General features: G+C 36.9%; 1 protein-coding gene and 1 pseudogene across 3 annotated transcripts; both read right to left on the reverse strand.

Moving 5' to 3' along the window:
- Positions 1 to 6,649: 6,649 nt before the first annotated feature.
- Positions 6,650 to 206,265, reverse strand: PTCHD4 (patched domain containing 4). 3 transcript variants are annotated; one of them, XM_055263626.2, is made up of 4 exons: positions 206,131 to 206,265; positions 205,223 to 205,808; positions 144,573 to 145,053; positions 6,650 to 12,410 (listed from the first exon to the last, which is right to left on the reverse strand). In XM_055263626.2, the coding sequence occupies exons 1-4, from the start codon at positions 206,133 to 206,135 to the stop codon at positions 10,777 to 10,779; spliced, it is 2,706 nt and encodes a 901-aa protein (XP_055119601.1). In that variant the 5' UTR covers positions 206,136 to 206,265; the 3' UTR covers positions 6,650 to 10,776. The 3 variants fall into 3 exon arrangements, with proteins under 3 accessions (XP_055119601.1, XP_055119602.1, XP_055119600.1); XM_055263627.2 differs by lacking the exon at positions 206,131 to 206,265 and having other exon boundaries at positions 205,397 to 205,830; XM_055263625.2 differs by lacking the exon at positions 206,131 to 206,265 and having other exon boundaries at positions 205,223 to 205,830.
- A 73,158-nt stretch (positions 206,266 to 279,423) lies between these two features.
- The window catches only part of LOC129473101 (heterogeneous nuclear ribonucleoprotein A3-like), an 11,090-nt pseudogene continuing 2,155 nt past the window's right edge, over positions 279,424 to 288,358 (reverse strand).

A 288,358-nucleotide genomic window follows, 5' to 3' on the forward strand; every position in this document is an offset into this window, starting at 1 on the left:
ATGGGGAAATAGCAAGGGCATACCAATTCAGCCATAAATATGTTTTGGGTCAATGTCATAAAATTGTCACAAAATTTTGGTAATTGAGAAAGAGCTAAAACCTTTTTTGTTTGTTTGTTTGTTTGTTTTTAAAGGGAAGAAAAGTGCTTCTGAGGCTCTTTTGGAATAAGTAACAGTTTTCAGATTCACTTTTGCAAAGATTGCCAATATCATTCACAGACCCCAACAAACCAGACTGAACAGAAAGATCCCTGTGGTAGGATGCTGAGCAAATCGTTGACTTCTCCAATCTCTAAGAGACAATATCTAAATGCCAGTCTCATGGCATTGTATTTTCTGCTTCACCAAAAGATTAGCAAACACAAGACATAAAATTATGTTTATTTACTAACCAATACAGAATATGCTAGGCCCTTTGCCTGGAAGCCAGATTTCACTTCTGAGATTTTCCAAAGTCCATTCTAGAAGAGGTGGCTCTTACTGATTTCCAGGGAAGGCAATTCTTAAATTGCTTACCTGGGCATGGAACTTTTGTGGACTTCAGGCCCTTAAGACCAAAAGCCATGAGGCATTTATGAATAGGTGATATAAGAAATTTTAATAAAAGTTGCAATAACCCTGAAAATAGTGTCTTTAATAACCTATGTACTATTAATAACAATGCATGCATAGTGCCGTGCATTCATAACTATTTGGTCATAAAAATATGTGACTGTAATTATGATTTTACAGTCAACTTATAAAAATACATGTAATTCTTTTTTTTAAAGTAAATATAACGAGAATTTATTTATTTATTTATTTATTTTCTTCTTCTTCTTATTATTATTATACTTTAAGTTTTAGGGTACATGTGCACAATGTGCAGGTTTGTTACATATGTATCCGTATGCCATGTTGATTTCCTGCACCCATTAACTTGTCATTTAGCATTAGGTATATCTCCTAATGCTGTCCCTCCCCCCTCCCCCCACCCCACAACAGTCCCCAGAGTGTGATGTTCCCCTTCCTGCATCCATGTGTTCTCATTGTTCAGTTCCCACCTATGAGTGAGAACATGCGGTGTTTGGTTTTTTATCCTTGTGATAGTTTACTGAGAATGATGGTTTCCAGTTTCATCCATGTCCCTACAAAGGACATGAACTCATCATTTTTTATGGCTGCATAGTATTCCATGGTGTATATGTGCCACATTTTCTTAATCCAGTCTATCGTTGTTGGACATTTGGGTTGGTTCCAACTCTTTGCTATTGTGAATAGTGCTGCAATAAACATACCTGTGCATGTGTCTTTATAGCAGCATGATTTATAGTCCTTGGGTATATACCCAGTAATGGGATGGCTGGGTCAAATGGTATTTCTAGTTCTAGATCCCTGAGGAATCACCACACTGACTTCCACAATGGCTGAACTAGTTTACAGTCCCACCAACAGTGTAAAAGTGTTTCTATTTCTCCACATCCTCTCCAGCACCTGTTGTTTCCTGACTTTTTAATGATGGCCATTCTAACTGGTGTGAGATGGTATCTCATTGTGGTTTTGATTTGCATTTCTCTGATGGCCAGTGATGATGAGCAGTTTTTCATGTGTCTTTTGGCTGCATAAATGTCTTCTTTTGAGAAGTGTCTGTTCATGTCCTTTGCCCACTTTTTGATGGGGTTGTTTGTTTTTTTTCTTGTAAATTTGTTTGTGTTCATTGTAGATTCTGGATATTAGTCCTTTGTCAGGTGAGTAGGTTGCAAAAATTTTCTCCCATTTTGTAGGTTGCCTGTTCACTCTGATGGTAGTTTCTTTTGCTGTGCAGAAGCTCTTTAGTTTAATTAGATCCCATTTGTCAATTTTGGCTTTTGTTGCCATTGCTTTTGATGTTTTAGACACGAAGTCCTTGCCCATGCCTACGTCCTGAATGGTATTGCCTAGGTTTTCTTCTAGGGTTTTTATGGTTTTAGGTCTAACATGTAAGTCTTTAATCATCTTGAATTAATTTTTGTATAACGTGTAAGGAAGGGATCCATTTTCGGCTTTCTACATATGGCTAGCCAGTTTTCCCAGCATCATTTATTAAATAGGGAAGCCTTTCCCCATTGCTTGTTTTTGTCAGGTTTGTCAAAGATCAGATAGTTGTAGATACGTGGCATTCTTTCTGAGGTCTCTGCTCTGTTCCATTGATCTATGTCTCTGTTGTGGTACCAGTACCATGCTGTTTTGGTTACTGTAGCCTTGTAGTATAGTTTGAAGTCAGGTAGCGTGATGCCTCCAGCTTTGTTCTTTTGGCTTAGGATTGACTTGGTGATGCGGGCTCTTTTTTGGTTCCATATGAACTCTAAAGTAGTTTTTTCCAATTCTGTGAAGAAAGTCATTGGTAGCTTGATGGGGATGGCATTGAATCTATAAATTACCTTGGGCAGTATGGCCATTTTCACGATATTGATTCTTCCAACCCATGAGCATGGAATGTTCTTCCATTAGTTTGTATCCTCTTTTATTTCATTGAGCAGTGGTTTATAGTTCTCCTTGAAGAGGTCCTTCAAGTCCCTTGTAAGTTGGATTCCTAGGTATTTTATTCTCTTTGAATCAATTGTGAATGGGAGTTCACTCAAGATTTGGCTCTCTGTTTGTCTGTTATTGGTGTACAAGAATCCTTGTGATTTTTGTACATTGATTTTGTATCCTGAGACTTTGCTGAAGTTGCTTATCAGCTTGAGGAGATTTTGGGCTGAGACAATGTGGTTTTCTAGATATGCAATCATGTCATCTGCAAACAGGGACAGTTTGACTTCCTCTTTTCCTAATTGAATACCCTTTATTTCCTTCTCCTGCCTGATTGCCCTGGCCAGAACTTCCAATGTTGAATAGGAGTTGTGAGAGAGGGCATCCCTGTCTTGTGCCAGTTTTCAAAGGGAATGCTTCCAGTTTTTGCCCATTCAGTATGATATTGGCTGTGGGTTTGTCATAGATAGCTCTTATTATTTTGAGATATGTCCCATCAATACCTAATTTATTGAGAGTTTTTAGCATGAAGGATTGTTGAATTTTGTCAAAGGCCTTTTCTGCATCTATTGAGATAATCATGTGGTTTTTGTCTTTGGTTCTGTTTATATGCTGGATTACATTTATTGATTTGCGTATGTTGAACCAGCCTTGCATCCCAGGGATGAAGCCCACTTGATCATGGTGGATAAGCTTTTTGATGTGCTGCTGGATTCGATTTGCCAGTATTTTATTGAGGATTTTTGCATCAATGTTCATCAAGGATATTGGTCTGAAATTCTCTTTTTTGGTTGTGTCTCTGCCAGGCTTTGGTATCAGGATGATGCTGGCCTCATAAAATGTGTTAGGGAGGATTCCCTCTTTTTCTATTGATTGGAATAGTTTCAGAAGGAATGGTACCAGTTCCTCCTTGTACCTCTGGTAGAATTCGGCTGTGAATCCATCAGGTCCTGGACTCTTTTTGGTTGGTAAGCTATTGATTATTGCCACAATTTCAGAGCCTGTTATTGGTCTATTCAGAGATTCAACTTCTTCCTCGTTTAGTCTTGGGAGGGTGTATTTGTCGAGAAATTTATCCATTTCTTCGAGATTTTCTAGTTTATTTGCGTAGAGGTGTTTGTAGTATTCTCTGATGGTAGTTTGTATTTCTGTGGGATCGGTGGTGATATCCCCTTTATCATTTTTTATTGCGTCTATTTGATTCTTCTCTCTTTTCTTCATTAGTCTTGCTAGCAGTCTATCAATTTTGTTGATCTTTTCAAAAAACCAGCTCCTGGATTCATTAATTTTTTGAAGGGTTTTTTGTGTCTCTATTTCCTTCAGTTCTGCTCTGATTTTAGTTATTTCTTGCCTTCTGCTAGCTTTTGAATGTGTTTGCTCTTGCTTTTCTAGTTCTTTTAATAGTGATGTTAGGGTGTCAATTTTGGATCTTTCCTGCTTTCTCTTGTGGGCATTTAGTGCTATAAATTTCCCTCTAGACACTGCTTTGAATGTGTCCCAGAGATTCTGGTATGTTGTGTCTTTGTTCTCATTGGTTTCAAAGAACATCTTTATTTCTGCCTTCATTTCATTATGTACCCAGTGGTCATTCAGGAGCAGGTTGTTCAGTTTCCATGTAGTTGAGCAGTTTTGAGTGAGTTTCTTAAACCTGAGTTCTAGTTTGATTGCACTGGGTCAGAGAGACAGTTTGTTATAATTTCTGTTCTTTTACATTTGCTGAGGAGTGCTTTACTTCCAACTATGTGGTCAATTTTGAAAAAAATGTATATTCTGTTGATTTGGGGTGGGGCGTTCTGTAGATGTCTATTAGGTCTGCTTGGTGCAGAGCTGAGTTCAATTCCTGGGTATCCTTGTTAACTTTCTGTCTCGTTGATCTGTCTAAGGTTGACAGTGGGGTGTTAAAATCTCCCATTATTATTGTGTGGGAGTCTAAGTCTCTTTGTAGGTCACTCAGGACTTGCTTTATGAATCTGGGTGCTCCTGTATTGGGTGCCTATATATTTAGGATAGTTAGCTCTTCTTGTTGAATTGATCCCTTTACCATTATGTAATGGCCTTCTTTGTCTCTTTTGATCTTTGTTGGTTTAAAGTCTATTTTAACAGGGACTAGGATTGCAACCCCTGCCTTTTTTTGTTTTCCATTTGCTTGGTAGATCTTCCTCCATCCCTTTATTTTGAGTCTATGTGTGTCTCTGCACGTGAGATGGGTTTCCTGAATACAGCACAATAATGGGTCTTGACTCCTTATCCAATTTGCCAGTCTGCGTCTTTTAATTGGAGCGTTTAGCCCATTTACATTTAAAGTTAATATTGTTATGTGTGAATTTGATCCTGTCATTATGACGTTAGCTGGTTATTTTGCTCGTTAGTTGATGCAGTTTCTTCCTAGCCTCGACGGTCTTTACAATTTGGCATGTTTTTGCAGTGGATGGTACGGGTTGTTCCTTTCCATGTTTAGTGCTTCCTTCAGGAGCTCTTTTAGGGCAGGCCTGGTGGTGACAAAATCATTCAGCATTTGCTTGTCTGTAAAGTATTTTATTACTCCTTCAGTTATGAAGCTTAGTTTGGCTGGATATGAAATTCTGGTTTGAAAATTCTTTTCTTTAAGAATGTTGAATATTGGCCCCCACTCTCTTCTGGCTTATAGAGTTTCTTCCAAGAGATCAGCTGTTAGTCCGATGGGCTTCCCTTTGTGGGTAACCCAACCTTTCTCTCTGGCTGCCCTTAACATTTTTTCCTTCATTTCAACTTTGGTGAATCGGACAATTATATGTCTAGAAGTTGCTCTTCTCGAGGAGTATCTTTGTGGTGTTCTCTGTATTTCCTGAATCTGAATGTTGGCCTGCCTTGCTAGATTGGGGAAATTCTCCTGGATAATACCTTGCAGAGTGTTTTCCAGCTTGGTTCCATTCTCCTCGTCACTTTCAGGTACACCAATCAGACGTAGGTTTGGTCTTTTCACATAGTCCCAAATTTCTTGGAGGCTTAGTTCATTTCTTTTTATTCTTTTTTCTCTAAACTTCCCTTCTCACTTCATTTCATTCATTTCATCTTCCATCATGGATACCCTTTCTTCCAGTTGATCGCATCAGCTACTGAGGCTTCTGCAGTCTTCATGTAGGTCTCAAAACTTGGCTTTCAGCTCCATCAGCTCCTTTAAGCACTTCTCTACATTGGTTATTTTAGTTAAACATTTGTCTAATTTTTTTTCAAAGTTTTTAACTTCTTTGCCATTGGTTTGAATTTCCTCCTGTAGCTCGGAGTAGTTTGATCGTCTGAAGCCTTTTTCTCTCAACTTGTCAAAGTCATTCTCCGTCCAGCTTTGCTCCGTTGCTGGTGAGGAACTGCGTTCCTTTGGAGGAGGAGAGGCACTCTGCTTTATAGAGGTTCCAGTTTTTCTGCTCTGTTTTCTCCCCATCTTTGTAGTTTTTTCTACTTTTGGTTTTTGATGATGGTAATGTACAGATGGGATTTTGGTGTGGGTGTCCTTTCTGTTTGTTAGTTTTCCTTCTAACAGACAGGACCCTCAGCTGCAGGTCTGTTGGAGTTTGCTAGAGGTCCACTCCAGACCCTGCTTGGCTGAGTGTCAGCAGCGGTGGCTACAGAACAGCGGATTTTCGTGAACCGTAAATTCAGTTGTCTGTTCGTTTTCGTTCCTCTGGAAGTTTTGTCTCAGAGGAGTACCTGGCCGAGTCAGGTGTCAGTCTGTCCCTACTGGGGGGTGCCTCCCAGTTAGGCTGCTCAGGGGTCAGGGTCACACTTTAGGAGGCAGTCTGCCTGTTCTCAGATCTCCAGCTGCGTGCTGGGAGAACCACTACTCTCTTCAAAGCTGTCAAACAGGGACATTTAAGTCTGCAGAGGTTACTGCTGACATTTTGTTTGTCTGTGCCCTGCCTCCAGAGGTGGAGCCTACAGAGAAGCAGCCAGGCCTCCTTGAGCTGTGGTGGGCTCCACCCAGTTCAAGCTTCCTGGCTGCTTTGTTTACCTAAGCAAGCCTGGGCAATGGAGGGCGCCCCTCCCCCAGCCTCGCTGCCGCCTTGCAGTTTGATCTCAGACTGCTGTGCTAGCAATCAGCGAGACTCGGTGGGCATAGGACCCTCCGAGCCAGGTGCGGGACACAATCTCCTGGTGTGCCCTTTTCCAAGCCCGTTGGAAAAGCGCAGTATTAGGGTGGGAGTGACCCGATTTTCCAGGTGCCGTCTGCCATCCCTTTCTTTGACTAGGAAAGGGAACTCCCTGACCCTTTGCACTTCCCGAGTGAGGCAATGCCTCACCCTGCTTTGGCTCAAGCACGGCGCACTGCACCGACTGTCCTGCACCCACTGTTTGGCACTCCCTAGTGAGATGAACCCGGTACCTCAGATGGAAATGCAGAAATCACCCGTCTTCTGCATCGTTCACGCTGGGAGCTGTAGACCGGAGCTGTGCCTATTCGGCCATCATGGCTCCACCCCAAAAATACAGGTAATTCTTAATGGCAATAGTTAATCCTTAGCTCTAACCACAAGCCTAGAAGGATTAGCTTATTATGGGAAAATGCGATAAATAATTACAAAATGGACAAAGCTTTTACTGTCTTGAATTCAACATTCAAGAATAACTATAATAGCATCATAAAACATTTGTCATCATTATTCTTCTCACCTCACAAGGTAAAAACCTAAATTCTGTGGAAATAAATGGGAATCAAATAGGAAAGAGCCACTTACATGATACGACAACAGAGGAGAATAGTTCTTGCATAGAATACTCATGCAGGACCTTCAAAGAGGTTCACAGTCACTGCCAGAATTCCTGGGAAGACATCTAAACATGACTTTCATTAAAAAGAATTAAGGCGGGTCTACAGAATCAAATCTCTAAGGTATGATTACCTTTAGCCATAAGCAGTAAAAAATCTAACTTTTAGCTGATCTCTCTGTAATTTAGGTGAGTACCTCTTTGAACTTTATTAATATCAAAGAGAGTGGAGCTCACATGGCACTTTCTAATTCAAATTTAAATTCTGATGGAAGGAAATAAATCCACATTCCAGTTTAAATACAGAAAAGGAGTAGTTTTTTCAAACTTTATAACCTCTTACTTTAAGGGCATACATGTTTCAATTAAATAAAATATTACACAAAGCTGACATATTTCCCACAAATTTCTTCTCTTTTAGGAGTTGACTGGTCATCTGCTGACATAGATAAGTTCCTAATTTGAACGGCATTAGTAGTTCATAAATGAACAAAACAATGAATGTAAACTTGAAAAACTAGGGAGAGTGCACACAAGCTACCAAAAAGGTTGGGATTGGGGATGACCTGCAAATCATGATCTCATATCTTAGGATGTATCTTAGTATTCAGGAAATGGAATTCTTGGAAACATCTGTTTCACAGTGAGGTTGGGAGGTCGGATGATGCTCTGTTAGATTCTTCTTAGGATTAAATTACTTCCTAGGACTGCGTTAAGCCATTTTAGATGGTATATTAACTCTTCCAGAACAAATAATTCCATTTCAGTAAATTATTGCTACAGTTCTCTAAAGAGTACTATGGTGTCCTGAAAAAGATAATGTTCCCTCCAAAATGCCCTCTAGTCACTCGAACAATGAGAAATTCATATTTATCTTAGACACTTTGATTCTTGAAGATATAAACTAAAAAAGAAGAACTGTTCTTCCCTATCCAAACAGAGACTATCTGGATGGAGACATAATATTAGATCTGCCCTGGTCATTTGGCAGTATATGCCATTTCCTCCATGTGCTTTTGACAACTGGCATGCTTGATTCTTTCTCTGTAAATCAGCCTGCCATTCTTCTTTGCATGCAGAATGGTCTATGGGAACCAAGAAAAAAGCCAACCCCAATAGCCAATCTTTTAAAAAATAGGTGAATGAGTGTAGCATGGCACACAATGGGAAGAAAAGGAGTGATAGTTAATTAACTTTGTCAGTGATTATCTCCCATATTTTGAAAGGGATGCCAAAAAACTAAAAATCTTTACAAATGATGGGTAATCTGTAAGAGGAATTCTCCTCCTCCCTGCACCCCCACTACAAAACCCCCACCCAAACAAAAAATCAAAACCCAAACCAAAAACCTCCTCTGAAACTTCTACTTCAGATATGAGATCATAGTCTGAAGGCTACTCGTACCAAATACCAGTTCATTCTAGCACAGCAGTTCATGAGACAAAAGGCTAGGAGTATTTGTGACATGACTTTACAAATAATGTAAAAACAGTAACCCTATGGTTATGGGTAATAATTTTCCACACTCAAATCTATAGATATTGCACTGAAACTGACACAATGGAGAAGACATAGATCATTTCCTGTTGAAACCCAATTACTTCAAGGTAAAACCAAACAAACTCCATTTAATAAATGAAATACTACTTAAAGGTTTTCATTTTAGGGTCTGTTCCCTTTCCCCTTTATATTCTGGAAAGTTATATGTCTAAGTATACTTGTTTTGTTATTTCATTAGTCTATCAACTTCACTTCCAGAGACTGTAACAAGAATGGAATGGTTTGTATCTTTTTTCTGAATTTAATTGAGTCAAGGAGTTTTGTTATTTTAGATATTATTATTAATTTGATTAAAATATAGAACCAAAGTTGATGGGAAATAGTAGCTTTCTTCTAGGTAAAAGAGCTTACTAGCAGATTTTATAATCATTGGACATTTATTCTGTCCTACCTGGAAATAAATTACGTTACTGCTTGGCATGGAAAAAGGCATTTTCTAGTAATTTCCTGTGACAGGAAGCACAGCATTAGTCCAAGTAAGCACCCAACAGGTGCTTGGGAGTAGTTCTATACTTTAACTTAATGAAAACATTTTACCTCAGTACTTTTGTTTGAGAAAGAATTCAGCAGCGGTTATAGTTAATATCCCACCTGTGGAGAGCTGCCATCACCCTAGGAGGTGGGCCAACTGAGGAGCACTTTCCAGGTAACAAGACCAACACTATTGCAAGAAGCTACAAATGATACTGCAATAGGTATAGTGACCACTACTATAGTAATCATGGCCTGGGTTATGTTCCAAATACTAATGCAAGGAATGCACTAGAGTTTATAGGATTAGAATAGTTTCCTTACACTAAGAACCAGTAGATGGCACGTGATGAGTGGGTATGGTCCATTTTATTCTATTTCACTCTACGAGTTTCCTAGTTATGTCTCCTTTCTCCTGTGTTAATTATCTATATTCCATGGCAGTTATTTTCCCTATCTAAAATAAGAACGGTATAACTATGGAGTACCCCAACTCACATACACATCCTTGTGCACCCTTAGAAACATGTATGGATAATCTGTGTAAAGTGCTCATTTGCAGTTGGGTGAGCTCACTGAAAGCAGCCATATCAGCCTTCCAAATACAGTAAAAGCCAATGAAAATCCATATCAACTGTTTATTTCTAATATGAAACTGTAAACCTTGTCCATGTGGTAATTAACTCAAATGCCTTTTGTGTTTTTTTTTTTTTTTTGTGAAGTCATCCAAAGCAAAAGTCTAGATGACTGCTGACATGATATGCATAATCTAATGAACTCACATCTCTGTTTATTTTGCTCATCCCACAGTTGAATGACACTCTTACTGCTGAGACACTTGGGTTGATTTAGAATGGCTATTAATGAATCTATAAATTTGGCTAAGGTTGATTTGACTTTCTAGGAAAAGGCCAGTCTATCTTCAAATGGACACCACCCTCCACATAAACGTCAATGTACACTAAAGACAAAACTGAGTATATGTATATATGGGATATATACATATATATGTACACATAAAATGGATTGGGAAGTCCTTTGGTTTAGACAGTATTAAATATGTACTTCCCAAGTGCATAGGCTTCCTTTGACCAACCTGTTCAAAAAACAAGCATGAAAAGTGCCATGGCACATTTCCTACGTCTTTCCCCCTATCTGAAGGACACCTTTCCTTGCTTCTCCATCACTCTTAAGCATTTTATTTTTAAAAGCAGCTGGTTCTTTGGGCCTTCTATCTTAACACTCCATTGATTCATCCATTCCTTGGAAGAGCTCTCAGATTACATCCAGAAACTTGTTTTTAAAGGAGAACAAGGTTGCAAATAACTTTCTCCTCTTTTTTTATTCCCTCTTCCCCCCAAGAAGCAGACACCTTGAAGTGTCATGAATAATGCACTCTTGATCTGACTTGCCTTGTTACCCCTGGCCAGCCCAAGCCGCTGAGGTCTGAGCTTTACTTGCCCTGCGTCATTGTGCAATACTGGAAAAGAAAGATAATCCACTGGTCTATACCCCTCATACTGTGGTGACGTGATCCGGGTTTTCTTGAATTTCTATGCATTCAATTTCCTCTCTCTCCTTTCGCTTGGCACGTTTCTTTTTCTTGTGGTGCTTTTTGGAAGGGGGGAAAAACGTTAGGAACACAGGTAAAATAACAAAACAGTGCAGAAGTGTGCAACCCCCAGTGAGCAGCAAGCATTTGAACAGTGTGAAGGTCAGGTTCGAAGGCACAAATAGAAGGGGGACTAACCCAATAAGAAAAGAAGTAACATTTTGCAAAATGGCTGTCCCATGCTCTTGCAAGGAGCTTTTTATACATTGCGTTCGGGTGTGCTCAGTTGCTAATACAAATGTGAAAAGCAGTGGTGCACAGTGGTCAATGGCAAAATTTAAGGTGTAGATAAGGCACAAGATAGAAATGCAATCCATGTCGACGTTCCATAATGTCATTAAGCCCAGAACGCCCAGCTCAATTGAGGTGACGCTAAGAATTAGCCAGAAGTTTCCCAGAGGGTGGATCACTAGGAAAAAAGTCAGGATTAACACCAGGAGAACACCAAAGCCTGCAATCAGAACAGGCACTGTGACAGACAAGCTGTAATGGTCCATGAAGACAAAGGAGGGGTTGAACACGATGAATCGGATGCTCTTTGAGAGGGATAGGGGCCTCAGCTTTTCCAACACTTCTATGACTTCTTTCTGCTTGTCTCTGCTAGTCCTGGCCACCAGATACAAGCGAGAAGCAATGATATTGCTTTCATCCCCTGCCTTGGAGAAGATGATATCATTTCGAAAATGCTGGAATTCCGGCTTTTTTAAAAATGAGCTTTGCAGGACACTGATGAAGTCACTTTTGTTATTGGCACTGATGTTGCTGACTTTCAGGAACTGGTAGTACTGCTCCACCCAGGACACTGCAGTGAATCCACTACAGAGTCTTCTTAGGTCATCCTGGACGCTGCTGTTCCAGTACTCTAGAGGCTCATAGACATAGAATCCTATCACAGGGCTATAGTTGCTGAAATATTTCTGCTGAACCATGGCATAGGAAACACTTGGCGAATCACTGGCTAGTAGCTTGATGATGTTGGCTCCGTCACTGATCTGTAAGCACCCCATGAAGGAGAAGGAGGCATAAATGAGATAGAGGATGACGACAAATGGCTTCACATATATATTGGTAATCCATTCATTATAATGTTCACGGAGGAAGTGCTGAATGAAGTGGTGCTGGTAGGGGTTCGTCTCATGATGGGACGTCTGTTGATGCCCATCACTCATCACTGTCTGGAACCACACAGGTTTGCGATCCAGGTATTCTGCAGAAGGGATCTTACAGCAAAAGATGCTGTGGTAGCGGTTTTGCTCTAGTTGGCCAGCAAAGACCAGACAGGAGCCAAAGAAGGAGAAAATGTAGAAGTAGTTCAACAGAATGGAGACACACATGTTTTGACAGAAGACCTTCACAGCCTCTATGTTTGTGAAAGGGCTGGCACCCATGCCAAAAGCGATGAAGTACAGGGAGCTGGTCATGGTATAGGTGACCATCACATCAGAATAGGCATCTGCTATCCTGTCTTTGAAGGGCAAGTTCTCTTTGGTTCTGCGCCATCCAGACAGAAGCTCAAACACTCCTTTAGTTCCATGACCTAATGTTTTAAAAAAAGAAAATAATAATTATTTTTATTTCCTCCTATGGCTCAAGTGAATTCCTTATAGTTTATCTATGCTAAACGGCACTTTATACTCTAATCTTCAAAGGGCTGTGATCCTCCTATCAGGGCCTCAAAAGTTGAGTTATGGACAGCATACATTTGTTACCTGTTTCACTTTAGCAAAGCCCAAATTTATTGATATTCTGGGAAAAATGAAACATGTATTGTCTGTTCTATTAATGTGACAAGTTGTAAATATAATGTTACATTATTACATGATTTTTTCCCCCTGAACACATATCATCTTCCTAAATAGATAGTAAGTTGTCAACAGCAGGGGCTGTTATTTGTGCGCCTTCAAATGACCCTTAACATCATGTCAAGTGCTTGGTTAACTGACTCATTGACTGACAGTTCCTAACTTTTGTTTCAAGCTGATTTATATGCTGATTTAGGAAATTATAAAAGTATGTTAAACACTTAAAAATGGCTCTAAACTGATTTTATAATGTTGATAATCTCCTTGGTAGCCAAATGGCTTAGAAAGCAATTTCCAAAGACTTGATTAATTAGCTCCAGATCGCGCCACTGCACTCCAGCCTGGGCGACAGAGCGAGACTCCGTCTCAAAAAAAAAAAAAAAAAAAAAAAAAAATCTGCCATGTCACATAAAAGACAGGGCAAGACCTTCAGGGTGAAAAATCTTAGCAAGCACTTCCTTTGGGCTCCTCATTGAACTCTGATTCACGTAAGATGGATGCTGACTAAATGCTTTTGACTGCTTCATTAAAGTGAATGAAGAATGCTTGTTTTAAACCAATGTTTCTGTACCTTTTGATAAGAGTAAGTAGGCAAAAGGCTTGGTCAAAAAATATTACTTTAACACCCAGTGTATGCCAGACTGGTAGCTACTGAGCTGTAATTTTGAGGAATTTCACAGCTCTTAAGATACTACCACTTTCTTACTAGCAAAAGAAGAAAGCAGCTGAGTAAACAAAGGTATTATACTATATCCGCAATTTCCCCTTTTTTCATTTCCCTGAATTGGACCTGTTAATGACCATCCATAATATATCAATTGGTAGCTTTCTGAGTGAGTGGAAATCTTCATAGATCACTCTTGCCCTTGTGGGCATAGCAATACTACATAGGAACCTTTTCTGTGAATGGATACAAGCTGTGCTTGGACTGTTCTCCAAGAAATCCATTAGACAAAGACATAGCTGAAAGGCACAAAATCAACTAGTTTATGAAAACCTGGAAAATGGACTTAAATGTGGCACTTAGATATTGGAGTTAGATGTTACAAACTTAATTTACTTAGTAGTGCTTTAATAAAGATGTGATAGCTGGGGTCTTACTGCAATCACTCTGAATTTGCATTGCCGATAGCTTTTGCTAACTGACCTATATAATTCTTCCCTTTCTTTTATTTGAGACTACAATGTACATACTTAAAAATATTATTTCCCAGCCTAGTTTTCAACTAGAGGTGGTTCATGTGACATAGTTCTGGACAATGCAATGTAACTGAAGGTCATCTAAGGATGCTTGTTAGAAAACCAGAGGGCATTTTGATTGAAATAGTATAATGAAGCCACTAGGAAGAGTTCTTGTCTGCCTCCTTTTGGAATTCTAAGAAAACCAAATCTTGGCTAAGCCATTGTAGGTAAGGCTGTTACTTGCAGCTGAATCCATTCCTAACCAACAACGTTTGGTAGGTCAGTCAACATTTACCAAAACCTCTTTTAAATGATCTAAGGATTCTTGCTTCATAGTTAATTTGACTATAGTATTTACAGACTTAAATGTATATAATGCAAATATTTGATTTTTAAAGACACATTGGCCAAACTTTTGGTAGTTTTTATTAATTATTAATAGTTACTAAAGGAAGCTAGGCATTGGAATTCTTTTTACCTCAATATAAAGCCTATTTATTCTTCAAAGCTGTCTCTTATGGGTCTCCAATCAGGAAAGGTAAGTTTATCATAACAAGTAGGAAGGTTCGTGTAAACTGCATTTAGGAAAAGGCATGTTTTTTTCATTTGGAGGTAATGAACTGTTCCTTCTTGCATTTTATCATGAGTTCAACATATGTGTATTACATTTAATGTAATGATTCTTAACAATGTTAATTGTTCATTCCTATCTTCGGCAAAACTCCTTGAAGAGACAGAATACAGCACTTGCTCTATTATTCCCTTGACTAAAATACAATGTTAGAATAAGGGCTAAGGTAATTAAAATAATTCTTTAATGAGAGCACCTCTCTTCAGAAATGAGGACTCCTGCTATCTTTGTAGTCGCAAGGTGGGGAAAGGCTACATAGAGCTACAGCTAAATTTGGCTTGCCTTTGATAGTGTTCGTTTTTATGGAACATTAGGTACACTATGTAGGCCAGATTTTTGCTTTATGTAGTACAAAGGCCTGTAGGTGTAGGAAGATGATACTAAACCATACTAGATTAGGTAATCACTTTAAATGTGGTCGAGACTGAAAATACAATTTCCAAACTTTGTTTGGAGATGGCATGTTTTATCCCACTCATATGTTTAGATATTTTATAGGATTTTCCTACTGATATTCACTCATTTGACTGTCACAATAATCTGCCCATTTGCTAGCAGTTCAAATGTATTGCCTGCTCCAGCCAAGGTAATTGTCTTTCACTGCCCTGTGTGCATGTTCCTGATTAGTCTTATCTTCTTAGCTTTGTTTATGTTATTTTCTGTCCCTTAAAATACTTTCCTCAATTCTGGTCATATTAAAATTCTATTCATTGGCCTGTTAAGGGTCAGTTCAAGTCTCCTATTTGCTATGAATCCATTTCTAATGATTCCAGTCATATATATATATATGTTCCTTAAATACATATATATATTCCTTAAATTTTTATTGCACTAACTAGTTACTCATTTTGGCCCTCAACCATGTGCTGTTTTGCTCATGGAATTAAATGGTTTTCTCAAGATATGTTCTATCTCTTGGTTGGACTGCAAATTCTTCATGGCTAGGGAATGCATTTTATCTTACTTTTATACTCTGCAGGACATCTGGTACAGTGATAGATGTCCAAAAGATGCCCATTAACTTCTTTTTGAATTAAATAAACTATAATTCTTGATTCTAGATGGGTCCAAAATGGATCTTTTTATTACTTATTCTAAAATTTATTATAAATCTTTATACCTATATAAATATCGATTGTATCCAGAAAAGCTATACACTATTTACTTTCTAATATATATTTATTTAGAGTTTGTTATATAAGAACTTTTGCTAGCCGATATATATGACATAAAGGTAAACAAGAAACACAGTCTTTTTCAACAACTGTCCAGAAAGTCATTTTCACTTAAGTAATTCTGAGACCAAGCTTCTAATGCAACTGCTTTAAAAATAGGGATATATACCTAAAAAATTATATTGGCACTTGTAACAAAGCCATCAATACTTCTCTAAAAATAAAGAAGCAAGAGCATGAGTAAAGAAGAGAATATGTCAGAGTGATTTTTCTTTTTGTAGATGTTACTTCTATTGTCATATAATGAGAAAATATACTACTGTGAAAACAGCTTAATTATTTATTTTAAGCTCCTGCTAATGCATATAGACTGTCTATATTTATTAAAATGCTAGATATTATTAGGATTTTAGATTTAAAAATAACTTTAATTAATTAATATGAAATAACTGTGTATAGTATCAATGGAATTAATTGTATGGAGAGACAAAAGTTTAATAAAAATTTTATTTGTTTAATTCAGGGTTTCCCAACCAGGCACTATTGACACATTGGGCTGGATAATTCCTTATTGTCGGGGACTGCCACGAGCTTTGGAGGATGTTTAGCACCATTTCACCACCCACTAGATGCCAGTTGCACACCCCACAGTTGTAACAACCAAATATTTCTTCAGACATTGTCAAATGTTGCCTGAGGGGCAAATTTGGCTTCAATTGAAAATTACTGGTTTAGTCAAAAGAAAAAGAAATAGTATACTCACTCATACACACACATACTTAATTATCTGTTTCTGATTATAAAATTGGGATATATTTCCATGTAAAATTTGGGAAAGATGAAAAATAGTGGTGAAACAAATTATTCCATAACCCCGCAACACAGAAAACTGCTGTTAACAACTTCAAGTATTTATTCCAGTCATTTGTTTATTTATCTTCCAAGCTTACGTACGTATGTGTGTGTGTGTGTGTGTGTATATGTATGTATATATTTATCTATGTATCTATCTAGCCATCTATTCAGATAGGTAACTACCTATATAACTAATTCAAAGAACTGGATTGCTACCAACCAAAAATTAGGATTTAGGATTACTCTTGCCACTCTGACCAGATGCCAATCAACCATGGAGTCTGTTTTCCAATTTCTGTAGTGTTTTCTGTCTTGGTTTCTTACTTTTCACTTTGGTTTCCATTCTGAGGCTGGAACCATTTTTTGAACATCTGCTCTCTTGAAAGAAGCCCCAATTTTCTCTTTAGCTTTTTCTAATAGTATTTTATTCCCTGCAGTTCCACCCTTACTCAGAGATTCTTAATCCAATTCAAGTAATCCACCTCAAACTGACACACCAGTGTCCACCCCAAAGACACTGGTGGCCCACCAATTCAGGTGATGCATGGATCAAATATAAATATAACATGCCCCACTGAATGATGATTGGAACTACATTATATTATTTCCAAGCACCCAGTCCTAACTGTTCTTTGAGTCTGTCCCATTTTCCCACCAAAATCTTTAATTCTCACCTGAGGCCACTGCTTGTTTTAAGAACAACTCCATTCAAGTTCTGGACTCATTTTACATGCAGTTAGCTAATATATAAAGAGAAATTTTGTTCTTACTAAGTAGGGCTGTATGCTGTGTACTGTGAAAATGCAGCTGATTCTTCCTGAGGGATCAGAGAAATCTTCAAAAGGCTTAGGCAGAGGATGATGTTAATGACAGTCTAGGCTGATGGGATAACATGAATAGAGACACAAACCCCTATAAACTATGAAGAGGTAGTTGTGTATTTAAAGTTTATAACTGTTATTTTTTTTCTTCAGTAGAGATTAGCTTGCTGGTATAGCGAGCTGGTATACTATTGTCCAAAGTACATTTTTGATTTAGTGTTCCAAAATCTGACTGCCACATTTTGGTCATGATTTCCCTGAGTTACATTAGTATATATTTGCACACTGCATTAGATTAATATAATAAGTAACTCACTCGGGACATTATTAGATGACTAATATTTCCTTTAGCACAGTTTTTTGAAATAAAAGAGAGAGAGTTCTTAAGGGTAAAAAAGAGTTGGACAGAGGAAAAACTGGGAGAAAAATTCAAGGAGGGAGATGAATAGAAATAATAGGGGTGTGTGTGTGTGTGTATTGAGTACTCCACAAGTCTGATGGGATGCTGATGGGGAGCTCTCTTTCCAAATGAAAGCAATTGGAATCATGGTGTAACAATAAGGAAAACATACATGGCAGCTTGCTAACATGCCCCCATTTGACAATGATTTGGTAAGTTCTGCTATTTGCAATTGAGCCATATGAAAAAGATAAAGATCATGAAGGTTCTTCATCATCATGGTAGTGCAGGTCTGCCAGAGTGAATATTTAAGTGTTTTAAATTAAAAAAAAATTATTGTTACCAAACAAAACTGATATCAGTCCTCAGTGAGGTGGGGAGCACTCAGAACTGGCTATAATTCCATTTCAGCCTCTAGTAATCATTCTCCAACAAATAAAGATGACTTCTAAAATAAGATGGATCTTCACTGAGAACCAGCTCCAGCCTACCTTTAAGAACATTTTTCCAAACTCCCACTCTTCTAATCTAAGCTTCCATATTGTAATTGCATCTAACATTGCTGTAGAAAAACTCTCTGGTGACATAGGCCTAACGAGAAGTTTTTCTTTTTTCTTTTTTTTGAGATGGAGTCTCACTCTTTCACTCAGGCCATAGTGCGGTGGCGAGATCTCAGCTCCCTGCAACCTCCAACTCCTGGGTTCAAGCAATTCTCCTGCCTCAGCCTCCTGAGTAACTGAGATTCCAGGCACCTGCCACCACACCTGGCTGATTTTTGTATTTTCAGTAGAGATGGGTTTTGCCACGTTGGCCAGGCTGGTCTCAAACTCCTGACCTCAAGTAATCTGCCTGCCTTGGCCTCCCAAAGTGCTGGGATTATAGGCGTGAGCCACGGTGCTGGCAAGATTTTTTTTTTTTTTTTTTTTTCCAGAGCAATGTTGTTCTATAAATCCAATATATTTTTTTACAGTTGCCATTTTAATCCTACACTCAATCTCTCCAAAACCTACAATTCCAAAGAAAATACTTTTAACAAGGATGAAATTCAACTGGAACTAGTTGTAACTGACTCAATTAATGCTCTCTACTGAGTTTTTCTTTGCTATATTGCTTTAATATTTGCATTTCTCTGATGGCCAGTGATGATGAGCATTTCTTCATGTGTTTTTTGGCTGCATAAATGTCTTCTTTTGAGAAGTGTCTGTTCATGTCCTCTGCCCACTTTTTGATGGGGTTGTTTGTTTTTTTCTTGTAAATTTGTTTGAGTTCATTGTAGATTCTGGATATTAGCCCTTTGTCAGATGAGTAGGTTGCAAAAATTTTCTCCCATTCTGTAGGTTGTCTGTTCACTCTGATGATAGTTTCTTTTGCTGTGCAGAAGCTCCTTAGTTTAATGAGATCCCATTTGTCGATTTTGGCTTTTGTTGCCATTGCTTTTGGTGTTTTAGACATGAAGTCCTTGCCCACGCCTATGTCCTGAATGGTATTGCCTAGGTTTTCTTGTAGGATTTTAATGGTTTTAGGTCTAACATATAAGTCTTTAATCCATCTTGAATTAATTTTTGTATAAGGTGTAAGGAAGGGATCCAGTTTCAGCTTTCTACATATGGCTAGCCAGTTTTCCCAGCACCATTTATTAAATAGGGAATCCTTTCCCCATTTCTTGTTTTTGTCAGGTTTGTCAAAGATCAGATAGTTGTAGCTATGCAGCATCATTTCTGAGGGCTCTGTTCTGTTCCATTGATCTATGTCTCTGTTGTGGTACCAGTACCATGCTGTTTTGGCTACTGTAGCCTTGTAGTATAGTTTAAAGTCAGGTAGCGTGATGCCTCCAGCTTTGTTCTTTTGGCTTAGGATTGACTTGGCGATGCGGGCTCTTTTTTGGTTCCATATGAACTTTAAAGTAGTTTTTTCCAATTCTGTGAAGAAAGTCACTGGTAGCTTGATGGGGATGGCATTGAATCTATAAATTACCTTGGGCAGTATGGCTTTAATAAGCATGATCTGTGAGTTTCTAGTTTATTTTAATCAGCAGAACTAGAATTCTCATTTGCCTTCAGAAGACATACTGGTGGGTTTTCCTTTTCACTTGAACATGTTAATCAAGACGTAAAAGCTTGACACCGATATCAGAAACGTAAGAAATAGAGGTTAAAAAAAAAAATACTCCTTTTTATGACCTGTTCCAAAGAAAGCTTACTACTTTCCCTTAGCAGTTATTTCTGCATTTGGTTAGCTACACTTTCAATAATTGTGTTTGTGAAAATCACTCCTGATTGTGACATCCCAATGCCAACTAAATGAATGAATAATGAATGAAAAAAATAAAATCACAGTCAACTGAAAACTCAGTCCAGCAAAGCAGCTGAAAAAAAGTCTGGATAATGCATCAGTATTTTAAGTTATTGTTCACTTCCTTTGCATTATGTGGGATCATTTATCCATTGTTCCCTCTCTTTAGCTGGCTGATTCCTACTTAGCGTGATCTCAAGCATAACCTCACCACTCGAACAGGCGTGATCTCTAACACTTTCCGCTTGCCCTACTCACCCCCATTCCACCAGCTTAGACGTCTCTCCTTTGTATTCCAACCCAAATCACAGTACTTACTATACACTAGACTGAGATTGCCCATTGGTGGGCCCATCTTTTAGCCAGTCCAGAAACTCTTCACTGGCCAGGTTAGGCATTTGCCTTTTTCACTTTTGTATATTAATTATTGGCTTATGGTAAATGCTCAATAAATGTTTTTAAAATTGAATTGGCCATGATCTACATGTAGACATTTTAAAGATATTTGAACACATTCTTCTTGTAATAGTTATTATTGTAATGATACTTACTAGCTTAACAATAATAGGTATAATTGATATAAATATATTTATATTTATTATATTTTATGTAATTTACTCTATATATTTTAATAGAATTATATATTTTATATAACTTATAAAATTTATTGAGTAATTAAATATGAATTATATCTTTAAAAATAATAAATGCTACTATTTATCATTAGTTCTTACAATAATTATTATTAACAGCCCTATATTCAGCAATGGGTTTTGTGAAATAGGTATTATTTGCCTCATTTTACTGAGAAGGAAACCTGCTGAGTGTCACTCAATGATTCTGAATTTTTCTCCCATTTCCTCCCCTGTTCAGTTCACACTGGCAGAGGTGGCAATAGATATCAATTATGCCTAATTGGGAAATTAGCATATTATTCATTAATTTGGCTGGTTGAGGACTATGGATGTCTTAACAGAGAATGGAATATGAAATGAAATTACTTGTTCTATGTTGTTCTTTGACAGGGTAGAAACCGGTTCATAAGACACTCCTTTTGCCTGAGAGATGATGAACTCTTTAGATATTTTCTAATCCCCGTAATCCCTAGTCTTGAGGTGATTATCAGGGTGTATTTGTATACTGACTGCTTCTAATTTAGTATCATCTAAAGTAAATAGATGATTATCAAGCCCCAATGTTTGCTCAATTCATACAATGGCCAAAGCTTCTACCTCTTAGTTCTTATATAGCCCACAAAGTGTAGAGGGTGTTCAACAGGAATTCTCTAAGCTGCTACTGCCAGGGACATGTATGATGGTTTTACCTGGAAACCTTTGATAATGTTGTTCAATGAGGGAGGGCCTCGCTTCATCTTGTCCTTAAGCAAGAAGTGACTTCTCTTGAAATATTCCCATCCCAGTACAGAATGAGTCAGAGTAAAGAATAGAGAGTAGGGCCGGGCGCGGTGGCTCACGCCTGTAATCCCAGCACTTTGGGAGGCCAAGGCAGGTGGATCACAAGGTCAGGAGATCGAGACCATCCTGGCTAACACGGTGAAACCCCATCTCTACTAAAAATACAAAAAATTATCCGGGTGTGGTGGTGGGTGCCTATAGTCCCAGCTACTCGGGAGGCTAAGGTAGGAGAATGGGGTGAACCCGAGAGGCAGAGCTTGCAGTGAGCCAAGATAGCACCACTGCACTCCAGCCTGGGTGACAGAGCGAGACTCAGTCTCAAAAAAAAAAAAAGAAAAAAAAAGAGTAGATGGGAAAAGGAGCAGAATATTGCAAAGGAAAGAGGAAATAATTATGAGCATGAACAGACACTCAGTCCTTAGCACTCAGGAGGTTACAGGATTTTATTAGGTCTCTAACAAGAAAAAATAAAACTTGGTAGCAGATTCTCATTGTATAATTTTCAGAGCAGTTGTATATTATATATATATATGTATCTTAGTGTATAGATAAAAGACATGTAGTCTCATCCAGAGTTTGCATTCAGTCATTTTGACAGTTTATTTTGTAGTTCTATGTAGTATAAAAAACTTAAAGATCCAGTGTATGTGTGTGTATATATATATATATATGTGTGTGTGTGTGTGTGTGTTTGTGCATATATACAGATATACACACATATTACGTATGTATACACACATATATGCATATATAGTGTGTGTGTATGTATGTGTGTGTGTCTGTGTGTGTATATATGTATATTTGTCAATACACCTAAATTTGTATTTTTTTATATATATATATATATGGAGAGAAAAAGCGAGAAGAGAAATAGCAATAGAGATGGGAGATGGGGATGTCCTAAAACTTGCTGACAATTGCAGTCAAGATTTTCATACTCAAAGTGGGCAAAACTTGGTAATTAACACTATTTGATATTGTAGTTAATAGCACATTCCCCCAGAACAGACTGCTTGAGTTTAAATCTCATATCTCCTGCTTCCTAGATCTGTGACCTCAGGCAGTTTTTGTAAGCCTCCACGGATCTGTTTCCTCATCTGTAAAACAGGGTGACAAGAAGATGTACCTCATGGGATTGTTAGGCATTTTAGATAAGTTAGTACATGTGCTTGGAACACAGTACGTGCTACACTGAATGGAAAAGCACAGTGCTGGCAACTGCAGGACGACTGCCACGGAGAATGTTCCAAATTGTTGGGCTTGGAATGCCAGCTTCTGAATGCAGCTTGGTTACTGATGTCTTTACTGCCCCAGCTGAGTTGGCTTTGTAGTGGGGGGATTCCCGGAGCTCTCTTTTCAGCTTTCCTTGCTGCAGGGCCTTGGTGCTGCCAAAAGATGAAGCGCCACTGCGGAGCCAGCACACACAGGACGGCTTGCTTTCCTGCTCAATCCCCTTCCCTGCTAAACAGCCACTATCAGGAAGTTTTTAATTGTTTTTTCTGTACCTTCCATGCTTTTCAAGTTTTAGAAAATGAATATGGGCTGGTCGCAGTGGCTCACACTTGTAATCCCAGCACTTTGGGAGGCTGAGGCTGGTGGATCACTTGAGGTCAGGAGTTTGAGACCAGCCTGGCCAACATGGTGAGATCTTGTCTCAACTAAAAAAAAAAAAAAAAAAAGTATAAAAAGTTAACTGGGTGTGGTGGCGCATGCCTGTAATCCCAGCTACTTGGGAGGCTGAAGTGGGAGGATTGCTTGAACCTGGGAGGTGGAGTTTGCAGTGAACTGAAATCATGCCACTGCACTCTAGTCTGGGTGACAGAGCGAGACTGTGTCTCAAAAAAAAAAAAAAAGATTGAGGGAGGAAACGCAGCCTCTGAGGGCTGGGTGCTGTCAAGTAGGCCATGGTGCTGCCAGGAGTTGTTCTGGCACTCCCAGCTGTGTTGTGTGTTACCTTCTTGACCACATACAATCTCACAAAACAGCATCAGACAAAGCCATTCTGTGACCGGCATGAACCGAGACAAAACAAGACCCCTCCATAGTCAGAACCAAGTCTGAACAAAACACAAACGTTGCCCAAAACATAAAATGGACTAAATCTCTTCCTGTCAAAAGTGGTAGTGGTAATTGGCGCTTCTTACCAATCACGGCTTACCCTTACTCTAGTATTCTCTCCATCTAGGTATAATAATTACTAAGATAACTATTATTAAGATAACCAGTCATAGAACTACCCTCTCTTCTTGACAATAAACAACCATGCTCCCTTGAATTCTTTTCCAAATCATCTAACATTTGCAACAATCATATAAGTTCATTTTAATACCTTCTTCCTAAATTACTCCATGGTCCCCGATGGTGTGGGTTTTTCCTCATTGTAATTAGTCAATAAACCTAAATGTGTTCAATGATAGTAGTATTCTTGGTGGTCTGGCTGGAGGACGCTGGTATTTTATAACAAATATTTTTGGAAAATAAAATGCACTAAAGCTTTTGTTATCATTGCTGTTTTATAAGTAAGTTTCATTTGAGTATAGGAGTTATAACAGGAACACTGGGTGAGAGTTAAGCCCAGAAGGATTTGAATATCCAAACCAGGCCACCACTAAAAGGGATGGCTTCCTGGTAATATATGTTAGTTGTGTTATCACTGAAAAGAGAATGCCAGTTGGGCATATGAGAAGTGTGAAGTTATTTTAAGAAGATGATAACATGAATATTAACATAGGAGGAGGGAGGAGGAGCCATGTGGAACTAAAAATTCATTGCTTTAGGCAGAGAAGAGCAATGAATGGAATAATCTGGAGCGGGGCTGAAAAACGGTCAAGAGGAAGGAATTGGTAGTTTAAAAACTAAATACAAGCATATACTTTAAAAATTAGAATAAAAAAGAAAATAATAAATACAAGAACTTGTGGAAATAACAATTACGACAATCTTAGCATTTGTTGAGCTACACACATTTAGGGAATAAAAATTAATTCTTTCATTTGAAGGACATTTCCTGAATGCTGCCCAGTAAGATATGGTAAAATGTCATCACTTTGAAGTTTAATAACTTCTTTTTGTCCCATTTGAAAACCATATCACATCCATATGCCTGAATTTAACAGTTCATTAATTGCAAGCTCTGGAGATCTTTTATCCTATAAAGAGTAAAACGGATGCTTAGGATTTTTACAATAGCAAAAGCTGGAGAATGTTTTTAAAATGTCTGATTCAATCATTAGGATGTATTTATGAAATGGAAGGACTCTTACTTAGCAAACTTAGATTATGCACAGTTTTGATTTCTACTAAATATGATTCAAGAGAGAAATCTTCAAAGTTGTAGCACAGATGCTTGATAAAAGAATAATGCTTCAAAGGACAGGTTTTTTAGGGGCATCTCTGAATGTTTTGTGGCCTTTCTTCCCAATGAAGATGAAATAAAAACATTCCACAGCTGGATTTTTTTCTGAACAGAATTCCCTGAAGCCAATGGAAAACCAGTTAACCCAAAAGTTCAGGAATGGGATGATTCTGATCATTGGAATAGTCATTAAATTAATCAACCAGAACTTCCTTTTTGATTTAACTCTGATTGGTTGATTAACTTTATTAGAGATCTTTTTATTTTTTTTGAGATGGAGTCTCGCTCTGTCACCAGGGTGGAGTGCAGTGGTGCAATCTTGGCTCACTGCAACCTCCGCCTCCCGGGTTCAAGCGATTTTCCTGCCTCAGCCTCCCGAGTAGCTGGGACTACAGGTGTGAGCCACCATGCCCAGCTAATTTTTGTATTTTTAGTAGAGACGGGGTTTCACCATGTTGACCAGGATGGTTTCTATCTCTTGACCTCATGATCTGCCCACCTCAGCCTCCCAAAGTACTGGGATTACAGGCGTGAGCCACCACCACCGGGCTGTAGAGATTTTTCTAAAATGTGTTAGACTTTTGTTCCTCTTCTGTATCTAGTCCTGACAAAAAGAAAAAGGTTGCATGTGTAGCAATTAAAAGGATGCACTGTGGAGTCAGGCATTTTGGTCCCAGTTCTGGCTCCACATATTGAGTAATATACTTTGGAGTCATCATTTTATCATGCATTAATAATCAAGAGGCAATATGGTATATGGGTCAAGGCATCAGGCTATGTGGGTTTATGTTTCTTCCCTACCATCTATTAGATTGGCAAATGAACTACTCCATGGCTCGATTTGCTAACCTGCAAAATGGAGAGAATAACAGTATCTGCTTCAAAGACTTGCTGTGTTAAATGAAACACAGATACATGAGTCCCTTAGTACAAATATCTGGTACACAATTACTGTGCTCCCTTAAATATTAACTATTACTCAGTAATATTACATAGTTGTAGCAGCATAGGAATTTAAGTTGAATGTGTATCAGGCCTAGAGAGAGTTTTAAAGTTTTCTTCTCTGATTATTTTGAAATTTGTCTTTTTTGTCTTTAGAAGTTAATTGTGGAAAAATACTGATTAACAAAGGGTTTAGTTAACTGGATTAAACTAATTGAGGCATTCCTTATATGTATGTTCTTATTCAGAATAAGCTAATAGAGTTGGTTTCATTTAGTAGGGAGAAGCTGAAAAAGAGCTTTCTTGTCTCTAATTTATTCTGCAAATAACAGCAAACCACTCACACTCAGGAGGAGAACACAGTTGAGTTGCTGGGCAGCCAGCTGAATTCTATCAGCCCATGGGGCAGAAAGACCCTTGCCAGAGGACTCTCTCAGAAGTGACAGGAGCAGGAGTCAATTGAACTTATTCTGATGAGTACAGTACAGGCTTCCTTTCAAATGAAAAAGGCCCTCTTGTCACCATAGTTTGCTGCAATCAGTCCCCTTTCAGCAGTTCACAGCTTAGCCTTGGCCTTATTACAACATAAATTTATAAACAGAAGTTCTTTCAAAAAATATTTGGTGTTAATTCTTGAAGTCAGGGAATTGAGGATAGCAGGTGGGGAAGATACCAGCATGGCAGAGGGGTCTGGAGCACCAGCTCTGGTTTTTATGCCTGGTTCAGTCCCCATCTGCATTACTTCCCAACTAGATAAACTTCAACAAGAAACTGCTCCATGTAGTCTTCCTCATATGCAAGACAAAGAATGCAAACTCCTATCTTACTGTGTTGCTGAGAATAGTAAATGAGATAATCTGTATAAAGTGCCCTTGGCACTTACTAAACATTCAATAAATGTTAGCCATCATTTTTATTTATGGATGAACATTCATTTGGGGTCTTAGCTATATACTCACAGTATATCAAAATACATTTCTAAGATTCATTCTTGAAGCTATCAGTAGAAATGAAGTCAATCATGATAACATGCCAGAACATTTATTGCTCTCTTGTGATAAATTTTATTCTTTCTTTCCATCTTGATAATGTCCATGGACCTTGTCCTGCTCATTTGCCTTAGGCAAAGATTCATCAAGAAACAATAATAAGGGCTGGGTGTGGTGGCTCACGCCTGTAATCCCAGCACTTTGGGAGGCTGAGGCAGGTGGATCATCTGAGGTCAGGAGTTTAAGACCAGCCTGGCCAACATGGTGAAACCTCATCTCCACTAAAAATACAAAAAAATTAGCTGGGCATGGTGGTGCATGCCTGTAATCCCAGCTACTGGGGGAGGCTGAGGCAGAGAATCGCTTGAACCCGTGAGATGGAGGTTGCAGTGAGCTGAGATTGTGTCACTCCACTCCAGCCTCGGCGACAGAGTGAGATTCTGTCTCAAAAAAGAAAAAACGATAATGAAAACAGTCAAATGAAGACCCATGCAGACAGCTATGACTGTAAAATAGCTAACTGGACCCTAGGGAAAGATGAGCTTGGCCACATGACTATCAGAAAGTTTAGACAAATGATCTGAAGGTTTCTAAACCTATATAAAAACTCTAGGGTTTTTTCAGTAGTTACAGAACAAAACGAAATAGGTCCACATTGTTTCTTTTCAGACCATATTCACTTACAATTGACTGACAACAATCTAGGTTTCAGAAATGTTAAATAATGAGCTGATAAAAGCATGTTAGCAGCTTGTAAAATTTATCTCTTTGATACTCCCTGAGATTTCTCAAGAGGTAGATTATTTAACATTGACATGGGAATCTTCAGTAAGATAGGCTGCCTTTCAAGGAAATCAAACAACTAATCAGCAGATATTAATTAAACACCTAAGTAGGATAGGTACAAAGGAAGGACCCACTAAATGGGGAGATGTACACAAAGGGACCATGGAGAACACCGCTGTATCTGAATCCCATTAACTCCCTGTGAGGCAGGCATATTACGCTCTCCTCTCATTTAATGGTTAAGAAATGGAGGCTTGGAAGAATCAGAGACATGCAAATGTACAGAGTTCTTTTGGTAGACAGGACCAAAACCCAAATCATCAGACTCTTACTCCTGTATAAGGAGACTGATCTCCTTGAGGATCAGTCTTGAGGGCAATGACTGTGTCTTGCCATCATTCCTGTATCATCTTTTCCTATGTCAGTACTTGGCACTCAGTAAATATTAATTTTTTCTTGTAAAATTGAGGAATGAATGCGTGCCTCTGAGCTCCCATGTTTTCTGGTGTTCTAGTATTTTGAGGTGGAGATGGTCGTTCCCTACTTCTTATGTTTCCATGAACTGGGGACCCCTACTCCACTTTCATTTGGGTAGCTCTAAAGAGTACATTTCTACTCCTTCTTTTCACTCTTTAACTATTCTTCTCCAAGCACTGGGAACTGCTGACCTGATGATGAGAGTCTCATAACACTTGCTGCAATTTATCAATAGGTTGGCTGCTATTCCTCTACAACAATAAGTAAGTGGAATCTCATTTATCTCTCCTGCACTACTTGTATAACAGACAAGTAAGAAGTGGCAAGGCTTGCTCTCAGCTTTCTCATTCCATGCATGAGGCAGTCCTGGCCCTATTCTGTAAAAGGATGCCAGTCACCCATCTCTTAACATTGGTCTCTGGCATTCTGTCTCCAACAGCAACTGAATTTATGAGGCAAACCACAGTCCTCCATGTACTTGGCTGCTAAGTAAATCCTGGGGAGGGAGATGTCATTAAGACCTAATTCTCCCTTCAGGTGAGGGAAGAAAATCCAGATTTTGGGTTTGTTAGGTGGAGATTCCTACATTGGCTTCTGGTCCCAGATAAGGTCTCTATTCCAGCTTTACCAAGGACTTTGGGAAACACTGTGCTTTTATTTATAAGGATGACAGCTTAACTCTTATTTAGCCTCTTTGGTGTATTCTCTACTACAAAAAGCCCAGAAAGGAGGAGAGTTGATTGATTGAGATGATGGATTGCCAGACAATATCTATGTGATGACTAGTGAGAGTACATCTCTAACATAATAGACATGCCATAAATATACCACATTGAAGCTGCGGTTTTTTATTCTATATCTGTTATCATTTCATCCTTTCTTTTTTTTTTTTTTTTTTTTTTTGAGACATAGTCTCGCTTTGTTGCCCAGGCTGGAGTGCAGTGGCACGATCTTGGCTCACTGCACCCTTTGCCTCTCAGGTTCAAGCGATTCTCCTGCTGCAGCCTCCCGAGTAGCTGGGACTACAGGCGCGTGCCACCACACCCAGCTAATTTTTTGTGTTTTTGGTAGAGATGGAGTTTACCATGTTAGCCAGGATGGTCTTGATCTCCTGACCTCATGATCCACCCGCCTCAGCCTCCCAAAGTGCTGGGATTACAGGCGTGAGCCACTGCACACAGCCATCATTTCATCCTTTCAAAACATCATTCTATATTCTAAAAACTGCATTTTAAACTATTATAATCCCATATCTAAAATTTTAGGTAACCTCCAGTGACTTGTTGTGTAATATTAATTTTTAAATTTCTGCATAAAAAGCACCACTTCCATTAGACCCAATCCTGTGCTTCTCAGTGATTTCCCATACACAGTAATTAGTCAAAACTGTAAAACACATACTGTGTTTAGGAACTTTACTCATTGAACAAGAATGAAAGCATGGGGCCAGCAAAAGACAATCTTATGAATAATGCTGGAAATTCAGCAACAATTTAATGTTTACATGCTACCACTCACATTTTTTCAAGGATTCTTTTAAATAAAGTAAACACAAAGACCTGAGCTAAGCAGCAATGAATTGATCAGTTTGCTTGTGGTAAACTAGATAGGAGGATACTTTTACCTCCCAACTTTATGTAGATGACTTCTATTTAAAGGCAAAGTCACTTTAGAGAGACACGAATCCCTTGCGAGAGGAGAGAGGTCATGCCACCCGTGAGAAAATGAAGAGGTGTAAGAACAAAGGAAAGAGAGAGAAGGGGAAAGAAGAAAAGAGAGAGGAGGAAGAGAAGCAAGTGTCCTTCCTTTTTAGGTCCCTGCTGGTTCTGGGGACATTGGATGTCAGATTCTCTCTGTTTCTCCAATGAGAGGGGTCATGCTCTCCCTGGAGAAAAATCCAGTAATTGGTTTTCATGAAGAAATGGAAGGCTTTCCTCTTACACTCTTCCTTCAGGGAGAAGACTAGAAGTATCCATAAGTGGAAAAGTATTTGCTCCTACAAGAGGCAAGGGATAGACACTAAAGCAGATACAGGTCTAGGAGAAACTCTTCTTTCAATAGCAAGCCTATAAAATATCACATCCGCCACAACTCCTGGGATTCTCACAGGAATTTTCCCATGTAATGCATAGTTAGATATTTCTTAGTTGCTCCTGTCTTGGTCTTGCCCTTTCACTTATTTTGCCAACTCCATGAAATAACATCTGATGTCTCTTTTTGCCCAAACACCTGAGCTTTCACTGTCCTATGATTATCACAGGTGCTTAGGACATGTTTTGGACATATGGAATACAAATATTTCCCCTGACGGACACCAAATGAGACAGTATTTGTGAGATGGCTGTGGGAACAGTAATCCTTTATTGTGCTCCATAATGTAGGTGGAATGTTGTACAGCTGTTGAAGATTCTTGAGTTTGAATTCATTTTACTGGGGACAGAAAATGAGTGTAGCGAGCAAGTATTTGCTGAAATAACTTTGCATGTTGTCCTAATAAGGTTTGCAAATGAAGTAGAAAAAAAAATGGAAGGTGAACCCCTTCCTTTTTTTTTAACAGCTTTATTGTGATATAATGCCAAGCAATTCATCCATTAAAAGTGTACAATTTAAAAGTTTCTAGTGTACTACAAAGTTGTGCAATGATTGCCATAATCAATTTCAGAACACTTCATCATCCTGAAATAACTTCTGTAACATTAGCAGTGACTCCATTCCCTGGCTTCATCCCCTAACCCACCAGTACTCAGCAACTACTCATCTACTTCCTGTCTATATATTTGCCTACTCTTAACATTTCATATATTTAGAATCATGCAACTATGTACACTTTCATGACTTCTTTCACTTATCAAAATCTTTTCAATGCTCATCCATGTTGGGGCATGTATCAGTACTTCTTTGCTTTTTAATGGCTGAATAATATTCCATTGTATGCATATACCACTTTTTATGTTTCCATTCATCAGTTGATGGACATTTGGATTGTGTCTACCTTTTGCCATTATGAATAATGTTGCTATGAACATTTGTATAGTTTTGTGTGGATAAATATTTTCATTTCTCTTGAGTATATACCTAGCAGTGGAATTACTGAATCAAAATGGTAACACTAAGTTTAGCATTTTTAGGAACTGTCAGACTATTTTCCAAAAGAGCTGCATCATTTACATTTTCATCAGCAATGTGTAAAGGGTTCCTATCCTACCTCATCAATACTTGTTATTGCCTTACTTCTTGGTTTTAGTCATCCTAATGGATATGATGTGCTCAATGTGGTTTTGATTTGCATTTCTCTAATAAATAATTATTTTGAGCATTTTTAATATACTTTTGGCCACTTGTTTATCTTCTTAGAATAAATGTCTATTCAAATCTTCTGTCCACTTTGAAATTGGGTTGTCTTTTTATTATTAAGCTGTAATAGTTCTTTAAATATTCTGTATACAAGTCTCTTATCAGATAGATAATTTGAAAATTTTTTCTCCCATTCTGTGAGTTGTTTTTTCACTTTCTTGATGGCATTCATTGAAGTACAAGTTTTAAATTCATTCTTTCTCCATTAAATATGATATTAGCTTTGGGTTTTTATGGATATCTGTATCAGATTAAGCAAGTTCCCTTCTATTACTAGTTTGTTGAGAGTTATTTTGTTGTCAGAAAATGTTAGAGTTTGTCAAATGCCCTTTCTTTGTCTATTGAGATAACCATGTGGTTTTTGACCTTAATTCTATCGATGGTATATTATATTAATGATTTTCAAATGTTAAACCACTCTTGCATTTATAAAATAAACCTCATTTGTTCATTGAATTTGGCTTGCTAGTATTTTATTGAGAATTTTTACACTCAAGTTCATAAAGATATTAACCTGTAGTTTTCCTTCCTTGTGATGTTTTTGTCTGGTTTTAGTATCAGGGTAATATTTATCTCACAGAATTATTTGGGAAGTGTTCCTTACTCTTTCCTTTAAATCTCAAATACGATAATTGCTCCTCCCTCTCACATCTTGCCAGGTAACCTCCTTCATTTTATTTATCAATTACAGCACATCTAAACTTCCTCATCAGTCAGTATTTAGGAAAGTACCTATATGATTGGAATCAGTTTATTCTCATCACTAAACAGTACTTATAATGCTTCCATATGATTTAAACCAATTTAGCTTCCCATGAGAGGAGTCAGGTGGGAGATAGAAAAGACAGTATGGGTTACAGACACACAGCTGTTAAGCACAGGGAGGAAAGAAATACCTGGAGCATACTTAACCTCCAAAAAACAGAGAGCTAGGTTCTTAGACTAGAATGAACTCTCAGATTGCTCTGATGGTATTGATGGTGGTAATGATGATGATGATGACGACGATGATGATGATTTTATTGTATCCTAGGAGTCTTCACATATAATCTTCCAAATGTGACATTTTTCTCCTCTCCAGTTTTTTCTCTCCCTCCTTCTTTCTTTCTTCCAAACTAAATTTGTTTCTAGCTTGAGGTAAATTCAGTGGAGAAAACCCACTGATGCCTTAAAAATAGTATGAGCAAGTCAGTAACAAGAGTTATGTTATATTTCTAGCCTAACTCATATTTCCCACTTAGTATAGTAAAAATACGGGGGAACTGAAGAGTTATCATCATCATCAACAACAACAGCAACCACATAATAACCTATCTGATTCCGGGTGAATCAACATCTTCATGTCCGTCTCACAATACTAGACTTTATGGATGTACTCCATTTTAAATACTATAAAATGACATTATTTTAATTCTTAAATGTTTGATACACATCAATATTTCTTTTTAAAAAATCAAGTTAAACAGGTATTTATTCAGCACTCATATGCTCTGCGTTTTGAGGAATTATAGAGAGGGAGGTTCACATACATTCTATTTTGAGGAGCTTACAGTCTCACTGGGTGAAGGCATATATTCAAGAAATACTTAAATAAGAATTCAAGATACTTTGAAGGCACTTTAAAATAGGAAATTTGGTATCTGTTGTCCTTACCCACTATGTTTAAGGTACTGCATAAAATTCAGGGGGAAAACTATCAGAGCTCAGGGAAATGCATAAATGGGAAAGTCTGCATGAAGGAAATGATTCTAGAACCCAGAATGATGAAGAGGATTTAAATTGATAATGAAATGAGAGACATTTAGTGAAAAGTTCAACTAGAAGATTAATTAGCAATAGTTTTCACTTCCATTTCAAACAAAGCAACCAATTTTAAAAACTTCAACTAATTTTTCTTACTGTGGTCTCCTTTTAATTACATATAAATGAATTCACGTTCTAATCTTTCTTTTTCTATGGAGGGGTCATTGTAAAATACATCTTACCTTGAGCCAATTTTGTATGTCCATAAATAGCCCATGTACACTTTTGAATATGAAAAATTTTGATGTTTTTCTTTGTTCCAAAGTGTAAACATACATTCATATAATAGTTTCCATTTAAAGTTATGAAATAAATTGTCTTGGAGCTCTCTAAAAAGAGAGCTTTTGGCATTATGATGACCCAAGACTGAAGGTCTGGTTAGCACAGATAAGCAAAACTTCTCAATATCAAATTTTTGTGCGTGCATTTAATTGAGGGAAAAAGTTATATGTCGTCTTTGTTTTGTAACTTAATTTCCTTTCCTTCAAATCTATCCTGTCAATGGAGAGAGATAGTTTAGAAGGAAAGAAGTGGCCAAAATGCACCTCTGAAGTATTCTTAATTTGAGCACAAAGATGAGTACAATGTGTACAAACTTTTTTTCAGCTTGACTAGTTTCTTGAATATTAAAAGAGAAAGAAAAGAAAAAACTACTTGTGATAGTATCTTGGTTCAGGTACAGAGGTGTCTATAGGGGGAGATGATCATTCATTCATTCATTCATTCATTTTTTTCTTTCTGTTTTTTGAGACAGGATCTCCCTCTGTCACCCAGGCTGGAGTGCAGTGGCAAAATCTCAGTTCACTGCAGCCTCAACCTCCCTGGCTCAAGTGATCCTCTCACCTCAGCCTCCCAAGTAGCTGGGACTCTAGGCATGCACAACCATGCCAGACATTTTTGTATTTTTTGTAGAGATGGAATTTTGCCATATTGCCAAGGCTGGTCTCAAACTCTTGGGACCAAGCGATCTGGCTGCCTTGGCCTCCCAAGGTGCTGAGATTACAGGTATAAGCAACCATGCCTGGACCACTAATTCATTATTTCATTCAATATATATTTATTGAGTGTACACTATGTGTCAGGCACAGTTCTAGGCATTAACAATACAGCAATAATCAAGGCAGAGCAAGTCCCTTCCCTCATGGGACTTACATTCTAGTGAAAAAGACAAACAATAAATAAGATAAATAAGCACATTATTTAATGTTTTATATATTGATGAATTTTGAAACTGAAGCAGAACAGAGGGGTTAGAAGCATCTGGGGTGTGAGTGGTGGATTTTTGATAGGGCAGCCAAGAAAGGTCTCACCATGAAGATCACTTTTGGAAGATGGCCTGAAAGAAGGGAGGAAGCTGGCTGTAATGTCTTCAGGAGAAGCATATTCCAGATAGAGAAAACCTCAAGGGCAAAGGCACTGAGGCAGGAGACTGCCTGAAATGTTCAAGGAGTGGCCCAAAGCCCGTGTGGCTGGAGTGGACTGAAAGAAGGGAGGATTGATAGGAGATGAGCTCAGAGAGATAATGATGAGGGGCAGATGGAGCTTTGTAAATCACAGCAAGGACCTTGGATTTTGCATGGAGTAAGATGGGAGGCCATTAGATAAGATCACCTTGGTTGCTATCATGAGAATAGAAGACAGGGATAAAAGTGATGAAGGGTCAGTGCCAGTTAGGATAACCCAGGCATTACAGATGTATTATCTAAAGCTGTATTTCTAGGCATTTAGAGCAGAGGTTGGCAAACTAGAGCCTGTGGGCCAAAACCAGCCTGTGTCCTGTTTTGGAAATAAATTTTATTGGAACACAGTCACACTTATTTATTTACATATTGCCTATGGCTGCTTTCTCCCTACAGTAGCAGAGTTGAGTAGTTGTGACACAGACCATATGCCTAGCAAAGTGGAAAATATTTAGTATCTGGCTCTTCACAGAAAAAGTTTGCCCACCTCTGACTTAGAATCTCCTGGAAAGAGGATTATAGCAGTAAAGCTATTTCTTATATGCAAAACAGCACAGGAGCAAACCATTACAATTGTGTACAAACTTTGCAGAAGGTAGAGAGGACTATTTCTGGGTTCTAGTGAATGGTACAGTATGAAAATATGATTACTCTTTTAATAACAGATAATGAATATCATTCATACACTCACAAGAAATATGCTTTGAAAACATTTAGCAATCAAAGTTTAATGTGCTAGAGAGATATCAAATACATAAATCCTTAGTAAGTATAAATTACAAAAGCTCTAAATGCAATGAAGAAAAGGCTTAGAGTTCAATGGTGAGAAAACAAGGAAAATAATTTACATTAGGGGAGGCCAATGGAAATGCCATTTGAGTTAAGACATGAAGTGGTGAAAAGATGGGGAAGAAGTATTTCATGCACAAGAAATGATGTGCGAAGGTGGTAAAATAGAGAACTAGAAGTAGAAGAACTAGGAAGAAAATACAGCCATCACACACACACACACACACACATAAATGAATGGATAGACTTTTAACAGCAACGTGGAAACAGTCATAGAATGTGGCTGGAGATGATGAGTTGTTTGAAAAATACTGGGCTTTGTAGATCATGTGAAGTTGTTTTAATTTTATTGTAAGTCAAAGTCATTGAAGGATATAGGCAAAAACATGGTAGATTTTACCTTTTATATACCACTCTGGCTGCAATAAAGAATGTGAATTGAAACGGGCCACTAATTGAAGTCCAGGGACTGAGCAGTCAGGAGCTGGTTTGCAGTGGCTTAGTAGAGAGATGATGATGGTGGCTTAGACTAAGTTGGTGTCTATGGTTTAATTCAGCAAACATTTATTATATTGTTACTATGAACTAAATATTATTCTGGGTTCTATATTGGGAGTAGCAAAGAGAAATGAAAGCTGCCTGTGCTTTCAATAAACTATAGCTCCGAAGAGTAAGAAAAGTGTGCAAATAATTGTTACATGTAGCCTACTATGATAAATTATAAATTCCATGTGACTACTTGGACAAGAGCACTAGTGGAGCCCAGAGGAAGGTAAATTTATATTAGCTTGATTGGTGAGGAAATGTAGTTATTGCTGTATCCCCAATGTGCACAATACATCAACACATCTCACATAGTAGAGGCTTGGGAAATACTGGGAGAACGCCCTCAATCATGTCACTATACTCTTGTCTAATTATTTCCAAACACAGTAATTTCTGTAACTGCATCTCTCAACCTCAGCTCCTTTCTACACATTTTCTTGTTGCTACCAGTCGGCCTATGGCTTGCCACCAGCTCCTCCTGAGGCTGTGATCAGACAGCCTGCCAGTACAACTGTGTCCCCCACTGAGCTAGCAGCTTGCTGGACTCTATTGCTTGTTGCTTGTTGTCTGTTGGGCCCCTGGGGGCCCATCAGTTTTCCTTCTATCTGTCAATCTGCGCCTGGCTTCACAGTGTAAAAAGAAGCCAAGAATAAGAAATGAAGATTCCAAATAAAGTTGAAATACTTCACAGAAGTCCAGGATCTCACAAATGTACCCTGTCTTGTGGCCAAGACTTATTCAATTCAGGTTGGATCTCTATGAGAGCTGTGGAGTCCCAGCCATTCCAAGAGTGCCTACATACACTAAAAGTTTAATGAATATTAGTTAAATCAAAAAATAAAAAGCAAGCTGTGGTGAAGTTTCAGTTAGGCCAGTTCACAGCTGTCATTGCACACAGTGAAGACTATCAAGGATATTTTCCTGCTGCTAGAGAGTCTGCCAAGCCTCAGTCTTTTCCTTGCCCTCCAAGCTGGAATCACTTCCACTTGTCGGATCAGTCTCACTCAGCATAAGCCATATTGCAAACTTTACTCGCATTCAAGAGATGGAGTCTGGTATTAGGCCATGAGCCATATACTCTTGTTCTTTTGAGAGGTGGGGCAGGATAGAGTACTGATTAAAGCCAAGTGTTTGGAAGCTAGATCTTCTCATTTTCTCTTTTTGCACCTCCATATTCAGACTACATGATGTGGGCAGATTTCTTGCTTCCCTAAAACCCAATTTCTTCATTTATAGAAAGCGAATAGCAAAATCTTCTACCCAGGATAAAATCCTTAGTGTATATCTTGACAAAATATCAGTGTTAGATAAGTGGTAGTTATGGTGAAATCTTTGGTGACATTTCTGTATTTTGCACATTTTGGATATAAGGGGATTGGCAGTTTCCCACAGAAGGCTCACTCTCATCATTTCACTAACTTTACAGTAGTGAGACCTTCACTTTTTGGGATCCCACTTACAGAGTTATTTTGAATTTACTGTATTACTATTTATTGAGATATAATTATTACTCATGCAGAAACTTAATCATAAGTCAGTTTAGGAAAGAGACAGGAAATGTCAACTCTGACATGCTTCCTCCCATCTTTGTTTTCCAAAGTAGGACCATTTTAAATGGTATATATCAGCATAATGCCTGCATTTTGTTTTTTCCACATAGAACACCATCTGAAACGAACAGGTTTTCAAATCTTGGATGGAGCTACATGTCTCTAGTAGCCAAGTGGAATTGGTGGGAAGGGATTTTGGAAATGACTGTACCTTAGAACAGAGAAAACTTTTCTCAGTAGAAGACTGTTTGCCTCCTCATGAGGCTAGTAAAATTTCCTGAGATTCTGCAGCCAAATGGTCTTGGTATTATTTTACATTAGTCCAGGGTCCCAGAAGCACAACCACTGTGTAGAATGGGCTTTGTTAATGATTATAACAAATAATGTGAGACTTCTGATTTTGTGCAAGATGGAAAAGACTCATTTCATTGTCTATCTCCCACTAAATATAAGTATAAAACCCTGGCCATAATACAAGAGACAAGAAGAAGAAAACTGTGAAAGGAGGAATGAAGAGAGTAGATAGACTAACTAAGGAGCTAGGGGTTTTAATAGCGTGGGATGAATGCCCTATGTTTTCTTTTTGCCTTCCATACACCCTAGGCTTGGTGCTGGAGAAGCCCATGACTTGGAAATGCCAAAAGGCGCAGCCAAAAAGTCCATTAAAAGTCTGCTCTCTATCACCAAAGGACCAGAAAATAGCTGGTCCAGCAGGATGCCAATATTTTTGAAGATAGTCACCCCATTCCAGCCAAACATCATGAAAAAAACCATGCCTACCTCTATTCCCATGTGCTGCTGGCAAAGGTTGAGCAGGGAGCCTGGACTTCCAATTCCACCTGTGGCAAGGTAGCACACAGCTTTCAGAATCCCCTGTAGCCAGGATGACGTCAGCAGACTGTAGGGGAAACCTGGACTCCCCTACTTCCACCTCAAGCTGTGTTTCTCCCTCTACCAATTAGTTAGAAGGGGGGGGGGGATTTTGGAGAGGAGGAAGCTGGAGAAAGGGTTTCTTTAAACTTTTATATGGGCAGATGCTTAGTAACCCTTACATGAAATTGATTAGAATTAACACTGTAAAAGATTTGAGAAGAGTTACAGTATAGAATACTGCCCAAGCTATGGTATGGATTGGCCTCTGAGTAGCCCCCACACAAAGCAGACCCAAAAAGCACTGCAAAGGCTGTGAAAACTGAGTTGTCATTGGAACCATAGCCCCAAAAGGCAGACCAGAACCTCCATGATGAGACTAAAGAGGGACTCAGCTGAAAGAAAACTAGGATCTATAACATGGTCTTATAACATGGTGCTCCAAATGTCCAGTTACTATTATTATTGGGGTGAGCACTGAACTTTCTAATGGCCATCAATCAATTCTCAGTCTGCCCCTCACCCTCCAGCTCTTGCCCATGAATTGGGATTTTGTCTCCTTTTCCCTGCCTAGAACTCAAAGTCATGATTCCAACTCAAGCGTCATGTGCATTGACTAATGCCTCCAGGAGAGAGAGCTGATTCTGCTCCACGTGGCTTCTGCAATGAATGGACTCTAGTGAATGGATCAGCTGATATAAATATGATATTACCCCATTGTGGGGGTCCTTTTGAACATAATGCCCAAAGGAGTCTGAGAGCTAAGTCAGTTTCCCTCATGCCACTCTTCGTCAATCTATTCTGGGCTGGAAGTCACCACCTCTCAGTAACGCATCTTACTGAGATATCATCATGGTTTCTACCAATGTTTTCTTAAGGAATGTCATGGTTTTTAGCAGAAATGACAAACGTAACTCACCAAATCTTTTGGTTGTATCTAATTATGCCATGACTATAAGTTCAGCTGCCTAGGACCCATATCTTTCCTACTATTATGAAATATTCACTTTAATAAAATTCTTCCTTGAGAGTAAATGTAAAACTGTAGGTGGCTAATGATTCATTTGAAGAGATTACAATATGGAATAATGATGCAAATAGAAAAGACACAATGGTTTGCTCATTTAAAAAGCCTCTCTCTCAGGAATACTGCATAAATGAAACATCTAACTACTTAGCAAGTTGCCAGGTATACAGTGGGCAATAATATATATTTACTAAAATTCAAACCAGGCTTAGTGCTACTTTAGTCAGGATGGTCAAAAGAAATCTAGAAGTGAACTGTAATCCTGAGATAAAAATTGTTATTGTAGTTTGAGGTAGTTTAAATACCAGAGAGAATAAACATCAAACACCTAGAGACTATAGATTCTGCAAAGTCATGCCAGTTCTCCAATCTCTGAGAAATGTTAAATCTTTTCTTCATATGATATGATGTAGATTAGTATATAAGTACAAAATGCTAACCTAAAATGGAGAAATTGAAAGGTTTTGCTCACATGATATTACCATAAACCACTAAGCATGCAATGCATATTTTCTTAATATATTTAAATTAGAGACAAAAGTTATATGCTCAAAACCTTATTAATATTGAATAAAAATTTAAAGATTTTAATATTTTCCAGTGTTAAGATGCAGTACTTTCTTTGATTTGGATGTCAGGGTTTTAAAACTAAGAAAATAATTACTATAAGACATATGACAAATATTTTTGTTACCCTCAATTGTCTAATGATGATTCATTAGCTTATAGTTCAAACTCAATTATTATGCCATTTTCATTCTTTATTATTTCCTTGAAGTGAGCCAGTGATACTATCTCCCCCCTTTTTTACAGATGAATAAACAAGCACTAACAATGAACTGACTGGGCCAAGAGGTTAACACTGGCAATATAGATGAGTAACTGGACTCCATAAACCTTAACCCTACTAGGTTCTGGTGTCTGCTGCCTTGTAGCACTGGCAGGCATTGCATTTATCACATCAGAACCAAAAATGCACACTATTGCTCAGAATATAAGGAGTAGGCCATCTCTCCACATGGGAAACATAGCTATTGTAATGGGAGAATCTGGCTCAATATCTCCTCTATGAAAAAATTATCTACTTCCTTCTGGCCAAATGGGAAAGAAGCAGTTACTTAACTTTTTTGACCTTCAATTTTCATATCTAGAATTTTACATTAAATGGTTTGTAAGATCTTACCTAGTATTAACATCTCTGATCTAACACCAGAAAATAACAGCTTTCTTTGTTTTGAGGATTTCTTTGAGTAGAAGGACTACTGAGATCTTGGCAGTGAGGCTACAGGAGTAGCTAAAAAGTCAGGGTGAGGTCAAGTGAATTGCACAGACACGCACGGGCATGTATTGCACAGGCTTGGATGCACATACACAGGCCACGTGGAGACATACAGACTCATTTTAGTCAGGCGCTTATAACTTGGTTGGGACGTGGAAATATACACTCTTTTTCATTTCAAGGAGCAATTCTTCTGTGTTAATCAAGTTTTTATTTATTTTTCAGCTACCTCTTTATCTTTCTCTCAAAACATGTTTTCAGTTTGAAACTAAGTCCTGGAAGCTAAGTAGAACAAAGGAAACTGAATAGCACCTGATTTTCTGATCCCAAATATTTGTAACATCTTTTCTTTAGGAAAGGCTATTCCATGATCACCTCAGAAAACAACAAACAAATAAAAACAGAGGCATGGGATTCATTCCTGGCATCCTTTGGATTAGAAACAACTGGATTGTCAGTGACAAGCTCATTCTGCCACATCAACAATCACTGTGCTTAAAGACTTCAGTGGAAGAGGAACAACCCTAGCCATTTTCTTCTCCCACTCTAAATCCCACACCATCAAACAACTGCAGATAGAACTCAGACATCTCAATCTCATTCATTTCTTTCTTCGTTGATCTGATTTCCTTCTGCAATCCATTTCATTCTTCTATCTCTTCCCAATTTTGTTTTTGTTTTCTTTCTTTCAGTCTTTCTTTTTTTTTCTTTCTGTGAGACAGGGTCTTGCTCTGTTGCCCAGGCTGGAGTGCAGTGGTGTGATCATAGCTCACTGTAACCTTGACCGCCTGGGCTCAAGTGATCCTTCTATCTTGGCCTCTTGAGTAACTAGGACTACCACACCCTGGATAATTGTTTTTATTTTTATTTTTGTAGAGACAGGGTATCACTATATTGCCTAGGCTGGCCTCAGACTTCTGGCTTCAAGTGATCCTTCTGCCTTGGCCTCCAAAGTGTTGGGATTACAGGTATGAGCCACCATGCCTGGACTTTTTTTTTCTATGTTTTGACTTCTTTTAGATTTTCTTGGCAAAGTCCATCCTTCCTTTTTCCCTTTCTTCCTCACTCCCTTCTGTCCTTCTCTTCTAATTAATGACATTATAATATTATACATCATAGCCCTAGCCATGGTTTGGCATGAGAAATGTCAGGTTCAGTCTAAAGTTTATCTCTCCAATGTTTTTGGGAAAACTTCATAATAACTTGCTATTAAATTTATATAAATATGTTTGTTTTAGCTGCTTTTAGGAGGTCATTAATAACTGATTAATATTTACAAAATCTGACCAAAAGCAGTGAGTTTAGTAGGAGATAATTAAGATCTTGGCACCATTGCCATTGCTCTTCACTGGATGTGTAAAGCACTTCTGTCCCCTCTAGGGCTTTGTCCATTGTAGACACTGATACAATGTCATCTTCCTTAATTAGTTAATATTTTGGTGTTTTGTTTTTATCATTTATTCACTTTATGATATGATGGATCAGCAGAAGAGACACTGTTTACCTCTTGCCTCATCTATTCAAGATGTCCATTGCCATATGGAGCTACTCAAAACACCTCCACAAGACGGAGAATCCATTAGTTCAAACCTGTGTCTGTTAGCCCTCTGTAACTTGAACAACCACAGCACAGAGGGAGGGCATATTACGTTGTATATTTCTGCTCATAAAATCAGAGCCTTATTTCTCATTGTGTGTTTATTTTTTTCCTGTCTTCCCCTAATAACGGAATCACCTTGATAAAACCCTTTAGAAACAGTTTTCCAGTCTAAGCTACACATTTCCATATAAATAATAAAGAGAATGTGTTAGAAAAATACATTCTTTTAGCTCTGCTAGAAACTCTTTTGGTTCTTTAAATCAAGATAGCCCTTGTAAGCTACTGACTCCTTGTGAGTCTACATTTTTTTTTACTCTCTGGTATGGCATCATTCATAGCCTTCCCTCCTGAATCTTAGTATCCACTCCCTAAATATCCATCGTTCCAAGAGATGTGTAGTCTCTTCTCTTGGTAAGAGATAAGCATATGATTTGAAGATGTTAAGGGGTTTTGAAAAGCAATAACACCCTTGTTGAGACTTTGGATAGAAGAATATGTTCTAAACATTTTTAGTTAAAATCTACCCCTTCTCCTCCTTCTCCTCATGTATAAATATTTATTCACAGTGCAGTGCGTTGGCCACTGTTTTAGGCACCAGACATATAGGAGAGAACAAAACTGGCAAAGCGCATCTTCTTAGTGAAGCTCATGACCTAATAGAGAAGACAAATATTCAACATCATCAACAGCAACAGCAAGTAGCTGTATGTAAAAATAAAGCCAAAGAATGATTAGTGCTTGTGGTGGTCACTTGCTTACTGTTCTTGGATCCATTCTCAGTTTTTCTCCTGGAAAATATATTCCCAAAGGTTCCTTGCACTCTGGTCTTCAGCTAGCTTTGGTCAAAGGGAAGCAATAGCAGGAGACTGGAGAGCAAGGGGATAAAAAAAATCCAGAGTATTTCTTTTCCCTTCTTTTTCAGGCAGTGCATCCTACAATGGCTGCATCTCCTCTAGATAAGCCACCTGTCTTCTGTATGTAAGCCACTATGTAAATCTATCACTCCCCACCCAAGGGCACCTCTTGGGCTCTGCTGACACTGTCTCACTTTCTCCCTCAGGCACTAAAGTTTTAGCAATTTCCTGTTTGTTTCTAATCTCTATGCAGCTTTTTCCAACTCCTTTATTACTATTTCTTTACATCACAAGTCTTCTTTTGAGTCACCTACTGTGGATTCTTTTTCCATATAGGACCTTGTGTAACACAGTGCAATGAAGTTGGAGGAAAGGAGTAAAGAATGATGTCCAGGTTTTCAGCCTTGGCAACCCCATGGGCAGTGATGACATTGACTGAGTTGGTAAAGACTTAATGAGGAATAGTCATGGAAAGGGCTCTGAGGACGGCAGGAACCAATAATTTTATTTTGCACATGTTAAAGTTGAGATGCCCAGTAGAGTAGACATCTAAATTCTGATGTCAAGTAGCCATTTAAACATGTGGGTCCAGAGTCCAAGGGAGAAGACTGGGCTAGAGATGAATTCTAGGAATCATTCATGTATAGATAGCCAGGAGACTGGATGAGATCCAGGGAATAAATGCTGAGAAATGTCAAAGAGACCCTTGGACTAAACCTTGGAGCAATTCAATATTTAGAAGGTGGATAGTGGAGGAGGATTCAATGAAATAGATTGAGAAGCAGCATCCAGGGAAGTAGAAAAATAATTGGAAGAATATGGCAACAAGAAGTCAAGTGACACAAGTGTTTCAAGTGGAGGGCATGATCAATTGTGTCAAATGTTGCTCTGGGGCTGATAAAGAAGAAAATAGAGAATTGACCATTTGATTAGAGTTATTAGCCACTGCCCTGCAGCACCTGTGATGATGGTAGCGGGGTTTTGCTCAAGGGACAAAAGGCAGCAGATCTGGAAACCCAAAGGAAAAAATATATCCTTCACGCAACTGGACAATAGACACCTTCTTGATCCAGAAAAGGAAGCAATTCCCACCCCCATCCCATCCCCCACCAAACCCCATCTCAGTGGAGGATAAGTTTCTGAAATTAGAAAAACCTACAATGTCTTGTCCTGTAATTCTGGGCCAGAAGTTCTCAGTTGGACAGGTTATGACATTTTGAGTAGGAGAATTCTGTAAAACCGGCCTTCGACAATGCATTACAAGACTTTCGGTATCCTTGACCATTGCGTCCCCCAACACTAAATGCCAAAATAGTTACACTTGCTTTTTAATGCTCTCCTCTCTACATGCTTTTCATTGTTACCAACTGTATTTCCATTTCCTCAGTCTCACTATTACCTTCCTTCATACCTTCTCTGAAAGTTTTCTTTTTCAGACATTTAATAATTCAAATGAATAAGAATTAGTGGCATTATTATTGGGATCAATAACTGATGAACTGTAACAACAGTAGGGAGATAATTTGAGGTAAAATAAACCCTTCATCTTGTCAAATAATATAATTCATTGAACTATACATTAAAAAATATTATCTGCAAGGCTTTGTTCCAAGAGCAGCACAGAGTGCAAAGTGGGAAATTTTGGTGACTTGAATTTCAGTGGAAATGCTGAGCAACTCCTGTTTCTCCCTCCTCTTCCTCTGAATAATCTTTAAAATGATCCTTTTCTATCTTTTCTATCTTTTCTAGCTTTTCTATCTTTCGCCTTGCTTCCCCATGTGATTGCTCAAGATGAGAGTGAGAATCTGTCTTAAAAGTCATCTTAGACACTCCAGTTCTGAGTGACCAGCACTGCTAAAAGCTAATTTATCCCCAATTTTACAGTTTGTATTTGTTAAAAACTTGAGTTTCTGTCATTCTGTTTGGATCCTGGGTCCAGTCCTGGCCCTACCTCTTATTGGTTGTGTCACTTTGTGCCAGGCACTTAGCTTTCTATGCTTCAGTTTTCCTCATCTGTAAAATGGGAATTCAGTAGTAGTACTAATCTCATAGGGTTTTTATGAGGATTAAATAATATTCTGTTTATAATGACAGTGTCCCAGTGGGGAGCACTATAAAATGAGGTTCACGAAATATCACTTTGCACACCAAGAAAAGGTCATATTTATTTCCTCTAATGAGGACAAGTATCTCACACTATTTAGCTTCTTTTGATTTGGGTGACTTGCAATCCCAATAGTCATTTCCAGAAACTGAAGCAATGTGTTTCTCTTTTATGTCATAATCTATTTTTTCACTCTGGTAAAAAATCAGAGAAAGAAAATGATTGAATTTTGAGTAAAGGTAAACTAGTGCTTGATAAGATAAAGTCATTGATTCACAATGGGGAAAATATTATATATTCTGGGTTAGATTGGTGTAGATAAAAGTAGAAGTTGAAACCCCTTTGAAAAGGACTGTCACTGTAAGCAGTGGGGCCAGTGCACAAAGACAAAGAGAACCCAAATTATTTTCTAACCACTTCTCATTTCAAGGCTCCAGTTATTTCAAAGAAAAAGTCTATGAGCAGAGATGCTGAAACTGAAGAATGCTGGAGGAGGCTGATGCTGCAGAGGTTGTTAACATGTAGATTCTAATGCCCCTTCTCTAGACATGTTTCTGTAGATTGAATTGGAGTTCAGAAACTTGCTCTTTTAACAAGAATCTAGGCAATTCTGATGCAGGTTATCTCTGAGGTAGACATTGACACACTCTGTATCCAGAGTGCCAGACTCTATTTCTGAATATATGTGATGCACAAATGTTAACACAATAGTGATTCTTTTTCTCTCATGTTTGTTATTGTTCAATGATATGGCTACGCCATACCAAAAATACGAATAACAGTGGGAAAATTCAGTTAATTTACAAAATACATTCAAATATCCTTATGTTTGGTATTATGTACACAAAATATCTGTATGGATGATAGAATCTTTTGTTTTCTTTACCAGTATGTTTTGTGTTTGTTTTAGCAGCCATTTAAGTGTTTTCTTACTGTCATTGTGACAACTTCATGTGTCAACTTGACTAGGCTGCAGGATGTGCAGGTGTTTGGTTAAATGTTATTCTGGGCATGTCTGTGTGGGTGATTCTGGATGAGATTCGCATTTGAATTAGTACATTGAGTAAAGCCAATTGCTCTCCTCAATGTGGATGGGCCTTATCCAACCCAGTGTAGGTAAGAGTAGAACAAAAGGCAAGGGAAGGGAGAATTTGCTCTCTCTGACTGAAAGTTTTTGAGCTGGGACATCAATTTGGACTTGAACTTACACCATTGTCTCTCCTAGGTATTCATCTTCCAGAAGACATATTATGGGAGCCTCAGTCTCCGGGATCATGTGACAAGTTCTTTTTAGTTAATCTTTCTCTCTCTAATTAGTTTTAATGTAATATTATGATAATTGAAATATATACAAATATTTTTATATATAATAGAATCTATCTATCTAGCTAGCTAGCTAGCTACGTGTCTACCTATATTTGTACCATCTCCTATTGGTTCTTTTCTTCTGGAGAACCCTGATTAGTACAGTCAAGTAAATCAATAAACAAAGAAGAAATAAAAGAGTGAGTACTGTGCAAATCAGTCAAAAGGGAGCATGAAAGTGATATATTATTTATCATAATGTTCTTTCTTTTCTCTTCTTTCATCAACTTTTTCAAATTTCTCCAAAGCTACTTCCTGAACCTTTATTAGAATTCATTTCAAATTTGGGGCAATAAAATATGTCTGCCTGAGGTAGTGATTAACCATCCATGTTGAAAGGTCTACAGTGGTAATTCCATGGAAAAGAAACCTAATAAAATGTCACAGGCTTTTTACTACTTCTCTGCTTTAAAAAGTAAAGCCATAAAAAAGGTTGCCTCAGGCTCTCCAAAATGCTTGTCAATATGGATTGTAAAAGCTGATGTTAAATCTTAAAGCACTTATTTATTTAATAAAATGACATATTTATTTTGTCAGCATTTCTTTACATTGCTAGGTATGTTGATTTATGTATTAGGTTTATATTGTAATATTAACATTACTGAGGCATAGTCAGAATTCAAGTTTATGACAAAGTATAAGAAAATTCTTTATGGAGATCACTTCAAGATGCTGACAATTCCTGGGTAGAGAGGAAAATTATTGGTTGGCACTGAAAGTCCTAAGCATCTTTCACAGATTAATGGTGGTTACATCAGCTCTGAAGAGAATGGAGGAAAGTTCCAAAAGGCTCTCAGTTGGTAGAAAAGACTCATAGAAAATAGAAGACAGATTTTTTTTTTTTTGCATATAAGAAAACTGAAGCTGAAAAAGAGTGAAAACTAAAAGGCACACCTAGAAGTTAGTTTCTTCGTAATGCTATTTTATTTGTAATACATTTGATAATAAATTACAGTGCTTGACATTTATAATTACCATCTTTATTAGAAACATAGACTAGGACTTTTTGCATTGCAGCATTGCCCCGTACTGGGACAAAGAAGCACAAAGTACCTGAGAACACCCCTAACTTCACAAAATCAGTAACAAAGGCTGAAAGATACCATTGACTGTCTCAGTGCAAAAGAGAAAGTGAGGAATTTCGGGGGAGTGAGGGTGGACTGGGTGGTGATACTGTAAGAATCCTTTGTACACACTGCTGAAAGATTTCCGAGCTGCAGAATCTGAATCCTGTTTCAGTGTTATCATCCAGTGCATGGTGAGAGGTTTCTTGAGAGACTATGATGTGTGTACATGCCCTGAAGCTGTGAGTGTGAACAAAGACCGGTGGCTGCTTCTGCTCTGCCAAACCCACAAAGTGCTGAAGGCTGCTGGAGGACCTGACAACAGCCGAGTGAGAAGGGACTGTGTAGTGTGGCTCAGGATAAGAGGATGCTGATATTCTCCTCTGGGTCCCTGTGGCTCTCTCAGTAGATGGGAAAGGACTTTAGCAGTCCCTCTAGTTTCACTGAAGGAGCAGAAATGTTAATGGAAGAGGCAGGACACAAATTGCCTAGGTGGAAACTGGCCAAATGAGGTTACAGCCTACCCCAGAATCCAAGCATTGGTACTGCTGACCCTCTTTGAGGGAATCCTCAGCAAACCACCCCCATCATCCAGGCGAAGACTACCACAACTATTGAGGCTTCCAGCAGCAGGATGGACCATTTTGAGCCAGAGCAAGAAAAGGCTCTCTCCCCACCACCTGCAAATAATCAGTCCATTAGGAAGATCTGCCCCTCTTATCTTATCTCCATTCCCAATTATGAAAGAGCTAGACCTAGAAGAGGGGGCAGAGCAGGCAGCCTTGAACCAAACTTTCTTACCCACCCCCAGTTCACACACACACACACACACACACACACACTCTAAGGTGTTAGAACTGGAAGAATATACCATGCCTCCTCCTACAAGGCTAGTTGATAATGGCTAATGGGCCACAAAATTGAAGACTTATCGTGAAACAGGCTAAATTGTAATAACTAAAATGTTTTTTACCTAAAGTTATAGACTCTGTCCAAAACGTTAAAGCTTGAGTTGGAGACAATAATTAGAGAAAAATAAAACAACTTTGTATTTACATCTTCCTGGAGTGGTACTCCTCAGTTAATCTTTTAAAGAAATTCCCTGGTTTAATAAAGATCTTCATTTAAATAAAATCGAGTTGCTTATTTGTCTTATAGAGATTCATTCTCTAAACAACAACTATAATATAAAGTAACATATAGTGGACAACTTTGTATGTAAAACATGATTATATTTTTCAAAATTTAATTTGTTTCTTTTTTCCAATACTACTACTTTTGGGCAAAGCAAAATATGATTATATTTTTGTATCTAAAACATAATTATATTTTTCAAAATTTAATTTATATATTTTTTTCAATAACGCTATTTTTGGGCAAAACGACTACTATGTTTTAAAAGAATCAGAGTAAAAGAATTAAAATTCCCATGCCTCCCTTTGAAAACGGGCACAAGACAGGGATGACCTCTGTCACCACTCCTGTTCAACTTAGTGTTGGAAGTTCTGGCCAGGGCAATTAGGCAGGAGAAGGAAATAAAGGGTATTCAATTAGGAAAAGAGGAAGTCAAATTGTCCCTGTTTGCAGATGACATGATTGCATATCTAGAAAACGCCATTGTCTCAGCCCAAAATTTCCTTAAGCTGATAAGCAACTTCAGCAAAGTCTCAGGATACAAAATCAATGTACAAAAATCACAAGGATTCTTATACAACAATAACAGACAAACAGAGAGCCAAATCATGAGTGAACTCCCATTCACAATTGCTTCAAAGAGAATAAAATACCTAGGAATCCAACTTACAAGGGATGTGAAGGACCTCTTCAAGGAGAACTATAAACCACTGCTCAATGAAATAAAAGAGGATACAAACAAATGGAAGAACATTCCATGCTCATGGGTTGGAAGAATCAATATCATGAAAATGGCCATACTGCCCAAGGTAATTTATAGATTCAATGCCATTCCCATCAAGCTGCCAATGACTTTCTTTACAGAATTGGAAAAAGCTACTTTAAAGCTCATATGGAACCAAAAAAGATCCCGCATCGCCAAGTCAATCCTAAGCCAAAAGAACAAAGCTGGAGGCATCACGCTACCTGACTTCAAACTATACTACAAGGCTACAGTAACCAAAACAGAATGGTACTTGTACCAAAACAGAGACATAGATCAATGGAACAGAACAGAGCCCTCAGAAATAATGCCACATATCTACAACTATCTGATCTTTGACAAACCTGACAAAAACAAACAATGGGGAAAGGATTCCCTATTTAATAAATGGTGCTGGGAAAACTGGCTAGCCATATGTAGAAAGCTGAAACTGGATCCCTTCCTTACACCTTATACAAAAATTAATTCAAGATGGATTAAAGACTTACATGTTAGACCTAAAACCATAAAAACCCTAGAAGAAAACCTAGGCATTACCATTCAGGACATAGGCATGGGCAAGGACTTCATGTCTAAAACACCAAAAGCAATGGCAACAAAAGCCAAAATTGACAGATGGGATCTAATTAAACTAAAGAGCTTCTGCACAGCAAAAGAAACTACCATCAGAGTGAACAGGCAACCTACAAAATGGGAGAAAATTTTCACAACCTACTCATCTGACAAAGGGCTAATATCCAGAATTTACAATGAACTCAAACAAATTTACAAGAAAAAAACAAACAACCCCATCAAAAAGTGGGGCAAAGGACATGAACAGACACTTCTCAAAAGAAGACATTTATGCAGCCAAAAAACACATGCAAAAATACTCATCATCACTGGCCATCAGAGAAATGCAAATCAAAACCACAATGAGATACCATCTCACACCAGTTAGAATGGCCATCATTAAAAAGTCAGGAAACAACAGGTGCTGGAGAGGATGTGGAGAAATAGAAACACTTTTACACTGTTGGTGGGACTGTAAACTAGTTCAACCATTGTGGAAGTCAGTGTTGCAATTCCTTAGGGATCTAGAACTAGAAATACCATTTGACCCAGCCATCCCATTACTGGGTATATACCCAAAGGATTATAAATCATGCTGCTATAAAGACACATGCACACGTATGTTTATTGGGGCACTATTCACAATAGCAAAGACTTGGAACCAACCCAAATGTCCAACAACGATAGACTGGATTAAGAAAATGTGGCACATATACACCATGGAATACTATGCAGCCATAAAAAATGATGAGTTCATGTCCTTTGTAGGGACATGGATGAAACTGGAAATCATCATTCTCAGTAAACTATCCCAAGGACAAAAAACCAGACACCATATGTTCTCACTCATAGGTGGGAATTGAACAATGAGAACACATGGACACAGGAAGGGGAACATCACACTCCAGGGACTGTTGTGGGGTGGGGGGAGGGGGGAGGGATAGCATTAGGAGATATACCTAATGCTAAATGATGAGTTAATGGGTGCCGCACACCAACATGGCACATGTATACATATGTAACAAACCTGCACATTGTGCACATGTACCCTAAAACTTAAAGTATATTAATAAAAACAAACAAACAAACAAAAAACAAAATTCCCATGCCACAAAGAAGGTAAATAAATTGCTCAAGGTCATGTTTTAAACTGGTTTAGAATTGAAAGCATCGTCAGTCACCCTACACAGTCTAAATAACAATAGTCAGATTGATGAACATGCATAATCAGCGAAATGGACAATGGCTCTCACATATACAAATCATGTGTATTACTAAGTAGGTAGATACTCAAAAACACAAGGACACTATAAACTACCTCACGCTGGTCTTGAAATATTTTCTTTACTATCCCTTCTTTAAGTATCCCATAACCCTTTTAGTTCATCAACCATCTTGAAGAAAACACTTAATTCTACTATGCATATACTTTTATAAATTTCCTCAAACTCAAATACGTTGAGACATTCGCTGGAGAAAAAAGTTTTTAAATCTCACAATTGCCAAATGAACGTACAGTATAAATGTCTCTTATGTGGAGTTATTGGAAGTTTGAAATATTTCTGGGGATTTCATCATACTTTCTTGAAGATAAGACACACCTGCAATTCATTTCTATCCTGACAGTGCTAAAGACCCTCACAGAAAAGAAAAATCCAAGTGGTAAGATGATGAATAATATAGTGGTGACCATGAGAAAGTGTACAAGAAATACAAGAAATAGAAAAATTAAAACTGGAATTTCATCTCCAGGCATAACATCAAACTTAAGTTGCTGAAGCAGTAGAGCCTAGAGGTGGTTGGGGGATGGATGGGTCTAGGAAGGTGATTTACCAAGAGCAGAAGGGAAAAATCAGTAGAGGAAAGAGCTTCTAAGTACATGTTTTCTATCTTAGACTCAACACAGATGTTATCTTTTCCACACACAATCCTAGGAATTTTTTTAACCCTCCAATAGCAGCTGCAGAGGGCATTGAAAGACATTTGGTCCTAAAAAATTTCATGTTTGCACCAGAAAACCACCCTTTTTGAATTTTCATTTTGTGCATATTAGTGTATTTCTAAGGAGAACAAGAACAGCTAAATCAAAGAAATGCTATTGGTAAAGTTAATGTAGTAAAGACAGAATGCTTTTGCCTTTTAAAGATCCAACCTGAAATTGAGTTCTTTGCAATTAGTCTATTAACTCTAAACTAGAAAAAAAAATCCAGATCAACCTGGGGAAATACAATGGTGTGGGATCTTGGAGTAAGAGACAAGAACCAGGACAACCAAGTACCAAAAAAGTTGAATAAGCAATAAGTCAGAAATTGCCCTTTGCCATTTTTGCTAAGATATTATGGATAATTAAAAGAAAGGGATTGGTAATGTTAGAATATTTGCACAATATTTGTAGTTGGCTAGCTATAGACATATTTAACTGTTCCAAATGCTATAGTGGTCATTCAGTATTGTGGATTCAATTATTTTCAATGGACTTTTTCCCTTATAAAATTTTAAGCGGAAAAAAAATCACTTCAAATACTGTGGAAGAGACTGTTCGTTTTCTCCCAGTATATCTTTCCTTCTTCTACAATAACAGAACTCCAGTTTTTATCCTGGTACAATGTTAAAATGGTTACATAGATTAACTTTGAAATTTTCATGTACTCTTACTGTTAGATGTAATCATATGACCAAGTTCTGGGCAATGAGATGTAAGAGAAAATGATGTGTTCAACTTCTGAGTCCTGGATAAAGAAGGTTGGGTCCTATTTTCTCCCACCTGCTGGCTGGAATACGGATGAGGTGTGAGCCATAGTGAACTAGTTAGATTAGACCAAACCCCTAGTGATAGCCAAGCAATGAGGTTGAAGGGATCTGGGAGTTTGGCTCTGTGAAGACAGTATAACAGCCCTGGACTGCTTAAATTTGGGCTTCTTATACCCAAATTATTTACTTGAGAGAGAAGTAAGCTTTGATCACAAGCACCATTATTTTGGGTTCCTTTTAGAGCAATTGAACCCAAACTCACATTCAACTAAGATAGGCATTCAATCATTCAACAAATTGAATTGATATTTTAAGCCTGTCATATACAGTCACTGTTCTAATGATGAATTTGATGGAAAACAAAACAAACCAGATCCCTGCTCTTAACAGAGTGAAGGGCTTCAGAAAATAATAAATAAAAATAAAACAATATATAAGATAATTTCATAATTATAAATGCTATAAACAAAATATAGTAATTAGAGAGTGAGCCATTTCACTTTCAATCAGTACTTTCAATCAGTTGATTATGGACAGCCTCTTTGAGGAGTTGACAATTAGGAAATCAGAATGATAAGAAGGAGTTAAATATCTAAAGATATGAAAGAAGAGAATTCTAGCAGAGAGACTGGTTTTTACTAAAGCCCCAGGCCATGAGTGTGCTTAGAGAGGGGAGAAAATTATAAACAAAAGGAAGTGTCAGGGTCAGAGATCATGTAGGATTTTATAATCAGGATAAGAAGTTTGCTTTTTGTGTAACCACAGAGGACAACTATTAAAAGGCTTTAAACAGGGCAGTGTTAGGCTGTGATTTTTAATTTTTCCAAGAGACATTCTGTTTTCAAAGCAGGATATATGTCTGACAAAAACAATGCTGGGTGTTCACCAAAACATGTTTTATTTTCCTCCTGGCCAGACAGAAAGGCTACGTTGTTGAGTCTGCCTTGCAATTAGGTAGGGTCATGTGATTGACTTCTGGCCAATGGACTGTGGGTGGAAATGAGGGAGGCCACTTTAGGACCTGAACCTTGTAACTCTTCATGTGATTGTGCTGCACTTCGAGGACTTAGGTGGTGGTGGTGTCACTGCTTGAAGGAACGCGGTCCCTGAATGACTGTATGGAGCAGAGCCTCCCTGTTAGAAATAATCCTTTACTGTGTTAAGCTGCAAGTTCGAGTATTGATTGTTTAAGCAGTCAGCCTAAGCTGACTAACACAGACTGCTAGTGTGGTAACTGAGAAAGAAATGATAGTGGCTTGGACCAAAGGTACCACAGGACATATGTGAAGAGATTGGATTTGGGACATAATTTGAAAGTGGGTCAAATACAATTTACTGAGGATAGGATGGAGCTAGCAAAGGCAGAAAATGTATATGTATATATGATGATGATTTAGGGTTTTTACCTGAGTGATTGTGTGGCTTGTGATTTCATTAACTGTAGGGTGGGGGTCCAGATGGGGGAAACTTGGGAATTAGCAAGTATATGCAGAGTGAGGGGAATTAAGCATTGTATTCTGAATTGGATACATTTTGAGATACTTAATTTCCATCAAATGAAAATGTTGGATGCATGAATCTGTATCCCAGAAGAGAAAGAAGAGTTCAAGATAAAAATTAAAATTGTCATCCAATATTGGATGTGGATTCAACCAACAATTGCATTCACAATCCTGTCCACGGAATTGATTGTTTCTCATAAGCATGCCTATCCCTTACCATTGTCTACTGCTTTGCTCCACAACACTTATAAAGATCCACCCATACAATTATATTAGAGAAGAATATCAGAAAGACACAAGTCTGGACAAATAAGTACACATAGTGTAAAGAATTAGCTTATGGATAGACATATAGGTTTAAAAAAGGTCAAATTCCATTCCTGAGAGAATGATGGCTGCCACCCAAGTGTTAAAGGAAAGGATAAGATAAGGAAATTGGGAACCTCTCGAGAACAGCTAAATAGATTCTGCCGATTATTGCTGAGATTATAGAAAGAGGAAGGAAGAAAAGATGATCATTGAAGTCTAATTCCATTTACCACACTGTCAGCTTAGGCCTCTGAGACAAGGACTGAAGTTGTCTGCAGCAACAGCTAAACAAGGAGACATCGATTAAAAAAAAAAACAAAAGACAACAAAGCAAAACAACTGGCTAACATTTAAAGAAGATATTATTGTCATTACTCTAAATATAAAATATGATCTTATGACAAAAATAAATTTGTAGTCCCACTGCTTCAAGACAGTTATTAACTCTGACACTTTTCTATAAATTATTTAGCATTTTTTTCTTTTCAAGAGTTAATTTGATAGGAGAAAGTGCCATTTCTCTGCTTTGTTTTACACTTTTGGTTAATAGTACATTACACACTCACCCTCCTATTTGCTATCCACTTATATTTATCTTTTGTTAATTAAATGATCTTATCCTTTGGCTTTGTTTTTAAAAATCAGTTTTTGTCTCTCTATTAAAGACCATTAATCTCCTATCCAAATATCCATTTTCTCCCTCTTGCTACCCCTAATTTTCAGCTGTGCTTAAGGCCACTTGAAATAAGACAATATTTCCCACACTCTTTTGCAGCTACGTGTGGCCGTGTGACTAAGCCCTAGACAATGCCCTGTTAGTTGAAACACAGTATAGCAACTTCTGGCAAATTTCTTTAAGAGACAGTGGCATGAGCCCTTTACCTCTCCTTTTATCCCCCTCCTTAAAATATGAACACGATGGCTGCATCTCCTTCTTGGACCCTGAAGACAAGGACATCTTCTGTAGCTGGCTGCCAAGAATCACACTGTGTGTCAGAAAAGGAGTCACTATGCCAGCCTTGGAATGTCCACATTCAAACTTTTACTTGAGAGAAGAATATATTTTTATTTTGTTTAAGTTGCTATTTTGCAGCAAAATAGGGTGGCTCATGCCTATAATCTCAGCAATTTGGGAGGCTGAGGTGGGAGGAACACTTGAGACCAGGAATTTGAGACCAGCCTGGGCAGCATAGCAAGACACCTTGTCTAAAAAAGAAAAGAAAAGAAAAGAAACTAGCCACGCATGGTGGTGCATGCCTGAGCCCCAGTTACTTGGGAGGCTGAGGTGGGAGTATTGCTTGAGCCCAGGAGTTTGAGGCTGCAGTGAAGTATGATTGCACCACTGCACTTCAGCCTGGCCACAGATTAAGACCCTGTCTTAAAAGAAAAAAAAAGTTACTATTTTGTAGATTTCTGTTACTCATAGCTAAGCTTAATTTTAACTAATGTAGTTATTATATTCAAATTTTCATTTTCAACTGAACACTAGTTTTAGGAGACTCCTTGAATGCAAGGTAGTTACTGGAAGAAATCATGAAGTGAACTTATTTTATTAAATTCCACATTTAATAAAATAACTTGACTTCACTCTTCTCTCTGACTTTTTCCTTTTATCCCATCTCCATTCCTTTCTCTCTTCACCACCACCTTCCCATTGTGGATATGAGTGTCTGGTTTCCTTTACCAGCCCCCCTGCCGGCCCAACTGGCTCCTTTGTGGGAATTAGAAAGAGGCGATTCTTTAAGTGGCTGCAGTTCCATCCGGTCACAACTTGGCGAGAGGGCTGATTGTGGGGACCAGATAAAGGTATCCCTTCCTCCAGATGGATCCAGAGCCACACAGAGCAGATGGCTTGGCAGGTGGAATCTGGGCTGGGTTTCAATCCCCCTTCATTCCCTTGGCTGGGTGCCCTTGTTCAATGAACTCTATGTGCATGCTCACAGCTGGCTGGTCATTCACCAGTAGGCTCAGCTCATCTGCAACAGGACTCTGTGTTACAACGAAACATATAAGGATTCCCTAGCTCAGAGCTCAGTCCCTTGGATTCAGTATCGAGTATTATTCTTGTTACTGGTTTTCCTTGCCTAAAAATGGACTCTCTTTACGTGCCTGGCTCCCAGTTACTTCTGAGTCCTACTGGGATTCCTTTGCTGAATGCGTATATCTTTATTGCTGACACCGTTTTTGGTAGCTTCTACTGCCTGAGCTTGTCTATCTGGATATTTATTTTGCTTTTTGGAGCCCTTGGTACATATTTGGTTCTTATCATCTGAGTTCTCAGTTTCCTCTTGTGTTGATGTCTTACTGACTAGTGCTGGACAGGAGTATAGAGAGAAAATGATATCAGAGAAATTATTAATAGCTGGAAAATTCATCAAATATACCGACTCTTCTGTCAGTCATTAAATATGTTATCATAAAAATAACATTTAAAAATATTCTTCAAATTTAAAGTATAAAAGAGAAAATAAAAATGCTTGATAAAAAGACTTCCCTATATGTTTTAGGCAGTGCAGTCTCATTTTCTTTACAGGCTTTCCTTTTTCTAATTTCTGGAACTTGGAAGTATATTATATACTATATTTCATTAGGAATTCTTATAGTCTTACTACTCTTTCCACCAACACAATCAAAGATCTCTTGGCCTTACTCAAGTTATAGCACTAAGCACTTTTTATATTTTGTTTTTCCAGAGTCCTCACATATAAAGAGAAACTTAAGTTGCACAGATCGATGTTGCTTAGACCTCTGTGTCATTTCCAACCAGATGTCTTTAAGGTTAAGAATAAAACTGGTGTTGTTTTTGTTTTCCACACTTGATATAAGCTTACAGTGTGGTTTCTGTGCCCTTCATTTGATTCCTTTTCTTGTTCCAAATGCGAAGAGCATGGATGATGTCAAGTTGGTGATTTATAGTTCATGTTAATGATAATGGCGACTATAAAACCACTGTAAATGGTATAGGCTTCTTGTTAGGTTTTTCTCATCTGAACTTTTATTTGTTGGACATAAAAATGAGTTTGAACATGTAAGAATGCTTAGTTGCATAGGTTAAGGAGGTTCTCTGGAGTCAGCTCAGGTGAATGACGAATGTCACCTCAGTTCTCTTGGCACGTGCTTCTTGTCCCAGCTGGGGGCAGTGATTCCTTAAAATCCTCTTCTTTCTGAGTGCCACTTCACAGTGCTTGGCTGAGGCTAACATCACTCACAAAATATGAATGGGGAACAAAAAACTAACTCTGGATGGTCAGCATTCTCCTTGACATTTCCAGTTCTTACTGACACTGCCCTAAATATTTCTACCTGTCTGGGCTTTGCATCTTGCGGGCTACATCCTTTATTCCCTGACTTATTTCTACATGGAATTCACTATCTTGCTCAGTGTCACCAGCTGCTTCTTGTGAACCTCACCCTCCTCCTGAGCTGCCATCTCTCCTGCTCGGCCGGATGCTTGATCCAGGCCATTGCTGGCCAGCACTGTCCTGCTGCTGCCCAGTATAACTGAGTCATGACTATGTGGAAAAGCCCAGAGTCGAGATTCACTTCTGAGTGAACATGAAGGAAGAGAGAGGAAGAGAAGCCTGTCTAACAGGCTATTTCGGGTTATTATCAAAGTGAAGATTAAGATGACTTTGAAACTCAGTGGCACAGAGGCATTCAAAATGAGAGAGTGGGTGTGGAGGTTAAGGGCAAAGGGTAAAGACCCCAGAGTGAATCCAAGCTTGTCACTTTGTTTCGAGTATCGTGGGCTGGTGCCTTAAACTCTGTGAGTCTCAGTTATCTCATTTGTAAAATGAGGAACACAATATCTCCCTTACAGACTTATGAGGATTACAGACATGAGGTATGTGATGCGCTTAGCACAGTGCCCCACCCATAACAGGCATTCTGTAACTAGCAGCTCAAAAGAACAGGTTCAAGAACTTTGACCTTGGGCTTCCAAGCAATTTTCACTGAGACTTTGTTGAAAACCAGTTGAGAGCAGATTGTAATGTTTTTAAGAATGCAAATACAATCCTTTGAGTCTAACTTTTTTCTCCTTTTACTCAACTAATTCAAGCCTCTGATCAAATGTTACTTCCTCACAAAGACCCCCTCCCCAACCACCTTATATAAAACAGCATTTCCCATCAGTTTCTTTCCCCTTATCTTGATTTGTTTTCTTCATAGCGCTTACAAGCAGACATTTTATATATTAAAAAAAGCATATACATATATACATTTTATATATGTATATGCTTTTAATATATATATATATATGCTTTTAATATATATGTATATGTATAGTGCTTACAACCAGACATTTTATATATATAAAAAAGCATATACATATGTATACATTTTATATATGTATATGCTTTTAATATATATGTATATGTGTTTATATGTGTATATTATATATGTGTGTGTGTGTTTGTGTATATATATATATATACACACATATATATATATACATATATACACATATATATATATATACACATATATATATATATGTATATGCTTTTTGTCACTGCTGGTGGTTGTCCCCTCCTCCAGCATCTAAGCTTCATGAAGCAAAAAGTTTGTTTTTGTTTATTGCTATATCTCTAGTACTCAGAAAAATGTCTGGGACAAAGAAGGCATTCATGAATATTTGTTGATATTCCTATTTCATGTTTATGAATATATGGCATTTGTTATGGTGACTATCTGCAGCCACCTATAGGTTACATCTCTCACTGCCAGGGTATTTTCCTAGTATTCTTAGTTTAATTTACCATAAAATTTGTTATGGTGACTATCTGCAGCCACCTATAGAGTTACCATAAAATTTCTTCTGTCTTAGAGAGAGAGTGGAAACTCATGCCATCAAAGCAAGGAGTTCCCAGAGGACCTCACAGGTTTCTTTATGACTTGCTGCAATCCTAAAAGAAGCACAGAAGCATCACAACTCCTTAACTTTTTGCCTGTCTCATCTCACACATGACCTGTGATGACAACCACAAAGATGGGACTCCACAGGGGTCTGTGACTTTCTTTGTTGGCTTGCTTGTAGTTATTCTTTGTTTCTCAATGAATTTGCATGGCCCTTTCTTCCCTTCTGGTCAGATGCAGTATTCTGCTTATTCTGTTTCAGTCTCAGGGCAATTTATCAGGGCTTGTTTCCCACTTGCTTCCAGTTACATATGCCTCCTTTATCTCATCATTCTTCAACTGAGTACAGAACAGGTTCTGGGGATTGATTATTGGAACTCGTCACATTGATGAGGAATTTGTTGTGCAGAGGCTGAGGCTGGGGGTTGGCAGGTGAGGCTTCCAAGACTCTCGCAAATGAGACTCTTGTTCATTTTCCTCTTTCTGTCGAGCCCAATAGACACAAAATGCAACTGCATTCAAAGGTGTTGTAGCTCAACTTATCTGCATTATCAAAGGACATGTGAAGAACATCCTCACCTCAACATCGTAAATGCAATTGTCACAATCTTGACAGCGTGTTGGAGTAAAAGTCTCTCCTGGAGATGAGGAGCAAAGGTGAGTGCTCTAGGTTGACAGTGGCCAGTGAGCAGATGTCTCCCTTGACACTTTTATACAAATATATTTTCTGCAAAGAGCTTAATGGTGTACAATATATTATTCTAATGGGATATGGCTGCTTCTGAGAAAAGATGCTACTTGTTTGATAGAACTAGGATACTATTTTTTATTTCTTAACTATAACATGCCTGATTTTCTGTAACTTAAAATCCCATAGGATGAAAAAGAGTAGGTGATGCATAAAATACTTTATGCATTGCTACTCAAAGTGTATTCCCTGGATAAGCAGCATCAGCTTGACCTGGGATTGTGTTAGAAATACAGACTCTCAGGCCCCATCCAAGATCTACTGAATCAGAATCTGTATTGTAATTTGTGTTCACTTGATTCACAAGCACATTATAGGCTTGAAAGTACTGGTTTCAGAGCTAATATTTTGATTCTATTATTTTATTTCATAGGTAAAATAAGATACTATTGTAAATGCAAACAAATAGCCTGTAGTAGAAAGAACATAGATCTGAATTTGAGTTTCAGCTATATTACTAATAATCTTTGGGCAAATAGCCTCAGTTTTCTGATCTGCAATGTGAAGAAAGTAACATCTGCCTTCAGGGTAGATGTGAGGATTAAAGGTTATACCGTATATGTAAAGTATTAGCGCACACAATGTCTGACACTAAAACCTGATAACTATTATCATTTTCTCATTGAGATCTATACAGTTAGGGGATTATTGAAACTCTTGCACTCATTTGAAGTTCATTTAGTGGGAGGCCAGTAACATTGTCTGATGAGTTCCCTTTAGACTGCCTACCAGTGAGCTACCTAGGACTGGAGAGCCCTTTGCCTCCTAGGGAAGAGGCTGTACCCACTCAACTTCTCATGGGACTGGGGATCCCCCAAGTTCTCCAGGCATTGGAAGCCATCATTTCTCAGCACTACCCAAAAGAGTTGGCACCTGAGCTCAGCTACTTGGAGCCTGAACTAGATATGCTTATGTACCCTCTATCCCCTACCTCGTACTTGCTCTGTTAAAAAGAGAGATCTACAAGGAGGCAAAATCTCTGTGGGGCTGTGCCTCTTGTTGCTTGCTATTGATATAGGGAGAATGTGAGTGGTAGTGGGGATAAACATGTTGCCTCAGGTTAAGTAGTCCCTCTATAGCCTTTCTGCAAGATGCTGAAATAACAGGGCACTCATTCCCTGCTGGTCCTGTTGTCCATGAGTTGCAGCTTGCTCTCAGGGATGCAATTAATTTTTGCTTGAGCCCTTTGCCAAACAATATTATCTGGGCACACAATGAAGAATGGGACAAAACAATAACCTTTTAATCTAAGTGATACGAGATGTGATGAAGGGATCAGAACTGGATTTTATGTTAAAAAGGAGAGGGAGAAAGAACATTCTACTAAAACTTAGGACTTGAGGTCTAATTCTCTCTCTAATTCCATACATACAATTATCTGAGTCATCTCTTCCAGGACATTTTATCAGTCTGGGCTTGTATTTTCTATTTTTAAATGCGAGAATACTGGATTAAATTATTTTTCCATTTTTTAAAAGTCAATGGTTATTTATTTTTTTTTCATTACTATTATTTTTTGTAGAGACAGGGTTTTCTCATGTTTCCCAGGCTGGTCTTGAACTTGTGGGCTCAAGCGATCCATCTGCCTTGGCCTCCTAAAGTGCTGGGATTACAGGCATGAGCCACTGTACCCAACCTATTTCTTATATTTTGATCTCATATGCACCGAGATGAAAAACTCAAAGATTTTTATAAAAGTTTGATAGATTGCATCATCGTCTTTCATATAAAATTTTAAACCACATAAAATAAATGGTGACAGTTTTCTGTCTTTCTCCATATAAACACTGTGTGGCCGCCCATGTGAGGCGTGGAGGGATTCCTTCATCCAGTGGCTTTGTTTTCCTGGACTATTGCTTTTCACAAGCCCACACCTCCCCGAAGATTTCCGGTTGGCTCAGTTTTAAAAAATTGCTCCTAAGGCAGTAAAAAAAGCCTATCTAAATAATTTTGAAAGGAGCATCCCTTATCTAAGATGAGTGAAATATTTTCATTCCAATTTTAGCAGGAAATAGTTTCTACAACTGGCACTGACAATTATTTCTATAAATACGAAAGTCAGTAAGAATGAAACCAGGAGATCTAAAGGAATGCTGTTATAATGGATCAAAGGCAGGGGCCTTGGACAGGGGATGAGATTCCCAAAAAAGTCTCTCTAAACTACTGAGGAAATAAAATGATCGAAGTTACTTTTAGCATTTTCTTTAGTCTTCAGTGATTTTTATTAAACTATACCAACAGATAACAGGCCTACCATTTAACTGACATTCTTTTTTGTAAGAATTCATCTTGAATAATGTTACTTCCTTATGTACTCCCAACCATGAAGAACTGATCTGTCTTTGTTATAGCACTATGCTTTGCATATAGCTATATGCTATTGTACTATATTCAGATATATATCACATTATAGCCTTTATATTATTTTGCAGCAATTCCTATTTACATTTTTGCCTACTCCATTGTGAGTTCCATGAGGATACGAAACATGTCTCTATCATCTTTGTCTTCCCAGGGACTAAGTTAGTACTTGGTGTCGATGATACTCAAATGTGTTTTTAATGCTGAATGAATGAGTTATAATAATATGCAATGTACTAATATATAAAGAACCTATTATAATGGGGCTTGTGAGGAGAAGTATTATAAGCAATCATGGATTTTCCACATTTGAGTGGAAATTTCTAATCTAAAACAAGATTCGAGCTGATGTTAGCCACATCTGAGATACAGAGAATGTTTTCAAATTGTCTGGCTCTAAATAGAGCTGCATTTAGAATGAGGCTATTATTATAAAAATCATATGTTGGCATCTAATATTTCATTTTAATAACCAGACATCCTATCAAATATTATAAAAGTAACTTGATATGTAAAATCTGTCTTAGAAACAGTATAAAATGAAAAAAAATTTGGCTAAGCAAGTAAAGTAATCCACATGGAAAAGATAATTTACATACTAAAATGAAAACGTTCTTTTGAACTAAAGATTCAAGCTCAGAAGATTTAGCAGAAGTAAAAAGTTCTGCTTAAAAAGCATTAAATAGGTCACTGAATATCAAGAGCCTACTTGCACCCAGGTGGCCAGTTATTATTTTTTAATCTTTACATTTATATTTAATATAAATCATAATAGAGAAGGGTGAGCCCAAAGGGATGCTTCTGTAGCACTGCAATTCTTCCCTCCTGAAACTTGCGGTCATTTTAAGATGCTGCCTGTTTTGAAGAGAACATAACTTTAGTCCTTTCATCTTGCAGTAGGTAAAAAAGTTGTACACTCTGACAAATCACCATTACATTTTAGTTTGTGACACTACAGTGCCACATATGTCTGTAGATGTGAAATTGTGATTTTCCAGAGAGGAACTCTAGGCTGCTATAAAGAGTTTGAATCATTGCCTGAGAAGCGGGCTCTTAAATGCTCTGGTGCTGTTTCACAGGTGATTTGTGGATATCCGTTGAGTGTGCAAAGACTGTGTGCCAACACAAGCCGTCCTGACCATCCTGCTTACTGCCAGGTATTGTTTGTTGTTGAATGTGGCCCTCTTTCTAGCCCCTTTCACTTTTCATTTCACCCTGGTGGGAGCATTCTACGCCCCTCACAGATCGGTGAATCAGACCATGCTAGTGACATGTCTCTGTGACACCTGCTCTTTGTTCTAGAGCTTTTCTACAGCTTCCCAGATTCACTTTTTACATGACAAAATGTGTAGAGTCTGAAGTAAGAAACTTGTTCTGCAGTCTTACTCTCAAGCTTGTTTTGACTAGTTCTATTGACCTTCATGCCCTGTGGTTAAAGCTGGGTCAGTGGCCTTAAATCAACTATTAGAAAATAGTATATTTTTTTCTAAAGTGGATGCAAAAGAAAGGAAAGAGAAGGAGTGGGAAGAGAAGCAGCACATTGGGGTAAGCACAAAGCTCTTTGAAAGGGTAAAAAAGGTGGATATTTTAGAGACACATAACAAAGTCTTACACCTTAGCATTCAGCTACATTAAATAATTCCAAAGATACATTCTAAATATATTCAGGTAATTGGATGAAAATTTTGTTTTGTATACAGATGTTTAGGATCTGATATAAAGTCTGTAAAACAGATATGGATTTTTAAAATATAATTTCCCAAAATAAAGTTCTTCTGAGACTCTACAATATCAATTCTTGTAGCAAAACCTTAGCTATGTGTGTCTACAAGATCACTATATTTCTATGTATTCCTAGGCACATATTCCCAGGGATCCATGACACACATTAAAGGAAATAATTTTAGGAGATTTACTTTCCAGAAAACCTAAAAAAATAAGGTTCATAAGAACTATGTATGCTCAGAAGGTACACAGATTTCTATGAAAACGCATATTCCAAGTGATAGTTCTGGACCAGCTTGGAATTTGAATGAGTTAGCAACTTCACATTACATAGGCAACATCCAGGAAATATTGTCTCCTTTCATATTATAAATATTGGTGTTATGAAGAAGTTATACATATATACTCATGAAGTGTATTTTATCTATTATTATTATTTTTTGAGACGGAGTCTCGCTCTGTTGCCCAGGCTGGAGGGCAGTGGTGTGATCTCAGCTCACTGCAACCTCTGCCTTCCAGGTTCAAATAATTCTCCTGCCTCAGCCTCCCAAGTAGCTGAGATTACAGGTGCACGCCACCATGCTTGGCTAATTTTTGTATTTTCAGTAGGGACGGGGTTTTGTCATGTTGGCTAGGCTGATCTTGAACTCCTGACCTCAGGTAATCCTCCTGCCTCGGCCTCCCAAAGTGCAGGGATTACAAACGTGAGCCACCACACCCGGCCTGAAGTGCATATCATACTCTCCAATCTCCCTTTTAGCTATTTGTGTGGGAATATGTTTGCCATAAAAACCCGCCAGATTTATGTCTGGATATAGACTTCCATATTATTTTTTATCCCAATTGTTTAAAAATGGTTAAACATTCAGAGACCTAGAGTAGCAATTACTTGGGTAACTCAAGACACACTCTGTTCTGGTTTGAATCATTCAGAGAATTCAGGCAAATACAAATGCAATTTGACCTTTTTTTCTTTTCCTTAGGTATATTGACACCCATCTTCCTCCTTCTCTTAAACGGATGTCTTTGAAGATAACTAGCTAACAGTATTTACTTGTCATCTCTGGTGGGCCGAGCAGTCCTCTCAAAACTGTTAATTCTTTGAGGAAAGAAACTCTGTCTTTTATCTATCTTTGAGTCCCTTACAGAGCTGGACAGAATTGCTCAATAAACCTAATAATGGGGATATTTTTATAAATACTCCAGCAGAAAAATACTCTTTGGGGGAACATTCTTCTCATAAACTTCCATACAGTGGGTAGATATGAAATGTGGATATCATTAGGATCCATTTTCTATTATTAGAGAAAGGGAGTTTGGTCCCAAAAACAATCATAAACACAATAAATATGCAATATTAAAAAGGATTCATTATCTATGATGCGGAAAGCTGACAGAAGGAGCAAAGAGGTTAGGGGTGATGGGTGAAGGAGCGTAAGCTACTATTTTGCTATGGGCAAGGCAGGATCTGGTTCTGAGGCGTGGGGTGGGGGTGGGAGAATGACAAATCAATAGAATAGGCTCTTTCATTCTTTGTAATTTTTGAAACATAGTTATTCTTCAGTCGGAAGAGTCTAGACTGGATTCCCGGAAGAGCACCATGTCTCTAAGTGCTGCCAGTTTATAGATTGTGACCACTCAGCCATCCATCTTTGTCATTCATAAACTGTCAATCAGATTTTCTTTGGGGGGTGGCCTTCTAGTGTGTGTTCCCTAATATCAGATTTCTGCATACCATTTTTCCAAGATCTCTACTTCTTTGCAGTTACCTAGAAAAATATACCTTTTAAGATGTGGAGGTGTGTTACAGGGATTTCTTCAGGGGACTTGAGCTGAAGCTGAGATAACACTCTGGTATGATTTGATTTTAGTCTAAATTTAATTGGGTTTGTTAGTCTATAAATATGAGGTTACCAGGTCCTTCACAGGGTGCGTATTTGGAAGAGATATGGGGGAAGAGTTAGGCATCATAACTTCAATCAAGGAGAAGGAGGAAATCCAAAGGGCCAGAAACAAAAAGACCAAAAAAAAGAGGAGAGAGGCAAGCCCGAGAGCTCTTTGAACATCTGATGATTTCACCCTGCAGGCTACTGGAAATGGTGGCATCCTTACTTCACATGATTTATGAAGAGTTTTTTTTGTTTGTTTGTTTGTTTTTTTGAGATGGAGTTTTGCTCTTGTTGCCCAGGCTGGAGTGCAATGGCACGATCTTGGCCCACTGCAACCTCTGCCTCTCGGGTTCAAGTGATTCTCCTGCCTCAGCCTCCCGAGTAGCTGGGATTACAGGCGTGCATCACCACACCCAACTAATTTTGTATTTTTTGTAGAGATGGGGTTTCACCATGTTGGCTAGGCTGGTCTCAAACTCCTGACCTCAGGGAATCCACCTGCCTCAGTCTCCCAAAGTGCTGGGATTACAGGCGTGAGCCACCGCGCCCAGCGAGCCTTGTGTTTTATTTGACACTGACTTTGTGTAACACAGCATCCTTCCCAGAAGGTTCATTAATCCACCCAAAGGGTTCCTGAATGAGGGGACTGGCAGCACCCTGCTTAGCACTTCCCATTCACCACGAACAGGAGGGGGCTGCAGCCAGATCTAAAATGATCACCAGTCTTACTCTAGTCCTTGTTCCTGGTCATTAAGTGGCTTTTTGGTCTTACCACCACACACGCAAATATCATGAGAGTCCAATCAGAGTTATATATGCGTACTTGGCACTTTTTTTTGGACAAGTTTTCCCATTTTTGGAAAAAGAAGTAATTCTAGATGGACGAACACAGCATTGTGAATGCACATCAAAAGCCAAGTGTTTCAAATGGCAGCTGAAAAGCTAAGAATTAAATGCATGAATAAAGGAGCACACTCGTAGTGGTAATTTCAGATGGAGAAAAACAGGTAATTGTATAATCATTGCTGTTTGACTGAGGAGCAATGAAATAATTCCTTTACTTGCTGTTAAAATGCTATGTACTTTTAAAATATAATCTCCAAATGTGAATATGCTTAAAAATAAATATGAAGAAGCAAGTTTCCATTTTCATTTAGGCTGTATGCTCTTTGAATAAACATATAGATTCTTCCTTTGGCCTGAAGCCGATAAGGGTATTATTAGCATAATAATGGCACACAATAGCAGGGGTAATGATTATGCTCATCTCTTAGGGGCCACGACGTTTTCCTAGACAGTGTGTCATGTATCCTCCCAAAGTTCCTGTAGGGGAGATAAATAGCAACCAGAATTATAGTCATTTTCGTGGTGAGAAAATTGAGATTCAAAGGTGAAGTGACCCAAGGACTAAAGGGCTTCTCTGGGACACACTGGACACTATAGAAATCCATATAATGCTGCAGAACCTCAGTGGGCCTCGACTTGTGTGAACCATGGGGACTGCTTCTACCTAACCTCTGACATTATTCTCTACACAGGAATTTCCTCTTTCTAGAAACACTCGTGCTTAGCTTGCATTCTCTGCTCTCCACTGCAGAATCCCCAGGGTGTGGCAGTTGAGAACATCAACTCTGTAGCCAGCTGATTTCCGCCTTCACTATCCAGGAGACTACACATAAGTAATCTATCCTCCCATGGTCCTCATATCTAAAAGGGGATTATAATAGTTGTGACCTCAGGGATTGCTGGGAGGATTTAGCACTGTGCTGTGTAAGGCATTTAAAAAGTGAGTTCAGAAGAGGCTGACTCAAGTTCAGTCAAAGGAAAGAATGTTTGTCAACAGCAAAGATGGGGGCTAGAGGTGGAACAAAAATTAGGTTTGGAGCTTCTACCAGTGGCTGGAATAAAAGGATAAACACAACAGATTATGAGAATGAGACTAATGGCATTCCTACGATAAGGAACATAAGTTTTTATTTGTTTCTGACATGTGAGAGAAATTTCCTAAAAGGTACATGGTGTGATTCAGTAAACTATGTTCAGAGTAATATTTTTCAATGAGTCTAATGATGAGTTTTATGAGGCTGCATTTTAGAATGGCCTGCAATACAATAGGTGGCTCAATGCCAAAGTAAAGCTACAGAAAGGCACAGTTTTGAAGGGCAGCCCACATATTCTGGAGCAAGAGCAAGGCTAGTTCTGTGTGGTACAGTGTGAGGGTCAGGAGCACGGGCTGCAGACAGCAGGCCTGAGTTGGGAGCCCAACATTGCCACTTCCTGGCTATGTGCCATTGGACAAATTACTTCATTTCCCTGACTCTATCTGTAAAGTGAGGGTAATAAAATCATTCACCTCATAGCTATATTATGAGGCTAAATTAGTTGGTATATGTGAAGACTTGGAGTAGTGCACTGGCACTAAGTTTTTTGTATTATTAATCAAAGGAAGAGAATATAGAATATCTAGAAGAAAGACGACACATAATGTAGGCCACACATACAATAAACAACACTTCTTGCTGCTGCACTTGTGATCACAGTCAGGTAGGGAGAGTTCAAGGTTACACTTTCTGCAAGTTCCTAGCCTGCAGGAATTTGATAGGGCTGATTAGAGGAGGAACCATATGCTCTGATAATCAACCCAGTGGAAGGCTAGGTTGACATTTGAAATGAAAATCCAGGAACCCAATTGAACAAATGGTGAATGGGAGGTTATTCCCCTACTGTGAGCTCCACAGGTGCTTTCAATAACTTCAGATGCATTTTCTAAGCGCAAGCATGAAAGCAAATAATAGTCATTACTGGATATTCTTCTAGATTCTCCTGTGAGAGAATGAAAAGTCTTTTCAAGAAAGAGTTCTGTGTCCATGAAGATACAGGTAGCTCTTCAAGGGCCCACATTTTGTGCACTGGAGAGAGCTTGGCTGAAATCATTTTAGTCTAAAGAAATTTCAAAGTGATTATAAATATTTATCCATCCTGACTATAAATCTCAATAAGGAACCAAAAATATTTTAAGTGCTGCAAATTCCTAAGATGAAATGCAAGATGAACTGGATTCAAATATACTTCTCAAAAACTGAGTTTTGGCCTAGTAGGTAGGGCAGTAAGACACAAGTCAATTAAATACTGGAAAATCATGGACTTAGTATAAGATTAGTTAATGTAAGTTCTTTCTTTTGAAAATCATGAGTACCAGTTATTTATTGAGGCCAATCTTCGTTTACGATAGAAAAATGCTTTATCTATAATTACGAGAATAATGACAGCTTCTTTCTTCTCTGTTTTAAACAATAACTGAATTTACCTGATTATATTATTGTTAAACTGCTAGCCATTTATTTTGATTATTATGAATTACAAAACAAATTACCTCTTAATAAAGGTATCAGATTAATTATTATTAATCAAACTATGTTTCATTTGATTATTATAAACAGATGTTATCTTTATACCATCTTGGTAGAATAGCAGGGTAATCTGTTCACAGTTTAAAACATTAGTGTATATATAATGTACATGTATATCCATATCAGCAAATTCCTCATGAAACTATTCCATTGGATTCTAATGAGACAGGCAGGTGGGAGGGGGTCCCAGGCGAAACTCCAACCAGCTTGCCCACTGAGGAGGAGCCTCAGAAAGTTTGCAGCAGGAAGGAGCCTGGCCCCTCCTCTTCATGTGTGGAACCTGGGATTCAAGCTGCAGGCGGGAAGTGCTCTCCAGGGACTCTGGCCCTGAAAGAGTTCCTGTTTCCCCTTTTTCTTTCTTTTCACCCAATAAAACGCTGTCTTATTCACCATTCAAAGTGTCTGCAAGCCTGAATTTCCATGGCCATGGAACAAAGAACCCCATCTTTAGCTGAACTAAGAAAAAGTCCGGCAACACTATTATATATGGAAATTTTCTAGATATTAACCCAAGAAAAAAAAATGAGTATAATGCTTGCTTTCCAGCACATCTTACGGATCTAAATCCAGGAATGTAATCTAGTAGCATAAAAATATATATGTGTGACTTAGTTGCAAAAGTATATAAGAAACAGTTAAATTTGACCAGTATGACTTTTGGTTCACTTTTCAAAATTCTTTCTTATTAAACATTTTCCTTAAACTCCTAAAACTGTATTTATTTTAAAATAAAGCATTTGGGTCTGAAATGAAGTAGCAGTTCTTCAATAAATCACTCCCCAAAATACCTTCAATTTATATATTTACTCACTTCCTCACCCACTTTGATTGTCTTATCTTCATCTCTTGGTGAGAAATATTTGTGAAAATACAGATATTATCTGTATATGACTACAAAACCCATGTCAATTTTGAGAAGAGAGATTTTAAATAAATTTTCAAACTTCTGGGACTTTATAAACCAATTTATATATTGGATGTGCACAGCAGTATTAAATTAAGTTTTAAAATATTTTATTCCACCCATACCTAAAATTAAATAAGTCTATGTTCACATAACAAAATAGGGTTGAAAAATACCTTACGTAACTTGTTTTTATTTTTGGTATTGTCTTAGAGTGAATATTATTTAATTTCCAGTAAGTTGTGTTTGTGTGATGGAGTCATAGATTTAGAAATTGGATACTTTTAAGGACTCTTGTTATAAAATTAGAGCCATTCCTCTTTATTTTGTTCTCACATATTGCACACAAACTTATACACTATATCCGATTTTGTTCTTGGGTTAAATTAATTAATTAAACTATAAGATCAGTTGGGAAGTCTATCATCCGTATGCTACCTCTTAATTTGTGGCTTTGAATAGTATTTAGAGGTGTGTTCTTATGGCGAGTCTCAATTAGGTGAAAAATTAATATGTTGGAGACTTTTAAAATGAGAACATGCCATGGGGCACTTTGCGTTGTTCAGATGTCTGCAAGAATTCAAGAGAAGTAACACCACCTGGCTCATCTTGCGCCTTCTGCCAGTTCTCCTTTACATCACCACTAAGGCTGACTTAATATTCTTTTCCTCAGACACCAAACAGCATCAAGGGAGGCCTCAAACACCAAGAAAGCATTTTAGGAGGAATTCATCAGTACCAAATACACATACATATCCTCGTTTTCTTGTTATTGCTTTAAACACATTCATTTATATCTGGTATGCATTTAATTATGCTTTTAATTTCTGTTATATATTCATTTATTCAACAAATATATAGATTACTGATTAGGTGCCAGACATCATTTTAGATGCTGGTTTACAGCAACAGAAAAGAAAGCATTCTTGCTCTCATCGACATATTCTGATGAGTGAGGCATGTAATGAATACGTTTATACAAAGCATATAATTTTAGGTGATGACAAGTAGTATGGAGAAAAATAAAACTAATGAGGCAGATAAGGAGGATAGAGAGTACCAGTCGCAGTATGATTGATAGGGAGGACTTGGTATTTTATCACATAGGGTGATAAGGTGACATTTAAGCAGAGGAGAGAATGTCAGAGATACAATGGGCATTGTAGGCCATTCAAAGTAGTTGAGTCTTATCCTGAGCGAGAGGAAGAGCTTGTGAATCTTTGGAAACACAGAAACGACTTGGTCTCATTTACATATAATCGTGCATCATTCAGGGTTAGGTGGAGAAAACACTATAGGAAACAAGAGGGGACAAAACAGGAGGGTATTGCAGTCGACTAGGTGAAAGAAGCTGGTGGCTTGGACTAGGGCAGTGTTGGTGGATGTGATGAGAATTATAAGATTCTAGAGACATATCTTGAAGTTCTATCCAATATGATTTGATACATAGAGGATGACTCCTTGTCCTGGTTTACATTGGACACCCCCTGGATAATTAGGAAGAGTGCTTTCTTTCACTCTAAAAAGTGTTTCAGTTTAGATGGTAAATTTTATGGTCCCTTCTTTACTAAACACTTTGTACTTTCCAAAACATTTCCTCAAATGTAATCTGGAAAAGCCCTGATACCATGACTCTCTCTTGATTGACATAAAATCTGAAGCTGAGAAAGTTTTAGTGACTTGTCCAACATAGTAATGGCAAATCCAAAGTTTCAAACCAGGTCTTTTGGCTTCCAATCCAATGTTCTTTTTCCTATATCCCGGTGAAGTTCTCTCTATAAGACACAAACACCCCATTTGTCCCTTTACTTAGTCCTTGTTCATTTTTTAAACATCTCTTGTGATGTGCTAGGCATTGTTCTAAGCACTTGGGACACATCAATCAACCAAAGATCCCTGCCCTTTTACAGTTTACATTCTAATACACACAAAAAAGGATAAGAAATAATATAATAAATAAGTAAAATATATAGTATGTTAGCCTGTGATGAGTACAATAGAAAAAAGTAGAGTAGGATAAAGAGGATTGATCCAAAAACACTCCAGTCTTAACCTAGAGGTGGTCAAGGTAGGTTAGAAAAGGTGAGTGAATTAAGCTGGAGAGCATTCTAGGCAGAGGGAACAGCTAATGTGAAGGCTGCAGGCAATAGCAAGTCTGCTGTGTTCCAAAAATAGCAAGAAAGCCCATGTGGCTGGGGCAGAGTAAGCAACAGAAGGAGTCGTAAGAAAGGTCAGATTGACAATGGAGTCAGATGATGTAACCCCTTGCAGGCCACTGTGAGGGCTTTGGTCTTCCATCTGGGTAAAATCAGAATCAACTATGAAGTTTTGAGTCATGGAAAAGCATGCCATGACTGGTGTTTTAAGGGAATGACTGGCTGTTTTTCAATCATAAACTGTAACAGGGCAAGGGCAGGAGTAGAGAGACTAGTTAGGAAACTACTGTAGTATCATCATGAAAAATGATGCTGGCCTGGACCAGTAAGGTAACAGTGGAGATGGTGAGAAGGGGTGAGGGTGTGGCCACGTTTTGAAGATAAAATCAACATTATTCCTTTAGGGACTTTGTGAAGGAAAGAGAGCTGGTAAGGATTATTCCATATTTTTGGTCATATAACTGATTGGAGTTTGCTGCTAACCTACACAGAAAGGACTGTGGGTAAAGGAAGTTTGTGAGGAAGGTTTACGAGTTTTGTTTTAGACATTCTAGGTTTGAGATGTCCGTTAGGCATCAAATGGATATTGGGTCTATGAGCATCAGGACACACTTGAGGCTCAGGATAGAGGTTTGGGCTGGAGGCATACGTTTGGAGTTGTCAGCATATATTTGGTATTTAATGCCAGGGGACTGGATGATGCCACTGCAGAGATGAATGGATATGGGAAAGATGACCAAGAACTGAGTCTAAGGCACTTCAACTGAAAGAGGGTTGGAGGAAGAGAGGGGACCTGCAATGGAGACTTGGAAGAAGCAACTACATTGGAATAAAACCAAGAAGGAGACTTGACAGGCAAGTAAAGAAAATATTTTGGCTGGGCAGGGTGGCTCACACCTGTAATCCCAGCACTTTGGGAGGTTGAGGCAGGTGGATAACCTGACGTCAGGAGTTCGAGAACAGCCTGACCTATATGGTGAAACCCCATCTCTACTAAAAATACAAAAATTAGCAGGGCATGGTGGCACGCACCTGTAGTCCCAGCTACTCGGCAGGCTGAGGCAGGAGAATTGCGTGAACCCAGGAGGCAGAGGTTGCAGTGAGCCGAGATTGTGCCACTGCACTCCAGCCTGGGCAACAGAGAGAGATTCCCTCTTAAAAAAAAAAAAGAAAAGAAAAAGGAAGAAAATATTTCAGAGAGGAGGGACTGATCAACTGTAAGATGTTGCTAATAGGTCAAGAAAGATGAGGACTGAGGATTAATCATTGAATTTAGCAGTGTGGAGGTCAATGGGAACTGGACATGAATTGTCTGGTGGAATGATGGGGCTTGTGATTCTGTATGTCTAACAATTTTTCAGATGATTCCAATGTTGTTGGCCTATAGAACACATCTAGGCATCAACAATCTAACGAGGAAGCAAAGGGATTAGATAGAAGCCAGGAAAGAAAAGGGAGAGCCTGTGGCTACAGATGCTAAAAGGTAGATTGTGATCCTGCGGAAATTTCTTCTGAATGCTTCTGTTTTCTCAGTGAAATATAAAATGAGACCATCAACTAAAGGCGACGGGAGAGACCTGCAACATAGTACTAGGCAAGTGGGTAGTGAATGGACTGGGGATGCATAACATAATTGCTGGGAAGCATTGCATCCGGGAAAATTCAGGTATGTGGTAATGAATTTATAGTGAGAACAATGGTGTGCTTGTGTGTTTTTCTTCAACCATATTCTGCTACACAAGTACAGATGCTGGCAGGCAGAATTAGATTTAACTATAATTTTAGTTTTATTTGGGAATGTTAGGAAAATGAGAGAGGGTCAAAGTGTTGAGAATCTTTCCAAGGGAGTGATTATAATAGTTAACAATGAAGTTTAAGCTAGATAAACATAAAAGGGAGGCCAGGAAGAGGGTGACGGGCAATGAAAGCTGGTAGAATCAATGTACTGGAGGTCACAGTCGAGTGGAAAGGGAGTTCAGGGTACAAGAAGGAGTGAGTTGGAAAGATGCAGGTAGTGTTCAGAGAGGGAATGCATGACGCAAAGTTACAGGGGGAAAATGGGGAAGGCATAGGTTATGGCTGTAGGAGCAAGAGGCTGAGCCTGAATTGAGGACAAGTTCTTTGGAGAAAAGGAGGTCCAAGAACTAAGACACCAAGGAAGTGGATTATCCACAACAGCGGTTCCTAAATTTAGCTGAATCAAAGTCCCATGACGAGTTATTAAAACTCAGATTACTAAACCCTACTACCAGAAATTTTAATTCAGTTGGTCTGGAGAGGGGCCTGAGGATTAGGTGGTATTGATGTCTCTGGTTGGAGACTACATTTGGAAAACATGGCCTACAGGTACATTAAAGTCACTGGTAATTAGGAGAGGAATAATACGGGAGAGAGGGACACTGAGGCTGGAGCTAAAATTGCCAAAAACAAGTGGGGGAGGAGTGACCCAGAGGCGGGTAGTGAACAGTTTCAATGAGGTGTTGCGGAAATCATAATGTGATTATAATGCAATGCAAACATTTGTCTTACACTTCTGCTCTATGTCAGTGATTCAAGCTTCTGCAATCAGGCTGGTTTCTTTATCTATCCTTAGTGTGCAATGTGACCTTGGACCAGTTGGTTACCTTTGCATATCTGTTTCCTCATCTCTAATGTAGGGCTTTTATTAGCCCAAATCCTGAGGTTGTTGGGAGGATGTATGAGTTAAAAATGTTAAAGTACTTATTACAGTTTTGACACATGATGCTCACTAATCTCACTGCAGGCAGTTTTACTTGTTATTTATTAAACAAAGAACAAAATTCTTAAAGAAAGAGCACATTCTTTGTTTAAATGAGCTCTCCTGAACCCCCTATGTTGCCCTGAAACTGGTCTTTTACCTCTGGTTTGATGCTGAACTCTATACTTTCCATAATATTACTAGGAATTTTAAGATCTGACTCCCCATAACAAAGGGAACTTTTGGTGATTTAGACATACATTGCGTTGAACTAACAATGTTGTAAAAGACATTGACATAACATGAAAGTACTATTATTGCACAGATGTAAACTATAATTATGATCACAATTATTTTCTGCAAAGGTCCCTTATCCAGTGGTAGAAATGGATTTAACCACAGCTTTTTTGTGATCTTTTTATCTTGGATCTCATACGTGACCACAAAGACAATAAAAAATGAAATTACAGGAGAAATAAATAGAAATAGTTCTCTTACATCTTCAATGCCATTATAATTTCACTGGATAATGTAACCACTGTAACTAGCCTGTACATTGTGTTTAAATTATCTAGATTATGTTTCCTGCATTATGCCCCATGCAGTATAATTAAGAAGAGGTATTAGGGGCTGCTCACCAAAGCTTGGGTTCCGTGTCACCCATATATTTCACCTCCCCGCAGTGGATGACTTTCCTAAAAAAATTGTTAAAAAAAGAGAGAGAGAGGGAAGCAATTTAACCAATGATTTTGTTTTTCATCTCCATAGGTAGTTCCCCAGAGTCATTCAGCTGAATATTTTTTAAACTTTATACCATAAAGCATTAGCCTTTCTAGGTCATTGTACTGCATCTGAGCCTAAAATTAAAACCATAAATAGTTAAAGCCTTAACTTTCACAGCCCTGTAAAAGCTTGTGAAAATAGACATTTCCCTTCACCACTTACTGTGCTTATTTATGTGAGAAACAGCACTTTGAAAAATATGACTTAATAGGAAAGTCACCCAGAGTATAAGAGATGGGAAAAACCAATTTAGATGTTTCCATTTTTCTTTTCCTTCTAATTACTCACTCCTTCTTAATATCAGGAATCACACTATTCTTGATCCCATTTAAAGACAGAGCAATAGGCCATCTCAAGCTAACAGTCAAATCAATATTAAAATGTGACAGGGGGTGGTAAGCCTAATATCTCCCATAGCACCCATTCCAATGCTGATCCACAGCAGATAACTAATAAATCATGACTTCCTGACACAGAGTCTCACTTCCAGACCTTTTATTATTTGGCCTGCCTACACAGCCACCATATCAATTGTTTTGAAACAAACCTTCCTTAGCTTCCAGCATGCCTGACTGTTGGCAACTCAGCCCGCCTCCGTACTCACTCTCCCTCGTAATGCAAGGGCTGTACGCATGGGAACTACGTTTTCCAGAATCCTTGCTAGCTGGGTTTCTGATTAAAGTCCACCAATGAGAGACACTTTTGAAACTTTTGGGACATTGAAGAAAAGCAGAAGACATACTTGTGTTCTTCCAGAAAAAGCAAAAGACATGTACCACGGCAGAAGTGAATCTTGGAGTGTGGAGGAAGCTATGGAAGCTGCTGGCATGCCCTGCAGGTCGGCAACTCCTGACTTTCTGAAAGCTTGGGGAGACCTTCTCTGTCCTTTATCCTCTATCCCTTCTGATGGTTTTGAAGCTCCCAGTTTCCTATATTATATCTATCTAGAGTGAAATACCATTCTGCCTGACAGAACTTGACATAGTTAGATTAGGTGGGAGGATATGAATTGGGAGACAGAAGTTATCCACATGAATCCACGTGGTATAGACCAGTCTATTAGGAGGCAGAGCCATGAAGTAGCAAAATTGATACCATCTAGAAAGATGCAAAATACTCTGGAGTTGAACTGAGTAGGGGTTAAGTCAAACTCAATACTAATTAGCTGTTTGACTTTGAGGAAGTTACTTGATTTCAGTTTGCTCATTTGTAAAATGAAGTTAATGACAGTACCTACCTTATAGTGTTGTTAGGTGGTTTAATGAACTAATGTTTGTAAAATGCATAGAATAGAGGCTGACATATGGTTACTACTAAGATTTTTTTCTAAAGAAAATTTAAAAATTAATTAAAAGAAATACATATTTTGATATTTCCTTAAAAGTGGTCTCTTTTTAAGAAAATCAGTGTCAAACTAGGTACTGATTCCAATGCTTCAAGCATTACTAGAATGTGGACATTTTTGAAGTTGTGTTGAATGTGAATCTAGCAGTCACATTGGAAAATCAGCAATCGCACATTTTGGAATATTCTTTTTCCCAGTGCAGGAAGCTCCCAAGCCTCAGTATTTCTGTCTATATTATGCAATTTGGCCATTCACCTTGTTCATGTGCTTTAACTCTGAATGATTTAGGGCTGCTTATACAAAATCAAACACACTCTCCAAGGATGAAACACTGCTACTTTCAAAGATGTTCAAAATAGCATTGCAGAGAATCCAAAGGGATTCCAACTGAGGAGTTGCAAATACATCCTAGACAATGACACCATCACTGGCATAAGCTTACGGTCTCAGAATAGCTATTTTGAAAAGGATAGAACTCTTTAGTTGATGCATTTAAAGAAAATAATTTTCCTGGCTTATAAAAACCCATGAGTATGTGAAGGTTGTCCTTCATAAATTCTCAGGGATTGCAGAATAAAGAATAGCAAAACACGATTAAAAAAATAATAACACAAAACAGCCTCAAGGACAGAAAGTGTAAGCTGTAGGATCTTTCTCTGTTGCTGTTGTTCTTGTCACAGCCGGTGAAGGTTGCCAAGGTCGCCCTGTTAGGCACAGACAGCTGAAAGTTCAAGTTTGGGAAAATTTGGTTTAAAAAAGCAGGTCTTTTCAGTGACAGAGCAAGACCCTGTCTCAAAAAGCAAACAACAACAACAAATAACCAGATCTCCTCATACTGTAGCAACCTCATGTTTGACATTCTATGCTTTTCCTAGCAGACATTGCTCAGTTTTGCAAAATGAGGTACACTTTTTATTCTTGGCAAATGCCACCCAGGGGAGAAACAGGAAAAAATAATCTCTGTCTTGTTTGTTCTCTCAGGTGCAAAACGATTCCCTCTGGTTTCTAAGTGTTTCACTCATCAATTGAGAATTCAGCAAGAATATGTCAGGTAACCTAAAAAATATTTTTCCAGGTGTTTATATCAGAAAATATTCTGTGGCAATTCTGTAGTCTGCAACGGCAGTTTGGAACTTTCTTGTGGTATAATCCTTCTGTATGCAGTTTCATGAGAAACTTGTTCTAGTTAATTAGTCTATTTCATTCCAGCTGAAAGCAGATATCAGTAATTTATCAAGATGGTTCTTTAGAGCATGCCCAATTTCCTAATCTCATTCATTTTGGGAAAAATCTCAGATTAAGCACTGAGAAAACTTCTTATTTTTTGTATTTGAAATTCTTATAAATGTAAATCTGAGAGTCATATATTTGAACATGTACAGTGTTGTGCATGGTTTATGTAAAATTTGTAAAGAAAGAAAGGAGCTTTAGGTTTTTAAAATGCTTTGATGATTGTGCGCCAAACTTAAGATTATATTTATGATTTTCTTGTGTTTTCCTAAGAATATCCTTATTTATTTATCATTCAGTAATTCAACAGACATTAGATGAATACCTACTAGGGATTGGCACTCTGCTACTGGAGATAGAGAAAATTTAAATCCAGAGAGGAAAAATTTACATGTGCTGTGGGGAGGGAGTGAAGGGTGGAAAGTTATTGTATTAATTATCAAGTAAGAGTCAATTACAGTGCTTTAAGTTTAAATACATTTCTCAAGCTCATGTGCCTGGAAAATTCCTGTTTATCAGTGGTCAGCCAAATCCCCCCTGCTGCTTGTTTTGGTAAACAAAGTTTTATTGGAACATAGCCAAATTCATTTATTTATATATTGCCCATGGTAACTTTCAGCTGCATATACAGAGCTGAGCACCTAGAAAGAGAGTTATTGAAAAGCCTAAAACATCCACAATCTCTCCCTTCAGGGAAGTTTCTTTCCCCTGGTTTAGGTTAGTATAATCGAAAATCAGGCATTTGAACACAGTTCCATCTGGCTACAAAGGCCCTTCCATCTTATTTTGTCAAAATGTCAGGGTCATAATATCCTAAGTTACTATTTTATTAGTAGTAAATATTTTCTATAAATTTCTTTTTAAAAACTTTTTTTTGATGTTGAACTAAAAACCTCCATCTCCAGAAATGATCAATCTTCAGGAATAGATTCTACTTTTGCACGCATCATTTCAGAAAGGGAATGGCAGACTGGTAGCAGTAAATAAAATGAGAGGACAGAAGTAGACGATTTTGAAAGAATCTTCCTATTCCAATATCTCACTGTTCTATGTTTCTATAATAAAAATGGCATGGTCTAAAATTAAATATAGTGCTGTAGCTGGAGCAAACACACTGCACAATGGTTTCTGGAAATCAATGAAAGATTGAGACTAACCTGCCTACAGTTGCACAATTAAAAATCCAAGTGTTGCAAATTTTATTTTTCATAAGTAAGGATAACCCCTAAACAATAACAAATTATTCAAAAAAATTTCAGAAAACATTAATGAAAATAGCTTGGCAGCATTTGCAACCCATTTTTGGAACACTTATTAGATTCTAGCAGGTGAATATGTTGTAAAAATTGCCTTTAAAGAATAAAATACAAAATATCAACAGCAGAGCAGATGGCAATAATTATTCCTTCAAATTACATAGTCCAAGTGACTCATTAAGATATATAGTTAAAGCTTTAATAGGGCTTTAAACCTGAGAATGGGCTGGAAATATCTACATTAAGAACTCTACTAGAAAACCTCCATTTAAATAACAGGTACAGTGCTAAGGGTAGAGGAACTGAAAAACCGGTAAGCAAATGGGAATAGTCATCATGTTATTCTTTAGGCTGCTGTAATTACATCTCTGTTTGCAGTGAAACTTGGGAGCATCTTTCTTATCCATTCGTTAGTTCAACAAGCATTTATTGAAGACCTACTCTTTGCCAAACACTGAGTTAGGTGCCGGAAATACAATGGAGAACAAAGCAAACTTACTCCTCACTTCACAGTGCCTGTGGTTTAGTAGGTGAAGAGAAGCATTGAGAAATTATAATAAAGTATGATATGCTAATGGGTGTAGGGGAATATAGAATCCTGTAGGAAAGGATCCATTTGAAAATGTGGATAAATGTAGAATCATGCAACCAGAAGAAATCATCAGTATAAGTAGACGCTAAGCAAGTGATAAAAATAAAATGCCAAATCCAAAGGTGACAGAATCCATTTATGTCTGCAAAGCAATGACATACAATGGATAATTGGCAAGGAATAATGTGTTTGCCATGGAAACCGAGAAGGAAAATTTTACTGTAATCATTAGGTACAATGCTAATTCACACTGATAATGTTAAAACATTTTAAACATCTTAAGTAAGATGAATGCCTCAAGAATTCGCCTGGTTTACTCTCTCTGAAAATCCATCCCTTCCAGAACAGAGTAGAATTCAGTTATTAAATTTGAGAAGTATAATCTTAACAAATATTACTGGCATGTATAACATACTTGTTTATTTTAGTGAAAAACAAAACAAAACTAACACCTGTGTACACCTAACCAGCCTAAGAAATACATTACAAATATCCTTTCTTAAATTCTCCCCCGCCCAGAGGTAAACTCTCTCTTAAATTTCAAACCAATCATTTTCTTCTTTAAAATGTTACCTCATTTCTAAGTAATGCCTAAACAATATATTGTTTAGTTTTGCTTATTTTTACACTTTTTATAAATGTAATCATTCTGCATGTTATTTACTAAGAACTGATTTTCTTTTGTGCAAAAGATATTTTTTTGAGAACAATCAGGTTGAATGATGAAGCTGAAGTTTATTTACTTTCATTGATTTTTTTACTACCTTCATATGGCTCAGTTTTGGAAAAGCAGACATTTATATGATATAGTATTTTCCTATCTATGAAAATTATAAATTATTAATTTAATTAGATCCTCTTTATTGCCTTTAAATATAAATTGTTATAATTTTCTTCATAAAGCTCTTGTAATCTTTTGTCAGGATATTCCTAGTGACCTTATATTTTAGTTGCTATGTAAATATTACCACTTTAGCTTCATTGTTCATGTTTTCTTAAGTAGTATTTTGTTATTCAATAATATATACTTTAAAAATTTAATTATAAATTTTTCTTTAACCCACAATTATTTAGAAGTATACTTTTAACTACAAACAAATGAGATTTTTCTTATTCATTTCTAACAATAGCATTGATGTTAGAGAATATGGTAAATATGATACTGATTCTTTGAAATTTGTTGAATCTTGATATAAGGTCCAGATCATTGTCAATTTCCATCAATGTTTCATTTGAGCTTAAAAATATGTGTATGTTTTCACTCTCAGTGCATGATTCCTATTAGAGTAAATTTGTTCATTGTGTTGTTGAAATATTCTGTTATTACTGCTTTTTTCTGCTACATTTATCAATTATTGAGAGAAGTTCAAATCTTTCACTACAATAGTAAATTTTTAATTTATTTTCATATTTCTGCCAGTTTTGGCTTTATACATTTTGAAGTTATGCTATTAAGAATATATCAGAATTGTAGGCCGGGCGTGTTGGCTCACGCTTGTAATCCCAGCACTTTGGGAGGCCGAGGCCGGCGGATCATGAGGTCAGGAGATTGAGACCACGGTGAAACCCCCGTCTCTACTAGTCTCTACTAAAAATACAAAAAACTAGCTGGGCGTGGTGGCGGGCGCCTGTAGTCCCAGCTACTCGGGAGGCTGAGGCAGGAGAATGGCGCGAACCTGGGAGGTGGAGCTTGCAGTGAGCTGAGATCACGCCACTGCACTCCAGCCTGGGCGACAGAGCAAGACTCCGTCTCAAAAAAAAAAAAAAAAAAAAAGAATATATCAGAATTGTTGCATCTTTCTGATAGCTTGAGCCTTCTTGTCAACGTGTAAGGATCCTCTTTATCTCTTAGTAAAGCCTTTGCCTTGATGTCTTTTGTTCCCCCGATATCAATATAATTTTACCTGCCTTTGGTTATTATTGGCTGACTTGTGTTTTTCTATTAGTTTACATTCATCCTTTGTCTATCATTATGTTTATGATGTATATCTTATAAACAGCATATAGTTGTATTTAAAAAATGCAATATGGCTATTTTAACTGGGCAGTTCAGTGAATTTACATCGATTGTGATTTCTAATATATTTGGATTATTTGTACCTTCTTATTTTGTGCTTTTAATTTATATTGTTTTTAATGTTTCATTTTTATTACTCTTTTTTACTTTGTTTGGTATTGAGTTTTCTTCAAACTTTCCTCTCTTAGTTTGAAATTATGTGCACAATTTCTATTCTATTTCGTTTTAGTTTTTATTTTTTCAGAGACAAGGTTTTGCTCTGTCACCTAGGGTAGAGTGCAGTGCCATGATCATAGCTCTTTGCAACCTTGACCTCCTCGGTTCAAGAAATCCTCCCACTTCAGCCCTCTGAGGCCTACAGGCATGCACCACCATGCCCAACTAATTTTTTTATTTTGTAGAGATGAGGTCTTGCTATGTTGTCTAGGCTGGTCTGAGACTCCTGACATCAAGTGATCCTCCTCTCTTGGCCTCTCTAAGTGCTGGGATTACAAGTATGAGCTACCATGCTTGGCCCTATTTCTTTATTTTTAATGGGTACTCTAGAAATGTTTATGTGCATATTTAACTCAGAAAAGCTTGAAGTTTATCAATATTTTCACCTTTCCCCCAAACAAGTAAAGAAAATTTTATATTGATAATGCTACTTTCCACATATATACTAACTTTGCCCAGTCTTTTAGCTCAATCTTGACACATTCACCCTATCATTAGACTTTTTTTTATATAATCAGTGATTATTTAATATTTACCAGAGAGTTTATATTCTCTTTTTTTTCACATTTCTTTTAGTATCTCACATCTTCCTTTTGAGGTCATTTTTTTTTCTTCTTGAATTACATTCATTAGCTCCTCCTTTACTATTAATTCATCTTTACTAAACTCAGTATATTTTTGGTCTAAAATGTCACTATTTTACCCTTATTCAAAAGAGTTTTTTTTTCTGGATATAGAATTCCATGTTGACAGTGTTTTTTACTTCAGTGTATTAAAGATAATTGTATTCTACCATGCATAGTTGTTGAAATATCACTTTAAATTTTGTTCCATTGTGTGTTCTTTTCCTCTCTAGCTGCTTTTAAACCATTTTCTTTGTCTTTAGTGTTTTATAATTTCAATATAAATATTTGTATATGGATATATTTTTATTTCAACTGCTTGAATTCCTTTGGACCTTATGACTCTGAGAAATTGAGTCGTTTATAAATTCTGGAATAGTCTTAGTTTTGTTTTCTAATATTATTTTTCCGCTATTGTTTCTGTTCTTTCCATCTGGGACTATGATTAAAGGTTTGTTAAATTTTCTCACTTTGTCCTCTATGTCTCTTAGCCTCTCTTTCATAATTTATATTTCTTTGTTTCAAAGTGCAGTGTTCAATAATTTCTTCAGCTTGATTTCTCAGAAATTTCTTCCCTCAAAAAATTTGTATAGGTCAGGAGTCTGACCAGTATGGCCAGGTGTAACTTAACTGGGTCCTCTGCTTCAGAGCTGGAGCTGTGGTCTTAGCTCAAGGCTGAGCTAGAGAAGGGTCCATTTCCAAGCTCACATTGTTGTCAGTGGATTCAGTTCCTTGTTGTTGTAGTATTGGGGCCTCTGTTTAGTGCTGGCTGCCAGCTGGAGGCGCCCTCAGCTCCTAAAGGCTACCCTTAGCTTCTTGCCCTCCGGGCTTTCCAATCATGGCTCTTTATCAAAGCCAGCAATGATGAGAGGCTCTTTGCAAGACAGAGGTCACAGTCTTATATAATCACAGAAGCGGCATCCCACCATTCTTGCTGTATTCTGTTGTTTTAAAACAAGTTGCAAGCCCCACCCACCTTCAAGGACAAGGGTCACAGAAGGACATGAACATCAGAAGTTGGGAATTGTGAGGGCTATCACAGTTTGTATTTTTTAGCTTATTTATTTTTGCTACTATATCTGATTTTATAAACTTTAAAATGAGAAACAGAATGCATCATTATAAGAGAGGGAGCTGAAATTTCTTCTGTTCTCTGCATTCCTTTGTCTTTGTCTGGATTTCTGTACTATTCTAACTGGTCTCTTACCTTTAATCTGATTTCCTTCTAATCCATTCTGCACACTGCAGCCCATAACATCTTTTAACATGGTATATCTGAATGTGGAGCAGCTCTGTTTACACCTTTCAATGGCTTCACTCAGCCTTGGGGTCCAGTCTGAACTCCAGGTCTTGCTTAGTCCTAGAACTTTATATTTATACAGTTGTATTTCTCACCACTGTACCCTCCCTACCCTCTCTCCACTTTTATTGAATTATTTGCAGCTCACTTATTCAAAAAAACATTATTAAGCATACACTTGAAGGTTCTAGGAACCAATAGTAAACTGTCAAAGCAAATATCTTCATTTCTGAAAATTAAATGCTGTTCATGGAGACAAATAATAAACAAGTTGGAAAAATAAATGAATGCACAACTAAACAATCATATAAATGCATATTTTTTAGATCACGAAGAGGGTATGAAGATAATGCAGGGGCTAAGGATGTCAAAGTGACGGGGATGGATTGGCCTGTGCCTGGTTTAGATAAGGTTGTTAGGACAGGCCTCTGTAGGAAAGAGCTAGCCGAGGACAGACTGGATTGTTGAGTTGGAAGCATCCATGGGAAGGTTTGAGGGAAATGCAAGTATATAGGCCCTAAGTCAGATCAAGCTTTCTGAACACCTGCAGGCTTATGTGGCTGGAACAGAGTAAGGGGGAAGCATTAAAAGATATGATGAGGTGGGGAAGAAAAGGTCTTTGTGGCCTTGATTAGTGTCTTCAATATATCTCTGTGTCCCCTGAAACCTTTGCCACCTGGTCGCTGCCCTGAAGGCTGATCTGTGTAGGTTGCATCCATAGGCTCCCTGGCAGGAAATGCAAAGCCACAAGCGGGAAATCTGCAGGAGGGAGAAGGCAGTTGGGAATTTATTGTACTGATTATCTGCTTGAGGGATTGCTATGGCTGTCTGTGTCCTTAACTCAAGGTCACAGATACTATCAAGCAGCTCTCTCTTTGCAACTCTCTCTCTCTCGCTCTCTTTTTTTCCCCCAGATTTCCAACTCCTCCTTTCTTTGATCCTTCAGAACAAACAGTGATACAGTCTCCCCTCCTTACTAGCCTTGGGGTAATGATCTATAAGCCATGTTTTCCCCCACATTCTGCTCATAGTTTGTAAACAGTCCTTTTATCAGTCTTCTATACAACCCCAGTTTGAATGTTCTGTTTCTTTCCTTTAGAGGTCCTAACTAATGCAGTAAGGAACTTGGATTGTTTTACTTGAAAAGCTCCTGGAGGGTTTGAAGGAGGAAAGTTGCATGATATAAATTACACCTTAAAGAGCACTCTACCTCCCACATGGAAAATAGAAGCTGGGTGGGAGCAAGACTCAGGACAATACTTAAAAGGGCATTGCAGAGGCTCAGGTGAGCAATAATTATAATCTTGCTAGTGAGGAAGAGTATAGGCAGGAAGAAGTAGCTGGATTTGGATACATTTTGAAGGTAGAGATGAAAAGGCTTACGTAGACATTGGATGAGAAAGATGAGGATAAAGAATCCAAGGGCTCTTAAATTTTTGGCCAAAGCAAAGGAGAAAATAGAGAAGAGTTACCCAAGAAGCGAAGCAGATTTTCAATGAGGTTTTAAAAAAAAGATTCCGATTTTGGGGAAGTTAGTTTTGTGACGCTTATTAGACATCTAAATGGAATGTCCATTAAGAAATTATATCCAGATGAATGGAAGAAGGGGAGATAGGTTACAGAGCTGTAAATGTGGGGGATGACGGAGCATAGATGGGATTTGAAGTTATGGGACTCTATGAGGTCACCTAGCGAGTGAATAGATAGAGAAAGGATTGGCTTTTAAAAGTTGGGAAGATGAAAAAAAAACATAAAAAGGGAATAAGAAGTAGCAGCCTGGTTAGTATGAAAAACTCAAGTAAGTCAGGATTCTGGAGGTCAAATTAAGAATGGAATAGTCAATGTGTCAATTGATGGAATTTGGGAAGAGTGAGTTCATTGGTGACCTTGTCACTAATGTTGGTGGAGTGAGATGAGCAAAAGCTTGATTGGAGTGAGTTCAAAAGAAAAATATTCAAGGATTATGCAATAAATGGGAGCAAAAGAATAAGATGTGATTTTTGCAAGGGGATGAAAGTCAAGAGAATTTTCTTTTTAAATGGGAGATGTTGTGGCATGATCCTCTTTGCCCGTGTTTTAATCTAATTCTTGTCCTTGAAAACTCAAGTAGTTTTTCTAGAAGTTAAGTATGGGCAGGATGTAGGGAAACCACAGTTCTAGTAGTAGCTCAGTACTTCAGGGTCAGTATATAGGGAGACTTTATCACTCCTAGCCCAACGGGGCATTGGGAGAAGTGGCTCCTGGATCCTGAGTGGGGTTTGCTATCAGCCTAGATGACTCTAAGACATTGTGTGTTTATCATTCACAGAGTTATATCACACCGAATTGGAGGATGTGTGACTAGTGATGGGCACTATCTAGGTTACTCAGTCAAGTTATTATATCAACATACTACAACAAAAATATATCACTGTAGCATTTACACACAAGGGGACCCAGATTTTTATTTGGCAGTAAAATCTGGAAATGATGTTTCCAGTTCTATACTCAGAAATCATTTATTGAATAACTGAAGACAGGCCATGCCCCAAACAAGGAAGGCTGGATATTTTTGTATTTCTTTTGGTTCCTAAAGGATCTTCCTCCTCTATACAAGGATCCCTTTTTACATCTTAGAAGAATATTTGACCAGACATCAGCTTGCCAGAAAACAGAAGAATAGAAGAGTATTAAGTAGATAAATGTCAAAGACAATCTGCACAAAATAAAAATAGATTAATTTGCATATGAATATATTACAATAATCTTTAGAAAGTTTCCCAAGATAGAAAAGAAAAAAAAGGAGGATAGAGATATTATATAACACACCGAGATAATATATCAATGACTGAAGTTACCTCAAAGTTCTAGAGTAGAAAATACACTGCACATCCAAGCAATTGTTTAGAAGAGAGACAAAGGAATATTTCATTCCTGATTATGCTATGGCAAAAGATTTTTAATCTTGTTAGTCAAATATATGAGAGGACGGCTCAGAGAGGCTGGATGTGTGCATGGATTAGAAGAAAAATTAGAATGAACTGGACAGAAATAAATATTACAGAAAAGGGGACAATGAAAATGAATGGTGGTAGTGGTAAGGTAATTTGAGCTTATTTCATTGATAAAGCATTGATAGTCCATGTCTATTGTAATGTAAGCTTTTACGATAGAGTTCCCCAAAGGAAGAATTAATTGTCTCTTGAGCTGTGCTGCTGCAATATTTTCTTATCTATCGCAGCTATAGTTCTCTTGGCTTAGCACTCCAGTTACTCTGTAATTTTTTATTGTCGGTCTATCAACATCAAAAGATAGGAGTTCCTTCAGAGGACTTTTTATGCCTTTAATTATTAGCTTCTATGAGACTACCTGGCACAAAGTATATACTCAGTGGTAAATATTTGCTAAATTAACTGTAGAATAAGTATATACCGCCCCCCCGCCACCACACACACATATATACAATAATGTGCTGCATAACAACATTTCAGTCAATGACAGACTGCATTATACAACAATGGTTCCATAAGATTACAATACCCTATTTTTGTTATACCTTGCTATACCTTTCTGTATTTAGATATGCAAATGCTTATCACTGTAATATAATTGCCTACAGTATTCAATACAGGAACATTCTGTACAGATTTGTAGTTTAGGAGCAATAGGCTATAGCATATAGCCTAAGTGTATATTAGGCTATATCATTTCAGTTTGTGTAAGTGCACTGTATGGTGTTTGCACAGTGGCAAAATCATCTAATGATGCATTTCTCAGAACATTTCTCTGTCATTAGATGACTCATGACTACATATGACTATATATAGTATATATACTATACACATACACATAGAGTAGAAAATATATCACATATACATGCAGTGTATTTCATATACATACATGCACATATACATATATACACACACAATTATTCTCTAAAATCAAATGATAAAGACTCACGTACATTGAAAAATACTAAACTACTGTAGAAACAACATATAATTGTGATAGGATGAGGATGATGAAGATGATGACACTATAAATGACAGAATGTACCCTCTGGAACAAAGGAGTTCCCCCCTTAACTTCTGAATAATGGATGTTCTCCTGAGAGTTTATGACAATTTTGACAATTTTATGCAAAAAAGTGTGACTGTATAATTATGCTTGTTTACTTTCAATCTGAAAGTGAGGTCCTTATCTTTCATCAGCATTTTACAATGGTCTGAATTTTTTAAAAAGTTAACCACCTTGCTTTGTGGGGAAAACGATTTTGAGAAATCTACCTACATGAAAGTGCTAGATTTATCTCTGAGTTTAGACGAGATTTTAATGAAGAGGTCATCTTTGTACACATCAGTATCCTACTTAGAATATAACTAATATCACTCCTGAACTGTACATCTCAGAGGGAATTCCGTTAGGCTAAATGCTTTGAGATATCCCTATAGGTTATAGTATGAACATAAGATGATATTACATTGATTTAGGTTAAAATCAACATAGTCATTGAAAAATTAAAATCAGATTATAAAGAATGAAGCACATAAAATGCATTAATAGAGACGTAGAATGAAACCATGTATATCTTGGTCCAAAGTGCTTTGCATGTAAAAATATTCCATTAAGAAAAGAGTATTTGGGTGATGTATTGATGTGACTGAGGACTATGAAATAACTTCCCAGGAAAACACTGACTGCTTAAATGATGACATAAAACACTATTTGTTCTAAGATGGAATCTTCCTTTAATTTTGAATACTGTCTGCCAAAATGAATTGCAGGAACAAATACTACATCTCATAATATCTTCTGAATGTGCAATTTTTTTCCCTAACATTTCCTGTGGCAAATAGTTACATCCTAATTCAATTTTTAAGGGGCAGCATATTTTTTAACTAATTAAACATTTCGTATTTTGACATAATCTCTTCCACTTTACTACTGAAGTGAAACTAGACACTAGAAATTTACTAATGAATTAGAATTGCTTAAGAAGGACATAATTACGTCAGTGCAGTGGCTCACACCTATAATCCCAGCACTTTGGGAGGCTGAGGTGGGCGGATCACTTGAGGTCAAGAATTCAAGACCAGCCTGGCCAACAGAGCAAAACCCCATCTCTACTAAAAACACAAAAATCAGCTGGGCGTGGTGTCACACATCTGTAATCCCAGCTACTCTGGAGGCTGAGGCACAAGAATCACTTGAACTTGGGAGGTGGGTTTGCAGTGAGCTGAGACTGCACCACTGCAATCCAGCATGGGCAACAGAGTGAGACTCTGTCTCAAACAAACAAACAAAAAATAAAAAGGACATAATTTATCTGTTTTTTAAGATGTGATGATCCTAAACTTTCCCTTCCTACAGCAAACATATATTAAGTGCCTGTTCTGTGCTAAACCTCTTGCTAAGGTTTTGAAATAAAAGGATTAAGATACAAATCCTGTTCTTATGAAACCTGTGTCTAGTGATAGATGGACATGAACATGAAGTACACTAAAGTGAGGTAGCTGACATTAGAGGCATTCTTTCAGTGTTGCAGCATTAGTATTGGTATTGCAATTTCAATATATGCCATTACTGGTATTTTGTAGTATTAGTAAAACTGTTTTAGTATTAGTGTAGTATACTGTATTTTCCAAAAGTGTTTAAGGGAATATTCTTCCTATATGTTTTTCCAGAGCCTTGCTACTCCCCTATCTGTAAGTGCAGTTTATTTACCCATCCCTTGGCTATAGGTGGGCTTTTAAGACTGACTCAAAGTACAGAATGCAGCAGAAGTGACAGTATGTGATTTTGAGACTAAGTCATAAAAAAGTAATATGGCTTCCACCCAGCTTGCTCTCGGACCAGCCACCATGTTGTGAGGAAGTTCAAGCCCCATGGAAAGGGTAGGTGTTTTGGCCTCCAGCCCTGGCCAAAGTCTCAGCAACAACTAGCCAAACACAGGCATGACCATCAAATGATTCACACTCAGTCTCTGAGCCATCCCAGCTGACTCTGAGTGGAGCAGAGGTGAGTTATCTCTATTAAGGGATACCCACACTGCAAATTTGCGAGCAAAATAAATTCCATTGTTTTAAGCCACTAAGTTTTGAGGAAGCTTATCATGCAGCAATAGATAACTGGAACAATAAGAAAAATTAGTATAAGGCATTAATAGGAGCATGTGTAAAAATATTTGTAATGTAAGGAACCATATAAGATAGGAATAAATAAATTGATAGAGGTACAGCTGGAGATATCTTATTTGGGCAGATGAGAAGAATCAGAGAAAGAAAAAAAAAACAAAATAGATATTGTCAAAGGCTCTCGAATTATGAGTATGATTTATGAAAGGGAAATAGTATAAGATGATGGGGGTGGGGCTTGCATGTGAAGAAGAGAAACAGCAAGGACATTCATAACAAAGGAAAAGTTTGAGTAAATCCAGAAACGATTGACCATTATGGTTGGTTTTGGACAAGAGCAAGTGGTCCAGTTTTCCTGGAGTGTAGGAAGACTTTCAAAATGGAATTAGAAACTTACTAGTGAGTCATGAAATCAAATCAGAAAATCAGACATTTTTTTTAATGGATCAGAATAGAATATTATAAAAAATATAAAAGTGCATTTTATTTAGTAAGAGTAAGGCTTATGTTGTGAAATGTTTACTTGTGGTTACATACATGTATAACCTGGGCCATTACATATAACAGAATCATTGTGGTTTACTATCAAAAATGTGTGAAAAACTCTGAGAGTGTGTGCATTTAGGAGTATAGTAAGAGATAAGCCTGCATCTGCGGGCAGGAGGCCTGTCCTGTTCCTTTCCGAGTCCCATGGTATAGAGCCGTCTTTTACTTTCTCATAGCTTTTACCTAAATTAAACTTTTTTTATGATTTATTTTAATGAACATATAAATTAAGTTTTTAGTTATATATTAGTTTCATTATATAGTGGTTCTTGACATCTAGGAAAGTATTTCTAGTTCATTTTATGCTCAACTCCCATTTATATTGTTTCTGAATGAATGAGTAGCACAGCACCGGAATACCCTTTTCATCAAGTGAGATTTTCTTTTCATTGAGAGATATTACACATGAGTGGAGAGTAAGCTTACCAATTTGGTTCTGTTTCTTCTGTGTCTCTGGAGAATCCTGACTGTACAAATATGTGTAACAATAGCTAATATTTAGTGAGGGCATATTATGTGCCAGCTTCTGTTTTCAGTACTTTAGAAATATTTTTCATTAGATTCTCCAAACTTCCTCATAAGATAGGTAATATTATACAGATGAAGCACAGAGATGTAACTGGCTCAGGATCAAAGAGCTAGACAAGTATTTGAAGCCAGAGGGTATGGTTTTTTTTTATTTTTTTTTTGAGACGGAGTCTAGCTCTGTCGTCCAGGCTGGAGTGCAGTGGCAAGATCTCGGCTCACTGCAAGCTCCTCCTCCTGGGTTCATGCCATTCTCCTGCCTCAGCCTCCTGCGTAGCTGGGACTACAGGCGCCCATCACCAAGCCCGGCTAATTTTTTGTATTTTTAGTAGAGACGGGGTTTCACTGTGTTAGCCAAGATGGTATCGATCTCCTGACCTCGTGATCTGCCTGCCTCGGCCTCCTAAAGCGCTGGGATTACAGGCGTGAGCCACCGCTCCTGGCCGAGAGTATGGTTTTTAAATGCTATTCTATGTACTTTTTGGTTTAAACTGTTCATACCTACGCAGATAAGGACTGGAAGATAAAATCATTTGAAGATAAGTGTCTTGGAGCAGTGAGAATATGTTTTCTATCATTTAAAAAATTGCCTTTGGTTGGGCGTGGTGGTTCATGCCTGTAATCCTAGCACTTTGGGAGGCCGAGGAGGGCAGCTCACTTGAGGTCAGGAGTTTGAGATCAGCCTGGCCAACATGGTGAAACCCTGTCTCTATTAAAAATACAAAAATTAGGTGGGTTTGGTGCCAGGCGCCTGTAATACCAGCTACTCAGGGAGGCTGAGGCTTGAGAATCACTTGAACCCGGGAGGTGGAGGTTGCAGTAAGCCAAGATCGTGCCACTTGCATTCCAGCCTGGGTGACAGAGTGATCTGGAAATGTCTCAAAAAAAAAAAAAAAAAAAACCTTGCCTTTAATATATTAAATTTTTTTTAAACAGAAATAAAATTCAAAGAGTATGATGGTTAAGGGTAAATATATATATATATATATATATATATATATATATATATATATATAGTTTCATTCAAGAAAGATTGTACAGAATACAAATTCTCAAATCCCACTTTGAGACTTATTACTTAAGCTACATATGTTACTGTAGGTAAAATTTCCATTATTTCTAAGACCATTCAGAAATACTATTGCTAAAGATGTACTTTCTATTTCTGTTACGGATTTTCAGACCAATTGACATATGGTGCATCTTTTATAAAGTTTAATCTGAATTAGTTATCTTACATTCCTATCCTACTCCCTCCGACCCAAGAAATAGTAAAATGGGTTTCTACTATTCAAATATAAGACAAGCTTTTTTTTTTTTTTTTGAGATGGAGTCTCACTCTGTCACCCAGGCTGGAGTGCAGTGACGCAATCTTGGGTCACTGCAAGCTCCGCCTCCCGGGTTCACGCCATTCTCCTGCCTCAGTCTCCAGAGTAGCTGGGACTACAGGTGCCCACCACCATGCCCGGCTAATTATTTTTGTATTTTTAGTAGAAACAGGGTTTCATCGTGTTAGCCAGGATGGTTTCGATCGCCTTACCTCGTGATCTGCCCACCTTGGCCTCCCAAAGTGCTGGGATTACAGGCGTGAGCCACCGCGTCTGGCCATAAGACTAAGTTTTTAAGATATATACACATCAATGCTAAGCAAAGTCTGTCCATTGGAGGTGAAAGAAAATCAATTCCACATTATTTTCCAAAAGCATATTATGTAGAATTCTCAGTATTTAAGAAAGCCCACTCTTTAGCTACTGATAGAAAATGTGATGCCTTTTATTTTTAACAAGTATGGACAAAATTTTAGTGTCTTAAATTACTGTGGGTTTTGTTTTTATTTCAAGCCAAAATACCCTCTGTTTGTAGTCTTTCTAATGTTGGGGAAATATATGTATATTAATCAGCATAGAATAGATTATATTGTAGTAACAAATTAAAGTTCCAGTGACCTGGACTTCTACTCCTGGTCAGATTAACAGAGACCAGGTTTACCATTCTTCTGCACACCTGAAACAACCAAGACAAGAACAAGACCACAAGACAACACCTAAAAGACAAGACCACACCTAAAACAACCAAGAACTGGATAAACTATATGAAATAATGGTTTTCAAAATATAGACATCAGACAACTAAAGACAGTGCTCCCTGAGAACGGGAAACAAATGACGTGAACCCTGCCATTACTTCCGGATCATTGCCTTGAGAGAGTTTCCAGGCCATGTTAATGGGAGGGGAACACTGGACAGCACCTGGTGTACTCCCTGAGTTGAGACAGAGCTGAGGGTGTGAGAATACTGAAGTGGATAGAGCTCACAGAATAGAATACTGGAGAAGAAGTAGCTACAGGAGCAAGAACTCTGCAGATCTGCAAAGAGTCTGCTTCAAGAATTCAGAGGAGTACTGATTAGCACATGTGTGAGAAAACTACCCTAAATTACAGGGGAAGAAAAACAATATTCAGAGGAAACAGGACCTGGCGTCAAACAGGGCATGGAATAGTGTCTGCTACCATCAGCCAGACTGGAAAAAAATCTCCTGGGGCATTGGTACTATGTACAGAAGGGTCTTCCATCAGTAGTCGGGAATGATTAGCTCTAGATTAGCATTTCTCTGATTTCACTTAACAAAACTTTAATGTTAAGCTGAAAGGATCAGTTTCCAAGAAAGAAAACTGTTTCTAATATGTCTCAATAATAATCATAGACATACAAAAATACATAGATTTCAACATGGTAAAATTCACAATTTCTAGCATCTGCCAAAAATTACCAATTTTTAAAAGAAGTAGGAAAATATGATCCATAATATTGAGCAAAATCAATCAGTTTAAACTAAACCAGAAGTGACACAGATGTTAGAACTGGCAGAAAAGGACATCAACCAGTTATTATAACTGTATTTTGTATGCTCAAGAAGTTAAACAGACATGATGTACAAAATGATTAAAAGGAAACTTCTAGAAATAAAAATGACAATTCCTGGGATAAAAATATACTGTATAGGATTAAGGGCTAATTAGACATTGCAGAAGAAAAGACTAGTAAACTTGAAGACATGTAATGGGAACTAACCATAGTGAATCAACCTGAGACAAAAATGTTTAAAAAGGAACCCTGAATGTCAGTGAGCAGTGGGATAACTTCAAGCAGTCTAATATATATAGAATCAGAATCCCTGGATAGGAATGGGGGAGCAGAAAAATATTTGAAAATATAGTAGCCAAAGGTTTTTTAATTTGAGGAAAATTATAAACCCATAGACACAAGAAACTCAAGTGAAAGAAACATGATGAAAACTACAGTGAGGTACATCATCTTCAAAGTGCTCAAAACCAGGAATAAAGAGAAAATCGTAGGAGCAGCCAAGGCAATAGGACATATGACATACATAGAAACAAAGATAAGAATTAAAGAAAATTTTTGATCGGAAAAAACAAAAGTGAGAAGATAATGGAAACAACCTCTTTAAAATATTGAAGAAAAAAATCTGCCAATCTAGAATTCCACATCTACAGAAAATATCAGAGATGAAGAGGAAAAAGATAAGAAATGTTAGAAGGAGTCTTCCAAATAGAAAAAAAAGATGAAAATATCGTTCTTTAAATAGGAACGAAGAATACAAATGTTATAAGCAAAAAAAACCCCAGAGTTTTTCTTCTTATTTAATATTTTAAGAAGATAGTTGACTTTAAAAAATATCAACAATGTAGTATATGGTTAATGACATATGTAAAATATGTGGCAATAATAATATGTGATAACAATGACAAGACCAACAAGTGAGAAATGGAAATGCTATGTAAAGTTCTTATACTATGTATGTAGTGGTAAAGTACCACTTGAAGGTAGACTGATAAAGAGTTATGCTATAAATTCAAAAGCACGCACTTAAGTAATAATAAAACATAGTCAAAGAATTATAGCTGATAAGCTAACCAAGGAGATAAGACAGAATAACAAAAGCACTCTATATATGCTGATACAAAAGATGAAAAAGGGAACAAAGAAAAGATGGGACAAATACAGTAAATAAGCAGATAGACTTAAATCGAACCATTAAAATAACATAAAATGCAAGTGGTTTAAATGCTCCAATTAAAAGATGAAAGTTTTCATATTAGATAAAAATGCAAGACCTAACTGTATTATGTCTACAAGAAACTCACTTTAAATATAAACATATGAGTATGTTTAAAGAAAAAAAAAGTAGAAAATTTATATCATGCTGATGTTAACCAAAAGAAAGGTGGAATGACCATATTAATATTGAATAAAGTAAGTTTCAATGTAAAAAATACCACCAAGAATAATGAAAGTTATTTCATAATTATTCCTGCAATATAATACATTAGAAAAACAATAATCCTCCTAATAATAACTAGATCCTAATGAAACATTAGAAGGACTAGTATTTAGAATTACTAATTCTAACAGTAATTAGAAAGACAAAATAATATGCTTATTTGCCTAATAACAGAGCTTCAAAATATATGAAAGAAAAAAACTGCAAAGAGATTAATACAAATTCACAAGTATAGTCAGAAATTTTAATTCTCTTCTTTCACTAATTGATAAAACAAGTAGACAAAAAAATCAGCAGGGTGATAGATGACTAGGAAACTGCTATCATTTGTCTTGACCTAGCTGCCTTTTTAAAAAAAAAAAAAAAAAAAAAAAAACCAGAGACAATGTCTTGCTCTGTTGCCCAGGCTGGAGTGTTAGCTTACATTTATGGAGCAAACAACAGCAGAATTTACAGAGAGCACTTACTGCAATATATCACATACTAGGCTATCAAACAGTCTTAATAAATTTAAAAAAATTTCAGGTTCTACAAAGCATATTATCTAAAATATGATTAGATTAGAAATCAATAACAAAAATTTTTGAGCTGTCTTCAAAAATTGGGAAACTACATAATGTACTTTTAAATAATATACTTACAAAAGTGAAATTGTTTCTATTAATATTTAACAAAGTAAATTTCTTTCTTTTTTTTTTTCTTTCTTGAGATGGAATCCTGCTCTGTCACCCAGGCTGGAGTCAGTGGCGTGATCTCGGCTTACTGCAACCTCCGCCTCCCAGGTTCAAGTGATTCTCATGCCTCAGCTTCCCAAGTAGCTGGGATTACAGGTGCCCACTACCCATGCCTGGCTAATTTTTGTATTTTTTAGTAGAGACAGAGTTTCACCATGTTGGCAAGGCTGGTTTCAAACACCTGGCCTCAAGTGATTCACCCGCTTCAGCCTCCCAAAATGCTGAGATTACAGGTATGAGCCACCTTGCCTGGCTAACAAAGTAAATTTCAATGTAAAGAATACTATCAGGGATAGTAATAAAGGTCATTTACTAACCATTCCTTGGTCAATACACTCCTGGCTCAAAGAAACTTTTTTTTTTTAAAAAGAAATTATTTTAAACTGAATAAAAATTAAACAAACTACCAAAATGTGTGCCACTAAAAGAATACTTAGGGAGAAATTTACTGCACTAAACACCTATTTTAGAAAAGAAGAAAGATCTTAAATCAGACATCTCAGTTTCCACTTTAGGAAACTAGAAAAATAAAATGAAAATAAACTTACAGTAAGCAGAAGAAACGAAACAATAATCTGTAGTAGAAATAAACTAAATAGAACATTAGAAAAGAATGCAGAAGCATCATGAAAACAAAAGCTTGTTGTCTGAGAAGACAGAAAAAAAATAATTCAGATCTAACCAGGTTTATTAGGAAAAAGAAAGAAGGCAAAAATCAGTCTCAGGAATGAAAGAGGTGACATCATTACAGATCTACAGATATTTTAATTATAATAAGAGAATATTATGAAAAACTTCATGTCAATAAATCAGACATTTTGTATAATATGAAAGAATTTCTTGAATAATTTATACTACAAAAAAAAATTCCAGTGACCTAACAAAGTCAAGATTTCATTCTTGTTCAATCTATATGGCCTTTGCAGATTAAGGGGAACTTTGCTGTGCCTAATGACTTAGGAATTCAGGCTATGAAGCTTCTGCACAGCAAATGAAACAATCACAAAGTCACAAGTCAACCTACAGAATGGGAGAAAATATTTTCAAACCATATGATATGGTTTGGTTTTGTGTCCCTACCCAAATCTCATCTTGAATTGTAATCACCATAATCCCCACGTGTCAAGGAGAGACCAGGTGGAGATAATTGAATCATGGGGCAGTGATCCCATGCTGCTCTTGTGATAATGAGTGAGTTCTCATGAGATCTGAGAATCTTGTGAGATTATAAGGGCTCTTCGCCCTTCGCTCAGCACTTCTCCTCCCTGCCACCTTGTGAAGAAGGTGCCTTGCTTCCCCTTGGCCTTCCACCATGATTATAAGTTTCCTGAGGCCTCCTCAGCCATGCTGAACTGTGAGTCGATTAAATCTCTTTTCTTTATAAATTACCCAATCTCGGGCTATAATGCAGTATGAAAATGGACTAATACACCATATATCTAATGAGGAGTGGACATCCAAAATATATAAGGATTCCTAAAACTCAGCAAAAAAACAACAACAAGATAACAAATAACCTGACTGAAAAATAGGCATGCCAGGTGCGGTGGCTCACACCTGTAATCCTAGCACTTTGGGAGGCCGAGGTGGATGGATTGCCTGAGTTCAGGAGTTCGAGACCAGCCTCCTGGGCAACACGGTGAAACTGCGCCTCTACTAAAATACTGTACTCCCAGCTACTTGGGTGCCTGAGGCAGGAGAATTGCTTGAACCCGGGAGGTGGAGGTTGCAGTGAGCCAAGATTGTGCCACTGCACTGTAGCCTGAGTGACAGAGCAAGACTCCATCTCAAAAAATAAAATAAAATAAAATAAAATAAAATAAAATAAAATAAAATAGAAAAAATAAAAATAGCAATAAGATTAAATAGACATTCCTACAAAGAATAAATACATTCCAACAAATACATAAAAAGATGCTCTATAATCACTAAATCACTAAAGAAAAGCACCATGAGATATCACCTCACATCTGTTAGGATGCCTGCTATTAAAAAAAAATAATACATAAAAAGATAAATCTTCGTAATAATATGGAGAAATTGGAACCCTTGTACACTGTTGGTGGAAAAATAAAATGGTGTAGCTGCTATGAAAACTGTATGGAGATTCCTAAAAATTAAAAGTAGAACTACTATATGATCCAGCAATCCCACTTCTGAGTACATATCAAAAGGAAATGAAATCAGTATCTCCAAGAGATATCTGCACTCCCATGTTCATTGCAGCATTATTCACAATAGCCAGGAGTTGGAAGCAAAGTAAGTATCTGTGGACAGATGAGTGGATAAAGAAACTGTGGTACATATACACAATGATATACTATTCAGCCTTGAAAAAGAAGGAAATTCTGCCATGTGTGACAACATGGGTTAACCTGGAGAACATTATCTAAATGAAATAAACCACTTTATTGCCAAAAAAACCCCCACTTGAGTGTGCTGTTTTTTTAATCGTTACAATACTGTCCAACAGAGCAATGACATACTTCCTAGAAAATAAAACACTATTTCAACTAAACTTTGCTGTAGTAGAGTATCTTCTGCTAATTATTGCAAGGTCATTGTGGCTCTCAAGCAAGCAAATACCCTATTAAACAGAATGTGGAACTTAAAGATTTTGACATAACTGTAATAGGATTAAACCACTCATTATCAAGATGAAACTACTTTATGCCAACGTGCCGTTGCACAAACGATGATACTGTTGCATGAGGATAATGCTGTTGCATGAAGATAAATACTTCATGATTCCACTTATAAGCATTGTCAAAAATAGTCAAACTCATAGAAGCAGAGAGTAGAATAGTGATTGGCAGGTACTGGAAGAGAGGAATGGGAAATGAGAAGTTGCTGTTCAATGGGTATGAAGTTTCAGCTAAGCAAGATGAATAATTTCTTGAGATCTGCTGTACAATATATTGTACCTATAGTTAATGATAGTGTATTATGCACATAAACATTTGTTAGGAGGATACATCTCATGTTATGTGTTATTACCACATTTTTTTTTTAAAGGAAGTTGCATTAAGGCACTAAGAACTCTACATCTGTTGCAGCAGAACAAGAGCAAGACTGGAGAATCACATGTAAGCTTCCACAGTTTCAACCTATAAGTGACACACAGATCCCTTTTGCTAATATTTATTGGCCAGAACCTCATATGGACCTGCCTAACTATTAGGGGCTGGAAATTGCATAAGTACAAATATCTACCATAGACTGACAATAATACATTAAATGACACAAGTTGGAAGACTTTTATTTTTCCTTTTAGAAAAAAGTGTAGGCTTACAATTGTAAATGCCTCAAATGTATTTCTGAACTATGCACCAGTTGTCTAAGTGTTGGTACCTGCAACAACACTTTTGTAAAAAGTAGTTTCATCTTGGTAATGAGTGGTTTAATCCTATTACAGTTATGTCAAAACTGTAAGTTCCACATTCTGTTTAATAGTGTATTTGCTTGCTTGAGAGCTGTAATCACTTTGCAATAATTAGCAGAAGATACTCTACAACAGCCGTAAAGTTTAGTTGAAATAACATGTTATTTTCTATGAAGTATGTCATTGCTCTGTTGGAGAGTATTGTAACGATTAAAATAACAACATACTCAAGTGGGTTCAATAAAATACTGTCTGGGGTATGACAGTACAATATTGATAACTGCCATTACATATTTGTATTTATAAAAGGATTCCTGCCATGTTGTTATTTGGAAAGTACCTGGCCTTCATTCAGGTTTCTCATGAGCCACATTTACTCTTTATTTTTCCTCTTACCATTTTGTGTATTTTTAATTGGGTACTAATGGGAAAAATGTTTTCAAATAAAAAAAATTCCTCAGTGTAATTTCCTTTAGTCTTAATGCTTCAGTAAGCAAATTTGAATGCCCTGAGCATCTATTAAATTAGGTTTATTTTTAACTGAATATAACTAGAATATATTTAAAGACAGATAAGTTTTCATGACAAAGTTGCAAAAATATCACTTGTAGATGTGAAGACTTGAAATTGCACTTTGTAGCTCTGTTGTTCTTGAAGTTTTAAAAGCAACTGTGTACTTTTTAAAAGATCTTGAGAAACATTTCCAAAGTATTCTCTTTAAAAAGATCTCAGAAAAACTGAAAATATTACAGACAGAATGATTTCCTTGTTTTAATAGGAATTTAATGATTTTAACTAATGAAAGAAATTTTTAAAAAGAAAACTAACATTTACTAGGGGCCTATTATCTGTAGATCATGATGCAGATCTTAGTAATAATACTAATTTAAATGCAAATTTAACTTTGCTTAATAGGAAAATCAAGAACTCTTGGTTCTGGCCTGGCGTGGTGGCTCACGCCTGTAATTCTAGCAGTTTGGGAGGCCAAGGAGGGCGGATCACGAGGTCAGGAAATCGAGACCATCTTGGTTAACACAGTGAAACCCCGTCTCTACTAAAAGTACAAAAAATTGCCGGGCGCCTGTAGTCCCAGCTACTCGGGAGGCTGAGGCAGGAGAATGGCGTGAACCTGGGAGGTGGAGCTTGCAGTGAGCCGAGATCGGGCCACTGCACTCCAGCCTGGGCGACACAGCGAGACTCCATCTCAAAAAAACCAAAAACCAAAAACCAAAACAACAACAACAACAAAAAAACCTCTTGGTTCTAAGAAGTTCCCGTTTGATGTAAGTGCATTGGGGAATAAAATATGGAGAAAATATAAGTAAGAGATAGATGACATATTTCAGAATGAATGATAACCTTGTTTCTTGGTTTCAAGACTTCTCAGCATTTAGAATTTAGTAGCGAGAAATGTTTGGCTCTGTTTACACAAACAAATGTGAAAGATTCATTTGGTCCTATAGGCATACTTTGATTATATAGCAGGTTCGGTTCCAGACCACCACAATGAACTGAGCATCACAATAAGGTAAGTCACACATTTTTTGCTTTTTCAGTGCATATAAAAATATCTTTGCACTATACTATAGTATATTAAGTATGCAATAGCATTATGTCTGAGAATGTACATACCTTAATTAAAAATATTTTTTGGTAAAAACTGCTAATGATTTTCTGAGCCTTGTGATTTATAATCTCTTTGCTGATGAAGGGCCTTGCTTCAATGTTGATGGTGCTGGCTGATCAGCGTGGTGGTTGTGGAAGATTAGGGTGATTGTCACAATTTCTTAAAATAAGACAACAATGAAATTGAACCTTCTTTCCATGTAAGATTTCTTTGTAGCATGTGATGCTGTTTGATAGCATTTTCCCCATAGTAGAAGTTATTTCAAAATTGAAGCCAGTCCTTTTAAACCCTTCCACTGCTTTCTCAATTTAGGTTATGTAATATTCTAAATCCTTTGTTGTCATTTCAACAATGTTCAGAGCATCCTTACCAGGAGTAGATTCCATATCAAGAAATCAATTTTTTTGCTCATTCATAAGAAGCAACTCCTCATCTGTTGAATATTTATCATGATGTTGCAGTAATTCAGTCCCACCTTCAGGCTCCACTTCTAATTCTAGTTCTCTTGAGATTTCCACCACATCTGCAGTTGCTTCCTCCACTGATGTCTTCAGCCCTTCAAAATCATCCATGAGTGTTGTGAATCAACTTCTTCTAAAATCTTATTAATGTTGATAACCTTCTCCCATGAATAATGGATGATTGTAATGGCATCTAGAATGCTGAATCCTTTCTAGAAGATTTTCAATTTACTTTGCCCAGATTCATCAGAGGAATCACCATCTAGAGCAACTAGAGTGTTACAAAATGTATTTCTTAATAATAAGACTTGAAGGTCAAAATGACTCTTTGATCTATGGGTTCAGAATGGATATTGTGTTAGCAAGCATCCAAACAATAATCGTCTCCTTGTACATCTCCATTAGAGCTCTTGGGTAACCAGACACATTGTCGATTTGCAGTAATATTTTGAAAAGACTATTTTTCTAAGCTGTAGGTTTCAACAGTGGGCTTAAAATGTTCAGGAAACTGTCATAAACAGATATGCTGTATTCCAGGCTTTGTTGTTACCTTTATAGAGCATGGGCAGAGTAGATTTAGCATAATTCTTAAGGGCCCTAGGATATTTGGAATAATCAATGAGCATTGGCTTCAATTTAAAGTCACCAGCAATATCAGCCCTTAACACCAGTCGGCCTGTCCTTTGAAGCTTTAAAGCCAGTCATTGACTTTTCCTCTCTAGCTATGAAAGTCCTAGATGGTATCTTCTTCCAATATAAGGGTGTTTCATCTGCATTGAAAAACTTGTTGTTTAGTGTAGCTACCTTCATCCATCATATTAGCCAGATTTTCTGGATAACTTGCTGCAGTGTTTGTGATTGCACTTGCTACCAGCGCTTGTTGCTTCATCTTGCACTTTTACGTTATGGAAACATCTTCTCTCCCTAAACTTCATGAATCAACTTTTGCTAGCTTCAAACTTTTCTTCGCAGCTTCCTCATCTCTCTCAGCCTTCCTAAAATGAAAAATTTAGGGCCTTGCTCTGAATTAGGCTTTGGCTTAAGGGAATGTTGCGGCTGGTTTGATCTTCTATACAGACCACTATAATGTTCTCCACATCAGCAATTAGGCTGTTTCACTGTTTATCATTCCTGAAGTCACTGGAGTAGCACTTTTACTCTCCTCTAAGAACTTTCCTTTGCATTTACAACTTGGCTAGCTGGCACAAGATGCCTAGCTTTTGGCCTACCTCTCATTTTGTTTCTTACTAAGCTTAATCATTTCTGGCTTTTGGCTTCAAATGAGAGACGTATGACTCTTCTTTTTACTGAACACATAAAGGTCATTACAGGGTTATTAACTGGCCTAGCTTTAATATTACTGTATGTCAGGAATATGGAGAACCAAGGAGAGGAGGGAGATAAGGGAAAGGCTGGTCAACGGGGCAGTAAGAACACAGACTATATTTATTGATGAAGTTTGATGTCTTACATGGGTGTGGTTTGTGGTACCTCAAAACAATTACAATAGTAACATCAAAGATCACAAATCATCACAACAGATATAAGATATAACAATAATTAAAAGTTTTGAAATAGTTAGAGAATTAACAAAGTATAACACAGATACATGAAATGAACACGTTTTGGAAAAGTGGCACTGATATACTTGCTGGGTGCGGTTGTCATAAACCTTCAGTCTGTAAAAAACAGAACGTCAGCTAAGTGTGATGACTTGAAGCACAATAAAACAAGATATGCCTGGATTTGAAATTAACCCTTTGGCCACTCTCTAGCCTAATGAACTAGGTGCTTTCCTGAATCATTTACTTTTCATAGACTCCCTTTCGAATCATTTGAAAACAGTCTCAAATAGTATTTTTTTTAAAATAATTTTGAGATGGTAGGAAGGTGGACAGGAAAATATGTCTTGGAAACCTCAAAGAAGATAAAGGTCCTCTATAAATACAAACAAGACCCTAAGACTCATCGAGGAAAACATTATAATGAAAATGAGAGGGAAAGAGGAAAATGCTATATGGTGATATATATTATATTAAAGTACCCAACCTATTCATTCCAGATAATGTGCTGTATATTATTCACTGATTTCTCTACTTCTTATTCTAAATTTGCAGTAATTTGTTTCTTTGTTAAATTCCTTTACTGATTAACTTGCAAAGTCCCTATTAGTAAAAATACAGTTTCTGATATATTGCATAATCTTTATAATAATCCAGAACTATTTATTTCTCATGGTTTGAATTCCACTTGACATTGCTAAAATTCTTGCTTTAAAAAACTTCACTGGCTCTTGAGGAAAACAATACAAAACAGAGAAAGGACTACAACTTAAATGTAGACAAAATTAAAAAAAAATGGAGTTACTGATATCTATTCATCCCCTAAACTTCAGGATATCAGCAGTACATTAGGAGCCTGTTTTATTTTCACATACTTGTATTTTCTTCTTGTGTACTCCTACTAGTCACCTGCTTATGGTGACAGAACACAAATGGGGCAACAAACGTATCAAGCATGCATTCACTTGTTGAAATCCGTTTTTGCATTCATTGTTTAGATAATATCTTTTAATATCTAATGCTAGTAGGCATTGCATGAGAAAATCTGAAAAATTTTTTGTTGTATTTTTATTGGCTTATCCTTATAAAGATTTTTTAAATTTATACTTACTACCTATCATATATGTGTTCCTATAGAAAGTAAAATTATATTTAAACTCAATAATGAGTAAACTTAAAGTGGTATATTACATGGTTCAGGTTAAATTTTGCTGGCATAAAATTCTTTAAAAAATGACCCCCACCCCAAGGCCAGGCGCGATGGCTCACGCCTGTAATCCCACCACTTTGAGAGGCCGAGGTGGGTGGATCACGAGGTCAGGAGATCGAGACCATCATGGCTAACACGGTGAAACCCCATCTCTACTAAAAATACAAAAACATTAGCCGGGCGTGGTGGCGGGCGCCTGTAGTCCCAGCTACTTGGAAGGCTGAGGCAGGAGAATGGCATGAACCTGGGACGCAGAGCTTTCAGTGAGCCGAGATCGTGCCACTGCACTCTAGCCTGGGTGACAGAGTGAGACTCCGTCTCAAAAAAAAAAAAAAAAAGACCCCCCCCAAAAAAAAAAATAAAATTGCATAACTATTAGAAGGAAATATTCTTTTAGGGGGCTTGAAGAATTTCTCAGTACTTAATTTTCATTTTACCTCAAGCTGGCATAAATAAAACTTCAGGGCATTTAAAATTCTTAGAAATGAAAGTTTCAATTACAGATGGCAGAAGACAATTTAGACTCCAGTCTTTTTTCTTGAAATTTACCAATATTGACAGCAAATGAAAATTACAGAAAAAAAATTTACCCTCAATGAAATATGAGCGTATCCACAATCCAAATAATAAACTGTGAATCAAATACCGTCAAATATAAACCAAAGTAAATGAAGGGGCTGAAAAAGGTGACCCATAACTCTTTAAAACCTTAAGGAGGTCGCGTTAGTTCCTAAAGGTGAGAGCACAATCTGAGCATATGGATGTAGCTGGGATAAGAGAGAGTAGTTCCCATAAAAGAGACACCTATGGCTACATCTGTTGTATATGACTTAGTTTTCTTGTAGTCAAAGGAAGCTATGAGAAGGGAAAGACAAGAAGAGAAAGGAGATTTCTAATAATACAGAGCATATTGAGCACATGCATTTAAGTCTGCTCCTTTCTGGAGCCCCATTAAGATAATGTAGCTTTCAAAAAAGTATAAACGTCTTTAAAAAGAAAGTGGAAATAAGAGACAATATTAGATGAACTCTTAACAAAGTGAGGAAATAGAAAGCAGGTGGGAGAGTGGTAACTGACTAAGCATGAGGAAAGATGAAACCTGAGTGCCTGAACAGAAGGATGTCAATAAGGATTCAAGTTGCAGAATCTTAGAAAAATGCAAGAATTTTCGGCAAGCTGGATCTCAGGAGGTAAGTGTGTGAGGCTTGCCTGAGAAGACCAGGCCTGGTTGAAATCTTCTTAAGAGGCCGTTAGACCCATGGGTAGGATGAGGTTTCTACTCTGATGAAATTACTAGAGACCTGTGATTTGCAGGACACGGAGTACAATGGAGGTCTGAAATGAGAATCTTCCTAAAACTGAAGGTTTCTAAAACCCCTAAGGAAACACAGTACCGAAGAGTGAGATCCCCTGTCTGATTGCTTTGTTTTTTGATCCTGGTAACAGATGTATTCCCACTAGGCAGGAAATTGGATTGAGTTTTCTCTAGACAAGTGGTTCTTGATTGTGGCCCCAGGCCCAGCAACACCAGTATCACCTGAAACTTATTACAAATGCAAATTTTCAGACCCTGCGCACTGAAATCCAAGTGTGGGGCCTAGCAATTTTTAACAAGACATCCAAGTGATTCTGAAGCACTCAGGTATGAATATCAAACTCAGATTTGAGAACCACTGCTCTAGAAAAACTGACCGGCCCAAGAGATCTGGTGTCAGCTACTTCACTCTACCATGAAGGCTGCCAGCCAGTTACACCCAAGCACAAGCACGTAGCTTCCAATATGCTTTCAAAATACCAGACACCAAGGGATCACAAGATTTTCGAGGAGAGCCTTGAAGTCGGAACACTGAAACCCAAACAAATGAGAAAAAGGACATAAGAGAAAAGCATGACATTGAAAAGAACAGAAAGAACATAAAAACTATAATTGACAGCTTCAGAAAGTTAAGAAAAGAGATTGAATTCATAAAACCAGATCAGATGATTTAAAAAAAGGAACAATAAGAAACAAGAAAGAGCTCTTTGGAAATTGAAAGTATGATTGCTGAAATAAAAAAAACAAAATCCCTCTAGAAGAGTTGTATGTGAAGGTCGTCCAAATTGAAATGGCCCGCTGTGCTGTGTACCCAGCAGAAGAATGAAAACATAACTGCACCATTTCAGAACCTGAAGTTTCAGAACACTAGGGTTTAACAGAGGTGGGAAAGAGTTACCTATAAAGGCTGGGGAATCAAATTGGCACCTGGTACTATAGTAGCTAAACTGTGGAACTTGGGAGATAATGGGTAAATGCCTCCAAATTTCAGAAAGAAGTTTCTAACTGATGCCCAGCCAAATTATCTTTAAGGTGTGAGGATGGAATAAAAACATTTTCAGATGCATGGATCTTAAAAATTCACCTCCTATGCTCCCTTCCTCAGAATGTACTCCATATAAACAAGAAGGCTCGAGATTTGAGAAACAAGGCCACCATCACTGGACATAGACAAAGAGGATCCTCAGAATCAAATCTACAGGAAATTTTAAGGTAGAAGATACTGCAACAGACTTAGAGAGTGACTAGATGACTGGCTCAAGAGACCAGAGGGCTCCAGGAGTGACTGTTCTGGGAGGAAGAAATGGACCTAACCAGTTACTTGACATGGAAACTGACACTGAATTTGGGAAGAATTAGGGTTATTAACAGAAAAGCAAGACAATTACTAACTTAAGAAAATAAACTGAATAGGAAAGAAATGTAATAATAGCCCTGTTTTGAAAAAATATTTACATAGTCATATTAATGTGAGCACTGAACACTGATTTAATAAATGATGGTAAAACCATAATGAGAGGATGTAGGGAGAGAAACACGCATGGCAGAAGTGCTAAAAGTGAGCTAAATCTTTGCAGTTCATTATAGGAAGTCAATAGATGATGTACAGTTGTCAATCACAAAACAGCAGAATAATTGTATATGGATTTACTGAAAAAGCTGAACATCGGTGTGGGCTCCATTTAAAGGTAGAACTTAAATTAGGCAAGTGGGAGGATAATGGTTATGTTAGAAAAAGTTACATAATAACTAACAAAGATCAGGAACTGGGAAACGGAGCTATAAAAAAGTATACTAATTTCAAAATATTTTATGATAAGGAAGAAATAGGGTGGCCAGAAAAAGGGAAACAAATATTTTTTAAAACTGTGCAATCTCCTAATGTTTTGCATAATCTTATTCCCTTCTCCATAGAAATTCTAGAAATGGATAGCCCTCAAATTTTTTGAACATTGTATAAAGTTTAGCAAAGTCGTTTAGCTTCAAAAATTCTTTTGCTTTTTAAAAATTTTAAGTAAATATCGTATAATTATTTAAATAAAATTTAATATGCTCTGTATCAATCTATCACCTATCTTACATATCTAAACCATTTATCCATCTATCCTTTTGTCTGCATATGTACTAATTGAGCAACATCTAGAATGAGCTTCACCTAATGTTAATGATGATGCTTCTAAGTGATGAGACTTGGAATTATTTTTTACACTTGTCTTTTTACTTTTTGTATTGATTAGAATTGTTTAATAATAATTATATTCATATTAAAGTATCTTTAGAGTCTTGAAATTGAAGACCTATTTTTAAATGAATTTTATGGATTGCAAGTTGAATGATGTCATTCCCCCTTTATCATGCTTCTATATTGTAATCTCTCATTATATGTTTTTAGTACTCTTAGAATTAAACTACTTGTTTCATGTTGCTCATTTCCTCATTTATTATTTTTTCTTCATGTACACATCACTACATTATATTTCTTATTCCTACGAGTCAGAAATGTGTGCTTAACTTATACCATTATGTATATATTTCACATTTGAAAGAGACACAAACAGAATGGCCACATATTTTGCAATGGATATTTTACTATAATTAATTTTCCTGAACAGAGATACATGTGCATGTGTTTCATTATTTAATTCTTAAACTTTTAAGAAGAATTTTTGTGAAATAATAAAATTTGGTTCATACCTAAGATTTTCTGTTTCCCTTGAAAACATTCAAACAAGTACCCAAATAGCAAGGAAAAGAAGCTTTCACTTACTTTTACTTAATGGAGTCTAAGAAGATAAGCTCCACCTTCACCAACAATAATGACAACAAAAACAGTGCAACAATGATTGTAGCTGGAGATATAATCAAGGCACTGTTGAAACAACTTAACAACCGGGAACCTGTGAATCATAGCAGAAGCTGCTGGAGCTGGACGGCACCAACAGGGGCAGGCATTTACCTCGTAGTTGCTGGATTGTGGGCAGTTGGAGAAAGGTGTGCAGTGGGGCTGGGTCAACGGGGATAATTCTACACATTCAGGAGGTTTAGGGAAGTAGCTGTATATCTATAAGTATGGAAATATTTTAGTACTTTAACCACTACTAGCGGTTAACTGCAGCCAGTACTGTTGCCAACGATGAAGACCAACCTTGGTTATAGTATCTTATGTTTATACAGTTAGAGTTGACATACAAATTCAATCCTAAAGAACAAAGCAAAGTTAAAGCCATGCTCTTGCAAATCACTGCTTGAAATCCTACCATTATTAATCAATTACTTTGGGTTAAGCATATACCATCCTTGTAAAAATGAAAATCCAGTTATCAAGCAGTAACATCAAAGCTATTGCCAGCAATTGCCACTGATGTGAGTCTCTCTCAAGTGGTTAACAACAGGACACCCAGAGAAAGGCAATTTTGAAAGAGTAGGGGACAACGGGGCAATACAAGTAATTGGGCCCTTTATGTATGAGCTGACTGCACATGAAGAGAAGACATAAAGAACAAGACGGGAATGAGTACAAATAATGAGGGAAAAGTCAGGAGAAATGCCAGAGACAACCATTTTCTACTTGTTAATTTTTCCCAGGCTTCATTCTGGAAAGAAAACAAGAGAAAAGTTGGCTCTAATATTTCATCTCATTTTAGCAGCAGGGAAATGGCTAACTTTTCGTATGTCCTTTGTCCCAGAGCCAAACTCCATTTTCTCCTTCATGCTTCCTACTGTATTTTGTTCTATTAGGGAGCCAAATACATTCATTGTAATTAAACATGGACTTTGAGAGCTAGAAGTGTTTTAAGAGTTCAAAGATAAAACCATCTTTTGATGGTCTGTGCCAAATAAGCACAAACCCTGATTTCTGAAAATCCATGATTTCTCAACCTTAACAATACTGACACTTGGAGCTGGGCTTTTTGTTGTTGTTGTGCGGGCTGTCCTGTGCATTGTAGTATGTTTAAAGCATTCTTGGTCTCTACCCACCAGATGTCTGTAGAATTCCTCCTGTCCCAACAATCAAAAATGTTTTCAGGCATTGCTAAGTATCCCCTGGGAGGCAAAATTGCCCCTGGTTGAGAATGCTGTACGAATATAAGAAAAATTGATTTTGGAAGACATAGCATTGTTATTTCTTGCTGATTTTCATTCTTAATTGTGTTTAACATACGCTAATATTAACACTGATTTTTATTTGCTGACCACAAATTATTGGCAAGCAAGGAAGTTGGCCAATAGATACAAAAATATCAGCCAGAAACCAATCTGGAGTTTAAAACATCTCACATTAAACTATAATTTATAATCAAATTATAGCAGCAGCATCATCATTCATTCATTTATTTTCATTCAATGACTGTTTATTTACTAGGAACCCTCCTAGGTACTGGAGATTCCATGGTAAAAAACAAAAAACAAAAAACAGTTGACTCATCTCCTCTGGGAAGCCTTCATCACCTCCAAGGTTGGGTTGGGCTTCCTCACTGGAACTCCTTAAAAATTATCTCCTTATCTCTTCATGGCCTTTAAGCTTCGTTGTGATTGTTTGCATCTTGAAGTTATAGCATATGCTTTGTTCATCATCATATACCCGGTGAGTAGCATCACATACTGGCTGCTCAATGTATAGTTATTGAATAAGTAAATGAATGACTAATCCACTTGAAAAATGCTTCCTGTCATGGATTCTAAAATTTATGATGCATTCTGGCTGAAGTAGGTGTTTATTCAAATACCAAGGTATCCCTTTATTGTTTCTGAGCATCTGTTTTCCTAATCTTCTTTTTTTACATTTTTTTAAAAAATTATATTTTACTTCAAGTTCCAAGATACATGTGTAGAACGTGCAGGTCTGTTACAAAGGTCAATGTGTGCCATGGTGGTTTGCCACACCTATCAACCCTAACTTTCTTGGTTCATGGAATTTTCAACTAGAAGTTTGCTAGCTAGTAATCTTGTCTTGCATTGTAAGATTGACCTTGAGAGCCATTTCCTCACCAATAATTACTCTGTCTTCCTTCCCCCATGCATCCATGTGTCACTACTGCACCCACCTGTGCCTCTTCCTGCTTGTGCTATTACTTTAATTCTTTACTAAAACTAGTAATATTTCTTTAGCACCTATTAACCAGATTGGCATTGTTCTTAGCACTCTGCATATAAAGATGAACAGGGAAGCTCTTGTCCTTGAAAGTGCATAGTGTGCCACATGCTTCTTCAACTTTACAGACACATTCTAGGCCATTTGTACATAAGGTGAGTGTCAAAAGAGATGGGTCATATTTTTGAGATGGGTTCTTAAACAAGTATTCCACTAATCTATGCTTTGATCCCATTTCTGCCCCTTTTGAACATCATTTCAGCTCTCAGATATTTCACCTGTCTTGTCCTTTCTGGTTGGCAATACCTTTTTCGGGCATTTATGGAATACTTCATTCTCCAATTGCTTATGTTTTCTGCTTTGGTAAAGCACTTCCTGAGACTGCTATGCCATTGATGCTCTTCACTCAGCTTGTTGCTGGAGCCCCAGAACCCTTGAAAAGCCCTCATTAGGTATGGTTTAGCAGCTAGAAAATCAATATTTCCCTGTCTGTCTTTCAAGAATGGGGTCAAATGCACAATTTTATCTTTCCAGAGAGAAAGAATGAATTCCTTAGTCTTCTCAGCATCCTTTTCTCATATGGGGAATAAATTCTCCTATCTGCTGAAAGTCTGCTAAAATCTCAGTGCAGCAATATTTCCAGAGGCATTTACATTACAGAAATATATAATTACTGGCCAGGCGCTGTGGCTCATGCCTGTAATCCCAGCACTTTGGGACGGCAAAGCAGGTGGATGACGAGGTCAGGAGTTCGAGACCAGCCTGGCCAACATGGTGAAACCCCCATCTCTACTAAAAATACAAAAATTAGCCAGGTGTGGTGGCGTGCACCTGTAATCCCAGTTACTTGGGTGGCTGAGGCAGGAGAACTGCTTGAACTCGGGAGGCGGAGGTTGCAGTGAGCCAAGATTGCACCACTTTACTCCAGCCTGGGCCACAAGAGCGGGACTCCATATCAAAATAAATAAATAAATAAATAAATAAATAAATAAATAAAAATATGATTACAAAGCCACGATTCAAAGAATATGTCCCTCTTAAAAATGGGAACTAATATAGATAATTTACAGAAGAAAAATTTATATTATCAATATAGATATTTTAAAAGTTCAGCATCAACAATAAGAATATATAAATTTAAATGAAAATGCAATGTTTCATGATTTTCAAGTTATCATCAGTTTTTAAGATTAAATTTTTAAGGATTGGTGAGGGTTTAAGGAAATAAACACTGTCATTCGCTGCTGGGAAGATAAAGTAACATAACTTTGTTGAAAAGTAATTTGAGGATGTTATTAAAAGATCATGTATTCTGTGGCTTAGCAATTTCACTTTTAGGAGTTTATCATAAGGGAATAATTAGAGAGGTGAGTAAAACTGTATGCTCACCTCTCTAATTGTGTACTCCGTTTTACCAACGAAGAAACAGTTACACAGAAGTTAAGTAATGGTTATATATAAGGTGAGCAGGCTTTCAAGGTGACTCTCAATGATCCACACCTCCTAGTATTTATTCTCTTTTGTAATCCACTGCCCTTGTGTGTGAGCTAGACTTAGTGACTCACTTTTAATAAATAAGAATCAGCAAAAGTGGTGGAATCTCACTTCTGTGATTAGCTTACAAAAAGCTGTGACTTCCTTCTATCTTGCTTGTAAATTCTCTTGAGGGCTTTGATGAAGCAAGTTGTCATCTTGAAGAGTTCCCTGTGACAAGGAATTAAGGATAAGTTCTTGGAGTTGAGATCCTCACTCCAACAGCCTGCAAGGAACTGAACCCTGTCAACAACCACTGAGTGAGCTTGGAAAGGATCCTGCCCCAGTTGAAATTTGATTCCAGCCTTGTGAGAGATCCTGAAACAGAGGACTCATTATGGCCATGCCCATGTTCCCAATCTCTAGAAACTTTAGATTATAATTGCTATTGTTTTATGCAAGTAAATCATAGGATAATTTGTTGTGCTGCAATAGATAGCTAAAACATATATATTTATAAAATAATTAAAGTATTTATTCTGACAATATAAGAATGACATTTTTCAACTTTGTTTTATTCCATATCTTGAAGTTTTTCCATAAATAGCACACTCTATATAATCAGAAAAATAATATTAAAAGACAAAAGAAAGTGTAGATAAATAAAAAAAAATCTATTTCTTTTAGTGGATAATTTTAGAATTTCCGTGCCCTCTTGACTAACATGTTGAAGCCTATGAAGGTAAAATTGCTTTAGCCTGACAGCTCCAGGAAGACTCAATCCTGTGACCTAGGGAACTTCCAACACTAGTCGTTCCTTAAGTAATGAACTTATTGATAGAAATAGAAACAGGGAAATTAGCAAATAATCCTTACTGCTTCCCTACTCCTCTCCCTCATCCTTTCCCCCCTTCTCATTATTTTTCTTCTCCTCCTTTACTTCTTCTTCCTCTTCCTCCTTCTTTTGATTCTTTTGGGATTTCCTTTTGTTTGTAGAGTCTCCTTCTTACTTCACTCTGAGATTTAGTGTCCTTCTGATTCTTTCCATTTCTCCTAATATTAGTCCAATACTACTACTATTACTGCTACTCAGTTCTTACTCTGCTACTATTCCTCACACCAGTTTATTACAGAGCGCTACGAAACTACCAAGAGGTGGTATGACTTAGAGGTCTGGAGAACTCTGCTTCAGTGTGAAACTTGCTCTGTCACTTAGTGAATATTCTGGAAAAATAATTAAAGCTCTCTATATCTTAGTTTCATAATATAAAAATTGAGATAATAATGGTTTCTACCTCATAGTTTTTGTGAGTATTAAATGTGTTAATTCGCTTAGAATAGACATAAGAACTAAGTTATAGGTTTCTAATTATGGTAAGAATTGCTATCAGTTATTTCATTCTTCCTATGTTCCAGGTATTACATTAAGCACTTTACATAAGTTTTCTCATTTATTCTGCACAATAACTCTATGAGAGAGATCTTACTATCCCAGTGATGGTTAAGCAAACTGAGGTCAATTAAAGTTAAGTAACTTGTCTACCAACAGAATAATGGGAGAGCAAAGTCAGGATTCAAAACTGAATTTTTCCATGTTTCTTCAAATGTGGGACATATACCACTAGTGAAAAGATTTCAGAAACTACACAGACTCATCCTCTGTTTCTTGTGTTATATCAAGATTCTATTAAACTTAGAAATAACCAGAATGAATATTCTATTCATTCTTGTTATGAATATTCTATTTATTATTATGCTTTCATTGAAATATTGAGTTCATTGACATTAAAAAAACATTTAATGAATAATAGTTAAAAATTTTATCACCTGGTGAAAGACGCCTTCTACCAAAGCTTATCATGTGAGTCTATTTCTATGAAGTTCTTGAAAAGGCAAAACTAATCAATAGTGACATATAGTCTGAACAGTGGTTGCCTTTGAGGGATGGTTGTGGGGATAGGGATTGACTGAAAAGGTGCAAAAAGGAACATCCTGGGATGATGGAATGTTTTATACTTGATGAGATTTGGGTTACAAAGGTATGTATTTTTATAAAAAGTCAATGAATGACACAATTAAGACTTGTACATTTACTGTATATAAATTTTACATAAATGAAAAAAGAACTAAACACATTGAACTCTAGTAAATGACATGCACACTGATGTGTATGGGGTGAAAGTTAAAATGGATAAAAAATAAGATGGTTGATCAATAGATAGAGGATGAATAGATGAATAGTTATGTGATAAAAAAGTGTAGTCAATGTTGATTGTAAAATCTAAATGGTAGATACAATTCTTTCAGCTTTTTTGGTTATGTTTTAAATTGTTTATAATAACGTAGGAAAAATTAAGCTCTTAAATGACAGAAATTTGCTGATTCTTTATTAGCAAGCAAACAAATCATGTTAATTAGATATTTAATTATGTCTAATATTAATATTCAATTAGTACCTAATATCCAATTTGATATGCCATACTTTTAAATCTGTGTTTGATTTCCCAGGTACCCATATATCAGAGAAAATTGTATTAAAAATTTGGAGAGGAGAATACTATCCTTAGGTAAAGCACTATAGAGATCTAAAATCTTCTAAGTTCATATTTCCTGCAAGTTCATAAAATCGACCACTGCTCATTCATATAGTTCTTTTTGCTGTATTTTTGATGGCCATAGAACAAGTGCATTTTTACTTACTAAATCTGCTCTACTTGGAAAGCAATACTGCTTTTAAAAATAACAATCTTATTTCTAATGAATTTTAAAATAAACCATATTTTTAGCATTCATCAATATGGACACACCAATATATCTTGACACCTCTAGGACTTGACAAACAAGAATATTTGTTTATATTCAATTTATTTCATGCATAGAGTAAAAAATATTTCCCTGCAATAACTTTAAAATCAAACAGACTTTTTTAAGCATGGAAGAGAAATGATTCTATTTTTATGTATAAGAAAACTAAAACCTGAAGGAAGATTTCCCAGGGTTCTTACATAACAAGGGTAAATTCATGCACTTTAGGCCACAAAAACCACATTTTTATATTCATATGTTTATATGCTACAATTTTTATTTAGTCATGGAAAAATCTACTCCACGTTGTACTTGGATAGTTTCATTCATCGCTTCTTCATACACCTTTCTTCTTTCTCTGTGTTGTTAATCTAAATTTTTCCCATTCTTATCGTTTGTTTCTCTATAGCTGTCTTCTTATGTAAAACCTTGAAAATTCCCTCTATCCTTCCACAGATTTTCAAAGAAATGGATTTTGATTATATAAGTGATGTTTTCAAATCACGTTTTATATACATTTGTCTAATATCAATGATAGTTATTGAATTCTTTTGATAACTTAAATGTTATCACATCCTTTTCTTTAAATAACTTCCTAAAAATAAATGACTAAACTTTGCATGAAATTTTATTTATAATGATAAAGTTTCAAAGTAATTATTTTAAATGAAAATAATTAAAAGTTATGAAAAATTAAAAGAATAGAACATTTTTTAACTTCATGTTTCAACACTAAGCGCTATCTATATATTCCCTACTGTGAAAGACAAGCGATACAGTTTTTTCTCCTCCCCAAATTTGTCAAATAAATATATATATTTAACATTTTAATATTTGTAATAGTTGCATTCTGTTTTATATCTGTAATGCTCAGAATTGAAGACTTTGTTTCTGTATGTAAGTAGCTTTATCATGTTTACTCCATTGAGCTTTTATTTTGATTCTTCTTTTTATGACTGCATCTTGTTAAGGAGTTTCTTTTTCAGGAAAGGGTCATGTGTGCTGTATTCCCGTAGTTACTGCAAGCAGGAGATCACCTATCTTTAGCCTTCATGCTTGAACAACAACTTGGGTAATGATGAATATTTTATGCCTATTCCATATTTCTATTTTTTCTTCAGAATCACATTTTATCACTATGTTGATGCCTTTATCTCCATCTTAATCATCTCTTCTCTAATTGCTTTCCTATTTTTGTTCTTTTTGTTTCATTTTGTGCAATTTCCTCAAGTCTCTCCTCCATGTTTCTAAATATGTTTCCGCTCTTGTTTATTTTGTATTTTGTTGCTTCCAAAGCAGCTCATTTCTCTAATAAAGACTTTAGTTTTTCTTTCTATTTTTTTTCTGAGTTCTGCCAGCTTGTTTTTCCTCTCTTTTTGCTGTCTCTTCAGTTTTTCTGTTTGCTTTGTGGTCATTTTTCACATTTTTATAATCCCTAGAGGCATCATGGTGTTTGTATTTTTATGGAACATGCATTGAGATTTTTCTATTTTTGGGGAAAATTGAAAAATCTGATCGTTTGGTAGAATTTTATCATCTGTATTTTGCTTATGTTCTTTTCTTAATTTTGTGTGCTAGTGCCTCTCTTTACTAAATAGAAGCAATGTTATCTGGGGTAGCTGTTCGCTGAACCCCCAGGAGCTGGTTGCAGAAGTGAGGTGTGCTTGCCCTCAAGCAGTCTTAAAATCGCCCTCGCTAAATCTGCTTGTTACTCTATTCTGTGCATCTTCTCTTGGCTTTTGACATTCAGGAGGGCATAAATGGTTTGTGGAGACCCTTCTTAAGTGGCAGTTCCCTAGATTAGGAGGTACTCCATACCGCTGCATTTCCAGCTGTCATCCAGGCTCACTTTTGTGAGCAAAGATTACTCCTGTTTTGCTCAACTTTTCCTAACATTTTATGGTAGTAAGTAAGGCTCTCTTGGGACGTTCCTCTGACTCTCCCAAGACGTGCCACGACTTCTGCATCTCATCCCTCTGTTAAAAAGATGGTGTGCACACTTCTCAGAATTGTGACATTTAACTGTCAAAATATCTCCAGCCTGACATAAATCTAAGGAGATGGATATATGTTGATTTCTTTCATCTCTCATCTTAGTCCAATATAGTAGGTATTCTTCACAATTTATAGTTTGGGGTTGTGACTCTTTCCCTGGTTGGTTTCTGTACTTTGTAAAGGAGCGGAGCTATTAAAAATATCCATAGCAGCATGTTTAATTAGAAGCATTGCTTACCTGTTAGGCTGATATCAAATCCCATCTCCCTTTGGATTTTCTCCAACAAATCCATCACAATCTGCTCTTTTTCTCTGGGCCCTTAACGGTGCTTAATATTTTATCTCTGTGCCTGATTATGTCCTAAACAGTCCTTATTTGTTCATATGTGTAAAAACGAAAACTTAACCTCAACAAATGAAGGTGTCACACTAGTCTGCTTTATCTCTCTCTCTTTTTTTTTTTTTTTTGTTTTGTTTTTTGAGACGGAGTCTCGCGCTGTTGCCCAGGCTGGAGTGCAGTGGCGCAATCTCGGCTCACTGCAAGCTCTGCCTCCCGGGTTCACGCCATTCTCCTGCCTCAGCCTCCTGAGTAGCTGGGACTACAGGCGCCCGCCACCAGGCTGGTTAATTTTTTGTATTTTTAGCAGATACGGGGTTTCACCGTGTTAGCCAGGATGGTCTCCATCTCCTGACCTCGTGATCCGCCCGTCTCGGCCTCCCAAAGTGCTGGGATTACAGGCGTGAGCCACCGCGCCCGGCCGTCTGTTTTATCTCTTTAGCCCCTCTACCTAGCACAACACCTAGCAGATAATAGGTGCTCAATAAGAATTTTGAATGAAGCAATGAATTAACTTATGAATATAGTACAAGATGACTTCCAAACAAGATTAAGTTATTTTGGAGGGCATCCAATGTATACCAAGATAAATAACGTTGAAACTTTTTTAAAAAGGCTATGAAATCATATATATTATGTACATGACAAAGCAGAAAGTAAATAAGCTGTAAATACCTTGAGAAATTAATTGAATTAAAGAGATAATGGAGATACTTTTGGAGGATTACTTATGTTGATTACATATTTCTGCAAGTTAGGGTAAAATTAAAAATAGACATCAAAAAGTCAAATAAATGTCAAGCTGAAGGGAAGAAAACTGTGTTGGAGATAAAATGGAGGAAAGAAAGAAAATTGTTTGTGTACTAAAATATATGAGGGATTTTTGTTGCTTTTTTTTTTGTTCTTGCAGTAGAAAAATGAATTTCAGCATGTTAAAAAGTATGATCTAAAAGTTTTAATGGGGCCTTGTAATGCCAATGTTGAATTTATGCATGGTTCAAACTATGTTTTTGAATTTCACAAGACAAACGTTTAGTTCTCAGTGGTTTAAATGTTTCACTTTCTTACTGTTCAGACAAACATTCTGAGAACATTTTAAAGACATGACATTAAAACAGTTTTGAAAAAAAGATTGTTTTTTCTATTTAGGAAGGTACATTTGGTATTTCAAGATTTGAAGGGCAAATAACTAAGATTTCCAAGTTTAGTTTTTTATAGTGCAACCATATGACAAAACTCAGTCTTTGTGTGTAAAAGGATAAAATGATGGTAAATGCCTAACCTAAAGTTATCTTAACATACTTGGGAAGAACAAAGAAGATAGTAAATTACCGATGACCTTAGCAAAATATGCGAACAGCTTAAACATTATGAAGTTCAAATTCTAAAAACCTCTAAATATTATGATAGTCTAGGCTAATCTGTCAGTCCAGTGTTAAAACCCAGTAAAACAGGATAATTTTAGATTTTTGAATTTGCAAAATACTATGAATCATAAATATCAAACATTTGTCAGTAAACCAAATGGTATTTAACCCAATCTCATGTAAATTCATGACAATATTACATATGTAATATTTAAACAAAAATAATAACATATTTCATTCCCATTGTAATACAGTATATTTAAATATACTGTATTAGAAATAATATGCTGTAAATGCTTTGTGACAAACATCATCAATAAGTGTTTTATTAGAAATATATTTGCATTAGTAATGCTTCTATATAAATAAGTATATTTATAAATTGGCAATTATTGATTTCATAATTATTTAAACTAAAAACAATTCAAGGATTCTCTATTTTGCTAGACATTAAACCAAATCTAATGTATTAGTCTGTTCTCACACTGCTATAAAGATACTACCTGAAACTGGGTAATTTATAAAGGAAAGAGGTATAATTGACTCACAGTTCCTCATGGCTGGGTAGGACTCAGGAAACTTACAATCATGGCGGAAGGGGAAGCAGGCACATCTTGCATGGTGACAGGAGAGAGGAGAGCGAGCATGTGCACGGAATACTGCCTTATAAAACCATCAGATCTCATGAGACCTCAATCAATGTCACCAGAACGTCATGGGGGAAACCACCCCCGTGATTCATTTACTTCCCACCAGGTCCCTCCCTCGACATATGGGGATTAAAATTCAGATTACAATTGTCAATGAGATTTGGGTGACGACACAGCCAAACCATATCATCTTAATACAATGATTTATTGGTGATTGCATTAAAAATGTTTCTTTTAAATAAGAAAGCCTCTATTTCATATAAAGGTTCAGTGCAGATAAATAAATACTTGGAGAATATCTAAGTATACCCATGGGTACAGTTTCAGAAGATAATGCACCAGAAAGAAAAATAAATATTAATATTATAAAACTATAAATATGGTTTAATCAATTTAATGTTCAGGTAATTTGTCATAATTGCACTTATGATCTAAAATAAAATAAATATGCATGTAATATAACTTGGCTAGGATAAATCCAAAGGTACAAAAAGCAATTAGGTAGTTTATAAGTCAAGATTTTATGTAAATCCTGAAGATAAATTTTTATTTCTTCTATTTATTAAGATTTTTCTGTGTGACTTTATAATGAGTATAAAGTTAGCTCAGTTCTCTGCAGTGAAATGCATTGAGAATTCCAAATATGGGAATTTCAAATATAATTATGACCATTCCAACACATTTTCATTTACTTATGAGAACTGATTTTTATGCATCAAACTTAATATATCTTTTCATGTGATTCCTTGGAATTATTCTAAGAAGCTAACTTCTTACTGACTCCTGCTTTCTCTATGTATAGCTCCCATTCTTACTAGTCTTTTAAGCTGACATAGTTGAATAAAAATCATCATGCTGATAGAATTGATTCTCTATGCCTTAAATAAATATTGAAAAAAAAGGCCACACAGCACAAAATGAAGAATATGCTAAAACCAATAAGTGGTACAAGGGCAAATTTTAGGACACAGATGCAATTTTATGAAGTAACTAGCTAGGATAATCTAATATTTTAAGATGGTAATAAAATTATTTGCAGTAGCAAAGCATATACATAGACAGCAAGACAGTGTATGAAAGTCATTTATATAGACTTAACATATTTTTAACATTGCTAGTTGGAAATATGTAAAAAAGTAGAAGAAGAACAATTTATGATACAAATATTCCTATTTAATTTTCCTGTTTTAGAAAAAAACTCCTTCATTTACTGGATGATGAAAGAACTAGTTTTAATTAAATAAAATTCATGCCGATTCAATTGCTATTTGTATTATATATTCATATTCAGATAATTTTTTATTGCCATGCCCTATTTTTCACTGTTCATTTAAGGAAAGAAAGGTTGTCATTTCAGCATAAAGATTTTCATTTAAATGCATTCCTTTTTTTTTCAATATCCATGGAATGTGCATTTTGAGGAAAACTTGTGGTGATATGATCTTATATTGAAGTAAGTTTTTTTTTTTTTAATTTTGTTTGCTCTTTTTGACTTGTTTGGTTTTTCAACATCTAAATTATTTTTGAATAGAGACCAAAGCAGATCTGCTTCATGAAAAATTTCAGCCTATATTGAACTGAGTAATTGTTTATGTAAGCATATATATGTGTATATATTAATAGTATTGATATAATATATTAATACAATATCATTTATGTATAAAATTTATCCCTTTTATGATACAAGAAGTATGTCTGAGGTTTTAGAAAATCTGTAGACAGTATGACCCCTGTTTGTAGAACTTTTGTCTAAATGAATAGCTATTTATGAAGATGTGGAGGGATAATATGCTTAGTAGAGGAACTTATTTGGAGCTCCTGTGTCTGTATTCTAGCTTTATTGCATGCTATCTGATATGACCTTCAGCCAATTATTAAAATTATCTATGTATCATTGTCCTTATTTATGACAATCATTCCTATATTTTGGATTATTGTGAGAATTAAGTCAATTAACACCTGGAAAGTGTTCATCACTGGGACATTATAAATGCTCAATATATTTTAGTTATTATTACATCTTCATTGTTAGTTACTCTGGCTGCTTAACCACAAGATCTTGGATAGGTGGTATATTTACAAAAATTAAATTTGAATGCTTTTAAGTAGCATATATATTCTCCAGCGTACAAATCTCAACATTCCCTATTGTCAGGACAATATGTTGGTAGCCTGCCTCCTGAGGTATGTAAGTGAAGAATCTTTTGATATGGAGATATATGTGGCTGCTTCTACCTGTCTTCGACTGCTTTATAAGAGATTCTTTATATCTTACTGTCATCAAATCATTGACTCTGCTCTGCCTAGTGGAGCTGTATTACATTTTCTATCAATTTGGTCTAATCAAACTCCACCCCAGAGTACTTCAAATAATATTTTTGAACAGTAAATTGTAAGAATCACCATGAATATCATTTCTTTTTTCTCCCATAATGTGCATACATCAAGTTGTAGAATAAGGTTACCAGTGATATAGTCTGCTTTGTATCCACTCAACATTACAATCATGGGTATGCCACTGCCAGGGGAAATACCTGCTTGATATCACACGCAACAGTGGTGTGTTGCAGCGTCATACTCTGGATAAAGTCAATTTGCTGCATCTTGTATTTTGAAACTTCTCATAGTGGCAAAACCTTTCTTTTCAGAAGGAGATACCAGGGTATTAATAAATGTAATAATTGATCTACAGTAAAAGCAAGTTTGAAAAGGTTTGCATTTGAATATTATCTATTGGATTAAAATTGAAGATAATGAACAAATTGTCACCTAGGAAATTACATGAAGAGAAAAATTGGGTTAGTGGCAGTAAATATTAACATTAAGAACATACACATGCATATTTGAAAAAGACTCAAATGGTGAAGGCTTAAAAACACACACCAGGGACTGTTGTGGGGTGGGGGGAGGGGGGAGGGATAGCATTAGGAGATACACCTAATGCTAAATGACGAGTTAATGGGTGCAGCACACCAACATGACACATGTATACATATGTAACAAACCTGTACGTTGTACACATGTACCATAAAACTTAACGTATAATAATAAAAAAATAAAAAAAATAAAAAAAAGACTAAATATCCAGCCATTTAAAGTGATGGTGCAGCTGCGTGTGATTCTTAATATTCCAAGATTATGTCATTTGTATTAACGCTTTAGTTAAAAAAATGCTAAATGCTTGATAAAAAATAAACACAAATGTACACTAAGGGGCCATTTCTGAATGTCCTAATTCCTTGAGGCTACTGGCCTGAAGGAATGAGAGAGTTCAGAAATTTAATTCCAAGGGTTGCTCAAGATGAGAAGTCTTATTGAGATACCTTCTCCAATTCAAGCTTGGATCTCCAAAGCCATAGCTTTAGAACAATGTTACATGAAAACTAATCCCCATGTCTTACTCTCAGTCACATAACTTTTTTTTTTTTTTTAAGATGGAGTCTTGCTCTGTTGCCCAGGCTGGAGTGCAGTGGCGTGATCTCAGCTTACTGCAATCTCTGCCTCCAGGTTCAGGTAATTCTCCAGGCTCAGCCTCCCAAGTTGCTGGGACTATAGGTGTGCATCGCCATGCCCTGACTAATTTTTGTATTTTTAGTAGAGATCGTTTTTCACCATGTTGGTCAGGCTGGTCTCAAACTCCTGACCTCAGGTGATCTGCCCGCCTTGGCCTCCCAAGGTGTTGGGTTTACAGATGTGAGCCACTGTGCCTGACCCCAGTTACATAACATTTTATAGAAGCTTGTCTCTGTGCTAAGCAGAGGAAGAAAAGAAAAATTAAAAGAAAAAAAAATAAGACGTTGTATTATAGATGGGTCTTTGTATACATTTACACATTGGACAGGGAACCTAAAGCTGTGACTAGATTTGAAATGTTTTCCAATTAGTAGTGCTGTCAAATTCTAGGTTGATACAAATACATAGCCACTTTGGAAGAGACAACACCATTCTAGGAATCTGAAAACACCCATACAACTTTTTGCAAAAATAGAGACTATCACATACTTATAGATAACCAGACACACAAAGAAACAGGGTGATTGAGTTAAGAAACCTATACCAATGACAAACGGCAGTAGAGCCACAGAAACCTCAGGCAATGAACTAATTATAAAAATCTTAGAGACTGTGCTGATATGGTTTGGCTCTGTGTCCCCACCCAAATCTCATCTTCAATAGTACTCCCGTAATTCCCACGTATTGTGGGAGGGACCCGTGGGAGATCATTTGAGTCATGGGGGCAGTTTCCCCATACTGTTCTTGTGGTAGTGAATAAGTCTCATGAAATCTGATGGTCTATCAGGGGTTCTGCTTTTGCATCCTCCTCATTTGCTCTTGCTGCTGCCATGTGAAAAGTGCCTTTCATCTCCCACCATGATTGTGAGGCCTCCCCAGCCATGTGGAACTGTAAGGCCAATTAAACCTCTTTTTCTTCCCAGTCTCAGTTATGTCTTTATCAGAAGTATGAAAATGGACTATTTCAGTAAATTGGTACCAGTAGAGTGGGGCACTGCTGAAAAGATATCCGAAAATGTGGAAGCGACTTTGCAACTGGGTAACAGGCAGAGGTTGGAAAAGTTTGGAGGGTTCAGAAGAAGATAGGGAAATGTGGGAAAGTGTGGAACTTCCTAGAGACTTGTTGAATGGTTTTTCCCGAAAGCCTGATAGTGATATGGACGATAAGGTTCAGTCTGAGGTGGTCTCAGATGGAGATGAAGAACTTGTTGGGAACTGGAGCAAAGGTGACTCTTGTTATGTTTTAGCAAACAGACTGGCAGTATTTTGCCCCTGCACTAGAGATTTGTGGAACTTTGAGCTTGAGAAAGATGATTTAGAGTATTGGAAGAAATTTCTAAGCAGCAAAGCCTTCAAGAGGTGACTTGAGTGTTGTTAAAGGCATTCAGTTTTATAAGGGAAGCAGAGCATAAAAATTCAGAAAGTTTGCAGCCTGACAATGGGATAGAAAAGAAAAATGCATTTACTGAAGACAATTCAAGCCAGCTCTAGAATTTTGCATAAGTAACGAGGAGCAAATGTTAATCCCCAAGACAATGGGGAAAACGTCTCCAGGGCATATCAGAGGTCTTCAAGGTAGCCTCTCCTATCATAGGCCCAGAGGCTTAGATGGAAAGAGTGGTTTCATGGGTGGGGTCCAGGGTCCCCGTGCTGTGTGAAGTCTAGGGACTTGGTTCCCCGCATCCCAGCCACTCCAGCTGTGACTAAAAGGGGCCAAGGTACAGCTCAGGCTGTTGCTTCAGAAGGTGGAGGCCCCAAGCCTTGGCAGCTTCCACATGGTGTTAAGCCTGCAGGTGCACAGAAGTCAAGAATTGAGGTTTGGGAGCCTCTGCCTAGGTTTTGGAAGATGTATGGAAACACCTGGATGCCCAGGCAAAAGTTTGCTGCAGGGGCGAGGCCCTCATGGAAAACCTCTGTTAGGGCAGTGCAGATGGGAAATGTGGGGTTGGAGACCTCACAGAGAGGCCCTACTGGGGCACCACCTAGTGGAGCTGTGAGAAGGGGGCCACTGTCTTCCAGACCCCAGAGTGGTAGATCCACCAACAGCTTGCACCATGCACCTGGAAAAGCCACAGACACTTAATGGCAGCCCACAAAAGCAACTAGGAGGGGGACTCTACCCTGCAAAGCCACAGGGGTGGAGTTGCCAAGACCATGGGAACCCATCTCTTGCATCAGTGTGACTTCGATGTGAGACCTGGAGTCAAAGGAGATAATTTTGGAGCTTGAAAATTTGACTCCCCTGCTGGATTTCAGACCCCTTTGTTTTGCCCAATTTCTCCCCTTTGGAATGGCTATATTTACCCAATACCTGTAGCCCCATTGTATCTAGAAAGTAACTAGCTTGCTTTTGATTTTTCAGGATCATAGGTAGAAGGGACTTGCCTGGTCTCAGATGAGACTTTGGACTATGGACTTTTGGGTGAATGCTGAAATGAGTTAAGACTTTGGGGGACTGTTGGGAAGGCATGATTGGTTTTGAAATGTGAGGGCATGAGATTTGGAGGGGCTGGGGCAGAATGATATGGTTTGGTTGTGTCCCCACCCAAATCTCATCTTGAATTGCAGTCCCATAATTCCCACATGTTGTGGGAGGGACCTGGTGGGAGATATTTTGAATCATGGGGGCGGTTTCCTCCACACTGTTCTCATGGTAGTGAATAAGTCTCATGAGATCTGATGGTTTTATCAGGGGTTTCTGCTTTTGCATCCTTCTCATTTTCTCTTGCCACCACCATATAAGAAGTACCTTTTGCCTCCCACCATGATTCTGGGGCCTCCCCAGCCATGTGGAACTGTAAGTCCAATTAAAACTCTTTTTCTTCCCAGTCTCAGGTATGTCTTTATCAGCAGCATGAAAATGGACTACTACATGTGCTTACCTTAATAAAAATAAATATAATCTTGAAAAGTATCTTCAGATGACAGGAAACAGGTATAGACATAGGCAACTCCAAGAAGAACTAAAACTTGTAGAAATAAAAATCCATTAATGAATATTTTAAAATTTAATGAATATGTTTAGCTACATATTCATATTAGCTACATATTCTCTTTTTTCTAGATGCTACAAAGAAGAAAATTAGCAAACTGTTCTATCAGACAGAAGAAATCTTTCACAACGTAGCACAGAGACAAGCGGAAAATACAAAAGGAAGTATAAGAGACATAAGAAATTGTAATATATGTTTGATTGGAGGACAAGAGGGAAGGGAAAGAATAATATAAAAATATTATTTGAATAGATAAAGCTGATAGCTGTTTAGATTTTGTAAAAACCATGAACCATGAAATCAAGAGGTTCAATGAATCCTCAGTGAGACAAATTCAAAGCAAAACAAATAGAATAAATTAATCAAAGGAAGTCACATCTAGATATATCACAGCGAAACTGCAGAAAACCAAAGACAAAGAAGAATCTTATAAGCAGTCGGAGAAAAAGACAATGGGATAAAGATGATAGAGAATCGTTATTTTCAATATAATAAAGGAATTTTGTACACAGTAAAAACAGCTTTTAGTATAGGGACTAAAAAGACATTCTGAGTAAAACAAACAAACAAAAAATAGAGAGAAGTTTGCACCAGCAGGACATTTCTAAAGAACTAAATAATGTTCTTTAGAAAGAAGACTGATCCCAGATGGAAGGTCAGAGATGTAAGAAGAAATAGCAATTGTTAAACAGCGGTAAATATGTGCATTAGTAAATGTAAAAGATTATGTATGAGCTGTATCGAAAAGAAATAATGAGGTCTAATGAAGTTTAAAAAAAACAACTAACAATAGACTTAAAGTGCTAGATAGCAATATTCTGTAAGTCGGGAGGAAGTCTAAATGGAGCTTAAATGATCTAAGCTATTTATCATATATAAAAGGAAAAGGAAGGTTTTGATTAATTTTAGATTTCTGAAATATGAATACTGTAATTTTTATAACAATCACAAAATCAAAATCAAAACTTTTAACTTTCAAATTTGCAAAAGGGAGAAATGAGTGATGAATTACATTAATTCAATCCAAAAGATGGTTAATAAAAAAGAACAATAAAAACATATAGACATATGAGACAACTAGAAAGCAAAAATAAGACAATAGATCTAAATTCAATCATATCCAAAATTATTTTGAAGGAACTAAAGGGACTAAATTTCTCCACTAAGAGATAAAAAATCATTAGCCTGGAAGAATCTTCACATTCGACTATACACAATTTACAAGACACATATGGAAAATGTAAGAAAACAGATTAGTACAAAAACAATGGAGAAACGACAAATATGAACAAAATATTCTGATGAAGCTATAGTAATATTAGAAAATAGACTTTAAAATAGAAAACTATTTCTAGAGATAGAACACAACTTTATGCTGATAAAATATTTAATTCACCAAGATAATATAATTGTGTGTATATATATATATATATACACACTCACACGTTCACATATATATATATATACATACATATGCACGCACATAATAACATATGTGGTGAAACTATGACGAAAAGCTAAAAACTGATTACCAGAAGACTTCCTTCCGACTTACATGTTATTACAAAAGATGAGGGAGGGAGTTGTAATTAAGAAAACGTGCTCAGGAGGTTTCTGGAATGCTGGTAATGTTCTATTTCTTCCTTTGAGCAGTCTTCACATGTGTCAACAAATAGCTATTAGTAAAAATAGTACACATGCAGGTTTTATACAGTTTCTGCACTTATGGAAATTCTTGATTATTATTAAATTAAAAAGCAGAATGCATAATAACATATATACAGTCATCTCACTTTTGTCTGATATCTCTGTATATTTATATATTTAAGTATAGATGTAATAAAATTATGTACACACTTTTTATTACTAATAGTATCTGGATGGTGGTTTGATACTTTATTTTTCTTTTAATGTTTTCCTATAATAAATGTGCTGCATTACTTTTGTAATAAGAAAAACATGAATTAAACACAGACACACACAATTACTACCCAGAATAGAGTGAAGAGAGATTGGTAGAAAGATGTGTGTCAACCTTGAAAATGAAAAATGAATAGCATTGTATGAGACACAGATACTCAATGAGAAGGGAATACTTGGAAAGCAGCAGTGCTGAAAAGGACTTCAGGGTGAGTGTGGACAGCAAATTAGATAGAAGCCTGCAGTATAATGTGCCAGGAATGAACGCCAATGCTATTTTCAGCTGCAAAAGCATGGCATCATGGCACAAAACAAGGACAGGCAGCCTCTTTTATATATATTTGGAAAGTCTGACTGTAAGGCAACAATTTTACGTCAAACTACTTTTAGCTTAAACTAAGTACATGGAAAAAAATAGCCACCATGACCTAAAAATGATCATGGAAATCACCAATGCAATAATTTTTCTATTCTTGCTTTTTAGAGAGCATAACCTCTTTTAATGCCAGCCTGAGATTTTGCCAATGATGATGGTAAAAACACGTATGTTAGAAGAATTTTCTTCAGGCTCTTTCTCAAAGTCGACATATCACAATAGCTAAGATAGATACAAAAATAAGTCTACACAGGAAGCTTTGCCCTCAAGACTTCCACTTGGAGAAAGCAGACTCTAGGAATTACAAAAGTAGGTAAAATGAACCTTGACAGTTGCCTGGCCTCTGAAAGGAGATGCAATGCACAGCATATTAAGGACTTCGTGAACTTGAGATGTCAAAGCAGCAGGCAGAATATGGCAGCAGATGTCCAGGTGTCAGCGGATATTCAAAGTCAGGTGGACAATGCAGACTGCTCCTAAGTCCACTGATGGCCAGCAGCTGGGTTGGTAGAGAGTAGAATCCATTTCCCTTGAACATGTTTGGTTGGCAAGAGTTAGGCAATGAATTAAAACAAGTGGATGGACCTTAGGGCAGGACTTCAGATCCAGCAGGATATGGGGGTACTGTTTCATATCTAGTAAGAAATTGAGAGGCTTAGAAGGATATAGAAATCCCTCAGATGGTAGAAATAAAAAGATCTTAATTAAAGGACTACTTATAGAGATACGGGCAGAGCCAATGGAAAAACAAAACAGAACAACAAAAAGTATGTTAAGATACTCAGACTATTGAGAGCAGGGAGCTGTTATCACTTTTAAAGTATAAGAGACAACATAGTATTATCAGTGCCTGATGATGCCTGTAGATATGGAACAGAGGCTGCCTGCCAGAGACTGAAGTTGTTGCCAGATCAGGGAAGGAGGGAGCAGGTAAGAAAGACTTTGACCTGTTTTTCCTTCTACCCTACTATATTCTGGTGATGACTTTTATTGGCCAAACCCAAACAAAACCCAGAGGACAAGGGATACTGGGTGATGCAGTCCATAGGAATCAGCTGTCCAGAGCAAAGATCAGAAAAGAGAAAGGTGGGAAGAAAATATGGTGGCAATGGAGAGGGAAAACAGAGCGACCAGCACAAACCCCATGCAAGGCACCCAAGGTAAAAGCCAATTATGCATAGTGGGTCAATATGCCAGAGCATCTTTCATTCAGTCAGTCCAAAACTAATTTAAAATTACCTCCGATATTGTCCTAGGCCCTCTGCTAGTTGCCTGGGACACAAAAACAGTAAGTCTTGATCTTTTAATGAAGTCTTTGCAGCCTAGCATGGGAAGTGACGATAGGCATGTAAAGAAGGGTACAGAGAAGGCAAAAGAGAAAACCAATCAGTGATTCTTAAATTTGGAGGTCAGTAAAAAATAACATAGAACAAAGAACATTTGAATCTGGTAAATCACAAGTAAGAGGTGGAAGGTAATTTCTGGAAAAAGAAACATCACAAGATATAAAACATCCTTGTGTATTCGGATAGATACCAGCTAGGTTTTGCTTAGAATTAGAAGCTATTCAGACACTAAACCCATGAGTTCCCTTGGAGGGACTTCTCTGCCTTGGCTGAAATGCTACAGAAACACAGCAGTACTGAGTTGAGTATATATAGACAGCATGTTGGTAATGGCATTTGGATAGGGTGGGGGAATACAGGAACACACTTGCTTCTGCTTTAGGAATTTCATTTTTCAGGAAACGGTTAAGAAGAATTAGAATGGGCAAAGGGATAAATAGACTGAAATAAGTAACACAGCCAAAAAGAAAAATGTTCTAGGAAGTTTACAGGAGGGAACAGTAGGGAAGAACCTTAAACAGTTAGAAATCATAAAAAGATGGTCACTTTCTGAGGATTAAACTCGTTTGATCTAGACAGAGTTTGTTTCATTTGACCTATTTATTGACATATATAAATAAAATATTTATAATAAATAAATATAGAAAGGAGAAAGAATGTGGGATAGTCCCATCAGAAATACTGTTTACTTAGTTCATTAACTTACATAGTCAGTGATATTGATTCATCTTGGCAAAAGTTTATCAACAAAAGGAGGTGGCCAACATAGAATGGTCAGGGCTAGCAAGGTGAACATCTGTTTTACATACATAGAACTTTCCAGGGAGCACTGGGACGGCATCTGGGAAGCATTGGGGCAGCATTCTTTGAAAGGAACAAAGAAATTCGTCAGGTATCACTGCTTTAATTTATGCTCATCACAAAGCCTTCTGAATAATAATTGGTCTTTTTACATATTTTGAGAAAATGAAGCCTAGTTAGAAGATATATGTAAGCCACTTTTTTGGAGAGGTTACCAGAGAGAGATTCTTGCTCACTTATTTATCTCTTGTCAACATGCTTAATGGGATTCCTCGTTGAGAGTTTGGTTTGCCACTGTACATTTATAAAACAATTTCTTGACCCATAAGACAGAAGTTCTTCCCCTGGAATACAACAAAATTACAGATAATTCTGTCATGGAATGTCTTGGCATCGTACTTAGTTTTTCCTGGCAACCATAAACCATCATTGCCCCCAGCCTTTGAGATTGGGTTAACTTGTCTACTGGAGAGAAAGTTAAGATGTTAAGTAAAAATCATACTTCCAGGAACACTTCAATAAAATGACTCCAGGAAGTACATGGATAAAATATTTGATGGATGTGCAGCCACGCATGCTATGAAACACATTTAGTTCATCTCTAGTATAATTTCTACCTTCCATTATATTTATGAAGGAGGCACTGTCGAATGGTAGAGGAATGGCAGTTTTCAAATTTTTTTTTAACTTCTATTTTAGGTTTAACTTTTAACTTTTATTTTAAGGGTACATGTGCACGTTTGTTATATAGGTAAATTCATGTCACAGGGGTTTGTTGTACAGATTATTTCAAACTTTATATATTTTTTTTAGTTCATAGTAATTTTTTATTCAAACTAAATCTTTATGGAAACTTGTCATGTGAAACATTTAGAGCAAAGTGCATGGTCAGACTCAGGAGAGAGTGGCTGGGCGCGGTGGCTCACGCCGCCTGTAATCCCAGCACTTTTGGGAGGCTGAGGCGAATGGATCACTTGAGGTCAGGAGTTGGAGATCAGCCTGGCCAACACGGTGAAACCCCACCTCTACTATTAATAAAAATTCAAAAATTAGCCGGGTGTGGTGGTGCATGCCTGTAATCTTAGGTACTTGGGTGGCTGAGACAGGAGAATCACTTGAACCCGGGAGGCAGGGGTTGAAGTGAGCCAAGATTGCAGCACTGCCCTCCAGCCTGGGCTACAGAGTAAGTGAGACTCCTTCTGGCTCAACTATTCTCAGGCCCCACAGTACCCTTTGCACCCCAGAAGCCCTGGGCTCAGTTGGAGAACAGCTAGCAGAGCCAAGGAGCCCGAGAGGCAAAGTCAAGAAATGCAGGTTCTAATCCTGACCACACAGTCTTGAGAATGGTTCTGATGGTTTTATTTTCTTATTTAATAGAAACAGCTGCCCTACTTACCTCTTGGCAAATAAGGAATCCATATTCATAAAAAAATGGACATCGAATACTTTTAAATGCATGAAGCTCCACAGAAACACAAAAAGGTACAACTTTTAAACTAAACCTACATTTGAAACACCCAAATCCCTTCATCACTCAATCACTTTCAATGGCTTTGTTTAAAAGCCATTGATTTAAATTTTTTAAAAGAACACATAATTTTACACTCAGGTTTATAACATTTTTCTAAAAAAATAACCTTTATCTTTGCTGTGAGCTAGTAAAATCACAAGTCATTCATTCAAGAAATAATTATTGAACACACCACTTATTATTTGCCCCGCACTGTGGCAACACAGTAAAGTATATAACCTTGCCTCGACTCTTGATCATGGCAGGGTAAAGGAGGAGGAAGGTAATAGAATTATAGAGAGTGAAGCCATCAATTTACTGCTAAGTATTATAATGAGTCCTCATTATGTTCATCAGTCTCACCCCAAAACCTACATGTTAGGTGCCTTTCAGTGATCTCTTTTGTGTGATCTTACTTGATTTTCATTTGATGAAGTGGGCCTGTTAAAACCTCCTTCCTCTTTTTTTTTCTTTTTTTTGTGCTAAAAAGTAGTTTAACCTAATCTTGTCCCCAATTCTTTCTGGTAAAATTATCTCATTTTCCTTCATTACTTGGCTTTTATCATTTAGTAATATGGCTATATTATTTATGCCTTTTATTATGTCACCTCAAATACTATTAATAAATACTCTTTACTAATATACTGTCTTACTTTATATCATTAAATGGAATATTTAGTTTAGAATGTTACACCTAAAAGGGAAACAATCACTGCAAGTATCACTGACCTGGACCTAGTCTTATTTCTATTTAGACTAAGTCAATGTGGGGAAGCAGCAAAACAAACAGCAGCATCTTCTTTATATTAAACTCAAACTCAGGATTGTACTCAGACTGATTTGCTAAGGGTACACAGTGATATCTATAAGCCAAGTCTTGAATATTAGAATTTTGTCTTGGTCTGGATTAAGGCATTACTCAATCATTAACAAAGAAGCTGACAACTGTGATACACAAACACTTGCTGCAAACATAAGCCACCATGTTCCAGGAAGGCAGGTGGGAATCAGCCCACAGGGGTTCCTCAATTCTTGGAAGCCTAAGGTTGGCCTCTGGGACCATCAAATAAACATAGAATGTATCTCATCTTCCTCTGCCAATTTTCTTTTTTGTTAGATCACTAGGTATGATAATACTGGCTTGAAAGATAATTGAATCTAGGAAGTATATCTCCTGTTTTTCAATACATTTTTCTTCAGAAAAACAATGGCATAACCCTTAATGCATTTTCACCCTACAAGTTTCCAGAGTTTCAATTGCAGCATTTACCTTGCTTGATGCAGTACTGCAGAAAAAAAATCCCATTCTGGTTGGCAATTGCAGCTGTCCTGCATCAGGAATATTTTTTCTTGGGACATTCTGACATGACAGTAAAGTGGACTTCAATTAATGAGGAGTGTTAAGGTTGCTTTTGATAGACATGTATTTGAGGATGCCTTAGATGCTGGAGAAATGGAAGTACCTGACATATTATTATTCTACCATGTGCTGGATAAATTGATGTCACTCCAATGTCCCTCCCTGCTTAGCTATTCAATCCTGATTCACTATCCGACTCAAGAAGTAAAAAGCAAGAGCAGCACATATTGAACAACAGGAGGCATATTTACAAACTTTTCCATTTAAAAAATCTAAACTAGCATATCAGCTACTCTCAAGATAAACAAGATTACTAAAATGGGTCCATATGCATCTCATCCTCAGTAAAATTGTTATGTAACAGTACTCTTTCTCATTCCTAAACTTCAGTAACCACTTGAGGAAACTCATTTGCAGTAAAAAGTGCAAGAGATGGAGGTGGATTCCAAAGAAGATGTAGAACCTTAAGGAGTCAGGAAAATTACTAGCAGTGTTGGACAGTGCTATATAATAAAAAGTACACACTAGTCAATGCTACCTCAAATGCTTGACATAGAATTCACCTCTTACTTCTTATGCCAAGATAGCTATCTTTTCCACCTCCTTTAAAAGGTCTAGCAAAACCAGTTAGTGAGACAATGTCTCACTTCATTAGAAAGGTCTGACACAGTAGGTCCATGTCAAAGCTCTAAAAGAAGAACAGAGAAGGCAATAAATAGGCAAGAAAATTAAAACTAAAGAATTACATACATAAAAAGAGGCACATTAAAATATCTAAGCTAAAAACAACCAAAAGTTAAGACTTTTCTTGCTCAAAGAACTCTAGCAGTCATAAAAGCCACCAATAAGTCAATGTTTAAAAATGCTGACTATGGGTATTTTAGACAATGGCAAAGATGCCAAGGAGACACAGTTCTATCCCCCAGTGAGTCAAAACTCTAGAAGAGATGACATACCAAATGAGTGCCAAATAAACGATTCACTGATTAAAGAGCTAAAGTGGAAGAGATGTTAAGGAACAATGAGTTCTTCCTCAACTAATGAGAGAGTAAGATGAAGGAGGCCCAGGGACAAGACATCTAGCAGGTAAGAGGCAGGAGCTGGACTGGACTCCAAGTCTTCTGACTCTAAGCCCCTAAGCACAAGCAGGGGAATATTTTCACATCATTGGCCAGTGTTTTTCAAAGGAGGTGACTGTCACTAAAGCAGCATGAGTACAACTAATATGGTTAAGAAATAGTTTCAACTAAACATTCCGATATCATAATAAGGTCCATTCTCTTACAGCAATGGAATTATTTTAGGAAGGATTTTGATGTGTTTGATGATCCTGAGTAAAATAAGTCCTGTGGAAACATATTAGAGACATTTCTAATACTGTAAAATAATCATTATAAAGAACTTTAGCCAAGCATTAAGTCTTAGTGGGCCCACTATACCCTAAACACTGTGCTGCTTCACACTTTGGGAAATAGATGTGCACAACGCAGAGGTGAGAAGAGCTGTGTCTTTTCAAAACTACTGACCCACAGAATCCACGAACATAATAAAGTGGTTGTTTTATCCTACTAAATTTTGTGGTGTTTGTCATAGATAACTAGAAATCTCCAACATAGTTAACTAGATATCTAGTCATAGATAACTAGAATAGACTCCAACCTAAAACAATTATCTGACCCAGAAAGAACCACAATATTTCAACTTATCAATTTCTTACCATAGTGATGTTAGGGAATAATATTGCCATTTCCTTTATTGTTTGGCTTATTTTATGTGAAAGAGACAAGTGATGCTCATAAAACAATCCATTTGGCCATCTGTGTTTTCTATACTCCTTGCTGTAGGCTAGCCAATAGAATGTATAAGAAGTAACTGCATCACTTCTGAGGTAAGGCTGTTACAAATAGGTGTGAGTTCTCTAACTATTTTCTCTTTTGCCTGCATAGCCTTGAGCACAAACTCTGAGGATGCATGGTTACAAGATGGAGGCATCCTGGGTCCCTGAGTCTCTGCTGGAAGAGAGGTGGCAAAGAGATCTTCCTAATGCACACCAAACTGTGAGACAAGCAAGAAGTATATCTTTGTTATGTTAACATGATCAAGGCATTATTTGTTATTGCAACATGGTCTAGTTTAGCTGACCCTGACCTGCACAATTTTCATGATCTGTCATTATAGTCACACCTTTGTATATACTGTAAACCTCATTTTTGTTTTCTGATTAAATTCAACTCAACACCTACTTAACTCTTCTACCCAGCTATATGTGCCTAGGGGTTAAAAAAACAGCAACCATGTATACTCATTTCTTTTTTTAAAAAATTCATGAACACAAGCTTCAAATGGGCCTTTAGAGCTTTCTAGTTATCTTTCCAAATTTTCTTCTTTAATTCAGTCTCCAGTTTTCCAAGGTGACTCAAGTTCCTTTCACTTTCCACAAACCAACACCTCCTTCCCCAAGTTTGTTCTCAGCTGATGACGGGCTTCATATTTGCTGACAAAGCTGAAGGCACAGAGGAGAATTTCCACATGCTCTCATCCCCATATGCACTGAGTTATCTGGATCCATCCATGTATTAGGCCTTTCCTTTTCCTATAGTAGGTGAACTGTCTATGCAATGACTCCACTTATGCTCTGAATCTAGTCCCTTCTTTCCTACTGAGTGGCATTGCTTCTGCAATTTCTTCCTCTCTCTGCCTTCCTGTAAAGTTTTCTTTCTCACTTGAGTGTTTCCATCAGCATGCAAACATTAATTTCTTTTCAATGCAAAATCCCTCAAAAGAACAATGTGCAAAAATCACAAGCATTCTTATACACCAATAACAGACAAACAGAGAGCCAAATCATGAGTGAACTCCCATTCACAATTGCTTCAAAGAGAATAAAACACCTAGGAATCCAACTTACAAGGGATGTGAAGGACCTTTTAAGGGAGAACTACAAACCACTGCTCAATGAAATAAAAGACGATAAAAACAAATGGAAGAACATTCCATGCTCACGGATAGGAAGAATCAATATCATGAAAATGGCCATACTGCCCAAGGTAATTTATAGATTCAATGCCATCCCCATCAAGCTACCAATGACTTTCTTCACAGAATTGGAGAAAACTACTTCAAAGTTCATATGGAACCAAAAAAGAGCCTGCATTGCCAAGTCAATCCTAAGCCAAAAGAATGAAGCTGGAGGCATCACGCTACCTGACTTCAAACTATACTACAAGGCTATAGTAACCAAAACAGCATGGTACTGGTACCAAAACAGAGATATAGACCAATGGAACAGAACAGAGCCCTCAGAAATAATGCCACGTATCTGCAACCATCTGATCTTTGACAAACCTGACAAAAACAAGAAATGGGGAAAGGATTCCCTATTTAATAAATGGTGCTGGGAAAACTGGCTAGCCATATGTAGAAAGCTGAAACTGGATCCCTTCCTTACACTTTATACAAAAATTAATTCAAGATGGATTAAAGACTTCAATATTAGACCTAAAACCATAAAACCTCTAAAAGAAAACCTAGGCAATACCATTCAGGACATAGGCATGGGCAAGGACTTCATGTCTAAAACACCAAAAGCAATGGCAACAAAAGCCAAAATTGACAAATGGGATCTAATTAAACTAAACAGCTTCTGCACAGCAAAAGAAACTACCATCAGAGTGAACAGGCAACCTACAGAATGGGAGAAAATTTTTGCAATCTACTCATTTGACAAAGGGCTAATATCCAGAATCTACATGAACTCAAACAAATTTACAAGAAAAAACCAAACAACCCCATCAAAAAGTGGGCAAAGGATATGAACAGACACTTCTCAAAAGAAGACATTTATGCAGCCAAGACACGTGAAAAAATGCTCATCATCACTGGCCATCAGAGAAATGCAAATCAAAACCACAATGAGATACCATCTCACACCAGTTAGAATGGCGATCATTAAAAAGTCAGGAAACAACAGGTGCTGGAGTGGATGTGGAGAAATAGGAACACTTTTACCCTGTTAGTGGGAATGTAAACTAGTTCAACCATTGTGGAATTCAGTGTGGCAACTCCTCAGGGATCTAGAACTAGAAATACCATTTGACCCAGCCATCCCATTACTGGGTATATACCCAAAGGATTATAAATCATGCTGCTATAAAGAGACATGCACATGTATGTTTATTGTGGCACTATTCACAATAGCAAAGACTTGGAACCAACCCAAATGTCCAACAACGATAGACTGGATTAAGAAAATGTGGCACATATACACCATGGAATACTATGCAGCCATACAAAATGATGAGTTCATGTCCTTTGTAGGGACATGGATGAAGCTGGAAACGATCATTCTGAGCAAACTATCGCAAGGAGAAAAAACCAAACACCGCATGTTCTCACTCATAGGTGGGAATTGAACAATGAGAACACATGGACACAGGAAGGGGAACATCACACACTGGGGCCTGTTGTAGGGTGGGGGGAGGGGGGAGGGATAGCATTAGAAGATATACCTAATGTTAAAGGACGAGTTAATGGGTGCAGCACACCAACATGACACATGTATATATATGTAACAAACCTGCACGTTGTGTACATGTACCCTAAAACTTACAGTATAATAATAATAGTAAAGAATTGTCTCTATTCACTATCTTCACTTCATTCCCTCCAATCTGTATTGAATCTCTTGAAATTACCCTTTCATTTTCAGCATTCCCCCAAGCAGCTCTTTTCAAAGTTACCAATGACTTCTATATTGCTAAATCAGATGGCTACTTCTCAGTTCTCAACGGACACAATTTCTTAGCCACTTTTGGAACAATTGCTCTCTTGTTCCTTCATAAAACACTTTCTCTACTCTGCTGCTGGTTCGTTATTCTCTCTTGCTTCTCATGCTATTTTTCTGTCTGATCCTTCTTAGTATCATTTTCTGAATCCCTCATCTTCCCAATTTCTAACCATTGAAATGCTCCGGGGCTCAAATCTTGGATGTCTTATTTTTTCATTTATGTTTATCTTTATAGTTGATCTCATTGGATTCTATGGTTTTCAATATTAACTATGCTGTGATGAATCTCAAATTTGTATCTTCAGCTCTAATTTACAGATTTCCTCTGAACCTGATCTACGTACTGTGTTATATTACTGACTCCACATTTGCCACTTGGTTTTAATTTTTCCCCAACAATGAATTCCTCTCATGACTTCACTACTGCAGTAAATGGCAAATGCATTCTATCACTTATTTGGTCCTCTAAGCTTGGGGTCATCCCTGACAACTCTTTTTCTCTTACATGCCATATCTAGTCCCTCACTGAGTCCTGTCAATTCTATTTTCAAATATTTATCCTGAGTCTGATTCCTTTTTATCACCATCCCTGTTCCCATGCTATTTCACATCACCATTATATGCCATGCAAAATTTGCAATAACCTGTTAAATAGTCTCTGTAGAATTATTCATGCCCCATTGCAAAGTAATTTACATACAGTAGACAAAAATGTCCTTATAAAGTATGTCAGACCACACACTCTTGTCTCAAAATACTTCAAACAGCTTTCATTTCACCCGAAGATTAATTCTCAGTGTCCTATATGACCTGACCCAATACTACCTCTTAGACCCCTTCTTGTAACACTCATACTCAGATCAGACTCTGATCCAGATATATTCACTTTCTTGCTCTTTTTCAGCTTCGCCAAGCAAGGTCCTGTATTAAAGCCTTGGCACATCTATTTCTCTCTGCCAGAGCCACTCATCTCAGGTGCTTCGTTTAGCTCTCTGCTTCAATTTTACTCCTTAGGAAGGCTTTTATCTGACCACTTATGTTCTTTATCCCTTATTCTGCTTTACTTGTTTTATTTATATCACTTAAGAATCATATAACATAGTTTATATTTCTCTATTTAGTTGTCCTATTCATCCCTTCTGCAGTCCTAAAAGGTAAGGTTCATGAGGGTGACAACTTGATCAATTCTGTTCAATGTCTTTTACTCCAGAACCCAAAAATTCCTTGAACATAGTAGATGCTCAATAAATCTTTGAAAATTAATAATTTAATATGAGTCTCAGTTTGGAAAAATGAGTGAAAATCTGTATCTGAAAGGCTTGTTTTTACTTGCAAAAAAACGAGTCATCACTGTGTCCTGTGGTGTCGAGCTGACTGAAGTGAGAGTTCTACACATAACACAGACTCAGAATGGACAAAAAAAATCATAGTGATCCGAGGCTACTACTGTGCCTGGCAACTATCCATAGAATATCAGCAAAGTACAGAATGAGCCAGCGTGGTGTCTGTGTGTGATATTAGCCCATATTTCTCCTTCCAGAAAGAGGAAACACATCCACATAAAGCAAATGAGGTGAAAAAAAGGCTGACAATGAGTTATAAATTAAATTATTGCCATTCTCATTGGTATGTGCTTAGAGAGAGAAAGGATGTTAGGCTAGTGCTAAATGAGGTCCTTTCAAGTATTTTTTAAAAAAATTATGGCGCGGTGCGGTGGCTCATGCTATAATCCCAGCACTTTGGAAGGCCAAGGCAGGTGGATCACCTGAGGTCAGGAGTTTGAGACCAGCCTGGCCAACATGGTGAAACCCCATCTCTACTAAAAATACAAAAATTAGCCAGGCGTGGTGGCACATGCCTATAGTCCCAGCTACTTGGGAGGCTGAGGCAGGAGAATCACTTGAACCCGGGAGGTGGAGGTTGCAGTGAGCCAAGATCATGCCACTGAACTCCAGCCTGGGTGATAGAGCAAGACTTCATCTCAAAAGAAAAAAAAATTAGAATTCTGGAATTATTTCTGAATACTTCTTTAGAGAGACTGCATGCACTTCTAATAATCTTTTTTTCTAAACCCAAATCTGAGACATGCAATTTGACACATATTTTTTTTTTATGAGAACACCAGGACAAAGTATAAAAATTGTCACTGGCTTAAAAAATATGGGATATTTAGGTACGGTATATATGCCTCTGAAATGACTTTAATATTAAGTGGATGAATGACCAGACAAAAAGAACAAGGAGATGCAGTACAGAGGCGAGATATGCAGTCGAAGAGAAGACAGCTAAGCCAGTCCAGTGTGAGGAACAAACAGCGTCAGCGACACACCCACCTTCAGGGATGATACTGACAAGCATGAATGGTTTGAGTATTGATGCATAATGGAGTAAATAAATATTCACTACTTCAAAGAAGTCATCTTAGGAAGACAGGAATAGAAATAGAGGTTTACCAGAAGAGTTGGGCTTCTTTCCCTTATACCCAACTAACTTAGGGATTATGCAGTTTTGACACCATGTAAACTGTAATTCATCAAAAACTGGTTTCAACCATTATCGTGTGTACCACCAGCAGATATATATGTGGCAAATACAACATATTTATGCTCAACTTCACATTCCACCTCACCACCTTCATAGCAATATGCTTTCATGTCTCACAGCTTTGTGTATCTGAGGCTCTGTATGCAAAGCTGTGATTTTTCTATTCTAAGCCTCTCTGTCTCTCTTTCTATCTCTGACATCAGAAGGCAACAAAGGAGACTATAAATTAGAGATTTGAGGATAACATATACTTTAAAGGTTTTTATAAAGGATTAAATACTAACTTCAAAGATGAAACAAATTGTATTTTGAAATCTTCAAATTGTAAGGCTGAAGATTCCAAATCCTTTATTTTATATATGAAGGGCTTAGGGCAAAGGGATTTCACAGAACTGCCCAATATAACACACAGAGTTAGTAGAAAAGCTGGGATGAAAACCTAGCAGAGTGTTCCTTTTATTTCACCAGTGCTCAGTCTTGGCCTCTTTTCTACTACAATCATTCTAAAAATAAAACAAAACACAACAAAACAAATGCCCCCTTTATGGAGCAAAAATCTTAAAGTATATGTTCTTAGGTCTTCTGTTGGTATGTTTTCAGAAATAGCAGAAATGATCCTTTCAGAAGATTTTAAGGACTTGAATTGCAGAAATACTTCAGAGGGACCATTAAGCAGTCTTCCTAAAGTCTGCACCTACACTGTCCAGGGTTTATTTATGATTCTAAAAGTCACTGGGAGAGGTGCAAAGTGTGTGTTGAAGGGTCTAGACTTTTCCCTCACTGTGGCTTTTAGCATTCCAGTTATTTGTCTAAGGAATGGAAATACCTCTCGGGCTTCGTAGAGCCTAGGTTACAATCTAGCATCAGTAGAGGTAGTTTTTCTCTTTATTTGTATGGAGTATGTAATTGTATATTTTTCTGGTAAATACTTTCATTACCTAATTAGTTCATCAGCAGTTTTAGAAAGGAACCCTGGAAAGCAGTAAGGTGTCCAATTTGTTAACCTCCAGTGAACTACGTTTCATTTGTAAATCATGTTTTATGGTTCTTATAAATCTTATTATTTCAAGCGATGAGACTTAATTCAAAAAAATGTAACAAGTGTAAATGGTTCAAATCTAGGCTCATCTTTGTCATTGGTGACAAGAATTTTTTTATAGAATAAGTTCTTTGGGAAAAAGAAAGATACTATTTACTAACAATATTAACATGTATTTAGAGATGATATGCAAAATACAGGAAGGCTCAATTTCCTAAAGCCAAGGGCTGTTTTCTATTCATCAGTGAATCCACTGCACTTAAAACATCAGGTTAAATAGTAAAACTTGCCAATATTTACTTAGCATTTAGTATAGGCTATGAGCTTTAATTATATACTGTTACATTTTTCAAACCTAGTTTTTGAAAATGATATCATTATATTCCCCATTTTATATGAGAAGAAACTGAGGTTTAAGAAGATGAACTGGCTGGGCATGGTGGCTTATGCCTGTAATCCCAGCACTTTGGGAGGCCGAGGTGGGTGGATCACCTGAGATCAGGAGTTTGAGATCAGCCTGGCCAACATGGTGAAACCTCGTCTCTACTAAAAATACAAAAAATGAGTCAGGAGTGGTGGCTGGCACCTGTAATCCCAGCTACTCAGGACGCTGAGGCAAGAGAATCATTTGAACCTGGGTGAGAGAGGTTGCAGTGAGTTGAGATCATGATACTGCACTCCAGCCTGAGAGACAGAGCGAGACTCTGTCTCAAAAAAAAAAAAAAAAAGAAAAGAAAAAAAGAAGATGAACTAACAACTTAACATGGCCACAATGATATTGAGTTTATAGATAAATAAATTAGATCCCAGCATCTATCATATAAACACACATCATATTTTCATTCTCAAAAACATTTGCTAAGGTCGAAAAAGAAAGGGCCTATGTCACTTAGAAGACTTTCTGACCACATGCCTGCATCTTTTTAAATTTTCTAATAAAGCTGTAATTCAGAACTGATTTTAACCTGGAGAGTGAGAAACAATTATTTTGTTTAAGGAATGAAAACACTTCTCTGGCTTCATAGAACCTATATTACAATCCAGCATCAGGAGAGGTGCTCTTCTCTTTATTTGTATGGAATATGTAATTGCCTATTTTCCTGATAAATCTTTCCATTACCTAATTAGTTCACCAGCAGTTTTAGCAAAACCCCTAGCAAGCCCTAAGTTGTCTAATATGAAGACTGTCTTGCTCATGTCAGTTCACCACCAATAAACTATTTACAGCTCATTCTCTAAATCGCTACACATAGGGAATTACATCACACCTGATGTGTAGAACCCTCTTGCTGTACCAACAGCTATCACCATCATCATCTCTTTTCTGATAAGACACATCAATCTTGTTGCTAAACACTTACGTGCCTTTATTCCCAGATTTGATATTCTCTTTGAAAGAATACACACACACACACACACACACCACCCACATACTATTTTCTAGACCATTTATGTATAGCTGGAGGAAAACTTACAAGATGAGATAATCTTGACTAAGGGTATTCATTAATTCTTTTCACCAAAGATGAAAAAAATTAGAGGATATTTCTAAGTGGCAGCAGGAAGGTTTTAGTTTATACAGAGGTAGGGGAATGGAGTATACTCGGTGCAGAAACATTGAAATAAATTAATAAACAAAGCTTACTTAAGAAGTTCTTTGAGATTAGGACACATCATTTGTTCTCAGAATTTTCATCTCATGATATTCACTCTTCACTCCCATCAACTTGAGAATGGCCATGAATATGGACCACAAAATTTTGCTCGAAGTAGGTTTTGGATCTCCTTAACTCTATCTCTCATAGTCCCTGATCTGTTATTTTTGAGGGATCTGAGTAGAGAATTCCAATGTTGTATAACTTAAAAACATTTGACAGCATTAAATTAAATGAGAAGATGGTTTGCTCATCCCATAATTTCCTGAAAGGCCCAATAAGGTGAAAGACACAACCCCAAGTAAAATTTTATGTAATGACATAGACACCCCAATGCAAAATTAAAACAGATTTCCACCTGAGAGTTCAAGAAATATACTACCTTGCCCCAAACCGGTAAGAATCCGATTACCACAAGGATGGATAGTTACCCATGGCGAAGAACGGGATTCCCAGCAGGGTGGAGTTGTACTTTCCATCGGTGATGAAGAATATCCCTGCTGCTGTGATGATGGAGATGCATACTGTGAGCACCCCCAGGAGGCCCAGGAAGGGCTTACTGCGCAAGCAGTCCTTCATGGAGCTGGAGAGGGTGGCTGTGGTCAGGATCAGCACGAGGCTCACCAGGACCTTGCTTCTGGCCAGGATACTGGTCTTATGAAAGTCTCTCCAGAGGCTAAAGGATGCTAAAGAGTAGAGCTGGAGTTCTTGATGCTCCTCCTGGAGCTTCCTTATAAGCTTACAGAACTCATTCTCCCACTTCTCCCCTATGAGGTCTTGGGTGGCAGAGCCATAGGTCTGGAGGTAGTAGGTGATTTGAATGGCTCTGGCTGACTTGACCCGCTGATCTTTGCTGTTTGGCACTTCCACTACCCCGCCCAGTTGGTGTCCAATAAAACTGTTCCTCCCATCCTTGAAAACAGAAAAAGAAGAGACTTCAGTTACCAAACGGATGTATATTCCAGGGAATAGATTCTTACTCTAAGTGAAGGAGCACAGGGAAGGCAGAGATAGGTGCTAGTAATTGTGAAACTGATGTGGGTGGAGAGGCAAGTTAGAATTTTATATTCAACATTTGGAGCTACATGGGATACCATGTATGATGATCAAGGACATAAAATATGCAAAAAGTATTACAAAGCTACAGAAGAATTGCCACATGCATAGAGAAATGTAGATAAGTATTTTGATCTCACTCATATCCCAATTCCCAACATTTCCTTTTGTGACAATCCATTACAAATCCTTAATACAGGATCAAGTTTTATGATTCAGTTTCAGCCAAAAGTAAAGCTTGCCATGAATTAATAATATTTCAAAATTTAAGATAATTATCTGTTCTATAAATATACACTAATCTTTCTAGGGTTCGTTCATATACCTAGGCCAACAGTCATACAAATACACACAAACATGAATATTCTTATATATTCTCTATATTCTGGGAATATAATTGCATACTGAAGAGCACTACAAAAAATATTGTTTCTTGCAAGTAATTTAATGGCATTGAAATATTTCCTAAATATGATGTGAACACCTATTCACACATTACAATGCTCCCTCCAAACACCTGCCTCAGACATAGGTTGACCTTTTCTTATTGATGACAGTAGACAAATCCCCTAAATGAGACTGATAAGAATTTCAGATTGAGTTGCCAAAAGTCAATTCATCTTCAGAGTTTGACATGAGGTAGAGTAGGCAAGATCATGAGAGTAGGAAATTGGTAAGAGAAGCAATCACTGCTCTTTAGGGCACATGTATGTGGCCAAAGAGTTACTAAAACAGGTTGAGAACAGTAATTCTCATCCAATGTGCCCCAACACGAAGAAAGAAATCGCGAAGAGCTGTCAACAAATTATCATTAATTTGGAAAGTTTATTATTGCCACAACTATCATTTATTTCAATGGCAATGGTTCTCAGAATACTGAAGCTAGTAGCAAGTTGCATGATGAAGTATAGCATTGAAAGTATGCTCAAGTACCAGGTGAGAGACAGGCACTAAGTTACGTTTATGTCACAAGTACACTGTGTGTCAACCGAACCTGCCAAGATATTTATCTAACAAGGATATAAAGGGGTAAAATCAGAAGAAGAAACAGTTCTTCCTAGAGTGGGTAGGGCAGAAGACAACAAACTCAATAGTGTGATAACTCTGGTTTTTCACAGAACTGGGAGGTATGATGTACTGTAGCAGACACATGTCTTAATTCTTGTGGACTTGTTTAGCTCAGACACTTATATCTAAGGCACTTGTTTGTATTTGCATTTTTAACATGCGACAAAGCAATCCTAATACTTGAAAGTGTGTTGCAAACACAAAAAGTTTACAATATTTACAGAGAGTAAAAATGCTGTTAGTAGGATCACTAGGAATTCCAAGTGATGAATTTCTTTTTTTTTTCTTTAATTATTCTTTTAAGTTCTGGGGTACATGTGCAGAATGTGCAGGTTTGTTACATAGTTATACATGTGCCATGTGGTTTGCTGCACCTATAAACCCACCAACTACATTAGGTATTTCTCCTAATGCTATCCATCTCCTAGCCCACCACCCACCAACAGGCCCTGGTGTGTGATGTTCCCCTCCCTGTGTCCATGTGTTCTTGTTGTTCAACTCTCACTTTTGAGTGAGTGTTTGGTTTTCTGTTCCTGTGTTAGTTTGCTGAAAATGGTGGTTTCCAGCTTCATCCAAAGGACATGAACTCATCCATTTTTATGGCTGCATAGTATTCCAGGGTGTATATGTGCCACATTTTCTTTATCCAGTCTACTATGGATAGGCATTTGGGTTGGTTCCAAACCTTTGCTACTGTGAACAGTCCTGCAATAAACATACGTGTGCATGTGTCTTCACAGCAGAATGATTTATAATCCTTTGGGTGTATACCCAGTAATGGAATTGCTGGGTCAAGTGGTATTTCTGGTTCTAGATCCTTGCAGAATCACCACACTGTCTTCCACAATGGTTGAACTAATTTACACTCCCACCAACAGTGTAAAAGCGTTCCTATTTCTCCACATCCTCTCCAGCATCTGTTGTTTCCTGACTTTTTAATGATTGCTACTCTAACTGGCATGAGATGTTATCTCATTGTGGTTTTGATTTGCATTTCTCTAATGACCAGTGATGACGAGGTTTTTTTCATATGTTTGTTGGCCTCATTAAATGTCTTCTTTTGAGAAGTGTCTGCTCATATCCTTTGCCCACATTTTGATGTTTTTTTTTTTTTCTTGTAAATTTGGTTAAGTTCCTTATAGTTTCCGGATATTAGTTCTTTGTCAGATGGATAGATTGCAAAAATTTTCTCCCATTCTATAGGTTGCCTGTTCACTTTGATGATCGTTTCTTTTGCTGTGCAGAAGCCCTTTAGTTTAATTAGATCCCATTTGTCAATTTTGGCTTTTGTTGCCATTGCTTTTGGTGTTTTAGTCATGAGGTCTTTGCCCATGCTTATGTCCTGAATGGTATTGCCTAGGTTTTCTTCTAGGGTTTTTATGTTTTTATGTCTGACATTTAAGTCTTTAATCCATCTTGAGTTAATTTTTGTATAAGGTGTAAGGAAAGGGTCCAGTTTCAGTTTTCTGCATATGGCTAGCCAGTTTTCCCAGCACCATTTATTAAATAGGGAATCCTTTCTCCATTGCTTGTTTTTGTCAGGTTTGTCAAAGATTCGATGGTTGTAGATGTGTGCCATTATTTCTGAGGCCTCTGTTCTGTTCTGTTGCTCTATATATCTGTTTTGATACCAGAACCACGGTGTTTTGGTTACTGTAGCCTGTAGTATAGTTTGAAGTCAGGTAGCGTGATGTCTCTAGCTTTGCTCTTTTTGCTGAGGATTGTCTTGGCAATGCGGGCTCTTTTTTGGTTCCATATGAACTTTAAAGTAGTTTTCTCCAATTCTGTGAAGAAAGTCAGTGGTAGCTTGATGGGAACAGCATTGAATCTATAAATTACTTTGGGCAGTTTGGCCATTTTCACAATATTGATTCTTCCTATTCATGAGCATGGAATGTTTTTCCATTTGTTTGTGTCCTCTCTTATTTCCTTGAGTGGTGGTTTGTAGTTCTCCTTGAAGAGGTCCTTTACATGCATTGTAAGTTGTATTCCTAGGTACTTTATTCTTTTTTGTAGCCACTGTGAATGGGAGTTCACTCATGATTTGGCTCTCTGTTTGTCTATTATTGGTGTATAGCAATGCTTGTGATTTTTGCACACTGATTTTGTATCCTGAGACTATGCTGAAGTTGCTTATTAGCTTAAGGAGATTTGGGACTGAGACAGTGGGATTTTCTAAATACACAATAATGTCATCTGCAAACAGAAACAATTTGACTTCCTCTCTTCCTATTTGAATACGCTTTATTTCTTTCTCTTGCCTGATTGCCCTGGCCAGAACTTCCAATACCATGTTGAATGGGAGTGGTGAGAGAGGGCATCCTTATCTTGTGCCAGTTTTCAAAGGGAATGCTTCCAGCTTTTGCCCATTCAGTATGATATTGGCTGTGGATTTGTTATAAATAGCTCTTATTGTTTTGAGATACGTTCCATCAGTACCTAGTTTTTGAGAGTTTTTAGCATGAAGGGGTGTTTAATTTTATTGAAGACCTTTTCTGCATCTATTGAGATAATCACGTGGTTTTTGTCATTGGTTCTGTTTAAGTGATGGATTACATTTATTGATTTGCATATGTTGAACTAGCCTTGCATCCCAGGGATGAAGCTGACTTGATTGCGGTAGATAAGCTTTTTGATGTGCTGCTGGATTCGGTTTGGCAGTATTTTATTGAGGATTTTAGCATTGATGTTCATCAGGGATATTGGCATGAAATTTCCCTTTTTTGGCTGGGTCTCTGCCAGGTTTTGGTATCAGGATGATGCTGGCCTCATAAAATGAATTAGGGAGGAGTCCCTCTTTTTCTATTGTTTGGAATAATTTCAGAAGGAATGGTACCAGCTCCTCTTTGTAACTCTGGTAGAATTCGGCTGTGAATCAGTCTGGTCCTGGGCTTTTTTTTTTTTTGTTGGTAGGCTCTTAATTACTGCCTCAATTTCAGAACAAGAGAGGAATTTCATAGTCACTCCACTTTCTCCCTACATACTAAATGAATACAATCATTCTATTTATCTCAATGTGACCAACTCTAAAGGAACAATCCAATAAGAATTTGATCTGAGTTTTTCTTTTTTCTCAGAATGTCTCCCACTTCCATGTAATCTTTATAATTTTCCCATCTTTTTCCTTTTGGAATCAAATGGAAATTTTGGCTGTGGTTCCCAAGGCTCTCTCTTGATTAAATCTCATGGGATATTACCATGAGCTGCAAGTAGAAAGGTGGGCATGCTTTGAGAAAGGAGGCGGGGATCTCATCCCAGAACTGAGAAATTGTGGAAAATTTCTACTCTTTAAGTTGACACTAATTGCTCCCCAGTTAGGCTCATTTATTTTTGTTTTAAGCTTGGTATAATTTTTAGCTCCACTCTTGTTTCTACACCTTTGAAATCCCACTTTGATGTGGACTTTTACTTCTGATTATTTGAAAGAGAAAGTTTTTTAAAAGCATTATCTATTTACTTAATAATGTGCAGCTGTCTTTACTTATTTATGTCATCAAAAAGATTTCTCAGAGATCTTTAGCAGCAACAAAATGATTTATTCATCTCTTGGGGCTCATTTGGAGATTACAGTGAATAAAAGAGGGTGCTGATAATGTATCTGGACAAAAGACAAAATTTTAAAGAAGGCTAGTGTCGGTTTTTAAACAACAGATCTTCATCGAGTTTGGCTAGCTGCTAACCCCTCTGTTGAAGTTGTCTAATTCCCATTTTTACAAAAAAAAAGTTTATAAAATGTACACTTCTATCCATCTTTTCCTATTATTTTAAAATTAACATAACAAATAGAATGAATTTCTTACTCATATTTTTCTCTATGCATCAGAACAAAATAAATAAGGTTTTTGGATGTTCTGGAATTGAAAGCTCCATTAAAAGGTCCACATTTTGTACCTGCAGTTGGCCCAAGAATCCAACTAATTATAGTCTGAGAAATACACTCTTGTACATTATTTGTATGGGAAAATAATACTATTTTGTAAGGGATTATAGAAGAGTTTATTCGCTTCCCAAACTCACCAGCTCATAGATGCTTCTATGTAGGAAATACAAAGAATTAATATAAGAAATATTGTAATTATCCTGCGGACAGAACTTCCTTGAAGTTATGACTACAAGTAATAATGAAAGAACACTTAATCAGGAATCATGTGAGCTGAGTTGCAGTGTGCAGCTCACATTAATGGAAAAAGTTCCTTAGTTCATGGCTAATTCATTAGTTCATGGCTAGTTTATTTGGTTTTCTTATCTATAAAATGAGCAACTATGAGTATATAAACAAATGTTTACATAATAATTAAGTAATTTTCAGCTCTATTTTTCTATGAAAATACAATGTATAATGTTTCACTGGAGATGCCTGGATGTCAGAAAGGATATCATTATAACTAATAGAGTCATTAATGGGTTATTTGTATAATTGATAAAGATCTTACTTATGATGAAGCCTTTTGTTTAATAGATAGCAAACCTAGAAGCTCAGAGAAGGTAAACCTACTAAAGGGATGATTCCAAGGTTGAAACTCAGATCTTCTGAGTCCAAGTCCAGTCCTTTCTAGAATCCTAGGGGAGCGATTTCAGGGAAGCCAGTTTGGCTCCCATGAAATGTTCTTTATGATTAAAACTTATTTCACTTGTAGACCCCCTTTTCCAATGTCGTCCTCTCCACTAAAGCAACTGCCTAGCAATGACACATACTTGTATACTGATTCAACTTCTTCTTTTCCCCAAAAACCTCCTACAAAAATTCTGAAATTCCTTTAAGTGTAGAAATCACCTTTATGTCCCAATAAAGACAAGTCTTAAAGTAAGAATATGACAAGATGCTAACATGCTGTTTTCAATGCTTTCCTATGTGAGTGCTTCATTGAACTGAACTGACATCATTAAGAGTAGATGACCTTGGTTCCTAGATGACTTTGGTTCCTAGCTCATATCCCTGTGTACACTGTTGTTCTTCAATCTATTCTCCACATGGAAGCCAGAGTTTATTTGTACAATTTAAATGAGACAACATCATCCCTACACCCAAAACCCTCCCCTGGTTTCCACTTGCACTAGGAATATAACAGATGCCTCTTGCCAGGCTTGAAAGGCCCTGCTTAGCCCATTTCTAGAGGAGTCCTCAGAACTGTCTCCTATCATCCTTCTCATGAACTCTGCTCCAACTATTTTTTTTAAACTTTCTTCCTATTCCTTGAAGAAACCAAGTTAATTTCCACCATATGATCATTGCATCAGCTGTCCCCTCTGCCTGAAATGCTTTCTTCTGCCAAGACTATTTCCTGGTCACCGAGGACAGAGCTTCAAAGAAATATTTGACCCACAAGACCTAAACCAGTCTTCCTTGCAATCATTCTATTGCATAGACCTTTTATCTTCTTCCTACAAATGATTTCTATTAGAAATGATCTTATTTTATCATTTAATTGCTCCTTTCTGTGTCCTCTGCTAGAGTGTGTGCTTGTTGAAAGCTGACATCTTTCCTGTTTTGTTCACTGATAATTTCCTTGTGCCTAGAAAAAGCCTGATGTATAATAAACATTCCATAATATTTATTAGCTGAGTAAATTCACCTTAAGATATATATAACTAATTATAGGTTACTTTTTAGAGATGAGTTTGCTGAGACCAGGACAAGTAGGAGACAGATCAAAGTGCCCGAAAAGAGTGGGAACTCAAATGAAAAGAGGCATATGTAGAAATTTGAGGCTGATACAGAAAAGAAACAACAACATCTCTTTTTCAATCTGCTTATTCTAATATAATATTTCCCCCAAATATGTTTCTTTTTCATTTTCACTGTACACCAAGCATGTGCAGTAAGCTAGTCAACAGACAAGGGGACTTAGGGAGTGCCAGAAAAAAGAATTTGCATGTATCATGGCCTGCAGGCAAAAGCCAGCATAAGATGCTCAGGGACCTGAAGGGAGTAATAGGATTTGAGGCTACAGAAGGCAGCAGGGCCTCTTCAGTAAAGGCCATGAAAGCCTTATTAAGGAGTTGGACTTAATTATCCTTCAATACAAATCCACTGATGGGTTTTAAGCAAGCGAATGACATGATTTACTTTCAAAAGTTCTCACTCTCATTGCACTGTGGAAAATGATTTAGGAAGTAAAGGTGGTTCTAAAGGAAAGAGCTCAGTTAGGAAGTCCCTGCAGTATTTCAGGTTCTTGATGCAGCATAAGAAAATGTCAGCTGAGGCAGTTTCTAGTAGGTAAATTTTTCCAAGGTGAGTCATTGGAATTACAGGTCATGACGCTATCTCACGGCCATAAAGCATCTCATTACATTATCTCTCCAGCAGCACTAATGCTGAAGAGAAAAAAAAAAAAATCTTGGGTTTGAAAGCTCTTATTTAGTTTCAGGTTACTATTCTGTAGCTTTAAAAATTACTCCCACTCAATGCAGAGCTTTCAATAGCTCTAGAGTAGAAAACTGAACTCTCAGAGAGAAGATTAAAAAAAATTAAAGTGATAAGAGAGGATGGAGACATTAATGCCACAGACAATAGTGCAGAGAAAAAAAATACTCGATGATGGTTTGAAATCATAGGAGAGCAAGTACAATATTTCTTCCTTCTATGTACTAGGTTGGCATTCAGACACTTTCTGTGACTGCAAGATAATTCGACAACACAGCTTTTGTCCAAGACAATTGCAATTCAGATTTCATTGATTTTCCATGAGGCAGACACTGCAAAGATATTGGAAAGTTTTAGATAGTTAGTTGTTTTTTTATCACTGAAAAGAAAGTCTTCCTGTGTTTAGTAGATGGTGACATTTCCAAAGGAATATTGTTTTTTTAATCAGATTTTTCCTCATATTTATTTTCTAACTTATATATCTTTGTTTTATTACCAGGGTCAAGTATATACACAAACTAGGATTAAATGAAAATATTGCTTATATTTATTTTCCACACTAGAACTTCATATTTAGTGGAAATGAGAAAATAATGAGAAATACCTAGTTTGTACAAGGTATTTATTTTTTAAAAGAAGAATCAAAAGTCATTCTCAAAATGAAGACTTTAAGGCATTAAAATGCCCTAAATAAGTAATAAATTCAATTTATTTTGTCACATTAGTAAGCTAGAAAAAGGCCATGGTGTAGTTCACATGTTTTTCAAAGAAGAGGATTAAAAAAAACAAGATTTCTGTGTTGCTGAAATAAAAACTCTAGCCATCCAGAATAGAAAATAAGTTTAAAAGAGAACTCCAACATATCAATTAACTGGGACTTGGCTGGAAATTTTTAACACATGTGGCAGAATCAGTTCTAAGACATAAGAATTCTATTCGCATTATCTTAGGCAACTCTTTCAATCACTCTATGAAGAAGTGCTATACTGGAGTAGCCTCAAGTCACCAATAAGGACACTGGGACCAAGAGAAAGGATACAATGAAAGAAATGTTATACTGCTACTAAGTGGCACAGACAATCACTTGATTCGTGTGTCTGACTCCACATTCTTAACACAACTGCCCATATATTTGGATAATTTTTATATGTATATATTAATGATAGATACTATAATGTAATGGTTATGTACACAGACCCAAGAATCTGCTGCCTTGCTTAGAGTCCCAAACTCAACACTGACAAGATGTGCAAGGATCTTAAGCTCCCTGTGTGTCAGTTTTATTATTGGTTAAAATAAGAATTATATAGGCATTGAGAAGATTGAATGTGTGGATATATGGTAAGTATTTAGAATAGTGCTCAGAAATAATTGGCTATTATTTCTATTAAAATATATTATAAATAAAATGCTTGAATGATACTGTTTATTCACTTATCCATCTAAGATTATTCCACATTTCCCAGCAAATGTTTGTAATATGGTGGAAAGAACACAGGGCACAGGGCCAAGACTCCTGGTTTCAAGTTCCAGTTCTACTACTATACCGCCGGGTGACAGAGGACATGCTGTTTGGCTTTTCTGAATGCCAGCACCCTCATCTCCAAAATAAAAAGTGTGGCTTATATTATCGCTAAAGGTCTTACCTGCCTTATAGTTAATGATTCATTGGTGGTAAAGTCATTAGACACTACATAGTATGCTGCAGAAATCTGCCCCAAGAGAAAAAAATGAAAGAAATAAAAAGGAAGGGAAAACACAAAATGACCAGTGTTCATTTCCATAGAAACAAGAAGCATTTTATCTTCTTCTGAAGCTAGACCAAGTCATGTGTCTGCCCTTTCTTTGAGTAATCTCTGGAGAGAGTTCTTCTTGAATGGAGAAGGATAAGGAATTTGCCCTAATTTACCTAGATGTAAATCACCTCTATAGCCCAGACGAATTAACTTATTTCTTTGATAGTAAAATTCATTTTATCTCCAGATGTCTACCAGTATTCTCTCTACCGTTTGCTTATCAAATACTAGTTCAAATAGGTTTTAATTTCTCTTTTATTTATGTAAAGTCTTTGCACAAATCTATTAACAGTGCAGAAGTAGTTAACATCTGCATTAAATGTGAGCCATGTAAAAATAACCTTTGTTTCTCTGTAAATTATATTAGTGATTCTATCCCAAAAGTTTCCATAAAAAGCAATATTACTATTCTTACATGAATAAGTCTTTCACAAAGAGATCACAGAGATTCTTAAAAGCAAGCATTCCGATATCAAACAACACTTAGCTCTGATGTTGACCTACATAAGAGAAGTTGGCCACCACTAACGCAGGAGCATTTGAGGAAAGCAGCAAATCCCTATGTATAGTGTCCCCCTTCAGTAGAAATATTAAAAGTCCTGCCATTATTGCCTTTCTTTTGGACTAAGAAATTCTCTTCTAAAGAGGCTCTAGTTTACAATCAGAGGCTATAGGACTATGACATCTGGAACATTAGCACCTTTGACTGGAAAAGCAGATCAGACTGACAAACTGGGGAGGCAAAACTCAGAGTAGAGCTCAAAACATCCTCATGGAAACAAGAAAGTTACGGAAGATGAGAACCTTCGGCACTGTAGGTGCCTTCATGGGGTGCCAGTGTGGTGAATATGTGGGGGTACCCAAGGATACTGTACTGTGACACACAGCACAGGTGGAAAGAGGCAAGGAAAGAGGCAATTGTTCATTCATCCAAGAAAGATTCAGTGAGCACATGCTCTGTGCCAGACCGCCATCGAGGATAGAGTGGTGGACAGCTACAGTGCCTATCTTCAAAGGGCCTATGGTGTGGGGTCAGGCAAAGATAAGTAAGCAGGCAGGCATTTAAAAAAAATATAAGTACTGGCCGGGCGCTGTGGCTCACGCCTGTAATTCCAGCACTTTGGGAGGCCGAGGAGGGCGGATCACGAGGTCAGCAGATTGAGATTATCCTGGCTAACATGATGAGACCCTGTCTCTACTAAAAATACAAAAAATTAGCCGGGCATGGTGGCGGGTGCCTGTAATCCCAGCTACTCGGGAGGCTGAGGCAGGAGAATGGCGTTAACCCGGGAGGCGGAGCTTGCAGTGAGCTGAGATCGCACCACTGCATTCCAGCCTGGGCAGCAAAGCGAGACTCCGTTTCAAATAAATATATATATATATATATGTATATATATATGTACTGTGGCAGTGATTAACACAAGATGTCAAGAGAGCACTGAGAAGGAATCGCCTCACTTGGTGGGTACTAAGGAGGCTTTCTAAAGAAGGTGTTACCTTAGCTGAGTCCTGAAGCATAAGTATCAATTATCCAAATAAAGCTGGAAGGTTCGGTTGGTGGACATGGAAAGAAATGGTCTTCTAAGCAGAGGAAACAGCATACACAAAGGTGTAGATCTGACCTTTGTGTAAGTAAGCATGTTGTATTCCTGAGACTTGGAGAATTACTGGAATATATAATGAAGGAGGGTAAGAGAAGAGTGATTTCTCAGAGATGGACACTGGTAGTGAAGATTGTGAAATTTGCTTATTCCAAAGCTCTCTTTCGCTGCAATGTGAAAAATGAACTCCAGGTGTGCCTTGGGGATGGATATGAGCACTAGAGATAGGGCATGGCATGATTTTTTTTCCTTCCTTACAGCTTTGTCTAAGGCAAGACTTACCTAACTGATTATGGGAGCATTAAAAAAGAGGTTTTTCAGATCTTATGGAATGCACACTATTCTGAAAATAAATTTTTCCCATACCTGGGCTTTTTCCAAAGAACCACCACTTCTGGAGTGCTGAGGGATTCTTGGAAAAAATTAACTTTCCAAAATTATGAAAGTTGTTAAAAGTGATCTACTCATTCTAATGATTCTCATAGATTCAATCAATTAAAACAAATATTAGGTTGCTGCAAAAGTAATTGTGGTTTTTGCTACTTTCGTTGGCAAAAACTGTAATTACTTTTGCACCAAACTAATAATACATGTACTGAATATCTGGGAAAGTGCATCGCTATCTTGCATGTTGAAACCAAGATAAAGACAAATAAAGGGAAGATAAAGTCTTTTCTTCGAAGAGTTTATATTTTTGTTTAGAGACAAAGCACATAAATAAAATGCCAAGAGAATAAAGCAGCATGGAGACTTACAATACAGAAGACATTACTGAAGAGTGAAGATACGTGCTGGGGCTGCAAAACTATACACATTACAGCATGATCTCCACTATGTAACAATAAATGTGTATATATAAATATTCAAAGGAAATACATTGGCTTGTTTCTGGTATAAGATTATGGGTCAGTTGTGATTTCTTTGTTAGGTTATTTTATACTATCATTACAAAATTTGATTGACTCACTGACAAAAATAATAAAAAGTATGTTGAGAGAACTGAACAAAGGGTAAATTGGAAAGGGAGGGATGACTTAGATATTATGTCCAGTCAAATTTCACTTAGACAATGGGAGAGGAAGAAGGATCAAGAATCAGGATTCCCTTATGCCCAGGCTCAAGTTCTAAGCAATCTATCTAACTGAACTTGAGTTGTTTTTGATATAGGATTATAGGTCATTTCTGATTTCTTGGTTAGGTTATTTTATACTCTTTTAAAAAATCCTATTTTTAAAAATAGTATAAAATCTATATTTCCTTTAGTATAGATAGTATACTATCCATACTACAGTAGAAACAAGTTTTTCTGCTTCATGAAAGACTGTGGTTTTGCCCATTGAGACATAATAAAATATAGTATTTTACTTCTAAAAGTGAATACCAACAGATTCCTGGCCGCTAATGGTAGGGAAAAGTGCTAATACACACTTAACTCCTGAGCTGATCTGGCCTTGCACTTGGCTAAATGGTGTTTTCTTTTCAGAGAAAAGATCATGGGGACCTTGTTGCTCAGTATCACTCTCCTGGTATTGAACTTGACTTCTGAACTGGCCCACATGAGGTTCTTTTTAATCTTTGCCTTTGTACCTTTCCGTCTCATACATTTGTTCTCTTTAATTTCATAACAAAGGCCAAATCATGTGACCAACCAAACAATAATTCTTTTTTCAGTATTTCCTGTGCATAAACTATCATGCTAAGTGAAAGCTAGCTTATTTTTTTTCTTGGATTATACAGATAGTTGTAATTGCAGAAGTCTGGAATATGAAGTTGAATACAACTTCTAGGAAATATGCCATCGATTTATGTAGTTTGGAAACAGTGTTGTCATTTATGAAGTCCACTTTTCTAATTTCTATTTTGCTCTGCTGTCTAAGGTTATATTAAATTTTTATTCTCAAAGAAATGTCTTGATTACTAATGCATATTTTCTTGTACTGTTGTTCTCTATGTATCTTTTTTATCTCTCCAACTAGACTTCTAAGTTCACTGAAGATAGGGAATGAAGGTGGTACCTTTCTGAAGCCAAAGGAAACAAATATGGGGCACGTATCTCAAGGAAATGTACAGGAATGCACATAAGAAAGAATGTGAAATCAGTAATGTAGCCTTTATTTACATTTGGGAGTGAAATTAGTTGTGTCTTAATCTTTCAATAAAACAAAAGTGACACCCTTGTATCTTTACTGAATATGATTGAGATTTTAATATCTCATTGTCCTACTATGTGAAAAATGCTCCCTCCCTCTTCCTTGTTCTATCTCCTTTCTCCCTCTCCTCTTCTTTCCCCTCTCCCTCCCTCTATTTCTCTCTCTAACCCTTTCTCCCTATTTTCCTCCTCTTTCTTCTCTCATCTCTCTCCTTCCTTTATTTGAGAGATAACTACCTCAAAGCCACAGTGAGGGATAATTATTGAACTATGTCAGCAAAATACTAGATAAAGAATACAACACTTGCTTAAGTCCATTTTATCTTTGCTAAATTACTTTTATTTTTAATCCCCAAAAGGACAGACATGCTTTGAAAATACAGTGTGTGATATACATTCTAATGAGGTCCGTACAATTGTTCCTTACTATAACCAAGATATTCAGCTTCAAAGATATTAAAATAATTGAAAGTCTTTTAATAAAGCCAAGAAAGTAAGTACGCTCCTATCTTCCACTCCATGTGGAAGTTAAATATTACTTTTCTCAGAATAGGAGATGAGGGTGCAACAGCTCACCTTTGCAAGTGTGTTAACATTTTCTGGGCTGATGTGATGTATTTTAGTCAAGTGCATAGCCTAGTCTTTGTATTAATTTCCATACTCTTGCATACCTAGGAAAGGAGCACCTCAATGCCTTTGGAAGGTAAATTAAATTTTGTTTTTAAATTTGTAAGGTACCCGAATGAAAAATTAACTCAAAAGCAAAGTGTATGTGTTTTACCTGATAATTTAACTTATCACAAAAGATTAACCAAAAATCATTATATACTTAGAAAATAATTCTTTGTTTTTAATTTCTTGAAAGGAAAAAAAAAAACGCATTGCCCTTCTGGTTGTCTTAAGGCTAATATAAAGTTAGTTTGCATCCCACTTACAAATACTTGCCTGATGTAGGAGAGAAGTGACCCAATCAAGCTAAATATGTTGTTAGCAAGGAAATAAGTCAGCAGCACATTAAACTATGTTGAATCTGTTTGGACTAGCTTTAATAAGAAGGTAACATTTCATGGCATTTCATTTTTTGAATGAGGTCAATTCATGGACGACTTCTTTACGTGTGTTTTTAGTTTTATACTTTTGTGAGATTTTTAAATTAATAATGTTCGTAAGTTAAAAACTTTCATTTGATCATATATCCCCATTTTTGTTTTGAAAATATGGTAACATTAATAAGTCTGGTGGTAGTAAGTTACAATGAGCAAAGAAAATATGACTGGATAACCCCAAAAGGTTTTGACAATTTAGTTAGATTTTTATGCAATAGAGAAAAATATTAAGCTAGATAGTCTCCTTATAATGAAAGCAGTCATCACTTGTGAATCAGGTATTCAAAATTAGGCCAATTTAAATCAAGACAACTCCCATTCCAGCCCTGGGGAGTTTAACTGCCACCACTACAAAAGCATGAATGCTGCTTCTTGCCATCACATATAAATATCCCACCTAGTTGTATCCATTCTGATATCACCTACGTCCTATTTCATGAGGTTTGGAGACAAGACTTCCAACGGAAATTGCACTCTTCTTTTAGGTTGGTTTTAATTTTCTTCTGAATGTTCCCAAATAGGGCCTAGTCTCAGCAGCTCGGTTTCTCATAATTTAGCAATCAATATTTTTTCTTCACAAATAACTACCTTTTTTAAAAAAGGTCAAAACTTTAGCATAGAGAATGCTCCCAAAACTGTTCTTACAAAGTGTTAAGAAATAGACTGAAATCTCTTCCAAGGTCTTCAGAGGAAAGACCCACAGTTCATGCTAGGGGTCATATGCCCTGGTTACCATAGCAATGATGGCAAAACCACCTTGACATCACAGGCAATATGGCTTGCAATAGTGGTTTGGCTTTAACGTTCAGAGAACTTGAGTTTGAATGCTGACTTGGGCACTTATTACTGCTGTGATCTTTCAAAATTACTTAGAGTCTCTAAGTCTCTTTCTTCAGCTATAAAATGGGACTGTCTAGCTCATAAGCTTTATTACAAGAATTACGTTTGATGATATTTGATGAGAGATAGCACCCTGTCTGTTATTTTATAGGGCTCCATCAACAGTTATTACTGAATTACAAAATTATGATTGAATGATTCACTGAACTTAAATAAAATAAATAAAAACAAATCATGGCTCTTGACACAAACAACATTCTATCAACCTTCGGCTTACATTACAAATATAGAAAGTGTCCAAGACTCTCTAAGTAGGGTGTATTCAGCTAAAGTGAACGAAAGATTCCAACTATGTCTGTTCCAGGCCAGGAGGTCCACTCTCTGCATGACCTAGAACTTGCTCTTAGGTCAACACATGTTTGAAAGGCAGACTATGTCTGGTATTTTTAGGAGAAACCTAAAAGAGTTGGTTCAATTTTCCTTCTAATATACTTCAAATGACCATGTAGAGATAGGCTTTCTCTACTCTGGAAAATAATTCATTGTGAAGGTAAATTTGCTGGGACAACTGAACTCACAGAATTTACCCTCCTTCACTGTAGGCATTCTATGATCCCTTGGGACTTAGAGTCAGGCCTCGTGTCAGCACTGCCATCTGCTTTTGTTTCAGGCACAAAACAGATGGGGCTTCTGGATGGGACAAGCTCCATAGTGGAAAGAGTGCCTGCAGCTTTGTGGTGTTCTCTGCAGGCAAGATTGCAAGACGGAAGTAAGAATCAAACCTGATTCCACAGTACAGAAGTTTCTCCATTGAAGGATCCTTCTATAATTAAAAGCATCTGGTGCAGGCATGAAGGAGCTTCTCAAAGCTTCTCTATTTTATCACCTATCTTTAAATTTCATATATAAAATTGTAGTATGCAAAAGCCAGATGACATGATTCTACATCACATGGTTTCATTTTGTTTTTGCTGCCCCATTATTTGAACACTCTACTGGATTGCTAGAGAAATACAATTTCATCAAAATAATTTGCAGCAAACTTTAATTTTAATGTATCTGTTTCAATGCAATATTTCATTCTTGCTATAGATATTAAACATTCTTTATAATACACTGTAACATGTCACAGACATTACTGATGTTTGCTCAAGAATGGCAAGAACACAGTGTCTAGTACAGTATTAAGATAAACTCAATGTATTTCATCTTCCCCATGGATGGTAGATATCTTAATTGAAATGACCTGATAATGTTAAAGTGATGAGAAAAAATACACAGTGGGAAATGCAAATACAATAAAAGGTACACATAGACGTGGCTCCCAATTTAACACACTTGAGAAAAAACTAATTTTTGACAGCACCTGTTATAAACAAAGCTACAGGCACAAAAATATAAAAATTTGGTCCATTGTTCTTAAAAATATTGCCTGTCATTCTCCCTTATTGCAACACAGATTAATTTCCCATAATTTTGCAAGTAGTCAGAGAATTCAAGGTGACTATGTCACACCATATGAATAAGGGCAAAGATTCTCTTCTTTAGAGAGATTATGTAAAGAAAACAATCTAACATTCTTCACTTACATGGAAGTACTTTGTGGAAGAACAATTAACTTGGTAAGTGGGTATCTGCTTTGACGGAAAGATCAGGGCTATTTGAAGCAATAGCCCTGTAATTTGTTACATAAGCAGGTATTTAGGATAAGTCTTTTCAAATGCATATTGCTGTGTCAATGCATTGTTAAAAATACCAATAATAACATACACACCCCCAAAATAATACTTTCTCAGAACTGGAGCTGGCAGTTGCCTGGACCTCGCTGGAACTGTTTGCAAGAAAATACTGAGAGAGGTTCTGAAGGAATGGAATGGCACTCAGGGACAGGGCTGCTCAATTGGAAAATTAAAGAGATCTTCCTAGTTTTAAAGGGCAATGACTCCTACCATTCTCTCCAACAGCAATTTGAACATGACCTCACAGCTATTGCTTATCCAGAACAGACAATAAGTATGAACCTGAGGGAGACATTAGAAAGGTCTTCTATATCACCCTAAGGAATTTGGCATAGTGACCATTGAAAATCTTTAAAACTATCTGATGAGATACATGTGTTAGAAGTTCTTTCTGGTAGCGAGCTTCTTTTGAAAGAAACCTCCTGGGCTGGAAAGTCTTCCTGGCTTCTTGTTCTGAGTGGGAATTAGTCCCTGACTCCCTGGGCTAGAAGTCTTTCTTCCTGGCTGGCTGTGAGGTTTCTTTGTTCACTATATTTGATACTGATTTCCTCTGGGAACTTCTCAAGTCAACTGATGCCTTTCGTCTCAAATCCTTACTAACTATATGTTTTGCCAACTTTGTCCATCCGCTTTTTGTTAACATGATTTTGCAGCGGACAATTTGGAACTTCAGTGGTCTCTTTGGGGAACTTAAGATCTCTTGAGAGTCATTCTTCTATGTCATTTCCCTTCCCATCAACTTCTCACCTCACCCTTCCTCTTACCACCTCTTCAAACCCATCTCTGCCTCCATTCCTCTGCCAATTCCTTCCAGACCTTTCCCTTCACACTTCAGTTCCTTAGCTCCCTCACTCACTGGGGCTTTAGATCCCCTATGCTCCACTGGAAGCTCTCAAGGGATTCAGGGTCTCTCAAAAACAACCACTTGAGACTGAAAGAGAAAACCATCTAATTGGAAATAGATTGGATCTTTCATCCACTCAGATGGGCTCTGGAGACACCCAGACAGCTGCTAGACGTACCCTCAGCCTAAAAGGTAGTCCATAGCCTCCACAAGATTACATATTGGGGCAAATGAAAATATTAAAAATCTTCTTGATGATTATTGGTAAAAAGTTTTTGCTCTTATTGAGTATATACCCTCAATTTGTCCCATTTTTTTTTTGGTAAGAAATACAATTTAGGTAAAAATGTAAAGTGGAGAAAAGATGAGAGCCAACTATTTTATAGAAACCACTAAGTTATATATTACTGTGTTCTACTGAGTGCTGGCTAAAATTTTTGAATGAAAGCGGTAAGATTTTTGTTTACATCTGTCTATATGTTTATGTATGTTTTTATATGTGTATGTATATATGTTATGTATATGTAATACTTTTCTTCTATATCCAGATAACATTACCAAATTAATTAATAGAATCCCTTTTAAAAGTTCTGTTCAAATTGGCTAAGAGATAAATAAGTGCTTATTATAAATTAAATCTTCCTCAAACTCCCAGAAACATAAAAACTAACCCAAATGTGTTTCCGTTTCACGTGACTTTGGTAAAACACTGATAAATAAGATTAACTTAGTATTATTGGTTTAATGAAAACACTACATCTTTTAAATTGTCAGTATTACTATAACATAAATATACATTTTATTCTGTTTGGGTTTACTAGGCAAATCAGGTTAAAAATAGATAACAAGAAAATAGCTTGAGATGATGGGTAGCTTTGTGTAACATTATAATATGTCTACCTTAAAATAGTTTCCAAAATCTCTTGGTAACTTGCAACTTTAGAGTTATGCTAAGTTAAGTAATAAATATTTATTATAAATCTAGATCATTCCTAACATAAACTACTGGAACATTCATTAATGAATATAAATTAAAGTTCATAAACTTTCGGCACCTTGTTTTCGTATTGCATAGATAAGATAAATATATTTGGGTCTATTGATAAACATGAGGAATTGTACTATGAAGAAGTGTATGACTATGAGAAATCTGCAATGTTACATTAATAACATTTGCTAGTTTGCTATAGACTCCTAGTATGGGAAAGACAATTCACAATTGTCTACTTCCTAATTTTCTCTCAATATATGTAATCAAAACTACCAGAAATAATAAGGGTGAAGGAAAGTAACTATATATAAAAAGCAGGCAAGGAAACCAGGATGTGTTTTCTTTTGTTCTGGTTTTTTGTTTTGTTTTGAGACAGAGTCTCTCTCTATTGCCCAGGCTGGGGTATAGTGGTGGGATCTCTGCCCACTGTAACCCCGGCCTCCTAGGTTCAAGTGATTCTTGTGCCTCAGCCTCCCCAGTAGCTGAGATTACAGATGCACACTACTACGCCTGGCTAATTTTTGTATTTTTTTGTAAAGACAGGGTTTCGCATTGTTGGCCAGGCTGGTCTCGAATGCCTAGCCTCAAGTGATCTGCCCACCTCAGCCTCCCAAAGTGCTGAGATTACAGGCATGAGTCACCACAATTGGCCTAGGACATGTTTTTTTTTTTTGATGAGAAAATATATGAAGTATGAAAGATTTGATTTGGCTAAGGTTAAAAGTGAGTAATTTTGCTTTAAAGTAGAATGACCAGTTGTTCAAGAATAATAAAGAGGAAAAATATAGGACAAAAATTGAGTGGATATAAAAAAGTCGTAGAAGGTCTGTGGAAAAGAAATCTTGAAAAAGGAATTTTATGTGTGATCAAGCTAGCTAAAATTTAAATGGATTCATTTATGTTTAAAGAAAGAAAAAAGTTCTAAAGACAATATCAAAAGTGCACTGGTACGAAACTACAATTTGGTTTTTTCTCTAAGTAACCGAGTATTTTTGGATTTTTTTTGGTCTGTTCTTAATAAGAAATTAAAGGGCTTTCTTTACCCTTTAAATAATTTTCCTATAAATCAAAGATTTTGTGTCTTAGCAAAATAATTTCCCATGCTTTATGTCAACCTTTATCATGTTCTTGATTATTTAAGATAACCCAAATATTGTTCATAGTAATCTGACAACTTACCTAAGAGATTTATAAAAAAAACTCTGACATATACAGTACTATGAAAGACAAATCTCTGATAACTTTGAGACCATGCTACTGAAGTGAGAAAAAATTTCCACAACTATTGAAAAAACTGATGGACTGATAAAATTGTTAGCCCAAGATCAAGCAGAACAAAAATTAATCATATGAAACTGAAAGAACTGATGAAGACGATTTTAATTTCTATGGCTTTTCTGCTTGAAATTTTGCTATTTTTAAATGTTTAATTTTCTAGACTTAAATAATCCCTTCCTTTTCTTTTAAGTTTCTATAATTTGTAGCCATTTAGTAAAATATGCCTTTGAGAAAAAAGGTGGAACGATTGCTTTTTCTCCCTATCTGATCTTTCTAGAATTCAGAAACTCTTATTGAGTGTTCTTATTTTTCATGGCAATATAGTTATTTGCATAAGTTCAAGCAGAATCTGTTTTTCTGGACATAAGTGGAAACTGGTTACATTACCAAGGTTTTGACTAGAGTATTATACTTGAAAATGATGCATAAAATCAGATACGACCACAGAGTTTTAAGAAACTAAGGTGGACTTTATGAAGCTAATGCTTACAATGTCCCTTGAAAAGCCAAGGTACTTGACTTACAGGGTCCCAGCATTACAAGTGAGTAAGGAATATCACTTTCTAGTAGGCCCAGGAAAGTCAGAACATCTTACAGACCTCAAGAAGAGAAGTTACCCAAATCTATAGGTACTGCAGGTGAAGTCTGGCTTGGCTTCCTATCCTCGAGAGGATTTTAAAGTCTGATCTGAGATCCCTTATGAATAGTACCCACCAAGCAAGCTAAAAATAAAAAAAATTAAAAATAAATAAATAAGAAAAAAACGTCTGTGTAGTCAATGACCACTTATTTTGCATTTATGTAAATAATCAGGCCATGTTCAATGAGACAAGACATATTTTGCAAATACATTAGTCTTGCTGTAATTTATTATATTTGATAGAAACAAGGGTGACTGTAGAGAGAAAAATGTTTCAATGCAAAATTATAGCACACTTTTGAGGGTATTAAATTTTAGTCCTGTTTACTATCTGTAAGCTTTTGTTATTTACCTGTAAACAGGACTAGATTCTGAATTCTACTTTTCTTGAATATCTGGCTACAACTCTTGAAACTAACATTTCAATTTTTATCCTATCTTCCTGACTTAGCACCACTAAAAATGAAAACAGCTCTTTTCCAGGATTTTGCAAGCTGAAGCTGGATTACTTGATATAAACTCCAAGTCAATCACCATCACAAATCATGTGTAGGCAACTTTCATGTCTGCTGCTGTGTAGGCCACTCAGAACATTCACCAGAATACCCAGTAACATCACTGAACAATTTAAACTGCAAGTCAGAAAATTTCTCAGGTTATCACTGCCATCCTCACTTCATCATCCTCCACCATCTAATAAAATGAGTTTTTCTCTAACAAGAAATAAACTGCAGCGATACTAACCTAACATCTAGAAATCTTCTCTACTGACTGCCCTCTGAACTCAGAAACTGGGTTTCTAACTATTAATCTTTGTTTTTCTTTATTTTCATAGAAATATCCCTAATTAAATGGCTGACTGCTTGTACCGTCCAGCAAATATTCTCTTTTATGAAGTCCCAAAAGGTGACTCAGAAAGTCTTTAATAGATAAGACGATCTGATGAGAACAATGAACTTATGTTGTTCCAAGGAAAGGAGAATATCTCTTTTCCTGAACAAAAGGGGAAACTGACAAAGGTTCTTTGTTCAGGGAAACTTTAGTCCGGCTCCTGAACCTTCTCCTAGGCTAATCTGTGCACTTTCTTGTAAAATTCAATTTTAGCGAGACCTTTAACCCTATCCCTCCATTTCCTGACCCTTGATATCTAGTCTAATTCTAATCACATCTGGTTTCTCCTCTGCCACCATTCAGCAGGTAATGTTTAAACACCCTAGTTTGCCTTCAGCAAGAATCGTATCAGATCAGTTTAGCCAGAAGCCCCCTTATCCCTATGTTGCCTGTTAGTAATTTTTCATCCGGTGACCCACACGCTGCTCCTTGAGTATAAATTACCTTCTTCCCATGCTGTACTCAGCGTTGGGCCCAATCTCTCTCCCCCACTGCAACACCCCACTGCAGTTGTCCCTGCACCTATCACAATAGTGCCGCTCTGCGTAAAGAATAATTGCTTTCTTTAACAAGTGTTAAGAATAATGTTCTCATTAACAGGATAAAAATGGCATAGGTATCAGCTTACAGACCTTGGCTAAAGCCATACCTGTCCAGAGAGAATGAAGAATGTGAGAATAGAAGCCATGGGGGGAATCCATGGGAATAGGGAAAACACATTGAGGAAAATTCAGGGAGGCAAACAGTACTGCAAAATAGTAACACCTCCTGTGTAGTCTCCATTGATGAAGCATTGCCCCAAAAATATATTAAACAAGGGATGGGAAAATATATTAAGCAGAGGAGAAATTCTAAAGGATGACAACCCATTTGCTGACATTTGTTTAAGTATCTCAGAATGACTTTTCATAAGACATGGGCTTAAAATGCACTCATATTTTCCAATTCATTGAAATAAAAGTGATTCAGATCCTAAGAATAGTTTTCAGTTGGAATATGTTTTCGATGCCTAAAACACTGAATTCCCGCCAGTCAAGCTGAAGTTGCATCCTGTTCAACCTTTGAGATGAAGGATTTGCCTTTTAATGGTAAATTTGCATTTTAATATAATGATGTACCCTCTGTCCTTGACTTGGTTATTCTCCACAAAACCAGGCATTTTTTTTGGATAACGTGCTCATTATAAAGCAATGACACGTTGTAGAAAATTTATCTCAGATACTAAAAAACTAGTTAAAAGAAAGTGTGTATGGAAAAAAAAAATTCTTCTCTGCCATGTGCAATACGAAGAAAATCCTTAGAGATGACCTCACAAATTTCCTGTTTCGTAGCCAGGCATCTGTAAAGATGGAACTAGTCATAAAAAGAGTGGTGTTAGATTAGGTCATTGAATATGCTAAGAATTATTTGTAAAGAGTAGCTTGATTATTCAAGGCCACATGAGTCAGCAGTATATTTTAAGGAGAAAAACAGCTCTCTGTGTGTGTGTGTGTGTGTGCGTGTGTGTGCGCGTGTGTGTTTATGTAGTGGGAAGGGACATTTCCAAAATTCTAACTTAATATGACACAGCAACACTTTAAATAGACAGAAGTGAAATTAAGTAATAAAGAATTATAAAAATGAGCTCTTATTTACAAAGCAACAACACACTGTATTAAGAATATTTTGACAAATTAATACATTTTCTGGTTATAATAAAATGGACATGTTTTTAAGTTGTTCAATAAGTCCATTAAAGCTACAGTATTTCTGAGGAAACTTCAGAATTTTCTGTCAATTTATTTGCAAGGAAACTTTTTATCTGTGGCATACCAAGTTAGAATTGACATAATAATTTTTAAGAACATTAAACTGAAAGAAATCTCTTTCCTCTAATGTCTTGTGGTAGTTTCTGAATCACTCCAATGACATTTGTCATTATTAAACAGCATTTTCATTATTTTTATTTCTCTACCTTTTTACTGGAAACTCCTTGAAGGTGGAATCAGTGTTTGATTTTGTTTTCTTTTGTTTTGCAATTGTCTACACTAAAGTATCTCTCAAAATTTACTTATTGAACAAAGAGTTGTAAACATCTTATCAGCTAAAAATATTTCTTTTAGAATTGTCTGTCTTTTCTGAACAGAAAAGGACGGGGTTATGATTATAAAAACAAACGAATTGGTCTAATTTATACATGAAATTCAAAAATTTGAAATCAACTTGTAGCCACTACAGTAAATCATCTCTCAAAGGTTACTTTACTCAACCTCCTTCCAGTATCATGGGAAATCCCATTAGCCTGAACTGTGCGGAGCTGGAATATTATAATTAAAGAATTTTTCACATTTATTTCTGTAGAGATTGCAAGAAGCTGAGAGTGAGAAGCCCTCTGGACCTCTGAAAAAAATGTGACAGTTTGTACTTTTTTCATCCTTTCTGGTAATCTTTGGAGCCTGATGTGCTCTTTTATCCCTAACTGTTAAGAACAACCATGTGAGCATCTGCCTCCATCCAAGTTCAGCACCAGGAGTGCCACCGTGGCTGCACCTCTCCATCTAGTGAGACCGGCCTTCCCCTTTTTTCTTCAATGGACTTAATGTGGAGTTTGTGGTGCTCACATTGCAAAAAACGCCCCAGGCCATATGTCTGGCCTTTTTCACAGTGAATCTAGGCATTAAGAAATATTATACTTACTGAAAACTCTACATCCAGATGCATGGAGACTTGCAATACCAGGCATGACAATAGAAAAGGGCAAAACATGAAATTTGCAGGCAGGTAGATGCAATTCAGGTAATTAATATTTTTTCTTCATGTCAAAAGGGTAGTTGGACCAACACTGAGTCTTTTTACATAGTTTCTGCCTTCTCTCAAACATCTTTTCCATTGATTTTAAGAGCCTGTGTTTGTCTCTTACTTGGGCCTGAAATTTTTACTACGAGATGCTATGATAATGTGTTAGACAATAGGGTTGGGAGCACCATTTTATGGAAAATTACTTTTAAGAATATTAATTCAGGAAGGAATTAATGAATAATTAAATTGGATGCTGTTTGCTTCTCATGAGCAGGGCAGTCCAGAGCAACAATCTGTTACCTTGGAAAGCACCTTCAGCAAGTCTCTGAAGTAACCATCCATTAAATAAACAGGTTTTGAAAAGTCAAACATAAGGATCCCTTAAAGAATTATGGCCCTAGTGGATACTATATTTTATAGAAAATCCTGGGCCACTGGATATTAGGGAAAAACAGGAAGTTTGGCTATACTGGATGCTTTTGACTAAAATTAACTGTACGGTGTCTTTTGTGTGACAAATATAATAGTCATTTTTATTTTACAAGAAATGCAGGTACACATGACCTAAAATGACAGGTTTAGGTTTCAGTGATGGCCCATTTGGATAAGGAGAGATGTCTAAGGACAGTCATTACAACATGTGGTTGTTCAGGTCGAACCTGATAAATGGGGCATTTGGGTGTGGGCCTTGACATGAGGAATTAGAATTAGGGGCTAGATGTAAAGATTGGCAGTTGACCATTACTTCATTCTCTTAATTTCCTTGGAAAAAAAGTGAAGATTACCCAGGGACCATTTGGTTAATATCTTATAGAACAATGCTGAGGGTGGAAAAACAATAAAATCTTGGAGATAGTATTGTTGATATTTAAGTGAGAGTTAAACTCACTCAGAGTAATACTCAGGTTTTTATTTGTTTCACTGCTATTTCTTTTACTCCTGAGCCTTGGCATACTACAGAATTTTCCAGATCTGCCAGCACTTCCATCGGGTCTAACTACCACAGGCACCGTATTTTATCAGAATAAACTCTCTTTGCAGCCAATGAAAATTTTGCTTTTCACTCCTTAATCTTCTCACTTCCTAAAAAATGATTAAGAGATAAAATGTCTTAAAGAAGTGACTCATAATAAAATGCTGGATACAGGTATCTGAGCATAAACTACCTTGTCAGGGACTGGGTAGTACCTTCCTTTCCAGAATCATTTGCTGGTACAAACATTCTGCATTCACTTCACCCTTCTGAAAAAGGAGCGGGGACATATTTCTCATAAGAGTTGAACCACTTCATCCTGATGCTCTATTATTCTTGTATACCAAAATGTATATCAAATGCAAAATGCTTTTTCTTTACTTTTGTGCTGAAATTATATTTTCCCCTTTTATTATTTGTGTAGTAGATGAATAAGGCTCTCTTCATTTTGCAGAGAAATACATTGAAATATTATGATTTTTCCTGGTCATATAATATACCATTGAAACACGTACTTGGAAGATGATAATACATCTAACAGCTCAAACTCTATTATTATAAATAATAACAAATTACAAAGATGAGTTGGGTCACTCTGAATTGGGAAAATCAATCTTCCAGAAGATTCTGATATTTCACTCTATTGCAGTGATTTTCAAAGTGTTTTCCCTGGACCAACAGCCTCAACTCACCTGAGAACTTGGTAGAACTGCCAGTTCTCTGAATTATGATTCAGAAATTATGAATCAGAAATGATATTAAAAAATTATGAATCAGAAACAGGGGATACGGCCTACCAATAGCTGTTTTAATAAACTTTCAGTTGAGTCTGTTCTGACAAAGATTCTCTCCTTGAAGAAACTCTACTCAAGCTCTTCTGAGATCTTTTTTAAACAAGCCTTGGCTTTTGGATTTCCATGTTCATGTTTGCATTGTCCAATTTTAGCAAGAATCCTCCTAGGTCAGTTTAGACAGAATCCTTTATTCTCAGTATCTGATCACTTTCGATATCTGATCAGGTTCCTCATCTTGCATTATACCCCAGCTGATATCTACTAACCCTGGCCTGCCTTCAGCAGGAATCCTGTCAGCTCAGTTTAGCCAGAATCTCCCTTGCCACTGATGTTTCCTCTTAGTAATTTTCTAATCATAAACGCCCATCCTGCTCCTTGGCTATAAATCCCCACTTTCATTGGTTGTATTCAGAGTTGAGCCTTATCTCTCTCTCCCACTGAAAAATCCCATTGCAGTACTATCTGTACCTACTAAGATCATCCCCTGAATAAAGCCTGCCTTACGTTCTTTAACGGTGTCATTGAATAATATATATATTTTTTTAACAGATACACCCTCAAGCTTGAGAATCACTGTCCTAGAGCTTCCTCCAGTGCTTGCAATGTCATCTCAGTGGTATTAGGTCAAATTTCACACCAGGAAAATGGCAAAAAGTTTGATTTTTTTAATTTCTGAGAAATTAAGTATGTGTGTATAAGCAGAGAGATACTTAAGTGAAAAGTTTCAGGAGAAATACAATTTGCAAAGACAAAGAGGTTATGTTAACAAGCCAGACTAAGGTCATGCATAGCCAGGACAAAAGGTCAACATGCTCAGGTGAGGAAGCAGAAAATTACAGTAGTGCCCCTCATCCACAGTTTCACATTGTGCAGTTTCAGTTTCCTGTGGTCAACTACGGTTTGAAAGTATTAAAATGGAAAATTCCAGAAATAACTAATTCATAAGTTTTAAGTTGCAAAACCTCCTGAGTAGTGTGATGAAATCTCATGCTGTCCTACACCATAAAATCCCAGATATGAATCCTCCCTTTGTCCAGAGAAACCACACTGTAGATGCTTTCTACCCGTTAGCCATTTAGTAGCTGCCACAGTTATCAGAAATTCTGTTGTGGTACTGCAGTACTTGTGTTCAAGGAACCGTTATTTAATTATACCTCAAAACACAAGAGTAGGGATGCCGGAAACTCCAATATGCCAAAAGGAACCCACAAAGTGCTTTCTTAAAGAGAATAGGTGAAAGTTCTTAATAAGAAAAGAAAAAAGTCATATGCTAAGGTCTCTCAGATCTACAATTAAGAACCAGTTTTCTATTCATGAAATTGTGAGAAAGGAAGAAAATTAGGTTAATTTTGCTGTGGCACCTCACACTGTAAGTTACTGCCACTGTGCATGATAAGGGATTGGTTAAGATGGAAAAGTCATTACATTTGTGAGTGGAAGACATGAACAGAAAATGCATTCTACTGATGGCAACTTGTTGTTCTTCAGCAAGGGATCCCCTGAAGATGAGTGACACCAAGCCATTTACTGCAAGTAAAGGATGGTTACACAGACTTAGGAATACAGAAGATCAGTAGTAGCCTAAATCTCTGTCACAATGACTGTGCAATTCACCTCACTTCATCTCATCATGTAGGCATTGTATTATCTCACGTCATGACGAGAGAGTGAGTATAGTGTAAGATATTTTGAGAGAGAGAGAGAGAGAGAGAGAGCATATTAACAAAGCTTTTACTACAGTATATGGTTATCATTGTTCTGTTTTATTATTAGTTATTGTCAATATATTATTGTGCCTCATCTATAAACTAAACTTTATCCTAGGTATGTATGTGTAGGAAAAAACAGTATATACAGGGTTTGGTACTGTCTGACATTTCATGCATCCACTGGAGTTTTGGACTGCATCCCTTGTGGATAAGCGGGAACTGCTGTACTTAAAGATGACATGCTACACCGAAGAAGTGTAGAGGCACATAATCTCTAGAAGCCAAGGTTCCCTTTTATTAGAAAGGAAGTATGCACAGATTTGTGTCTTTCCTTCTTTTTTAAATCTCATTTTGATCAAGCTTAGGCTTAGTCAGACATGCACTGTGAACTTCAGAAAGGAAGACTTCGAAAGTAGAAAAGAAGTTGACAGAATTTATGACATGTAACTCATAACAGAAAAAGAAAGATCAAAGATTTGAAAAGTCTCAAAAACATGACTCAGACTATTCAAACAGAAGTAATTCCATCGAGGGAAGAAAAGGGGAAGAGCCTATAGAAAATGAGGCGGCACAGAGTATTCAATGAGCTTAACTTTTAAAACAAAAGGTCAAAATAATAAAAAGAGTAAGATAATTTAAAAGACCTTCATGAATCCATAAGAATAGTGTTCAGAAGGCTAACTTTAAAATGACCCACCAAATGCTAAAAGTAAAAAAAAAAAAAAAAGTTCCTTTTATTTGTTATTGTTGAGGTTTGATCTGTTTTGTTTATCTTTGCTCAGATAAAAAAAAAAATCGGAGAAGAAATAAGCCCACTGTTTTGGCCTAGTAATGTCACTCTTGGTGGCTGACCAAAAAGAAAAAATAAAGACTAAAACTAATACTTAGTTTGTTTCCTCTTTCAGTGAGAATGAAGGGGTAACTTAGGGAAAAAGGAATTGAAGCTGAGGAAGGAATAGAAGATGATGAAAACATTGTCGAATGATGCCTTTAAATTATCTGTGTCTCCTGACTGGAGTTAATTACCACCCACTGTTCTAAGAGAATGTGAGGAGACTGAGCTGCCTATGGTGATGATGCAGCCACAGAAAACAGGAGTACCAGAACCCTGGGGATGGGCAAATGTAATTTGGGTTCTAAGTAAAGGAAGAAAGTGAATCCCTAGAGGCTGCATGTGGCAGCTCATGCCTGTAATCCCAGCACTTTGGGAGGCCGAGGCCGGCAGATCACTTGAGGTCAGAAGTTTGAAACCAGACTGGCAAACATGGTGAAACCCCATCTCTACTTAAAAAAAAAAAAAAAAAAAATTAGCTAGGTGTGGTGGTGCCCACTGTAATCCCAGCTACTCGGGAGGCTGAGACACAAGAATCACTTGAACCCGGGAGACAGAGGTTGCAGTGAGCCAAGATCACGGCACTGCATTTGAGCCAAGATCATGGCACTGCATTCCAGCCTGGGCGACAGAGTAAGACTCTGTCTCAAAAAAAAAAAAAAAAAAAAGTGAATTTCTAACCTGGGTTTATAAGGATTGATGTTGATTTAAGGCATGATATTTCAAGGAGTGGTGAGTAAGAAATCAACACAAGAGACTGGGATAATGAAAAGATAGTGTGAGCTGTGATTTCTATTTTCTTTTGTTTTCAAATAGAGCCACAGGTTGATTTATCAAAGAATTATAGAGAACGCAGTGCACCTGGACTTCGTCAAGACAACATCTGAAAAGTTTTGTTATGGACAGTGATAAGATTCTTACTTATTCTGTAGGTGCAAGTATAAATTGGCAGAACCACTTTGAGAAACCTTTGGAATTATCAAATAAAGGTAAAAATGAAGAGACTCCATGATTCTGGGATTACTCTCTTAGCTGGGGAGCCTGGACAAATTTTTGCATACATGCACTAGGAGACAGGCACAAAGATGTTTATGGCAGTATTATCTACAGCGGCCCCAAAGAGCAGACAATGCAAATGCCCATGAACTTTAGAGTAGATGAATTGTGAAATTTCCCCTCAGTGAAATGCTATAACATAAAAGGAAAGGACCCAATAAGGCTAAGCAAATCAATATGGATAAATCACACAAATAGAAGGTTGAGTCCGATTAGCAAGGAACATATACTATAGAATTCCATTTATATAATGTTCAAAAATAGGAAAAACAGGATCATCTTATTTAGGATTCAATGCTTACATGGAAAAACTATAAAGGAAGATAAGGGAAAGAGATGGTCACTAAAGTCATACTTCCTTGGTTATTACCACTGGAGAGGAGGTGAAAGTATGTTTCTGGGGACAGATGCCAGAGAGATGCTGAGCTACTGGCAGTGATTTATGTTTTAACTTTGGTGGTGTTTACATGGGTGTTTGCTTGATAATTATCCTTTAAACTATACCTATTTCTTTTATGTATTCTCCTGTATGTATGATGTATTACACAATTAAAATGCTAGAGGAAATATCTCATGATATTACTGTGGAAAAGGTAAAGAAAAAATACTTTGGGTGATGATATTCAATTAGATGAATTTGAAATGTGTAATAATATGTGGACTTAGGTACTTAGATGAGGCTTGAGTTTTTTCAGAGGTATATTGAAGGTCTCTGTCCCCAACCTTGTTTATTGCTTCCATGAACACTTTTTATCAAGGACTCAGATGAATATGTGGTATTTACATATCATATCTGAAGCTTATATAAAAATTGGATGAGTATAGTCCTGGCCAGTTCTTCTCAGACTTTTGTGTACAGAAGAAAAACCTGGGAACCTTGTGGAAATGCAGATTCTGATTCAGTAAGTCTGAGATGGGGCCCAAGACTCTGCATTTCTAACAGGCTCAAGGTTATGCTGATGCCGCCAATTAGTGGATGTCACTTTGAACAGCAAGAGAGTGGGCAACATTTAAGGTCATTCCCAATCCTAAAACTTTATGGCGCTATGATTCTAATTCTTAGTTTAGGTACATGCATGAGTTAATCTCATACTACTAAGGCCATGCCACACTGGGTAATAAGGTTGGTCTATCAATCCAAGGAGGCTGATTTCCCTCTTACTCCATATTCTTGTTACATCTTTGTTGATATTCTTCCATCTTTATTTATAGTGACTATTTTCTCCTATTGTGAAGTTCAATAATGGATCCCTGGCAAGTGTTCATCATAACTTTTTCCTTGTAACAAGTGGAGCCACAGGAAGCATAGCCACCATGGTCCAGAGGCAATTTCCTCCCTCCCTCAGTGACACACCTACTATAAGTCAGTTTTTGCCTCAGAGGAGTCAGAAAGAAAGGAAAAAAAAAATGTCTGGTGCATCCTATTTTCTAGCTCCCACAATGAGGGTTTAAAATCATCAGTTGTAAATTTGAGGGCCAAAAGGATGGTTCTATATTATAAACAAGGAGTATTTTTTTATGAACAACTTTAGAGCATTGTAGAGGTATTAAGAAAGAGAAAAAGTAAAAACTTAAGTGTCAACTATATGCCAGATGGTGCTTTCCTATGTTTTAATGCCTCAACAATTCTGTGAAATGGATACTATTAGTATTCACATTTTACAGAGAGAAGTCAAGAGGCTGTTCAAGGCAACATATCTCATAATGGATGGAGTTAAGACTAGAAGCCAACTAGAATATTAGTCTAACTTCCAAGACCAATCTTCCTATTGACCCATCACACTGCCTCAGTGCAGCACCTACAAAGAGGTAAAATCTCATTTTGGTGAAGCATGGATTTGAAGTACCAAGTATTTTATTGTATTCAGAGATGTCTTCAAAATTGCAGCATTGATATATAATTATATATATAAATCCATGGTAAATGATTATGGCAGTTCCATTTTGAATATGATGTTTTAACTAAAATCCAAATATTCATTAAGCATAAATTACCAGTTTCTTTGGATTACAGTGAGATGAGCTTTGTTTCCTAAATAAACATAGCAGTGACAAGTTCAGTTGAGTGAGTAAACTGATTCAGACCACAGAATTGAGAGAAAGTGGACCTCCACCTAGGTGAGAATGTAATTTGACTCTCAATTTTCACAAAGAAACATCAGTCCTGCTACTACCTCTTGTAGTTTCTGACCATGTTCACCTTCCCTTACTTAGTAATATAGGACATCAGCTCTTTAGTTCCCTATCAAATAACCCAACTTCAAACACTCAGAAATCCAACTCTAACCGAATGTTTATCTAAATAAAGTAACACTTGGTAAAGACTACCTAAGGAACATGTTGTCCATTGACTCTGTAGACTATGTTAAAATCTCTCCTCAGTACCAGTTTGAACATGAGAGGTCTACACACCTAACTATATCATTTAGCCCTCTCACAGAACGTCCATCATTAAAGTGTTTTAATGCTGCACTCTCAATTTTTATCACAGGTTACTGATCGCCGCAGTTATGTGTAAATTTCCTCTGTGCTTGCTAAAGATGTTATTGAGATTATTGTCCAGTATGTCAACTCTTCAAGATTCAGCAATAAGAAAAACTAGTAGCCCCCTTACTTGCTGTTGAGAGGGTCATGCATTTTTTTGTTTTATTTTTTTAATTTGATCTCTTAACATCCAGAAAACTGATCTGAATTTGAAGTTTAACCATAATTGCTAGAATACATGTAGTCACATCTTTATTTTCCTTTTTACTCTCTTTTTCTTATCTTTTAAAAAGCTATCTGAAATTATTTGTGAATGTTTATATAACTAGTAAAAAAAATTAAAAGCGTTTGGATTGCTGGAAGAAAGAGCTGCTCATTGCAAAATTTCTTTGCTGACTGCTGTAGTTTAAGACATGCACAGAAACATATTGACAAATTAATTAGAATCTTGGCACTCAAGGTCATAACTACAGAAAACAAACAGACTAGCCTCCTCTATTTTAAAGTTCACAAGCTGAATGGTGGGAGATATTACAAAAGGCCAATGATACACTGTTAGAGACAAGTGCTTTGTTCTCTTCACATTGATTAACTCCAAGAAAAGAGAAAGACTATATGCCACTCCCCACCCTTTCTTTAATCCTTTCACTTCCTGTCACCACTCACCTTGAGCAATTTTTAATCAAAATCCAAGCCCCCAAACAGGTGATTTCTACATAGCTTCCTATCAGGCAGTGTGCAGACAGGCAAACACCATACGCAGTCAAAAGATTTATGTTTAAGCCTATTCTTTTTCAGCTTTGTGTCCTTGGAGAAATCACTTTCTTCCAGAAATATTAGTTATTTAATCTTCAAAATAAGGATATAAAGGCAAATGCAATACAACACAATATAATACAAGGCACCTCCATGCAAAATGCAATAGAAATATAAGCTTCAATTTATGTCTCGTGAAAATGTCCCCTGCTCCCAATAAAGTAAGTCTTCCACAGAGGCTGAAAGGTGTGATAGAAATATCAGTTCAGCATTCTGAACAGAAAAACGGACCAGAATGCCCTTTCTGACCAAGACACTGACCCAATTTTGTTATTCAAGATGCTGTTTGCTTGACCAATCGTTTGGTCAACTTTCCCAGGCCACTGCATTGCAGTGTCCTTATTTTTCTACCCTGCAGTTCTTTCTATTCTGCAGCTTCTAGGTCTTGCTTTAGTCAAAACACTAGGCAGACATCTGATATTGAAAACTGAATAAATATTACATCTATCAATAAGGTGATTAATGAGAAACTACTGCCAACAAAATCCAGCACCTCAGACAGTTACCTGACTTCTCTCGTTGCCTTAATTTTTACCAGGAATAGTAGCCAAAAAGAAAGAGCCAAATCAAGGTCTGCTCAGATTTCTGATGAATCTTTGTGGTCTTGAGTCTAGTCCCCAGCTAATGTATCAAATGTAATCTGTTAGATTTCCATTCTGTACAGAACAGAGAGACAGTATCGGTGACTATGTTGATAATACTGGTGAACAAATATTAGAGCTGGGAGAAATGAGAGAAACACAGCACATTTGAAAAAGGCTCAAACACACACACAAACCCATGTATTAAATGTATTCACTGCTAGAAGGTATGAACATACCTTTAATATGGAGAAATACACAAAAGTATTTCAATAAATTTCCACGTCGATTCTAAGACTTCCCAGAATGGTTTTTCAACAAATCTAAACTTCTCCAAACTGTTCTCTTCTGTATTTACAATATTAGTAATGTCCAGATGTCAATCTGAGACATACACCTCATAGAATTACTGGAGAATTATTATTCACTCCCTATAAAATACTTAATTATTTTTATGCTGAGAGGCAGTGTTTTTTGACTTTCAAAATCAAGACTGTAATTTAGAATGTTAAGATTTTGTTATCTATTTTTTATCTTAATCTCAAAATTTTACCTTAAGTACATTTGCCCTTTCTGCAAATTTCTTTATTTTTAGTTTAAGTCATTTGCTATAATGCATTTTCTTTGTAACAGCAAAGCATGGATACAGTCTCAAACCCAAAAATGTTATCACTCCTTAAATTCAAATGCCTGTGCTTGCTGTTCTGACTATGCACAATGTCTCTAAGAAATGCCACCAAAAATAGGTGCCAAGCTCATTGCAATATTCAAAAATTAAAAACATGCTTCCAGATGCCAAGTATTTATAAAAGTGAGGCTGTCTGCCTCCTGGAGGGGATAAAGCTTATCAGATGCACTGTAAAAGTTATACAGAATTCTAGCAGATCTTAAGATGCTATTTAACCTGGAGGCAGAAGCAGAGTTTTCAGGTTTAGACCCTTGATCCAAAATCTAAAGTAAAATTGCCTGCAGTATATGAGAATTAGAACGTAAAAACTGTGAAGTTTGAGGGGAAGAAAAGGAGAAATGAATAAGAATAGGAAACTTGTTTTTCCCAATTGATCCTCATTACAGGATCCAGTGAAATTCTTATTTTATGAATTCTTTCCTGAGACTTGTGGGGGGTGTTGAAAGCTGCTGTTTTGTGTATTTTCATTAATATTTTAATTTTTGTACTTGCATCCTAAGGAAGTTTCATGAACTGAGCAATTTTTTTGCATGAATGAGGAAGAATCTGACATTTTCTACTCCCTCCTGTCAGAAAGTTTTGACACACTATGAGGGTATTCTGCTGTTATCTGGAACTGCATTCTTTTCATACAGTCTTTTAGTGTCCACAAATTACTTCCAAATTGAATGCAAGTATGTAATACAAACTTGTAATACATTTGTCTATTTATTTCTTTGTAGAGCTGAGTCTTCCAGTCGAAGTGGAGTTGTAGATGCAACATTCTGAAGACAGAAAGAAAACAGATTTACAACGCAAACTTGGAGCTGAAGGTATCTGTTTGGATACCTTGGAGAAAAGGTAACCTTTTCTGAAGGTTCAGTAGAAGAAAAACATTATTTATCACTTTGAAAAAAATAATGATTGAGTGACACTGTGTTTTTTAATATAAAGCAGGGGTTGGCAATGTACAGCCCACCAAACAAACCTGGCCCTTGCCAGTGTCTCTTTTAAATAAACTCTTAATGGCACATGGCCATGCTCATTTGTTTATGCAGTTTACTGACACTTGGCCTAGAGCATGAAAAACAGGTATTGGTATGCTCCAATTTTATCTATTCCCACTTTTTTATCACGCTAAGAATCCTCTTTTATTGAAATGAATAAGATAGTAATTTTGAGGTTTAAATCTCCAAATATTTTTGGAATGGATTCCAAATAATGAAGTCCTCAAAATCCTGTCAAACAGCATTCATACCATTGAACTTCAATGGAATAGCACCATAAGATTTAGAGGCTACAATTCTAGGTAGAATTTGCAAACTGAATTTATAGCTTAGTGTTTCCACATCAAACCTTTGAAAGATTATGCAATCCCACACATTACAGAATATGCCCCATTTCTTATAGAAATACAACTGCCACCTATGTCTCCAGATCTTTTATGACAGCCCTTCCATCTCTGCCACAATGGTTTATTATAAGTTGTCAACTCTGCGTATCATCCCTACATCAATCACAGGAGGAGAGGAAGAGCCTCAAGATTTTACCCCTCTGGCTCCAGTTGGCCCCGCATCTAAATTATCCAGGAGAGACAACTGCATGCTGTACTTCTAAAAATATGTTTTGTGGAGTGATTAATTTTTACTAACAACCTTTAGAATTGGAAAAGTTTTTCTTTGGCCTAATCCATTACTATGGTTTGATTCCATTCTCTCCTCTAACAGCAGAGGTGAGAAATAGAGTAATTCCTTGATCACATTTAAAAGTGTTTGAGTCGTAATATTTCTAACGTCTCAGGTTTTGATTATTCTAGCAATGCCTCTACCCACTAAAGATGGCTCGTTTTCATTCTTCTTTTTCATAAGGTGACAAGAGATGCCTAGCACTCCCACTTTAGAGACCTCTATGGTTTTGTTGAATTTATTTTTATTTATTGTTCTTCCCTTCAGAGCATAAGAGCTAATATTTACGAATTTCTTATTTTGTTGTAGACACTGAAAAGCGTGTCTCATTTCAGTCCTTCCAGTGATGTGTAGGATATTTCCTATAATTATCCCCATTTTAAAATAAGAAAGCAAAGGCTTGGAGATAACATCATTTATTCAATATCACACAGCTATAAAGTAACAAGGCCAGGATGCAATCCCAAGTTGGTCTGATTCCAGATATTTTTTTTCTTTCTTTTTTTTTTTTTTTCCCCACTTAGCTCTGCAGCTTTGAGGACAGAGACTGACTTTAACACATCTTCATTCCCTCAGGGTCCGGCATAGGTTCAAGTATATAGGGGATTCTCACTGAAATGTTTGTTGAATAAATCAATGGATAAACAAATTTTTAACAAGGTGTTTAAAATCCATATCAAGAATATTAGCTATATTCTTAACACTTGCCATGTCTTGGTATAAGCTGTGACTGTGCCAGCTTCTTTACTTAGCAATTCGTTGGAACTAGACATTCAGACATCCAGTGAAAAAGGAAAATTGGAGAGTAAATACCAGGGGACAAATGAATGTAAGTTACTTAGGAGAACAAATCAGAAAATAATCCTAAAACTTGCTATCTCCGAACGAGTTTACTTTAGCTAATTTTCAATGTCATTCCTTCATTGTTAAGACCTTTTCATTGTATATTGTTGGGCCACTGATTCCCAGACATTTGCCCACATTTAAGTCTTCTTACATCACTCATTCATATTGGAGCTGCTCCTTTATGGAAACAAAATAACTGAAGATGCAAGTAGCTTTTGGGGGAAGCACTGTTCCTACGAAGCTTTTTGAGTGAATTCTCCCAGTCTCCTCTTAATAGGATTCTCATAGAATTAGAAGTGTCAGTTATAGTCTCAGCACCATGACTTCAGTTTAAATTGAATGAATATATATTCAATTAATAGGATGGATTATTTTCTACCTTTTAATGTTAGTTATAAACAACTGTTTGAAATGTATTATCTATATTACTTCCATGGATGCTTATTTTAAACTTCTTCAGCAATTTCAATTTTTATTCTATATAATTCTAAACTTACTGATATTATTTTGGAACAGCTTTCTCAATTGTCCTGCAACTTGTTTAATAATACATAGATCTTGTCGTGCAGTATAACATCTAATTTATTATACAACTTGTCAATTTTCAAATAAAATGCACATAAAATGAAGTTTCCCCAGGAAGAAATAATTGAAACATATTAAAATTGAGGCTTATTTTAATTAAGTTGTTCCTCTTTGGGGCATATTAAAGCAATCTGGGTTATTAAGAAGCTATAGTAGATCAGGTTATATTCCTAACTTCTAAATGTTTTCTGAAGAAAACATCATGAAGGAAAAAATAGTGTGGATGCTCATAACACCTCCCCTGGCACCACTGTCATAAACTGAATATTGCTTGCAATGTCTTGGATTCACTATGAGAGCCTGAATATTGGGTTGCCTGGCCCATAGGTTCAATCACTGGAATGATTTTTCCCCCTTTGTTCTTACGAGATGAGAATAAAGTTTAATAAATGAACCAAAACTGAAATTTTATTTGGTAGAACTCTCTCCCTTCCCTTCTCTTGTTCTAATGACTATAGTGTTGTTTTCAAGAGAATATAGCTGTTACAAACCACTCCTGGCCAGCTTCCGGCTAGGAAATTCAATTTTTATCTATTTATATACCCCAAGAAAATCCCCCTCTAATTATCACTTAGAAACTTGCATTGCTTTGATAACCACAATGGTTGCACGTAGACTTCTATTATTACCTTTTACTTTTCTCTGCATTTACTCTCAGTGGACCTAAATGCAAAACTACATAGCTGGACCAATGAAAAAATGTGTTTGATTGTTTATGTCTTATGGAGTCAACCAGTTAAGCAGCATATATCAAAACATAATGATTTTTGAGATCATTTAGCATTGAGAGCCCCATAATCAATGCAACTTGGTTGAACTGAGCTGCTATGGACTGTTTATCTCTCCCCAAAATTAGTATATTGAGATCCTAATCCCTAGTGTGATGATATTTGAAGGTAGGACCTTTGGGAGGTGACTGGGTAATCTGGGTGGAGTCCTCACGAATGAGATTAGTGTTTTTATTAAAGAGCCCTGGAAGGCTCCCTTGCCCCTTCTATCATGTGAGGACACAGAGAGAAGAGAGCAGTCTATACACCAGGGGGTGGGGCCCACATCAGACCATGAATATGGTAGTGCCTTGGTCTTGATTTTTCAAATTCCACAACTGTGCGAAATAAATCTTTGTTGTTTAAGTCATTCTGTCTGTGGTATTCTTGTTATAGCAGCCTGATGTGACTAAGATAAGAGCATACAAATGTAATAGTACACATAGGAATTCTATCATACATGAAAATGGATATTATGGATATTGTGTGCTTAAGATATAAAATAAGCGTTCTAGTAAAAAAAAAATCTCTTTCCTGGAACAGAAATAGAAGTTCTAAGATTACTAGTTACCTGAAAAAGGGGTAATGAACTATTGTGAAACACTGTTGAAGAAGCTGAGCATTTTGGAGAATTTAATGTGGTTTCCAGGGTTATATGAAAATGCTAGATGCACTTAAAGCAGGTACTAGAAAAATATGGCCCAAAATAGTATGCAATAAATAGCCAAATGTGAGAATAGAAACTTTAATGGGAAATATTTATCATCAAGCAGTCACTCAAATGTCATCTATCTTCTACTAACTGCAATTGAGCAGGTGGTTCCCCATTTTCCATGATTATCTTCTAATCTCTGGGGAAAATTTTTTTTTTTTTTTTTTGAGACGGAGTCTCGCTCTGTCACCCAGGCTGGAGTGCAGTGGCGCAATCTCGGCTCACTGCAAGCTCCGCCTCCCGGGTTCACGCCATTCTCCTGCCTCAGCCTTTTAGAAAGGTCAAAATACTTCACTTGAAAAATGAACTGTCTGCATGAGAGACACAGGTCTGACAATATACAAAATGCACATAACAGGATGATTTTGTTTAACTGAGTTTCACAAAACTCTCTCAGGGCAACCTATCTTCCCTATGTTGCCAAAATGGGGAAAAATCAAGTTAGCAAATAGCATTTTTTCTACAGCTTCCCCTAAGGCTGTGGAGGATGGCCTCTGTGATTTAGTAGGCATTTTCCCTCCTTCGTGCCAGTGACTAGGTTTTGCAATATTACTGAGGATTTAGCATCTCAGCTCGCTGTTTCTGACTCCAAAATGAGGAAGATGAATTATTTAACATCCAGGAAGCACCAGCTGTGTTCTCTCCTAAATGCTGAGCTTCCCAAACCAACAGGATTTACAATTGAAATAGGCTTCTAATCTAAATAGGACTACAACTTTCACAAGTGAACAAGCTTAGAGAGTTTTTTCTCAGTGGAGAATATATTTTAGTGAGTGTTTCTTAGTGGCTTTCACTGGGAATCCTAGAAATTCTCCAGAGAGTAGAGTCTGGCTTCCTGCCAAGTGGCCTGTGTACTTTTGACAGGGAAGGCACACATTCTGAGACCACTGAAGAAGATGATTGACAACAGTCACCATGAGGGATTTAGATGACATACAAAGACTATTTTCTTGATGGCTTGTGGGCAGAGAAATCTGTGAGAACTATTTCACTCAGTGTTCATAGATCCAGAGCAGTGGTTCTCAACAGGAGGCAATTTTGTGCCTCAGGGGACATTTGGCAATGTCTGGAGACTTCGTTTTTGTTTTTCACGACTTAGGGGAGGAGGAGGATGCTACTAGCATCTAGAGGGTGGGGGCCAGGAATGCTACTAAACATCCCACAGTGCACAGGACAATCTCACAACAAAGAATCATCTGGCCCCAAACAGTGCCAAGGTCAAGAAACCCTGACCTAGAGAACTTACACATATTTCGAGTTCTCTAAAATATTGAAATACTTGAGGGTCCTACATTGGGCTGTTCCAAGGTGGCTTTCTGTGTCTTTAATTAGCCTACCTTGCCTAGCTCTCAAAACTAAAATAATGCACTCATGTGTTTAATGCGGATAAAAATGTTGATTTACTACCCAAGTGAGCATGCTCTAAAGACTGGTTCTTCTTTTGTGCAAAGTGTTCTTGCATTTCTCCACTTGATTCCAACCTTTGTTTTTGGAATGAGCTCAAATCTCATTTCATCCTAAAAGCCTTGGGGAAAGATAAAGGTGATCCATTTCTCCTCTAAACTCCTGTCCATAGCATGTAGTGCTTGCATCCCTCACTAGGCATTTACTGCCTTGTAGACTGTCTGTATATATGTGACATGTCAACTACATCATAAATTCTTTGCTGGTTGAGCTACTATTTCATACTGCTTTGGTAACACACAATCTATTACTATCAGTAAGGACTCCATAAATGTTTATTCACCATATCTTCAAATAGTGTGGGTACTCTCAGAGTAGTCATTATTAAATAAGATAAGAAAAACTTTGGCTACCAGTTTCCCCCAGTCAAAATTTGTGGCAGAAAGACCTCAATGTAAAATGACGTCAAGTGTGTTTCTGTTTACCTTGGCTTCTATTCTCCAAAGCCAAGTTGTGTTTTTCGATTTCTAGCCTGTTAATGAAAACCAGGTATCAACATGACTTATTAAGAAAAGAAAAATTATGTAAGGTCATTCTACATTGTTAATAGAAAAAGGAATAATGGAATATCATAATAAAGAGAAATAGTTTTATAATAGAGAAGTGTCATGATATTAGTCAGGTTTATTAGGGCTTTAGATGAGTATTCCAAGAAAAGTGGCAGAAATTCGATCAATTAAATGATGTGCACATAAATTGAACTTAATAAAACTGACAAAATTGCTTCTGGAAAAAATGCTATAGGGAATATACTTTTCTTAGTTTTAAGTGAGAATGAATTGATGATACAGTAAATCCTTTTCCACTTTTAATCTTGAGTTTCCCACGAAAAACATCAAGAACAACTTTAGATATATTATGGACAACGAAACTAAAGACTGAGGGACCTATATGGCTGGTCAATGCTTTAGGAATGAGTAAGAATGTAGGTGCTACAGTAAGAATACTGGATCCATCCAACCTGAGTGGACTTTAACAAGTTACTAGGGTTCTCACTGTAAAAATGAGAATAATATAGTGTTCTAAGGGCTGTTGGTGACAACCAAATAAATTCATGCACATTATTTGGAGCAGATCCTGTTCCAAATGACATGGAGCAAAGCACTGGGTCCATTGAGCACACACCACCATTACATGGTGGAACTGCTCCCATAGATCCATATCAGATGAGACTTGACCTATCCCTGTCTTCAAAAAATTTAAAGAAAGAGACTTCCCAACCTGAAGTCTTATTGTGTCTGCATTAAAGGAAACAAAATACAGAGCCAAATAATTACTGAGATAACTAAAACAAAAGTGCTGTCATAGGACAGCAGATAACAATATCTAGATTTTCTATTCATGATAATTGAATTAATTGGGCAGTTGTGTAATGCTGTACTTCACTTTGCTAGTACAAAATAATCCTTAAGAAAAAAGAGAAAAATGCACATTTTCATTTTATATTTCTTAACACAGAGACTTGGAGTCCTACAATTTGTAGATGAACATCAATTCTCAGGAATACACATCAAACAACCTTTCAATCAGTAAACTGCGAAATAACATTTGTTGATTATTTTTACCCATCCTGTTCCAGAAAGATTTAATGTGACCTTTTGTTAAAGGTATAAAAATTACTCCCCCTTTGTTTAATGGGAATAAAAATGCTGATAAATCACCCAAATAGGCATGAAGTCAGAATGTTTTATTAAATCAGGTATTACCCAAAACAAAAGTAGGAATTAAGTCTCTGTTCTTGGTCCTTATTAAAAATGCTCAACATTTTAGCTATAGTTATTTCATAATTTTACCATCTTAGCTGTGGATGCTTTGGGATTTATAAAAAGAAGTCATACATACTCTTCACTTTTGCTTGTTAAATAGTCCCACAGTTACCGTAACAGTTCTTACACACTAGGGAAAAAAGACCAAAAGGAGGATAATTTTTGGGGTCATGGAAAGTTCCACTATCCAACAATCTTCTGGCCAGGTCCTGTGGATGATTAATAACCCTCATGTTTTTTCATCTTGATATTTCTTGGTCCATACCCATAAAATTTTCCTGCTTTGTATTCATTTTTTAAGTCTATAGCATTATTGGGATTTTATGCTGACTTCATAACCTTCAGAGTAACTGATCATAGCAAAATAGTTCCGTGCTTGCAGAGAGCAGCTCTCCATTGACCTCAATTTTAATGAATACATTTTGAAAAAGAAAACATTTACTACCAATTGAAATAAGCAGCTCTGAAGGATTTTCACCAACCAGTAAAGCCCATTTTTTAAAATTATAGAGCTCTTGAGGAGGCTGAATCTGATGTAACAACAATTCTGAATTATTTAGAACTCTAGATCATTTTGGACTAACTTTTAAGATTCAAGTTACCTGACTGGGCTGCTAACTTCCTATTTACCTGTCTTCTTTCCTGACTAGATTGTAGGTTTCTGAAAAAGAAAGCCTGTGACTTATCTCTATAACCCCAGTGCCAAGCACAGTGTGTGAAACCATGTAAGCATAGAATACATCTCTATTGAGAAAAGTATTCATTGAAATAAGACAAATACAGGGAGGAGAAAGTTGAGAAGACACCTGGATATCTTTATAAATAACACATATATGTTTAACACTTAGGAGGTGCATCAATTTCTTGAACTTAAAAGTTTAATGTTTCAGGAGCTAAAAACAAAAAGGGTAGGAGGTTGAGAATGAGATCTATGTGTGAGAGATTTTTAGTCAGAGAGGTGAAGGCTAAGAAAATATAATTATCATTTCCAAGGTCACAGGTAAAGAACAGTTTAAGAAAAAAAAAAAAGAATGACTTTGGTTCTCCTTCTTCACTAGAAGAATAACAAATAGCAATCGCTTGTTTTAAAGAAAAATGAGAAAAAATTTTCTTCTGGAGAGACATTAAATAGTGAGTAACTTACTAAGGAAATTTAGATACAACAGAGCTCCCTAAAGTGCGTAGATGAGATAACCCTCCACAATTTTTGGAGATGCATCTTGTGAAACTCTATGCACAAACTATGATGCTTACGTTAAACTCTTTGGAGGTGTGTTAGAGCAGTAAATAGAAGAGGAGTTAATTCCCTATTTTATATGGTATTGCAAAATATAAGGCAGATACGAATTCAATTATGTAAAGTGCTTTTGCCTTTCTGTCAAAGATAGAGTATTTAATATAAAGGTGATGATGGGGTACCAAATGTTTGGCTCTCCTTTTGCAATGTAAAATTTCCAGTTATCAGTGGCCAGTGGTGTATACTACATCACTCATATTGACTGGGAAAACATCCTTTCACCTTATGTATCAAGTGATTTATAATTGCCATTTAAAAATAATAAGAGAGGGAGTAAATGATTTGTGAACGCACAGGACTGCTAATGGAAAAGCTTCCTAGTGACCCAAGAAGGGCACTTGGATGATTATGGCTTCGATGTAGCTGGAACTCCTTTAAATATTCATTGCACTTTAATGAACATACTTTTCCTCTAATTATATATTATGTTAATACTGTTTGAATATGAGTTGACTTGCCACACTGATCTGGGGAAGCCAGGATCCTTACGTGAATGAATGAGAGATCTCAGGTTTGCTAAAACTAGTAAATACATCTAGAAGAAGAGTATAACATTTTGTTTACAGGTGAAGAGACAGAAAACATGCAATTCGGCTGAAGAATGTCAAGTAAGTCTTGTTTAGGCTAAGACTGGTCAAAATTCTTTAATATCATGCTTTTAATATTCAAAATGTGACAGCTAAAAAGTCAAAGAGTAATTCGCCTTGTCATTCATTAATTTGACATATACTTATCTCTTACTATATGCTTAGCAAAAGTATCAGTTAACAATGGATAACATTAATAAATTAGTTGCAAAGTCACAAACAAACACTGACCATCTCAGGATGTGTAGGAATTTAGTTTATCTTGATGGAAATCAGAGAGCTAATAACAATTTAATAAAAATCAAAAGTCTATATTAAGTTTTAATATTTTACTATATTAAGCTTTGAAAATTTATTACTTTTGACCCTATCACCAACATAATAAATATTTACCATGAGTCTACATATTTACTTTTTAAAATGAACGTCCTTGCATTAATGTGTTAAACGAGTGTGCCTTTTAAAGTGTCTAGGGATATATTTTCCCAATGATAAGCAATCCGGGACATCTTAGGAGCATAGCAAATTGATTAAGACACCATATTTCTGGCCAATATTTATAGATTAGGGAAGTACAGGAAAGGATAAAGTTGTTCCCTTTAGCTACTGAGCTCCCATGGAGGCAACTTACCTGGCAGGAAAATGGTACTGTCGTACCTGGTGTCAGGGCAGATATTCTCTCCTTTGAGACCCCAAACTTGGCCTGAAGCTGAGTTTCAGGTAAAGCAGCATGGGTCTTATTTTAAAGTGTTCCCTTATCCTCTCATCCTATCTGCAAAAGAGCTAGGTAGGATAGGGGGATCTTTCTTCGATTTCAGGTTCTTTAGTATTTCTCAATTTCGCTATCCACTGGAATCATTCAAGGATCTTGAAAAATACCAATGCTTGGGTTCTTTCCCCAGATATTTTGATTCAATTGATCTTAAGAGGGGCCCCAGACATTACATAATTGAAAAGTTCCTGAAGTGTTTCTTTGAAGAATCATTGAACTATATACCAAGTGAAAACGAGTAAAAATTACTTTGTGATAGGATAAGCCACAAGGTACTCTTAGAAGCTTAATCTTGGATATGGTCCTTAACAAAGCAATTTACAGCACGTTGGAGTTCGCCTATAAATAAGTCAGGTCCTCCTAATTTCTATCCAAGGTTTTCCTTGAGACAACTGCTCCCCTGGAACTTGTTGACCCATATTTATATTTTGCTTTCTTAAGTTTACATGAAAGTTTAAACTTATGAAAGCATAAGTTTCATAAGTTTAAACTTATGAAAGCAACATTCTAAATCATATAAGAATTATTTTTCCCTACAGTTTCTATTAGCAAGTCAGAAGGTTTCACTTTCTTCCTTATGTCTGTTAAGGATTGTAAAATTCAGTCCTGAAACATTGCCCCAGAAGTATTCTAAAGATACCAATAAATGGTTAAGTAAATTATGTCACAGCTACTTGATGAACTTTTGCACAACCAGTAAAATGATTACAAATATGCTTATGATAAAACAATAAAAATAAATAGAATAAAAAATAACATTCACCCTATGATGACAACTGTGTATTTTATAGTTGAAGGCTGGAAATAATTTTTTTTTTTATAGAATTAGTGCGGGGATGGTAAATGATTTATCACGTGGTTTCCTAATCTTCCAGTGATGTTAGGATTCTGAGTTTATGTTAATAAAAACTGGCTACAATTTATTTTAAAAACTACTAAGTGCTAAATATTTTGAAAATCTGCAGGGTGGATACTAACAATACCATTTTTTGATCCCAGAAAAGCTGAGGGACGAAGACGTTAAGTGTCACATCCAAAGTCATACAGCAAGTAAATGGAGACATTTGATTCATAGGTTTGTCTGTTTCCTATGTATTACCCACTTCATCATTATTTAAAAAATTTTAAAGACAGACTTGATCAATAACTGGCTCCCCTATTAGTCCATCAAGAAACAGGATCCACTCAGTAAAAACATTTGTTGCTTTAGTCTAAGTGGGTCAGATTGTCAATGGATGCTTATAAGTTTATGATAAAACAATAAAAATAAATAGGATAAAAAAGACATGCACCCTATGATGACAACTGTGTATTTTATAGTTAAAGATTGGAAATAAATTTCCAGTCAATGAATTCACAGGATATTGAGCTGAGAGGGAAAGATGGGGAGTGAGAAGCTCTTATCAAGTTAGTTATCAATTACCAAAATATTTTTCAATCAAGAGGAAGACAGGTAAGATAATATCAGTTTATAAACCACTTTTTAAGAGAAATTAACTCTAAAAATATAAATTTCAACACTGCTTTGGAAGAGATACTCTAATAAGATGTGATTAGCTAATAAAGTCTAAAGGCTCACAGCCTAGAAAGAATCCAATTCCTTAAAAACAATCCCCAAGGTGAAAATGATTGAAAGAATGAAATGAAAATAAGAGCCAAGCTGCTAATATCAGCTTTATGTGCTACTCCCTCAGAGAGGTATGCTCTATCTATAAAAGGGGGTCATTAAACTAGTTCAAACACTGAGCTTCTCTCATTCCCCTGAGGCGTTCTTGCAGGGTAAGTATCTGTCTCCTGGGGCACTTACCGGGGCCCTACCCTCTCTGTCCTCATGCCCTGTTATGCAGGTTCTGCCACACCTACCCAGGTCTTTGCCCTGTAGAGACCGTCCCCTACAGTGATTTGTACAGAAAGACTCAGTTCCTGGGAAGGAAGAAATGACAAGCTAGGCTTTTCCCATGAGGGAAGGGTACTATGCAAGAGCCACATATGGAATATTAGGATGGTATCCAATGTTTCCCACTCTTAGTAGAAAAGTATGGTAAATGTTGAATTAAACAGATTCAGGAAACCAGAATCAGCACTAAATGAGAATTCCCTTCCTAAACAAATACATTTACATTTACTTCATTTCATCCGTCATTTACTGAAGGCTTTCTTATATGCAAAACTGTTTTTAAATTATGTGGAGAAGGCTATAAATGTAAACGAGATTCAATACATATCCTCAAAAGCTTTATAAAAGGCTACTTTCAAAAGCTTCATAATTTTGAAGGAAAATAAGAAAGGTTCTAAATAACACATATACTTATTGGTGCTATAGTACGAATGTTAACAGCATGCTTCTCCTTTGTTTTTAATGAAATTTTTCATACATAAAAAGGGTAACCTATACTGTCTAGGGGTTCAGGTTTTAGCCTGTTAATATTTTCAGTCTGTAACTTTTCACTAATATGTGCCTGTCATTTATTTTCAGTAATCAATTTTTTCCTGTATATATAGTTTCTATCTTCTCATAGTTGCATATAAAACAAAAGATGTTTGGATTCAGTGAAATCTTAATTGAGTATAGTTTCTTGGATATATTAAAATGATAAATGTAACTTGGGTTTCTTAAGGCCAGAGTATACAAAAGAGGTCATATTAAGAGTAACTTAAATTTCACTTGCTGGCATTCCTACTTGAATATGATGGGAGCTCTGGCCCTTGCAAACCTTCACCTATGCATTTCTAGGGGCCCTTAGAATATAGAATGTTTCAGTAGTCTCCACTAGGCCTTTCATGGTCTTCCTCTTCAACCTTCTGGCTGATGATCACTGCTGTGAGTTAGAACTGCAAGTACTGGTGACCATGTGACACTGAAGACTGTGCTGAAGTCTCCAGATGTGATTCTGCAAACTCTCATGGTGCCATATTTGTCAGATCAAATATAGCACATCCAGTTAAATCTGAATTTCAGATAAGTAAAGAATGCAATATTTATTACATACTTATACCAAAAAGTTATTCTTTAAAACAAAATCTGAAATTTAAATTTAACTGGGTGTCCTGTATTTTTACTTGCTATATTTGGCAACCCATCAGGTGCCCAAGCATATGCTCTCTGCAACCTTTCCTTAGCTGAAGCCACATGGGTGCTGTGTACAGGTGGGTAAAAAGTCCCTCCCTCTTCTGGCAGTGTTTTTTTTTTTTTTTCCTTTTTCTGAGCCCAAAGCTGTTGCTTGTGCCTCATGTATCTCAGGACCACTCATGAAAATGGCTTTCAATGTCTTTCTGTAGCCAGGGCTGGGACAAATCATAGGATATCAGACTGACTGGAATGGGCTTTGGTTTGATTCCTTTACAACTTCCTTCAAGGACTTGCCCTGCAGACTTCCTTGCTGGTTATATCCTCCCAGGCAAATTAATTTATGCTAAGAAAGCTAAATGCCCTATTAGTTCATTAGGCACATACACTTATACTTTGGTAGAGATTCACTGTATATTTATAATACAAGTTAGATAGAGACTAAGGGAACTACCTACCTCTAAAGTATATGAAAATGTTTTCTACTTCTGGAAGTACTTAGAGAAGCTCCATGGAAAAAGTGGCTTTAAGGCCTCAGCTTTTAAGAGATATATATGATTTTGACTGTGCAATAAATTCCAAGCAAAACGAACAGTATGAATGATGATAAGAAACCAGGAAAGTTCAGGATGTGATTGTTTTTGTTTGTTGCAGCATTTGATGTAATGATAACTGAAACTACAAGGGAACTTGGAGGCTGAGCTAAGGGAAGTTCTCAATGGCCATGGTCAGGAGTTTGTGGTTTTTTCTTCCCGAAATGGGAAGTGCTTGTAAGAGTTGGTTAAGGAAGAGAATAATCAAGAGATTCATATGATCTTGTAACATAGACTAGGTTTAAGCCTGATAAATTATAGTGAGAAGAATTAGATTGTCACTTAAATAGAATAGATAAATGAAAATGAAGGCCCCAGGTACAGACAGCCAAGAATGAAAATGAAAATATGTTTGAAAAAAAGACTTTGGTTCTGAGCATTGGTAATCTGTTATAGTCACCAGAAGTGCCTTTAAAAGTCACAGTGCCTGGGCCATCTCCAGGTTAATTAAATCTGAATCTCTCTAGATGGGATCCATGAAATCAGTATTTTTAAAGCTCCACCAATGATTTCTACACTCAGCCAAGACTGAGCACCCTTTAACTGGAGTCAGAGTCACCTGTAGGGCTTGTTGGGCGCTAGCCCCAGTGTTTCAGCAGATCCCGAATTAGGTCTGAGAATTTGCATTTCTAACAAGTTCCCAGGTGATGTCAATGCTGCTAGTCCAAGGACTACACTTTGAGAACTACTGCTGTAGAATGATTATGGTCCGATGATTAATTACATATTACTGTTTATATGTTTTGACTGAGTGGGGGAAACTTAATTATAGATGACCGAGACACTGAGTCTGAGTTAATGGTAGCATAGAGGTGCCATTGAGTTACAGGCATGGAAGAGAATAGCAGATGCTTGGCTTGAATGAGAATATTAACAGAATGGATGCTGAGAAAAAAATATTTTATTAAAAATATGCCTATGGGAATAGAAAAGAAAGTAAGCCAGTAAATGGTAGAGAACCATCAGAGAAATATAAGAACCATAATATCACAAAACCAAGAGGGAAGAAAGTGGTCAAGGCTAGCTCTATTGAGAATATCATAAAAATAAAATCTTGAAAATACTTTCAGACCCAGTGCACACTGAGACAAGGGTCCAAGAGATCTTCCTTTGCTACTTTGTACTGTCCTTAGCAAAGAGAGGTCACATTCTGAATGATGACCTGCAGGCAGCTCCAGTTCTTCAGTGCAAAAGGCAGAAGGGTCTATGTCCATCTTATTACACTTACTAAAGAATTAATGAGGACTACCAAAAATAGGAGAGATTTTCAGCTTCGAGGGTTGAAACAAAAATGATTTTTAAATCTAATCATGAATTCAAAAGAAGGTAATTCCCTGTCTTCCAGATAAGGGCAGAAGGTCAAGGCTGAAGGTCAACACTCAAGAACTTAACCCACTAGCATTTGTTAAGAATGTATAATGAACCAGGTGCTGTTCTAAGCACCTTATGATCTTCCTACTCAGAGTGTGGATCATGTACCAGCACCATCAGTGCCACTCAGGAGCTTGCTTGAAATGCAGACTCTCACCCCACTGCAGACCTACTGAAGAAGAATCTGCATTTTTAACAAGATTCTTAGATGATTATTAGAGTATGAGAAGCACTGCCTAAGGTATTAGGAGCTGATTTAATACACTCAATACTGTGAGGTAAGGGCTATTATGAGGGAAGTGTTACAAAGAAGTTAAAAAATGGGCAGGGCGGGGTGGCTCACGCCTGTAATCCCAGCATTTTGGGAGGCGGAAGTGGGTGGATTACAAAGTCAAGAAATACAGACCATCCTGGGCAACATGGTGAAACTCCTTCTCTACTAAAAATACAAAAATTGGCTGGGCTTGGTGGTGGGTGCCTGCAGTCACAGCTACTCGGGAGGCTGAGGCAGGAGAATCGCTTGAACCCAGGAGGCAGAGGTTGCAGTGAGCCAAGATCGCGCCACTGCACTCAGCCTGGGCGACAGAGTGATACTGTCTCAAACAAACAAACAAACAAACAAACAAAGTACCTAAAGTCATAGAGTTAATGGGGGTAGAGCTAAGATGTAACACAATCTGGATGTACAAACCGTGACCTAAATGATGTTACCTATGCTGACTCTCAAGAAATTCATTACATGACCCTCAGCACTCACCACCATCACTCTTTAACCTCTATCCACAGTGTCTTTCCTTCAGTGCTTCTAGGGCACCATGTCCTCTCCATCATATTCTTTATTGTCTCTACCATTAACCCATCCCTGTGTGTTAACTCCCTCTAACCCGTCAGATCTCTGCTCACAGTCACTTTCTCAAGAAAACTGTTTTTTTACCCCCAAACTTGGTATTCTATTCTCACAGCATCGTGTATTTTTCATTCATGATAATTTGTAATTATGAATTTATATGTGTGATTGTGTGTGTGTGTGTGCTTTCTTTAACAAGACTCAAGCTCCGGGAGGGCAAGGACCACATCTGTTTTGTTTCTCACTGAATCTCCAGTGGCCAAGACATTGCATGAGACTTAGCAGACACAATAGTTTCCTAAATGAATGTGTATGTGAATGGCTTTTGAATCTTACCCACACGATGTCTGTCTTACCCACATTCGTATGGCCTGCACTGACAATCAGAACTGAACATGCTCACTCTCCATGTCATTAAAAGACCTGGTGAGGTAAGAGAATGGAGCTCAAATTTAAAGGGAAGAGTGAACTTTGAGGCTGAACCCTTAACATCCAATCAAACTTCCATCTGTCATGAACACCTCATCTTCTTTCATAACCTCCTGAAGCTATGAGAGCCCTTTACATACATTTTTAGCTTTCTAGAACCCAGAACCTATGCTCTGTCTTCAGTCTTTTTGTTTTGTTGTTTTGAGACAGGGTTTCCTTCTTTTGCCCAGGCTGTACAGTGATGCAATCTTGGCTCACTGCAACTTCAGCCTGCCAGGCTCAAGGCATCCTCCTACCTCTGCCTCTCAAGTAGCTGTGACCACAGGTGTGTACCACCACACCTGGCTAATGTCTGTATTTTTTCATAGAGATGGGGTTTCGCCATGCTGCCCAGGCTGGTCTTGAACTCCTGGGCTCAAACGATCCACCCACCTCAGCCTCCCAAAGTGCTGGGATTGCAGGAGTGAGCCACCGTGCCTGACCTGCCTTCAGCCTTTGAAATGGCAAAGTTAGAAGATCACAGGTGAGGCCTCTCCATGTTGGGAGGGGAGCTCCAGAAGAGGAACATTGACTGTTCCAACACAAATCCTGTAACTAAACACAATCCATTCATTTTTGAATGCTGTTCATCAGGCACCTTTCAGAGGCCCTGAATTCATCTCAATGACAGAAAATGAGCCTTGATTTCAGTGAGAGGCTCTTCCATAATAATCCTGTCTGAAAAAAGCATAGATTACAATGCCGCTTTAAAGGTATACTCTTCAGTAATTTTGTGTTTTATTTTCCTCCAAATAATTTTACTCCCATGTGTGGTTCCCATATCTTGCATTCTCATATAATATTAACATAATTGGAGTAACTAAGGTTTAATGCTGCCACTATTGTGAAATAACTGCAAAGGGACTTGAGAAAAATGCTGCTGATTTTTTTTTCTTAAAGAGATGGTTAGATTTAATTTCAACAGTTTTAGAAAATATTGAACGACTGTAATCAGCTTAAACCTTAAACAGGTGACAGGCTCAACTATAGATGATAGGGATGAGGCTTTTTCAATGTAGAACAGCCTCTTGATAATTCTCCAGATACCTCTTTGGTGTTTCCATGATAACACCATGATAAACGATATGTTGAGAGGCTCAATTACCATATTTTCTTATGGCATATTCAGTCTCAACAATATATGAGTCTTCCAAATAACATAATGAATTAGGAGAGCTGAGGTCAACCTTGAGTTTTAGATCTGAGCGTCTCTAACCCAAAGGGGCATATTAATCACCTGAGGAGCTTGTTGAAATGCAGATTCTGATCAGTAGGTCTTTTGTAAGACCTGGGGAGTTTTAATTTCAAAGAAGCTCCCAGGTGGTGCTCATGCTGCTGGTCTATACAAACCACTTTGAGGAGCAAGGTCTTAGAAAACAAACTGAAATTAATTATGAGGCTTACAATGCAATTTGGCATGCTTTTAAGTCAGAACCATTGCCTAAATATTTCTCTGTGCCAGGGCTGTTATAAATGTACCCTTGTCCACCAGCACACTGGCAGAAACACTCTAAAGAAATGAATCATTCCATGATTCCACCCTGGGGAGGAGACTTGAGTGATTTGTTTAACTAATTTAGGGAAGAAATAGATCTGCTGTCCAATCAAAAGGTGTCTTGGGCAAATCTAGGAGGTTGGAATTTTCAGATTTCTTCTTTAAAAATATTTAATATTAATGGTTTTAGGTCTAACATTTAAGTCTTTAATCCATCTTGAATTAATTTTTGTATAAGGTGTAAGGAAGGGATCCAGTTTCAGCTTTCTACATATGGCTAGCCAGTTTTCCCAGCACCATTTATTAAATAGGGAATCCTTTCCCCATTTATTGTTTTTGTCAAGTTTGTCAAAGATCAGATAGTTGTAGATATGCGGCATCATTTCTGAGGGCTCTGTTCTGTTCCATTGATCTATGCCTCTGTTGTGGTACCAGTACCATGCTGTTTTGGTTACTGTAGCCTTGTAGTATAGTTTGAAGACCTAAATGTTAGACCTAAAACCATTAAAATCCTACAAGAAAACCTAGGCAATACCATTCAGGACATAGGCGTGGGCAAGGACTTCATGTCTAAAACACCAAAAGCAATGGCAACAAAAGCCAAAATTGACAAATGGGATCTAATTAAACTAAAGAGCTTCTGCACAGCAAAAGAAACTACCATCAGAGTGAACAGGCAACCTACAGAATGGGAGAAAATTTTTGCAACCTACTCATTTGACAAAGGGCTAATATCCAGAATCTACAATGAACTCAAACAAATTTACAAGAAAAAAACAAACAACCCCATCAAAAAGTGGGCAAAGGACATGAACAGACACTTCTCAAAAGAAGACATTTATGCAGCCAAAAAACACATGAAGAAGTGCTCCTCATCACTGGCCATCAGAGAAATGCAAATCAAAACCACAGTGAGATACCATCTCACACCAGTTAGAATGGCCATCATTAAAATATCAGGAAACAACAGGTGCTGGAGAGGATGTGGAGAAATAGGAACACTTTTACACTGTTGGTGGGACTGTAAACTAGTTCAACCATTGTGGAAGTCAGTGTGGCGATTCCTCAGGGATCTAGAAGTAGAAATACCATTTGACCTAGCCATTCCATTACTGGGTATATACCCAAAGGACTATAAATCATGCTGCTATACAGACACATGCACACGTATGTTTATTGCGGCACTATTCACAATAGCAAAGAGTTGGAACCAACCCAAATGTCCAACAACGATAGACTGGATTAAGAAAATGTGGCACATATATACCATGGAATACTATGCAGCCATAAAAAATGATGAGTTCATGTCCTTTGTAGGGACATGGATGAAACTGGAAAACATCATTCTCAGTAAACTATCGCAAAGACAAAAAACCAAACACCACATGTTCTCACTCATAGGTGGGAATTGAACAATGAGAACTCATGGACACAGGAAGGGGAACACCACACTCTGGGGACTGTTGGGGGGTAGGGGGAGGGGGGAGGGACAGCATTAGGAGATATACCCAATGCTAAATGACGAGTTAATGGGTGCAGGAAATCAACATGGCACATGGATACATATGTAACAAACCTGCACATTGTGCACATGTACCCTAAAACCTAAAGTATAATAAAAAAATAAATAAATAAATAAATAAAATTAAAAAAAAATTAATATTGAGCCTATGTCTGGATGTATCTGAAACAGGTCTGGACAAAAGCTGGTCAATTCTAGAACAGAATTAAAAGCAATGTGGTCAAATCACGGTGTAATCACTAATGGGTTAAAATGCAAAAATGCAAAATATTCTCCATACGCAATATATTTTGAAAAATGCAACATAAAGATTGCTTCATTTATAATATAGAATTATTTAAAGTAGAAAAGATTAAGAAAATAAAAACGGTTACAGTGCATTTTTGCTTATGGTGTCAGGACACGGAAAGAAGTATGGTATTTTTGGCGGAGTGGGGATGATCTTGGTCTCCTTATACACTTCCATCATGATGTGTATGTCTCTTTGACTTCTACTCTCCACCCCCACCCCAAGTCCTTGGTGGTCTTGAATGACTAAAGGAAACTATCATCAGATAAGCTGAAGATAAGGAAATGGGAAGAAGAATGGAGAGAACCCTTTTCTATCCCCCCACCTTTTTTTTTTTAACCCTCTCTTAATCCTTGACTTAGGATAATAAAAGGAAGCTTAAAAAAGTACTTATGAAAAATTTAAAACCAGATTTAAATCTGGTTTTAAGGCCTTGCTGAAACCAAGGAGCAGAAGCTAGGTCCCAGTGCCAAGCAATTCTTTAGCCCACTTGGGGTGCTCAGAAAAATTTAATAAAAGAACTTATCCCAATAGGATGGCCATGAAAAATATGTACAATAATTCAGTTGGGTGCTATGATAAAAGTCTTTCAGTAGCATCATTCAAATGGAAGCAAGCACATCTACTTTACTCCAGAAGAAAAACATACTAGAATATATCCCCAAATCCACTATAATGATAATTATCTACTATGTGGTAGAATGGTACCCAAGAATCATAGAATTTGATTGGCTGGCAAGAACCCTGACAATCCCTGAACTGACTCTATCATTTTACAGAGAAAGAAGCTGACACCTACACTGGTGAGGAGACTTGCCTAATGTCACACAATTGATCCTTAAAGAACTGAGAGTTCTAACCAGTACAGAAACCTAGGTCTCATAGAACTCAGGTCTCCTGAATATTTCTCAATTTAGAGCATATTGTGCTATCCCATCAATTTTTTTTTCAGGCCATTTGAAGCCAGGAATACTCAAGCTTCTTTGGCACATAAGCCACTGGCTCAAAACTTTGGGCCAGGTTACAGGAATCTACTTTTAGCTGATCCTGGAGCCTTACCTTGGTTTGTTCTGACTTGATAGGAAATGATATTAAAGGTGAAATCATGTGCCAGTGAAGACTTTGCTAAACTCTCCACAGTAAGGGGATAGTAAGAATTTGCCCAAACTAGAAGCTTCACTCTGTGTCACCTTCCTATGAGCCAGTCACTCTGAGCAAGTAAGGGAAATAATGTGAAATATTAGTAGTGGTATTTTGTCATGGATTTCAGATGTCAGGAATTAGAGCCCTACTTCTTTCTTAGTATAAAGGGCTGTCATTACAGAGAATGATGGAAGATGTCATGGGATCTAATATAGTATTGTGGTTAAGAATATGAGCTTCAGTACCAGACAGAACTAGATTTAAATCCAAGCTCCAGCAAGTACTAGCTTGAGGACTTCAAGGAAGTCAACCTCCTGTCCTTCAGTTTTCTTCTTATAAAAATGGGAATAGAAATAATCCCCCTGACTTAAAAACTTGTAAAGATTAAATAGCATGTGTGTTTAAAACACCTAGCACCATGTAGGATACAAACTGAATGTTCAGTAAGGTAGGGATGTTTTACTCAGTCAGAAAGGTAAGCTTAAATCAAAATATCAGAGAAGATCTTGACATGTATATCTTATATGGTTTTAGAATTAGAGAAAGAAGTCCATAGCATAACTTTGCTTGAAAATTTCCCCAAGTAATGCTGGTCCTCACTTTTCATGTTGGCTTAAGTTACTGTTCCATTGAGATTGGAGCTAAATAATTAACGGCAACATCTTCCAAACCTAGAGCATGCACCTGAAATGTACCCAGAGAAACACTGTCTTCTGTTAAGAAGCAGGAAAGTCTATCTTTGCTCTTATTTCAAATGTGGTACATTGAAGTACATACTGATTTCACTTTAACATCTGTTCAGAGGTGTGCTTATTAATGGAATATAATGGGAATGGCAGGATTAAGGGAAATAGATTTGCTTTATTTCTCTATCACTGTTGGCCAGGATGTTGGGATCTAGACTTGGAATCAAACCCATATCGAAGGACCACATTTGTCTGCTTAAATCTTTACCTATGTCTTTACTGTGGCTAAAATAAAGAAGTGGGGACATATGAGAATTGTTGCTTTCATGAAACTAGCCAGGTGGAAAAGTGAGGTTATGATGGCCTACCTAAAAACATGGAAATATTACCTGTAAACACTGGACCTTGAATGATAATGAAAACATTTCTTAGAGTCCAGAACAGTCCTTGCTTAAAGATTCTGAATGCCTATCTCACCTTAATCAAAAGGGAGTCTTCAACAACATGTTAAGTAGTTTACTTAAAATTCAGTCTGCCCATTTCTCTTACTGTATACAATAGTATGATGTGTATATTGTAATAGGTGAAAAAAAATAGCCCCTAAATATTTGGGTCAAAAGCACTTTAAAGACAGCTGGAGAATACAAAGAATACCTTTACCATAAAAGCAAGCCACAAAAGTTTAAAAAGTGATGATAATTTTGTGATATAGCAGTATAAGTGTGCAAGTTAATCAATAAATTAATCAATGACTATTTGTTGTGAATACTATCTACATAGAACTAGATTAGGTTGGGGTGGGGAAAGTGAATAGTACAGAAAGGATATACGCTATGATTCGTGTGCCTAGTGAGGGATATAAAAGATTATAATGAAGGGAATAATTGCAGAGATCATGTCATGTAGATGTAGGGATTTCAGATTTTGGCCTATTTTCTACACAGCTTTTGAAATCGTGTATATGCACCATTTCTTCTATGGTATTCTAAGTCAATGGCTGTTTTTTTCATACCAGCTTTATCTAAGCCTCTATTTGGAATTCCATAGAAGGCACCTTTCTGTGTCCCTGCTTGTCTGGATCACCTTGTCAACATAATCATGTTTATCAGAAGTTCTAAACCTTTCTGTGTCCAGGACTCCCTGGGTGTCTTAATAATACTTGGAAGATGACCTTCTGTTGTCATAACAAAGGTTTCTGACCACTTCTGTCAGTCAATCAGTGTTTACACATCTTCAGCCTGTCCCTAAGCACTGACCTGCTTCTTTAATGTCAAGTAATTGCCAATTCATACTCATGTTATGCAGCCACCACTATTTATTCTGCAATTTCCTAATTTTCTGCCTACCAATAGCATTTTCCAGTACTAAAATTTTCCATATTGGTCAGAGTTGGGAAGAGCGGTGACCCAGTACAACAGGAGAAAGCAAAATGAATTTGAGGGCTAAAAAATATACATATAAAAATTTTCCTCAAATCTTGTACACCAGGAGTTCTCACACTTCAGTGTGTATCAGTATCATAGAGGCATACTTTGAGAGCCCTTGAAACACAGGAACCAAAATCATCTTTAAATAACATGTGATTAAAACAAAAGGCCATCTCATTTTGCTCTCTGCCAGGGAGTTCTGATCCTGGGAGCCCCTGGAAAGCCTCTGACAAGATTCTAGGCATCCGTGATACTCTTAAGATTATATTTTAAATATTACATTTTATATTGCATGCGATTGTGTCTGAACACTTGAGAGGGCCCATTGCTCTCAGAAAATCTCAAAAGCCCAATTTACCCAAATATAAAGACTCCCACTGATGCCATGCAGAGAGAGATAAGACAACACATTTGAGGAAACATCGATAGATACTAGAATATTGCAGAATAAGAACTTTAATGTGTAACACTTCTGTTCCTTTTATGCTATTATGATATTAACCTTTGTAATTAATGATTCCCTTCTTTTGTGATTGCCCTCTGACTCCTACTAAGATGTGTATCAACCAACAAATAGCATAAAGTTTCCATGAAGCACCTGTTATAGGCCTAGCATGGTGCTGGATCAATGGTGCACTCAAAGATTGCAGAGTTCCTGCTTGCAGGTTACTCTGGGTGAGGACACTGACATCTACTTTTTTAAATTTTTTTTGAGACATTATCCCTCTGTCACCCAGACTACTACTGTTAAGCCTCATGAGAGTGAGAACTTTGCTTTTCTTGCCCCAAACTCTGTCTCACATGCTTAGAAGAACATTTAGTAAATCATAAGAGCACAACCAATGATTATTAAATGAGTAAATTGAATACCTCAGGGATTTTATACTGTAAATAGCATAATGATATTACCAGATAAACAAAATCTCCTCAGTGGCTGATTGAACAAAAATTTTACACCTGGAGGATCCTGTGAATACAAGCACTAGAGCGCCCAACCAATAATGCATACTAATGAACTGCAAAGTTGACTCCATAGGAAAAACCAACTGAAGTTTAAATATGACAAAGTTTCAAATCTTTCTTTACTCCAGGTGTTTGGCATAGGAAAGAACTCAATTAAAAGAGTATAGGTTAGGAAGATTACCTCTCCACCACATCCTTTTCTTTAGCAAGCAATAATGTTGATGGCAAAGGATTCGGGAAATGGAAAGCATGCTGCCTAACCACACATCCAACATGCTCCCATCAATAAGTTTGAAGCAGGCAAACCCTAACCTAGATTTAAAGCTGCTAAATCATCTGTTTCGTTTCGCTAAACATCAAGGGGCTGCTCAGCTTTGTAAAGCTGAAACCCTTGTCAGCCTCTGGATCCATTTAAATGAGGACACCATGTTAAGAAAAAAAAAAGCAGGTTATAAGGTTTCCCTGAGGAATCTCTAGTTTCTAAGTGCATTAAATCCTCCTTCAATTTAGCAAAAAGATTTTTTTCTCTCAAAACTCCTGAAAAAGTTATTTTTTAATGTATAGATGCTGACTATATCAAATTAGTGATTTCCTATGTTAGGCCATTCATTTATTGAAACTGGGGTCCTTTCTATTCCACTGTCTCCACAGATGCACACACATATCCTCACATACATTAAAAAAAAATTCTTCTTCTTGGGAAACACCTGTCTTGGGAGTTCTTGGCTGTGCAGCTTCTGGGCATGCACGGGGTCAAGCAGCCAAATGGTGCAGTGACTCTTTTGGAAGTCACATTTGTCCCTGAAACTTCAGTCACCTGGAGACTGCATGCCTCATTGCCTGCAGCAGCTCAATCTTGACAGTGTAGAGAGTTTAGAAATCTCATTTGAGCGACAAAATTTAAATTGAGTCTAAACAGCACAATATATTTAATGCTGAAATGACCGTTCTTTGTAAATTTTGCTGACTGTGACTTTTTTCTTTCCCTTTGTTATAAGGCTGTTGTAATAATCTTGCTCTCATTTGGAATTTTTTATGGGAAAGGAAGATCACTGGACTCAGTTATCTAGTACATCAGTTAGGTGCACATTCCTATTTTTATACACAGAAAATTCCTGCTTCGTTTGCTATGCTAACACACATACACATCATTCCTGGAATCCCTACTACATTCATAACTCACTGCTTTCAGACACACAATCACACAGCACCAAAACACAAACTCCCCACATGTTAACAATCAAGCCAGGCTGAAGATGTAAATAGGTGGATATGACACCAGGTGGATGTGTAATCAGTAATAAGAAATACATTGAGCCCCATAATGAAAAGAAATCCCACAAATTGTTGAGGATTCCCCCTCCCCCTTCCATTCACTGATTTATTAACCCTGAACAAAGATGTAATTGCAGGGTCTCAGAAATAACTTTTGTTTTCATTTTTCTTTTTTTTTTATTTTTGGCATTTGTTTTGTTTGGCCTTGAATTTCTTAATATCTAGTCATACCATTCATTGCCTGTTTTCTTCACTCAGTTGCCCATCTTTTCCCCCCAGAAATGAAAGAAGCATTAGCTTCTGAGTCTTAAGGATGAGACCTCTGCATTTTCTTTGCTTGTTTAGGGCAAGAAATGAAGTGCTGCCTCTTTAATTGGCAGAAGCATGCAGAAGGAGCATACCTTTAATTTAGTGTTGGGATACCTCACTTGCACCCTGGCTGTTGTCTTATTGGAGACGGCAGCCTGCCTGAGATCCTCTAGCACTGAAATAATATCATCCAGCACGCATTTCTTATCCTGATTTCTCAACACACACAGATGGGAAAAAGTATAATTATAGCCCTTGTGGTTCACCTTCATTTCCAGCACGGCTCGGTGGGTCTGCAGGATCCCCTCAGCCTGGAGCAAAATATTGTCCCCGGTTGGGGAGAGGAGGATCACCCTGCCATACCTCCCAGGGGTGTGTAAGTCCGAATAGAGCTGGCTTTTGGACTGGTCCAGGGGGAAAAGGCTGCTGGCCAGGCTGCGCTCGATCTTGGCCAGGCTGTGGCTGGGAGCGACCAGGCGCTCCAGGTCGCCCTCGGGCTGGAAGCGGTTGAGCGCGCTGAGGCCGAAGGTGATTGTCAGGACTGCGGGCACGGTGAGGAAAAAGACCGGGTGCCGGCTCACGCACAAACCCAGCCTGTGGCAGAACGACTGGAGCCCTCTGCGAAGCACCTGCCGCAGCATCCTCCACCAGATCCAGCTCGCAGGCGCTCCCGGCCGTCTTAAAAAGCACATGTGACATGTGTAAGCGCCGGGCTACCCCGTTCTCCCCCATCCCACCCCCTGGGGCCAGTCCCCCCTCCCCACCGCCGCCGCCTCCCCACCCACTCCGCGCTCACCCCACAACCACTCCGCCTGGTCTTTCCCCGGCCCCACCTCCATGCGCTCCTACTACTCTTTCAAACACTGCAGCAAGTTGCAGCAAGGCGGGCAAATACCGACAGCGCGCGTGGGGGCGGGCGGCGGGCGCTGCGGGGGCGCCGCGGGGCCCACCCCCTCCCCGGCCTCCCCGCGCCCTCGCCGCCTCCCGCGCTGGCTCTCACCGCATGAGCAGCGTTCCCTCGGTCTAGCCCTTCATCTCGGTGCTGCAGTCCCCTGGCCTCCCTCGCTGGAGGTGGTTCTGTGTGGAGCGTCCCACAGATGTGAATTTCCTCTCTGTCTTGGTGGGGTTCGGTGCCTAACTGGAACCATGTGCCTCGGTGTTGTAAGAAGCAGACATGTGCCCCATAAAGTGGGGGGGTGCTGAGGGGGAGAGAGGAGGGAGAAGGGCGGGAGCACGTTGGGGGTGGGGGGGGCAGATAAGCTTTTTTCTTTTTTTAAGATGCTGACAGTTATTTTTAGAGTTTTGTGTTCCCTCTTCCCTCCCCGCTGGAGTGAATGGAAGAGGAAATAAATGGTGAAGGTGCTGCTGGCCCATTGGAACAGGGGCAATTAGAGCCCAAGGAGTGGGGCGTGTAGGGAGACAGCTCCAGGGCTGCAGGAGGCAGCCTTCTCGCCCCTCCAGTTTCCCTGTGCCCTCGAATTCTGCTTTTCAGCGAAGAAAAGGAGCAGAGAGGATGATGCTGCATTTTTAACACACCACACAGCATGCAAGGGATTTCCTCGCAACACCTTCCTCGCTGTGATTGCACAGACCAGTCCGCTGCAGCTGAGGGCTGCGGAGACTCCATCTATCCCTGGTGCGTTGGGACTGTCTGGATAGCTTCCTTCCTCTGATGGCTGGAGAGGAGGCATTTGCCAATAGCAGTAGCCTGTGTGCGTGTGCGTGTGCGTGTGTGTGTATGGAAAGTGAAGAGCTACAGGCAATATGAGGTTTCTCATAACATGTTACATTCACTTTCCGTATTCTTGAGATTAAAGGACAGAAAGTTCCTAAAGCTGATTTCAGTTCCCTTTTCCCAGCGTCTCCTTCCACCCCTCACCCATGAGGACTGTTTCAAGCCATCTAGTTTAGGCTAATTTTCCCCTGTGAGTGGAATTCCAGAAACAGACACTTCCAGACACATACCAGGTAGTTTTGCCTGAAAAAAAAAGAGAGTCGGGTGGGTAGAGGGAAACCTATCGGAGTCACTTGTAAAAAACAGTGAATCTCCTTCACCGTATAAGAAAGAAAACCCCCACCAGATACAGTTCCTCCTTCAGCATCCAAAAGTGTGAAGATGAGGATCTCAGCTTCAGATCAGGTCAGCTTCAAAAACTAATATTAATAAGTGTGTGTGTGTGTGTGTGTGTGTGTGTGTGTGTGTATGAATTTTTTAGGGCAAACTCTAAAGTGTGATTGTGAACTGGAGATTTGCTTTCCAAAGTTTCTGTTCCTTTTTGGAATGACTTCATAGAAAAGATTGAGTTTCAAGAGATGTTCTGTGCACACTTTCTTAATAACAGTGAAAGTGCCCATTCTTAATTAGATACTTAGAAAGGGACCCATCTACGCATACAAACAAGCTAAAGGACTCCTTGTCATAATATATACCTTTTATTTTTTTCTACTGGAATTGATTCTTCAGTTAAGAGACCAATGACACAGCAGAGAGCTCAGAAACAGCGACAATGCTTAAGGAAAAGTGTCTAAAAGAAGGTGTCATATATAAGATTAAATAAAAATTCCACCCTTTCTAAATTGAAAGTGACCTTGGCGGCCATTCTGTTTGAATTTCTACTGAGTGCAGGAATAGCTTCTATATTATCTCTGGTAGTTCTCCATCTGGCCCATGCTACAACATTCCCGAATTCACAGATTTTTCTAGGAAGCCCATTCTATTGTTACACTGCCTTTTTTGTATTCAGTCAAACTCAATCTCTTTGCCACATTCATAGACTAGTCTTTCCTCTCCTTCAGTGGAGTCACTTTTGCATCCCATTGTCAGATCTTTTTATCACTTTATATAATGTATTCCAGTAGTGCCACATGATGGGAAATTTTTGGCTATACAGCAGAGAGGAAATGTATCTATCGCCCATTTTCTATAACTTCGATATTACATTAAGTATACTTGGTTATATCCTGTACATTAAATTTTTTAATAGCCTTTATGCAAAATATGCAGTAATAGATTTTAGAAATTGTTGCATAACTTATCAAGTCCATTTTATAAATAAGGACACTAAAAATGACAGAGATTAAGTGACTTCAAGGCCACCCTCAGAGTTCTCTGTAAAACTGAGACTGGTCTCTGGCTATCTTGCTTCTCAGCCCATTGCATTTCCTTTTGGTAGCATCAGGCAGCCTACTCTCTTCTCACAACAAACAAATATGTCAGTATTATTGTCTTTTTTCTTATTTCTCTTCATTTCCCATACTTCCTTCTTCAATAAATTTAATAGAGTTAGGGAAGAATAAAGATACCAATGTATAATTGACTAAATAATGTATGGTATATACCTGAGATGAACCACTCTGACATAAATGCAAATCATGTTGTAGAATTATAAGGCATGGAAATACATTCACTGAATGTTAACTGAAGAATTATGTACAATATGAAACCATTTTGCAAAATAAAAAATATACACATAGAAAAAAATGAAGGATGCATTAGAATGTTTCTGTTTATTGCTAGGTGATGGGATTGTGGGTGAACTTATAAAATAATGCATTTGTTAATTTTAAAACAGCTTTAGATGAAAGAAAATTGGCAGAGAGTATAGAAAATTTCCTTATAACCTACACTCAGTTTCCCCTATTATTAATATCTTACATTAGTTTGGTAAATTTTTAAAATTAATGAATCAATATTAATACACTATTATTATGAGTTCATACTTTATTTAGTTTTCCTTACTTTTTACCTTATGCTATTTTTCTGTTCCAGGATCCTATCCTGGATACCACATTGCTTTTCACTGTCTTGTCTCTTTAAGACCCTTTTGGCCCTGACAGTTTCTCAGGCTTTCCCTGCATTTGATGAGCTTGACAGTTTTGAGAAGTATTGGTCAGATATTTGGTGGAATGTTCCTCAATTGGGAATTGTCTGATGTTTTTCTCCTGATTAGACTGGGTCTAGGAGATTTTGGGGAGGAAGAACAGAAAGGTAAAGTGCCATTTTCATCACATCATATCAAGGGTGCATTCTTTCAAAGTGACTTATCACTGTTGATGTGAACCTTGATCACTCAACTGAAGTAGCATTTTTCAGGTTTCTCCACTGTAAAAATCTTTTTACTATCCTCCATACTGTGTTTTTTGGACAGAAGTCACTATGTGCAGTTTACACTTAAGGAGTGGAGAGTTAGGCTCTACCTCCTTCCTCCTTAAGGTTGGAGTCTGTAATTTGCAAATCTTGTGCACAAGGTATTTGTCTATTTTCTCTATTTATTCATTCATTCATCCAGCCAGACTTATTTATATTGGCATGGACTCATGGATATTTCTGGATATTTCTTTTTCACTTTGGGCTATAATTTGAAAATACTCTCTTGCATAAATTGTTCCAGCTTTGGCCACTGAAAGGAGTTCTTTCAATTGCCTCCTGTGTCCCTATGATATTCCATTACTGTGGGATATTTTCTTCTTTTCTAGCAGTATTACTACTTCCTGGTATTATAAAATGCTATAGGCTCATCTTGTGTATCTGTCCTATACCAGTCCTAGAATCAGCCACTTCTCCATGCAGCCTTTGTTTGTTTTATTGGAGAATGGTATCACAAACAAAGATCTGGGTGCCAGATATGCTGGTTGTTACTGAGGTATCATTGCTTCTAATCCCTGACAGAGCAAGGACATTACATGGATGTATACTTATCTATATGTATGTGTGTGTGTTGTGTATCTGTAATGGTTTTTATATAACTATCTGCATCTATATTAAGCTAACTATGAGTTTATATTGATGACTCCAACTCTCATCTATTGCTAAGTAGATTATTGTAGCCCCTTTCCCTTGTTTTCCTGCAACCTCCCATTTCTACACTGAAAAGTCTGGGTCTATCAGTGATTTAAAAATTGTTTTTCTATAACAAAAAATATATTTTTTTAATAAGAAAAATCATTTAAAATAAGGAAGAAAAGCATGGTTGCTCAATTTTTATACTATGAAAATTCAATGCCAACTACTATTAGGGATTCATTAGAAAGATGAGTTATATGCTAAAAAGAAGGGAAATGTTAGCAATATTCCAGATTAGCTCACAGAAGGTTAATTTTCACTGAAACATCAGTGGATATCAATCACATGGTAATTATTGCAAATCTGATTTAAAATAGGGCTTAATATAAAGCTGAAAGTGGTGCGTTTAGGGACCAATTAGTAACAAGACATTAATTGGTTCTATTTAGTTCAAACAGAATTCATATTTTCTGATATATCTTGGTCAGTATGAGTTTTCAAGACTTAGAATCAAGTTGGGACTTATTAGCTTGTACTTTTGCAAGATGGGACACCAGAAAAACAGGACTTGGACATAGAATAGCTGAGTTCTAGGCCAATTCCATAATTTACTTCCTAGGTGTTTTAAATAAGACACCTAATTATTTGGTCCTATTTGTTCATAAATATAGATTACATTTATTCACTTGTTCAATTCACTCATAGCAGTATTCACAAAAACTCAGTAAGTTTGCCATGTTAATTAATGCTCTAATACTACCAATTCTAACCATTCTAACATGCTAAGCCTCCAAAGCTCAGTGGAATAAAACAAAGTTTTATCTGTTCAAGGTTAGCAGTCCCTTGTGGGTATTTCTGGTCATCCAGGAAAGTAATCAAGCTCAGGCCTGGATTCCACAAAGTCATTCATCCACCTTCCACTGACGACTTCAAAGTCCTTCCTGAGGTCATTTCCTAGCCTACGAGTTGCAAATGGGAAAAGAGCCCCAAGAAGCACACCTGGGAGGTTTTGATGGTTTCTTCTGAAATGCATGAGAAACATCACTTTTTCATGCATCTCTCTGATTTGCACTTAACCTCCAGGGAGGCTGAAAAATGCAGTTTAACTGTGTGCCTAGGGAGAAGAGCAGATGAGCTTGATGATCAGGCAGCAAACTCACCCTCTTTCTGGATTCTTTGCCCTGTTCACCTTCAGTCCTGATTATAAGTTCAGGGCTATCATCTGACCCCTTTTTGTCATTTTACATCAGACTTGTTCTGCCACTGCCATCTCAAGGAATGCTGGCTTGTGGGTTTTAAGAAAATGCTCTTTGACCTTCTTCTGTGACGGGTTTATGAAGTTTGCCAGGGATTAGCCTTGTCGCTTGGCTCAGGCCTCTTGTATGCAGAAGGGCATATCCGAGATATAACGTTTTACATTTTAGAGGCAATTTTGATCTTTAGCATTTTGGGTGTCTGCAGCTGTAACTGGCTTGAATAATAAGGACATTTCTTATCTCACATAACAAGATGTCCACAAGAACAGTAGTTATAGAGCTGGTTAATTTAGAGACTCAAGAGTGTAATTAAGAACCCAGGTCCTTTTCCTCTCGGACTTGCCCATACCCACAGCTTGAGCTCTGTGCTCATGCTTGCTCCACAGGCAACACATGCAGACAGACAAGATCCCAAGGAAGAAGCTGCCTCAGCTCTTGTGTCTTGTAAGAGTGAAGAAGCTTTTCCCAGAAGGCCTCCAGTAGATTTCCTCTTAAGTCTCATTTCCCATACCCATGTCTAAATCAATCACTGGTGAGAGGAATGATAATATGGTAATTGGCTGAAGCCGATCTGGACTCACACTGGTGCTGGGAATGGGGCCAGCCTCCTCTCTGAGCACATTGTCATGGGAGAGTTTATATGCAGGGTTTGTTTTGTTTTGTTTTGTTTTAAACCAGTTTCTTTAGGAAGAAGCATGATAAGATGTTGGGGATGTTTGGGTTTTGGGCAGCTAACACTAACCTTGATGCTGAATTTTTCTGTATGAAGCAAATTTGCTTCTGGAGACTGCTTTCTAAATGGAAAATAGAACTATAATCTGGCAAATGAATTGCCTTACTGATTTTTAATTCATTTATGTTAAAAAGCTTTATAATGGTACAGGAAGGAAGTCCAATAATATCTGATATTTTAAAAAATTATCTTTATTTAAATAGGATATAAGCATATCTTTATTTAAATTATCTTTATTTAAATAGAATATAAGCATATATATAATTCACCTGGAAAATCTTCTATCTCTGTTCACTGTATCTTTGAGATGAAACTCAGTGACCTAAGGAGTCCATGCAAACATCTTTTCTTAAAGTAATAAGAAGTTTAGATAGAATTTGCATTAATTGATAACCTAAAATTCATCCTATTGAAGAGGGCACATCAAAGAGGACTTATGGGTTCAGTCTTGTTATGTTGTTGCATGTTGTTTGCTTAAAGCCTATGATAAACACCATTCATATTCTAATGATCAAATATCCAACTATATGTTTAAAAGTGTAAAAAAATAAAAGCCTGTAGACACTCACTTTTGTCCCATTTATAAATGAATCATAAGTATGGAATTTTCTCCAGAAGTAGTATTTTTCTATGGTGGAAAGTAGTCAAAGTTCTGGAGAAGATTTCAGACAATCAAGTTTTGTGGGTTTTTTTTTTTTTTTGGTACTAGTTAGTTTAACCACTTAACTGTTTAACCACTATATCACCTTGGTCAAATCATTAGAAGTGAAGCCTGAAGATGAGACTGAATTGCTGCAATCTCAAAATAAAATTTTAATGGAAGAAGAGTTGTTTCTTATAGATGAGCAAAGAAAGTGGTTTATTGAGATGGCATCTACTGGTGAAAGTGCTGAGAATATAGCTGAAGTGACAACAAAATATTTAGAACATTACATAAATTTAGTTGATAAAGTAGCACAGAGTTTGAGGGGAATGACTCCAATCTTGAAAGAAGTTCCGCAGTGGGTGAAATGCGATCAAACAACCTTGCATGCTACAGAGAAATCTTTCATGAAAGGAAAAGTCAAGAGATGTGGCAAATGTCATTGTTGTCTTATTTTAAGAAATTTCCGCAACCACTCTAACCTTCAGCAACCACCACCCTGAGCAATCAGCTGCCATCAACGTCAAGGCATGACCTTCTTCCACCAGCAAAAAGATTACAACTTGCAAAAATCTTAAATGACCATTAGCATTTTCAGCAATAAAATATTTCTTAATTAAGCTATGTACATTTTTAGATGTAATGCTATTGACAACTAACAGACTATGGTACGGCATAAAGATAATTTTTATATGCACTGGGAAACCGAAAAATTTGTGTGACTTGCTTTATTGCAATAGTTGCTTTATTATGATGGTCTGGAAATGAACCTGCAATTGTTCTGAGATACAAAATATTAACTGTACTTTGCTTTAGTTTGTACATATGAATCTAAGGTTTATTGACATGGAATGATTTGACCAAGGTGATATAGTGGTTAAGCAGTTAAGTGGTTAAACTAACTAGTACCAAAAAAAAAAAAAAAAACCCACAAAACTTTGATTTCCTGGGATTCCTTTGCTAGGTTTGCCACATCTTAACAAAGAGCAGCCTCTGATTCCCTACTCAAGTCTCAGTCTGTCTTCCCTGGTGATTCATGTATTTGCACAATATCAAACACAGAGCCATTGAAGATTGGGAGTGGCCCACCACTCAAGAACACAAGCTTTGGCATTGGTCTGGAAAAAGTTAGAAGCTGTGAAAATACTTGGAATATTGTGGCCACAGAGGAATAGCTGGACTGAAGATTAAATACTGCCTGCCAAATTATAGTACAGTGCAGAGTCTTACTGGATCAATGCACAAAGATGACATGCTGCTTTGTGCACATTCAATTTTTAGTCATTTAAATAAACATTTTCCAATTTGAGAAGAAGTACAACAAATTTTTAGACGCACTTTTAGATTTATTTTCTTCTTAAATCCAATAGTAATATAAGTTCGTCAGTTTTAATCTATAACATAACTGAAGGATTTCCTACATCTTTTTCTTCCTTCCTTTTTTCATTTTCTTCTTCCTTTTTTACCTCTCAGTAGAAACTCTTTTTTTCTGAAATGTTTTTAACAAGGCCTTCTTCAAAGTACTCTGAAAATGTATCTCTTTCTTCTGGATGAACCAGAATATATCTCTCTCTTAATGTTTGTTATGAAATTGCACATTTTGGCCGGGCGCGGTGGCTCATGCCTGTAATCCCAGCACTTTGAGAGGCCGAGGCGGGCGGATCACGAGGACAGGATTATCGAGACCATCCTGGCTAACACAGTGAAACCCCGTCTCTACTAAAAAATACAAAAAATTAGCCGGGCGTGCGCCTGTAGTCCCAGCTACTTGGGAGGCTGAGGCAGGACAATGGCGTGAACCCGGGAGGCGGAGCTTGCAGTGAGCCGAGATCCCGCCACTGCACTCCAGCCTGGGCAACAGAGCGAAATTTCATCTCAAAAAAAAAAAAAAAAAAAAAAAAAGAAATTGCATATTTTCCCAAAAGCGTATGCTTACATTCAAATTGGGTTGTTGGTTACCAAACTGAGGTTTTGGTGGTGTTACTGTACCCAGAGAGAAACCTGCTTATTAAGGATGAGTTTCTCATTAATTACCTTGCATAGTCGTAACCATGAAAATGAATCCCGTTCCCTGACAAGACAGTTCTCCCATCACAGTTTGACAAATTTAAGAGTTTTCTGAAGACTTCTCTTGAGCAAAAGTGGGCATCACACTCACCATTAAAGAGGCATCTAATGGGAAACCAATTGGATGTTGCCCCTTAATGGGGCACTGTATTTATCATTACGTTATCAGATATCAACATTCATATCACTGTAAAGAAAACAACAGTAGAAGAGTACAGTATTCCCTACTTCTGGTAACAGCATCCCTTGCCAAGTAGGGTAAAGGAGAAAGAGGCAGTGAGAAGGGGACTTTGTAGGGAGGGTTTGGCCCAGAGAGAGTGTTCTAATCCAGTAGGGAGGAGTGTTTGACCCCTGACATTGTTTAGAATCAAAATACCTTGTGACAAAAAGCAGACCAGTGTTTAGTCTGTTTATTTCTTTAAATTTCGTACAGCCAATGCCATTATTGCCTATACCTGGGGTGGAGTGCTTCCACCTCTCCACCTCCATTGCAAACCTTCATACAACACTGCTCCTAGGAGCTGAAACTGTGATTTCTGAATAACTTCCCATTTAATATTATAGTATATTGGTGAAGAGATTTGGGTAGAATTTATAGCCAATTTGGGATTATTATAGGAAAGAACTAGTTGCTCTTATACAATTCGAACCCCTGCCCCTTATGATGATTTTTTTTTTTTTGCCCTTCAGACTGATGTAGAAATTGAGAGGAAAGAAATAGAAGAGCCTAACTGCTGGTGTAGCAGAATTAGCAGATGACTTTGTTTCAAATAGAGATTTCTTGCTGGAAAAAACAAATTTCTTCAGAAAATATAAGTGAAATGGCATTAGATAAAAAACTCAGACTATGTTTGACATTCAAAAATTTAGTCTTCAGCCTGTCAAACAAAGTGAAGAATTCTACCATGACCTTGGCAAATATTCAGCCTTTTAGCTAAAAAAAGCAACGTAAACAAAATGAGTAAATATCCAAGTTTTATATGACTGTTCGCATGCCACACATATATACTGACACGTCTCCGGAAAACATATGGACTGTCTGGGGATTTAGTTATCTTGTTGACATAGGCAAAATCAATAGGCATTTATAGAAACTGTGATGAAACGTCTTTCTGTGAGACCTCATCTTTGGCAAAGTGCCCCTTCTTTGCTGAACAGCTGTGAAATTTAGTGTAGTCTTTATTCTATTGTATTGAGGTAATCCATGCCTACTTCCTACATAGACTGTAGGCTTCCTGGGGGGAATTCCTAATACTCTCTAGACTTGTACTCTAATTTCTAGCAAAATGCCTGACACATAGTCACATAATAGCTACTTAATTTATTCTAGAATAGCTTTCCCAGTGTAAGAGAAGTATGGATGAGAACTATGGAAGATAAAAGAAGTATAAATGTCATTAAGGATAAGACACGACAGGCTAAGTTCAATCTTGAGGTGTGATCCTTGTGGCTGATGATGTGGGTCTCAATTCCTGTTTGCCTTGTGTACATTCTCCTTTTGTTCCCAAGTACCTCTTTGTTTGGCTCTCGTAGCTGCCCTGTCACCAGCCTCAGCTCTCCCGGTATTAATGGATTGTCTGGGGCTTACCTTTCTTGTTTTTAGCGTTGTATGTTTCTGATACTTAGTTCTCTTTTTGGTGATTTTCAGGATCTAAACAAAGTTCATTATGGCTGAAGTGTAAATTCAGGGGCAGAAGTAGCAAAAGACAAAAGTAAGGTGGGCAAGTACAAAAATATAAAGAGACATGGAAACCACATTTATTCAATGCACTCATCAAAGATTTACTGAATAATCGAAATGTACAAAACCCTCCTATGGAAGCTGGAGAGGGTTGCTACTTTCATGGAGCACACATTGTATTGGAATTGGAGAGTACTGGGATTGGGTGGAATTGAAGAGTGGGAGTTTCTTCATAGCAATGTGGAGTCACTGAAGTGTTACAAGAACAGACTTGAGTTTTAGGATATAGTATATCTCTGCTACAGTGTTGAAAAGGAATGAAGACTGCAAGAATGAAGGCTGAGTGACCTTTTAGGAGGCTAATACAATTATTTGAGCCAATGACTCAAATGACAAGGACAGCCTGGATGAAGGTAATAGCACAAGGATGATGTGAAATGAAAGAATTTGAGAGTTACTTACAAGTGAAAATAGATATAATTTGGTGATAGAGTAAATGTGGATGTGTACATTAAAAGCAGGTAGCATACCTCCTGAATTCACTTTAAAAATAAGCAAAAAGCAGCAAGACTGATGTTTCTGCTCTGTTTTAGGAATGATGGCAATACAACATGGTAGATAGATAGACTCTGGATACAGACAAATCTAGGTTCAATCCCTTAAATCCATCTTCTGCCACCTTCTAGTGGTGTTACCTTGGTCAGATTATTTAACCACCCTAAACTTTAGCCTCCTCATCTGTAAAGTGGGATAATAAAAGCTCACACCTCTTAGACTAGTGTGAGGATTAAGTGAAATACCAAATATATTTATTCAAATATATTAATAGAATTAGTATGCATATTATATGTTATAAAATAATTATTAAATGTGCTTCTTGCCTTCAAAGTGCTTATCTGACATCAAAGGAAGTACATAATTGCTTGAGAGTGAAATTATTTTACCTATATTTAATAGCTATAAGTGTATATAGATATGTTTTGCTACTATTTATATGATTATAGACATTAAGAAGGATATAGTTGTGTGTGAGAAATTTATGATAGTCAGCAGAGAAACTTAGCTATGTTGAATGTTTACTGTATGCTGCTATTTACTTTCTATTTATTGTCTAATTCATTACTAAAGAAACCTGTGGCATAGAAACTGCTATCCATTATTATAGATGCTAGGACTGAGGTTCAGGGTTTAGGAGTTACTGCAGTTTAAAATCAGGCCTGCCCACCCAAAGGCCCTGTTCATTCTGATATTCAGTCTGCGGAGTGGAAAAATTTTCCGTGTCCTTGGCATATTTTGGATATGTCCTTTTTAAGAATAACTATCTATTTCTTGACTTTCTCCTACCTTGCCTATTTGTGAATCCAGAGGAAATATTCCAATGCCTATGTCAAATTTGCCACAGGAAGCTTGGCTTGAGATTATCTCTTTTCTGGGCAGGAAGGGAGAGCTTTCTGTAGCCAGCAGAGTTCAGGAGTCAGGAAATGAATGAAGAAGGAAGACATCAGAACAGGGGAGTCAAAAAGAAAAATGTGGCTTATGAAATATTCTTCTTAGGTCTTATAAAACTTCATTCAATCCATGTTTCTTTTATTCAAGCTCTGGCCTATTTGGTCAAAAGAAGCAACCTTAGTAATTAGCTGTACTCTCAATTCCTCAGTCATTTCTGATCTGTGAACTGGAATGATTTCCTGATGATAGGACAGTCTCCATCACACATTTCTTAAACAAATTAAACCACACACACACACACACACACAATGCATAATTCCATATTTTTATACTTTTGTCAAAATAATTCAAATAGCACATATGCCCTGTGATTAAAAATAAGACTCTTTTATCCACATTCCTACTTTCAGTTATGCTCCTGAGATGCAATCTGTGCCATTTTCTTTAGCTCTTTCTTTTTGAGGATTTCTCCATATCCCTACACACTATTTACAGAGCTTGATTTCAGGATTAACTACTTTAGACCAAAGGTTTTTAATCACTTCTTTTATGTTCCCACAAAATTAAGTCAATTAGATTTATAAAAATAACTACATTCTCCTTAAAATATAAGAAACTGACATTATTAAAAACACTGAAATGTATATAACCAATGATACAAAATAATTATTTATATTTATTATGATATAATTTAGTGCAGAATAGATTTACTCTCATTTATTTAACCATCCTCTTATTGGTACATGTTTGGCTTAGTTCCATATTTCTGCCTTTTTAAATAATGCTGAATAAACATCATTTAATATAAAACTGTTACTAAATATAAGCATATAAATAGTTACCCGGGGAAAAAAAAAGCAATATAATTACTGGCATATTTGCATAGTATTTTTTGTTTTTGTTTTTTCAGTTTTGGAAAAATATTTTTAAACTTTCTTCCAGAAAGTCTGCAGTTATATATATATATATATATATATATATATATATATATACTTTTTCATTAGATACGGTATTGGCAAGCTTTTTCTGTAAAGGGCTAGATATTTTAGGCTTATGGGCTAAAAGGCAAAATAGAGGATATTATATGGGTATCTATATAACAAGAGAAAAACAAATTTTCATACATTTTAATTAACAAAACCAATAGTAATAGTAGAGTATAATTTAATTAACAAAATACAATCGTAATAATAGAGTATAATTTTTGTAACATAGATCTACTAAGAAGAAGAATGGAATTCTTTTTGGGTAATCACATTTGCTTAGTTGGATATGGTAGGCAGAATAATGGCCCTAGCAATATGTCTACATCCTAATCCTTGTAGGCTTTGACTATGTTCTATAACAAAAGGGACATTGCAGATATAATTAGGATTATGGGGGTTAAAATTGAAGATTTACCAGAATTATTCAGGTGGGCACTTTGCGGCAGAGAACTTTCTGAAGCTGGAGTCAGAGAGATGCAGCAAAATAAGTTAGAGAGATTAGAAGCATGAGAGGGACTTTACCTGCCAGAGGTGGAAGGGCCACATGGAAAGCATGAAAAAGAATGTGTCTGGAGTATCTAAGAGCTAAGATTAGCCCCTGGCTGACAGTCAGCAAGGAAATGGGGGCCTCAGTTATACAACCACAAGAAATCGAATTTGTTTAAAATCTGAATGAGTTTAGGAGTAGAATTGTCCCCAGGGTCTCCAGAAAGAAAGCTATGTTAATACCTTGATTTTGGTCTCAAGAGACTTCTAAGCAGAGGACTCAGTTAAGCCACATTACACTCAGACTTTTGAGCTAAATATCTGTGAGATAATAAATGGGAGTTGTAAGCCACTAAGTTTGTGGTAATTTGCTATAGCAGTGATTAAAAAAAAAAACCCTCCTATATGGGGTTCGAATTTAGCGTTCTCAACCATCAAAATTAATTGCAAATATTAATCTCTTAATGTTGATCTGGAATGAAATTTTGTTTCATCTATGAAATGTCTTTCACACAGGTACTGCCAACTACCGTTAACAATCTACAAAGCATATGATTTAATTGGATTCGTTTATATCTTAAATAAAAGGAATCTCTGTATTCTACTGGATACTTCTCTTGATATTTGACTTTTAACATGTGATTACATTGCAGATTAATCACTTCCAATTGAATGTTAGATGGAAACTCCTCAGTTGCAATTAAATGGATTTTGAAATATGAAAATTCCTTTGCACTTTCATCATAGTCACAAAAATGCTGCTGTAACTGTATTTTAGGTCAGAAAATTTTAGTAGTGAGTAGTTTAGCTCACTACCAATTTGTGGAAGAGTGGACATCTAGTTAATTGGTCTAACGTTTGGCAGCACAATGCATATAGAGCATTTGACATTATTTGTGACTCAAACAATATTAGTTTTTGTGGAAATGACTACTGAAATATACATTTCACATATAAACACTATTTGGCTTTTCTTAATGTTCATTAAGAAACACTTTTAATTCTATAGGAAAATCTAATTTCAAAACCACTCAGTGTTTTATAACAGTGATTGAGAGTACTTCTCTTTTTTCTGTTTTTTTTTTTTTTTTTTTTTTTTTTTTTGAGACAGAGTCTTGTTCTATCTCCCAGTGTCGCCCAGGCCGGAGTGCAGTGGCATGATCTCAGCTCACTACAACCTCCACCTCCCAGGTTCAAGCTATTCTCCTGTCTCAGCCTCCTGAGTAGCTGAGACTACAGGTGCACGCCGCCACACCTGACTGATATTTTGTATCTTAGAAGAGACAGTGTTTCACCATGTTGCCCAGGCTGGTCGCAAACTCCTGAGCTCAGGCAATCCCCCTGCCTCGGCCTCCCAAAGTGCTGGGATTACAGGCGTGAGCCACCCAACCAGCTAGAGTACTTCTCATTAAAAAAAAAAAAAAAAAAAAAAAAAAAATTAGTTTGGGCCCTGAGCTCACAGTCACCCAATAGTTAAGTCTGCAAGAGTGAAGGAAATTTACTGTTGATGGTATGGTTCAATAGCACACATGGATTCAAATATTTTCTGCAATGTAGTACCTGCTGATGAATAATACAATGCATAGCAAGGGATTTAAATACCTTACATTTTCACAAGCTTTGTAAGTTTATAAAAATTAAGTTATTTTCTGCTTCATACATATTTTTATCACCATCAGTTATAACACATCTTAGCAGATTCCACTTCAGGTCATGCTTAATTAGTGTTTTCTTGGCTTTTTTGAGAACATTCTCACATATAAGCATATTGATAGAGGTTAATTTTCCAGTCACTTCAAACTTGCCATTGACTTCCCTAATAAGGAACAACTGACTAGTATTGATAACATGAGTTGATCATCAAGAGCCGAGAAAAGCCTCTCAAGATCATTTGCCTTTTTCATCTTTAGCTGACTATTGATATACTCACAGTGTTTTCAATTCTTTGAGAAACTGTTCTTGCCAGAAAGTTGATAGTCCTAATTACTTTCTCTAGCTACATTGCTTCAGTTGCTTCAATCGCTCATGATTTTATACTACAACATCAGCAAAAGGATTTCCTTGCTTGGCTGATAAGTGAGCTGCTGAGAAACTTAGTTGCAGCCTCATTTTTGCATTTTATTTTTTGAAGAAATTCTGTCATGATAAGATATTCCATTTACAATTTTCTGTTTTTTTTTTCAGATTGCTGTTTATCTATGAGTTAGAGAGGTGATGCATGCTTAGTCTGGTAATGGCAATATTTTACTCTTTTAGCTGAGCTACGGTGTCATTTCTTAAAAAACAAAGTTTTTTTCAACTAATTTGACAATGAAATAATCCACTCTCCATTGTACTATAAGACTGCAACATTCAGAGTCTAATTTTTTTTGTTTTGGCGTGACCTGTAACAATAATTTTTAAAAAAGTGGTACAGCAATATTCACAACATCAGAAATGTTGTAGAATTATAATTGTGTCACTATGATTTACAGTGGACCAAACAGTGCAAAGCAATGAGAGTGCAAAATATGGTCTGTGTCACATACTCAACTCTGCTGCAGTGGTGTGAAAGCAGCCACTGACAATGTGTAAACAAATGAGCAGGGTTATGTCTTAATAAAACTTTAATTATGGACACTAACATTTGCATTTCATACAGTTTTCACTTGCACAAAATTATTATTCTTTTCTTATATTCTTACCTTGACAATTTAAAGAAGGAAACCCCATTCTTAGTTCCTTATTTATAAATAAACAGGTAGCAGTCTGAATCTGGCCTTTGGGCTATAGGTGGCAGACTCCTGCACTTGAAGAATATTCTTTAATAAAAATCAAAAAAATTCAAATACAAGGAAATATTACCAATTTCTGTTTTTTTTTTTCCTAATATACATCAATGGAAAATAGCAGGGCAGAACAGGGATTGTGGAGGCAAAAAGGAAAAGACATACTCACTTATTTTTCAGAGCAAGTCTGCTTACAAATGAACTAAACATTTTGTGTCTATGGATAGGAGACAATAGAATGATGTAAATAAAAAGTGGCATTTGCATTTTTCCCCTTAGCTTTTCTTATTTTCATGGGGGAAAAAGACTTAGACTTATAAAGTTATAAAGTGAGTATGTCTATCAAGGAAAACATCCAATACGTAGAAACAAATGAAACAATTCCACCTTGATGCTCTGTGGTTGCTATGTATTTTGTAATCACCCCACAAATGTTAAAATCTGTCCTACCACTTTTGTTATTCTTGTTCTTTTCTAAATAGGGAAATAAGAATCTTTTCACCTTAATACTGTCTTTAGTTACTATTATTTTCAAAATTATATATTAAATATAAAGGAACTGTTTGTTCCAAAGTAGGCTTTCAGCAGAGTTAGAGAAGCCTAGCACTTAAAACACTGACATGGTAGACACAGAGACTGTTGCCAATTCCAGTCCTATTACCTACCCACCAATCCTCCCCTCTTTTCTATGCCTATGTCTTTGTCTGTGCAGTAATGCGACATGGCATTTGTTTCAGGACAGGTCTAGCCTCAGTCCAGAAAAATGTGAAATGGATTTGATGTCAACTCTTTGTGAGCATCTTTCGGTTTTTTTCTCCTCTGGTCTATCCAGTTTCTTCTGGTCTATCCAGTATTTTCAGTCTATCCATATCTTCAGCAGCTCCAACACTCTAAGTCTTATATTTAATAGTTGTTTTTTCCTCTATAACTAGTATCTTTATGCTTTTAAGCAATAAAATAACAAATTTCATAAACCAAATTATCTACGAATATAATTTACTAATAAGGAATTAGAATGTAATAATGATGCTATTAATATTAATGATGTTAATTATACTAATTTACATTCATGGGGCCATTACTAAGAGACAGGACCTTTGCATACATTGTCTTATTTAATCTTCAAAAAAGTCCTAGGTGGACAGTAATGATTGTTACAGGGTTCTAGGTAAACTAGTTGAAGCTCTAAGAGGATAAATAACTTTGTTAAGGTCTCATAACCACTAGATGGCAGAGCCTGGATTCAAATTCAGAATTATCTTTCTTCAAAGCCTGTGTATTTATTCTAAATAGGAAGCTGACAAAGCAAATGAAAAAAGTCATACCTATCTAAAAGAATTAACCTGCTATTGTGTGAGCTCTCCTTTCCTTCAGCTCTCAGTTTTGAGTTAGGCCAGTAAGACAAGGGTAATCATTTTATCTATGTATATTTAGTATTAATGGAACTATTGTATGGTGGTCCTTAAGCAGTTAGATTTTAGTTAAATCATGTAGTATACAGAACATATTGACATAAAAACAAATAACTTATCAGTAAGAATATTAATGTTATTTAAAAATATATAACCGAATTGGCTGCAGTAAAGTAAGACTGTAGCCATAATTTTATTTCAAAAATCAAAATAAAATTTTGAGTGGGTGTGCTAGGTTACAAGACCATCAATAAGGGAACTCAGGATCATAGATTCCTTGCCATTTCCTATAAGTTTTATAAGGTAGCATGTAGTGTTTTGTTGATCTGATAAAACACAAAGCAATATTCTTTGTGTTTTTTAAAGGTCTTATTTGACAGCCTTTTTAGTGTGCCCCGTTTGGGGTGGGTCCCCTAAATCAGAACTGATTAATTTTTCTCTCTTAACATAATTTAGATGCTCAACAAATAGGTTGACTTGGTTTAAGTAAATCTAATGAAAATCCTAAGTTCTTAAATGGGTAAGTGATTTGTAGTTTACAATATTTCCTTTCTTCATAAAAAGCAATTGACCTTTTGGGCTCTGTTTAATGGTCAATGAATAGTGTTAAAGATGACTACAGAATAGAACAAACAAAAGCTGTGCATAAAATGAATGCTCCTAAGTTTGGATGATTGTGTAAATGTGAAAGTTATTGAAGGTGACTTATCTTTTAAAAGCTGTGATATGAAAATCAGCAAAAATCCAGCTAAGTCTGACAAATCTTGTAGGAATACCATTAAGCATTTGATGAACTAAAAGGCTGTGGTTTTAGTGAAGTGAAAATTTACATGTTTCACACAGTCAAAATTAGCTCTCTTTTCTCCTGTCACATAAGCTTTGCCCAAATCTCTAGTTTAAAGGAATGGGGGATGGCCAAGTGCAGTGGCTCACTCCTGTAATCCCAGCGCTCTGGGAGGCCGAGGCAGGTGGATTACCTGAGGTCAGGAGTTTGAGACCAGCCTGGCCAATGTGGTGAAACCCTGCCTCTCCTAAAAATACAAAAAATTAGCTGAGCATGGTGGTGGGCGCCTGTAATACAGGTTACTCAGGAGGCTGAGGCAAGAGAATCGCTTGAACCCGGGAGGCGGAGGTTGCAGTGAGCCAAAAATCACACCATTGCACTCCAACCTAGGCAGCAAGAGTGAAACTCCACCTCAAAACAAATAAATAAATAGGAATGGGGGTAATCATTACTCTGATGCAAGCTTTCCCATGTTGAAGACAGAGGTACACGAGTGCCATAATGGAGTGAGATCAGTAGTAGCAAGGGCAGAAATTTCCAAAAGACTAATAGCAATTAAATAGTAGTGATAGCAGAAGAATTTACCATGTCTTTATTCTAAAGCAGACATGGTTTTAGGAATAATCTGAGTATTCTTTATTTAATGCTTTGCATAATATTCAACTCTGAGACTCTGGGAAATTATGATCACAAATTATGTAGTGGAATAGGTTGAAATCCTGTTATTCTGTCTCTATGGGATAAAGAAGAATCACAATAGCTATAACCACACAGAAATTTTTGTTTTAACAGATTTTAGCGATTGATACTAAAATCTTAATGCATGTTAATGCATTTAGTCATATAGTCATTGTAAAGACAACTAATAATCATATTCGGATATGATTAGAGACCAACGATGAATCTTTTGAAAACCAATGTATAGATTATTGTTTTAATTTTAACCTTTATTGACCCATTATTGAATTGCAATCTTGTATATGATTTTGTAGTTTTTTTGTTCCTAAATGTCAATCCACTTAATCAGCTCTTTAAATAGTATTGATATCTCACAAAGCCAGTTGAGCAAAACCTATTCATTGTGACAGCATTCAGTGCATTTATCAATTGCATTTGAAATTCTTATTCCCAAAGTTGTGAATCAGAATTTTATGTCTCATGTGTGTCTCATCTTATGCCTACCATAATGATTAGGGCTTGCCATTTGTCCACATTCTGCACTACCTGTAATTACTTTGCCTCTTTTAAAAATTCTATTCTTTTCTTTCTTCAATATTTTCCATCTGCCTTCTTTGATTCAGAAGTCTCTTTTAGTTGAAGACTCAATTTGGTTTTATTTTTAAATGTTCATTACTATTCTATATAGTTTCTCAGAACTATTTCTCCAGTTTCAGTCGTTATCACTAGAGGTAGACTATGCTGTGTATATTAGTTCTTAATATAATATCTGATATAGTTAATTCAGAATCTACACTGTTATACAAATTTATTATTGTCTGTTTAAAGTTCAGAATAGGTGATGCATTTAGTGTTAGAAATTCCAAAATTAATTATGAAAAATATTAAGTAAATATGCATTCAGAAATGCATGCAATTATTATAGTCACTGCGTACCTACTATATAGTGTGTCAATATTTTTAGATTAACATTTGTCATTTTTACATGATCATTGGAGGTCATTCTTAGGGAAGCTTATGAAAACATTGCCCCTCCATAGTAAATAGCTGCTATCTGCTTGATGTTTTACTTAAGTAAAGGATAGTTAACTTATATTGTTTCTAATGCTCACAACAACACTGTCAAGCAGATATTTTTGGTGCCATTTTGCAGCAGAATCATAGAGGTTATTCTGTCAATATCTGGGCCAAGATTTTAACTGAGACCTGCCTAATTCCAAAGCCTATGATTTTTTCTACACTAGGCTGGAAAAAAAAATCTCAGAAGGGGTAAAATAACTATTCCACGAGAAAACCAGGGTATAAAGGGCTTCCGAATCCCCTGAAATCACCATGCATGGGGCTGGCCATTCAATAATGCAGACAATATATCATACTATAGAATGAGCATTGGTAGGCAGCTGGGCTCCATAAATGTTCAAATCATTAAAAGAAGACACATGTAATATTCATCAACAGTTTCACTTCAGTCTTGATTTGATTGCTTCATTCATGGCAGATGTAAAGTCACAATAGCAAGTTCAGTCATCCTTTGAAAGAGCATGCTCCCACATTATTTAAATACAGTCCATTTTTTTACAACTTTAATTTGCAGCAAAGTTTTCAGTTTCACACTTACAAACAAGTGTGAACTTGAAATCGCTTTTTCTATTAAATTTTATTTGAAAATTTTATTTGAAAATTTCACAGTAAGCAATTTCTGATAACTTACATCTACTTCTGGGTTGATGATCACCAATAGCAAGGTAAACCTTGGCAAAATTATCATCATTTAGGATTACTAATGTGAGGAAACATACAGATTAACAAAAATCATTATATGTTAGTAAGTATTAGGCACTCATTTTAACCTTTTAAATTTTTTATGGCTTTTACTCTCCTTAACCTAAAACAAAAAGCATAATTATTGTCATTGTTGAGTGGCTAGTAAAGGTAATAATAATAATAATAAATAAAATAATAAAAATGAATAAAAATGAAATTATAAAAGGAATGCTCATAGTAGTAGTATTCAAAACATGGACCTCAATCAAATACATGGGAGCTTGTTAGATAGATACTTAGGCCCCACCCAGAACTTCTGAATCAGAATCTCTGCAAAATTAGAATTTCTTCAGGTAATTCTGAAGCATGCTAAAGGTAGAGCACTGCTATTTAATATATGGTCCTCAGACTGGTAGCATCAGCATCACCTGAGTACAGAACCTTGGACCACAACCAAGGTCTATTGAAGCAGAAATTATATTTTCTTTTTCTTTTCTGTTTTCTTTCCTTCCTTCCCTCCCTCCCTCTCTCCTTTCCTCTTTCTCTCTTTCTTTCTTTTTTTGATGGAGTCTTTGTTGCCCAGGATGGAGTGTAGTGGCACAATCTCGGCTCACTGCAACCTCCACTTCTGGGTTTAAGCGATTCTCCTGCCTTAGCCTCCCGAGTAGCTGGGATTAAAGGCCCATGCCACCATGCCCAGCTAATTTTTTTTGTATTTTTAGTAGAGACGGGGTTTTGCCATGTTGGCTAGGCTGGTCTCGAACTCCTGACCTCTGATGATCCACCTGCCTTGGGCTCCCAAAGTGCTAGCATTACAGGCATGAGCCACCACGAGAAATTCTATTTTCTAAGATGCCCAGATTAAGAGTACACACATACACATACACATACACACACACAATGAAGACCTAGATAAAATCTCACAGGACATCTTACTCTAATATATTCCATACATCTGTTTTCTGTCCTAAATTTGCTGGCGTTCATCTACCCTGAACAAAAATGATTCTCTGAGTTCAGTGGTTTTAATTCTAATTTTCCCATTCCATATTTGGAAAATGAAACCCAGGGAGAAATTAAAATAGGAATCCACTGATGAGATAAGTCTATTAGCCATGGTTCCTATATTATCCCTAGATGGTGTGGAAGAATTCATAACAGCTCTTGCAGTGTTAATGTACAATATCTTCTCCACTGGCCTTACCAAATACTAAACTATGTACTTTATATTTTGCACTTAAACATTGAAGCCTTTTGTCAGTATGCAGCTAGGGGATTCATTACACATCCATCAGGCAGTATTGAGAAGTATTAAGATAAAAGAATATTAAGATAATAGGCTGTGGTGAAATAACTACTGGTTATGAGTCATAGACCTGGTATTCAGTCCTGGACTAACTATGTATTAGTTATAATTTTTGATAGCTCATTGACTACTCTCAGGCAAAATGAGAAAAATCAAATTAATAATTTATAAATTGTCTTGACATCTTAATCTATGATTGGATAATCACTTCAGTTACTTAGGTAGCCAAAATGGGGATAACAAACAGGTTTGCTTTGATAGGGCAGAAAGGGTCAGGACAGGACAGGTTTAGCACAAAAAGTCATGGGGAATACACTGTGCAAGCAGATACACAGGAATGTCACCAACTCGCCTTCCCTGGCATGGGAATGGGTCTTAGTGAGGCCACCAAGGCAAGATCCTTTCACGAACGCTTCTCTGTAAGCACTAGGGTTTGCATGAACATATTATCAATGTATCATGTTATCATGTATCATGGTCTTGTTTGAATTTTAGGAATGTCTGTGCTCTGCACTCACTATGATTTCTGGCTCCATCCATCTGCGGAATTCTTTTTATTCTCTTTTACTATCTGGGGCTGTGTTGGGCACAGGCAGTGCTGGGGATGCCACTGACAGCAGCTATCCCCAGGCACAACAGACTTCCCTGGCATGCTTCACTTGATAAAAATAGTTTTTGGCATCAGCATAAAACCTTTCATCTTTGAGTCTTAAATTATTTTAAAAGCATTAATTCTTGCAGGATTCCTGCAAGGCACATATTATAGAGTCACAGATTTATGGAGACTTGAAGATAAAAGGAACTTCAGAGATCATCTACTTCAAACCCCTTCATTTTTCAGATGAAGAACTGAAATCCCCAAAAGGTGATGTGACTTGCCCAAGCAGTTCTCTTTTTAAAAATGTGAATTCAGGACAGTTAGGTGAATCACTCCAAGCCATAGAATGCATTTTAAAGTATTACAGAAATTAAACTTTTTAAATTTTATTTCCTAACTTTGGGAGAAAGTTCACTGTTTTTTTTCTTTTTTTGCAAGCAGGACAAAGGTATTGGGGACTATGCAGAGGTGGATTTGTAAAATGACGTGTCAATAATGGGTGATAATTTAAAATAGATCAAAGTAGTATACCATTAAGCAGAAGAAATAATATTGCTTCTCCTCATGTAATTTCAAGGTATAGGATGGGAGAAATTGCTGGAAAAGAATTTTTATTAAATCTGACAACCTCTCTGCCCACTTTTAATATTTAATCACCTCTTACTACATTGTCACCCCTTTTCCCCACCTTCATATATTAATTATCTATAACTTTAAAGGAAGAAAAAAATGGTGAGGAAAAGAAGAAAATTGACTATAAAGAAACCTACTGGTCCATGAATAGGGATAATGAGAAGGTTACCATGGAAGCTTTTACATCTCCTTTGAGAAGGCAGAATGACACTGAAGCTGCTGAAATAATATTTATTGACCATCCCATGAGGGCAAGGCATTTTCAAAGATTCAAAGCTGTCATTTAAGAGCTTGCAAGAAGCAAGAAAATAGTCTTATGCATACTTCATCCTACCACGAAATTAATGACATAAAATGTGTAATAGGGGTGCATATGAATTGCTATGAGAACACATAGAAAAGAGGCATAGATTTAAAATGGATGTATTTCAGAAGATTTAGAAGAAATTCAAAGTGATTCTAGAAAAAATGGTTGGTAAAAATGGGACTGAAAGAGAAAGGGCATTTCAGATAAAAAGGAAGGTATTCTACCAGTAGCATCCTATTCTTTCTTTCTCTGAAAAACAAAGGCACAAAAAAGAAAGTTACAAGGATGAATGACAGTATTATGGCACAACCAAAGGACTAATTTGTGAAGAAATAATGTGAGGAAATGAAGATATGAATCACGAGTAGTGACGATGAGAAGAATCCACTTGAGGGAACTTGTTTGGAGAATTTTGGGGTAATTTTCTGCTGGGTTGACAAGGGGAAGAAAGAGGATATAGGGTTACATTACAGATAAAATGAAGAAACATTGAGATCAATTAGAAAATAAGGAAGTCTGCAAAGGCCCCACTGAATGCTGCGTAATACAATCAACTGAGAGCAGCATTGACAGAACATTAGAAGTTATATGGATTTGACAGAGTCAGGAAATAACTTTCCCTCTGTAAATACTTGAGGATAGCTTTTCAAACCCTTCCTTCCCAAGATATGTGATTGAATAAAGAAGATTATATCTCAAAGGACAATACAATGAAAGAAATGTGACTGATGGCCTAAGAATATAAGGAAGAGTTGGGGTAACATGATAAATGTGAGTAAATATAATGATATTTTAAGATAACAGATAAATATGGTTTCTCTTCCTTGAAATCACAGCAGGTTAGAGGAAGAAGTGACTTTAAGGATTATTGTTGATATATGTAGCAGAATATATGAGTCTCAAAATAATTAAATTGAGTGAAAAATGGTAAACCAAACAATAAGAGTACATACTGTATGATTCTATTTATGTAAAAGTCTAGAAAAAGCAAACTAATAGGTAGAGACAGAAAACACTTCAATGCAAGCACTGTCATTTTGGGGACAGGGTAGTATAGATTATAAAGATGTAGGACAGATTATAAACGGACATGAGAAAATTTTGGGGGGATTGTGGACATGTTCATTATCTTGATGTGTTGATCGTTTCATAGAGGTATATATGCGTCAAAACTTACCAAATTGTGTACTTTATACGTGTCCGTTTTCTTACATGCCAATTATAAAGTATAATTTCACATGTATAGAGTGTACCTAAATATTTTTAAAGAAATAATATGTAAAAATGAAAATCCATTTACACTAAAAACATATAGTTGTCTTGGCAAATATTTCCTTGGATTGCACCTACGAAGATATACCTGTCTGACATAGGATATCTCTTCTCCTTGTGGAACAGGAAAACTTATTCCATAGTGATCTTCTTTTAAAAAAGAAATATAGGTCAGGCACTGTGGCTCACGCCTGTAATCCCAGCACTCGGGGAGGCCAAGGCGGGCGGATCTTGAGGTCAGGAGATCGAGACCATCCTGGCTAACACGGTGAAATCCCGTCTCTACTAAAAATACAAAAAAAATTAACCGGGCGTGGCGTGGTGGCGGACGACTGTAGTCCCAGCTACTCTGGAGGCTGAGGCAGGAGGATGGTGTGAACCCGGGAGGCAGAGCTTGCACTGAGCCAAGATTGCACCACTGTACTCCAGCCTAGGCTACAGAGCGAGACTCCGTCTCAAAAACAAACAAACAAAAACAAAAACAAACAAAACCAATAAAACAAATATAACTGTTGTGTTTCTATGAAATGTAGAATGTGAGTAAAATTCATTGGTAGAGAGCAAAAGGCAGTGCATCAGTTGTCAGGATGCCTGCTCTCTGATGTCAGCTAGGGCTTTGATTTACTCTGTGATTTTGGAACCTAACCTCATTTTATCATCTGAATTATGAGAATTAAAATATCTATGCCACACCTCACACATTAAAAAGACAAATTTACTTGGACATATTTACAATATTTTTGTTGGTACCGTGCCAGGCTATGGGGAAGCAATGATGAATAGGATATGGTCTCTTCTCTAGAAGCTTCTGATAGATATTAATAGATAGGCAGACAAATCAATACACCTAATGCTAAATGACGAGTTAAGGGCTGCAGCACACTAACATGGCACATGGATACATATGTAACAAACCTGCACGTTGTGCACATGTGCCCTAAAACTTTAAGTATAATAACAATAAAAAAAATTTTATAATAATTTTATGAGAAGAATACAGTAGAAGTGCAGAAGAGGAAGGAACTAATTATCTGAGAGTGGAGGAAGTGACATTTCAATTAGTTCTTGAAGAAGAAATCATTTAGCAGATAGAGAAAGGAGGATAGAGACTGAATATGGAAGAAATCAGCAAAGGCACAGACACATAAGGGGACACGGTACATGGGGATGTCTTGAAATTCCTTGTGCATGGCAGGGTGCGGTGGCTCATGATTGTAATCCCAGCATTTTGGGAGGCCGAGGTTGGCGGATCACCTGAGGTCAGGAGTTCAAGACCAGCCTGGACGACATGGTAAAACCCCATCTTTACTAAAAATACAAAAAGTAGCTGGGCGTGGTGGTGGGCGCCTGTAATCCCAGCTACTCAGGAGGCTGAGGCAGGAGAATCACTTTAACCCAGGAGGCAGAAGTTGCAGTGAGCCGAGATGGTGCCACTGCACTCCAGCCTGGGCAACAGAGCAAGACTCTGTCTAAAAAAAAAAAAAATAAAGGAAATAAAGAAATTCATTGTGCCATTGTGCTTGAAGAAGAAACTGAATGTGGGATGCAGTTGAAAGATGAATCTGAAGACAGCAACAGCATGGGGCAATATTGTGATGGGCCTTCTATGCTAACTTGGAGAATTTAAACATAAGGGAACCACAAGAATTCCTTTGCATTGAAGTATATAATCAGTACAAAACTAGAATAAATATATATTGCATTAGACAAGTAAGAATTAATGCACTAGAATAATCAATGTAAAAAGAATGCATTGATTAAATATTTGACTGTTTCAACTGAAAATTTTGTAGTTATATACACAAATATTGATACAGGAATAAAGCCAAAAATGACCATAATTTTATTTCTTGTTGAAATAATTTTTGCAATGTAAATCTAGGTAAACTTATGACAAATAGTTAAGTAGTAATTATATTTCTTTGTTACTTAATGTAAACGTTTGATATTAATGTATTACCATGGATCAAAAACTCCTTTCTTAGAAAACTATTGACTAAATTTAGCTTCCACTTAGAGAATAAAAGCTTATAAAATTTAAATGTGCTTGAGGAAGACAAGCATAATTTAAAAAGTAATGGTTATTAATAGTTTAAATTTAAAATATAACATTAAAGAAATACAAAAAAATTAACAGATCTTTTTATTGTTAAGATGGGGAAATTCATCTTGTATATGACAGATATAATGCTTAAGAGTTTTATGTCACTTAGTTTAATCCTTATGAAAATCTTCTAAAAGAGGCATCATTATCCCATCTGAAAGACAAGGAAATTGAAACTCAAGAAGTATAGATCATACCATAGATAAATGATAGATTTGGAATTTAAATGCAAATCTAAAGAATTCCAAGTAGCATGCTCATTTTTTTTTTTACAATTAATAAATCACTAAGAACGGTCAATAATAGGGTAAGAAATATTTTGGGGCGTTATCCAACCTGCCTCTATAAATTTCACTTTGGGTCTTTGAATTGTTTAAATCAGAAAGATTTCATTGACCAATTACTCTATCTCTAGCATCTTAGAAATAAGAAAGACAAAGCCCCTGTCTTCTGAGGACTTATAATATAGACAAGAAGATAGGCCCTTATTAGGAAGCTATTATCAGAACAAGCAGAGGGATATAGTACAGTTTAGGTTTGCTGCGGTAAGAAAAAATCAAAGCCGTCATAAATACAGAAGTTAAGTTCAGTCCATCTGCAAACAATAACAGCTCACCTTTCTGAATATATGTGAAATAGGATGAGTCTGGCCAAGCCTTGCAGCAAGAATGAGAGGGTACAGGTGTCCCTTAACATCAATTTCAGAAAGAGAAGGTAGTAGAAAGCAGAGACTTGGTTACTTCCATCAGTTAAGTTCTTGATTAGTAGTTGAGTTCCTGTACATTACGTGTCAGGTCTCATGGCCTCAGTAAGAAGGGCCCATATCCCTTTTTAGTGTTGCCAGCCACAATCACCCAAACTGGCATTCCTGGACATCAGGAAAAGCCCAGGAGCAAACAACCCCTGAAGATACCTTCAAGCATCATTAATGTCATGGTTTCCCAACACAACAACTGCAACAAGGAGAACTGAAGTTCTGATGCAAGGTGCAAAGTAGCAAACGCAGGAGTTACTTGAACTTCAAAGAAAAAAATGAGATAAGTCAAGGATGGAGAAAAGTAACTGGAATTTCTTTTCTTTTCTTCTTTTTCTTTTTTTGAGACAGTCTCGCTCTGTCGCCTAGGCTGGAGTGCAGTGGCACGATCTCCACTCACTGAAACCTCCACCTCCCAGGTTCAAGTGATTCTCCCACCTCAGCCTCCTGAGTAGCTGGGATTACAGGTGCTCACCACCATGCCTGGCTAATTTTTGTATTTTTAGTAGAGGCAGGGTTTCACCATGTTGGTCAGGCTGGCCTTGAACCCCTGATCTCAAGTGATCCACCCACCTCAGCCTCCCAAAGTGCTGGGATTACAGGCGTAGGCCACTGCACCTGCCTGGAGTTTCATGATTAAGAAATTGATGTTTTTCTTGCCATCATTATGCCTATGTTTGGTAATATCTATTACCTCTCAGTGCTTGCAGAAAAAGACTAATCTTAACAAAAATGTTTTCTTGGTCTTGTTAACTCCAGAGATGTCCCTATCCTGTTTGAGTAGCTATGGGTAAAAGAAGATTCAAATAATGGAAATAAGAATTATCATCAAATATAAGCTATAATTAAAAATTGAAAGTAAAATTAAGTATTATACCAAAAAACGGGGTCATTTGAAATTGCTCCATACACAGCATATTTCATCTTAATTTTTTTTTGAAGACTTAAGTACCTAGACACAGATTCCTTAAAATGACAAGCTCAGAACCTCTACAGTAATTTGCTTCATATTAAATAACATTTCAGCTATTTTTGTCTGGAATTGCTATGACAAAGAAGCTTATTTATCTTCCTTTCATTTGAGAAGCTGCTTCCTTCCTGGCAGTAATGAGGTTGGCAGAGCTGGTGTGGACCTGATCCAGATTACTAATGCACACTTGGAGAGGGCTTTTCAAACTGCAGGATCTCCAGATAGTGGTCACCGGCCTGCACAATTCCAGCCCTTAAAGGGATACCTGCTTCCAGGGCCAGCAGTTGCTAGCATGCTGGACAGGTGGTAACGGGCCTTGAAGAAGCAGGCCATCTAGCCACTTGAGGAATTTCTGTTCTAGAACTTGATATCATGGCTGTTTGCACTTCCTGCCTCACAGAAGATACTCAAATCTGCTTGCTTCTTTTGTCCTCCATAAGCTGGGTATAGGACATTAATTCCACAGGATAATAGCAACATGAGACGCAGATGACAGACAGGTTAGCTGAAAATGAAAGCCTTCGAAATGGAAATATAGAACATAAATCCTAGGAACATTCTTTGATTATTTCAGAATCCAGGAAAAAAACTTACCTTCAGCCATATTTTTCTCATGATCCTACAAGCAATGTACTTGTGGATTTGTAGCAGTGGGGAAATAATTACGATATGAGGTTTAGAATGCAGCATCTCGAGGGTCAGTCTGTCACTACCTCACTGCATGTCTGAAGCAAACCCCTTGGCCTCCCTGAGCTTCTAGGCTATGCTGCGAATAGAGCTTTCTGAATTAGGTGTTTTGATGCAGAAGTTAAAACTGAATTTGTTTATGCATAGATTTAATGAACCCCAGAGTTTTTAGGTGCATGTTTACTATGCAAACAAATGTCTACCATAAGTAGATTTTCTGCAGATAACCTCATTGGAAATTCCCCATAAGCAATTTCAGTTACTGGCCATATTAATGAAACTCAACACCACATGCTGGGTTGATAATTTTCAACAGCAAGGCAAGTCCAGAAAAAATTACTATTATTGAGATGTAACAGGACAGGAAGAGTAGAGTGAAAGCAAATAATTACTGGCACATATCTCATAAAATTGAAAACAATATGAACTTTTTATAATTCAGGTGATACCAACACGGTAGGTGAATGTGAGTGGATGTGCATGAGGAGATGTGAAACATGCTGAAGCTTCTGTTGCATTTGGAACTGGATCTAGATACTAAAACCAATCAAGATACATGTAGAAAAATAGGTATATCTTCAAATATGTATTAAATTTTAATGTAAGTCACTAAGATAATGAATATAGATTGTAAAATGTCTAAACAGTAAACAAGATTGATCCAGAATCAATGAGGCCTCCTGAAAATGTGATGTCTTCCCTTGCAATGTAATTCCTTCCCTTATTCTCCCATTAACAGAACCTCTCTTTTCAGTCATGGTGACTCAATTCCCAAGCAACATAACTGTTCTAACGTGATCAAAACCAAGTTCATCTGAATCCTTTCCTGCAATTTTGTTTTACTGAGGAAAAGATGAAAAGAACTCTTTCATCCCACAGGATTTAGAATTATAAGCATATGAGCCTAAAGCCATCACTATTCAAGTAGGAGCTGCAAGAATAAGAAGGCTGAGAAAATGATGACAATAAAGACAGGAAGCTAAGCTTGGCGACAGGAAGGTGGAGAGATTACTCTGATGCTATTTAAGCCCTGATATTCTGTCAACACTGAGGGTAGCTTTCCTCTCATTGTTCTCTGTGTTTCTTGCTTCAGCCTGCACATAAACACATATACATTATTTTCTTATATTATTTTGAGTCATGCATCTACCACTTGGGATAGAGAATCCTGACCAAAATCTCAAGAGAACAACTTAGGTAACAAAATTACATGGTAAACAAATAACTTAAAATGTTTTACCATGTTTGTTTATGTCAAAATAATTTTAAAAAATAATAAGTAATTTAAAAATACATAAAAAGTAATCAAAATAAATATGGAGGTATAAATTTTTCTACGAAAGAGATAATGTTGTATTGAATTTAAAAAGTTAAACAGAAAAAAGAAAAAAAGAGGAAAAAAGAAAAAAGGAAAAAAGAAACCAGAATAAGAACAAACAGACAACCCAAGTTACTAAATGTTATTTTTAAGAGACACGTCCCAAACAAAATGATACACTGTTTAAAATTGTAGGATGAAAAAAAAATATCTAGTAAAATTTATTTTAAAAATGGCTGTGGCAACAGTGATATGATACAAAAATAGAATTCAATGTGAAGATCAATTATTTGGGTAAAGAGGTTTATTTTATTATGACACAAAGTCCCTTTTACTAGGAACTTATAAAACAGTTAGGAGTCTTTATTCTCCTAGCTGTATCAGTTTAAAATATGCTAAAGCAAACCCAGTGAAATATATAAGGGCTAGTAGATACAGACATAACCATAATAGGGGACGTTAACACTTCCTCTCAGAAATCATCAGGTCAAGCCAATATAACTATAATGGGAACAAACATGACTCATGGGATGTAGTCATAAAGTGATTCTACTTTTGCTTCTCATTGTCTTTTACAGTTGTTGAGTGGAGATATTTCTTCCCCTTTTCCCTGTTCAGGTAAACTGGGTAGCCTCAGGATTTATTATAAATTAATAATTCCTGTTCATTCATTTACCAAAGTCTCAATTCAGCCCCTAAAATGTACAGTCCTATGTCATCATCAAAGAATCTAACCTTGATTTCAGCCATTTCCCCCTTTCCCTTGTAGGTCCTACTGTGGACAAACAACAAAAGAAAGGAAGCTGATTGGCTTCCTTTCTTTTTCCTCCCCTAATTCTTTTACTCCTTCTCTCATTCTAGCTAATCAGGTCCTCTAATTAGCTGGTGCAGTTTGATGAAGGGATTGGGAGAGAGATGATGCTGCCTCTCTATAAAGGTCTGGTCAATGGAAATTACAAGTCTTTTTCCCAATAAACTGTGGAAGAACAGTTTCCCACCAAACTTCAGGTCATGACTTTGCTGCCACAAAAGCCACCACAGCTTGCTGCACGTTCATTTCTTAGTCTAGACTCAGACCCCAGGCTACCAATACTGTCCTTCTAACTGCAGGGAATACAGGTTAAACTAGTCATTACCTCAAATCCCATTTCCAGTGATGTGCAGCTGGGATGTAGCACACTCCCCTCTTCTTCCTTGTAGGAGAGAGACAGTGGTTGTGATTCTTCAGCAAAGTTCAATCCAGAGAAATCATTTTCCACAATTTTTACCAAATGAAACTCTTGACCCTTTAATATCCTAGATGTGAGTGAGGAACTTAACAGTTGCCTAAAGTCTTACAAATATCTGATTGAAAATTATTCTTTGTAGGGTTATCTTACCCTGAGATGTAATTTCTAATGTTCTCGAGTTTCAGCCAAAACTTTCATTTTAATCTCATCCTATTATATAAGTAAAAATGAAAAGCATTTTAAAAACTATTCTTTTACTATCTTTCCCTCCAAGTTGATTCTCAGAGAAACAATTATAGCCTTATCTGCATATATTAGAAAATGAAAAAAATCAATAATAGATTAAGCCTTTAATTAGAGATGTTGAAAATAATTCCAAGAATATAGAGAGAATGAATATAAACAATGATAAATCCAGGCTTCATAATACAGAGAACAACAACAGCAGAAAGCTAAAAGATGAATTTTTGGAAAACATTAATAAACAAAATATTAAAAATGCTAGCAACTCTGATTAATGAGAAAAAAGATAATTCACTAATAACATTAGGAAAAAGAAACAGGACATAATTACAGATGCTGAGAAAATGAAAAATAAGATAGCATTATGTGCAAATTTATGGTGATGTATTTAAAAATTTAAATAAAATAATCATTTTCTAGGACAACAAAAGTGACAAAAACATCTGGAAAAAGAAGTAAAATACCTTAACAAACTAAAAACAACTAAAAAAATATTCAAAGCAGTACTGTTTTAAATGACACCTGCTTACTTTGTGAATTCAAATCATCATGTAAGGGACTTATGAGTTGTCTAATAATTCTTTTTATTTAAGCTGTTTCAAAGTAAAGAATAAAGATAAAAGTTTCCTTATTCATCACAAGGCTACTATAACACCAGTACAACAAGACTGTCATAAAAGCCTAATAGCCCAATGTCATATATGAACATACAACTTTTTAAAATCATCAAATTAAATTTCTTACTGTATTAAAAAATTAGTAAAACATAACCAAGTATTTATCTTAAGACTACAAATACCGTTCATCATTTAAACATTACTTTACTGAGACCTGAAACTATGAAATTCCTGGAAGAAAACACAGGGCCTTGACAATGAGTTTTTTGGATATCACACCAAAATATCAGGCAAAAAAAGGCAAAAATAAACAAGTGGGACTACATCAAACTTAAAAGCTCCTTCAGAGTAAAGGAAACAATCAATGAAATGAGAAGGCAGCCTACAAATTGGGAGAAAATGTTTGCAAACTATGTATTTGATAAGAGATTAATATCCAGAATCTATAAGAAACTCACACTACTCGACATAAACAACAATAACAAACCCCCAAAAAACAAAACCCCAAATAACCAGATTTTAAAATGAGCCAAGGACCTGCATAGGCTGTTTTTCCAAAGAAGACATACAAGTTGCCAACAGGTATGCAAAAATTGGTCAACATCGTTAATCATCAAGGAAATAAAAATCAAAACCACTATGAAATATTTCCTCACACCTACTGGGATGGCTATTATTTTAAAAATAAAACTTAAAAAGGGAGAAAAAAACAACAACCAAGTGATAGGTATTGGTGAGAGTGTGGAGAAAAGAGAGCCTTGTACACAACCGTTGGAAATGTAAACTGGTAAAGCCAGTTTAACACAGCATGGAGGTTCCTTAAAAGTTAAACACAGAACTACCATATGATACAGCAATTCCACCGTTGGGTATGTTTCGAAAGGAAAATGAAATCAGTGTATCCAAGAGATATTTGTACTACCACGCTTATTGCAGCATTATTTACAATAGCCAAAACATGGAATCAACTTAAATGTCTATTAACACATGAATGGATTTAAAAATGTGGAAATATATAGGTAAAAAATTACAGAGTTGCAGTTATACAGGATAAGTCTAGAGATCGAATGTACAGCATTAGAATCATAGTAAGTAATATTGTATTGTATACTGAAAACTTGCTGAGTAGAGTCTAGATGCTTTTAACACACACACACACACACACACACACACACACACACACAAGGTAACTGTGAACTGATAGATATTAATAGGTAGATAGATTAGGTTGTTCGTTCTTAAAGTAACATTTAAAAATATACTGTGGTTAGTAATTTTTCTATTTTATATATATATATATATATATATATATAAAATATTTTTATCTTTACAAATATGTTCTCCCAATCTGGTGCTTGTCTTTTTACTTTCCTTAAGATATCTCTCATTCTGCAGAACATTTTAATATTCACTGAGTTAAAATTAAACCTTTATTAAAGGTTTACAGAATGACCCTTCTACACATGCAATGTTCACTGTTCTGTGATTGCCCCCCTATATCCTTTCTCTGTCCTGCTCTTATTGCTTGTAGGCTGATGTGGGGTTCCCTTACCTTCTGGCTTTCGGTTTGGATTGGCCCATGGAGGCAACAACAGAATTGGAGAGTGAGAGGGGATTTCTGTTATTTCTTCTCTGCTACTTCTCTGCCATACTGTGGTTGGTAATGGCTGCATCCCTCTACTGATGGCCAGACTTCCCACTGGGTAAGTCTGGGCAAGCCTCCTATGACCACAGCATTCAATGGGCTCCAGTAACAAAGAACATCCTCTCCTTGTTTTCTCAGGCCGAGAGGTGGTAATTGCTTTCTTCCTTTGCTAATACCTGGGTATTTCATCATCTTTTGCTGGTTCCCTTAACCCTGCCCAAAAGTGTTTCCTGTTGAAATCACAAGTGATATGTAAACTGTACAATACCATGCAGCTATTAAATAGTGTGATGCAGAACTATATATGTACCAACATGAAACAATTGCACAATACATGTGTTTGCTTTTTAAAAATCCAAATACCCACATATGTATCATTTATCCATAATAATCACGATTTGCCATGTTTTAGTTCAATGCTATTTCCATCATTTAGACATTTCAAATCCATAGTGCACTATAATAAAAAAGGTATATAATACATACTTGAACAATTCATTGGTTTAAAAAGAGCTTTAACTGTCAAAACATATGAACAAATGATAATCCTAGATAACCTATGTCATTCCTACAGCAATACTGTGACGTCAGTGCAACCCCTTTTTCAGGTTCCACATCCTCTGCCTATATAACAAAGAACCAGGATTCCATGGCAACACAAACTGGCCAGCTGCAGCACCTTACCAAGCATCATGCCCTATATATAGGACAATAGCATCAGGAACTATAATTTATTCAATTATTTTGGCACATTGGTTTATAAATTGAGGATCAAAACACATACTAAAATTTTAGAAAGTTACGGTGTTTAGATGCTCAGATAATAAATCTTCTGCCATTTTAAATGCCAACATCACTATAAAGTGATATTGAAACATAAAAGTAAGAATGACAACTACCTCTGGGTATGGAATTGGGATTGTTATGGGCACAGGGAAAATTTATCTTTTTATTTTCTAAATTTCTGTATTAATTTTACAGTAAATCCATATTCATTCTCTTGTTATATACATTTAAATAAAATTTGATACAAAAACGATGCAATTTTCTACAGTGAAACTCTGATAATTCCACAGAAGATGAAAAGAAAAGAGAACACGTTGACTACATACAGAGCTCTCAGAAGTTAGCCTTTAAAACAACACATACAAAAGGAAGGAGAATGGATGCAGAGAGATCACTAGAATCATGAACTCTTAATGTGAAACAAATGCCTTAGGCAGAGCATCCAGGTTGGTAGCAATACAGTCAGGATACCCCAAAGCTCAGACTGTGTTGAGATCTATGAAAATAGCCCAAGACAATAAGAGAAATTAAATTTGTTAATATCAGACAAGAACATGAACTGAACAATGGGGAACTATTTAAGAAGGACTCACATTTTTGTTAACCTGATGGAAATAACACACATACTCAACTACTGTTTACTTTTGTTTCCTTAACAAGGAGATGTAAAAAAGAGAAAGAGGGAGTTGAAGCTCACTACAGAAGAATAGATAGAAAGGGAATACTTTGACCCTTTAAATGATATTCAGTCTTTAGATACTAAAGGATTACATTCTAGTGTAATGAAAGAATTTACAAATGTGGTAACAGAATCAATAACCTTTGGAAATTGGATAAGTTTAAGGAAATAAACCAATGTCCCAATGTTCTAAAGTAAAAGACATAGATTCTGAAGATTCATTTTCAGTTCGTATTAATAAGATCTGTGTGTGTGCGTGTGAAGTGATCTTTTATCTTTAATTCTGTTAGTGCCTTATTTGTGGAGAGATACTCATCACATTTAACTGAAATTTTAATTATTTTGGCAAATATCTTATACTGATGTAAATATGTAGACTTTTTAAATGGTGAATGCTAGATTGTCTCATAGTATTTTTAATCATCCTGGTGATTAATAAGTGTCTGTTGAGGAAGAACAAATGAATTAATTAAAGAGATCTTTTAAAGCAGCGTTTCTCTTATCTGTGGAAGCACTCTAGTTCACAATGTATGATTCTGTGTGAATGTTGATGCTAAAGACAGATAAGAAAAAGCTGAGGCTTCTCTGTGAGGCCTTGCCACTACAGAGTGAGGAGGCAGTCATGACAGGAACAGGGACAACTGGAGCGAGATCCTCCATTCCCCTCACAGATTTCTTTCTTCTTTTAATAGGATAATGTCAACCCCAGTCCCATAGCCTAGTCTCACCCCTTCTTAGGCACTGATAACAAGAAAGCAAAGAAAGCTGGCTCAGTGAGGTCCTCAGCCCCATCAGCCTAGTCCCAACCCCTCCTCAGGCACTGATATTAAGAAAGCAAAGAAGGCTGGCTCAGTGAGGTCTGCAATCTTATGCTCAAGAAACTTGACAGAGGTGGAGAGCTGATCTGTCTCAGTAATAAGAGCCTCCTAACACCTTTGAGGCAATGGCCCTTCAGAATAATCTTTTCTATTTTGCCTGTCCCCTTTGTGGCATTATTATCTTCTTGGGTTCTGACAGCACATCAGACTTGGGGTATCTTTCTATAGACACGGCATCTGGATGGTTGTGAACACTGTAATTGACTTGTTTCAGGCTGGAACCTTCTACGACCCTTCCAACAATGTCATCAGACCACTTCAAACCATCCTTCTGCTTGCCTGCTTGTTTCTTTTAGGGGCTGACCCCTCACTTGTCAATAATGAAATGTGTTCATGATTCCAACCATGGCTGGGAGCTGTTTCAAATCTTAAATAGGCAGCCCCATCCCCACTCCAACATGACACTGGGAATGTCATACCTCTAAATTCAGCACCACTGGGTTACACCTAGGTTGACGGCTACTCAGGGAGAAGAATAGCCCATATTTTTTGTGTAGAAGTATGGTCAGAGATCCAAATCCCTGACTTCTAAACTAATTCTGTGAACACTGTTTTTTTTTAGATGAGTACTATCTCTGGAAGTGTATTTTCTAACTTGTCACATTTTTCAAATTTATAAAATTTTCTCATTTCATTACACAAAAGGAAGGTAATCATCATAGTTCCAATTTCTCAGAACCTTTCCGAAGTGAACCCATATAGACACCTCTCTGTTCACAGGCCCAGATCGGAAATACTACGCTTGCCTGGTCAATAATGGTGGTAAGTGATAAAGTATAAGGACCAGAATGGTCATCACAGTCGCTCTCCAGATTTTCAAATTAACAAATGTGAACTAAACTTTTTTCTTTTTTTTTTTTGTGGAATATGTATTCCTTTTATGTGCACAATGAAATACTTACTAAGATGGACTATCTGCTGGGCCATAAAGCAAGTCTTGTTAACTTTAAAAGGATTGGATTCACATGTTTTCATACCATAGCTGGATTTTTTACACAACTCAATAAGATATCTAGAACATCCCCAAATATTTGGAAATTAATCAGTTTCCTCCTAAATAACTTTGGAATGAAAAGGAAATAACAAAAGAATTAGAAAGTATTTCTTATTAAATGATAATAAAGATAAATACAACATACGAAAAATAGCAGGATGCAGCTAAAGAAATGCTATTGCTATACTTAGAAGGAAATTTATAGTTTTAAATGTCCATATTTATTTTTTGTTTGTTTGTTTGATTATACTTTAAGTTTTAGGGTACACATGCACAATGTGCAGGTTAGCTACATATGTATACGTGTGCCATGTTGGTGTGCTGCACCCATTAACTCATCATTTAACATTAGGTATATCTCCTAATGCTATCCCTCCCCCCTCCCCCCACCCCACAACACTCCCCGGTGTGTGATGTTCCCCTTCCTGTGTCCATGTGTTCTCATTGTTCAATTCCCACCTATGAGTGAGAACATGTGGTGTTTGGTTTTTTGTCCTTGTGATAGTTTGCTGAGAATGATGGTTTTCAGTTTCATCCATGTCCCTTCAAAGGACGTGAACTCATCATTTTTATGGCTGCATAGTATTCCATGGTGTATATGTGCCACATTTTCTTAATCCAGTCTATCGTTGTTGGACATTTGGGTTGGTTCCAAGTCTTTGCTATTGTGAATAGTGCCGCAATAAACATACGTGTGCATGTGTCTTTACAGCAGCATGACTTATAATCCTTAGGGTATATACCCAGTAATGGGATTGCTGGGTCAAATGGTATTTCTAGTTCTAGATCCCTGAGGAATCGCCACACTGACTTCCACAATGGTTGAACTAGTTTACAGTCCCACCAACCCCATCAACAAGTGGGCGAAGGATATGAACAGACGCTTCTCAAAAGAAGACATTTATGCAGCCAAAAGACACATGAAAAAATGCTCCTCATCACTGGCCATCAGAGAAATGCAACTCAAAACCACAATGAGATACCATCTCACACCAGTTAGAATGGCGACCATTAAAAAGTCAGGAAACAACAGGTGCTGGAGAGGATGTGGAGAAATAGGAACACTTTTACACTGTTGGTGGGACTGTAAAACGAACTAACCTTTTCAAAATTTTAAAAATAAATACCAGTAGATCAATATTGGCAGTAATTATGCTTTCTCTAATATAAAAAATGTATGAAGCAGTTATCTCTATTAAATAATCAAATTAAATATAAATTTATCTTAACCACTAAGTACAAGTTGACTGCTTAATTGAATAAATATTAATTATAAATTATTCTTGAAAAATTAGGGCAATGTATGGAAGTAGCTCACTGCTTAATAAATATGACAGATAACTGTTATTTCAGCATATTTTTCACTCCTTTCCAGGTGTGGCACCTACACTTTCCTCAAACATGAAAGGAACAATTTAAAAAAATAAAATTAGAGAATAATGATTATGAGGACGTGCTTTGAAGTCAGATGAGAATTTAAATCCTTACTTTTTAATGACTAGCAGTGTAATACTGAGCCTGTTTCCTTATCTTCAAATGAGGTTAACAATGTGATTAAATGGAATCATATATTTAACAAGCCCAATTTAGAGCCAGTCACATAGAAACACCTTTTAAGTGGTAATTATTGTGCAATTTTAACTAATTTTATATAAACATTATAATGGATGCAGAAAAGACAATGTTTTGTCGAGTACATTATATTATTCTCCACATAAAAAGGCAAATAAGTGAAGTGCATATAGCACATCCTTTTGACTCATTTTCCAACAAATGTTGTTATGGTCTGAAGGTTTGTGTCCCCCTAGAGTTCACATGTTAAAATCCTAACCCTCAAGGTGATGGTCCTAGGGGGTGGGGCCTTTGAAAGTTTTTTTTACAGCTATTGTACTTTTAATTTCTCAAGTCTATTTAGCTCTCTTTCAAATGCATAATGACTTTTTTTATACTTTGCTATTTTCTGCAGATATTAGAAAATGTTGTTCTTTTATGTATTATAAGCACTACGTTTTTTAGTATTTTTCCAGTGATTCCCATACGTGAAGACTTTGTTTTCTCTGTGGCTTCCTCTGATATTGCATTTCCTCCTGTGCCTCCATTGGTATGTGAGTGGTTCATACTTGAGCTACAGCACGAATGCAACTTCCTCCAGGTAAAACTTGGATATAACTATGCCCCAGGTGCCTGGGACATAACCCGATCAAAGCCATCTTTCTTTCTTTCTCTCTTTTTTTTTTTTTTTTTGAGACAGAGTTTTGCTCTGTCAACCATGCTGGAGTGCAGTGGCACAATCTCGGCTCACTGCAACCTCCGCCTCCCGGGTTCAAGCAATTCTCCTGCCTCAGCCTCCCAAGTAGCTGGGATTATAGGTGCACGCCCACACACTTCACTAATTTTTGTATTTTTAGTAGAGAAAGTGTTTCGCCATATTGGCCAGGCTGGTCTCGAACTTCTGACCTCGGGTGATCCACCTGCCTCGGCCTCCCGAAGTGCTGAGATTACAGGCATGTATCACCATGCCTGGCCTGAAAGCCATCTTGAATCAAAGTTGGATGTTAGTAGAACTAGCCCTGCAATGTGAAGTGCAGGCTACAAATTAGTATGAAGTCTGATTGACTCACTTTTACTCTGAGAATGCAGCTTTTTTGTGTTTCAAATTACTATGAGAACTTTGTGCTACTAGAATCCTCACCATTATATTTCCTCCATTAGATTTCTATCCCTCTTGCTTTGGCTGGTCATCAAAATGAAAATTCAAATGTGCTACAATTTGCAAATTCCCTCAGAGCAAAAGCAACTTCCCTCTTCATTTACCTGTTGCTTTCCATTTTCTCAACTGCTTTGACTTGGTAGTTTCTAATATCATGTACCTTTTATGCAAGTTATTTTTATATTTTATTTAGTGTTATTTTCAGTGCAATACTGTTTCTGATTTTCTTGAGGAACGAATTAAAATTGCTATGCTTAATTTTTTTATAAAATCTTCTTTTAGTGATAAAAATAAACATTTTTGTCAATTGTAGAGATAATTTTCATTTGCAATAACTCATTTAAGGTTAGCAATAAGTCTGTAATATTTATATAATTATTTTTTCTCATTTTACAGAGAAGAAAAATAGGGCTTATGGAGATTAACTGATTTCAGAGCCATTTAATAACTGCTCATTGTCTGAGATGGGAACCTGGTTATACATCTCATGCTCTATTTTTGCCATTGCTTGAGAATAATTTTCAGAAAATGTTTGATTTATTTATTATGTAAAGATGACAAAATCCTTAGGAATAAGTGACGAGCATGGGACCTATACAGGCAACAACTAATCAATAACAAGATTCGCAATGGAGACGATGTCAGGAATAGTTCAGCAATTCACTAGGATATTTTCTTCTGCCTTGTATGAATACTGTAGTATTATTGTCATTTTCTTATTGAGTCCATTTGTACACTCTCATATTGATTTTTTTTTGCTTCTGGACTGTCCATCTCTGAGTCATGTGTCATGCCTTTAACATAGGACTGTTCTCACTCCTTGAAAAGAACCCCTGTACCAGTAAGACTGTCTACCTCAGTTAAGTGGTACCAGCCACGTCTTCTCTTTGAGTAGATCTCGTTCCCTCATATGCTCTGGTTCTAATCCTCACATTTGAACATGGCTTTGAGTTACTTTGTAGAGCCCATCCTGATACTTGAAAACATGATGATTTCATTCTCATTTAACTTTGCTCTTCAACATTGTGGACTTTTTTTTTTTTTTTAAAACAATGATCATGGTCAATTAATCTGTCAAGTCCACACCACAGGAGCTGAACATTCCAAAGAGCAGTTGTCTTAGGTTGTATTCCCTGGAAACAGTCTCTGAGACAGAGTTGCATGCAAAGGTTTTGGGGGAGTATGCTCTGAGATAAATCTTTAAGGAAGTATGGAGGACACAGGCAGAGAAAGGAGCTGGCCTACCACGGGGATGCAACTGAGGCCTCACCCCTTATTGGAAGCTCCAGCTGGGCTGGCCTTTCAGAGTTTTCCCAAATTGAGGTATAGGCCTTAGCCTTTGTATCTCCACATTAGCCAGGCATTGGCCACAGCTACCTCCAGGAGGGCATAATTTTCAGTGAGGCTCTTCCTTGCAGCCCGCTGAGGGCAGTTTTCATCGAAGACATAGCTATAATCCATCAGCTGTGATACTCTCAACAGCTGCAGATGAGTGTGTTGTCCTGGTGGTCCTGGCGCAATTCCAGAGAACCTTTTTCGGCGATCTAAAATCTAGGAGGGAACTAACATGAAATGGAAAGATATATGAGAATCATAAAGCTGTCTGCTGGGTACCACATAAGAAATCCCATATATAACTCAGAAACACATCATTATTATCAATTTTGTTTTTGTTCTCAGTGAGGTGCTGACCATGTCTAAGGCTTCTCCTCCTTGTCCATCATTTCCATCAAAAGGTGCATCTAATGGGGATATAGCTCTCTGTTCTGCACATTAAAATTATTTGAATTTTCATGTTTTGCTATGAAAATTTTGTGATTTTTGCTTTATTCTTTAAAAATATTTGTGATTATTTAAAAATAAAGGCAACACTTTAAATAATTTAACAGTTTAATTATTTATTTCTTCCTCAAATCTTCTAATAAATTTTTTGTGGCTTAGGCTGCACCTGGAAGTACACCCTTGACACGGCATTGTAAACCTTCAGCGTATGACTATCCCTATTTGAGAGTAAAGCAATTAAAGTAAAAAGTAATATTATAGTGCCTAAAATTGGTACAACAGGAGTTTTCAAAGTGAGAAGCAGCACAGCAGAGGGGTTAAGGGGTTGTATTTCAGATCCAGATGGACTGTATTAAAATCTCAGTTCAGCTACTTACTAGCTGGGAAAAGTTGTACAAGTTACTTAACCTCTCTGTGCCTTTGTTTTTTCATTTAGAAAATGTGGATAGTAATAGCTGCAACTCACCTGGCCGTTTTGAAAATTAAATGGATTGATATTTATAAACACTATAAAGAGTGCCCCCACAAAGTAAACACCAGAGGTTTGCGTAGGACACTATTTGCTTTACAAATAACACTATTTTCAACACGATTACATGGTGTTTAAAAGTAAACAGTATTTAAAGATTGGATAAATATTTTCTAGTCCAGTATCTCATTTGATTCTTATTTAAAACTGTGGGAAGGATAGAATATTTAATCACATTCATGGATGGTGAGAGTAGGAAGTAATAGGTTAAGTTCCTTGTACAAACTCAAACAGCTATTCAGTGAAATATTTAAGTACAATTTATGTCTCTTAAAACTGAATTCCTCTCTGCCAGATGTTCCTAGAAATCCTGCTTTTGGAATAGCCACTGCAAACCTACTCTGATAAACCAGGTAGAAAGAAGAGCCTGTACTTCGTAAAATTATGGCACTAGAATTTATACGGTCATGTACTTGTTGAAGCAATAGGCCCCAAAAACATGATTAACAGAAGAAATGTTTTACTGCATTTAAGTTACTTCATGGGGATAGAAAGGTGAGAGACGGAAAAGAAGAAACCTCCTTTCTCTAGAAAAGACACATAGAAACAGAACTATTGAAATATTAACTCTATTATCTTCAATTTCCCTCTAAGGGAGACTCTTAAATCAGTCTCTATTTAAGACTGCAGACCAAGCAGATAAGCCCTTTAAAAATAGGTCAATGCAATTTACCATTTCACATTATAAAGACAGATTAAAATATAGGTATAGCTGTTAAAAGAGACTGATTTATTCCTCTCTAATACACACACTGAAAGAAATTACTTTGTCCTCCTTTTTCTTGCCAGTTACATGGGCTGATATACTAATTGCGTTTAAGCAAAGTAATTACTGAAAAGTTCCTTTAGACATGCAAATTTAATGGCCTATTTCTATAGAGCATTAAAGAGATCTCTTTATAGAATTATAATATTAGCACATTTGAAGTTATCTTAAAAGGCTTTGCAATCTGCCTTCCTCTTGAAAAAAAAAATGAAACAGGATATTTGGGCCAGCTGCTGCTAAAATAAACAATAATTTTCCCCCTTCTAAATATCATCACCAACATACTGCCTATTTGCATTCTCAACATAAATCTCTACCAACCACATCATTTGGTTTTATGCATTGATGCTTTTATTTAGTGACTGGGAACTAGAAACAGAATTGGTCTTCGTTGGGTTGGGCAGGAGCAAGGAATTAGAAAGAAAGGAAAAAGGGGTAGAAGGGTAGGATGGAGCTGGTGTGGAGCCTGTTTCAAATTGGCCTCTTGGCTTGGTTTTGAACTGACAGGGTAGGGTAGAGGCAGAGGGCTGATGGCATTGCTAAGTTGGGACTTTGGGAAATTCTGAGCATGGGAAAACCTGCATCAGGGCCCATGCAACAAAACAATGGCCTGGAGATGTGGAAGATGGTCTTGTTTCTGCATGAAACCACGGGCCATGGAACTCAGCCTTGGGAACTTCCAGATGAACATTCATCGCTCGACATGATGTTCCCATGGCTGCAGTGGCTGCTGTGAGGCTACTCTGGTTTGCTCAGGAGATGTGTATTCAGGAAAACAAAATTACAAGAGTAAGAACAGGACAGAAACCTGGGGACGCACGCTGCTGCTGATAGGTTTAACTCAATACAAGTGAGACATACTTTTGGTTACTCCTGCATATAACTTGGAGAAATTTTGAGAGAGCTAAGGCCCTGCTATTTTAGAGGTGATGATACTTGAGGCAATAACTACATGTCTTACAAGTATATATTTCAAGTTATCCAAAGCAGAGTGCTATCTTTTGAATGTGATAGTATTAAGAAGCAGGGTCTTTAAGAGGTGATTAGCATAATGGATCCCCCCTTATAGATGAGATTGAGGCCCTTATAATAAATGCTTTATGCAGTGTTCACCTAGTTTGTTTACTCTTCTGCCATGTGTGGACCCAGCAAAAAGTCCCTCACCAGATGCTGGTCCCTTGATCTTGGACTTCCCATCATCCAGAACTGTGAGAAATAAGTTTGTGTTTATTATAAGATATCCAGTCTTAGGTATTCTGTTACAGTGAGCACAAAACAGACTAAGACACAGAGATTCCACAATTGCCATCACTTATTGTTCTTTCTTACAAGTATCAGGAACTTCTGTGTCATCTATCATGAAATAATAGACTTACAGGCTTACAATGAATTATTTTTGTATCTTTATATTCACATACGATTTACATGAAATGAATGCTGTCACCTCCAGCTCATTTATTTTTACCCAGTGTGAGGATGTCTCTATAGTACATCTGACCATTTTTCATCAAATGCTTGAGGTTTTCCATCTAAATTCTTACTTATAATAAATAATTCCTATTTATAGTAAACCTGAAGCAGTCCCTTAGTAACTTTTACCCTTGGTTCCTACTTCTGTTCTTTGCAGCAATAGACTCACTCTTCTGTATCACATTCCTTTATGTATTTGAAGACAAACTTTATGCCCAGCCCTACCCTGCACCAAGTTTTATTTTCTCATCTAACTATCCTTTGGTTCTTAACCATTTTATTTACATTCAGGGCCCCTATTTCACACTATCCTAGTTCACCTTCTCTTTACATTGATTATTTACTGTTTCGATATAGTGCTCACAAGGAGACCCAAGTTCACCTCATTTAGAGCAAATTATTTTATAATCTTAGCAGCTGCCTTCCATGAAGGAGAAGGAAGGGAGTTAAAAGCCTTCTGAAAGTTTTAAATATATCACAGATTCTATGGTATATGTATTGCTTACCCCTATTTCACAGAAGAGAAAATTGAGTTTCATAAAAGTTATACAAGCAAAGCACACAGCTAGCAAATGACAGAATCTGAATACGTGTGTATATGTGTATATATGAATACAAATACAGGTTTCTCTGACTGTTAAAACTTACTTTTCCTAGTTCTTGATCTTTTAGTTTAGTTGATATTTTAGGAGAGGAAATAGCATCTAATATAAATAGTAAGTATTAAATACTTATATTCTTAAAACAGTCATTTCAATCTATAGGTTCCAATCTATAGATAGAAGTAGGAATGAGTAGATATGGTAGAATAGATGAACTCCAAAGGATAAGAAAACAAGAGCAACAAGTAGAAGATATGTTTTGGACCCAATTAATATAATAGTAGTGATGTCAGCATAGAGAAAGCATGTGGTCAATTCACAAATCCTGATATTTCCCCAGAACCAATCTCCTCTACCTTGAAAATGTATAGTTCATTTATTGGGTGGGAATCAAATATGAATATTTATCTCAATCCCTATTAGATTTTATACTTTTTATGTGTCTGTGCCCATTTTTCTGGCCTGTTGATTTTGCCATCCAGTGTATTTGTTACTTCTGTCAGTATTATGTCATCTATATATCTGGTAGGTAGGCATTCTGGGTCTTTATTCCATCCGATATAAATCTTGAAAACAACATAATGTAGGGCAGAGAGGATTTACAGCTTTCTACACCCTGGCATATAAATAGTTAAGATCAGAATTCAAATGATGCAAAGGACATGATCTTATTCTTTTTATGGCTGTGTAGTATTCCATGGTGCATATATGCCAAACTTTCTTTATCCAGTCCACTGCTGATGGGCATCTAGGTGGACTCATGTCTTTGCTGTTGTGAATAGTGCTGAAATGAACATATGCATGCATGTAGCTTTATGGCAGAATGATTTATATTCCTTTGGGTATATACCTAATAATGGGATTGGTGGGTTGAATGGCAGTTCTGCTTTAATTTCTCTAAGAAATCACCAAACTGCTTTCCACATTGGCTGAAGTAATTTACATCCCCACCAGTAGTGTATAAATGTTCCCTGTCTCTGCTACCTTGCCAATATGTTATTTTTTTTTTACTTTTTACTAATAGTCATCTGACTCATACAAAATGATATCTCATTGTGGTTTTGATTTGCATTTCTCTAATGGTTAGTGATGTTGATTTTTTCATATGCTTGTTGGTCACATTTATGTCGGCTTTTGAAAAGTGTTGGCTGGGCACAGTGGCTCGTGCCTGTAATCCCAACAATTTGGGAGGCCGAGGCAGGTGGATCACTTGAGGTCAGGAGTTTGAGACCAGCCTAGCCAACATGGTGAAACCCCATCTCTACCAAAAATACAACAACAACAACAACAACAAATTAGCTGGGTGTGGTGACATGCACCTGTAGTTGGGTGTGGTAACACGCACATGTAGTTTCAGCTACTCAGGGGCTGAGGCAGAAGAATTGCTTGAACCTGGGAGGTGAAGGTTGCAGTGAGCCAGGATGGCACCCCACACTCCAGACTGGGCGACAGAGTGAGACTCTGTCAAAAACAAAAACAAAACAGTGTTCCTTTCCTTTGTCCACTTTTTCTTGTTTGTTTTTTGCTTGTTAATTTATTTATTTCTTTTCTTTTTTTTTTTTTTTTTTTTTTTTTTTTTTTTGAGACAGAGTCTCGCTCTGTTGCCCAGGCTGGAGTGCAGTGGCGCAATCTCGGCTCACTGCAAGCTCCGCCTCCCGGGTTCACGCCATTCTCCTGCCTCAGCCTCTCTGAGTAGCTGGGACTACAGGCGCCCGCCACCACGCCCGGCTAATTTTTTTGTATTTTTAGTAGAGACGGGGTCTTATAGATTCTGGATATTAGACCTTTGTCAGATGCACAGTTTGCAAATATCTGTTTCCCATTCTGTAAGTTGTCTGCTTACTCTGTTGATAGTATCTTTTGCTGTGCAGAAGCTCTTTCGTTTAATTAGGTCCTATTTGTCAATTTTTGTTTTGATTTCAGTTGCTTTTAACATCTTTGTCATGAAGTCATTGTTGGAGCTGATATTCAAAATAGTGTTTCCTAGGTTTTCTTCAAGGGTTTTTTTTTATAGTTTTAGGCTTTACATTTAAGTCTTTAATCTATCTTGAGTTGATGTTTGTATATGGTGTAAGGAAGGGGTCTGGAGATCATTATCTTAAGCAAATGAGTGCAGAAACAGAAAACAAAATACTGCATGTTCTCACTTTTAAGTGGAAGCTAAACACTGAATACACAAGGACACAAAGAAGGGATCAATAGACACTGGGGTGTACTTGAGAGTGGAGGATGGGAGGACGGTGAGGATCGAAAAGCTACATATTAGGTACCATACTTATTACCTGGGTGATGAAATAATCTGTACAACCAACCCCCATCACATGTAATTTACCTATATAATAAACTTGCACATGTACCCCTGAAACTAAAATAAACATTTAAAAAAAAATTTAAAAAAGAATTCAAATGATGAAAGACTTTACATGAAAAGCATGATCGCTGGAGAAAATTCTCTTGGGAATTACTAACATCAAAGTTCCTCTCTTATATCTCCAAAAAATGCAAATAATAAACGTATCTAATACATTTTCATAAATGCCATAAATGATCGTATCTAACAACAATCTGATAAAGAACATAATAGTAATTTTATATTACAGATAAATTAACTAAATTTCAGACAATAAATAAAGCACTTAACATTACGAATCTAGTAGGTATCAGTGCCTGATATCAAGCCTTATCTCTGATTTGGAAGTCTATAATATTAAGCACTGGTCTCTCTAAACACCTGCCCAAGTCTTTTGTGTTTCTGAACTTTTGAACCTATTTGTTTTTCTTTTCAGCTTTTCATTTAATCTTGTACCTAATATGGGAAGCTGGCAGTGGCAGAGAGCCAGACCGACCTTCTAAAACCAAGACTACAGACCACACATGGAGCCTTGAAGATTCGTGAACTTCTTTATAAAGGTGCTCTATGTCTGCCTTAAAAAACTCAATCATACTTATATTAATGTATGCATAATATTTCTCTATTTATAATTACTTTACGTTGAACTAAAGAATAGTTTGCCATAAGAAACATGACTAGATATTTTCTTAGGCAGTATGTAAAAATTCTTAAGGGTTTCATAAAGTAAAATGGATTTTCATTTTTGGGAGATAATTTAATTTTGTTTTTGTTTTGTTTTGTTTGTTTGTTTTAACTGAAGCATGAACAGTTTAGCAATTCTCCTAAGATTTCAAAAGTTAGAAGATAAATCCATACTATCACACTTTTTCATTCTAGTAAAATTTCAAAACATTTTCTATTATTATTATTTATGTATTCATGTATTTTTTGGAGACAGAGTTTTGCTCTGTTGCCCAGGCTGGAGTGCAGTGGCGCCATCTGGGCTCACTGAAAGCTCTGCCTCCCGGGTTCACACCATTCTCCTGCCTCAGCCTCCTGAGTAGCTGGGACTACAGGCACCCGCCACCACGCCCAGCTAATTTTTTGTATTTTGAGGAGAGACGGGGTTTCACCGTGTTAGCTGGGATGGTCTCGATCTCCTGACCTCGTGATCTGCCCGCCTCGGCCTCCCAAAGTGCTGGGATTACAGGCGTGAGCCATCACGCCTGGCCAACGTTTTCTTTTCCTGAATGCTTACTCTGTTGCCGAGTGTTGGGTGAGCTACTTCAAAAGTGGTGATATGTTTATTAGCTCTTGAAGTAAATAATAGATGTTGTGGGGCATAATAAAGAATGGTAAGACATGGGCCCATGCTTAGGTAGGGGAGGTAGACACAATCAACACCATGTAATACCAGACAGAATTACATATGTAAACAACAGAACAGCCTAAATACAAGCTAAATAGATGTTCAACAGCATATTATGACAAAACCAGCATTTCAAAATGTAATTTTTTTTGACATTATTGCTGATTGAATCATTATACTCTGTTAAGATGGGTACTATCAACAGCTCAATCTTGAAATAATTTCCTAATTAATTACTAAAACACGAAGTTCATTTTATATTGATGATTTTAATTAGTTATTGGATATAAGTAACATATCCCAAAGAAGACATTGGCTTTCACAGAAGTGGACCAGGACACCATGGCATGCCCTAAGGATTCATCAATTTGCTTTTCATAGGTTCCTACAGAAATGGAAAAAAAAAAAAAAAAAAAAAAAAAAAAAGGAAATCTCTGTACTTAAAGAAATACTAAACAGCAAACTTGAACTAGAGTTTGAAGGAGATAAGATGAACTAAATTTGGGTCCTATCTACCATTTATAAATCTAATCATTTTTATATTCGCTCATTAAATTGAAAATAGAAGAGCCACTAATATTCTAGACCTTCATAAAATATATGTTAATTTCACAACATAGTTTACTGAGTGAAGCTTGAGACTCACTCAAAATTTCCACATATCAACAGTCACAACTGACAAATGCTATATAATTGGCATTCAGAGTAAGATTCCTGAGGAACTCTCCTAAGTTTTGAATGTCCCAATTATTTTTGCTTATTGTTCTGTCCAATATTCATCACACACAAGTATACATTGGTTTACATATGTGCATATGACATGCATTCACAGACACGTTACTATATTATGGGATAAAACTAGTAAGTCTAAGGGAAAGGTGCTTCAGGACTAAAATTCATAATTCAGAGTCTTTGAAGAATATATAAATGTCTATTAAATATTGAGTGACATAGCAAGTGCTTCACCACAGTTCTCATTCTCTGTAGAGGAGTGAGACACTGAACATTTGTAAGTAGACAGATTTTTCATGAGCAGTCACAGGCTTTATCTGTTATGTGAATAAACTGAGCCTAGAGAATTGGTATGACTTTTCCAATATCATGCACCTATTTTATAGTGGAACAGAATTTGGACCTCAGCTTCTCTTTCAATATAACACAACAACTACTATTCATCAGGGTTCTTGTATTCATTAGGATACTTCACCTATAGTGTTGCTAATTATAACTGCAATCCATTAATGTATGTATGTATGCATTATTATGATTAACACTACGACTATTACCAGCTTACGGATGAAGACATTGAGGCCTAGAGAACTTAGGTAACTCTCCAAATTCTCCTTACTCTGGTTTGAAACACTTTCTCTATATTCATTATGTCCTCATGCCTTTACTATTGGCAAGGAGAGAGAGGGAGCAGCATGACAATCATCATCATTTCCCAGTGCTCTGTCTGGGAAATACTATTGCTATTTAACATTTGAGCATCTAAGCGATCTTCCTCATTTTTCTACTGCCTTCTTCACCATCCCCCATCACAGTACAAGGAAATCTACCTCAAATGACAACAAAGATATATATTTATTTCTTGCTTAGTTGGCTCTATATTATTAAGATGCTATTTCTCCAGTAATACCTCAAATTCTAAAATGATCAATAAGTCAGTGTTCTAAATCTTCTGAAGTCCATTTTCTACAATTTATTCCCACCGTATAGCCTTTGTAGAAGTTGAACCATAACAATGTACCAAATTAATTATTTAGAGACAGATCTTCTCATGGGTATGTGATCTGTGGTATCCTTACTGTTCTCCTTCATCTTGGTTATCGGAGATAACTAATTTATTGTAGCAGCAAATATTTGTTGAACTCTCACTGTGGCTGGCACTGTTCTAGAGATTTTGCATGGCTTAGCTTCTGAAAATCTCACAATTACCTTTTGAGATGGATATTGTTATTATCCATGTATTACTGGTAACTGAACTGAGCCGATCCTCACTTTTTGAAATGTTAAGTAATTTTGTAATGACCGCAGTCTCACCTACAAATCAATATATAAAATATTGAGGCTTGTAATTCTCCCTAATGTGGCTCTCAATGGTTACTAATTTATCTACAGCAAATACTTTGGCCACTTTTCATTGTTTGTATGAAAGTGAATATACTAATGTCCAAAGAAATGAAACTGATTTTAACACTAAAATTGTATTAGATTTTTAAATGTTGGCTGCTTTATAAAATGAAGGACAAGAACATTTATTTTAAAAGCCCTTTTTTTTACACTATTCATGTATACCTTTATAGAAATGCAATGAAATTTGTCTGATATATATTCTTTAACATCTTGTTTTATTTTTTCTTTTTGTTTTTATTTCTTCTTTTAAATGTCTTTTGTTTTTCAAAATGTTCTTCCAAATTCACACATGATGTAAAGTAATAATTGTTAAAAACAATAAAATATCAGTGTAGATTTTACATTTTGTTTGTTCATTTAAGAAATTTTTACTGATTATCTAAATTGCTTATGCCATCATGTCAGCCACTGAAAATACATCAATTAAAAACAAACTGCAGACCTCAAGCATATGGAAAGTTTGGGTTGATTTACTCTTTTTCAGTATTGTATGCTCTATTTTCTTATTCATCAGGTAATTTGTATTTACTAAAGCTTATTTTATCTCTCTATTTTTGGGCTGTGAGGACAATGAAAATTTCAGTGCATCACAGCGCTTTGGAGGTGGGGAAAACTAACATCTACTCAGGGTGTTAGATGTGCCAAATATTTTGTAGAGGGTATCTCATGTATCGTAATATATATTAAAGAATGGACCTTGGAGATCCTCATATTATAACCAACCCAGAAAGGCTAACTGATTCATCAAAGTTTGCATAGTTTTTTAGTGTTATTCTATCTCCACATTCGAATTTCACTGTTTAATTCAAATTCATTGCAGCCTCTTCCCTCAAGAGGCTTTCAATGTACTTGGCAGATAGAATTTACCTACCACGGAGAAAGGTACCTATATAGGGCCAGAATGGAGAACACAGATTCAGGTTGATAACCTTGGTTGCCATATCAGCTCTGCCTATTGCTCCCTTTGTCTCAGTTTTTCTCTCTCTGAAATGGGATGCTAATAAAGGTTCCTGACTTGAAGGATTATTGTGGGTTATATGAGTTAGTAGATTAACATGTTGTAATTGCTACGTAAGTATTCGCTTTAAAAAATGTAATCTTAAAATATACAAAGACACATGGAATAGGACAATAAAAGTATAATGATCTTGATTTCCCACAATATAGTCATACCTTAGGCACTGGATGGAGGTCAATTCTTCCAGTTGGAAGATGAAGCCACGGGTATGGCACTAAGGCTGTTGTAAAGCCAAGAATTGCACCATGACTATAGAAGCTTCTTATCTCCAAAATGAACATGGTTGAAAAGAGAATAAATTGTCTTAGAATTTACTAGACTGAGTAGAGAATGGAATAAAACAACTTAGTAAAAAAGGAGTTTCTTATTGCTTGATATTATGCAAAGATAAAACAGCCCCTTTCTTTGAAGAGCTTACTCTTCAGCAGGAAAAATAGATAAGTAAATAATGAAAGTGTGACAAGCACAGGACAGGTACGCCCAGTGGGTGAAGACAAGTCCCTAACTTGGGCTTGCTGCCCTATTTTACAGTTAAAGAGATGGGCTAGTGCTTCCTCCAACCAGGAATGTTGAGGTGAGAGAATAGGACTGCAGGGGAATGATACTTCTGCCGAGGACCACAGACCACATACATGTCTCTAAATCCTGGTTCTGTTTATTTATTTTATACTTGTATCTACGTATTTCAATATAATTATTTTCCCCCTCTGAGTTCCCACTTGGCAGAGTAACTGTAGCATTGTAAGCAAAGTGATCGATCTGATTAAAAAAAACTTAGGAAGACAGAACAACAGGAGTTTCTAACTTGTCTCTAAATTACACCTTTTGGCAATTATCCATTCCAAAGACATCCTTAATCATTTTAGGTTGAATTTCTTATTCTTATGTCAGTAACTTTTTGGCATTACAAATTACAAATCAGTGATGCTTTGACAATGGGCATATCCAATCAATTATATTTAAGAAGTTGAGGCTGGGCGCGGTGGCTCATGCCTGTAATCCCAGCATTTTGGGAGGCCGAGGCGGGTGGATCACGAGGTCAGGAGATCAGACCATCCTGGCTAACACGGTGAAACCCCCGTCTCTACTAAAAATACAAAAAATTAGCCGGGAGAGGTGGCGGTCGCCTGTAGTCCCAGCTACTCTGGAGGCTGAGGCAGGAGAATGGCATGAACCCCAGGGGGCGGAGCCTGCAGTGAGCTGAGATCGCACCACTGCACTCCAGCCTGGGCGACAGCGAGACTCCATCTCAAAAAAAAGAAGTTGAGAATAGAAGTTTTGTCTAAAATTAAACTAGTCAAATGGTCACACAGCTTCATTGAGAACTCTAGCTATACATTTTCATTCTCTCCCAGACATATGACATTCTGTGTTGCTTTTATACAAAGTATTTGTGTATGTATATACCTATTTAAGGGCAACTACCACAATTACTGGTTAAATGTTAAACTGAATGCTGATAGTTTTATTTCTCTGTGTTCAATGTTTGGTTTTGTGTAACTGTTTCACCTGCCCATTAAAACGAACAACCAAAACTGTTCATTTGCATTCAGATGTTGTTTAATATTTTTCTTTTTATTTAAACATGCAAATTGGTTGTCATCATTGGCAAATTGATGATACAACAATTAGGTAGAAATTGCCTCTTCATCCAGTTTTTCTAAAGCATGAATATCTCTGCAATCTTCCAAATACTTTTCCCTTTTTTTGCATTTCAGGTCTTGTGTGATTTTTTTAGCAGGTAGCTTTTTTTTTTTTAATTGCTGCTTTTTTTTTATTTTTGATTCTCTGACACTTGCATCAAGCTGTGCTTTAGAATTGAATTTAGTTCTCCGCCCAAGGTATTTTTGTGTGTGTGTGTGTGTGTGTGTGTGTGTGGAACATAAATGTTTTGTAAAATACAGAAGAAAAGATCTCCTAAGGGAATTAACTATTACTTTAGACTAACATAAGAAACAAGAGAACAAAAACACTGTTTTAGTGGAAAAAATACTTATTTGGTGCCTTTTGGAATATACCCACAATCTTTTAGCTAAGGCTAAAAGTCTGTGGCTGAATATCCCCTGTGACCTTTTAAACTTTCCTACTCCAGCTCTTGTTTTATTAGACCCACATATTTTTAATGTCTCCCGAGGTTCCTAGCACTCTGCACTTCTCTATTTATATCCCTCACTCCCACAGCTTTCCTTTCACCTCTAAATATGGGTGATCTCTAGGCCTGACCTGAATTCTAGCTTTACATATCCAACCAAACATTGCTAGAATTCATTTTTATTGGGAATCTTAAAGTAAAAAACATCCGAAAATTGAAAGTTTATTTTTTTTTTATGATTGTATACATTGAGAGAGAATGAGATAAATCTCTAGGATGCCTGCTCAAATAAACAAGTATTCCCGTTTCAGTCACTCCATTGCAGGAAGCCAGTTCATTGCAAATGTTAAGCTGATTATTATAAATTCAGTTCTAAAGAAGTAAATTCAGTAAATTCTCACTTAACATTATCCATAGCTTTTTTGCCATTTTTTTGCCATGCTGTTTTACTAAACTATTTTAAGCAAAATAACATGTGAAAAACCATTTTTTTTTCTCATCAACCTTAGAACAAAACAACATTGAAGGAAACAATGTTATTCAATGACCTGCTGTGTGTCCTTTTGCTTAAAGCTGCAGTTTCCAGGAAGCTATTGATGATGTTAAGTAATGACATCCTGTGTATCAATAAATATATCATCATGCTCCCATGCTTTTAATTGTTTTTATTGTGATCAAAAGCGCACAACACAAAATTTATCGTCTTAACCATTTTTAAGTGTAGAGTACAATAGTGTTAGTTATATGCACATTTTTATGTAACAGATATATAGAATTTGTTTCATCTTGCAAAAATATAACTCTGTATTCACTGAACCATATATCCCTTCTCCCCTGATCTTTGGCCCCTGTCATCCTCCATTCTACTTTGTTTCTAGGAGTTTGACTATTTTAGATATCTTTATTGATATCTAAATAATCATGAAGTCATGAAGTATTTGGTTTTTTTGTGACAATTTTATTTCATCCACCTTGTAACACACTGCAGGATTTTCTTCTCTGTTAAGGTTGCATAATATTCTATTATATATATATATATATTTCCATATATAGATCCATTCAAATTGGTAAAAAATAAAGAAACAGAATCTATGGAATTTACATACAGAAACTATAGACAGATCTCATAACAGATTAGGGAATAGTTCTAATTGATATATATATATAATGTATATATGACATTTTCTTCATCTGTTCATGAAAATTTAGGTTATTTTCACTTTTTGGCTATTGTAACCAATGTTGCAGTGAACATGAGTGTGCAAGTACCTTTTTGAGAGCATGTGATCAATTCATTTGGCTATATACCTAGAAGTGGGATTATTGGATCATATGGTAATTCTATTTGTAATTACTTTAGGAGCCTCCATATTATTTTCCACAGTGGCTGTTTAATTTTACATTCTGATCGACAGTGTTCAATGAATCCAATTTCTCCATATCCTTGCGAACAATTGTTATATTCTGTTTTTGAAAGTGACCATCGTAATGAGTGTGAAGTGATATCTCACTGTGGTTTTGATTTGCATTTCCCTGATGATTAGGGATATTTAGCATCCTCTCCTTAGCTTACTGTTCATTTATATGTTTTCTTTGAAAAAATATCTATTCAAGTTCTTTGTCCACTTTTTAGATTGGATTGCTTTTGGTTGTTGTTATTTGAGTTGTAGGAGTTCTTTATTCTGAATATTAACTATTAGACATATGGTTTGCAATATTTTCTTCCATTCTCTAGGTTGTTTTCACTCCATAATTTCTTTTGTGGGACTGCAATTTTTAAGTTTGACGTAGTCTGATTTGCCTGTTTTTGCTTCTGTTTCATATGCTTTTAGTGTCATATCCAATAAATCATTGCCAAATCCAATATCATGAAGCTTTCTATGCTTTCTTCTAGTAGTTTTATCGTTTTATATGTTTAGGCATTTAATTCATTTTTAAGTTTTATTCTTAGTTGACAAATGGTAATTATACATATTTGGGGGTATGGTGTGTAACTATAGTTAATAATTTATATTGAGTTAATTTTTGCATAGGGTATAAGTTAAGGGCCCAACTACATTCTTTTGAATGTGGATATGCTGTTATTCTAACATCTTTTGTTGAAGAAATTATTGTTTTCCCATTGTGTATCCTTGGCACCTTTGTATTGTCTTAAGTCCATTTGTGCTGTTATAACAAATGATCTGAGACTGGGTAACTTATTAAAAAGTGAAGAAATTTATTTCCTCACTGTTCTGGAAGTTGAGAAGTCCAAGATCAAGATGTCGGCAAGTTCAGTGTCTTGTGAGGGCCTCTTCTTCATAGATGGCATGTAGGTGTCCTCACATAGCAAAATGAAGATGAATACTGTGTCCTCACATGACAGAAGAACAAAACTGAGCAACTCATTCCCTCAAGTCCTTTCATAGGGGACCTGATCTCAACTATGAGGCTGTGCTCTCAAGACTTCATCATCTCCTAAACCTCAGTTAACCTTAATTACCTCCCAAAGGCCCTATCTCCAAATGCATCCATAGCATAAGTTAGAACATCAACATATGCATTTTGTGGGGACACAGTTCAGACCACAGCAGGTATGTACAGAAAGAAGAGAAGAATTTTCTTTTTTAGTGCAAAATGGTTTTGGAACACCTTTTCACCGAAAATAAGATATGGACAACAAATATCTAAATGTTTCTTAATTCTAAATAAGTTTTTCTAAACTTTCCTTTTCTGCCAATGTCTCTTACATAGAATCACTTGTTGGAAAGAGCAGAGAGTCATTCAAACTGGTAAAAAAAAAAAAAAAAAAAAAAAAAAAAAAAAAAAAGAGAAACGAAACAATCTATGGAATTTATATACAGAAACTATAGACAGATCTCATAACAGATTATGGAATAGTTCTAATCTGAGGGCTCAGAACAGACTTCCCTGAAGAGGGTCTATTTGGGTTGCAATCTGAAGGATGAATTGGAGGTAACTAGGCAGAGTGTTTGTAGGAAAGCTTTACAGACTGATGGAAGACAGGGCATGTGTGTGAGAAAACATGGCATTACAAGACCTGAAAGAAGATGATGCCTAGAAGGAGTGAGAAAAAACAAGGCTTTCCAGTCATTGCAAGAACTTTGCCCATCACATTAATAACAGTGAAAGGCCTTCGTAAGAATTTGTGGGTTGGGAATAATAAGATCTTCTTTTTCAAAAGACCTTTCTGCCCTTTCTGTGGAGAATGGATTGTTGGAGCCTACGTAAAGAGGAGAGAGTGGTGAGCAGGCTGTTGTGGAAGCCCAACAGGAAGTGAGATTACCTTGGACAGGAATGGTAGAAGTGCTGTGGATGGAAAGGAGAGGACAGCTTAGAAAGATTTCAGATGTAAAAACAGGCAAGAAAAGATTTGTTTCTGTAGGGGATAAAACAACCCATTTCAAGGATGACTGCTATGTTTCTGCCTTGCAAACAAGATGAATAATTCTCTCATTTATTGAGCAAGGGCAACCTGAGTAAGAAGTTGTTTTGCAGAAAAGATGATGAATTTACTTTAGATCTACTGGTTTTGAATTTCCTTTAGGGCACACCATGTGGACAGTGTGTAGGTGATTAGATGCAGGGATCTGGACTCAGGATAAAGGTCTGGACGACAATAAAGATTTGGAAATTCAAGGACCTTTGGGTGAGAAGTTAACAGAGACAGTACTAAGGTAAAGAATAAAGTCCGAGAAAGAGCTTTGGAAAGTCTAAATATACAATACACATAAAGGAGACTAAGAAAACCACAGGGGCATGGAACTACGCTTATTCTATCGATAAACTTGAGCTTTTTGTTGTCCTTTTTTTGTTCTTATTTTTATTGGCTGAATCAGTGACTTCTAAATTTCCTTCTCCAGCACCCCTTAATTGTTCTATCTTCCATTCTTTAGAGACCTAAAAGTCCAAAGCCTTCATGCTTTCTGCATGGTAAGAGGGTTAGGTGGTCTCCTATGCTGTGTTATTTCAGGGATTACAGGAATGTCTCTGTTCACAAAGTTTGCTGGTGAACAACACTCTAAAGTATTGGCTTGTCTCTTGGCTGAGGACATTTTCATTCTCTGTTAATATAAAAAATTCATTGGCATTGTAACTTTTTTATGAGTCACCATTTATATAGGCATATTCCAAGTAAGATGGAAATAAATGTAAGTCTTTCTTTTGGAAAGAGGTGAAAGAATAATCTTAGAATCAGTAAAATGTTATCAACTGTCACCTTGCCCACTAATATTCTTATGCAAATATCCATTACAAACTAAATGATAAATTATCTCTGGAAATCTATACAGAATACTGAGTACTATCATTCACATTTTCTCTATCACCTTTAAACTTGTGTATCAGTTTTTATTTTTCTAAAATAGTACTCAGCAGAGTTGTGGTATATCATCAGTACAAACTTATAAGGCTGTAGTCCAACATAATTAAAATAATTTCAAGTAAATACAAACTAAGCTTCCCTCAAGCTCTCAGTTCCACCCTGCCAAATCTCATCTTGATCCTCCTTGTGTCTCCTAACCTCACTTACGGATTATTAAGACAACTGGTTATGTAACTGTCCTTCCTGAAACTTTTATACTCCTTCTTGAGATACGTTCAGCAGTTTGAGTAAATACTTTGTGTTTCTATTTAGCCTTTTTCCATCTGGATGCAAACCTCCGGATATACTATGACAGACAGAGGAGAAAATTCAAGGCCAGAGAGGTATGAGGGAAGTTAAAAAGAAGTGAACTTTCCTTCAGTGTCGTGGGATGGATCAAATGGTTGCCTATGACTCAGACTTTTTATATTTTTATTTCAGGCAGGAGTTAAGATTCACTAATGATTTTTGTCTAGTAACACATTTAGTAAACCCACAACTCCAGCTGACTCTCTTTCACAGAGTGGATATTAAAATTGCTGATAGACTCTTTTAAAAAGCACATAAAGAGAGGCAAGTGTTCAGAAGGCACGTGCTGAAAATTCATGTTAATCTAAATGGATGTGTGAGAGAACAGATGAAAAATGATATGTTTTACAAACATCACAACGTAGACAACTGAGTGTCACTTTTCCTTTACCTTCTGCATTTGCTTTGATTCTTTTTGATAATCTAATATATGTGTTAATTACATTGGCAACATGGCTTTTATTACAATATACTATTCTTTAGCAAGAGGGTATTGGTTATTATTGCTAGGGATTATTGAGTTTGAAGAGAGGATGAAGGGGAAAACCTGGAAAGTAGAACAGGAAGTAATTTTTTTAATTTTAATTTTAGAGACAGGATCTTACTCCATCTCCCAGGCTGGAATGCAGTGGCACGATCATAGCTCACTGTAGCCTCAAACTTCTGGTCTCAAGCAAACCTCTCACTTCAGATCCCCAAGTGGCTGGGACTATAGGCAGTGCCACCATGCCTGGCTAATTTTTTTTATTTTGTTGAGATAGGGTCTTACTATGGTGCCCAGGCTGATCTCCAAACCCTGCCCTCAAGAGATCTTCCAGCCTTGGTCTCCCAAAGTGCTGGGATATAGGTGTGAGCCACTTTGCCTGGCCAGGAAGCAATTTTTTAAGGTCTAGTAAAGGAGATTATCACATGTAATGGATTTGTTCAAGGGACTTCTCTTAAATAATATTCAGGTGCCTAGAATACAAATGGTAGGGCTACTCCTGAACAATGTCGGAAATAGTATCAAGCTGAAATTGGAGTGCTACAATTTCCATGTACTTCCTTTATCTTTTATCTTCTCCTCCTGAGTTCCTATGCAATACCGCTATTAGTTATCTGTATTAGTAATCTCTTGCCGTGTAATCAATTGCCCTCCCCCAAATTGTGGCTTACTAGTAAACATTTATTATCTCACACAGGTTTGTGAGTCAAAAATCATAAAGCTTGGTGGTTCTAGCCTAACGTCTCTCATAGGCTTGCAGAAAGGTGTCAGGGTTACACTCAACAGAAGGCTGGACTGAGAAAAAGGATCTGCTTTCAAAGTGGCTTACTGGCCCCACTGCTGCTGGCCTTTGGCTGGAGGCCTTTGTTCTTTGCCACATGGACAAATGTGTCTCTATAGGGCTGTTGGAGTGTCTTTGTGATATAACAGATGACTTCCAGAAGAAAATTCAGTCCAGGAGAAAGCAAGAAGGAAGTTGTCATGTCCTTTATGGCCTAGCTTTGAAAGCCATACTCCTTCATTTCTGATAAATCGTATTAATTACTCAGGTAAGCCCTATCATGCAAGGGCATGAACACCAGTGGGCATGAATCACTGCAGGGCTGTGATGGAGGCAGGCTACCACCACATCTCTTGCAAAATAGATCTTAGAAGTCCACAGAACACATCTAAAAAATCACTGCTCTTGGTCAGTTATTTTTAAATCGTATGATCCTTTACTGAGAATGAAGAAGGAACAACACTTTCTTTTTTTTCTCTTTGGACTCTTACATTTTGGCTAAAAACCAAACAATAGAATAATTACAGAGGCAAAACATACTTTTTTCTCTTTTGCGGTAATTTCTTCCATCATCTGCAATTGTTTCTTTTTTTTTTGGTGCTCAAATTTTTCTCTGGCTTTGTGGTGGTATATCCTCTAATATTTGTCTTACTAAAATGTATATTTTCTTAATCATGCTTCCATTTAATACCCCTTCCTTAAATTCTCATGTCAGGTGATCTCAGTTTGCTAAAATGAAAGTTATTTGGTCAAACAAATTTATTCAAAAAGTTATAAATTATGTATTCATTACTTTTTTGGTGTTTTTATATGATTAGAAGATGTTCACTGTCTCAATGTACTAAATCTTGTGATATGGAATTTTATGCAGAATTAGAGTCAACTGAGGACCTTTTAGATATTAATAACCATACCACAGACTTGTGTTTCAGAGTAGTTGGCAGCATTCCAATGCTTTCTTTGAAAAAAACAAAAAAATAAACAAACAAACAAAAAAACAAAACCAAGAAACCAAAATAAATTACAAACATTGTGTTTTTAAAAGTATCAGGAGTTGCAAAAGCAAGGAGGATTAGAGATACTGAAATTCCAGAGAGGGAGACCTTTTCAGAGTTTGTACCTGCTTTTATTTTGGAGGCCTTTGATAGTTTTTGTTGTGGAACAACGTTTGGGAATGTATGCTTTTGGGAGCAGAGGATATTTGATGGGGAATAGAGAAAAAAAGAACCCAGAAGCAGTCACATCAAACTGAAGAAAAACAAACAAACAAACAAACAAAAACCCAAAACCTGGAGATTCAAGGAACTTCAACTCTTGACTGGTTTCTTTCTCAGTATATTTGCTGAATTCCCAAGCTATATCACATGGGTTGCCAAATAGTTAAGATAGTTTTTTAAAACCAGTAGAAATTCCTGCAGTCTCAAGGTGCTTTACAGAAAAAACCTTCTAGAGGCAGGGCCCTAAGAAAATAAAAGGCAACAATTACAAGCTCTTAAAGGAGTGATGAATTGACACTGATTAGTTGCAACTTTTCCTGAGGGCATGTACCCATCTGGATGCATCTGAAAGTTCCCTGAGTGTAGTAAAAAAATATATAAATGTCTACACACCCAGTAAACTTAACAAACCACAAACTGGATAATGTCTATGAAAAATAGTACCTAGGCACACCATGATAAAAGTGCTTAAGACCAAAGACAATGAGAAAATCAGAAATGCATCTGGGGGCAAGGGAGGGCACTCCACATAAATATTTGCCCAAAATCTTTACCTATACCCCAGGTCTGCTTTGCTTCAACTTTTTTTAAAATTTAAAACAGGAAATACATGTGCAAGTTTGTAACATGGGCATATTGCATAACACTGAAGTTTGGGGTACAAATGATGTCATCACTCAGGTAGTGAGCATAGTACCCAATGGGTAGTTTTTCAAACCATGGCCCCACTCTTTCTCCCCTCTCTAGTAGTCCACAATGTCTATTCTTCCCATCTTTATGTCCATGAGTACCCAATGTTTAGCTCCCACTTATGAGACGTGCAGTATTTGGTTTTCTGTCTCTGCATTAATTTGCTTAGGTTTATGGCCTCTGGCTGTATCCATGTTGCTGCAAAGGATATTATTTTGTTCTTTTTTGTGGCTGCATAGTCCGTGGTGTATGTACACCACATTTTCCTTATCCAATCCACCATCGATGGGCACCTAGTAATTTCTCTTTTAGCATGCCCCCACAAGACACTAGTACTGTTTTAAAGAAAATTTCCAGCAGTTTTGGAGATAAAGTGCATGTCATCTTTGAAGTTAGAAAGGGTCAATAACTTCAATAAGGAACTCTAAAGGAAGATAAAGGGAAAATAGAGCAAGGGAAGAGGATGCTATACAAAATAGGATCCTCCTCCAGTTAGAGCTACTTTAAATATCATGGTTAGCTGTATCAAACATAGACTTGTCATTCACAACACCAACAAGAGTGGCATTCACTCTATAGAGTACAGTAGATGCAGGAAATGGCACTGGCCTTATGAAAATTAATCTGTGCTAAAGGAATATGATCCCTAAAATTTGTTTTTATTTAATATGAATGCTGTTGGTGTGTATATATGCAAGTTTATTGGAGTGAGAAAGACAACAATATATAGATATTGGCTTTACATTCATGTACTTTCAAAAATGTAATCAAGATGCAGACTCACTTGAGGGGTTGTTTGTGTAATGATAGATGAAGATTTTGCATTCTATTTTATGAACATTAGTAACACAAATAGGATTCTGGGAATAAGAACAATGTTCATTTTGAAATTTGAGATTGTGATGCTTAGAATAAAGAATGAGGTGATGAGTGAATCTCTATGTCCTTACGCGACCTCTGACTACCATGTAGAATTCACTGTGCAAGTGCCCCTGTCAGCCCAAAGATCAGTAAAGTCACCATGACCCATTTTACTCTGTGCTGTGTCCAGCAGCTGGTATATGTTTTAACAGTTGGTATTTGGATTATGGTATTTCTAAGAGCCCAGGGACAATCTTACATTGAAACAGTTCTGTAACAATTACTAGAAACTTAACTCCTGAATAAGTATTTGCCTAAATGTTTACGGATTTGAGCAACAAAACTGGGAACTCCTCACATCAATCCTTAAAGTTAAGTCTTTATAAAAATTGAATATATGTTTCAATAAAGTTTTCAATTTTGGGGCTCAAATAATCAGCCTTGGCCATCACCTGGATATAAGATCTCAAGTAGAAGGCAGTCCATGGAAGTGATACCAACCTGAAGTGAAGTATCCCTTTCCATATCCAATTCTATTGAAATACTATTCTACTTTTTCCCCATACATATCAGAGTTGGCTCTTAAACTCATCAATACAAGGTCTAAAGCAGACAAAATATCCATCCAGGTCTTTAACAGTTATGAGGAAGACAACGGCAGAAAACCAAAGGTGTTCTTTATAGTTACCCCCAACTCAAGTAGGGATGATGAAAAAATCAGGTTAATTAAGCAATTAAGAGAGTACAAACAGGTGGGTAGAATGTGTTAACTGGAAGCCAACCATTTGTGGTTATAAAATTGAAGAGCTAGTCATAATAAAATCTAATTTTACTTAATTAGGCTTTCTCATAATTCTAGACTGCTAAAGAAACACCTTTGTCTTCTTATTTGAAATAAATAGGAGTTTATACCATTTCAAGTAATAATAGAAACATATTTATTAAAAGAAAAGGTGTTTGTTTTTTAAAGTGACCCCCTAAAAATATATATAAGCTTGTATTACTCTCCTTAGGTTGCCATAAAAGAATACTGCAGACTGGGTAGCTTATACAACAGAAATTTATTTTCTCACAATTCTGGAAGATGAAATTCCAAGAAGCAGGTGCCATTAGAATTGGTTTCTGGTGTAGCCTTACTTCCTAGCTTGCAGATAGCCACATTCCCGTGATGTTCTCACATGACCTTTCCTGTATGAGTACAAAGCTTCTCTTCCTTTTCTTATAAGGACACAGTCCTAATGGATTTGGGCCCTACCCTTATGATCTCTTTAACCTTAGTTACCTCCTTAAAGGCTGTATCTCCAAATACAATCACATTAGGGAGTAGGATTTCAGCCTATATATTCTGGGGGAACAAACTCAGTCCATAACAGGGGGATACAAAGTGTAATACAATTAATGTAAAAATTAAAAAGCAAAAAAATTAAAAATATCTGAAAGGATATTATTGGCCTGGAATGATGTTACTTTATATCAGTTATCTCCAAGTAGTAGGTAAATAATTATATGATTTTTATAGCATTGTTATTCCTGTTTCTTTTCCCTAATTTCTCTTCAGTAAGCATACATTAGTGGTGCAGATTTAAAGTACTATTTGTTTAGTACTGTATGATACACAGTGCTTCATGATATTTTAACTCACTGCATTCCAGAGACAGGTATTGCAACATGACAACCCAAGAGCATATTTTTAAGAGTAAAATTTAGAACGGTTATAAATTATTTTTCAACATATTATGAAGTAAGTTTACCTTCCATGTTGTTGTAATAACATCTTGCAGTGTTGAATGTTTAGGTAGGGAGAAAGAAATCTGGCAGGCAGATATGTATTCAAAAGACATCATTGATTTTCCATCTATCCTGGCAAACTCCTGGTTTCCTGCTTCCCATGAAGCCTTTCTTAAACATGTAACCCAACATTTTGTGGAGAGGAATATATTTTTTCCCTTGAGGGAGAAGGCCAGGAATTGGGTACAAGAGTGGCAGGAAGCCCCTGAGTTGAGTTGCACTGTATCAGCATGAGTCATTTTAGTCATCTATAGCCAGTGATCAAGAATCCATAAGCCTTTCAATACTGATTGTTGAACAGAAATATCAGTGATAAAATAGGATATGTTACAACATGACAGGATACAAAGAGCCACAGGATACACATGACGTGTTCTCAGAATGGGTCTACTTTAATAAAAGATTTGGGGAAAATGTACTGTAAACCAAAGAAACCATGGGTATATTCTGAATTAGAATGGAAACTGTGTAAGAATTTTTAAATAAAACTTCGAAGAAATTTTGCTTTGTAAATATTTTGGACTGTATACTAGACACTTATTACATTGTTAAATTTCTTCCATGATGCTGTGATGAAAATATTTGAGAAGGATTTTTTTTTTTTTTGAGACGGAGAGTCTCACCCTGTCGCCCAGGCTGGAGGGCAGTGGCGAGATCTCTGCTCACTGCAAGCTCTGCCTTTCGGGTTCACCCCATTCTCCTGCCTCAGTCTCCCGGGTAGCTGGGACTACAGGTGCCCGCCAGTGCACCTGGCTAATTTTTTGTATTTTTAGTAGAGACAAGGTTTCACCGTGTTAGCCAGGATGGTCTCGATCTCCTGACCTCGTGATCTGCCTGCCTCGGCCTCCCAAAGTGCTGGGATTACAGGCGTGAGCCACCGCGCCCGGCCCAGAAGAATGTTTTTAACCTATTCCATGTATTCTCAGTAGAGCCCTACATTTCCCAAGAGGGCAAAACCTGATTCTTGAGGAGCAGAAAAATCTTAACTATTAGCCCTCCAGAAGGATCAAAATACACAAATAACATAGTGTGCTATGTTATTAAAATTCACCAGGAGGAAACAATAAAAAATATAAAAAGTCTTTTTGCTGGGAACAATAATGAAAAAAGATTGAGAAAAACCAATCTATTCTGATCAGTCGCTTACTATGTCACCTAATTATGGCTACTTGATTTTAAACTTGTTCTTCTATGGTAACAGGTATATTTTATCCACTCTCAACCCCATCCATGTTTGAAGCCATATAGAGATATCTATAAGGGTGAATAAAAAAGAAAATGATTGGTGTTGTTAATATCATTTGTTATTAAGGAAAGGAAGTCATTGAATGAATATTGAACTAAAAACTAAAGACCATGAAGTTCTGTTTTATTGACCATAAAGTGTTTTATGATTATAATTTCTTTACTAATTAAATTTCTTAAATGATTAGAGTAAGTTAGAGAAAAAAACAAAAACTTCATGGGAAAATATTTTGTCATAACTGAAATGCAATGAAGTTAACATAAATGTAGAGAGAAATGTATAATCATTGCCCACTGTGTACAAAGGCATCAATATTTAATCTTTAGAGGAATGAAAATGGCTCCATGTTGATGAATATACTTAATTGGGAAGCAATATCTGAGTCATGGAATTGCTAAACTATTAAATGAAAATAAGCTAGAAGGGTGCTAGTATTGGTTCTGTTCTCCAATCTTTTCATCCTTTACTTTGTGCCAGTTTTTTTAGCATAAATGTAGCTGATGATGTTACTTCTTTTCTTTTAGGAAAAAAATGCCATTTAAAAGACTCTAAGATTAACTGCTTTGTTCCGTTGGTTTAACATACAGCAGCAGAGTGCCATGGCTGTTTTGCACATTACAGCCTGATGAAACCAACTGTTTTGACAACCTTCTATAACCCGAGTCACAAGGGATTTAGTAATAGGCTGCTTTCCAAACCTTACCTTGAGAAATGATTAATAAGCTTGAAATCTCTTTCTTTCACTTAATGCCCTCTGTGCTTTCTCTGTGCCCCTCACTTTAATAGTGGGCAGTGTGTGAGGAGGCTCTGCCCCTTATTGGGTGTTTGCCCCTGGGATGACTCCTACATTTAGCAGAGAATCTTTATGAAATATACTAGAGAAGGGCCCAGGGAGCACAGTCTTAGTTATGCTCAAGCTGTTGCTTTGCAATAACAGTTGGCTTCAACTGCCTGTCAGGCCAAACACTAATGGATGCTCAGTCAACTCAGATTACAGGTGTCAGGCAGAGAACACGTCCCTTATTAAAACTTTATCCTCTTCCATTTTTGATGATAGATTTGCTAACTTTATTCATGGTTTGGCTTTCATGGATAGGATGCTGTTGTTAATGGCTACAAATAACTACCCACTAATTCTTCCAACAAGCCTGGATGATGCGTCTGACACTACAATCATGAAAAGCAACTGTTTGACCAAATATTTTACCCTGGTTAACAAGGACCACCAGCTTCCTAGACTATAGTATATGTGTTCTTTCTGTCTGGTGCCTAACAAAGTGACATATATATTTTGTATTTTGTCATACTGCACATATGTGGTTAATGAAGAAATTATAGATTTCTGTTCCAAAACATGAATTTGAACTCAGTACAACAGTGCAAATTAAAGAAATGAGCTGACGCTTGAAGTTAAAAATGTTGAGGTTCTAAATTACTTAAGAGATAAAACAGCCAGGCATGGTGGCTCCCACCTGTAATCCCAGCTACTCCAGGGGCTGAGGCCATAGAATTGCTTGAGACCAGGAACTCAAGATCAGGTTGGGCATCATAGCATCTCTCTAAAAATTAGCTGTATGTGGCACCTGTAGTTTCAGCTCCTCTGGAGGCTAAAGTTGGAGGATCCCTTGACCTCAAAAGTTTGAGGCTTTAGTGAGCTATGTTCGTGCCATTGCACTCCAGTCTGGGAGACAGAGCAAGACTGTCTCTTAAAAAAAAAAAGAGAGAGAGAGAGAGGGAAAACAATTAGTCTGCTTGTTGCTGTATAATAAACCTCATATTTGAGTCTTGGCAGGATGAATTTAATCTCTCTGGCTCTTAGTTTTGCTACTCAACAGCAAACTCTATGGGGAGGAGGATGTCTGCCTCATTCAATGGTAGAATTTCTGCATCTAGGGTAGTGCCCAGGAAATAATAAGGATTCAATAAATATTTGTTCAGTTAAATGCAATGGAGTGATGCCATGATTCCAAATATCCTAAGAAAGTTTAGCAGAACTATATATACGTACATACATATATGTATATATCAAAACAGCATCCCCAATTCAAAACCAATCCGCTTTCTAATTTATAGCATTAGATGATTTTTCATGCTTTGTGATGTTTCTCTATTAAACTGACAAATCTTAAAGGTCATGTCTTTAACTCCTTTATTCTGTTTTTCATTATTCTTATTTTCAGTGTCTCTTACAGCCTCATTCTAAGGACGTAAGCACATTCCATGCTCCTTTTCAAGGCATCAGTTACTTAGTTTTAATTTATATACAAATAATACATAAATACAGTAAAAAAAAAATACAGAAGAGCTTATGGTGAAAAGCGACTTTCTTGCTCCATCCCTCCTACTTTTATTTTTAGTCCCTAGTTACAACCTCTTTTAACTGTTTATATTTTAGTTTTTCAAGCAGTTATCTGGCTGTTATCTCCAATGTTATCTCCCAAAGCAGATTCCTAATTTCATTCAGAATAAATAAGAAACCGTGTTTTGGTAAAATGTTTTCATTTTTCCCTTCATCTTCTCAGTATGTAGAACAGTGCCTGGCACTTAATTGTCCCTCGGTAAACATTTATTGAATGTATTGGGGGAAAATGACAAAGAAGATTAGCTAAAAAAAGGTAACGTTTCTCTGCAAAGCAGCACCAATTCTCTTAACACAGAAAAGACCTAGGAAACCAGAGGACAAAGACATTTTAGAAAATAAAACAAAAATCCATTAGATGACATTATTCCTCAGCTCCTATCAGTCTCAGCACAGTTTATTGGAATGTAATCTTTATCTCTTCCACGATTGTAATTATGTAACAGGCAACAAGGGTTCCCATATTATTTTATGCAATGCAGCTGACCTCAAAGATAGCAGCAACTGAGAAATGAAGACAATCTAATTTTAAACTATTGTGCAGGTAGTAAACATTTAAACATTTTCCTATCACACTTAAAACTTAAAAAAAAAAATCTGCCCTAACTTAGTGGCATATATATTTGGGTTTTTGTTTGTTTTAATCTTTCACTGATTTGAGATTAAATTGGCATATCCTTCATACCAGCCCTCTAACCAGCACTTCGAGTTTTATATCATGGTTCGTAATTCAGAAACATGGCCTCCTGCGACAAAAATTAACTCTTCCTCTTCTTAACTTCTAAACGTGCCATCTTCCAGATTCTTTCATTTTTGTGTACCTCCAAAAATCTAGCCCTTAATTATATTTTAAAAACCAGTTTAGTAGCAAAACCAAGTCCAAATGGATGTTTTTGAATAGACTTGAAATAGATAAAGCAATTATTTTTTGCATTTCTGTTCTCATTGAACTAGAAATTTGCTAATCCTCAAATATCACTTCCTGTGTGAGCTGATTCCACCAAAATGAGGTAGTCAATTTTTTCTGTAGCTCCCATAGTGGTGGCTAGACCCCTCTAGCATTGCTAGTTTTACTTTATCTTGTAATTTATTTTCCTTTTTGCTTTCCCTCCATGGGTCTTCACTAAAATGGAGCATTTACTGGGACTCTTATCTATTCCAAGTGTGCTGGATGTTCTATAAACAGATGTATTCTGAACATAAAGAAGCTGGAAATGTTTGAGTAAATATGTTAGCAGAGGAATGGAAGTGACATATAAAAACACCTCTCAATTTGTGAGCAGAGAGTGCTATTAAGGATATGGTGAAGTTCAAGGTAGGGACATTGTAGAAGTGTCTCAGAAGATAAGACCAATATCCTTTAAGCATTGGTTTGTAGATAATATGTTGCCATTCCTATCCTGCCACGTATAGTATATTTGTAATTCATTTGTAGTCCATGTTTGAAAACCCACTACCATGTATTGTCTCCCTGCTGAGTGCTGACCTTGGTTTTGAGGCTGCTAGTCAGTCTGGGGCAGGGTCTCTGTTGTGGCCATATGTATCATAGGAGACATCAGCTTCTGCTCTGCCAGGCAGGTTCTGCATTAGGAAGAATCCTTATCAATAGCTCATACTGATAACAGCGCAGCAGTTAAAATATATTCAGCTACTAGAGCTGGTTGCTGACTTAACCCTAAATGTCACAGATCTTTTTTGGGTGAATTTAGTTTCCATACTTAATCCTGTATACATCAATATATAAACTATTGCATGGAGAAGATAGGGTTGCTCAAAAGGAAGCAATGTAGAATAGAATGTACATATATTCAATATTATATGTCATAGGAAAACTGAAGGAAAGGAATGACATTGCGGTCTTTTATTCTTACCAACTGTGCGACTTCCAGAAATTAACTCTAGCTGGGCTTATAGAGTGTTCACATATAAAATGAGAGTGGAATAGGGAATTCACTAATATCCTTACAGCCCTGAGAAGCCATGGTGTTATACAGGCTGAGTTTATATAGTTCTTAGACACTGGAACCTGGAATTCTAATATTTCTCTAATCCTAACCTTTTAATGGAGAATCTAGGAGATGAGTGGAATTAGTATTGAAACAGCCAATAAGAATGCTGATTGAAAATCATATTCTCTTAACTATAAAGACAGAGAGGCTCTGATTTGCACTGAAGTAACTTTGGAGATATGGCAAAGTTCATCTTGATTAGGGCATTCACTTGCCTATTAACGTTTTTAACTTCCATGTACTGGGTAGGTATAGGCCTTTTCCATCCACACTGTCTAGAGCCGGGAAGAAAACTGTTAGTCCTTAAACCAGCATACCCTGCCTCTGACAGAAATGGAGAAACTACAGAGCTGATTATTCACTCCAACTTCCCCACATGGGCTATGAACTTGCAATCTGAGTTTGAGTAAACAAGTTTAAACTGCCTGAATCCAGGTAGGCGGGGCATAAACTGTCCTGGTCATAATAGACCCTCTCACTGGGATCTGCTTCCCTCATTTATATTTCTTTCTAGAATTCCATGACTTTTGAGGATGTGGGGCCCAATAATGGCTAGTTGTTGATGGGTTTTTAATCACTCTCCCATGTGAAGGTAACAAATCTTCTGGAGTGAAATTATTGTAATTTAACCAATGACAACACAAACATTGTATGATTACAGTGGCTTAAAATGTGCAGTTCTGGAAATAGATAATTAAAACTAGAGTGTTCAATGAAATGCACAATGGAAATTAATGGCCAAAAATAAAATAATCTACTTCCTAACCGACTGCCAAATAAACCTAATATCGTGATAGATTCTGACAACAGGGTCCTATTGAAATTCTCGGTGACTGACATCACCTTGTATCATTGCAAAAGGAAAGCAGGTAGGAAGAACGAAGATTCTATTCATGGAGGTGAATCTGCCAGTGCAAAGTAGCTGTGTAACCCCTTCCAAATATCATGTGAAGATTGTTTCAAATCCTAAAATCTAAAGCTGTTTAACTTCAACACAGCTGAGCTAGGGTTGCCAGCATATGCCTAGCAATTAACACATAAAATATCTATTTAGTATGTAAAAAATATCTCCTTGATTTGGTTGAATCTCAAATGTTAACAGTTTTATTTTTCAATTCATTTATTTCAAACTTTCATATCACATCCAACCATGTGAAGGCTTTGGCTGTGGAAAAGCAGAAAACTTTATAGAAAAAAAGGATATTTTAATAAGCTGGCTAATCCTCTCTAACCATACCTCTTTCAAATGGATTTTAAAATCACCATGTAATTATAGATGGAGTCCAAGTCAGAGCAGGAATGTGAAATGCCTGCAAGATGTTCCATATAGGCATATTCTCCAGGAGGCTGTAAAAGCAGCACAGTTTCAACTTTTGGAGAACTTTGAAGAGCACTATGACAGTCAGTTTTTCTGTGGGTTACCACAGTCTTTCAGCTCATGCCAAAGGAAGGAGCATTCAGCCCTGACTAAGAATTCATGAGCTAGAAAAACTGATATCAGAAACCAAAAAGCAGCAAAATATGTCAGAGAAAGTGACACTTCAAGCCACTTGCTTCTTGTAGATATCTACAACAAAGAAAATATGTTTGTGGCATCTCATAAAAACACCAGCTAACTTAATATTGCTGGCAAGCCGAAAAGAAAATAAAGCTGAGGGTGTGCTAACATAAACTAAAAAAAAAAAAAAAAAAAAAAGGAGGAACAGGAGGATGCTTTAAATACACTGACATGATTTTCCTCGTGTTAGCTTTCAAGGGTATTATTGGAAGCTCATATTACTGATAAATAAATTATTGGTCTTGTTTGGGTTCCAAACTTTTGTTTGAATAATTGATTTCCTTTGACACTATTGAAGATAATTCTCTGTGGCTACCACTCTACGAAGAAGTATAAAAACAAAATTGAGATGTTTGTACCACAATGAGGGTTAAAAGGATTTCCCAGTGACTATGTGAGGGGTTAAACATACTATAGTCTCTGGCTGAAATAAGGATGCATTATCAGTGAAAGTTCTCCTTCACACCTGTTTCCAAATCCACATTCTCACTCCAGACATTGAACTGCCATTCTACAATTGGAGAAATAAAGCATGAAAGCAGGCAGAGAGGAAGTTGTTTACTCAAGAAGACTTTACAGTTAACCAGTGATCAGAACCCAAAGTTCTTTATTCCTAGTCTACTTATATTTACATGATGCTAGATTATATTACATAATTCACTTCACTTGAATAAAATGAGTAAGACAAAGTCTCTGTCCTCAGGAGGGTATCAAGAGGCATAGTAAAAAGAACATATTCATTAGTTACATGTATTTAAGCTTAAATTTCACTTCAAAACTTACTTGGAGACTTTGGACAAATGACTCAACTACTCTGTGCCTTCGTTTCCTGATCTTGTCTTTACAAGCAAGGATACTAATATATTTTTCACAGAGCTGTTTTAAGAATCAGAAATAACATATATCAGAGACATTCTTAAGTGTTTAGCGCACAGTCACTCTTCAATAAATGCCCTCTCATATTATTAATGGAGGAGGCGAAAAGTAAACAGACTACTTTAAGACTGGGAAGAATGAAATGAATGCCATAGGAAGGCACATCAAGTGCTCTGGGCATTTGACTTACTAAGAAGCAGACCATACAAAATGTTATGCTAAATGAAGCTTCCTCTTTTAGAATCAGAGACACTGAAGAACTTAAAGAAATCTTATTTCTTTTCTTTTTTTTGAAAAGTTAAAAATTCCTTAATTTTTTATTTCTGGTACTACTACCACAATTTACAGTGCAATATACCTGATGTAATGAAAAGAAAAAGGTACAACAGATAAAAGACCTCAGAAATGTACATCTAATTGACATTACATTGCGTTAATCAATAGCTGCACTTTTTGCAAACTGTGGCTACGACAGTCCTGAACAAGAAGGGTTTCCTGTTTAAGCTGCAGTAACTTTTATGACTATCGATCATCGTTCCTTCTGTGGCAGATTTTTACAATTCTTCTAATGCATTTCGGACGACTGTCTCAAAGTTACCTGCAGCTTTCCTAACAACTTCTCTCTCTCTCCCCTGTTAAGAACTATAGCCCTTTTCTGCTGTTTTTAGAACCTTCTGCTACCATATCCACCACTTCCACCACCAGATCCATAACCACCACCATAGGGACTGCCCAAGCTTCTTCCACCAAAACTGCCCCCTTTCATGGGTCCATAATTTGACTGCTGTTGTCCACTATAATTTCCAAAATCATTATAGTTCCCACCACCACCATAGTTATCACCGCCAAAATTTTTTCCTTCATTGTAACCATCATATTCTCCACCACCACCACTATATCCACCACCTTGGTTTCCATATCTTGGTCCACCACCACCATAGCCCCATCTACTACTAAAACCAGGACCACTGCCATAGTTGCCACCATCACCTCCAAATCCATTATATCCACCATCACCTCCTCCATAACTACTTCTGCTACCACCACCTCCACCACCATAACCTCCTCTTCCACCAAAGTTTCCATCACAGCCAAAATTACCTTCACCACCTCCAAAGTTTCCTCCACGACCCATAAAATTACCAGATCCACCTCCATGACCTCTCTGTGATCCAGCAGACTGCATCTCTTGTTTAGAAAGTCCCCACCCCTGTTTTTCACTTCACAATTATGCCCATTAATAGTGTGGTATTTCTGAACAACAATTTTATCAACCGTATCATGATCATCAAAAGTTACAAAAGCAAATCCTCTCTTTTTTCCACTCTGCCTATCTTCCACAATTTCTATGGTTTCAATCTTGCCATACTTTTCAAAGTAGTCTCTCAAATTATACTCTACTGTATCTTCTTTAATACCACCAACAAAAAGTTTCTTCACTCTTAGATCGAGACCAGGCTTTACAGAATCCTCTCTAGAAACAGCTCTCTTTGGTTCCACTACATACCTATCAACCTTGTGTGGTCGAGCACACATTGCTGCATCCACCTCTTCAACATAAGAATAAGTCACAAAACCAAAGTCCCTGGAACGTTTTGTTTGGGGGTCTCTCATTACCACACAATCTGTGAGTGTGCTCCATTTCTCAAAATGTTCTCTTAAACTATTTTTTTGTAGTTTCAAAGCTCAGACCACCAATAAACAGTTTTCCAACTGCTATGGTTCCTTGGGATCATGGTCCTCCTCCCCCTGGCGGCAGCGGGCTTGGGGCTATTGGGAGGCAGTTTCACCTCCATTTTGAGACCAGACTCTCCTCTTCCAACTCGAGTTCAATACCAGAAATCTTATTTCTAATCCTGCCACTCTTTATCTTTTCTTACCACCACCTCAGGACTTGGGTTATTTTGCCTGTCACTAGCTCACATTCATGCTCTCCCTTATATTTTCTATTTATGAGTTACACATAATAAACTCTCAATGCTATTTCCTTGAGCTCTATGAAAATTGCCTTAGTAGCATTATCCACACGTAAAAACACTAATAATATTATTTGTTACAGTCCTTTTTTCACTATTCTATATATACCTGTCTTCTTTAATTATTAAAGATGTAGTTGCTACTATTGTGGAGAAGTATCTGTGGTATTAATATGCTTTCTGAATATTAACTTATTTCTAAGGGCAAGCCAAACATATAGGGATAAAGTCCTCTAATACTTTTATAGCTTTTTAATGTGTTTTTTAAAATCTTTAAAATGTTTTTAAAATTTTTTTTTGCCTTAGTGCTCATTATAACAATATATAAATAGAAAATGTAAAAATAATTTTTAGTATTCATTTCTCTCTGAATCTTATTCCCCACAAAACTTTATAACCTTACACTTGTGTAATTATCATCAGATGCTGTGAAGTCTATTATAAATTTCAGGAACTAATGGCTATCAGGAAATTAAAGATTTCTTAAAAGTAGATAAGCTTGTGCAGCTGTCCCACCACTGGCTGAAAGTTCCCATTGGCAGCAGCTTTGTGTCTTTCTGTGGTGGAGTTACCAGAGGCAATAGACAGCCCCTCTACCACTGCCACTGATTGGTAACTGCCCTTGCTGTCACCAGGCTGGGGAAGGAACAAAGACCCGAGTGCCTTACTCACACCTCCAGCACACTGCAGCTGCCCTGTGGAGAAGAGGACAGCTGTCTTCTCCATGAGACCAGCACCTGCTCGTCACCAGACAAGACTCCCAACTCCCCCAGCTTGGTCTCACAACAAAGCTGCCCCACCCCAAGTTGATCGTTCTGATAAGAGGGCCTCTGCATTTCTCTGAAGTGGAGCCCTAAGAAACAAGTGAAAGACCCTCTGCCACTGCCACTGCAAGGTCCCCACCCCTGTTTTCCCCCAAGCTGGCAAGGGAAGAAAAAGCCTGTGCTAGCCCCAGGGCTGAGATCTGTGGGAGAGGAGCCCACTCTCAGAGCACAGAGAGGAAGCATGGCTACAAACACAAGGAAATGCAGAGGAGCCAGTGGCTAAGAACCTACCTACCAGCCATTGTGGTGAAGTGCAGTCTACTGGATGACAGCCCAGATTTGAACAAAAATATTTTACTAATACACACTCTTGTGAAACCAAAGTCAAGAATTTAACCACAAATAAGATCTGTGCAAAGACTTGGCCCTCTGTAAATACCCAGAAATGAAGCCAACTGACTATACTCAAATTACACCTCAGTTAAAGAATATCAGTCCACAAAGATGAGAAAGAACCAGTGCAAGAACTCTGGTAACACTAAAAACCGCAGTGTCTCCTTACCTCCAAACAACCCATTCCAAAGGATGCAAGGAATTCAATAAAATGATTCAAGAGATGAAAGATTAAATAGCCAATTCAAGAAAAAACCAGACTGATCTAATAGAGGTAAAAAACCTGTGGCAGGAATTTAGTAACAAAATTGAAAGTATTAACAGCAGAATAGACTGAGCTGAAGGAAAAAAATCTCAGAACTAAAAGAACAGTTTCTTGAATTAACTCAGACCAAAATAAAGAAAGAAGAATTTTAAAAAATGAACAAATCCTTCAAGAAATATGGAATTATGTAAAGAGACAAAACCTATGACTCCCTGGGGTCCCTGAAAGACAGGGAGAGAGACCAAGCAACTTGGAAAACAGATTTGAGGATATTGCCCATGAAAATTTCCCCAACCTTGCTAGAGAGATTGGCATTTAAATTCAGGAAATTCAGAGAACCCCTGCAAAATACTATACAAGAAGACCATTCCCAAGACACATAGTCATCAGACTATCCAAAGTCAATGTGCAAGAAAAAAATATTAAAGGCTTCTAGAGAGAAGGGGCAGGTCACCTGCAAAGGAAACCCCATTAGGCAAACAGCAGACCTTTCAGCAGAAACCCTACAAGCCAAAAGAGATTTGGGGCCTATATTGAGCATCCTTAATGAAAAGAAATTCCAAGCAAGAATTTCCTATACAGCCAAACTAAGCTTCATATGTGAAAGAGAAATAAGACCCTTTTTAGACAAGCAAATGTTAAGGAAATTTATTAACATCAGATTTGCCTTACAAGAGATGTTGTGGGAAGTCAGGGACCCCAAACAGAGGGACTGGCTGGAGCTGCGGCAGAGGAACATAAATTGTGAAGATTTCATTTTAATATGGACGTTGATCAATTCCTAAATTAATACTTTTATAATTTCTTATGCCTGTCTTACTTTAATCTCTTAATCCTGTTATCTTTGTAAGCTGAGGATGTATGTCACTTCAGGGCCACTCTGATTATTGTGTTAACTGTACAAATTGATTGTAAAATGTGTGTTTGAACAATATGAAATCAGTGCACCTTGAAAAAGAACAGAATAACAGTGATTTTAGGTAACAAGGGAAGACAACCATAAGGTCTGACTGCCTGCAGGGTCGGGCAAAATAGAGCCATATTTTTCTTATTGCAGAGAGCCTATAAATGGATGTGCAAGTAGGGAATACATTGCTAAATTCTTTTCCTAGCAAGGAATATTATTAATACCCTGGGGAAGGAATGCATTCCTGGGGGGAGGTCTATAATGGCTGCTCTGGGAGTGTCTGTCTTATGCAGTTGAGATAAGGACTGAAATATGCCCTGGTCTCCTGCAGTACCCTCAGGCTTAGTAGGGAGGGGAAAAACCCCACCCTGGTAAATTTGAGGTCAGACCGGTTCTCTGCTCTCGAACGCTGTTTTCTGTTGTTTAAGATGCTTATCAAGACAATACGTGCACAGCTGAACATAGACCTTTATCAGTAGTTCTGTTTTGCCCTTGTCCTGTTTCCTCAGAAGCATGTGATCTTTGTTCCCCTTTTGCCCTTTGAAGCATGTGATCTTTGTGACCTACTCTCTGTTCTTGCACCCCCTCCCCTTTCAAAATCCTTAATAAAACTTGCTGGCTTTGAGGCTCAGGTGGGCATCATGGTCCTACTGATATGTGATGTCACCCCCGGAGGCCCAGCTGTAAAATTCCTCTCTTTGTACTCTTTCTCTTTATTTCTCAGCCAGCCAACACTTACGGAAAATAGAAAGAACCTACACTGAAATATTGGGGGTGGGTTCCCCCGATAAGAGACCCTTAAGGGAGTGCTAAACAGGGAAATGAAAGATCATTACCAGTTACCACAAAAACACACTTAACTACATAAACCATTGGTACTCTAAAGCAACCACACAATCAAGTCTACACAACAACAAGCGTATAACAAAATGACAGGATCAAATCAGCACGTATCAGTACTAACCTTGAATGTAAACAGGCTAAAAGTCCTGCTTAAAAGGCATAGAGTGGCAAGTTGGATAAAAAAGCAAGACCCAACTGGATGCTGTTTTCAAGAGACCCATCTCAGATACAATGTCATCCATAGGCTCAAAGTAAAGGGCAGGAGAAAGATCTATCAAGTAAATGAAAAACAAAAAAGGGCAGGAGTTACTATTCTTATTTCTAACAAAACAGACATTAAACCAACAATTATAAAGAAAGGACAAAAAGGACATTAGATAATGATAAAGGGTTCAATTCAAAAGAAGTCTTAACTACCCTAAGTATATATGCACCCAATACTGGGGCACTTACATTCATAAAACTAGTTCTTAGAGACTTACCAAAGAGAACCACACACAATAATAGTGGTATACTTCAACACCCCACTGACAGTATTGGACAAATCATTGAAGCAGAATACTAATGAAGGTATTCTGGACCTAAACCCAACACTTGACCAAATAGCCCTAACAGACACCAGCAGAACACTTCACCCAAAAATAACAGAATATACGTTTTTCTCATCTGCACATGGCACATACTCTAAAACTGACCACTCAGCCATAAAGCAATTCTCAACAAATTTTTAAAAAATACTGAAATCATACCAACCACACTCTTGTTCACAGTGCAATAAAAATAAACATCAATACCATGATCTCTCAAAACCATAGTATTAAATGAAAATTAAACAATCTTCTCTTGAATGACTTTTTGACAAACAAAGAAATTAAGGGAAAATTCAAGAAATCCTTTGGAAGTAATGAAAACAAAGATACAACATACAAGAATCACTGGGACACAGTAAAGCTGTGTGAGGGAAAATTTTATAGTGCTAAGCACTCATATCAAAAAGTTAGAAAAAAGTCTCAAATTAATAATTGAACATTACACCTAGAGGAACTGGAAAAAAAAGAGCAAACCAACCTCACATCTAGCAGAAGAAAAGAAACAACCAAAATCAGAGCTGAACTGAATTACACAGAGATGAGAAAATCATACAAAAGATCAAGAAAACCCAAAGTTTGTTTTTTGAAAGGATAAATAAGATTGATAGACCACTAACTAGACTAATAAAAAAAAAGAGGGAACATCCAAATAAACACAATCAGAAATGACAAGAAATGACAAAGGGGACATTATCACCAACTCCAGAGAAATACAAAAAACCCTCAGAGACTATTACAAACAACTCTATGCACACAAATTAGAAAACCTAGAAGAAATGGATGTACAACCTCTGAAGATTGAACTTGGAAGAAATCAAATCCACGAACATGACAATAATAAGATTCAAAATTGAATCAGTAATAAAAAACCTACCAACCAAAAATGCCTGTGAATGAGACAGATTCACAGCCAAATTCTAACAGAGCTGGTACCTATCCTACTAAACAATTCTGAAAAATTAAGGAGGAGGGACTCCTCCCCAACTTATCTTGTGAGGCCAGACTCATTTTGATACCCAAACCTGGCAGAAACACAACAAAAAAAGAAAACTTTAGGCCAAATATCCCTAATAAACATAGATGCAAAAATCCTTAACAAAACACTGCAAACCGAATGCAGCAGCACAACAAAAAGCTAATCCACCACTATCAAGTAAGCTTTATTTCTGGGATTCAAGGTTGGTTCAACCTATGCAAATCAATAAATGTGATTCATCACATAAACAGAACTAAAAACAAAAACCATATGATCATCTGAATAGACACAGAAAGGCTGTCAATAGAATTCAATATCCCTTCAGGTTATACACTCTCAACAAACTAGGCATTGAAGGAACCTAGTTCAAAATAATAAGAGCCACCTATGACAAACCCATACCAACATCATACTGAATGGGCAAAAGCTGGAAGCATTCCCTGTGAGAACAGAAAGAAGACAAAATGTCCACTCACCACTCCTATTTAACGTAGTAGTGGAAGTCCTAGCTAGAATAATCAGGCAAGAGAAAGAAATAAAAGCCATTCGAATAGGAAGAGAGGAAGTCAAAACATCTCTCTTCACAGATGATACAATTCTATACCTAAAAAATGCCATCATCTCTGCCCAAAGGTCCTAGGTCTGATAAACAACTTTAGCAAAGTTGCAGATACAAAATCAATGTATCAATCAAAACCCAACAGCATTTTTATACACTAATAACGTCAAATCTGAGAGTCAAATCAAGAATGCAATCCCACTTACAATAAGCACAAAAAGAATAAAATATTTAGAAATACAGCTAAACAGGGAGGCGAAAGAGCTCTACAATGAGAATTACAAAGCACTGCTGAGCAAAATCAGACATGATACAAATGGGAAAACATTCCATGCTCATGTATAGGAAGAATCAGTATTGTTAAAATGGCCATACGGCCCAAAGCAATTTACAGATTCAATGCTATTCCTACCAAACTACTAATGATGTTTTTAGAATTAATCATTATTAATTGATAATTAATAATAATTATTAGAATTATAATTAGGAAAATACTGTTCTACAATCATTTGAAACCAATGAAAAGCCCAAATAGCCAAAGCAATCCTAAGCAAAAAGAACAAGGCTGGAGACATAACACTACCTTACTTCAAACTGTACTATAAGGCTACAGTAATTAAAACAGTGCTAGTAAAAAAAAAAAAAAAAAAAAAAAAAAAAATAGACCTGTAGACCAATGGAACACAATAGAGAACTCAGAAATAAAGCAGCATACCTACAAACACCTGTTCTTCAACAAATCTGGTAATAGCAAGCAATAGGGAAATAACTCCCTATTCAATCAATAGTGTTGGGATAACTGGCTAGCTATATGCAGAAGATTAAAACTGGATCCCTACATTTCACTGTATACAAAAATTAACTCAATATGGATGGAAGACTTAAATGTAAAACCTAAAACTATAAAAATTCCAGAAGAAAGTCTATACTATTCTGGACATCAGCTCTGGGAAATATTTCATGATGAAGACTTCAAAAGCAATTGCAACAAAAACAAAAATTCACAAATGGGATCTTTTTAAACAAACAGTTTCTGCATAACAAAACTATCAATAGAGTAAACAAACAACCTACATAATGGGAGAAAATATTTTCAACTAGGAATGTGACAAAGATCTAATATCCAGAATGTCAGGCTGCTGATCCAAGCAAGCAGGTACTCTAAATGCCTGTATTTCTGCCTAGGATGGAATGGAGTCACAGGGGAACTGGTTAGGGCGCTAAGCAATGGCACACATAGATAGTTCCAGGTCACCCGGCTGGCTCTGGCTGCAATTTTGCTGCCCAGGAGAAACTGCAGCTATAGCAGCTCTCCTTCTTCCCCAAGCTCTTGATGGCAGAGAGCACAATTCTAGCACCTGCTGCTGAGGCATTTTCCCCAGTTCTGGCTATAGAGGCCTCTATCCCACTCCAGAGCAGGCCCTCCAATCTCTGGCACAAGACTTAAATGCCTGCATGGCCACATGGCCAGGTCACCAAAGAATAGCTGACTTTGTATATGCTCTGATTAAAAATGGCATCTGTTCTTGGTCCTGGGTCTGGGAAAATGTCTGCAGCTTACCAATGTCTTTCACAGTGACTGTAAGCCTCTCCATGTATATTTGAGAAGAATGTATATTCTGCTGTTATTTCTATTGAGTTATTTTCTAGTTGTTGCTCTAGAGCCATAATATGCAGCTTAATTTATCAAAATGTATTTCACATGTATACTGACTTAATTCTAGTGAGATGCAGAAATTTGGTTCCTATCTAGCTATTTTCTCTTTTACCACCCTGTTGTTACTAATGTTATATCTATATATGTTGCAAACCCAACAATATATTGTTACAATTATGAATAAGAATAGAAAGGAGATCAAGTATAAAGTTTATTACTCAGCTTTGTTCTCACAAAGGTTCTTTCCCTGTTATAGTTAAATATATTACGTTTCCATACATTATAGGCCTCGAAATTCTGTTGTGTACACTTCATTTTATAATTGCTTTTTCAGTAAGCTGAGAGAAGTAGATAAATATGTATTTTTGCTGTTATTTATAAATCATATAATAACCTTTACCAGCTGTCTTTGTTTGTTTAATATGGATTTGAAGTACTAGC

This window comes from Symphalangus syndactylus, chromosome 23 (assembly GCF_028878055.3).
Source record: "Symphalangus syndactylus isolate Jambi chromosome 23, NHGRI_mSymSyn1-v2.1_pri, whole genome shotgun sequence".
NCBI lineage: Eukaryota > Metazoa > Chordata > Mammalia > Primates > Hylobatidae > Symphalangus > Symphalangus syndactylus.

Bases quoted from the DNA above. Each gene is read 5' to 3' on its own strand.
- PTCHD4 (XM_055263625.2), bottom strand. From the start codon at position 205,822: ATGTGCTTTTTAAGACGGCCGGGAGCGCCTGCGAGCTGGATCTGGTGG. The intron at 145,054-205,222 runs GTATGCTCCTTC...TCTGTTTTCAAG, and splicing joins ATCCCAACACTAAATTAAAG to GATGGGAGGAACAGTTTTAT. The intron at 12,411-144,572 runs GTAACTATCCAT...TTAAAACATTAG, and splicing joins AATCCCGTTCTTCGCCATGG to GTCATGGAACTAAAGGAGTG.